General features: G+C 38.7%; 1 protein-coding gene across 1 annotated transcript; it reads right to left on the bottom strand.

Annotated features, from left to right (window-relative positions):
- Positions 1 to 4917: 4917 nt before the first annotated feature.
- On the bottom strand, positions 4918 to 206248 carry dync1i1 (dynein cytoplasmic 1 intermediate chain 1; the record flags this gene model as incomplete). Its single annotated transcript, NM_001112911.1, is given in 19 exon segments — positions 4918 to 5076; positions 5077 to 6682; positions 41307 to 41432; positions 48799 to 48939; positions 80209 to 80353; positions 81760 to 81893; positions 87223 to 87336; positions 92668 to 92814; positions 117026 to 117151; positions 117545 to 117644; positions 123959 to 124121; positions 125542 to 125631; positions 185554 to 185669; positions 186812 to 186871; positions 190421 to 190511; positions 191980 to 192094; positions 196810 to 196926; positions 201116 to 201375; positions 206029 to 206248. Coding segments are annotated over 16 exon segments (1884 nt in total).
- Positions 206249 to 228217: the final 21969 nt, after the last annotated feature.

Raw genomic sequence — 228217 nt, 5'->3', positions numbered from 1 at the left:
CTAAAGGCCAGTAACTTAGCAAATAAGTGCTGTAAAAGCCTTTACATATAGGGAGTCTGCAACTGGCAGTGTGTATTGTACCCTCTTGCTGCCCATAGCGCTACTCACTGCTTGAATTGCTTGTGTTCGTGTTGTTCTTTTTGGGCATTTAGAGACAGTAAATAGTGTGATTGTCCGATGCTCCATTAAAAAATGATTCCATTTCAAACATCCAATGCTCTCAGCAAATCCTAAGGGGCAGATCTACTAATGCACGAACGGACCGAAAGCGTCCGAACACGTTTTTTCGTAATGATCTGTATTTTTGCGACTTTTTCGTCACCGTCGTAACTTTTTCATACGTCCCGCGATTTTTTCGTCGCTGTTACGTCTTTATCATATATTTTCTGCGACTTTTTCGCCGCTGTCGCGAAAAAAACAGATTGGTTTTTCCGCTGTTTACAATTGTGCAATCCGAAAAAATCGCGATGGCGCCGAAAAAGTTGCGCAAAATACGATAAAGTTGTGACGGCGATGAAAAAGTCGCAAAATTTTCGTTTCCAATCCTATTTTTTCCCCATTCGGGATTCGGATTCGTGGATTAGTAAATGTGCCCCTAAGTGTCTCTGCAGAGCAGAAAAGACTCACCAAGGCTATAAGGTGTCGGCCTCAAGAACAAATCTGATGTATATTTACATGTTGCAGAAAATCTAATAAATATCTCTGACTTTTTTTCTCAAGAACAAATTCAATTTCCATCTCAGCCCTTCAGAATGATATTTTATCTTATTATTCAGAATCAGAAAGAGACCTTAATAAGTGACCTCCTCTGTGTATACGATCTCTATTATAGGACATCTCTAGTCACTGCAGAAGCTTTTGTTCTATGTCTTCTGTTTATAAAGGAACAATATTCTCCCCTCTATTTTAAATTACCCACACTTTTCTTTACCCAGAAATATTTCAGAGTAACCAGTGGCATTCAAGAGTCCAACTTCTCAACATACTTTGCTTCCCTTGGTATAGTCAGACATTTTTCTTCCAAGTTTTCCTAATATCTCTCCTTGCAAAGTCAGTCTGTGAAATAGTCATAGATTGTATGTCCTGTCATATATAGATATACATATAGAAACATGAACAATGCAGGAAATACAGATTTTTATTGAAGCGCAGGATTCATTCTAGGCTGGTTGGGTGTATGCAGGGCATAGCATACAGCTTGCTCCCAGAATTACATCAAACTGACGTCTGTTGGATGATCTTTAATAAATGCAATATAATGCCCTCCTACTCGCATCAAAGTGGTGGCACGGTGCAATCTTTGAGAGTGGGTGTGAGTTGATTTGTTCACATATAAAATGTTAAGCAATGAGGCCTTAAGTGGGGGTAAAAAAATCCTTTAAAAAGCCAAAGCAGTCCATGTAATTTACATGTTCCTGGGCAAGTAGGCTGACAAAAGTTTCTCTTATTTGATTGGTTAGACATAAAATATATGTTTTTGCGCTTTAACTATCTCCTCTGCACACACTCAGGCGCTTGAGTTTGTCGAGTTCCTCGACTGTGGGATAAGAACTGGGCTTTTTTGTGTTCGAGCAGGAACTATGCAGCCGTCGCTGTACTTTATCCGGAGAAGGAAACTTCAAATCTGTTAGGTATTTTTTATTATGTTTTATGGGTCTCCCCGGTGTCATTCTGGGACCACAATCTATTTTCAGACTGCTAATGTAACCTTCCATGAAATCATCTGTACCCAAAGTTTTGGAGAAATACGGCTCGAATGCTTACGAGTAATGGGTATTTAAAGCCCTGCTCCATAAAACTTGTAGATCTTGTACAAACAAGCTATTGTAATTGCTTCTTAGAGTATTAGGCAGTCTTTGCAACAGCTTAGAGATAAGGCAACTCTCGTTAGATTCATGCGTTAGACTCGTTTATTTTAATTATTTTAAATAAATATGTACCATACAGCAGACCGCAATAAATAAAGAGCAGTGATGTTCCTATAGACCGTCCATTCATAATGTTAAGTAACCATGTGAAATACCACATCTGAAGTCTCCGGCATTCCCCAATTTAGGGAGGGAAACCACATCTGCACATAATCATATCTACTTCAAATAGATTTAATATGGCTCTGCTATACTGTATAGTCCCTCATTTAGCCATGTGTTTTGAGGCATTAGACAGAGCCAATATGGAGTCAACTGCTGCCGAATCCACACAAACACTGGGTAGAGGATTTAAAAGAAAACTAGGGATAAATATTTGTTTTAAAATCATTGGATAGAAATGATTTTGTTTCTGGACAACTCCATCTTAAAAACCAAAGTGTTTATTCCAATAACTGAATATGAGGTTATGTTCGTTGCAGGGGCCTCCGGCATTTGTTTGTATAATAATTTTGCCATCCGTTTCAGAATAATTGGGGTTGACATCTTGTATAAGAGGCAGACGTCTCCCAAAGTGTCATTTGACTTTATGGCAAGGTTGTGCAGCCTCATTCAAGCTGCTGTGGAACTGTAGGTCCTTCGTGGGGTTGGTTGTAGTTTAGGAAGATCTAAGATATTTGTGCTTGAGAGAGCAAGATTAAAGTGCTGCCCATGGTGATTAATAAACTGCCGTGTTCTGTGCTTGGGCCCTGGGTACATATTACATGGTTTGTTGCTGCATATGCTTGGAACAGTCATCTCAGATGCAGGAACACAGTATAATCTAAGGATTTCCATCTACATTTTTGTGGCTTTGGCGTATATTTTGCATAGTTGCCTGCAGAACAGGCCACTCAAGTTACACATTGCCAGCGCTGATTATTTGCTGTGGGAACTGCCATATGCCTGCACTTTGTACTTCCCATTATGGCCCCCTCGTACCTCCGTCCATTGGGAAAAGGAGAAATTAGAAACAAGGTGTAGAGATAATGGAAGACGCTAAGGTGGGCAGTAGAGGAGGTAAATGAAAGAGAAGATCTGGAGGAATTACATGACACCATCTCTCTGTTATACAAGGACTTAAGCAGGATTATGGGGGGAAAGTGCCATTCAATCATAAAAGCAATTACCATGTATATATCTTTGTTTCCTCTTTGTCATAACTCTCTGTTTGTGTTGGGAGCGTTTTGAATGATCTGGATTTGTTTAATCTCTATTCCATTTTGTCCAACAAACTAATTAAATATTTTTATAAATAAATGTGTCTGCAAGAACCATATACTGTACGCTGGCTGATCGGAGACAGACGCACCCATTCTGTAAGGCTGGCGATACAAGGAGAGTTGTCTTTCCTGCACTTGTATTTACAATAACAGGCAGCTCTTAGCTGGGGGATTTGGCTGAATCCCATGATATTTAGGCCTAAATAGCGATGAGCACATTTTTTTGCCAGGCATTAAAAAAGTTGTTCAATAGCCGCATTACACAAATCTTTTGCCGTTTTGCAAAATTTTCAGTGAAGTGAAACTCATTCACTCATCACTAGTCCTAAACCTTTATACCATGATCAACAAAACCCAAAACCCTGGTAGTCCTGAGACTTTACTACACAGGAGGCCTGGGGCTCATTAAGACAAACAGCAGAGGGAAGATAATGGCAAATGGTCAGCAAGGCCAACGCCAGTTATTATAGCGCAAATGAGGATTGGGAAGGATATCAATTGTGTGATATTTGGGGGTTGATTTATTAAATTGCAGAAAAAAGTGCCATCTTGAATATATTAGAGTTTTTAGTTCACATTTTTGAGATTTATTAAAGTTTAAAATCTCAAAAATTCAAATGGAAGACTTTGGATCTAAGCATTCAAAAAAGTTTATTTGCGATTTTTTGTTTTTATTTCAGTATATTTATACAGTCAACATTTTATAGACTCATTGAAAACTCATGTGATTAATTTGTAAATAACTTGGTTTTCTGCATCTTTCTGTATTTGCGATTAATGCATCAAGCTTCTTGTTAAATATGCTAGTGACTGCAAAAATACCCCCCTCAAAATCACAGGTAATAGTTAATGCATTTTAGTTGCTTTTGTACATGATTGTGTGAATTAATCAATAGACCATGTCCTAAAATAATAGATTTGCTTTCACTACATACCTACTGGGATGCACAGTTTATTGGGGTAAAAAGAAATGTAATCTCTATTTACACAGACATAGACACAGATTGAAAGAAGACCATGTTACTCTAACATCATTCCCAACATCATTCCCAACATCCCTTTAGGGCTGTGACACACATGTCGTGGGGGACTAATCTCCCTGAAAAACTAGAATGTAAGTTGCCGGTGGGATGGCATACGTGGCGCCGCAACTTGCCGAAATCGCAGAAGTTTCATCTCAAGTCAACTTCCGCGACTTTGTCAAATTGCGGCGCCGCATATACCATCCCACCAGCAATTACATTCTAGCCAGTGGGATGGTATTTCGGGGAGATTAGTCGCCCGGCGACTAATCTCCCCATGTGTCACAGCCTTTAGGCTCACAGAGTAACCCAACCTCGCCCTGTTCCATTGGAAACTGCTGGATTTTGGGACTTGAAGTCCCTCTGCTTTCCATAGTGGGTGTTGCACAGATTCTATGAAGAGCAGAAAAACTTTGTCTCAGTATCTATTACTTTACAGTGGAACAGAGTGAGGGAGGGGTTGGGTTACTCCATGAGCCTAAGCAGGGGTGGGCAACTGGTCCCTGCAGCAAAAGCTGACCAATCAGGTATGTCTGTGTAAATAATAATACATTTATATCTGGCAGGTCAGATAGTGTTTATGAACCTTTTCTACCTAAGCCCAAATGTCAGGTCGATGTGGTGGTTAGCCATTCAGAGTAACACAGTTTAGAATAGTAAGTTGAAGAGTTAATTACCTCCAGACCTTGTCCCATTCTTCCAAGTATCTACTATAAACCATCATTCAGGGGGGTTCTGATTTGGAACACAAAAACACCTTAGCCATCAGTATGAACTTTTACTGGGTTAGTTAGCAGTAAATACAAGCTGAACATCACATGGGAATGTCATAAGCAATTATAAAGCAATCTGTATAATAAATAAAAACTATACTTATAGTAAAGTATTGAAATTTCTAGAAAGCTGCTATTTTGAGGCACTACATATAATCCAAAGAACTGTCATAGGACCAGTGCAATAGGATCCAAGATCCAAAACTCCAAGTACAGTACCATAAAGCAAAGCATGTCCAAAGTGTAGTACATCAGTTATCTCATGAAGAGCAACTTGCCTTAAACTGGCCATACACGGGCCAATAAAATCTGCCAAGTCAGCCCCTAAAGACCACACTGTGCTTATCAACCTGCCCAACTTGATAAATAGGCAAAAGTTGGCAAAATACCTATCAGCTGGTTTTAAATTATCTTCAGACAAGGACCACATTATTATGTTGACGTGGTCCTTGGCTGACGTGTTGCTATAGAGTGCCCTCGCAGTCAGGCAGTATGGTTGTAATTGGCCATATTGTCTGACCAAATCTGGGCATGAATTGCCGCCTTTAGGAAACTAGAATGAAATGTATAAGAGAGAGCAGTTTTGCACAATGGAACAAACCTATTTATCCTAGTCTCTTTCTGTTTAAAGGCACTTCACCTTTCAGTATAAGGGCATAGATTACTAGAGAACATTCTAATTATATGCATTTGTATTTATCCATGTGGAACACTGTGTTCCGTACCTCAGACATATTCTCAGTATGCACTTACAGAACAGAACCATCGCATAATAACCACTTGAATGCCATGGCACAGAGTTCCATTTCCATGTATAGTTCATAGGCCGTGCATTACATAGAAATTACTTTATAGGCACTGTCATATCTTCTATAGAAATTTCTAATCTCCTTTTTGCTTTCTAAAATGTATTCAACTTTATCACAACAGTGTAGTGCTTTTACAGAAGGACAACCTACCAGTCCAATGGATGTCTGTGTATCTACTTTTTACCTTCAGTTTCTATTTCCTTACAATGAAAACAATTTAGAACCAAAAAACTTAGCCTCATCTTTAGCCTCTTATATAAACCCTCTTCCATCTCTCTACCTAGAGCTCTTGACACCTTTTTTGGACTATCGTTACAAGGTGACAGGGGAATTTATAGTCAGCATCCAAACGTGTTATTGTTCAGAGCCATTTGCGTTAGGCCCATGATGCTGCCATATTATATTTATAATGCCAAATAAAAACATTTTCCCTTTTTTGTGGCCTTAATGTTTGTGCCACAGAAGATGGATATGGGTATGGGTTCTAAATCTCTATATCTCCAATACATGGCATATTCTATGCAGGAGTTCAGAGACCTAGCGTAGGGTTCATTTGTGAAAAACAAAATATTTTGGTCAGTGCATCTCACGCTACTTCTTTTTTCATAGAGAATTCTTGTGCAAAATAGCTTTGTTTGTTAGCGGCCAATTTTTGGTACAACTCTGGACCAATGGAGGATAATACCCAGTCTGCACTCCTTTCCCTAGATTAGCAATTAAGTGGGACACAGAAAGACCACTGCATGAACAGAAATCTGCGATGTAAGCAGGACATTAACTAAGCCACAGCAATAAAGAGGACACTGAACATCAGTAAATGGTGCGCTGAGTCTTCCACCCTCAGGTCGACAGTTCCACAGCCTCTTCTTCTCCTTCTCCTCGGTTGGCCCGAATCTCCATTAATGTGCGGGCAAAGCGGCTCCACTCATCATTATGTGGAATAGAAAACTGAAGAGAGAGAAAAATGAGCACATATTTGATTCAAAACATTTTATGACATTTCTATGTCACCTTACATACATGTAACACTCAGCTCAAGCACAACCATCATAGTTTTCACCAAAAAATGCTATAGTTTATCATTCTGTGCAGCCAATGTGTGCTGTGAGTCCTCTACTAATAGCATAAGTTGTCAGAATAACAAAGAGAACTGCTAGTGTAGGGAGCCATCCAGTGATCTCCCTGGCGCAGCATCCTGACTCCTGTCAGCCAACAGAATGCCCAAGTGACCATCACTCATCTGCTTGCACTTGGGGAGATATTTCAGTAATAAAACGGACACATAAATACAGTACTTTCTCCACTAGGCAAACTGCCAAACACTAATAAAAATTTGTATTATGTCTGGGATACAGATATATTAAAACTGGTTAAAAGTAATGCTCCAAGTGACAGAAGTATCAATACTATAAAACAGCTACAAAAGCATTGGAGGAGAAGTATCTCCCGCTATTAACAGACCAATAATTATATTCAGCTATGAGGACTCCTTAGCATATCTGTCCTCAGCACCTCACGCGGAGTAATAATCCATGAGGTTGCACAATTAAAGGCAACACCATCAGCACTCTCTCTAACTTCTAAATGACCTCTATGTTCCTCCCCCGACCACCCCTTATGAATACAGTGTCGCCAATCTCAGTCAGTGCTGTATTCATGGGGCAGGGTCTTATATAAAGTTGGCCACACTATTTATGCTATAACAGACTCTACTATTCTGAGAAGGCTCTCAGACATACATTGTGTTAGAACATGGTTGATGGAAGGGACTTCTAATGAAGCACAAAAGTATAAGAGTTTAAGCCTGGCTAACAGTCGGCGTTCCAGCTCATCCCATAGGTGTTTATAGGTGTTCACGTAGACTGAGGCCAGGGGTCTGTTTGCAGCACAGACAGATTCTTCCACTCCCATCTCTGCTACTGCATTCTAATGCTTTGTGGAAGCGGCATTGTGCTGAAACAGGAAATGGACTTCCCCAAATTGTTACCACAAAGTACAAAACACAACGCTGGCAAGAATGTCACTGTATGCCCTAGCCTTCAGTTTTACTTTCACTGGAACAAAGAGACCATTTTTCTTCCTCCACCAAAGTTCATAGTTACAATTACCTATTCAGGTCGGTAGCGTTCTCCTGGCATCTGCCAAACCCAAACTCCAGAGTGGCCACTTTTACACCAGTCCAGCTGAAATTTGGCAGTGTGCATGGCTGCTGACCCATAAAATCTCATATTACCTATGAAATAGTTCTTGTATTAACGTTCCTACCAGAGACTGGGACTTAGTTGTGACTTCCCAACTGGGGAAATGCAGTTTCACTACAGGACACAGAAAGCCAAGATAGTTTCAACTAAATGGAAATAAACAAAGTTTTGTTCATCCAATTATAAAGATCTTTTCAACTGGTTGTGCATAAATGAAATGAATTTTTCATTCTATTTCTTAATATAAACCAGCTGGCACAATAAGGAACATTCAAGACTTAATCAAACCACATAACAATAAACACAATAAAATGAGATAAAATGACTACAGCTGAAATGTACAAAGTAGTGATAAGCGGGAAAGGGGTGGGACAGATTTCATTGGATCTCTCAAAAGGAATTGCCATTGGGTTTGTAGCACATTTTATTACTATAGATAAAAACATAACAGCATATAGAGAGTCTAATTTACTTCCATAGCTACTAACTTGCATTGGTGCAGTTACCCATAGCAACCAATGAGATATTTCCTTTAATTTTCAAAGGGAGATGCCAGTGAGGACACATATGGTGCTGAGGCTTATATTTGACTGCATTTATATTGAAAATAATGGAGATATTGACATGGTTCCTTTAAGTTCAATTCAGGTTCCTGCACTTCCACGTGGCTGCCAGTTTGTTTATCCTTTTGCCTCTTCTAATAATGGTGCACAGCTGAGCACCATTGATACTGAGAGTTACCGCCACCCTGGACCTGGTGGGAGCTCCAGGGAACCCACAACGGTTTATGTCAACAGGTGAACCAAACTTGACTCAGATGCAATCCTCACTCTGAAAATGCTAGACACAACCTGTAGCCAAATTGTGCCAAAATGAAAGTGCAGTTTTGATAAATTAAGTGCAGCTGTGATAGGCGCAACTCAGAGCAGGCCGCAATTGGAGTGAAATTCTTCCAACAGCTGAAGCTCAATGGAGGTTTTTCTTCCCCTTCTGTCTAAGGCTGATGCCACACGTGGCGTTTTTTCTCAGCCTAAAAACGCTGCACAAGCCACACATGGCGTTTTTCAGCCTAGTACTGGTGACGTAAGCAAATCCTGTTGCCATGGTGCTAATAGTGCGAAATAGCAAAAAACGCCGCGTATTTCCGCTAGGTCTGGCAGCTGCCTTTGCATATCCATAGGAATAGCTTGCTTTGCAAGTACTGGCGTATTTCAGCCAACGCTTGAAAAATCCATGCTTAGGCGTTTTCTAGCGTATTTCCGCATTGTGTGGTTTGCTTCGCGTCTTTTCAAGCTATTTCTATGGATGATGATATCAGGCGTTTTTCAGCCGCCGAGAGAATTAGAAAATACGCAGCGTAAAAACGCCACGTGTGGCATCAGCCTTAGAGGCATTTTCAAATGGTTGAATCTGATGTGTGTGCGTCTTACAGATGCCTCTTTTTCCCATTGTTGAGCTTTATACTTTCCCTAACTTTTGCATATGTTGAATATAATATAATTTTGGGCATGTTTCACTTACTACTATTTGGTGTATCTGGGTGTAGCAGAAGAACGATTGCATTCAATACCATTCCGTTGTTTATTACAGCTCATGTTATTTGTCTTTGTTGCATATAGGACATAGATCCTGCTAATATAGTCACACTACTCTTCTGAGTGCTTTTGTGATTCAATTTTCTACTTTAATCTATTTAAATTTTCTGTCTGTTGCTAAACTTGGAATTTTATCTAAGCCCCAGGTTTAAATGAATATGCAGGTTGGTATATCAAAAAAGAAGCCTCACTGCATATCACTATTTGCATCTTCTTGGGATTGTAAACGTTGGTTTCTTGAGGTTTGGCAGTTCTGTAAATCCACCAATTACTATTTATAATGTCCTGGCAGCTTGTCACATGTAGCTGATGGCTTACTTCAGAAAAAGTGCTCCCAAAATAAGTAAGTGCATTGTATCCATGTCAGATGGACCCAATAATCAGTGAGTGGGGGAATAAAGCTGGCCATACATGGGCCCCCCTGACCTACTCAGCAGCGTATCAGTCTTTATATGGGGGCTCTAGGGACAGCCTGGCCAATCGATATCTGGCCAAAAAATCAGCCAGTTATTTATCAAATTGGTTTGAAAATCTTTAATGTTGCGGTATGACCTGATTATTGGCCCAATGTGTGGGTGACCAAATTGGACCACCATTTTTGGCAGCTTTGCCAAACACATGGATTTTTATTTGTATGTCCAGCTTTAGAAAGGTGTCACACAGCTATAACACCGAGGCAGTCAGAGAGCAATGTCTCCTTGAGACTGCATTGATAATAATGCAATAAGAGAAGGTTAAAGAATGGTGCTGATTCAAGTGTGCCTTTTTTACACTTGTAAATTAATTCATTTTAAAGGAAATACAGAGTGTTATTAATCATACTCATCTAAAGGATCACTTATAGTAGTGATCCCCAACCAGTGGCTCAGGAGCAGCAGGTTGCTCACCAACCCCTTGGATGTTGCTTCCAGTGGCCTCAACGAAGGTGCTTATTTTGGGCAATTTTGGTTGCATAATAACATGATGTACTGCCAAACAGAGCCTCCTGTAGGCTGCCAGTGCACATAGGGGCTACCAAATAGCTAATAACAGAGAAGAAATTAGCAACCTTAATTGCCAAATTGGCTACAGGAAAGGTAAAGAACAGAGACTGCATTGCCACAACCACCCCATCAAAAACACTACTATCTTCCAATATTTTCTTAAATATTAATTTTTTTGGCCTAAGCCATTACCAGGTGCAGCTCAAAAGCAGACTGAAAAGTGGCAGGCGTGATTTGAAGACTGATTTGATTTGTGCGTGCACAACACTAGTAGCACATTTAGCAAGGCGCCAAGGGATAATTATTGCTAACGAAATGACATAAACCATCCCATACCAACTCAAAATAATGACATTACCAAATCATAAGCCTTCTGATCTGTGCTATGCTGTGAGCACATGTGGAAATATAATTTGTCCGGCGTTGCACTAGGCATGAAATATGGTAGGATTTGTCTGGGCCCTGCTAATTTCTGCTCTCTGCAGAATAATTACTCTTAGCTGAAGCAGGTCTCCACGAAAAGAGGGAAAAAGGCAGATTTTGCAAAACCCAGGCAGGAAAGAGTCAGAAAATAGATATTTATAGCCTAGGGAGTGGCAGATATCATCCAAACCAGTAATTGTAGGCCTTACCCATATAATTAGAGGACAGTTTTGGCACTGCTGCTTCACCGTTGGCTAACTTTATCCCCTTGCATTTAATAATGTTATTAATAAGTTGCCATGGTGAACGTATGCAAATGGAAACAGACTTTAGAGGTCAGAAAATACTGAAGGTCATATCCAAAAACAGACGGCATTTTGGATCAGTTCCAGTGCGGCTGATTGCCTCGTCATTTCAGCATTACTCACAATCTCCTCGGCGGCTGTCCAATCGCTAAATCTTTGGGAAAAATGGCAAGAATATTGCACCTAGCCTTTCAGCACTTTTACTTACAGAAGCTCTGAAGATTTTCACAAATACGTAATCTTATTTTGTAGCAGATTTTATTTCATGGTCCTTCCATAAGAACTGATATTAGGGATTATTAATAACCAAAGTGCGCCTTGCTTTTTAGCCATAAATCTGCATTTTCCCTTAGAATTCCAGCATCATTGTGGGTGCTACATTGCCAAGACTTGCCTGTCATTCACTAATGTGGATGCAGATTAGTGCCCGCTTAGTTAAAGACGCAGGCTGCATACCACAGTTTTCTACCTGTATTTGTGTGTGAATACCATCACTTCCAGTGCAAAAATGGTATCACATTTCAATTCAGGCCATTTAATGTCCATTTGTGTGAAATTCATAAAGGCATGTTGGTGCGTGATGCTAAGGAGTGTGCAAGGATATTTATGAGTGGCATAGTACCATGCACAACATTGAATCCAATTTAGCATTTTTCATTGAAAATGAGCCCTATAATATGTATACTATCTGTTACAGAAGTAATACGTGGAGGCAAAATAATTTAGCACACTACTGGCACAAATATAGGTGTGTTGCATATATGTATGTAGATATTTTCATATAGCATTACTTATGTATGCAGTGCTGTAAGAGCATATAGATGTCACATCATTGAAGACTGGTTTTTACCAATGTGGCCAATGGTTATAAAGAGTTTACAAAGGAATCTCTATTAGCACTCAGGTAGCTAGGCTTTCCCTCCCAATAAAGCTACCTGTTCCTATTCACGTCCATGAATCTCACAATACACTAAGCAATTCCAAATATTGCACTGAGAAATAACAAGCTCATTTTATGTATACGTTACAGAAAGTGAATGTGAATTGAATTGACTGACTGAAGAATCTTTCTGTTAGTCTGCTTGGCTTTAACTGTATACCTACAGTATGATCCCTAAAAAAGTCATCCAAATGCCGGTCCTTATGGGGTCTGTTAGTTAAGACCCCAGCAGTCAAAAAGCTATTGCTATTGTTACATTTTATCACTTTTCTTTCTATCCAGGCCCTCCCCTATTAACATTCCAGGCTCTCATTCAAACCACTCCCTGGTTGCTAAGGTAATTTAGACCCTAGCAACCAGATATGTACTGAAATAAATAAAAAAACACACAATAACAAACAATAAAAAAGACCAATTGCAAACAGTCCCAAATTATCACTTTCTATATCACACTAAAAGTTAATTTTAAGGTGAACAATTGCTTCCAAGGCAAGGAAACATCCTTTTCCTTGGCATGGAAAGGTGCCAAAACATTGCTAACTTTTTCCTTAGATCAGTGTTCCTGTTCAATTAAAATGACACCAGTCTGCAGATGTTTCTCACTAGGCAGTGTATGGTCTTTTGTAGTAATTCTCAAGGCTTCCCCTGTGAATATCTATTGGAAAAAGGACATTTTTAGTGAATGCACAATCCTTCAAGCCCCAAAAAAACCCCACAATGGAGTCTTAGGAAATACTACGAAGATGACGGCGTCGATCTTATTAAGTAAGTTCCCTAACTCAGCGCAATTTGTGGAAAAAGTTAGCAATTTTATACACTAAGGGCTGCCTAACATATTGGTACCCCCAGTGTCTTAACATTCTCTTGTACTTAAATAATCAAAAACACGTGAGTGATGTGCCTTTTGCAACAAACAGCTTCAATTAAAAGCTTTAATAAGCTAGGCATACAAGATTTGTTCTAAAACAACTGGACAAAATCCCTGTTTAATACCCTAAGAACTATGGATGAACCTATTTTTTCTGGATTTAGTTCCTAATGCTGAATTCTCTACAGAAGTCTTTCCAAACATCAAATCAAATGTGATTGCTATTTATACAGTTTCGGCACAATCATGTTGCTGCCCAGAGATGTAGAGTCACACAAGAAGAAAGATTTGGATCAAGCTAGGTCAAACATTAAGGATTCCATCCAATTTAAACTTTGCAAGAAATTATAGGGTTCATCTTATTCCTCCTAAGAGCATTAGTGATGTGCGGGTCAGGAACAGGCCCAGGCTGGAATTTAAAATAGATCCTGGCATTTCAAGTGCACAGAGGCCCCATAAGGGCCCTACAGGCCCAATAATTAGTGATCGCCTATGGCATCTTACAGCAGCCCCTCTGGTATTTGTCACAATCCAAAGATTGCCAGTTCGGGCCTGGGTCAGGAAAAACTCCCACACCCAACCTTAAAACCTTAACCCCCTCTTAAACCTAACCTGCAAAATGTTGCCATGTAGGACCCGCACCCAGCCCATAGCCGTAACCAATCACTAGTTCTGTGCATGCCTTAGGTTCCAAGAGAGAGAAATTTCAAAAGCAGAGGGAGCGTTTATTTCCCCAGTCTGACCCACACCCAACCCAAACCCGCAATGGTTGCCCAAATTTCAATCCTAATCCTAAACCTGTGGGTCACACAGGTTGCAGATCAACTAGAAACAGCATAAAATGTGTGAACAATTTTAATTCAGAATGAGAGCAACTGTCTCTTCCACTCTAAGTTCGATTCTGCAGGAAAGCTGGAGGGCACAGAAGTGGGCCTATGGCACACCCAGGCGTATTCTATCAGCCTATCATTTATTTCAACTGGAATCCTCCCATCACTAGCAGTGACAAGCAGACTTTGGCTAGAAAATGCTGCTTACCTTTGATAAATGTGCCCCTGACGGAAACATTGTTCCCTTCTTTGATACGCACCCAATGTAATTATTCTCTGGAGAATAGTTTTTCCTTCTTTTTAGCTCCTTGTTCCTGTGCCAGGGAGTAATAATTTTCTTGCTTTGTGTTATGATTTCAGCCATGTCTGTTCTGTCATTATAAATATTTTATTTGAACGGTTTATGTTTGAAACTGTATTAATTCATTGCAATATAATGAATGTGTTCTTTGCCGCGTGTTTATTTTGGGGTAACATAAACAATCAAGATTTACCGATAAAACAATAAAATGATCATTAGAGCCAGAGAAGGCCTGTTCCAGTTTTTCTATATCTCAAGAAGGTTTCCAAATGGAAGGAGATTAAGCTAAAATAAAATATTTTGCTTTCCCTACTTTGATTTTAATTGTTGGTTAAGTAGGTATTTATTGTCGCCTGCCGCACTTACGCGGAAATGATATAAATCAGTTTCCAAAATTCCAGAGACATGAAGTTATTAAGCTGCATTAAACCTCTTTTTTTTCGGTGTATATACTCCTCGGTGTACCATGGAAACACAGCTGCGAATTCATATGATTTAAAATTGAAAGGAATTACCAGCCATAAAAACAAACATTTAAGAGTAATTAACAATTCCCTTGCAAAGTAAAAAGCTATTGGATGTGACATTTAAACAGCATAAAGAGGCACAACAGCACTAAAGAGTTTGTGTATTAGTGATTTAGAACTGACGGAGGGTGGAAATGATACTGCCGCATAGGTAAGAATATAGCTCATTAATTCATTAATCACCAACATGTTTAGCAGCATGAACTGTAACACTTGAACCGAACATATACAAAGGAATATAAGTGTTGAAAGAGAATAAGAGGTAACCTTGCACCCATAAGCTCACAATCATGAAGATATGGAAAGTGAATAAAAGAAGTGAAAGTACCTATGTAAATTGCAGTAAAAGGTGCAGTGCTATACCTCCTTATGAGGCATCACCGATGACAGCAGTGGGGCAGGGAACCATGATGGAATGGGTTGTGAAATGGAGAAAACAGGAATTGTAAAATGCCCAGCTCCATGTTGGAACTCCCATGATTCCCAGCTACAGTCAGGTGATCCCAGTGGAGCCAATAAAAGGTCAACCATTTGGGGGTTTTAACCTTGAAAGCAGGCAAGTTGCAGGTAAAATTAGTGCCTTTATAGTAGAAATCTTAATGTATCAGATAAAATTGAGTGTAGGACTGGCCAGGGGATGACTTTGACATTGTTGGCCAGCTTGAAGTATATTGCAATATATGGACAAACCAAGGACAGTTTTAGTAGCTTAAAGGAGAATGCAAGTCAAAATTTAAAAAGCATACTGCCCAATAGTCCTCCTATTGTTTAGTAAAAACGCACATTTTCTAGAACAGGCAGCCATCTCTAAAAAGGTATTCTCCCTTCCTTTCCCTCCTTGCTTCATACTGCACATGTGTTTCATTCCCTCCCCCACCCCTCCCCTCTGCCAGATCCCCTTCTGATTGGCTGGTGGGTATGTGTAGCTCAGAACAGCAGACAGGATCAAGTTACACACATGCTCAGAGAATAGGAAGGCTGCCACTGGCACCTACAGGATGGGGAGAGAGATTTCAGTGATGTCACTGTAGTCTTCACACTGCTGTAGGCTGCCAGCACCATATCTCAGAGAAGCAAGCAGGGATCTGGGAATTTAGATATGCAGTAAGTACTTAAAAAGAATGCCTTTAGACTTACTTTTTATTTATATTAACCTTTCATTGTCCTTTAATGCACAGAATGTCTTCATATCCTATATATATTGATACTGGGTGAGTGCAGAGGACCTCTGGTTGTTATCTATATGAATTTTGTGGTCACAGCTTTTTTGCTATAAAGGCATGGGATCAGTTCTCCGGAAGCCTGTTATTCAGAAAGCTCTGACTTACGGAAGGCTAACTTGCATAGGCTCCATTTTAATCAAATATTTGAAAATGATTCCCTTTTTCTTTGTAATAATACAACAGCACCTTGTACTTGATCCCAACTAAGATATAATTTATCCTTCTTGGAAGAACTCACCTGTTGGGTTTATTTAATGTTTAAATTATTATTAAATATACTTAAAATATATAGATCAAAATTACAGAAAGACCACCTTATTCTAAAAACCCAGGTCCTGAGCATAACAGGCCCCAGGGTGAGAGTATATTACAGGTATCGGACCCCTTATCTGGAAACCCATTATCCAGAAAGATCCGAGTTACGGAAAGGCCATCTCCCATAGGCTCCATTTTATTCAAATAATTCAAATTTTTGAAAATGATTTCCTTTTTTTCTGGAATAAAACAGTACCTTGTAATTGATCCCAACTAAGATATAATTAATCCTTATTGGAGCCAAAACAATCCTATTGGGTTTAATTACTGTTTAAATAATTTTACTAGCAGACTTAAGATAGGAGATCCGAATTACGGAAAGACCCCTCATCTGGAAAACCCCAGGTCTCAAGCATTCTGGATAACGGGTCCCATACCTGTACTACATAAAATTGTGGCGATGCTTACAAGATCCCCTGAAGAGACAGGCTCAATATTGCTCAAATAGAAAGGAATACCAAAATGAACTGTTTGTGCCCTGAAGAATTTTTAATCTTCGGATGAACAAATCGGCCATTCATGGATCAAAATTCTGCTCATCACCATCTAAGAAAACTGGAAAATGTACATGATTTAGGTATAATTAGGCACTAAGGGGTGACTCAATATAATGTTAAATCCATTAATGCTCTGTAAAGTAATTGACTTCCATTCATGCTGATCAGTTATAATGGATATTATACTTAAATAATGAATTACGTTTTAGCAGCCTTGCCAGTCAAATGAACCATTATTTTAAAACCTATAAGTGAAATAACAAATGCTTTTATTTGCTGTTTAAAAAGCAAAATCAAGGTTGCCTTTAAAATGATTTTATTTTTTAAAAATAAAGAAAAAACCTAGGCTTTATTTTTTATAAGATCTAGGCTTCTGCCATTTTACAACATCATTTTTTGTGATTTATTGGTCTTACGTAATAAGCCAAAGTGCACTGTAGCCTATGGTACAGTGTAGGAGTCATACGCCCACCATGTGAGGTACTATATTCCAAAAGGAAATGTAATTTTATGATGAGCCATTTTTGATAGCTCCAATGCACTTTAGAAGGGCTATAATAAAAGTTTCCATTTGTAGGTTCTCTTTGTATCTATTGAAAGCATTTAGGGGGGATTGCAATTAAAATGGCTAGTGGCGTATTTGCAAATTTTTAGCGCTATTTGCAATGTAATACTGTTCACTAAACATTTATTACACTGTGAATGTTTAAAACCTGCTTGAAGATGGTGTAATTGTGAGCACTTTTCCATTAGGAAATTTTATTACATTCACTGCGCAAATGCGCAAACTAAAAAATGCACAATTGCAAACCTTCTGTCGCAAGAAATGCAAAGTGTTTGCAAATGCTTTTTTTGTCATGCAAACACAAAATTTGTCTCAAAGTGCTATTATGGTCCATTAGCGATGCATATTACATTCCCCCAATAGTATTTTAATTCTTGCCTTCCAAATGTAATTTCCCTTTTATATACATGTGCCCTAATGATCATCATATTGTCAAAGTTGCACTGATTGGACATCACACAATTTAGGGTTGCCATTGTAAAAAAAAAAAAATTTAGCAACATGGTTATTTGTGTTATCTTTCTTTTGGCATTAAGTATCACTTTTACTGGCCAGGCCAATAGAAGACAATGTAACAATCCAACACAATAAATGGGAGAAAACCCAGCAGTGATGCCCAGCTAAAATTCCTAATATTCACCACCCAAGTAGTTCATGGAAGGAAGAATAGCCAGTAAATTGCCCACTCCTAACACAAGCTAACACAATATGCAGTAATCAAAAGGTTAAATCAGAAAGATCAGCTCATTTACCTCCAGCAAACATTAAAGATCCAGATGTACAGCACCCATGAGATTAATAATAGAACAGTTCATTTACCCCCAGCTAACATGGAAATGATTTGCAGCCCCTTTGTTGTTTTTATCAATTTGGTAGTAATTATAATAGCATGTTCTCTCTGTGCTTATCCCAGTACATTATATATATATGCGTGTTATTGGTAGAACAAATGAAAGTTTATAGTTAGAGGATACTGGAAGTGGTAGATCAGTAAAAGCTGAAGGACTGCAGGCTGGACACATGTGTCTTTTATCCAGGGGTAGAACTTTCATGTATAAAATGAGAACCAAGGATAAACTTTTTAGCAGCTTGTGGCATATTTGCCCAAATAAATGTGGAGGACATTTTAGGCCATGCCGTATCTACCCTGACAATGCCAAGCATGCCACAAATCTACCCTGACATGGCCAAGTTATGCCCTAAATCTACCCTGACAATGCCAAGTTATGCCCCAAATCTACCCTGACAATGCCAAGTTATGCCCCAAATCTACCCTGACAATGCCAAGTTATGCCCCGAATCTACCTTGACAATGGCAAGTTATGCCCCGAATCTACCCTGACAATGCCAAGTTCTGCCCCAAATCTACCCTGACATGGCCAAGTTCTGCCCCAAATCTACCCTGACAATGGCAAGTTATGCCCCGAATCTACCCTGACAATGCCAAGTTATGCCCCAAATCTACCCTGACAATGGCAAGTTCTGCCCCAAATCTACCCTGACAATGGCAAGTTATGCCCTGATCCACCGCAAACATTGGCCATAACAAGTAAACTCCATCTCTTGTGTACTCTGCTTGCCAGGGCTCAAGTTTATCATGGGCTTTATCGGTTTGAGTTGGGGAGCTGTTAGACTGTAGGTCGGACACCATTTTAGCGGCAGAAAAATGGAAGCACAAATTTATTGTACAGTTTATCAAAAGGAAACAAAAATATGCACTTGCACTTTTTTATGATTCAGATTTGGCAGAATAATGGATGCAGTACATGTCTGCTTTAATCACAGAGAAACCTCTAGTGGAATTTGTTTGCACTTGAGAAACTCTCTAATATTATCAGTAAAAAGAAAATATCCAGGAACGGGATTCATGTACCTCTAGTATAGGCTACTGCATTTTTACCTTTTTTTATAGGCTATGTATTTTATATTTATATACCTATGTTAATGTGGTGATTTTTTTTTACTCTTCCAATTAAACTCTGTGTATAAAACATTATTATATTATTTTAAAATATGAAATATTATTGGGCACAGCAAATGTTTTTTTTTTATTATCACACAATATCATGTATACGCTTTGTTTATAACAAAAATTATTGTAACATGCCATGGTACCATATTTTCTTTTGGCCCAAATTCCTGTGCATTTGGCTTAATAAAACCTGCTCCTATCCACTCTTTCACATAACCTTATTCAATTTCATTCCTTCGTTTAATGGAAAATAATATATTGTGACATGCTTCAAATTAACTTGCTTACACTTTGGCAGGAAAATCAGTGTCGTTAACAGTCCATTTTCCATATAAAATCAGGGGTTTGGTACCTCATTTATCCTAATAATATGCATGCAGATGAAAAGTTATTTTTATTAATTTTTTTACTTTTTTTTGGGTTCTTTTACTAAACATTGCCCAAGTTTATGCATATCCTGTGAGTCTTTTTATGTGGTAAATTATGAGCAGTTACTACTGGAAAAAAAACTAGTGTCTAAGTCAATGAATCCACAGTCTTTCCCTAAGATGGTGAAGAATGTTACATTCCCATGTGTGCCAAAAAGGGACAACCATATATATCCGTGTGTTTTAGTGCAGCCCGTCTTGCTCCCAAATTGACATTGGCATGCTGTTTTAGGGTTTGCAGCTAAAGATCTCAGCTGGAGAAGGAAGTTATGGGTCATGCACGCTAATGTAAGCTGCTCATTAGCTACTGAATCTAAACATTTCATTTAAGGATCAATTTGATTCTTAGACAGGCGACTATATAAAAACCCCACTGCCTGTTCAGAAAAAGTAGATTCTGTAAAAGTGGAATCAGAGAAGAGACTTTTATCCCAACAATGCATTATATGTCCTATCAACTGGAATTCTTTTTAGCTTGGAAAAATAAATAACACATGGGATTAATGTCGTAAACACTGCAAGGCTTCCATACATTCACCGTATGGGAACTGATATTATAATGAAAAACATCAGTATTCAGAATGATAATGGTCAGACTTGGCTTTTCCCGAGCTCAGCACACCCCCTACGGAGGCGAGCGGAGTTAAAAGACTGTACCAGTCTAGTAATAATCAGGAACAGTTAATAGCCTTCATAAAACAAACTAATTAGATTTACAGATTTCAAAAGAATGCATTTTCAAGGAAAACGCTTCTTCGAGGCACTTCTGATTTATATTTGGGGACTAAATGAATTGATCTTTTTAACTAACATGAGCTGGGTAGGATATAACATGATTTAACCCCTAAAGTGCAGCCGATTATAAACAATAGCTTCATACAAACAGTCCTTGTTCCTGCCAATATCATGGAGACTATCATTCACTTGCAACCTACTGGGTGTTTATGTTGGCCAGAGTTTTACTTCAAACTACTGTCAGTCTGTAACTATTACTACCAACCGATGGTTCTGTACAACAGTGTCGCTCAAGTTTGGATCCCCAGATATTGGGATTACAATACACAAATGTGCGCAGTAAAACAGAGCTCTTTCGCACTGATTCTTCACATTCTCCAACAATGGCGGTAGAGGTTTTATGTTGAATAAATGTGAGAGTGAAATATATTTAACATCGCGTTTTACGTCTGCAATAGTCTCAAGGCAGAAGTAGCAGCAGCTACCACTATGGTATGGGGAACAAGGAATCCACTAGCGCCCTACCAGATCAGTAAGCATGTCTCACAAGTGAGTGTGCCCTTCCACTCTGAGAAGCACCGCTATATGCTTTAATATCTTTAATTCAGAAAAGGGCAGAATGTGGAATAAGAAGTCTATTCCAATAGTAGGTATCTGATATATAAACACTACAGTGTAGTCATTTTTTTGCATAATTAAATTGAGCCTAATGCAATGTGACGGGTTAAGATGGTATCCTTGCCTTATTACCAATTATTTTAGTTCCTAGTAAAGTCCAAAAAGAAGGAGCTGATCATTTGCATCTTAAGGGAAAGCAATGTTCTCCTGTTACTAAAGTACATGACTATTCCAAGTAAGACATGCTCCCAACTTATCATACGCCCTGGACTGTGCTAAGCAAGTGCTAAACTATAAATGCGTTCATCAAGAGTCCACTCATTGGGCTGATATGATCCCTGACTTTTTCCTTATAGTAAGCCAATTATCTGTTAAATCTGAATGCTCACAAGTCAATTCCTAAAAAAGGATATTCTTTATTACATTGTGCCTGAGTAACAAGAGTTCATATCCTAGATATTATATGCTAGATCTTATATACTAGATAATAGAATATATGTTATTGCTCTCTTTCTCTCACTCTGTCTGTAGGTTTAAGCAAACCTCCAGGTTTTGTCTACCTTTTTTTTGCCATCAATGGCTCCTGGGCACACACCCCATGGCATCAGCCAACATTCTCAGGCTGTTCAGCTGATAGATGATAACCACATGGGGGGTGCGGAAGGAATATCTTGCAGAGCCATAAATGTCACTAATTTAGTGATATCTACCGTTGTGTTTACTATAACTAAGAGACATATCATTTAAATATAAATATGTCAAATATATGAAAATATCAATCTGTTCCCTAGAATTAAACAGGAAGAAGAATAAATATTCAGCATTACAAATTTCATACAGAACAAAAACAAAAAAACTCTCTAAAAACATGAATAAAATAAATATTGTTACAATTTGCCTGGGACAGCTCCCATTGACTTCTACATAACCGCAACAGTTTTTTTGACTTTTTATTCCCTTAATAAATGAAACGATATTTGAAAATGAAAAAAAAAATACAAATAAAGATTTTCTACACTCTCTTTAAACTAATAAACCTCAAAACGGGGATAGGGAGAGTTTATTGTAAGCACCTGTGTTTGGGGAAACCATATCCTAAACTCTAGCCTCAAGAAAGAACTGTTTGGCCTAAAAATATACAGGTATGGGATCTGTTATCCAGACTGCTCGTGACCCAGGGTTTTACAAATAAGGGATCTTTCTGTAAGGGATCCCATACCGTAAGTCTACTACAAAATCATTTACACATTAAATCAAGCCAATAGGATTGTTTTGCCTCCAATAAGGATTAATTATATCTTAGTTGGGATCAAGTACAAGGAACTGTTTTATTATTACAGAGAAAAAGGAAATATGGTTTAAAATATCTAATTATTTGATTAAAATGGAGTGTATGGGGGATGGACTTTCTGTAATTCAGAGCTTTCTGAATAATGGGTTTCCTGATAACGCATCCCATACCTGTACTTGGTCCGTGCTCTGGACTTTATGGAAGATGGACTTCCCATAATTTGAAGCTTTATGGATAATGGGTTTCCGTATAAGGGATCCTGTATACCTGTATGTCCTGGATATTTTCTGAGAGTAACAACTTCTGCTTCCTCATTAGTGACATGCCATTATGTTCTTCTTCAATAATGATTTGTAGGCTGTGGACTGTGAACCAGCTTCATAAGGTAAAAGTTAACTGCATTTCTATACTGTGTTTTCCTCTTATGTCAGGCTGTTTCTTATTTGCTATTCATTTCATGGTTTTGCAACTATTGCACTAAGCAGCCTTGTACTAGGCTTTAAATCACATACCCCCATATGTAAGAAAAGGCAAGCTGTAACCTATAGCAACCAAAAAGATGTTTGCTTTTAAACAAGGTTACCATTAAATTCTACCTGCTGACTGGTTGCTATGGGTTATTGCTCCTGTGCAAATGTAGTGTCTATTATTAGATAACCCTAATAGTAGCCAATCAGATGTTTGCTTAATAGCAGAGGCAAAGGCTCCCTGCTACCTGGCTGGCTATGGGTTATTAGACCTGGTGAAAACACTGTGCTACTTTGTTAGATTTGGTCCCTGCTTACTACAGTGGAGTTCCTGCTGCTCCAGCCCAGCATCTAGTTGGATATCACCAATAGGATTGTTTTGCCACCAAAAGTAAAAAAAATATACAAAAAAAACTCTGGCAACTAAACTGAAATTGTGACATTGTTATATTAAAGGACAACGCAAATTATCCAAAATTTTCTGTTCACTTTAACACTAACGCAGAATTGCAGGGCTTTGAGTTATTCTGACCACATCACATGCCGAAGGAACCTTTCCTAAATTTATAACAGTAAAGAACAGGCAGACAATCAACATCTAGCAAGATCCAACCCTGATAGAAAATTTGGGTTCGTATATTATACTGCATTTTGCCTAAATAAATTGCTACTTAAAGTGGGGAAGGAATTTATTGTTTTCTTTTATGAGGCATAGAGTAATTGGAAAATGTTTCACTAGGAGCTGAGTATGCCTTATAAATACTACGGAACAGAAGTGGGCACAAAAGAGTTTTGAGCAATAGCTTTTTAAAATAGCTGGAACTTAATCTGCACAAACATATGTGATTTGTATGATTTTTTGCTTTTTTTTACATAAACCTTACATGTATCAGAGGAGCCAGTATCACAGCAAAATGTATTATTTCTGGCTATTTACAAGCTACACTAAGGGGCTGATTTACTAATCCACGAATTCGAATCCGAATGGGAAAAATTTGGATTGGAAACAAACATTTTGCGACTTTTTCGTATTTTTTGCAATTTTTTCGTCACCGTTACGACTTTATCGTAAATTGTCTCGACTTTTTCGTAGCCGTGACGACTTGCGCAAAAAGTCGCGACGATTCGCGAAAGTCGTAACGCTACGAAAAATTTGCGACAATTTGCGAAACAATCGCAGCAGCTACGAAAAAGTAGCAACAATTTACGAAAAAAATCGCAAAATACCGATCATTCCGAAAAAAACGCATTCAGATGCCTTCGGACCGTTCGTAGATTAGTAAATCAGCCCCTAAGGGGGTTATTTATCAAAATTTGTATTTGTGTCATTTTTGCATTTTTTTCTACTTCAAATAATCTTGACATTTTAAAAAAAACCTCAAATGTTAGCTTATTTATTTAAAAAATCCAAATAAAAAAAACAAAACTCGAATTCTTTGAGTGAACGCAAAATCTGCCACCCAAATCATTGTAGTGGGAGGCTATAAAAAATTCCTATCCACAATGCAATAATTGTTTGATAAAGAATGTTACACTGAGAAATGTGCCTTGCGATTATAGTGACATTTGTATTACACTATATTGGCTTCTATCACACTTTATAGATTTCATTTGCTTCCATTGTTAATATTATTTTTTTTCTTTTGTTTTATAAATGGCAAAATGATAACTATGCAAATAGCTGAAGATCCTCAATAAAATCACTCATATGTGGGAAACACGCATGTGCGGGGAACATGTTTAGGCTCAAGTACCTTTATGTCAATAGATGCAAAGACTATTTTTGCATGAAATGAGCCTATATAAGTCTCCCTCATGATATCACGAGAGGTAAATCTAGAACATTTCTAGATTTTTGCTAAATGAACCAAATCTATGTGATCTGATACAAACTAAATGGCATGTATATACTTATGCATGAGCGACCTAATACAAAGCCTAATGATGTATATACTAGGTATCTGGGACCTAAAGCACTGCCTAATGGTATATACACAAGGCAGCAGTGATCTAATACAAAGCCTAATTGTGTATATGTTACACATCAGTGATTATTAAACATTGTCAGCATATAAACATTTTACAAAATACAAACACAAAAACCAGCAAATAAAAATATATCAAATATATGACTAAACTGGTAGCCGTTCTTTAAATTAATTCATGCCTGCTGGTCTAACATGTCCCTCCAAAAGATTTTTAATGCCCCGTTACCAGTCTGCCCAAGGGCACCACTTGACATCATTTTCCTACAGTCCAGACCCGCATACACAAGTGGCATGTAAAGCAATTGCCACAATATTTGTGCTAATCGGCTATCTCCCTAGTGTATATATATGTACTCTCCTGCCTTAACAGGCACCGCTGGTGTTACACTCATTCCTGTCAAAACTGGCATTAGATATAAAGGGGCCCTCGCAAGGGCTCGGCCTCTATCAGAGTTGGCTGGATAGGAAGTCATGTACATTGTTAAATCACAACTCCTGCAAATCCTCGACAGGACCAACCCCTTTTCCAAAGTTGCTGTCCAATTATTCATGCAGTTTGTCTACACTGAATCCCAACTCTACTTATTAAACTGAGATTTCACTGTAGATGTCTATGAGCATGAACCCTCTGCTAGCTTCCCTGAGCCAAGGCTCTTTCCAAACTTACAAATATCACAAAGCCCTTTAAACTGATAAATGGCATGCTTCTACGTGATTAGACCGAGCTCCCTTTTATGCTACAGCTGTTTTCCATTGGACTTTGAATCAAATTTATCACTCATAGGTGCAGTAATAACACACATGCTTCCTTACAACATTTTCATTTCCACTTCCTCTCTGCATCCCGTCAACTTGCAGTCTAGAGTCAGAAAATGATTACAATTCAGTCTTTGTAAGAGGCAGGCACGACAATACCCCCATACAGCATTATTGTATCTGAGTCATACACTTACATAGCAAGAGCCCCTGCCAGCTGGGTTTAGACACCGATGACCCATCCGCTAACCAGTCTGTCCAACTTCAGTTAAGAGAGCGTGTGGACCAGCTACACAAAAGGGGTCATTTATGCAAAGCAAAGGAAACAGACGCTCATTACAAATCTTTTGTTCTATTTTCAGAACTCAAAGTCATTTTATTTTTCACTTTTCCTTAGTGAACGTAAACATGCACGACAACAAAAGAAAATTATACTTGCAATGTGATAAGTGATTGACCTGCTAGAAATCTCCTGACCTGAAACATTTGCTTCTCAGCAGAACTCAATGCGCTGCAGCAATTTTACAGTTCTACAGAGATAGCGATCACATTGGTCAACACTTTCATGTAATTAATCTTGTACTTCATCGCGGAGGAAAATGAGAAGCCTGGGCAGTCACTTTCCCGATATTTAAAGAATCAGCCAACCTAAAACTGAAAACCCTCCCATTTCAAAAGAGGAAAAAGATAATTACTTTGTTCTGCTTTAATCCCCAGCAACTTTCAAAGAATTCCAGCAAAGCTGCCTATATTCTGGAACATGGCAAACACCACCCCTGGCTTGAGCAAGTGCAGGACCCCACACCTTCAGCACAGAGCAGGCATATGGGGAATATTTATTACAGTGTGTAAGCCAACATCATCGGTGATGTTGCCCATAGCAACCAATAAGGTATTTGCTTTGGTTTTTTTAACTTGTAGGTGACCATTAAATTGTAATTGCTGATTGGCTGCTATGGGCTACATCACCTATGATGTTGGCTTACATGCTGTAATTAATATGCCCCATAGTGTTTCACTCTTGAGAACTGAACAGGTTAATTTTTCTGTATTTAACAAAATTACATTTGATTTGCCCTTGAACAATGTTATCAGGCTCTACACTCCAGTTATATATCTATATATAGGCATATATCCCCCATCCTGCCCTAGATCTTGCAGCAGAGACTAGGGGAGATTGGATACCCCTCTCCTACTCAATAGGTGCATGTACATAGGCTGCATTACTCATATACTGATTGGTTAGGGGTCTTATTTGCTAATGATGCAAGTTGCAACGAGCAATTAATAATCAAAATTACAATCATTCTATCAAGAATTTCAGCGCCTTAGCACAGGATTATTTTGTACCTACCACTAGGCTATAATAAGGAGCAAAAGACTGAGCCTGTAAATGTTGCTTAGAGGGGAACTCCACCCAAACACAACTTAAGCTTATGCAAGTAAACATAATTTCAAGAAACTTTGCAATATACATCAGTTAAAAGATATGCAACCTTTTCATGATTTTTTGTATATTAATATCATTTTGGAGCAGTTCCCTAAGCCCCGCCCCCTGTTCCCTGCTGATCTGGCTGGCTACTTTGAGACTCAAATACAATGTAATAGTAGTCGACTGTCTTCAGCCTGCATCCTCCAAAGCTGTTGAGAAGTTTGGTTTGCAGCTGGATTTCAGCATAAAGAAATGGTATTTATTCATACTTTTTAAAGGAACAGATGACAGTTATGGAAGACAGAGTTCCCCTTTAAACTGCATGCCTGTCATTTTTGCCCTCACACAAGTGGGATAAAGTGCTCTCTTACATACCCTTTAACCGCAGGTGCAAAAAAAAAAGGCATTGGCAGTGTAGTGGCCAAAGAGAACAAACTTCTTAATGCCGTGTCATTGGCATTTGTAAAAATGAAGGTTCCCTTTCACTGTATCCATTTGCTGAGCTTTCTGGCACTCTTAAAGGAGAAGGAAAGGTGGAATCACTGGAGGATGGGAGGTGTTAGGCACCCCCCAGTGATTGTATTCACTTACCCAATACCCTGGGCTGGTGCTCCTGTTAGCAAAAAACTGCACCAGCCTGGGGTACCTGCAAATGAGCGATTCCCTTCCATTTTATTTTATCATGCCGGCTACGCATGCACATTAAAATTAAAAAGCTTTAACACAAAAGTTGGTTTAACTCTGCTGCACATGCGGGGGCCCCAGGATCGCAGTGAAACAAGAAAATGGAAGAGAATCACTCGACTGCATGTACCCCGGGTTGCTGCACTTTTCTGCAACCGCACCGGCCTGGGGTATCAGGTAAGCGATTATAATCATTGTGGGGCACCTAACATTTGGCACCTCCCAGTGATTTTTAACTTTTCTTCTCCTTTAAAGGGCAGATTATTATCATTATATCCTCTGTCCGTACCAGAAAAAGAGTCTTAATACTTTTCTGGCATCAATTGCTTTATTTGCTTGTTAGTTTTAGTTTTGGGTGGGATTTTTAAAAAAAGCTCACCAATGGCGATGGGTGAAATAATTCACCAGGCATGGATTTGTGTTGAATTTCTGCATTTTGTCATTGGCAGATTTTTTTGTGAAACTGGCTACAAAATTCGCCATGCTACAAAAAATTGTCGCCCGTGTCAATAAAAATGACGTGCGTCAAAAAAAAATAGTTGAGCACAGCGTTTTTTTACGCACAACAAAAAACTGTCCCATTCGTCAGAATAATGTCACGCGCAACATTTTCGCAGTTCTCAAATCTTTTGAAAGATTCACAAATTTTTCAGCGAAGCCAAATGGGACAGACTCATTCATCACTACTCACCACCAAAAATTGGTGAGTTTTTTGTTTGTAAAAACATGGGAAAAAAATCAAACTGAATAAAAAAAAAAAATAAACAGCAATCAATGCCAGAAAACACAAGTGAGTCAAAGAGCACACATTTTCTGGCTTTGTTTTCCCTGCACCCAATGGCAGAATGATCATAAATCAGACACTTATGGCTAAATGACTGATTTCAACCAATTGTAAGCTGTATACAAAGTGACTTAGACATGCATACAGCAGAAAAATATTAGTTTATTAAGCGTAGTTTAAACTAAAACAATGTGATTTTATGGCTGATGGCAAAATGACTTTGGTGCGGATCATATATTTGGTTCCCATATGGTCCCAGGCATTGCCCTCTATTGTATTGATTAAAAAAGGTTCTCACTGAGCATCAGTTTCTCAGCTGTCAGAGCCGATTACAATGAAACATTTTGAGTAGGCAAAGGCAGTCTTCAGTGGACTTGGAACAACAGCCAGGCACAGCCAGTCAGTTCTACAGCACAACTTGTACCATTTACTAAATCTGAATAGATTCTTTTCCTCCCAAACTCTAAGCTCGGCATTTATTTTCGAAGACCTGTCAGTTGCCATTTGCTTCCTGTTCTTACAGTGCAGAGAAAAGAGAAATTAATTTCAGTCTTGCGATATGAAAAGGTGAAAGGAACCTTCTAAATGCTCTTTGCGTCCATGCGTCAGCTCCTTCAAAGCCTTCAAAAGAAAAACAATAGAGGAGAAAAAATCTAGTTTGAGGAATTTTGTTTTGGCGTGTTCAGAATTTCATTTGTCAATGCTTTGTTATTTGCAGTCACACTTGCGCTGACAAATACACCTCTGGAATATACAGCTCAAGATTGCTCACTCTTGAAATCGTTAACATTATGGCATGAAGTTTAATGAGCTTGACTGTGTCTGAGTGGCTTTTATAAAAATAAGTATTTTCCAATTTTAACTTTGTATTATATGCATAAATGCATCTTTTTGCAACTGGTAATAAAATATTTGATTTTGAATTGTGGGTCATATGCCAAAGGGCTAAGAACAAGCAGCAACCACTTAACCTGCACTTAGCGCTTTAGGCGCAGGTCTTTCTACTCCCGAATGCAGTGCACAGATAAGCACTTCTACCATGAATACAGTGCTGCCTATGTTCACCAACTGGGTGGAGGTGGTGCGTAGCATCCCCTTACATGGCCCGTAGCTTGCAGACCCAATCTAATTGTCCGGTGAGCATAATTTGGACAATGCACAAAGTAGGAGGAAAAATGCTAATTGCAAGTAAGAAGCCTGGGTGCATGTTATTTGCATTAAAGACGAAAATAACATTTCTAATACCCATTGGTTCTGTACAATAGCCTCCCTTAACATGAGTTGTTTTCTGGTTTTTCACTGCGAATGCATGGGGCCCCCTAATGGTCATATATAGTGCCCTAAAGTGCATCCGCGGTCTCGTCATGTAGATACATGGTCCCCTAATGCACACACACAGTACCCTAATGTGCTTAGATGGTCCAGAAATGCAGCTCATCATATAACCCAGCAACACAGACACAGCATGGGCCCAGTGGGAAATGTGCCAATGAAATATAATCTAGAATGCCAATCATATACAGTTTAGCGCTATATAACCAATGGTTATTAGAAATTTGACTTTTTCTCGTCCCTTTACATAAATCAATGAAATTTAAAATTTCTCGTATCACAGCCCTCGCACTATATGGCTTACAGTATAATAATCAGATCAACCATTTTAAATGAGACATTTACAAAAATTATAATTGCCAACATTATGTTTCAAACAGACAGGCATATAAAACGCACCATTTATTAGTGTATAGATTTTATTAGCCCTGCACAATATAATACAGTACATTGTGTTGTGTTTGTCTGTAATGACACAGTTTCTGAAAGTTCATTTGATTCCCAATTACATTGGCATGTTTGAGTTATCTGCATTGTGACTCTTTTGGTTTGATTCACTGGTTTAGGCAACTGTGGAATAAATGGCGAGTGATCTTTGAAAAATAAATCATCGCTGCTCTGAAAACATTGGTTTAAGCATTCCAGAGATGATCTGGTAAACAGCTATCTGGATTGAGATGTGCAATGTGCAACAATTTGTCTAAGCAAATGTGAGTCCAGCAGGCAGAAGTTTCTTCTGTCTTACTTACTTAAAGGTTACAAATTGATCAAACATTGCACTATGTTGCTTGATAAAGGGTTAAAAGGATATTTGACAGATTCATCTTTTCTTATGGTCCACAGACATAAAGAGCCACTGAGTATATGCAGAACTTTAGATACCAGAGGAAAAAGAAGGCTTAAAAAAAGATGGTGAGCTCCAGAGAATATGGTGGAGACGTAGATCTTCACAGGGCCTTTGTACCATAAGTACTAAATCTTCTGTAAGACTTGTGTTCTATCATTAATATTTGAGGTTATGATTTTGTGGGGAGTAAATTGCAGCCAATTCCTGTCAAATATATATAAATAAAACACACAAAAAAACCCATATTCTGTTACAGCGGCATTGCCTTTAGCAGCTTCTGTTTTATCTGAGCCAGTGCCGACTTGTAGGAGTTGGCGATAATAATTTGGTTAGCTAAACATTTATTCAAGTAGTCTAGGCCTGGGTACAGGGCAAAAGTTATTACAAGCAGTAACATATTTTTCAGCTGCTCTGTGCAGATTTTTTGATGCAGAGTGTAGAGATTACAAGCTATGGGAGCCCATGGCTATATGTGACTGGGGTTAAATACAGAAACCTCCTCTAGCCCCCCCAAAAGGTGAAATGTTATTAAGGGAATATGATATTTTTCCTTTTATTCTAGTGACAGAATGGTCCCTAATACAAACAGTTAGTTGACTGAGGGCATTTTTTCTGCGTTATGGTCTGACCAGCACTGTGAGTCTTGGATAAGAGGATGAAACATAATCTTTACACAGAGAATCCATTTCCTTGCTCAAAATACATATAGATACCGGTAATTGTAAATAGAATATTTAAAGGAACAGTAACACTACAAAATGAAAGAGCTTTAAAGTAATATAAATATAATGCACTGTTGCCCTGCACTGGTAAAACTGGTGTGTTTGCTACAGTAACACTACTATAATTTATATAATAAGGTGCTGTGTAGCCCCGGGGGCAGCCATTCAAGCTGGAAAAAAGGAGAAAAGGCACAGGTTACATAGCAGATAACAGATAAGTTCTGTAGAATACAATAGTGTTTTATCTGTTATCTGCTATGTGCCTTTTCTCCTTTGAATGGCTGCCTCCATGGCTACACAGCAGCTTATTTATATAAATTATAGTAGACTTTCTGAAGTAAACACACAACTTTTACCAGTGCAGGGCAGCAGCACATTATATTTTAGTTACTTTTATACACTTTCATTTTTTGGTGTTACTGTTCCTTTAATATATAAAGCTAGTGGCACATACAACATTTTCTCTGCCGACATCTGCCCCGTGTGTGTAGTGACAGCTGCATTGCATTCATTCCTGTCACTAGACATCTGGGCAGTGTGGGGCATACTGCCTTTTCTCTGCCAGCCAAAGTAACCATTAACCTTACATATGCAAAACACACAAATAATTAGAAAACTGATACACTGAAAGGTTGTTCTACTAAATATTCATTTGATGTAAGCACTGTGATTTTAAAGCCATTGGCAATGGTGGCACAGTGGGTAGCACTTGCAGCACTGGGCACTGAATTCAAATCCAGCCTTGCAAAGAGTTTGTATATTCTCATGGGTCTGTACGGGTGTACTCTGGTTTCCTCCAAAAACATAATTGACCCCTGTTGAAAATTCCATAGTGCATATGAATGTGATACAGTCTTAAGACTGTTAGATCCACTGGACCATGGACTAATGTAAATGATAAACAATCTCTGTAAAGGGCTGTGTAAATGTGTCTGCGCTATATAAAAAAATAAAAATGTTCTTGTTGCAATTGAATTAGTCAGCTTTTTGTTCTGCAGCTCTTCAGTTTGGAATTAAAACAGCTATCAAAATATCTCCCTATCAACTAGGCAGTGGTTTGAATAGTATATAAAGTGAATTATGTGCCGCCACCCCCATTGTAAATAATAAGGATATTAAACGTCACCAAAGAGTTCCATGACCATATAATATATAGGTCATGGAACTCCGACGTGACTTCTAATTTCCTAATATTTTACAATAGTATTCTTTTTTATACTACAAAAGTTCCAGTGAGTCATGTGACACAAATTATATCACAAACACCGTGTTAAAGGATATAATTTACAGAAAATTCATGGACCTTGTGTATTTAGATAGATAGATAGATAAATAGATAGATAGATAGATATATAGATAGGACTTTAAAAGAAAGATAAAGAATATTAATAAACAAAAACACAACCAATTATCATTTTAAGTGGAAACCCGGAGAGAGACAAAAATTCAAAATATAAAAGTTAATCTATAGCATTGTAAACATTAATCTAAACGTGAACTGCTTATTTAAGAAAAGTAAAGGGTTTCTACATAAACACTAAATTAAAAGAAAATGGATTTGAACAATATCAGATCAAACATTAGATTTCAATTTTCTAAAAAAATAGAAATACAGCTTAAAGCACTCAGCGTAGCGTAATTACGGAGTCCTTATTTGCCTCGGCAGTATGTGTCCCTAGATATAACGAAGGCAATGCAGATTTGTATAGACAATCTGACGTTGTACAATAGTGTATTTTCCTAACAGAACATATTTGTTTGATGTAATTCTACTTAAAAGAGCAAGAAAACTTTAATAAGTTACAGATCATATTTGGGTTTTGCCCAGAACTGAACAACTGAAATCACTAGGGGTCATCTGTGGATTGGAAACATAACATATTTCATAGCGTTGAGAACACATGTGAAACTTTCCCTAAAGAACTAACATAGGAGTACATGAATAATTTAGAGACTGCTCGTGATTATACCTTGTAGAAGGCTCACAGGATCTGTCAGTAAAATGTCTTTATGCTGTTCTTCCTAAGGGGAAAACATTTTCTACAAGGAATGCAAAGCAAGGCAAGTGAATGATTAACCCCTGCAGGTTTTACAAGTTCCAGGGTTTTATTTTGTGCTTCGGGATGCCAGAGGTTAAACCAACAGTGCAGGGGACTGGGACTGCGGCTGGGCACTTCAATAGCCTAGATGTGAGTACTTAATGATCACGCTTTGCTTTACATACGTTGCTGCTATATGTTGGCCGTAGGTAAATAATCTTGCAAATGTAACATAGATGTTATAGCTCATGCATCACCTCGTGAACTGGAAGAAAATGATTGTAGTTCAGGAACAGAAAACATTTTCCCCCCCAAGAATAATAACAGCAATGTCGTTCTTTTAGTTAATAAGGAAACTGGTAATGTGTGGGGCATGCTGTAACTGTGTCTATCAAATATCTGCTGTGTTACAACTTATATATTCACCCGCTATTGTTCATGACCACACAACTAAAACGGCCAATTAAAAAAAGAAAAATCTGCCTGCAGCATATGTGTGTTTGGTGCCCAATTACTTATTCACAAAAGAAAAGAAATATCAAAGCACGCCAGAAGCCGGCGCAAAAAAAGCACGCACCGAAGAGAGGATGTAATAAATACCTTATACAGCACACACATGTCATGCACAGAAGTCATAATCATTATTGGCCTCTATTTATATAGTGCCAGAATATTTCACAGCAGTTTACAGATCAACACCAAGTGAGGTATCGAATAGTGTTAAAAATGAGGCAGAATTGGAGCCAAGGAGTAAAGGGACTCTAATTTGCAATTAAATTATTTTCATTATACATTATTTGTACGTATTATGTATCCAGAGGAGGTTGCAGTATAATTGCAATTTACAACTGGAGGACAGCAGCAATAAAGAGTAATGCATATCTCCTACTTTTGTCTATTTAGATAAGGGGTCCCCAACCTTTTATACGCATGAGCCACATTTAAATGGAAAAGGTGTTATGGAGCAACACAAACATGAAAAAAGTTCCTGGGGGTGCCCTTATAAGAGCTGTAATTGGATTTTTGGCAGCCCCTATGTGGACTGACAACCTACAGAAGCCTCCGTTTGGCATTACACTAGATTTTAATGCAGCCAAAACTTGCCTCGAAGCCAAGAGTTAAAAACTAAGCACCACTGGGAGCAACATTCAAGGGGTTGATTAGCAACTTTTTGTTCACGAGCCACTGGTTGGGGATCACTGATTTAGATGGTACAAACAAGTGGCCTGGAGTTTAAAGGAAGACTGGGCAGCATTTGGGTGGACTGAGTGGGAGGGAGTAAAGAGTGTGAGCATATCAGATTATAGCCAAAAGCAGCGGTTCCTACACTGTTGGGCTGGAGTGGTTGAACGGAGGGACTATTTGGATGAAATTTGGGGCTAAATCTCTCTTACATTCTCCTGAAAGGTCAGTTAGGGTGATATCTGGGATTTATTTCTGTCCTATATATTCTTAGAACAATGACAGAAGGCCTGTACATCAATGTTTAACCTTTACTTACATGTTATTACTGATGCGCAGGAGTGTCAGATGGAACAAGTCACTTACCACCTGCTCAAGGCAGGAGTTAAGCACATAGCTCTCTTGCTCTTCTGAGCACTGTGCTGTGCAACTAGTGGCAGATGTGCCAACAAAGTTGCAGACAGGACAAGGTTCAGAGAACACTCTTCACTATGCAAGGGGTAGGCCCTAAGTTTATGGTACTCTAAGGTGTAAGACAAAACTTGCATCTAAGCCTTTATATTTCAGTCATTCTTGCAGACTGATATAAATGCTTAGCAAACTTCCAGTTATGCAAACCATGTAAGATCTGAGCATCAGTATGTAAAAAGTTAAAAAGTTAGCAGTAGAATACTCACAGCTATGTGCCATTGTTTATTGGGAAATCATGTGTAACTGACAGTGCCAATTCTCTTTTCAAGGACTGCAATGCACAACCAAGCCATCTTTTGGATATCTTTTCATGTTTTTCTTAGTGTGTTTTCATTTGTTCATACTAGATTAATATTAAGTAATTGGCTCAACTATTTTGTTGTTATTGCATTCTAGTGGAAATTTATGGGATGGAGGTAGCCATGGAGTCAAGTGGCCACACATTCTGTTGCCTCACTATATGGGAACCTTGTCTTTTAAGCCCTTAAATATACAGCTTACACTCGTTGCGGCTTCTATCCATTTGTGTGTTGGAGCTGGGCATTCTTCCTTTTATATGCATTAAACAATGGAACCTACATCAATCATATATATGCACTGGGCAATTGTGTGTCCTTTGCTTATATGGTGGTACTTGTAATGGCATACAATGAATGCACTGTTCTGTTCTCTACATAATGTTATGTCTATTTTAGTTTTGGCTTGTACTGGTCTATTAGTCCTGTATGTGTATCCCTATAATAGTGAATGTTATTTACTGCCGAGTCCTTTAGTATAAACAGTTTGTATGCATGAAATTTAGGAAGGGAACAAACTTGTGTCAAAGCAGATGAAACTAAAGACTAGGGGGCTGATTTACTAATCCACAAACGGTCCGAATGCGTTTTTTTCGTAATGATCGGTATTTTGCGATTTTCCGTAAATTGTCACAACTTTTTCGTAGCCATTATGACTGTTTTGCAAAATGTCGCGACTTTTTCGTAGCGCTACGACTTGCGCGAATTGTCGCAACTTTTTCGTAGCCTTCACGTTGAGTACGAATGTTTCGGATTCATTCAAGCTTCAGTATGGTGACTTTTCTTGGCCCAGGTTGGAGCTGCAGAGTGCCATTGAGTCCTATGGGAGGCTTCCAAAATCACACCCCCAGGTGAAAGTGTTTCTGGGGCAGCCTCTGTGAGCCAGCTGTTGCAATGCATGGCAGAATGTTTTGTATGTACAAGTTTTAACACTTGCTTTGTTTTTGCTTATTTTTCCCTTGGCCCTATGTTCTACAGTTTTCATCTAAATATTTTCTTCCATTTTTCTGAAGATACACGTTTAGTATAGTTTACTGTGTATACAGAATTTAGACTTTTAAGGTTATTGTGTCAAGAATTTAATATGCCCTTTGATTTTTTTTTGCTTTCTTCCTTCTCTTTTTCTCACATTCCCCCTTTTTCACTTTCAGAAACTGACTTGGCATTTTAAGTTGAAAAAGAGAAACAAAGCATAACAAAGAGGTCTAGCCAGGGATTTTTTAAAGTTGTTGTTTGTAACCCAATACCAAGAGTCAGTTCTTTATGCATGAATCTGTGGGTTGGAGTGTTTCATTTTGCTAACACTGTACAGATATCTCAATGTTCCAATGGCATACCAACTAGTCTGCTAGCACTTATATATTCTATGTGTTTCTCTCAGTTCCAAAGTGGTGATGTGTGAAATAGTCAAGTTGTGAATAGATAATATTGTGAAGCACTTTGTTGCTGACTTGGCAATGTTTCTACCCAGTTCATCTGCAGCGTACAGTTTGTAGTGCTTTGCTAGAAGTGTTTGCTTGGTTGTAGTATTGTCGAGTGATTGTTCTTTCAGGCTATTCCTCGGGTTATAACTAGCACTTATTGTGAATGTGTGTATTGTGTTTCAGTAGACAGTGCAGACAAGATGCTACTTTGTAGTTAGTGTGTACATAAGTGACATTTCCCTTTTTTTCCAAAATGACTTGCTATTTTAAAAGGCCCAACAACTTTAAGGGTGATGGCACCTGGGGAGATTTGTCACCTGTGGGTAAATCTGGGCTACTGCCAGCAACAAATCTCCCCAGAATGTTTTCCCACCAGCAATAGAGTGAATTGGCAATGGGAAAACAAATGCAATGCTTAATTTTTCGAAGTTTAATTGAGAGGAAACTATGGGTGACTAAACGAAGCAAAGCGTATGTTTTCCCACCAGGGATTTACTTATTGTCAGTGGGAACGCATTCTGGGGAGCTTTGTCGCCTGCAGTAGCCCAAAATTAATCATGGGTGACTAATTGCAACACCCTTAGGGCAATGACACACTGGGAGATTTGTTGCCAGTGTTAAAAAATTTGCTACCGTTGGTGACAAATCTTCCTGAAAATGCCTTGCATAACATTGTAATCGCTGCAAGTAAATTACATTATTCACAGTGATTTGATTTAATTGTGGGGAAATGTTAGTAATGTAATGCCTAGCATCATTGATAATTAATCATCAACTGTGGGTTCATGAGAAATTAAAAACAGATTAAAGGTATCAGCCATTTAGGTGCTACCCAATGTAGATAATATATATATATATAATTTCTGTCACATGACTCACTAAAACTTGTGTATTATAAATAATGTACCCCCTGTTGTAAAACATGAAGATAATAAAAGCCACCTTGGTTCCACCAGCTGTATGAAAACACTCAGCCTTCAGCCTTGTGCTTTCATTTGGTCATGTAAACTCCTTGGTTTGAGTATGGAATTCTTTGCCTGGTTAATATAGTGGTTCACAACCCTTGCATGGTTTGTCTTTTAGGTGCCAAACAGAATGCTGGTAAGAATGATAGCCACTGGTGCAGGTGCCTTGCCAGTACAAGCTATTTAAAATAGCAAATACTCTTGTAGAAGGAATTCTCAAAATGTGTTGCCCATTGTTTACATACGTTGATCCTGTTATGCATTCAAGGCTTTGGTAGAATATACTGATAAATCTGCACTGCACGTGTCTCGTTCTTTCAGTGGTAACTGTACTACTAGAAGCAGTGAGAATCATTTCTGAGTTGTCAAATTTTAAATATAATAGAAATGACACTTACGAAAAAATTGTATTAGTCACGATAATATCGTATTGGCGATCCGAAATTTTTGTACCGAACGATTGTAAACAGCGGGAAAACCTTTCCGATTTTGATCCTTCAGTGCACGATTTTGGAAGCCTCCCATTGAAATCAATGGCACTCTGCAGCTCCAACCTGGCCCAAGGAAAGTCACGATAACGAAGCTTGAATGAATCTGAAACTTTCGTACTCGGCACAACAATACGATTTTGTTGCAAAGTACGAAAAAGTTGCGCAAAGTACAAAAAAAAGTTGCCAAAAATATGCATGGAGCGTTCGAAAGAAAAACTCACCCACTTTTTATTCATTCCTATGGGATTTTTAGAAGTGTATTTATTAAATGGTGAACTCTAACTTTCACCCATTAATAAATACACTTCTTCAAATCCCATAGGAATGAATAGAACATGGGTGAGTTTTTCTGTGCTAAACTCTCATCTCACATTTTGATAAATCTGCCCCTTAATGCAACAATAGATAGACAGATAAATAGATAGATAGATAGATACTTTTCTGAAGGATGGGTTGGAAGGTAGAGGATATGTACTTTGTTTCATGGACATCTTAACATATGTAAAGAGGTACTAAATATTGCAAGGCAAATAAAATATTGTCTATATAATAATGCCTGTGAACACTAATAAATAGATAACTATTTATGAAAACAATCAGTAAGTGTCATTATTCTTATACAAGGCACATACAATAGCTTTGCTGTAAGGAATGGGTTTTAAAGCAATTTAACTAGTTTAGATATCATGTCCACCAGTGCATTAGTTTAATAGCAAGTCACTTACATTCTATTTACAACAGCAAAAAAGGATGATTTTACATTATAGAAATATTTTCTTTCTATGAAATGAAACTGAATAGATTTTAAATATAACAGAAATATATTACATAAAGTGGAAAAGCATACTTTTAGTACTCAATTTTCAGCTCTAATCAGTGATATGATTAGAGAGGGGTATTTCAGTCTGTGACTGACGACTGAAATAACTGATAGCAATGATGAAGCATTACCTATTACATCCATGTTGTGAGACATCAAGTGTACAGTATATTAAGGTTATAGGAATAATTTTATACTTATGGCCACAAAATTACATTCATGGGTCCAAAGCAGTGACTGCCTTTGCACAGATTTTTTGCACTTTGCACATTAACCAGTAATAATAAATAATGCCTTATAGCTGCACTTTCCACCATACCACGTGGCATGGTCCAAAATCTTCTGGATGTCACCTTACAGAGCTTGAGCTTGGTGTCTCTGCAGTGTATCAGTAAGAGTGTTCTAAACAGAAGATCCAATAATGAAGAAAGAATGGAGCAGCTCAGCATTAGATGGTGCACAAGTAAAGAGATTGGTTGGCTTATATATAGCTGAGTAGCATCTCAAGATATTAAGAGACCATTCAGTTTTCTTGATTTTCTGAACACCTCTCATCTTTCAATCAACTGTGTTCATATACACTGAATACACTATGTCGGGCAGGTGTTTAATAGTTTAAACTCCCATCACTCCTTTTACATTACTTAGAATTTAGATTGGGACTTCCCTTCCCCTGTGTCCTCTGTTATTGCAGTGTTTGTTTTCCCTATCTGTACTGTGCAGAACCAGAGATACAGGTAGCAATATGAAAAAATTTTAAAAAAAATATTTTAAAAAATGAAATATATATGTATATATATATTTTTTTATTTATATTTTTATATATATATGTTTATAGATCCCAAGTTTCAGTGAGTCATGTGGCACAAGTGACCTCATTTAGCAGCAATATATAATATATGAATTATTTTTATACCTCTGGATCCAAAAATTAAAACTACTCCTTGGTACTCCTTAGTACTCCTTAGTAGGAGGATTACTTCTCGTCTTCACTGGGAAGCAGAAGACTTTATATGGGTTCAACTGGGAAGGCCTTTTGTGTGCCCCACACATATGCAATGGGTAGGCAGAATTGTATGGCCTTCACTTACCTCCACTGGAAGTTCCAGTGAAGAATATGCCTTTACTCTGATCCTCCATCTTATAACCAGCACCTCTAGTATAAAACCAAAAGGATGACTCTTGTACAATGTACTTACAGCTTGCAGCTACCTGAAAATCAGATGGGCCAGGTTTCCTGTTGATTTAGCATCACCCACTAACAAACACTGAATGAGGGACTGTGTATTCCTTTAATGAAAACATATAGAGCTTGCTCACAGTTTAAAGCAGAACTCTGATCCGCTGCATGGGGTGTAGTGTATTCCAAGCAGAGGGTGTTTGGGGAGCCTTATGGAACTGATAATTGCTGACCATACCAAATTAAGCAGAGTTAGGCGTTTTTGACCACTAAAAGTAGCCTGAATATGAAAGGACAATCCGAACAAGTAGATACCAAAAAAACAGACCCACTGCTATATTTTCATATATAATTATAAGTTATTCAATGGAAATTCTTCCATTACTTAACCCTTCTAACCTGTCCCAAAGAAGCTAAAGCTTACCCGAAAGTAGGTAAGGTTTTGGGTAGATCAAGTGTAGCTGGGTGTGAAATAAAATGGCCCAAAATGTAAAACTGGTACGGCATTACACAACATAATATGTATAATAAAGCACTTTTATACAAAATCATGAATTTTCAAATAATGGAATTATTTTCTTTGTATGTGTATTTCTAGCAGGTTTCAGGGCCAGAACCTACTCTGATGTATTCCTGCCCATGCAAGAAAATGGTCAACTATAAGTCTTTAACACTTTACCTCTTCAAGTCATGTGCATTCAACAATGGTAGCTTGGATACACGGTGACATTTCTTTTCACAAAAAACATATATCATTGTATGTAAAACAGGAAAATAATCACAGTAATGACAATAATCTCACAAAGTGTGTAAGGTTATTCAAAGTCATGAAGTCAATTAAATACTCAACTAGTGCAATAAAAAAAGCAAATATGAAATAAAAAAAAAAATGTTTAAAAATAGAGTTGACTGATGTACAATATCAATGGACAGGGGTTTAGACATGAAACTGTGGGCCCTACAGACCTTTAATATTGTACAAATTCATCATTAAAGAGCAACACTCTAAACTAATAATGAGCATGTATTTTGGCATTGCATAGAGGAAAAAAGACCGGGACATGTTTGCTAGTACCTCTCCCACATCGTAGATCCAGACACGACCTTCTGAATCCCCCACTGCCACCTCTTTGCCACTCTGAGCCCAGCGAACACGATTCAGTGCAGAGGCTCCTTCTACAGCCGTACTTGCCGTTGGAACCTTTGAATGAATTACAGTAAAGGGAAGCATAATTAAAAACCGATTCTTGATAGCTATGTTTTATTGAGGTTGCTTTTTTGAATTAGATGCTGCATATCCCCTTATAGGAAGTCTCCACCCCCTGGAGATAGTTTCTTGTAACATATTTGAGTTGTAAGATGGGAAAACAAGGATTTATTGTTCTCTAATCACATTCCCCACTGAGCTGGAGGAGAAAGACTTTTTATTCTTAAAAAAAAAACTATAAGTATATTTTCCATAGTAAAAGGGCAAAGTCTAGTGGAGTGAACATTTTTTCCATATTATGTACTAAAAATATGCAGGAGAAACCGCAACAGCTAGGTTCCTGCCATAATCCAACACACACAATGTTATACACACACACACACATCACACACACACATATATATATATATATATATATACACATAAACACTATCATGGTAAGCATTCTTGTATAATCACAGACTTATATTGTTTAGTCCACCATCTCATCTAACAAAATTGGTGAAGTGATATACTCATGGATCCAATTTTCTGCTCTAAACTGGACTTTTCAAAGGACAGGGAGCAAGAATTTTAAGGGGAGCTTCACTTTTAGCGTTACTTGGAATATGTTATGTAATCTTCCTTTTCTATACAACTTTCCAACTGCTCATAATTACTTATTTTGTATACTTTTTGCATTATATGCAATTATATACATACAGCAAAAGCTATTTGGGTTTCAGGGTCAGGATCTAACCCCAGCAACCAAAATAACAAGGGCCGAGAGGGTTCAACTTTATTGTCTTATTTTTTATTGCTTATCTTTATTTTCATGCCCTCCCATTATCGTCTTCCAATATGACTTTTATAACTGCTGCTTGGTTGCTAGGGTAATTAAGAAGTATCAAGCAAACTGTAGTCGAAAACTATAGTTTGACAGCTATACAACAAAAAATGTAAATATTTTAAAAAAGTAAATAATAAAAAAATGAAGTCTTACTCCTTAGAATAATGCTGTCTACACCATACTAAATAATGATTTCAAAGTGAACTACTCCTTAAAATTAAATATAAATGTATCCTTACCCCACTAGTGTAACATAACTTTTATCTATTGCTCTGATCAGATGAGATTTACAGCCGTGTGTAAACAATGCAGAGAACAGACCTATAGAAACTAATTTTGGCTTGCTCTATGGGTTAAGTCAGCTCAACAGAAAGTGGAAAGTAAAACATGTTTTAAAAAGTTCTCTGAAAGTAAAATAAAGAAGCGAGGACCTTGTATGTGATTATGTTTAAAAAAATAAAAAATACCAAGCCTTGCCAAATCTTCTCCAACAGGATTGGTAGTGCAGATTTCTCTAGAAATGCCAGCTGTGTGGTACACAACCACTCACGATAGAAAAATGTACTGCTAAATACAGTGCTTTTTTTTTTTGTCTGACGCATTAATATAAAGACGCTTACTGCTTCCTATTGTCGTGGCTTTCTTAGCAAAGCCTGTAAACTGAACCTCTGTTTCATGGGACAATGGACTCAGCGTGTTCAGCCATCAATTCCACAGGCTGCAGAACTACAAGTGCTCTAGACTTCACAATGTGAGTTAAACTACTGCACTGACACAGCCTTTTAGCAATTGTCTGAGGTAGCAATTGGCAAGGATGAGACCACTATTTTATTTAATACAAATACTATTGTATTGTACTGCATTCAACTGGTGGCAGAGCTCTACCATTTCCCCATGCGGTGCTCCTATAACATGTTATTTAGAGTAAAGTACGATGTGGGCTCTTGTAAATAAAGAATGTCACTGTAATTTAAGCAGCCATATACCAGGATGGGTACCCAGGGCAAACAAAGCACAAAAATAAACCAATCAACTATACAGAAATATAAATTCAACGGCTGCCAGTTATGGATGAAAATGTTTAAAAAGATATTTGCAAATGTAAAATGAAACTATTTAAATATTAAACCAAGGTGACGCTCATTTGAGAATATTGTATGTGCTGGAAATGGATATGGATATATTCTCTCCTCACAAATATAATCATACCGGGGACTGTGCCATGCAGGGCTTAAATGAAATGTCACCAGCTTGTTTACTTTGCCTCTCCGTGTTATACAGTGCTGCTATAGCTAGAATAAGCATCAGGAAGTATATTAAAACAAGCCCAGGATTTTAAATATGCCGAATTTCCAAATCAATAGCTGAGAGTCACTGTATATATAAGTACGGTATCTGTTATCCATAAAGCTCCAAATTAAAGGAAGGCCATCTTCCACAGACTCCATCTGAATCAAATAATTCTTAAAATGATTTCCTTTTTCACTGTAATAATAAAACAGTACCTTGTACTTGGTCCCAACTAAAATACAATTAATCCTTATTGGAGCCAAAACAATCCTATTGGGTTTATTTGATGTTTAAATTAATTTACACATCAGAAAACCCCATGTCAGGAACATTCTGGATAACAGGTCCCATACCTGTATACGTGTTGGGGGGGGGGGTTGGAGGTAACTAAAAAAAACAGAGGCGAAGACAATAAAAGGTGCCCATTTTCAAATTAGAGAATTGGGGCTGGGTGTGTTTCTTTAAAAAAGAGGGATGAACCTACCATGTTTAAAATGCAGCCAATAATACACTTGTATTATAGATGCACACTAATAATTAATTAATTAAACCCCTTCTAAGGCTTTATAGTCTTCACTGCCAGCAGGCCTTTAAATGTTCTTTAAAAGTTAATTTCAGATTAACAGATTATATTTTGTAAAATCATTAGTTAGTGCCTAAAACATATTTAATATATATTTATATTATGGGCCCTTGAAAAGCTTGCGTTCTTGTTTACTCCATGGGCACAGTTATAGCCACATACTTAAAAATGAATATCATGAAAGTTAATTCAACTGTTTAAAAAAGTTCATATCTGATTAGATGCCTTGAATATTTCAAATGCAAAACACCAATTTATTGTCTGGTTATAAAACATATAAAAAACAATATAAAGATTACATGCAAACTTTTATTCACGTCTAGAATGTTTGATTAAAATCTATTTTCACATCTCCAAAATCAGTCATAGCAAAAAACATTGGATTAAAAATGCTTAAAGCAAATGCAAGACAGAATGAAGCAGGACTAATGATTGTGTAATGGCTACGACTGCCATAAAATGTATCAAGATCTAGTACTTAAAGTAATGATGTTATAAAACAATTTATGAATTTAAGTACGGCTCTGTGGAGAACGGAGAGTAAATTTCAATTATAAACTCATCATTCCTATTTTGTGAATTAATATTAGACATTATCTAATGCATTCCAAATTGTATTTTTCTCATAAAAAAAACCCGTCTGCTGCAGATATTTATTTGAATTGCAATTTAAACAAAAATAATTAGCTTTCCCTTTTTTTTTAGATTTTGCTTTACGCAAGCAGCAGAGGTGAGCACTTTGTGTACAGCCATAAATACCTGATGGTCATACTCATAACATTTCCCAAATTTCATTCTGCTTTTTATTTTTTCCCCCAAGTTAGTAGCCCTCCTGTATGTCCTCCAGCTGTAGGCTTCCTAATTAAAAAGGCTGCCCTGTTTCCTGCTCGGAACACTTCAAAAGGTCCTACGTTGCCGGCTCATTTGAAGCACGCTCTGAATTCTCTACCTGTACCTGACTTAATCCTTCAGTAAAGCAAAATGCACAGCGTTTTGTTTTCTTTTAATGAAGGTTGGGGATGTAGGTTAATATTAAAGTCATAAAACCATATCTGTTAAAATTATTCTTTAATTATTGAATTCTCTGTAGGAAAAACACAAACTATGATGGCATTTTGGTTTTAAAATTTTTTTCACAGAGTAGAAGAATTTTCATAGAAAAAATAACCAACAAATAAACATTTTGCTAATAAACATGTTGCACTGGTGAGATTTAAAATGTGGATTTTGATGGCAGGCCAGTATACTGTATTTTTGCAGCTCTCCTAAACTCTATTGTACTGGGATTAAAATAAAAAATATATATATACTGTATGTTTATTAATGGGACTGGTCACATTACCATCTAATACTTAAAGGTAAAAATGAAAGCTGGATGTTCTTTGGACTGTATTAGACCCAGCACAGTTAATAGTGGACACTGGAATTTATAATGGACGATGGTCCTGAAGTCTTTACATATACATTAAAATGGCATCTTATAGAGTGTAGCTGTAAACTGCTGCAGTTCATTTAAAGCCTGCTTTATGCTATTTTAGAGTTGCAAATAGGATAACAACATATTATTCTAACAAAAACAGAAAAACCCCAAGTAGTAGCCCAGTGTATTGAAGCTGTGGTTGCCATTGCAATAAAGTGGAGTTTGGGGAAGCTGTGAGATACATGTAACAGTTCTAATAAGAAACCGAAAGGATGGAGTATTATAGCATAATAACAGAAGCACAGGCATTTTCAAAACCATTGTTAAAACAATGTGTGTAAATTATGCAATGTGAACTAATGATACCTAAATCGTGCCACTAATTGCACCAACTGGATTGTGGTGAAAAAACTGCTGTGTAAACCAGGCCTTAACCACAGAAATCAAAATGCAGGGAAGCCGGTACTGAGGACAAGCATGTAATCGGATTACTCAGCACATCACTTCCAATATTTCATACTTTATTCCATATTTATAAACATATCAAGCAATGAAAAGCACAATCATTAACCAATGGTGGCTTTCAAGCTGACACTATTACATGTATATTTTTATTTTTAGATTTTTCTGCATATATGGAGCAGAACCTAGTGTTGATACCTAATGCATGACTGTCTGGCATTAAATACACATTATAGAAGCAGAGGATACATTGACATTTTCTTTAGCTCTGAATCGATAGAATTTGCTTAAAGTGAGCAAACTCTGACTAACAGTGCCTAAAGAAAAAGTTTAAAGTTGTAAAAAAAACCTTTATTCTATTCAAGGCCTCTCTCCAAAGAGTTAAGGTGACTGCTAATAACTGGAATGAAGTGAATCTGGTCCTAGTTTACTGGCTCCTTTCTTGCCTATGTGGCTGGGAGCCCAACTCAGTACTGGCTGCCTGTGATACTGATAATTAGGAACTCAGACCAGCAGCCCCAGTGCTGCCCTTCCAGACAGGTGGGAATTACATAGTAAAGGCAGTGATGCCAGCTTTGGGTGCTCGTATATATATCCCCAGACCTCCTTCAGATAAACATATTTTTACTATTTTATGGAACAATGTTCCAATCTGTGTTTCTATATACACATCTGGCAGTCCATAGATATAGATATCTAACAGCAGTCATGGAGTTATTAGATGCGGGACCTTGCATCTGACCCGTAAATTATTGGCATTAACTCTTTTATTAGCGCATGAATCAAGCTGGGATATGTTCTTCATACTGGTTCAGCATCAGCTGTACCGATACACTTCCTAATATACATCTCACTCAGTCCTTTAATATGGTATAAGCCGAACCAATAACCCCTGGATACCCTAATAAAATTCAACATGCAGAAGGGAACAGGGCCGCTGCTGGCCAAATAGGTGCCCTAAGCAGAAATTTACTTTTGTGCCCCCTCCCCCAAATATTATGGAAGTAAAAATAAAATAATAAAAAAGAACACCTACTATAGGGGCCCCACACACAGTGCCCCTAATTGCCCCCATAGACAATGCCCCCATAGTAAGTGCCCCCATAGATTGATTGAACTATTTGGGACAGCGGGATGCACTATAAAAACCGGTGGGACAGTGTTGGGGGGTATGTTATAATATATAAAAATGGGTTTTTTTTGGAGCAGCTGGGATGGTGCCCCCCTGGGAGTTGGTGCCCTATGCAGACTGAGTACTCTGCTTATAGGGAGCGGTGGCCCTGGAAGGGACCCTATATATATATATATATATATATATATATATATACACAAAGGATGGCACACCGCTACATAACATACCTTGGGTGCTCGGTAAAGGGTTCCAATAGTATAAAAAAGACCAGCAACTCCGGGATTTCTTGTGAAAAATCAAAACATGTATTCAAAGTAGCATAAACAGAAATCCCGGAGTTGCTGATCTTTTTTATACTATATATATATATATATATATATATATATATATATATATATAGTATAAAAAAGATCAGCAACTCCGGGATTTCTGTTTATGCTACTTTGAATACATGTTTTGATTTTTCACAAGAAATCCTGGAGTTGCTGATCTTTTTTTATACTCTATATATATATATATATATATATATTTTTTTTTTTTTTTTTTTTTTTGCAAAAATAGACAGCACACACTGATAAAGTGCAAAAAGGTATATTGTAAAAAATTACATCATATGCTTACTGTACACATATAAGCGACGTTTCGAGCCCGGCCGGGCTCTTCATCAAGGCTCGTGAGCAGTAACTCACGAGCCTTGATGAAGAGCCCGGCCGGGCTCGAAACGTCGCTTATATGTGTACAGTAAGCATATGATGTAATTTTTTACAATATACCTTTTTGCACTTTATCAGTGTGTGCTGTCTATTTTTGCAAAAATATGTCTATTTTTTCATGAGAGTCGGAACTCATGAAGGACGTGCACCACATACTTAATCACTGAATAGCAGAGTGCTGTACTGCCAAAAAGACTGTGTATATATATATATATATATATATATATATATATATATATATATATAGATATATATATATAGATATATATATATAGATAGATACATATGGATATATATGTGTGTCCCAAGTTGGGGGTGATCTGCTTAGTTTATTGTCTGCTATTTCTTATTTTATTATGTAATAAAAAAAGGCAATTATGTAAAAAAGATATCTGTAAAATAAATATCTAAGAAGTTTCCATGCCTTTAACTCCTTCACTGCCACGCACCTTATAAACACCATTATTATTGTTTAAAGAGAAATGCAAGCGGCCTTAGCTTTGCCTTTATTACATATGATCCTTTCCCAACCCTAGGAGGTAAAGGGGAAATAAAGCATTGCTGGTGCCCTGATCTGAACCTTAACATTGGCAATTGGCAAAGTTCCACCTGCAGCCCTCCAGCTGTTGTCGAACTACAACCCTCCTTGCATTCCACCAACCTCCACAGGTTGCATATGTAATAAGAGCTGGAGGGCGGCATCCTTTATCCATATTGTTATGCATGACAAAATATCTAGCCATGGTTAACCAGCTGTATACCTACTCTATCTCCCCCCCCCCCCCCCCCCCCCCGTTTGTAGTGGTACATTCCAATTCCATTCAGAACTAATTGCCTTACAATGCATTGCTGGCGACACTGTCACCTTTAGGTGCCGTAGTGATCCGCATTAACCCCTTAGTAGCTGAATGCCCGTCCCCTCCCGGCTCACCTCCGTGTCATTATTGAGGTTCCAGAGATCCAAGCGCCCCATCCCATCCACACAGGCGAACAGAGCGGGATGCACGGGTGACCAGGTGACGTCACACACATAGTCGGCATTGTCTTCAAAGGAGTAGAGCGGCTTGTTGTGCTGGAAGCGGAGAGAGAGGAGAAGACTGAGTGGCGCTAGTGCTGCCCCGGGCTGTCTGCTGGCGAGCCTCATTAAACACTTTGCACGTTTGGGGGGGGGGGGGGGAAATAAAGAGAAATGTGTCATGAAAGTGGTGGGAAGGTGCAATGCGGCTCCTCAGAGCCACTATCCGGGGCTAGTACCCTGACAGGACGGGGCAATGGCCGGGGGAGACTGGGGGCTGCCACAGACTCATGAGGGAGGGAACACGGGTTGTTATTCTCTTTAATGCAATAGCTGTTATGAGAGAAATCTCTGGCAGGTAGCGAGGTGCCCATTACATGGGATTCGTGCAAAGGCGGAAGGCGACTTCTCTCAGAATGAATCATCTTAAAAAAAAAGTTCGTGAAGCAGCAGCGACTGGTTTCTGTATGAGGGGAGAAAGCGATGGTTTTTATCATCACAGCCCGCCGCGCTTCTCAAAGAGAGTCAGCGCCATCTAGCGGCCGAAGCGCAAACGTTATCTCCGGGGCAAAGAGTTCGTCAGGTCATTGGTTTACCCTGTAAGTGTCAGGGTTTCCCTTGCTGCTGTCACTCCCTCAGGGCTTGCCTTCCAGGGCAATGACAGGCACTTGGGAGCCAGCGTGTCAGTACGGGAATCACAGTGAAACCAACAACAACAGCATTGACTAGCTCAGACCAGTGACATGATGGAAAGCTGTCACTCTAGCCTACACTCTAGCCTACACTTGCCTCATGGAAACCCTGATGCACTGCTGCTCCACACATTAGACTGACGCCTTGTTTGCCTGACAGGGAGACTGCAAGAAAAATATGTGTCAGACTGGGCACTTCAGGGAAACCATTCACTGTCCTATCAAAATAGGAAGAAGCCAAACTTCATAGAACATGAGCTTTTTGTCCCAAGCCCAACAGCAACATAAAGAGGCAATATATATCCATAGTTACTCATGTCTGGGGACACCCTGATTTGCTCTTGGAAATTTTTGTTGGCTCACTGAAATTTGTGTATTATAAACATATATAAAATATGAGGATATTAGAACTTTGGAGTCCCGTGACCTGTATAAAAACATTCAGTGTGGCCTTGTACAGAACTCCTTAGTGACTTGTAGCATCCTTATATTACAATATGGGGGTATATTACTCCCTGTATATTGATATTGCTCATTAATAAGTGCCTTCTACATTATTGGACTCCGCTGCACCTACAGGATCTATTTCCTCTTTGCTCTGAGGCTTATGTCAGATCAGGCGTATGGCGGATATTTTTGGCAAGCTGAAAAACGGTTGCCGAAAATACCGTCATACACCTCCTACCTGTGCCTGCACTCGAATGAATGGAATACGCTCAGGTGCAGACACATGTAGCCGATATCCGCATAAAAACATGTGAGAATACAAAGTCTTGCGTTATTATGCGGATATCAGCTACATGTGCCTGCACCCGAGAGTATTCCATTCATTCGGGTGCAGGCATTAGCCTAAAAGTCACAATCCAGGCTCATTAGTAAACTCAGATTTGCCTTTTATGTCAGCATTGTGTCTGTGCATTCTACATTAGAATATACAGTAGTAATCATCCCTGTAGCATCAGCTTTAATGACAGATGAACCCCATTATCTGTCTAATGATACCTGACGCTTAGCTTCTCAATAGCTTCCCAGAGAACACTTAGTGGGAGATTTTTCACGTTCAAGTTTCATTATTTTTTACGGTTCGAATTTTTTCGTGCTAAAAAAACTCGAATGTCTGCTAAGTGCAAAAAACCCGAAAACTCAAATGTAAAAATTCACCATCAAGTCAATTGGAAATGTTCTAGGCAAAGTCAAGTCATATTTTCAAACTGAAATTGTTTGAGTTCTTCGAGTTTGTAAAATCGAAGAGAAAAATTTTAGGTATTCCAGTTTTTTATTCAAATGAGTTTTCCTTGTTAATAAGCGAGCATTCGATATGTGAGTTTATTCTATTTGCAGAAACAAACTCGAATTCACAAACTTGAAAATTGCTAAATAAGCCCAGTAGCATTTGCAGTGGCACTGACATTCAAAAGATGGCCTAACGAGATCCAAGATGGCAAGCTCTTGTGGACAACTTTGAAGGTCTGTTTCCTTACTGTTCTAGGGCTGGTTAACGGGGGGGGGGGGGGGGTTAAGTAGGGGGGAGTTAGATATGTGCAATAAGTCAGCATAAGCAGCAGGAGAATTATATTCCCTATATCTATACAGGTATAAGACCTGCTATCTCTGGGGACCTGGGGTTTTCTGGGTAAAGGCTCTTCCCATAATTTGGATCTCCACACTTTTAAAATCATTTAAATGTTAAATAAACCCAAATGGGATTGTTTTGCCTCCAATTAGGATTAATTATATCTTAGTTTGGATCAAGTGCAAGGTACTGTTTTATTATTACAGGGAGAACAGGAAATCATTTGTAAAAATGTGAATTATTTGCTTAAATTGAACTCTGTGGGAGATGGGCTTCTCATAATTCAGAGCTTTCTGGATAATGGGTTTCCATATAACAGATCCCAGACCTGTATAACAATAAATGCTCTTACTCATATAAACAATAACATAATAAGGAGCATTTCACATTCCATAACTTTTCCCCTAAACCAGTAGATTGCTAGCTATTCTCGGGCTTGAGTAGAGGCCAAACCTTACTATACACAAAGCTATTAAATAACAAAGTGGCGGAGACCATTACTTTCCTCTAACGACATAAAAAAGTAATTACGAAAAGCGACCACCTCAGTCTTTTTTGACAGATGCCTATATAAAAATAATGCAGGTCAAGTACATTTAGGCTTTTTTATTTGGGTTGCTTTCAAGTTAAAATGAGTGTAAATCCTCTACTAGGATTTTAATTTATTGCAGAGTTCTTGTCAAACCCAAAATAAGGGAATGTAATTAAAGGGGAGGGGGGGTCCTGGTGTGTTAGGTTCTGTTTTTGCAGGCGAACATGCAAAATGAAAGCGCTCTGTTAGGAGTAATCTTTGTGCGGTTATTTTACAACAACTTAATTTTGTAATCAGCTGCAATCTACCGCAAATGCCAATTGTTATTACTGCAAATGTTGTGATTTTAAAACCAGGATTGGATCTTTATCGCCCTCAAGAGGCCTTATGGGGAGAGGCAATAATAGGGCAAAAAAAGCTCTTTCAGCTCCCCAGCTCTTTCATTGCCAAAGTTAGTGAAGCATTACAGCCAAGCAAGTAAAACATTTTTAGCTCTCTTAAACTGTTTTTTTTTATAGTAGTTAATAGGGAGTTATATCATTCTGTGTTTCTAGTTGCCAAGTCTCCCAGGTCAGAAGTTTGTATTTTTTTCCAGTAATATTATAGTAAAATTCTGCAGCTCCCCAGCCTCTGTAAGTGTTATGGTGCACAATGCCTTGTTACTGTGGACTTTACATGGGAACCCTCTGAAAGAATCTCTCTAAACCAGAATATATATCAGTAAATATTGCCCTTTTACTTCCATTCCCGTGAGCCACTATTTAGTGATGGGCTGGGTGCTCCCTCAGTGATCACATGACCAGAAATAATGCAGCGCTAACTGTAACAGGAAGTAGTGTGGAAGCAAAGACAGAACTCTGTCTATTCATTGGCTAATGGGGACCTAGCATGTATGTGTGGCTTGTGTGCACTGTGAATCCTATGATCTCAGGAGGCGGCCCTTTATTCTTACATTTTTTATTTAGAAGTACCCAATAGCACGTACTATTAAAAAAGTATATTTTTAGGAAAATGGTTTACTTAGATGAAGCAGGGTATTACATATGAACTTGTTTATGCAATATATTTTTTATAGAGACCTACATTGTTTGGGGGTATAGTTTCCTTTATATTATTCATTTAAAAAGGGTCTGACTAGCACTGGTAGGCACAAGGTAGTATAAAACTACACAATGTTACTATAATGCACAGGTGCAAGTGTAAATGTGCCAAGGAATGGGACAGCCTGAATGATCAAAACAATTGGAAGTTGAAGAGGAGCTGCGGCATCAGCATCAGCAACCAACCATTATCCATAGTACATGCTACCATCATACATGTATAGCACAGTGTTTTTCAACCTTTTTTGGGCAAAGGCACACTTGTTTCATGAAAAAAATCACGAGGCACACCACCATTAGAAAATGTTAAAAAATTTAACTCTGTGCCCAGCAGCAGTGCCCCCCTAGTACATTGGTGCCCAGCAGCAGTGCCCCCCTAGTACATTGGTGCCAAGAGCAGTGCCCCCCTAGTACATTGGTGCCCAGCAGCAGTGCCCCCCTAGTACATTGGTGCCAAGAGCAGTGCCCCCCTAGTACATTGGTGCCAAGAGCAGTGCCCCCCTAGTACATTGGTGCCAAGAGCAGTGCCCCCCTAGTACATTGGTGCCCTGCCTACGGCACACCAGGCAACATCTCTAGTGTGCCGCGGAACAGTGGTTGAAAAACGCTGGTATAGCATACTGTTTTGTACCATTTTGTATATGACCAGCGTTAGCCGATATAACTAATAAAGGCACATTAAAGCTGTACATTGTCCAGGGCAGGAATTATTTAAAAAATAATTTACTTTAATAAATGGATGGGAGATCCTAAATTAAGCTCTAAAAAGCTGCACTCTATAAGATGACGGCTTAATATTACATATTTCTAGGTCGCTTGGTTGCTGCCCTACTATAGCAACTCAATGGGGCACATTTACTTATCCACGAACGCTCCGAGCATTCGTTCGATCAGTCCAATCGTATTTTCCACGACTTTTTCTACACTTGTGCGACTTTTTCAGCGCTTGTGCGACTTTTTCAACGATTGCGCAACTTTTTCGTATTTTTAGTGTGCAAAAATCGGATCTGTTTTGTCATTGTTTACAATCGTTAGGTACGAAAATTTTGTGACTTTAGGATTGCCAATACAATATTATCGTGACTAATACGATATTTTCGTAAGCATTTTCGTGATATTTGCGATCTTCAGAAATTTTCGTTTCCAATCTGAATTTTTCCCATTCGGGATTCAAACTCGTGTTTTGATAAATTTGCTCCAATGAATTGCTGCTCTCCTCCCTTATAACCATACCTACCACCAAGCATCATATGTCAGTGCAACTCCACACAGCCCCTCTATCTAAAGTCATGGATTCAATATGCCAACATGTGTTTTGCATAAAGCTTTGTCAGAGCTAAAACTATATTAAGACTGCAGATTTGATTGCTTGCTTAAAACCACAGTATACTACAAAGCAGTTCAAAAGAGAATTCCATCATGTCACCATTCTAACAGCCACAACATCTTTTCTATGGTAGCACAAGTGTCACGAGGGGCCATGTAGGTGGTGCACTTTGAGGGGGTCTGGTAACATAATATTGCCTCAAGGTGCAGAATTTGGTAAGTTATCACCCTTTCTGGATAGGATTATTTAGTGTAGACTTGTACATTGCTTAGCCCTGGAATTTGGAAGAGATACAGATGTTGTCAAGCTTGTAAATGAGCAGCATAGCAACCAGTCCTATGGAAAGTCATCATATTTGATACTACAAGACAGGTGCACTTCAAAATATACAGTAGCCAATTATGAACAACAAAAACTAGTCCATCTTGAATACATACTATAGAATATGATATATTAGCCTTTAGGACCATAAAGCCACTGAAATATGATATGCATAAATCTTTTTTATTTGCAGAAGACTTATAGTGAAATGGTAACATAACACAGCATTTGATGGAAGATACACTAATCAGTTAGTCTTGCCTGCATATTTCCTTACCTAATGATAATAATATTAGTGCCAATAAGTACTCATTCCAGGCAACGGATTACTTGAAAGTTCTTGTACATTGTAAATGAGAATGCTTTGGGTTTCTTTTTAAATATTTTAGTGAAGGTGCTTCTCTAACAGTCAGTGGCAAAGAGCTGCTTAAGTCGTTTCAGGCATTACAAGTGTTATTTCATTATATGTTAAGCATTGTAAGTCCAGATTCTACCTTTACGAATTTGGAAATGACAGCTGGTAAGTACCTTTTAAATGCTATTGCTGCTGGATTGCCATTTTACAGCAGAGATAAGGCTCAAGCTATGAATAGATATTCCTGTGTCCCAGGTAGAGGTAGCGGGTGTAGCTTCATGCTGTGGGTCACTGCGCCTTTTGATGTTGGGGGGTCACTGTGCCACTTGAGGCTCAAGTTGTTTTATCCAGATATAGCAGGGGGTGGTATATTTATGGGTGTGACTTGGTTTAAGGTACCAAAGTGTCTGTGCCTACAGGCTTCTGTGATGTAATTCTGGTCCTGTCCTATTCTTAAACAAAGATATTAATGAGTTTGGAGTGCTGCCAAATTTAGCTTTTGCTGGATTTAATCCAGTACTATGGCTGATACTGAGGGATGTGCACTCAATGTGCAACCTAGGTGCACTGGTCTTGTAGTCAATGTGCTATGAAAGTGGAGAACAGGTATGATGTAGCTTGGGGGGGGGGGGGGGGGCTGATGGCAGTGAATTCCAATAGTCCAGATGTGTTGACACAAAAGCATGTATTAAAGATGGTTAGAATTCTGGCTGTATCTAATGTTTAATTCTATGAACAGTGGTTTCTTGAACCGTGCCATGGTTTCAGCAAAGGAGATTTCTGAGGACCCCAAAAGACCTTCATTAATGCTCACCAAGCTAGAAGAGGTTGCGAAAATATTTATTCAGATTTTTTACCCCATCAGTCCCATAAATAAGACAGCATGCAAGAAACCAAAATCATATAAATTAAGGACAGTGGAGGCTAAATTGAATAAACAAGACGAGGAGAGGAACAATATAAGCCCAAAAAGATGACAAAAGCTAAGGATAGGATATGATTATGAAGCAGAAAGAATAAGATTATTCAGTGTAGTAAAACCCTGAATGTGCTAATTAGAAGGTACTCTGGTACCTAGCAGGCTCAGGCAAATACTGAACCTGGCTAAAGTGAAAGGCTGTTTGTTCTCCAGCATTCTAGGGCATTAGAAGGAGCATTGGATCAGCTCCTGCCTTAACAGCATTTTAGTCCCTTCCCAAACTCCAATCTCTACTCAAACCAGTAAGAATAAACTTGGTCTGTAATTTTCTGGTGTATACCAGCATCTTGGCATGGGTCACTTATAAGATGGTGTGCAGTCAGCATATGTTCATATTAGTTGACCTTCCAGGCATAAAGCCGTATTGGTCAGAGTGGATCAGTTCAATCATGGACTTGTTAAATTTGTTTGCTAGAATTTTGGCCTGTATTTTAGCATCTACATTAATTAGGGATATCAGCCAGTAAATAAAATCCTTTAAGGCTTGTTTCAGGGTTTGTGCATACCTGAACCACCCACATAGTATAGTGAAAAAAGGGCAAATGCTTGTCAGTATATATGACATAGATGGAGCAGATAGATGCACTAAGCACAAGTGACTTGTATTGCACAACATCCATTGCTATGGGTTATAGGGTGTGGCTTTGTGTATGGGAGGTTTTGGGAACGTTTCCTCCACCTATTGTGCTTCTGTACTATTACTCTATCAATTAATATAGCATACATGGAGCTAGGTCAAACCCAAATAATGTTTTTACTATTAAATAGAACTTTATAAGGAACAGCCTGTTCTACACATGCTAAAGAGCACACCTATATCTGGCTTACCCATTACATGTTTGGTCCAGTGCATCAAAACAAGGGATCTGATGGGGCAGAAGTGCTCAGATGTGGCTGGGGTAAAAACATTGCTTCACTTCAAGTACTTTGTAGTATAAAGGAGAGGCCAGTAGGTAATAATGGGGGATTTAAGGACCTGTAACTGATCCTATTAACATATAGAGCAGGGTGTTATGCCCAAAATGATAAAATTTTGATGGTGGATAAGAAATACTTGAAGTAAAGTTTCTGCTTCTCCTTCCTCACCCACTTGAGTTTTAAACTTCTTTAGTTACTGCAACTGGAATACTGTGTAATGCAAACTACCCTAATGTTCTAGTAATTCTCTTTCAGCTCAGTCAGTTTGGTAAGTGAATAGCGATCTCACACTCACAACACAATTAACTGTGTTCCATGACATGCCTTGACTAGTTTTACCTCTTGCCTTATCTCTACATCTGCTGCAGGGCTATCCCACATCCCACAAAGCCACTGACCTTAATAATTACCTTCTTTGAAATGATTTCCTTTTTCCTATGTGACTGTACCCTCCTTTTTAAACCCCTTACAATTACGACGTCTCTATTATATTCCATTCTCCGTGCATTTCTGGTAAATGTGACTATTTGCACATAAATCTTTTTGCTGCATACCATGCCAGTAAGTTAGCAAATTGCATCAAATCAGACCTGTTGAGTAGGTGAGGCTTCCACTCAGTAAGGTTAATATATATTGCTGGTGATGTATTCAGGCTATAGATTATATTTTTTTTTTTCTAAATATACTTTTTATTTGTTGGACTAAACAGGGCACAATGGTGAAACTGAAAGCACTTTCAGTTGACACTGGATCCTATCTCCTTGGTTCTTCAGAATAATTGTAAAAAATGTAGGTAATACAATTATGCTTTGCACCTAAATCCCCTGTATAATAAACTCATCCTTATCTTTAAACCCACTGGCGAAAGAGAAAGATTATTTTATATGGAGTTCTTTGATTCTATTGAGAAGATGGGGCTGTAGCAAAAGTAAAAACAAAACAATGATTCAATAATGTTGGATTACTAAGCAGAACACATATTCCATACAGGATTTAGCCAGTGAATATCCAGTCTTACACTTTGAACATTTATCAGAAGCACTACTTGTATATGGCCTCTAGCAACAGCCCCCAAGAGTCTACAACAAACCACAGATGCTAAACTGGATATTTAAAAGGAATTACCCAATTTATTTTGGATGTAGAAGGGTGCAAGCTAAAAGGCAGGGTCTGTGCCAAATAAAACCTTCATTTTGCAGCTTTAGAGGTTTGTTGAAGCATTAGGCATTCTCTTCACAGTGGGAAAGGATTAGAATTTAATCATTTACCTTAGTCTGTTAAATATATATCCCATATTTTAAAGAGAAAATGTAAGCAAACTACAAAATATAAATTTGTTGGGTCATAAAAATTCATTAAATCTTTGCAGTAAAAAAAATTAAACCTTTTTTCCCCTTAAAACAGCAAACTGTTTTTTTATGTAAGTGCAGTTTGGCTGTGGCTACAAAGCCTTTAGGCCTCATTTACCAAAAAGTGCAAAATGTGCAACGTGCCTCTTTTTAATACTTTGCACCACTTTTGGTAAATTGCTTTAGCTATTCGCCAGTAACACTTTGACTTTGTTTTATAACTAAGTTTTATTAAAGTTGTCTTGCTGGAAAATGCTTTCCTGGTGTTAATATTCACAGTACATTCATGTTACATCGCACCAAGAGTTCTGGATTTACAAATTGTGTCATTTTATTTGTCTTTTATTAGTCATTTTATTATTACTGTGCCTTATATGTAACAGTAGTTTTTTTACAATATTGTCTTGGCCAAAATAATTCTTGGGGGGCACAGTATACTACCCAGGTTTTGATTTTGCTCAGAATATCGAAGCAGAGAGGAGAAAGACAAGGTAAACAGACAAAAATGGATAGTATAATAGTGCAATCTGAAAACAAAATACATTCTTCAGTGCAATTCTCATCAGTGTTATGTAGCTTATTTGCATGAAAGAATTTGCTTTAATCCTGAAGGCGCCACATACACAAGTCTAGGTATTCAAGTCTGTATACATATTTACAAGTTGTAACTAGTACATCAGTTTCCCCAAAAACTCAAGGAGAATATTTCACAGGCAGCTATTTTTAAAGTGCTTATAAATATTTAATATGGTTATTGGTAAAGTGATACTGAAGTGAAAAAAACATTATATAATATTTCCCCATGTAAAATTCTTTTAGGGGTGGCATTTATTTAAAAAAAGGTTCTTTCCCCACACAACACAGGCATTTGAAATAGTTGTGGCCTATTACTTCCACATACTGGGCTCAAACCCTCAACATTGGGAGAGGGAGAGGTAAAACACTAAAATAACATTGCAGAAGGAGAGGTAAATCATCCAAGGGCTGTAGTGGAGAAGAAAGAAAAAAAACAATCGCTGTGATGAAGATAGAAATGAAAGACACAAGGTCTCTCTATTGTGATGAGAGGGATGAAAGACACAAGGGTTGGGGTGGAAGGAGATACCCAAGGGATATAGTTGAGGTAGAGAAGGTAAATCCAATGGAGTGTGATGGAGTGAGAGGAGTCTGTATGGAAAAGTATCCCCACTAGTCAGCCTTCTTTTTATAAAGATCAGTCAGGAATTCCAATTCACCCATATGCATTTGTTAACCTCTGTTGACTAAGGGTAAAATAAATGTAGAAATTTGGCACCTGAACGCCAGATTTTACACTGTTATTTTATGTAAGTTCTGGTGGAAGAAAAAAAAGCATAAAAAAATTATGCAGATTTTATGCAGTTTTTTACGACAATGTGTTGCAAATTTTGTTGCTGTTTGTCTACCCAGAGAAAACTGTTCCTTCACCTGAACACAGATAACTTTACCAAGGGTTACTCTGGAGATTTTGAATAAGGGGGGTGGGGGGTAATTTCAATGCTCTGTTTTCTTCTGCTACTTCAGAGAAATTAGGTTTTCTACGATCTGTAAGCTCTACTTCCTTTGCATTTCAGCTACCAATTATGACTGCCAAGCTCCAGCCTTTGGAAGCCCTCATTCATTTACCTATTGAAACCTACTGTAGATCTATAGGCATTCATTCAAAGTCTGTCCTTTCTGCTGGCTGTGGCACTGGATTATCTGAATGTTTTGCCATTTGCTTGGTCAGAAAACTACCTGTGTACATTGCAGAATAGTAATTTTCCCCAAGTTTTTTATCATGGATTTTTAGACATGAATTACATAGATTTGAGGCCATGAAGGCTTTGAGGGCAGGTTACTTCAGGTGGTGTGAAATCAATCTCTACTTTTAATCTCTACTTTTTTAAATGTGTAAAGCCCTGTGATTTTAGCTACTGCAAGTGTGCCTCTTCTGTTCTCCAGACCATTCTTATTAAATAACATGTTTGCATTTCACCCTAGACAAAGTCCATAGTACCTGCTTTTCTGTGGGTCTGGAAATGTCAACGCATTATTATATATTCCTACTTAAGGAAAGCAAATGATAAGAGTGTCCTACTTTTAAATTACTTATATATAAGACTCTGTTAAAGACACACAACATCAAAAAAATGAAAGTATGTAACCTGTGCCTTTTCTACTTTTTGATCTTAAATGGCTGCCCCCTTGGCCACACAGCAGCTTATTTATATAAACTATAGTAGTCTTTCTGAAGCAAAGTTTATACCAGTGTATGGTAATCGTACATTATATGTAAGTACTGTAAAACACAGTACAGGATCCTCCTGCTCTCTCCTAAGAGGGATCCTGCTCAGCCTCAATTAAGCTCACTAGCATGGCTGCCTGTCAAGCAAAGGATTGCTTACAAAATCCTTCTGCTAACATTCAAAGCCCTTCACTCCTCTGCTCCTCACTACATTTCTTCACTGGTCTCCCTACATGTTCCTGGTCGTCTCCTCCGCTCCTCTCAGAGCCTCCGTCTCTTTACACCATCCACACCCACTGCGCTCTCTCGTCTTAAACCTTTCTATCTCGCTGCTCCTTACCTCTGGAACTCTATCCCTGAATCCCTCCGTAGGGAAAACTCACCCACTCTCTTTAAGAAAAAACTCAGCTGTTACCTTCTGGAGCACTAAGACATTATTTTGCCCAGTCCTGCGCTTAAGTGCAAATGCCCATACCTGATGCTCTCTTACCTTCCAGTTTGTGCCTGTATGTTACCCAACCACTCAGATTGTAAGCTCTACGGGGCAGGGACCTCCTTCCTACTGTGTCTCATACCACATGGCACTTATATATATATATGTTTACATATATGTATTTATTGTATTTATTTATTATTATTATCACTTGTCCTCCCTGTGTGTAATTTTGTATTCTGTAAGACTGTACAGCGCTGTGTACCCTTGTGGCGCTTTATAAATAAAGTTATACATACATACATACATACTTTGTACCTAAAATTTCCTTTTTCTCTGTAAAAATAAAACAGTACCTGATTGTAACTAAGCTGCATAAAACCAAATTGGTGGCAAAACTTCCTATTGCGTTTATTTAATGTTTAAATGGTTATAGCAGACTTAAAATCTGAACCAAATTACAGAAAGATCCTTTATCCAGAAAGCCCCAGTTTCTGAGCATTTGGCACAATGGATCCCACACCTGTAACATGAAAGCAAACTGAGGGACTCATTACATTGCTTTAGTTCAATACTGACCCACACAGTCTAATAAACTGTGCAAAAAGTTCTTATATTTTTCTAAGCATCTTCAAAAAAAAAATGATCTATTAACAGTTTTTTCTGACATTATTTTGACATGAAAGCAATTCAACTGACATAACTTGGCAGGCAAAAAGAACAATGTAGCCATTTGGTGTAAGAGAAAACAAGGCTATTTTTAAAGGGGATAATGCAGAATGGCTTTATCAGCACAAAAAGTTGGTTTTACTTTGCCATGATATTTCATTTAAAAAAAAGCTTTACACCAGAATTTCGTTTGGAAGGGGTTAATAGATTTAAAAGTGGGAAATTTTGGAGATGTACTTTATTTTGTTGCCTATAGACAAAAAGGGAAACAGATTTGACAGCACCTCTTTTTATTATGACAACTAAATAAATTCTGACATATAACAAAGCTGTTTTGAATTGCAACATTTGCGTGTGGCAACTTGCTGCAGGATGTCCCGGTATTCACATCTGACATCAGTTCCAATATAATTCCATACATGCCCCCATAAGGGATGTAATATTTTCAGCTCAGTTAGGTAAAATATTTCCTTTCTAAAACTCAACAAACACCATGAAACAGTTACATCTAAAATAAATCAATTCTAAAATAGTTTCGTAACTTGTCCTACTCTTTAAAGAGGAAATGCACACTGTTTAGTGAGGGGACAAGGAAGGAAACTTCAGGCATCTTGGCACAGTGTGTGTTTCACCACCGGCGATTTCAGCCCTTGTCGACATTAACCGGTGGGTAGGAAACAAGAGACGTCTTCTCTGCACAAGCCCTATTCATACTGCCCCTTTAGAATTCGACATTGTGTTTTTTCCAACACAATGGTAAAAATTGGCACAAAAAATCCAAACTCGACTTTTTTTAAAATATAAGTTTTTTAAAGTTTAAAGATGCAATTTTTGAAAATAGTCAAAATTGATAAATCTGGCTTTCAGTAGAAACATGAAAGCAATCCACAGCTGACGGCTCTGCACAGGACCTCCATGTGATTCAATCAGATCAGCCCGCTAACATTGTGTGCAGATGAGCGGCACTTTTTGCTTTACACAATGTTACACTGCACTGTTTAGGAACGGCAAGAGATGATCAAAAGCTGAATTGTTTAAAAAGTAGAACAGAATCAATCCCTGAGCTCAGTGGCTACATTGTTAGTATTAGATTTTTGCTGAGTGATGTACAAGGAAGTTTACTTTGTATGAATAGTAAGGTCTGGCATTTAATTCCAATGGCAAACATATCTACACGTTGAACTGTCAGTCTATTGGCATTTCTCTGTGAGCAATATATGACAACTTGGCTAGGGATATGTATATTCAGGGAACATTTCCAGTAACAGTTTTCCCAAAATCCTTCAAAATTGGCATCTTATATTTTCTAACCTCTAAAGCAGTTTTCACATGTAATGAAGGACAAGATTATTTAAATTGCAGCTAAACATTAACGACAGCAAAGCAGTTTCCAGTTGTCTCTTGGGCCTGCAGAATCAGATGTGTCAGTATAAAATAGTAGGCTTTGGGTACAAAAAGCCATGTACAGTCTTAAAGAACCGTAAAACATCAGACGCTTACAATAGTATTAGGGGCTGATTTACTAACCCACGAATCCGACCCGAATTGGAAAAGTTCCGACTTGAAAACGAATATTTTGCGACTTTTTCGTATGTTTTGCGATTTTTTCGGATTCTGTACGAATTTTTCGGATCCAATACGATTTTTGCGTAAAAACGCGAGTTTTTCGTATCCATTACGAAAGTTGCGTAAAAAGTTGCGCATTTTGCGTAGCGTTAAAACTTACGCGAAAAGTTGCGCATTTTTCGCGTAAGTTTTAACGCTACGCAAAATGCGCAACTTTTTACGCAACTTTCGTAATGGATAGGAAAACTCGCGTTTTTACGCAAAAATCGTATTGGATCCGAAAAATTCGTAAAGAATCCGAAAAAATCGCAAAACATACGAAAAAATCGCAAAGTACCGATCATTACGAAAAAAACGCAATCGGACTCCATTCGACCCGTTCGTGGGTAAGTAAATCAGCTCCTTAGTGTGCAAGGTTTATATATGGCTTACAATACTATTAGTATTTTGTTTCTAGGAGTATTTATGTTCTTGGTGTGAAAAATAAAAATATTAACATAAAAAGGGTGGGCAGGCTCCTTAAAACTGACTTTGGCATGATGAAGACAATAATTAGCAACTTCTCTGTAACTGTAATTATTTCTGAATCACTACACCCCTGATAGACTATCCTGGATATTGCCCAACTCTCCTCAGTGCTTCAGATGCTATGCAGACAGAGGAGATTATTTTCATGTATGGTGGACTTGCCTGGTAGCCCAATCTTACCAATTAATTGTAGTGGCCATTCTTCCCACTGTAATTATATTAAGAATTAAACGCAACCCTAGATATTTTTATCTCGACTGCAGCCAAGCTGGACTGTGTTATTAAATGGGCAAAAGGGGCATTGTCCCAGGGCCCAACAGGATAGGGGGCCAACTAGCACATCTTTAATCTCGGATAACTTTTGGCAGAAGGATCCTGCAGACATAGCAGATCCCTCATTTTAATCATCTGGAAGAGCTCTACATTATGGTTATTTATTTGCCTTTTTTCTTGTGGCATCACCATTTTGCCATTTATCTGCTCCCAGGGCTGTTGGTGCAAGATGGCACACGTAGGGACCATGTCTACTTTAGTAGACATTTCTTCACTGCCTGCCTTACTGTTTTGAACATCACATGATGGGGGGTTATTCTGTGGTGAAGTAGGTTAGAGCCATGGAGTTAAAAAGGGCTCAACTCCAAGACAAGAAATAAAAAACTGATTGTAAGCTACTTTGGACAGGATCCTTATTACCTTGCATCTCAGCTATTAGTTCTTGTTATCTGTATATAATCTGTATGCGCAGTGTATACACTCATATATTGTTCAGTGCTGTGGGCTTTATAAACATGTGTTTACATACAGAGATCTCTAATTTTCCAGTAATTAACGCTGTTTTCACCCCTTGATTTTCTATTTTTATTTACCCTTTTCCTTTCTTTCATTTTGCTTTTCCTCCTACACCCACCCCCTTTTAAGGCTCAGCCCCTCAGTCTCTAATATTTTCATACAACTGTGACTGCACAATTCAATATAATACAACCAATACACATTGCTATTTAAATGTTCCTCAAAAAGGCAGCTAAGGACCATGTTGGCATGATGTCATTTTATTTAAAAAAAAAAAAAAGAAGACAGCCTTTGAAATAGTGCACTGTTTTGTTTTTTTTCTCTTTATTTGTCCATTGTACGCAGACACTACGTTCTTGTTGTCTTTCTCTCCTCTCACACCTACACTCTCTTTCAACTGTACCAACAGTCAAAAATACCAGGAATTTGCAGGAGTGTGGGAAGATTTAGTCTCAGGTAGGTATCAAATAAGAGAATGTGTAGGGCTGTGCCAAAACTGGAATAAGGGAAACAGCTGTGCCAAAGTCACTGAGACTCATTTAAAGGTTAGGGATCCATTTACCAGAAAGCCGTTGCTGAGAAGGAAACAAATTACGGGAAGGCCATCTACCATAGACACTATTGTAAGCAAATAGTTCTAATTTTTATAAATGATTTCCATTTTCACTGTAATAATAAAAAAGTACTTTGTACCTAATCCCAGTTAAGATATAATTAATCCTCAATGAAGGCAAAACAATCCTATTGGGTTTAATTAATGTATAAATCATTTTCCAGGAGACTTAAGGTATGGAGAACCAAGTTACAAAAAGATCCCTTATCCGGAAAACCCCATTTCCCGAATTCTGGAAGACAGGTCCCATACCTGTACTAAGCAAATGCAGCTGCACTGCTGGTGTGTTTAAAGTCTGTGTCAGATAGTAGTATGTAGAGGTATCAAGGCTGTTAAAATACTAAATATATATTAAATAAGTAGTTATATATAAGCAACATTCTTCTTAAAGGAAATGTAAAAATGAGATTGCCTTTGCCATCTATTTTACTCTGCCCTGTTTTGACAAATAATCTTAACGCATATGTATGTGTAACCTGCAAGCAGAGACCAGTTCCGCAATAGGTTTATTGTTAGGTGAGCTTCCAAAGCAAACAAATTGAGCAAATTTTAGTTGCCTTTGTTCCCAGTGCTGATCGTACAATAAACTCTCCCCTTCTAGCAGAAAGCTACATTGTAATTGCAGCCCATAGAGTAAATTGCTGGACATGATGGACTCTCGGAAGCTTGCACATAGAGTTCCTGCTTTACAGAAGCCAGAGAAAGTGAACAAATCTGACAAATGAAGCATATTTGAAGATTCGGTCTACATGTGGGAGCCATTGTAGGTGTTTGTGTGGGTATAAGCAAAGAACCAGTCTGGAGATACAATGGTGATTACATTTTTGTGGTTTCTTTCAAAGGCAAAGCATTCTCTCTGGGTGAGCTTCAAAAAAATAAATCTCAGAGTTAAAAAAAAATGTATTTGAAAAACACATTCTGAGGAATGTATTTTGAGCAGTATTCTGAGGAACCCTTCAGCCCTAAAAGAGTCCCCAGCTCCAAGTTCAATGGATTAGGGGAGAAGATCCTCAACCTTGGAAAGGGGAGGAATTGTCATTCATAAGAACTATATGTTAATGTAGGTCCCCCAGTGTTTCTAGGCGTCACAGAATAAGCCAGCAAAGCTTAGGTGGATGAGAAATAAATCTCTAGCCAGTTATCGTGTAGGAATTACTGCCAAGAGACTGATGATCTGCTTAATCTTCTTAACAGTTTTAAGCACACTGCTTTGATGCAACAGGTTCAGACTTTGCTCCAGCACATGACCTTAGACTCCCGGCTCCCTGGCATTATTATCTTCCTTGGTCCCCTCAAGCAATTTGTGTGTGCGTGTGTGTGTGTAGATTCAACTCCATGCAACATCACACACTCTGTACTTGTTTTATCTAGTCACTATTGCTGGCTGCCAGTTCCTTCATCGGCTTTGGAATTTCCAGTATGCCAACATAAAGGAACCCTTAACTATTTCTACAATATGGCATTGTGCTATTGTTCCCATCATCACAGACACAACGTTCCTATTACTCACCACATAAAGCTCTGGACCATTCTTTTCTAGCGGCTAGTATGTAACACCACCCACTCTTCCAGACTCCCCATAAGAGACCACTTTGTGGTACCTGATATTTTTTTGAGGACTTTCAAAAATTATAGGGGAATTTACAAATGGTTTATGGTCAGTGACATCTCTTGTACCATTTTTCCTATCCACACTGCCCTCCCTCTGTAATTTGTGATGATTCGTTTTATCTAAAAATGAGTACAGGTATGGAACCTGTTATCGAGAATGCTCTGGGGTTTTCCAGATAAGAGGTCTTTCCATAATTTGGATCCCCATTACTTTAGTCTGCTAAAAAATAATTTAAACATTAATTAAACCCAATAGGATTGTTTTGCCTCCAATAAGGATGAATTATATCTTAGTTGGGACCAAGTGGACTCAAGAGGGATCAAGAGGACTGTGAGACCTACCAAAACATAGGTAGAACATACAAACACCTTGCAGCTTCTCATCAGACTCAAACCCAGAAGACCACTGTTGCTAAGCACTATGGTATCTTCTTGCAGCAGGACTCAAATAAGTGTTCATAGCTTGTTATAACTGTATCTGTGTTGTCTGCCTTTAAGCATAATAACAACAGTACTGACTGTCAACTACCTGACTGCCTGTCAATTCTGGTTGATATCATTTGATGATATAGGTCGTATTGTAAGACAATTTTACATTTGGCCTTAATTCACTCTTAATCAAGATATAATTTCAGCTGTAATTTGTACCCCCCTTTAATTTTAATAGACTGTACTTCATGCCAAGAAATTAACCAGTGTCTTGTCTTTTTTGCTTTGCCTTCCAAAGGCTAATAGATAGCGATTGGGGGTTTGGTGTTTACAACCTGCATGTGGTTTTTGCTATGCACACCAGAGGGCCTGGTTTAAGTTCCGCTACCTAATTACAGGGGCTTTTATAACCTTCCGTTGGATTTCCCCCAAAACACATGGGGAGTATTATTTTCCTTTAGCAATGATTACACAGGGTCAGTAGTGATCCCAGATTTGCTAGAGATTCACCTGATGGTACCGTGATACAATGAGCTGTCACTAAGTTTTTACTAAATAGTAAGCAGGCTTTGTTAGGAGCCTTGGGGCAAACACAGCCCTGATTTCCCTGCCGCTGAGGATGTTGACATACCACAGAAACTGTGCAATGCTGATCTATGACAGTTCGTAGAGCACAGAAACTGCTGATATATGGCAGGAGACAAAATCCGGTGCTTGTATTTGGGCTGAGGAAGTTCTACCCTTTGATCTACAAAGGCATGAGACCAAAATGACTATTGTCAAGGTCATTCCTTCTTTATTATGTGATATTGTCTCCTCCGTGTTTGTTATTAAAGACCCATAAATCTCCCTAAACCTCATAAAAGGAAAAACAATTTTCATGACCAGAGGGCAGAAGGATGAGAGTATCAGTGTTGCCTTGTGAAGGTTTGATTTCATCAGGCTAAAGGGCCCCTACACCTTTAGATTATATTATGAATTAACATAATATTAGCAACTTTTTATTCATTTTTTTATGGTTCTTGAATTCCTTGCCCTTCTACTCAGTGATAATACTAGCAGTGGGGATAATATTCTCTGGGAAGGGACTGTGGCTGTGGGATAGCAGGTATAGTAGGGAGAGATGGTGCCTATAGTAGCAATGAGGGGATAATAGCCCCTGGGAAGGGACTGGGGCTATGGGATAGCAGGTATAGTAGGGAGCGATGGTGCCTATAGTAGCGGTGGGGGGATAATAGCCTCTGGGAAGGGACTGTGGCTGTGGGATAGCAGGTATAGTAGGGAGAGATGGTGCCTATAGTAGCAGTGGGGATAATATTCTCTGGGAAGGGACTGTGGTTGTGGGATAGCAGGTATAGTAGGGAGAGATGGTGCCTATAGTAGCAGTGGGATAATGGCCTCTGGGAAGGGACTGTGGCTGTGGGATAGGAGGTATAGTAGGGAGAGATGGTGCCTATAGTAGCAGTGGGGGGATAATAGCCCCTGGAAAGGGACTGGGGCTATGGGATAGCAGGTATAGTAGGGAGAGATGGTGCCTATAGTAGCAGTGGGGATAATATTCTCTGGGAAGGGACTGTGGTTGTGGGATAGCAGGTATAGTAGGGAGAGATGGTGCCTATAGTAGCAGTGGGATAATGGCCTCTGGGAAGGGACTGTGGCTGTGGGATAGCAGGTATAGTAGGGAGAGATGGTGGCTATAGTAGCAGTGGGGGGATAATAGCCTCTGGGAAGGGACTGTGGCTGTGGGATAGCAGGTATAGTAGGGAGAGATGGTGCCTATAGTAACAGTGGGGAGATAATAGCCTCTGGGAAGGGACTGTAGCTGTGGGATAGCAGGTATAGTAGGGAGAGATGGTGCTTATAGTAGCAGTGGGGGGATAATAGCCTCTTAGAAGGGACTGGGGCTGTGGGATAGCAGGTATAGTAGGGAGAGATGGTGCCTATAGTAGCAGTCAGTAAATTATTGCTTGTTATTATTTGTTCTATTTGGCAATAGGGATTTATTTTTATACTGTGGCTGCAGTAATTGACTATAAGACTGGTCACATTGTTCACCAGACTTGCCATGATCAGTACTCTTAACAAGTTACTCCAACATAAGGTCAGATGTAAGTTGACATTTTAGCACTGAGGGAAAAAAAAACAACAAACAAACAACAAATGCTAGCAGGTCCAGTACCTGGCAAACAACAAAACGTGTTTAATCTTAATGATTATGTGACAGGCACAGCACACACCACACATGTAGCATTAGCACCACCCAGTGGCCGTGAGTGCTTTGTTTTGTACTTGGAAAATAACTGATGAGTGAATGGTTTATTTAACAAGCATCTTATGGGGAAATGTAGTTAAAGTCATAAACGAAATTTACAAAATTATGAATGAAAATATGCATTTTACAATTTAGTATTGCTTATTTGCCCTTTTTTCACAATGCAGATTTTTGCTGTGTACAGTGATTTATTAAAGACCTGCTTAAATGTGCAATGTTTTATTTACTAATAAGAAGTCTTATTGCATATATTGCTCACTGGAGCAAATTAAAAAATGTCAATTGCTTCCTATGATTGTGGGGTTGCTAAAAATCAGTATGGGTTTTCAAGACCTCAATTAAATGGTGGTAAGTGCCAAAAAAATTGTCTACAGATTGCTTTATTGTACTCACATATATCAACTTTTATTACACTCCTTCATCCTTTGGTTGCAACAAGCTAATGAATCAAACCCAGACTTCTCTGAACCAGTATCCAATAAAAGTCTTTGGGGAGGTGACTGCCTACCCAATAAAGAGGCTGCCTGATTGCACGTTGCACCCCTCCGGCATCTTGGGTATAGGGTTTGTGCTTAGGTGGTGTGACAGCCAGAAATAAAATGAATAGAGGTAATAACCAATCAGCAGTAGGCATTTATATTATACCTTTAAGATTAGTTGCTATGGGTTATTAGACATGGTGAAAATACCGCATTTTATTTTCCCAACAATCCCCTTACCCAAGGTTTGGGGTTCAGGATCATCTGGTTATACTACTGCTTATTCTGCCATTATCACAGAGGTGGCAGATCAGATTCCTGCGCATAACAACAAAGGAGAAGCAAACCCTTCTCCTACTCCTTTAGTTTTCTGAAGATGCACAAACAAAATGCATGGTTCCTTTTTAGTCATACAGGGCAATGCATTCTCTTTGCAAAGGCAGTATACTAGATAATGTAGCATCATACATTGTATGAGAGTTCATTTATTTCACAAAAATGTAATTTTTTTACTCCTTTGAGGGAGAATGAATCAGTCCAGAATGAATCAGCCCAGGACTAAGTAAATGAATAAAAGTAAAAGGGGAAAGTAATGCTATTATAGTTGCCCTTTAAATATCAGACAAAGAATTGACTTGACGGTAGCTGAATAACAAAGCAATTATCCTTAAAACGACTTAAGATCAATATCTGGGTTTGTAGCAGGCAGAGCAAAGGGATATATAATAAAGTATGCTCAGGCCGTAACCGAAACCTTCCTGCTTGTTTCTCTGGCAACACAAATCCAAGACAGAAGCTGATGGTTACAGAGTGCAGGGTCGGCCATGGCGAGGGGGGCAGGGGGGGGGGAAGCCACCTGACTTCAGTTTTCGTCTTCGGATTTTACACAGAAAATGCCTTAATCTTCCTTTCGTGTGGCTGGGCTGGAGCCAGACCTCTGGCTCCAGAGGTAAAGTGCAAAACTCCAAATCCTGTCTGAACAGGCCGCTCCACCCTCTTTCCTCATGTGAGCTTGGCAGCCGGCCCAAGAGTGTGCAGGAAAAGTACATTCATTCATTGCCTCCCTATTGGATAGGGTTCAGGATTCGTACAAGATAAACAGAACATTTACATGGAAAACCAAGGGTTTATTTATCACCCTTTGTTATCACAAATAAACGAAAATTTGTATGCAGGCAAAGACTGCTTGTTTCTGTTATTGCAACTAATCATAGACTTGTTTCAGCAGCTCAGGCCAACCCCACGGCACTCATTCCCATGCACCCAAACAGCAACTGCAGCCTTTCTGCACCAAAATAATGGCCATGTCCCACTGCAGCCGGGAAGGCGCATTTCTGGGATTAAGGAACACACCATTAAGGCTGTTTATAAAGTTAACCCTTGTAGTAGAATGTTCCCAGGTGGAGATTCCAGAAACATTAGGGGTTAAACTATTAAAAGTGTTCTAATCAGGATAACCCCTTTAATTAATGTAGTGCTAGGTGGCTATGCCAGTCATAGGGTGATTGGGAAGTCATATTTGGTGGGTTTACTTGTGTTTATACATATCAGTGTAAGAAAATAGCGCTGTTGCTGAGGCAACAAAACCATATTCAGAGACCTCCAATGGTCAGATTTTTTTTTAAAAAATGCCTATTACTTTGAGGTATTCGTAGGGTATTACAAATTTACTGCCATTTGTCAGTAAACTTATATTTCTTGCCCTAGCTGGTGATTTACCGGCTCGGCCAGTCAAATACTGGCTGGGTGTTTTGAGCACATCAGGGCTTATTTACTATCATCAGAAATAAGTACATCAGCTCAGTAACCATTAGCAACCACTAGGCAATTAATAGTCAATCCCAGGAAGAATAATGAAAATAAATCGCCAACTGGTTGGTTTGCAAATGTTTTTTATAAATGGTTACTTGGCTACTAGGTTATCCCTGCATTTCTTAGAGAGAGGTTCCATGCAGGCCTGAAGTTAAAGAAGAAGGCTCCCTGGCAGTGCCGGAAGGTCAAGGCCCCAATATAAAAGGAACACGGTACATAAATAAGGTACCGATATATCCAGCGGGATGCTGGGAATTGCAGTTCATCAAGAGCTGGAAGTCAGCAGGTTGGACATCCCTGATGCATAGAAAACAAGAACAGCAATGGCAGTACTGATGCTGTGAAGCTGGTGAAGTGTTTTATTAGCTCATAAAGCAGTGGCAACATTTCGTGCCTCTACAGAGCCCTTTGTCAAGCCTGATGCATCCCTGATCTATAGTCTGACTGCAACACATAATAATATATGTGTTATATTTTTCTGTACTTTCCACCCCAAAAAGAGTATACTGTGATTATAATAGTTGGGTAGGGGTGGGGGAGGTCGAGCACTGCTCACATACTCACCTACTGACAAATATAAAGCAATCCTAACAGAAATAGGAAACCTTTTTAAAGCATAGACTGGGCAGCCATTATGGCATATGACAGCAGGTGGCTGTACCCTATTGTGGGGGGAATATTATGTTGATATAATATATTAATGTCCCTGAAGAAGAGTACTGTTTGTACTCGAAACGTTGGAGTTTTTTCAATAAACTTTTTTCTTTTGCACCAAGTCCCTGAGTGTGCGGTACTCTTTCTCTATATGTCTATTTTTGACCTGCACCCAGGGCTGTTATTTTGGTGATGGATGCGCTCCACTCTGTTCTCTCTCTCTCTCTCTCTATATTTATATATATTATTAATATTAATATTAGAACTGATAACTTATTCAGAGCTAATTAAACTATATTCTTATACAAACTAAACTATTTTCTCATACTTTTCGTAACAATTGTATCAGCTTCATTAAAACATATTTTACTTTGATGACCATATCCATTAAACTATGCTGCAGGGGGCCCCAAATATCCTGCTTGTACAGGGCCACAGAAAGCCAACTTTCCAAATCTCAGTAAAATTACCCTAAAAAAACATGGATTTAAAAAAAAAACCATATCCATTCTATAATATTAATATCCTCTTCCTACAGATTGTGTAGCCTTTAATATATGTGTTTTGGCATTAGTGCAGATCCTGGGGTGTACATGTAAGCGTATAACCGTATCGCTTGCAAGACGTTCATTGACTCCAGCCAGCTTGCCACATGTTTTATAGTAACTCTTGTTTAGCGAGGGAACCCTGCTGGTTTTATACAGCGAGCCATACGCATGCAATATCCAGCAATATGAAATGAGTGTATTCCTTGGTATATCGAAAACATCTGATTCTGGCTCAACTAATGGGTGAAAAAAAGAAATTAGTACCGAGATTCCCAAATGATATTCACAGAGAGAGCATATTGTGCACCTATGCAAATGTACTCACCCCTCAGTCATTTGTGGACTGTCAGGGCACAGAGCAAAGGCTGTTTTATTTACATTGGTGCCCACGGCTCTCCTATTGCTATTGGTCTACAGCTTCCACCATCCCCAGTTGCATGTGTTTGTTTGTAAATGTTGTAAATTGTAGTTTAGCAATGGATAGGAGGGGCCATTTACTACATAAAAGGTAGGGTGCACAGTTCAAAAAAACAGACACAATTTGACCTTGTTTTGTGGTTTGTGCCCTGACCTTCATGGTATATGGTAGAGACCTGGGTTCCCCCAATGAATACAGAGCTGACTGCATTCAACGGCAATGTATTCATGAGTGATGGTGAAAGCTAAAAACAATGACCTCTGCGAGTGAAAAATTATGAATATTTTGAACAGGTGTTGCAATGATATCCCAAGAATAAATACTCTGTAAATCTAGGGTTGCCACCTTTTTGTTAATTTTATACGGGCCAGGCAGGGGTGTGTTTCTGAAGGGACTGAGTTGTGATGTAAGGGGCGAGTCCATGATGCAACTGGGGCAGTGGTCAGATTCAGAGGTAATTGAGGCCACATTGAGGCAAATTTTGGTGGCCTAGAGGGGGAGCGGGTGGAGCTGGGAGGGGAGGATCAAAGACAGGCCAGGGGCAGATTATAAGTTGTTACTTTACTGGCAACTACATTGCTGGCTGGTATTTTCCTGTCTAGCCCGGTAAAATAATGGCTGGGTGGCAACCTTATGTAAAACACGTTGTGACTAAAGCCACACATTATCAGAATAACGTCCATTTATGCAACGGAAAAGGGCACAGTGCAAATGAAATGTACATGTACAAGAAAACAAGGTGATTATATGAATTCATTTGAATACATACCAACTGGGGTTAATGCATACTGTTCTCAAAGCCTCCTCTCCAGTTATGTTTATAGGAAATACTGCACCGAAATGAATACTCGATGTATGATTAGCACAGTGCAGCTCATTATACATACATGTTTATGCCCAGGTAGCATTAAAGAAAATAAGCTTTGATAGGAGAGATTTTGATTGATTGTGTGTAGAAATGGGTTAGGCTGATTTGTGCTACAATGGGACGGAGGCCCCTAGAATGTAAAGGTTAACCCAGAGTTTCATTTGAGAGCAGAGCTCCCTGTGGGACTGATTTTCTCCTGCTTATGAGATCCCGGGGAAGAACTTCCCTGCCTCCCTTTCTCCATGATTTCATGCTTTGTGCTTGCCAGTTTTAGCAGGACATTTTTCTCCAGTTAATTGCAAACCTCCTGAGTTCCCAGCATTCCTCATATAAGTTTTATCAGGAGCACTTCTGCGTAGGCATTAAACGAACGCTGACTCCATGATTGGCAACAGCTGCCTTGCATTGGCGATTTTATTTTACTAGAAATGCAACTCAGCTGAGAGATCTATTTTATAATAATGTGGTTTTTATTCTAGAGAGCCATAAGTATTATGGGTGTGATAGCCATATTTTCATTTTGTCGTTGCAGGAGCCTCTAGGGTTGGACAGGAGGCAAAGAACAGCCAATTAGGGTTTTGGGAAAGTTCCAGAGGTTTCATGAGCCTGAAAAAATTGAGACGTAAATCAGATTTGCTGAGAGCAGAACTTGCTGGCTCAGTGTGGGTGCCATCTTAATAAGCCCTCTATGCATTGTCACAATACCCTCAAACCTGCCCTCTAACATGGGACACTTCTAAGGCAAAGGGCTGAGCATGTTTTAGTATTCCTGCATCCAGTATATCCCTTGCAGCACTGCCATTAAAAGGAAAGAACTAAGGAAAACCAAACTTTGTGGCAGCTTTTTTAAATTTTTGGAATTTTTGTGATAAAAGAACTTGAGCAGGATATCATATGCATCTTATGGTAGGGGACACTGAGATAATAGTCTAACAAGTTCAACCCATCCGAAATGACCCCCATGTCTAATGACAAGGTTTTATTATACTTATTTATATAGCCCAGCCTATTACAAAGTCCTTTTGCAGAGATTATACATCAGTCTCTACCACAGTGGAGCTTATGATCTGAAGCCCCTATACCAGTGATCCCCAACCAGTGGCTCCTGAGCAACATGTTGCTCCCCAACCCCTTTGATGTTGCTCCCAGTGGCCTCAAAGTTGGTGCCCATTTTTGAATTTCTTATTTGGAGGCAAGTTTCGGAGGCATAAAGGCCATCTGTACTGCTAAACAGTACCTCTAGTAGTCTGCCAGTCCACATTGGGCTACTAATTGACCAATCTAAGTCTTATTGGTCACCTACTTGGAAAGATTTTGTGCTTGTGTTGCTCCCCACCCTTTTTGCATTGAAATGTTGCTCACAGGTAAAAAAAGGTTGGGGATCCCTGCCCTATACACTAGGTTACATTTTTATCAGGAGACACTTAACCTGCCCATATGTTTTTTTAATGGCGGGAGGGAACCCATGCAAGCACAGGGAGAACATACAAATCCCTGGCTCCCTGGCAGGAATCAAACCTAGGACCCAGCAACCAATGTGCCACCAGTATTGTTCTACCAGTAAAGTATTTTTTCTTGCTTTCAAACAGTTCTGTATTTTAAAAATATTACTATTTAGGGACTGTCAACAAATTTTTATTTAAGCGCAATGAGGTGGGTGGGTGCTGACTTGAAGGATCAATCAGTAACTGCTTCAAACAATAAGTCATTGATTTGGTTTTGATGAAGGCCCAGTCTGGGTACCCACAAGTTTTCAGAGCTCCTTTTAGATGTTTATATTCTTTCTCCTTAGCCTCTGCATTGGATGCCACCGTTTCAGCCCGATGATGTAGAGTCCTAATTACACCCAGTTTGTGTTCCAAAGGGTGTTGGGAATCAAACAGCAAGTACTGGTCTGTGTGGGTGGGTTTCCTGTATACTTCAATATCCAGGTCCCTCCCCTCATTGATAACTATAGCACAGTCCAAAAAAGCCAGTTTGCTGTCTTTCACATCTTCCCTTGTGAACGTGATGTTTTTGTCCACCGAGTTTATGTGTTTGGTGAAGGCTGGAACCTCGTGTGCTTTAATTTTGACCCAGGTATCATCCACATATCTGAACCAATGACTTGGTGTTGTTCCCTTGAAGGTGTCCAGGGCTTTCTTTTCCACTTCTTCCATGTAAAGGTTCGCTACAATTGGAGACACAGGCGAACCCATGACACAGCCATGTTTTTGTCTATAGAAAACTTCCTTGTGCTTGAAGTAAGTGGTATTGAGACATAGGTCCAGTAAGGAACAAACTTGTTCTGGGGTCAGCTTTGTTCTGCTGCTGGGGGTGGTGTCTTGTTTCAGCCGTTTCCTCACTGTTTCAATTGCCTCAGTAGTGGGTATGCATGTGAACAGAGATGTTATACTTATACTGTAATGTCACCCACTGTGACCTATAGCGCTTATATTTGCCTATTTGTGTCTGTTAGTTACCCCTCCCATATAGATTGTAAGCTCTACGGGGCAGGGACCTCCTTCATCTTGTGTTTCTGACTCTTATTGCAACTGTACCTTGTATTTATTTGTATTTATTGTTGTACTTTGTATTTATCCATTATCTTTAACCCCCCTGTCTGTATTAATGAATTCTACTGTACAGCGCTGCGTACATAAGTAGCGCTTTATAAATAAAGATATACATACATACATACATACATGTTATGTCATAGGACACCATTGTATCATCGATCTCCAGCTTTAACTCCTTCACTTTTTTGACAAAGTCCATGGAGTTCTGAATGTGGTGTACTGTGTTTCCAACTAAGGGGGCTAAGATGTTGGCCACGTATTTAGCAATGTTATAAGTCACACAGTTAATGCTGCTGACAATTGGCCTCAAAGGGGCTCCTTCTTTGTGTATTTTTGGGAGTCAATATAGGCATGGAGTGGCTTCGCCTGGGTAAAGGCGACAGTACAAAGCTGGTACCATTGTGATTGGATCATACCTTCTTACACCTGTCAGTTTCAGCTAACACCTAACTGAACAAGTTCAATGGAACCATTGTGATTGGATGTCTGTGACTGTACTACCATCAAGAGTTTAAATACCGGGGAATTCCCTACCAGTCATTTGAACTGAAGAAGCCACTCGGATGAGTGGTGAAACGTTTTCAAGAAAAAAAACTCAGAAAAGTCCAGTTGTTTTAGACTTAATTCTACTAGATACTGTATATCATGACCTGGATGAATGAGAATCTTCATAGACATACTTTTAAGGTTCTACTTACAGTATTTTATTTTCTTTGCCCCAAACAGTAGGGTTCAAAGCTCAATTTGTTTTTACTTTTCACACTGCCTTCTAGTTGCCCTATGGGGCGGAGCTCTTTGTGTTCCCAGATTTGGCTGCACTGTATCCTTAGGGAGCAGGTGATAGGTGAATGAGGGCATCCCCTTCAAATCCCTGTATGTTCAACTTTCAGACATGCAAGCTAGGCAGTGCAATTGACAAAAGCATGCAAGAGAGCTTTACTTACTACCTGGCTATGGCTGGCGTATAAGTTAGGTTTCCCTTGTACCAGATACCAATGTGCTCTACACCTTGCACCAGATTTTTAGTCCAATGCAGAGGGCACAAGTGCTCCATTGATGGGTCCTAAGAGGCACCATTTAACTTATTTAGGAGAGCAGTAAGCAGAATTCTATGTAACTGTAAGTTTAGCATGAAATGTAATAACAGATATTGTTTAGTTGCCTCTCTTTTGTATTAACAATAATAAATGAGCTTTAGTGAATCCAGCCTTTTTCAGAAACACAGAACAAATGTCTTTTGTTGATTTAAACCATGTTGCCTTTCTGTTCTTCATTTATGGAACTCCTTCCAAGTCAACATTTGCCAAGGAGCATTTCTGTGCATGTGTAAAACCAAGCTCAAAGAACATCTCTTAAACGCAACATTACAATATGCAAACTTTATTGTAACAACAGTTCTGTCTAGCTCAGCCATGGACTGCACTTATTCCCCCTGAATGTCACAGTACCCAATTAAATGAGTGTTCAAAGATGGCACTGGCTTGTTTTCCTCGCCTTAATTCACTGCATACATTGTGGTTTTCATTTGTATCAATATGTCTTATTCTCAAGTGGTAACATTCCAGTGCACTGCTGGAAAAGACATTGATGTGGGCACTGAATGTCAAGAGAATTATTAAGACATGGAAATAATGGCATTTATTACTTAAGCCTTGTACATAAAGACAACACTTTCGGATATTTGCACTTAGTGCCACTGATTCTTTCCTACCCCTCTCGCAAATCATGCACAGTATACCTAATAATGCAGGGCAACTCTGGAGCTAGCTCCACCCTCATAGGGTTTACACAGCAGTCTGTATTAACCCAGCATGTCTGAACTGCAATTGTGTCAGGCACATTGTCACCTTGTACATGCATTTATGCTAGAAATGATGGGGAAAATGCTGCATTGTGGGAAAAAAAACATGGCAATGCACCCTAAATTATACTTTGCATACTGCAGTTGCTGTTGTAAATGATATGTGGAATATAACACCAGAAAGTCAAGGACCAATAAGGTTTCCATCATTATTTTACCAGAAACAGACAGGAAGCCTATAGACAGGACAGCCACTGCTATTACTCTTATTGAGTCAATCCATAGTAAGGTATGTATCTGCATATAGTTAGGCCACAAGAGTGATAGTCATTGATCACATCATCACATATGCTCTATACCAGGGGTTGGTGAGCAACTTGTTGGGGATCAATGTTCTATACTGTACATTGCATGCAACTTTAGCTCTTCCATAACTCTTCCATGTAGTACTGCTAAGAAGCTGAAGTCTATGATATTTTTGATATTTTGGCAACTTTTTTCTCAAATTACTTGATAAAGATACTTTGTGCATAATAAGGGAATGTGATGCGACCATAGTCTTTAGTTTTCATGGGGATGCAGTAATTAATCTAATTACCCGCTAGAAAAATGTAATGAGGAATATAGAAAGTGATCACATGTTGACCTATCTTTCTGTAAGGTCTATATTCATACTGTAGGTTATTTTCCCCAGAAAAAAATCAACCGAAGCCATTGAAAAACAGGCGCCTTATACTTGGCTTTATTTGCCTTGCCACCTGTTGCCGATTATCAAATAATCCTTAAGGCATATACATATAAAGTAAATTGCCCAGAATTTTTATTACAGCAGAACCACATCTACAAATTCACATAAACCATCAGTGAAGCTAGCATGGAACACAAAATGCTTGGATGTCCTTTTCATATGATGGTAACGTTCCAAACTGGGGGTAGCTTAATTATGTCAGGAATCTGCTCATATGATGCTCTGCTATCAATTAGAGCTTTGAATTCCATTATAAAAGCAGATTGTTTCTGCATTTTAGATCAATGTTGTTGTTTTTATGTCTTCATTGTCTTTTTGGAGACATTCATTTACTATAACAGTCCTGTTTGCTTGAGATCTTGTGGGGTGTTCTGGGTGTTTCCAGTTTAGTACATGATAAGTCACTGGACTTACAGCACATTACTGAATCCAGAAGCCCTTTTCTAATAAATACCTAATGTCATGTATACGATTGCCAAATTTCTGATATGTTCCCCATATTTTAAACTTGGAAAATTCACATGTGCACTTTTGTAGTGAAATATAACAGATGTTACATTCGTAAAACACATCCATATTTTATGGCAACAACTTTAGGATAAATTAAAGAAATAATAAAATATGAAAGACATTAGATATAAGAAATTCCAGAGCAGCACCACCCATTATTTATAAATCATACTGAACTCTTTGTAATTCAAAATGGTCTCTAAGCCAGAGTTAAGACATCTGTGGCACTCCAACTATTCTAAACTTCATATTAAAATATTTGTAACTGGACAAATATCCATGGAATTCTCCATGAGTTTAATAAACAATCTTGAAGCTTAAAGACGCCATCACTGAGGACTGGGCCCTGTATATAACAAAGAACACATTTTTGCTCTCCAGATATCTAATCTGCCATCAAGTTTGTGCTTGAAAATTAAGCCAAGGGACAGTAATAGGACAGAACTATGCTGAGGTTCTCCTTTTGCAACTGTGTGGCCAGTCACTGCCTGAGCATTATGGACTCATTTGCATGATGTCCAACAAGAATACCAACAGTAGTAACAATCATTCCTTGCCCAACATGCTCAAAAAAGACACCTGTGAATGAATGTTATTGTTAAAAATAGCATATTATTATAAATACACACCTTTGTTGTCCAGAGTTTAACTGTCCAGTCAAATGATGATGTAAGGAAAAGATGGGAAAAGTCTATAGGTCCCACTGCATTGTGGCAATTGATTCCAGTCACAGGCCCCTGATGACCTTCAAAGACTTCACTGATGCCGGCTTTGCTGCATAAAGAACACTGTATTTTAGGAACAACTGTCGTCTGTCTCTGTTGTACCTTCATGGTTAGGCTTTCTAATCAACCCATCTGGCCCTTTATTTCATTGACTTAAAACAATCCTATCAATCCAATAAGAATTATTTATCCTTTATTTACTTATTTTGACAACCCAATTGCTCATCACTGGTCCTTGCCTCACTCCTAACCTCCCTTTATATGGTGAACCTAGTGAAATCATTGATCATACAATAAAAACATTTGCCACTGAATCAAGTCCAGCAATATCCTTTGACTTGTAGACCTTATGATTTAAGCCATGACTTCACAGTAAAAAACTTTTTTGGAAGTTCTTCTTTTCACAAAGGTATAAGATTCTCCATATGAAAGAGGTTTTAAAGATATAGAGGTACAATAGTTGGGGTAAAACTACGGGGCAGATTTAGTGAAACTCCATAATTTCTCATTTGTCTTTTTTTCAAATTTCACGAAATTCATTTTTCTGGATGTTTGATATTTTCGCGAGGAAAAGTCGCTGTGAGAAAATTTTTCAAAATGTCGCTGCAAAAATCCTAATTTACGGACAAAACCCAGCAAAATCTCTAAAGTTTCCAAAGAATGAACTTCAAGTAAAGGGACCTCTGCCATTGACTTCTACATGAACTTGGCAACTTTAATCTGGCGAATTGTCAAATTTGGATTTTTAGCGATTTAGATGCATAGTAAATCTTGGAAAAAAGCATTTTTTCTCTTTTTCGAAAAAATTTGAATCGAGTTTAAAATGAAAAATCGATAGTTAGTAAATGAGCCCATAACCGTTAAAGAGAAAAGAAAAGAAAGATGTTGGCAGATCAATAGCTGGAATGCAAAGGGATAATTCCAAAAGCACAGGAACATACAGTATGGGTACTTTTTCTTCACAAAATTCTATTATGTGACAGAATCCTTATGCATATAGTGATGAGCAAATGTGTCATGTTTTGCTTCAGAGAAAAATTTGTGAAACTGCAGAACAATGTGTGAAAGCGTGAAAAATTCACAAAATGCGACTAACACACAAATTTTTTTTGACATGCTTGCAACTTCTTCTTCACTCTGCAAATTTTTGGAGAATTTTTGTGGCAGTTTCATGAAAAAATTTGCCAATGGCGAAATGTGGAATTTCACAGCAAATCCATGTCTGGCGAAAAAAAATTGTTCATCACTACCAAGGACTTTGTAAACAAAAAGCTGGCATTTAGGCATACCACTTTACCTCTTCTCATAGCATTACCTAAAGGGATTCTGTATACTGTTTTGCATTTAACACTTACACTGTAAAAGAACTGGCTATTGGCATTTTTAAAAAAAAGGGTATTTTTGCCACTTACCATAGCCGAGATGTCCTGAGTGTCAGTATAGAAAATGTATTACCTTCCGTGTCTGCAGGCTGTATAAACTGTGCCCTCCTCACTTCCAACAACAAAATTGTTCACATCCCCAGTTGGAAAAGCCATCCCAGTCACAGCTACAGGTTTGGACTTATTGTAGACAAGCTCCATGCTTTCCTGCAACACAACAACCGCTAATATGAATAACTGAAATTAAGAAAAAAACTGACTTTTATTAAATAAATCAAAATCACGCTTCTTGAGCTCTGAGTATGTGAGCACTGAGTATGTGAGCACAAAGGTATATGATCAAAGGTATAAAATGCCTTATCCATAGACCCATTATCCAGAAAGCTCTGAATTAGTGGATGCCATTTTAAGCTAATACAGTGATTTTAATTTATAAAAACAATTTCCTTTTTCTGTAATAATAAAACAGTGCCTTGTACTTCATGGTAACTAAGCTGTATGAATCCATATTGGTAGCAAAACAATCGTATTGGGTTTATTTAATCTTTAAATTAATTTTAGCAGACTTAAGGTATGGAGATCCAAATGATCTTTTATACAGAAACCTTTTGGTCCAAATATTCTGTATTATAGATCCTATACCTGTATATATAGATATATAAGTGCTTAATAAAATACCAAAGTAGCATTGATTGTTGTTTGTGGACTGTGCTATGATGTCATTAAGAAGTGATGGAGTGCTGTTTAAAATTGATGGGCTTGGTCTGCTACCCGTAGAAGGTGACCACAGTGGGAAAAGCACCCAATTTGAATGACATCCAGGTAAGGTGCTATAGTGAACATGATGGGATCCAGCAAACCAACATTAGGGCGCAGTCCTGCAGCTTCCAGTACAGAACCAGCACTACCCAACTACTGTAAAAATATTCCTCCCAACAACTAAATGGCAGTTAAGTCTGGAAGATAATAAATAAGGTAATAAAGATAAATAATACAGGTATGGGATCCCTTATCCGGAAATCTGTTATCCAGAAAGCTCCAAATTACGGAAAGCCCATCTCCCATAGGGGCACATTTGCTAAGACATGAATCTGAACCGAATTGGAAAAATTCCGACTTGAAAACAAACATTTTGCGATTTTTTCGTATTTTTTGCGATTTTTTTCGGCGTCTTTACGACTTTTCGGAAATTGTCGCGACTTTTTCGTTACCAATACGATTTGCCATTCCGAAAAAGTTGCGCAAAATCGCCCGATTTTTTCGTAGCGTTAAAACTTGCTCGAAAAGTTGCGCCTTTTTCGTAGCGTTAAAACTTAAAAGGTGCGACGTTTCGCGCAAGTTTTAACGCTACGAAAAATCGCCAGATTTTGCGAAACTTTCAGAATGGCTACGAAAAACTCGTGTTTTTTCACACAAATCGTATTAGTAACGAAAAAGTTGCGACATTTTTCCGAAAAAATCGCAACATACCGATCATTACGAAAAAAACGCAGTCGGACGCATTCGGCCCGTTCGTGGCTTAGTAAATGTGCCCCATAGACTCCATTTTAATCAAATAATTCAGAATTTTAAAACTGATTTCCTTTTTCTATGTAGTAATAAAACAGTACCTTGTAATTGATCCCAATTAAGATACAAATAATCCTTACTGGATACAAAACAATCCTATTGGGTTTAATTAATGTTTTATTGATTTTTTAGTAGCCTTTAGGTATGGAGATACAAATTACGGAAAGACCCCTTATCCGGAATACCCTTGGTCCTGAGCATTCAGGATAACGGGTCCTATACCTGTACATACAAATATCCACATTGAAATAACTGTTTCTAATCTACATTTTCATAATTCCATTTGAATGGGACTAAAAAGCACCAACAAATATGTAGATTTTCATTTCTGTGACAATAATGCAACTCGAATATGTTTTCCTCTCTTAGCGAGTGACATTTTAATCCTAAATGTGTATTTTTAGCCCAGATATAATTAAATCAGTCTTTCTGAGGAAAAGCCATTTTAAAAGCCTCTTTGTCTGTGACAGCGCCTGCAGTAATTGGAGGAGAGAACCTACTTTCCCTGTCTGTTTTATTAGTGCAGGTTAGTACCTATTTCAAGAAAGACTAAATAGCAATATGGATTTTTCTACTCTGTATAACTGTAAATAAAATAAATATGTGACACTTCCTGCACCTATGGGCAAATACAGTTGATTTAAGTTTTGATAAACTCTTCTGTTTTTATGTTCATATTTACACACACAGGCAGGGCAGGGTAGGGCAGGTAGAGTATGGCACACACAGGCAGCATCGGGCAGGCAAAGTATGGCACATACAGGCAGGGTAAGGCAGGCAGAGTATGGCGCACACACAGGCAGGGTAGGGCAGGTAGATTATGGCACACGTAGGCAGCATGGGGCAGGCTGAGTACTGCCTGTGTGTGCCATACTCTGCCTGCCCTATGCTGCCTGTGTGGGCCATACTCTGCCTGCCCTATGCTGCCTGTGTGTGCTATACTCTGCCTGCCCTATGCTGCCTGGGGAGGTGAACCTGGCAGAGGTTTGTTCTGGGAGTTTGTTAGCTGTTGAAAATAGCCATTAAATGGTCCCTAAGGTGTGTAATTATGTACTGGGGGTAGCTGTGCTATACGCAGGGGAGGAGGAGGCATATGGATTTAAGAGTGTGTCTTAATATGACATAATATAATACTTTCACATATGAATGAAGGTTGATATCCACGTAGTGAGCACCAACCATTTGGGTTTTTGCTGCACTACCACCATTAATGTGGGTATAGTCTTAAAAGCTCTTGTGATAGATAACATGGGTGTGGTTTGAAGTGGGTGCAGTTTAAAAAAGGGGAGTGGTCAAAAATGGCTTCCATTAGCGGCTCTTCACTATGTATGCTAAAGAAATTCTGGCCCTCGGCACCACAGAAGTTGGACAGCACTGGTTTAGAGTAAGTGAAATGACTATAAGACAAATATACATACACACACACACAACACTTATGTGGTTAATAGAAGCATTGATAATCAGTATGGTGATACTATACCATGCAAGATTCACATCATTCTGTTAGTCCTAGTCAGACTATAAATTATCCATGCTGCATGATGCATTGACAGATATTTCAAATAAAGTGAAGACTTTAGTAAGAGTTCCAAATTTCTGTCAGCTATACTATGGTAGGTGGAACAATGTATTTTTTTACTGTCTGAGATTTATTGGGAGTATATTTTTAACAAGCAGTCAAGGAGTAGCCATTTATCCAGATAAATGGCTTGTCAAATATTATAAATGGATGTTTCCAAAAATGACGAATGAGTACATAAAACCTGCAGATTTGCAAGGTGCATACCAAATGTTTTACTATTCTGCCGTAGGCCAAAGATCTTTACAGCAACTCCCGTTAGCCATTGTTAATTTACATCACCCATTATCACCTAAAAGTCTGCAATGTATTCTATTACAGTTCAGCAGTAGTTGGGACGGCTGAGACTGAATTTGGCTTAAGGGGATATTGTCAGCACCTCATTTCCTTCTTCTCAGAATGTCATTTTTCATAAATGATGTTCTGCCATCCCACTTGATTTATAGTAGCTTTAGGAAAATCAACGATCCTTAGGTGTGTACTGCTGAAATACGGAGCTCAGCTTCACAGACCTATCACAAAAGGGTTAAACTTTTATAACATTTTTTTTCCCCAGCAAAGGACACTTCATAAAATCATGAGTAACATCGGCAGATTCTGGGGCTTTCCCTTTGGGGTACAATGGAACCTTTACCCACCCAGGATTGCCCAGTTAGCCTAGACATACCCTGATATTCCTAAGCCCTCCCCACTTCCCAATAAACTCCACCCACTTTCCAGGTTTTGGATTCATGACTGTTCTTCTAAATAGGGAAAGTGGACCATAGAACATTTTCACATTGTGGCAAATCAAAATTGAATTAGAATGCCAGGCCTTCAATAACCATAATGATTTTATTTGCTTACTTAGAACATGGATATATTATCCATTTAATAGTTGTATCAAGGAAACATGAGAAGTACTGTAACAGCTTTGTATTGTGTGGGACTTTTTATTTCCAGAGTCATTATGCTTGTGGCAGATTCAATATTTGATACTCAGTATAGCATATTGTTCTCTAAAACTTCACATTTGTCCCTTGATATAATTTACAAAATGCAGATTTCTTTAACATAAAATGGACATGTCCTCCTATTGCTAGATATTGTTCCAGGGTCCTCGGCATTCTACCTGATAAATTGTAAGTATTGCCTGATGCCTGATAAATTGTAAGTATTCCCACTGATGCTAACCTTATCTTCAGGATCCTAAATGAAATAGTAATAACAAGTCATGCTAGTAGATTCAGCACTGTCAAGAAAAATAAAGCACGTCAATGAATGGGGGCACAGACACATCAGTTTTTATTTAAATTAACTGCAGAGATTAGGGGCACCACCAAAAACTTCTATAATATCTGCTCCCCCTGATGGGAAATGGACCTGCCGCTTAAAGCACTATGGAACCTCTATATTTATATAGTGATCCCAGGTATCTTTTATAATGGAGACAATGTGATGATGTACAATTAAAAATAGCTTTTTTAATAAACAAGTTCATAAAACGTTAAGTTCACATCGCCTTTAAAAGCAGAACACAGATTCACAATGGTAAAATATGTATGTCATGTATAGGTGCAGTTGGTTAGTGTTTAGGAGTTTCAGATGTTCTAGGCATCTAGGTTGAATGCCTTAAGGCAACAATGCACAAGTTGTTTCCCATTATTATTAAAATATAAAAACCTTGCTTTTGCCACGTTGCACAGCCAACACATGTCAGATAAGGTTATCAGTTATTAACTTGATGGAGATGTGCCACCATAATAAAAAAGTTATGCATATTTTAACCAATGGTAAAAAGGCAGAGGCAGAAACTCTACAGTTACAAGAAAAATAGTTAAAAGATAAATAGATAAAATTAGTTTGAGATAAAATTTGCTTCGTCCGTACAGAGATACAATATGCTTAAATTGGGTTGGGCAGATCATAACAAGTGAATAGAATGTGAGATATAAATGACAAATGACAATGCAGAGATAGCATGCAAGGAAATTGGTGGGATTGATGCATTTCTGACAGCGATGTCAAGTATTGTGTCAGAAGGAAAGGGTAGAACTGTGTTTTGCATTGTGAAGACATGAAGAACAAATTCAGTTGGACCTAAAAGGTGAAAGCCACATTGTAAAGAGGCTTGTAGGTATCACAGCAGTCTGTGATAGTATTCAAGGGGGTATAGATAAAGAGTAATAGCTATGGGTCCCAAAACCATTGTCACCAAACCAATTTCTTTAAGGTTACTCTCCACTGCACTATATTGGATTGTATCATTTATGTTAGAGTATAAGAACAAGCGTCTGAAAGTTCTGGTTGTAGAAATTTCTACTTTCCTGCCCATCTCCATTTGTTTCAGCCTGTGGCACTGCACTCATTGTTACGTTAGACAAAGTACTTCTCATAAAATGTACCCACCTGCGGAGCTGAGAGCATATCCAGACTCCAGGAGCACAATTTCCCATCAGTTGAAACAGTAATAAGGTTGTGGGCATTTTGTGTTCCAACTACATTAACACAGTAGATGGGGTGCTGAAAACATACAATAAGAGCAATCATTAGTTGGAAAACCTTTGTTAGACCAAGTATTATTTGGCATGTTAGCATGAGTGGAATATTGATGTAAAAGAACACTTTGTGATTTATTTATAGAAATGTTACTGGGTGAGATAAGAAAGTAAAATGGAATATACATGGATTTTATATTTCTTTCTTTCTTCATTCAGTACAAGTTTATGTAACAACATGCCAGTCTTCTTGCAATGACAGCACCTGACAGCACAAATTAAACACATATTGGGATTTCTATATACTGGGTTGTGTACTGGGTTCCCATATTTGTTTTCCAGACCAAATTGGCTTAATGGCACAATTTCACCCTGAAGTTTTGTAGCTTAGCAGGCAGGAATGCCAATGACTCCTTCCTTTGGGAATCTCCTAAACTTGCCGGTGCCTGGGTCTGACGATTAGTGCTTGAAAATGCTGCATTTGGTCGACTGCCCACAGAGATGTAAAAATCCAAGGTGATATTGTGCCTTTACCCTAAGCAGCCATTATGCACATTAGCCAACCAACCAAATTCTATCAAGAGAGCAACCTCATCTACTTCTGGGTTGGCAACGATGACAAAGATGTCATCTGTTAATTAGATTTTGTATTTAGTTATGACATCTAATTGTATGATATCTTAATCTGATATCTTGAAATTATCACAATGTGTCTCAAACATATAGAAAACTAGACCCTTTATTTTGATCACATAATGTCAACTTGGGTATTTGCTGTTTAACGTCAACGCTAAAGTCATGATTACATACTTGCAACCATAATGCCAAAACAAAGCTCTGAAAACTTTATTAAATGTATTATTTGACAAAAAAAAACAGAAACATGCTGTGGATTTCCACTTTTGAAACCAAAGCAACTTTAAATCTTTTTGTGACTGGATGATCCACTTTGTAGGATAACAGCTGTGAGCCTGGGATTTCACATAGTGCTACAGATATTTGCGTGGGCCCTTGTAAGACATTTACTGTTTGTTCTGGAGCAGCTCTCATATTAATTTGGCCTTTGAAAATGTAGGTGTACAAATAACTTCCAAATAATCTGAATCTAGAGGAAATCTGCCTTGAAGAATAGGCAAAATCAGTGCCAAACAGCTTGCAAAGATTGTAAATACATACCCCAAAGGCTGCAAATGGTGATCCTGCAAAATGTTAAAAAGTGGGGTTTGAATAGGGTGTAAATGCTTTTACAAGGCACTGCAGATATTCAGCATGTTGTGTTCCATATGATTGTATATATTGTATACAGCAGTTATAAAACCATTCACCCGACACTCAAGAAACCCTGTTTATAGACTCAGCAAGACTTTTCTCAGCTATTTTAAAGCATTATGCCTCTCTCTGCTGCTTCTCCCTCCAGCCAGGGAGGAAGAAACCAAACAGATCAAAACAATGCATGCCAACCGTGTTCCGCCCAAAGTACACACTGCAGAGATTTGTATTTATTTTATGGCCGAACATTATATTCAGCAGTAATTTAGCTTCTGCTGTTTCTTATTATTGCCAGGATAATGTGGGTTTTGGAGGAAATGTGGTGGGCTTCTCCTTCCTCCTGGGTTTTGTTAGTGATTACAGATGATGAATGGGCTTCCTTCTTGCAGTTCTCCACTTGACCAAATGCTTTTATTTTTATACTTTAAAACTTTTCATATTGTATGAAACATTTCTATTTTTAATGCCCCCTGCAATACCCCCATCAAACAGACAGGAACTTAACATCTCAACTATTGTAGGAAAAATATATTTAACTCATTAAGTGCCCTATAGGAACAAGGCATGAGTTTTATTAGGTTGTGGCCTAGAGTAGTATCTGACCACACTGCATGGCTAACAAGAAATATACTGTGGAGTTGCATCTTTGTGAGCTCTACTGGGAAAGGCCCTACCAGTTGTGCTTTTGTGTCAGCTGTATGTTCAGTGTATACACCCTTTTGTTGTACAGCACTGAGGAATATGTTGACATTTTAGAAATATCTGTTAATTATAATATATCAAAGAGTGAGTGGATAATTTAATTTGAATCAGAAAGTCAAAGGCCCCATCATATCCAGCATAAATATCTGCAACTGTGCAATAAGGAATCTTTTTTCAGAATGGCCCAGCGGTTTATATGAAGTACAATAGCTATACACACACACACGTGTGCATGTTGGCCAATATGTGTTTGTATATGTGTATATGCAGAAAGCACTTGCACATACTGACATAGCATATACATAGCACTTTCACTATACTTTTAGCAACAAATAAGTGTTGTTATAAAGAGGGTATAAGTGAAGGAAAGGAGGGTGGTGCAACACAACCCCTTCGGCTTTTTACCTACTATATAAGGCACATGGCTGGGCATGAGAAGCTGCAGAGAGCAAAAGGAACCTGCAGATATCATCATTCTTTATTACCTTTCCCCCAATATATACCATGCAGAGGTGACAACATGCCAGTCTGTAGTAAATACTGTATGTAAGTGACTCTTTATAAAGAGCATATAGATTTTCTTGTTTTCCCTATGGTTAATTTGTAGTTGCCTGTCACCAGAGAGCAACTCTTCCATGCAGATATGTGTTGCACTATATACTGTATATATATATATATATATATATATATAAAAACACAGCCGGCACCAAGGGTCTTATAGTTCAAAATGTCGGTTATACATGCAATAAACTTGAGATTGTTTTGAACTAAAAGACCCTTGGTGCTGGCTGTGTTTTATTTTGTATTTTGTAATCCGTGCACATGGGTGGCTATTTATAAGCATTTTGGAGTGAAGTGCTGTCGTGAGGACCAGGTCTTGACAAAGGCCCAAGATGGGGGCCGAAACGTTGACCTGTCTTTCCATGTACTAAGTTTTATATATTTCAATAAAAGTTAATTTTTAAAGGATTCCCCGGGTGCACTGTTATACCTCTGGACTTTATTTAAATTGCCTTAATCGGTAGCACCTGGGTCAGGTAATTATTTGCTAAGGAGTGCTGAACTATTGCGGTTTGTACAGTGGCTTGCAAAAGTATTCGGCCCCCTTGAACTTTTCCACATTTTGTCACATTACAGCCACAAACATGAATCAATTTTATTGGAATTCCACGTGAAAGACCAATACAAAGTGGGGTACACGTGAGAAGTGGAACGAAAATCATACATGATTCCAAACATTTTTTACAAATAAATAACTGCAAAGTGGGGTGTGCGTAATTATTCAGCCCCCTTTGGTCTGAGTGCAGTCAGTTGCCCATAGACATTGCCTGATGAGTGCTAATGACTAAATAGAGTGCACCTGTGTGTAATCTAATGTCAGTACAAATACAGCTGCTCTGTGACGGCCTCAGAGGTTGTCTAAGAAAATATTGGGAGCAACAACACCATGAAGTCCAAAGAACACACCAGACAGGTCAGGGATAAAGTTATTGAGAAATTTAAAGCAGGCTTAGGCTACAAAAAGATTTCCAAAGCCTTGAACATCCCACAGAGCACTGTTCCACCGATCATTCATAAATGGAAGGAGTATGGCACAACTGTAAACCTACCAAGACAAGGCCGTCCACCTAAACTCACAGGCCGAACAAGGAGAGCGCTGATCAGAAATGCAGCCAAGGGGCCCATGGTGACTCTGGGGGAGCTGCAGAGATCTACAGCTCAGGTGGGGGAATCTGTCCATAGGACAACTATTAGTCGTGCACTGCACAAAGTTGGCCTTTATGGAAGAGTGGCAAGAAGAAAGCCATTGTTAACAGAAAACCATAAGAAGTCCCGTTTGCAGTTTGCCACAAGCCATGTGGGGGACACAGCAAACATGTGGAAGAAGGTGCTCTGGTCGGATGAGACCAAAATGGAACTTTTTGGCCAAAATGCAAAACGCTATGTGTGGTGGAAAACTAACACTGCACATCACTCTGAACACACCATCCCCACTGTCAAATATGGTGGTGGCAGCATCATGCTCTGGGGGTGCTTCTCTTCAGCAGGGACAGGGAAGCTGCTCAGAGTTGATGGGAAGATGGATGGAGCCAAATACAGGGCAATCTTGGAAGAAAACCTCTTGGAGTCTGCAAAAGACTTGAGACTGGGGCGGAGGTTCACCTTCCAGCAGGACAACAACCCTAAACATAAAGCCAGGGCAACAATGGAATGGTTTAAAACAAAACATATCCATGTGTTAGAATGGCCCAGTCAAAGTCCAGATCTAAATCCAATCGAGAATCTGTGGCAAGATCTGAAAACTGCTGTTCCCAAACGCTGTCCATCTAATCTGACTGAGCTGGAGCTGTTTTGCAAAGAAGAATGGGCAAGGATTTCAGTCTGTAGATGTGCAAAGCTGGTAGAGACATACCCTAAAAGCCTGGCAGCTGTAATTGCAGCAAAAGGTGCTTCTACAAAGTATTGACTCAGGGGGCTGAATAATTACGCACACCCCACTTTGCAGTTATTTATTTGTAAAAAATGTTTGGAATCATGTATGATTTTCGTTCCACTTCTCACGTGTAAACCACTTTGTATTGGTCTTTCACGTGGAATTCCAATAAAATTGATTCATGTTTGTGGCTGTAATGTGACAAAATGTGGAAAAGTTCAAGGGGGCCGAATACTTTTGCAAGCCACTGTATATATATATATATATATATATATATTTATTTTTTTATTTTTTTATTTTTTTAATGGATGGAATTAGAATGCCTTTGGCTGAGAATACCATACCATTACTATATTTTCCTCCATATGAAATAAAAGGTACTAAGTTTTCCGAGTAGCAGTAACCCATAGCAACCAAAAAGATAATTTATTTGAAACAGATGACCAGTAAATGCTACCTGTTGATTGGTTGCTATGGGTTACTGCTCCTGGGCAAACTTAGTGCCTCTTGTTACATAACCCCATATATCTCCCAGCGTTATGACCCCTCAGTCAGCCACAGCACATGGCATGCAGAAAAGGGGAATTCAAGGACATAACACTCTGGTAAGTAAGGGGGCCTGGGTACCCTACTGCATACAGGAAGGAGCATGTCAATCTGAGGGTTCAATGGGCCCATCCTTTCCACAGACTTGGTCAGATTTGTTGGAAAATTACATATTAACACTTCAGCCACCTGATTTCATTAAAATTTGACAACATGCAAAATCCATTTTACAACAATTTATCTAGTGAATAAATACAATTTTATGAAATGAAAATGCACATATGTCACACCTTGCCAAGATATAATGCTGCATGAACAGATCAACTCTTTAAACAGGTTTGTTATATTTTGCCAGCCACCAATGAGATACAGTAAATTATTTGAGGTTTACGCCAAAATCCTTACAGTGTGAGCTGCGGCAGACAGTGGTGTCCTTTGAACTGGGGTTCTCCTGTGGCTCCTATTATCCCAAAGAACAATCTGCCCTGAGTAGGTTCCACCAATAACGAGGTTCGGATGAAATCGAGCAAAGCACACTGACATCACAGAGGACTGCAAAATTAGAAAAAAAATTTAGTTTTTTAGCTTTTGTCTGTATATTTATGTACATATTTATCTCCTAATGTAGTTGCAAATGCCCACTATAACAGTTACCAGTAACAACCAACTAGCAGTTAGCTTTGAGCAGATTAATATATCAGTAATTCCATGTCAATCTTTGGTTTAAAAAAAAAATCAGTGACATCCAAAAATAAATAGCCAACGTTAAAAGTCTACAAAAACAAAACATATAGTGAACCCACAGGATCTTATCATGCAACAGTACAAGATTTTGTGGGATGCAGCAAAATCTGATTCTCCATGCTTTAATGAAAAACTTGATCAAATAAAGTCAGTTGGTTTGTTGTTTTATACATCTGTCAGTGTATTTCAATATAAATATAAAGTCTATCAGTGTTCCCATCTGACAGTCATGTTGTGCTGGAAGGCAAATCTTTCATGCTGTATTACACATCAGACTTTTATATCAGTTCCATTATTTATAAACATGTGTAACTTCATCTGACTTGTAGGATAAAATCTGTGGATCTGACCACGTCCAGCAAAATCTCTTGTGTAGTTCAAGTTATAGTAGTTCTATGTACCCCACATAATGGCCCTCTGTGGGATTTGTATGGCCCCTGGAGTGAGTGTCTTGGAAGGAACTACTGTTTTGGAACTGCTGGTACTGTTTCTTTGTTAATGAACAATAAGCACAGTCTCCAGCAATCACATTCTCTAATATGTACAAGGCCTGGAATTTAAGTGTTATAGTATAGTATCCCCTTACAGTTCCTATGGAGGGTTCCAACAATGCTTTGTTTTCATACATTTTATTCCACTGGACCATGGGTGAATGTTTCTTCCATAAAATAAAATTAAAATAGCTGCTGGGGCCCTCCTTTAACTTTGAGAAGCCTTGGTGGTTCCAACAGCTGGCTTTTACTTTTGCCACAATCGGGGGAGGGAGGCAGCGGGAGAGTGATGGGGGGGGGCAGGCAGGCATCGGGTCTGGGTTGACGGGGCCCACCAGGTTTTCTCCCAGTGTCCCTCTGGCCCAGTCCAACCCTACTTTGAAAGATAGGGGCAGTAACAGGGGGAGCAATACATTTAAGTAGGCAACAGGGGTGTTTAGGAGGCCATTCCAAGTGATCAGGCTAGATCTGCCCATTTGTTACTATGCATTGGGTTCTGCCCATTTGTTACTATGCATTGGGTTCTGCCCATTTGTTACTATGCATTGGGTTATGCCCATTTGTTACTATGCATTGGGTTCTGCCCATTTGTTACTATGCATTGGGATCTGCCCATTTGTTACTATGCATTGGGTTCTGTCCATTTGTTACTATGCATTGGGTTCTGCCCATTTGTTACTATGCATTGGGATCTGCCCATTTGTTACTATGCATTGGGTTCTGCCCATTTGTTACTATGCATTGGGATCTGCCCATTTGTTACTATGCATTGGGTTCTGCCCATTTGTTACTATGCATTGGGTTCTGCCCATTTGTTACTATGCACTGGGTTCTGCCCATTTGTTACTATGCATTCCATTTGTTACTATGCATTGGGTTCTGCCCATTGTTAGCACTGGGACAAGGCACACGCTATCAGCTATGATTTGAGGATCTCCACACCTGCAGTTCATTTCACAATTTCTGTGTTTATTTATTTTAGTTACATTTGGCTCCACACAGAAAGTCATCCATTATGCTGTTTGCTCAGGTCAGATGTGAACAGGTGGTTTCAACTCACATTTCATGAGAGTTCAGTTTACGGTATTTTGTTTGATATATGGTTTTGCTACAAATCAGCAGTATTTTACATGTTCACAAAAAAATATTTTTATGCCTTGTGGCGGTTGACTTTGAGGTGATAGGGTGCTGTGAAATCATTTCTTGCCTGATCATTAGGTAATATTAATAGGCATATAAAGATAATAGTTTTGCATTCTCTATTGTGGTGTTATAAAACTTACAGCTGGGCAACATTTGTATGTAGGACCAATACACTGGTAAAATACATCTTTCTCGAGAACAAAATCAAAGATGGAGGAGCATGCTGTATGTAAAATATGACCAGAGGCAAGAAAGTCATGTGGTTTGCCTTAAGATGGACATGGAAGTTTAACAAATTTATAATTTGTTACTATAAACTCCTATATGCACTTTTAGAGAATTTAATGACTTAACAAGAACATTTCGATGACCACATAGTAGCTAACCTAGCAGTTATTTAACTGATGAGACCGCAGGGCAAATAATCAGATACTGTGCAATTAGCCATCCACACAGTGTGAATAGACTGGATGATCTGTCAAAACTGCCAACCCTCAAGTCACTATATATGTCCAAATGGTGGGCCTGTATTGTCAAAATTAGCCAAACTGCCTGTAGGTGGCCCATTACCTCTAAACTGTTTAGAGACTTTTAATTACTTAACCAAACGACTCTAGCTCATACTAACATAGCCTACAGAGGCATTTTGGGGAAAAATAATTAAAGTGTCATATTAGAGCTTACCACTAAAAAATGCATCCACTTTCTATTTATTCCTATGGGATTTTTAGAAGCTTATTTCGCAATGGGTGAAAGTTAGACTTTACCATTTGATTAATACTCTTCTATAAACACCATAGGAATGAATAGAGAATGGGGAAATGTAACTGTGTTGAGTTATAATTTCACACTTAGGTAAATCTGCCTCTTTATGTGGTTAAATGATTATCAGAAACTTCCTCTGTTACTTTAAACCTGTTCATTTTTAATCTATGCTTGTTTATTTACTGCTAATGTAATAGCTGTTTTCTCTTTAGAATACAATGCACTTTTTGGTAATAATAATTTCTCTGCAAATAAACAAATGCAAACATATAATGTGACTTATACTAGCTCCACTTAGCAGTTTTTCTCAGTCTTTTTTTCTCAGAGTTTCCAAATAAACTCTCTGTTTTATCCATATACTAATACTATTCTTCAGTCAAGAACAGATCTCGGTATTTGCAGGAGATGATAGGCAACTGTTACATTTGTTAGATAAATATCATTAGGATGAAGTTTCAGGCCTAAAGTAGTTGCAACCATTACACAAATACTCATGAATACTCACTTACATGAATTTGCTGTGATCAAACTTCTTGATACATATGCAGAGAGGTATGGGATGCTTATCTGCAGTAGAGATGTAGCGAACCTCACAAAAAAAGTTTGCGAACCCGTTCGTGAACTTCTGCCAAAAAGTGCGAACGTTCGCGAACTTTGCGAACCCCATAGACTTCAATGAGAAGGCGAACTTTAAAACCTAGAAAAGCCATTTCTGGTCAGAAAACTGATTTTAAAGTTGTTTAAAGGGTGCCACGACCTGGATAGTGGCATGCAGGAGGGGGATCAAGGGCAAAAATTTCTCTGAAAAATACGTTGTTGACACTGAGTTGCGTTTTGTGCTGTAAAGGGCAGAAATCACACTACATTTCTAAACTTGTGTAATAAACTGCTTTTACAAGGACTATTGGGTTACAGCAGATGAGATCAGCAGGACAGCTGTCCCCAGCAGCTACATACAGAGCAGTAGAAAGTAGATTACTAGTCAGCAAAGCTACCTAAACTGCCCCTCAAACCCCTGCACAGCTCTCTCCCTATGCTAACTCAACAAGCACACACAGGCAGAATGTAAAATGGCTGCTGGGCTTCGGTTTATATATGGAAGGGAGTGGTCCGGGTGTGGTCCAGGAGGGAGAGCTGCCTGATTGGCTGCCATGTATCTGCTGGCTCTGGGGTGAGAGGTCAAAATTTGGCTCCAGCTAAGGTGAACCCAAAATTGCGAACATCGCTAAAAGTTTGCGAACTTGCGAACACCCGATTTTCGTGCGAATTAGTTTGCCGGCGAACAGTTCGCTACATCTCTAATCTGCAGGCCCGGATCTTGCACAAAAATAGCTGGTAACAGTTGGTTTTAGAGCCATGCCAGCAACCAAATTCTATCATTTGATCCTAACACAATATGTGTTGCACATACTGTATGTTTGTAAATTGGGTTACACTTCATTTATTTTCCCTTTAATATGATGTGTGCACTGAAGTGGAGCCAGGACCACAACCACCTCAAGGTGATGATTGGGGTTGAGCTGGATTTTAAAATAGTGAATTTGGTGCATCCCTAGTTGTAGTTAATGCAGAATGTCATAGTTAATACAGCATTATGGTACATTTTCATGCTCGCTGAAGGATAAATTTATTGCGGAGCGACATTACACAGTACAATGGTAAAGGTTGTGCCAAGGTTCACTCTATTATCATTCATTATTTTGTGCCAACATATTCAACAGCACTTATCAATAATTCCCTGCCCCAGTGGAGCTTACAATCAAGTTCCTATCACATCTATAATATGGTCATTTTGTACCAGGAGCCAATTAACCTGCCTGTATTTCATATGTTTTTGGAGTGCGAAATGAGCACTTATTAGCGGTGACTCCGATTGAAAAAGAGCAAAAACCGTGATAAATCATTCACAAATATCATTAAAATGAGCAGATTAGATGCACAAACTTTCTGCTTTATGTTTCTAGAGTTGATAAAGTCTTTTGTGAAATTAAAAGTAAAAGAGAACAATATGAAGACATTGATGGGTTAGAGAGGGCAATTTGGGCATTATTATAATGCACCTACAGTACGTACAACATTAGCCATAATGACATAAAGAGTGTTTGAATTGTATCCATGAATTGTATCAGTATCCATAACTTTTAGGACAGACTGCTATAATGATGCCTAAAATATATGCTTCATAGGCTTCATATATAAAGCGAGTACATTACCTCTTACTTAAAAGAAAATAGGGATACTATAAACTAGAAAAGTAAGTTTGAGAACAAACTTCATGTTGGGTTGAAAAACATAAAGGCACTGAATGGGCTCCGCCCACTTTCTCTAACCTTGGGCCACAGTTATATAGTAAAAACCACTGTGCACCCAGTGACAAACAGTGGGCACTCTGGAATAAATTGTTTGAGAATGACAGCATTTTAAATTTAAACCAATAAAATTCAATGGATGAAATCTGATTGGCTGTTAGTGGCCCAACCCACTTTTCCTATTTTTGAACTGCAGTCCCCCAGTGACCAACTTTGCAAATTTTGGGGACTCAGGCATAAAAATTGTGGGACTGACAGCATTTTACACTTCACCATTGAAATTAAATAGGTGAAATGTGATTGGCTGTTGGTGGCTCCGCCCATTTTTTTCTAACTTTGAACGGCAAATACCCAGTGACAAACTCTGGAAAGTTTAACAACCCTGGATTTAATATTTAAATAATGGCATCAGTTTAAATATAAACCAATGAAATCTAATGGGTGGAAATGGATTGGCTGTTGGTGGCTCCTCCCACTTGTTCTAACCCTGAATATGTAGTCAGCCAGTGACTGACTATGCAAAGTTTGGGAACCCTGGCATCAAACCAATAAAAATCAATAGGTGAAATTTGATTGGCTGCAGTCCCCTAGTGACCAAGTGTAAAAAGTTTGGGGACCCTGGTGTTATTACTGTGAGAATGGCAGCAGGTTGGATTTCCTTCAAATCAATAGATAAAATCTGATTGGCCGTTCACAGCTCTGCCCACTTTTGGGCATCCAGCAATCATCATATTTTCATTCAGGCTGAGCCCATGACTATGTGATTCAAGTTTGGGGAGTGTAGCCTCAAAGCTGTAAGTTTGGCAGCAGTTTCAATTTCCCCATTAAAGTCAATGGGTGAAACTTGATTGGCTGTTGTTGGCCCTTCCCACTTTGGGATCATCCAACAAATGTTGCTGTTTCATTCGGGGTGACCCCCATGGTTATGTTATTCAAGTTTGGGGGGTGTAGCTTCAAAGCTGTAAGAATGGCAGCAGTTTGAAAATCCTCCCTGTCAAAGTCAATGGGAAAATTGGAGGGTTCGGAGCGGCGCCACAAAAAGACGGGGGGCGGGATCACTTAGAAAAGCACAAGCAACCTGCTCCGCTATAGGGCGAAGAAGTGTGGGGAGTTTGGGTGTTGTACCCCTAAAACTGTAGGAGGAGTAGCGTTTAGAAAATGGGGGGCGCTAAGAAGAAGAAGAAGAAGAAGCAAAAGTGGAAGAACAGTCTGTGGGGTTTTTAACCCAACACAATAACTATTAAAGCACTAATAGTGTTTAACAAATTGATATTGGAAAGTTGCCTTTTGTTTTCTTTTATGAGGCAAAAAAATATTTTTGGGGTTGACATGTCCTTTATGAAAATATATGAATGTAAATTTTTCAAAAAAAGTATTATATGAACTCCAGAAATATAGATAAATTAGGTAAATTTTGTTGCATGTTGAAATTTCATATTGCAAAACAACCCATATAATAAAAAGGGCCCATTTGCAAAACATTCGCTCGAGCCAGTATAGTCCTCCACGACCATGGAGATTATTCATACTGGCTCCCATTCACTCAAGCCAGTATAGTCCTCCACGACCATGGAGATTATTCATACTGGCTCCCATTCACTCAAGCCAGTATAGTCCTCCACGACCATGGAGATTATTCATACTGGCTTATCACTCACTCACACATTCACACACTAAGGGAAGGGGGATCCTATCTGTATGTTTTTGGAGTGTGGGAGGAAACCGGAGGACCCGGAGGAAACCCACGCAGGCACGGGGAGAACATACACTTAAACTCCTTACAGAACCTGTGACCAGTGCTTCTGTAAGGCAGCAGTGCTACTCACTGCGCCACCGTGCTGCCCAGTTAACTGACTGCCCATATAGTAATCTTGTCTTTTACAGCTCATGATGTCATCAGTGCAGCTTTCTGATAGGGCTACTTGTTCTATGGAGCAACACTGGGGCTGACAGTATCCTAAAATGCAGCCTTTTCTCCTAGTATCATATTCCCCCTTCCTTTAACTGTATAATGTCAAATATACAATTGGTTTACAATGTGTTTTACTGTTTTAATGATGGCTGGGCAAGTCCATTCCCTCTCCCACAAGAAACAGCCATAACTGTAAGTGACAAACAGAACTGTGCAGTAGCAGCAGCCCAAGTGTGTGTTTAGTGGCGCTGCCCCAAACTGGAAGGTTATACTGTGCCCCAATATCAGCAGTTGTCTCATTCCCAGCACTTTTATTTCCACGCAGCTTCTACTGTGTAACAGTCTCCATTAAAGCACTAGCTGTTGGATACTATGGTACGGCCCTCCTCCTGCCAGCAACAACTCCCTTCAACCTTATATTATATATGGGGGGAAAAAAACATGACGATTCCTGTCCCAATGCGTCTTGCCCTTTGCAAGATGCCCCCTAAGACCTGATAGTGCCCGACATGATGGGTCTCATCAAAGGCTATTATAATGTGAAAGTTATTTGATCAAATATCCCTGGGTGGTCAGACTGATGTTAGAGGGGTTTCAGCCTTTTCCAGATCTCTATAATAACTAAAAACACTGAGACTGTTTGCCAGTGATATGAAGGTGGAGGGAACAATGAAATCTCTTTAATTGTCACCTTGTGCCGAGTTAAGATGGGCAACATATGTTCTGTTCACATGAGCAGGTGGAAAGGGGCTGCATCTGGGCAAACTGATGGGCTGTAGTTACCATTAAACTAAATAAGAGGAGTTTGTTCTGTTTGCCTCATTTTTTTTTTGATTTGTCCACAACCAGCAGATGTGTTTCCTGCGACATGCAAATATTTCATTCTGCACTTATCTGCACTCTTGCACTTTTATTGACAACTTTTCTACCCCCTACAGATCTGGCAAATGACTTTTCTTCTTGAAGTCTTTGGCCCATCTAGTCATTGGCTGGTCAATGTATGTTAAATACTTATCATACCATGGACATCTGTGTACAATATAAAATAAATGGAAGGATGCTACATATGTAAAAAAATCACTGTTTGCCCAGTAGCAGTAACCCATAGCAACCACTAAGATGTTTGCTTTTAAATAGGTGACCAGCAAATTCTAAATGCTGATTGGTTGCTATGGGTGATTGCTCCTGGGCAAACTTAGTCACTTTTTTTTACATAGCCCCCAGTGTTCTGTCTATTAATGCTCTAAATCAAAATAATCCTCAGCTTCTAATCCATGCTGCGTGGTGCGTTTGCTCTGAAGCATTACCTTGCAAACACTACTAATCTTTATGGCATAGCAAGTTCTTAGTTGATTTATTGTAGAGGATTAAATAAGAAAATCAGGGACTCTAGTGCAATACTGTAGTAGGTAGAACGGTAGTTTTTAAGGGAATCTGGCATGGGAAAACACACAGATATCAATGCAGGATTCTGCAGGAGAAGCTCTATTAACTGATGCTTTTTAAAACGCATATTAAGCATGTTGAACTGGCCAGTGGGTTAGTGGGTAACCAGATAAACACTTCTGTGGACTTTGCCAGTTGTTATTCATAAAGCATGGCCATCAAACTGGGGAGAGAAAGAGACATATTAGGATCCATATTTTCTTTTCTGAAGCCAGAACTTAGAAGCAGATTCAAAAAGCAATGCAGCCTAGTTGTTCTCTTTGTAATGGCTGCTACATTGCTATTTGATACAAGTCTCTCTAGTTAGAAAGTATTTGCTGCCCCTTTGTCTCCACTGTACTTTGAGGACAATGTTTCTGGCTGTTGGGTTTGATATCTAGAAACAGACATTACTTTTCATGGATTGTTACTAATGCACTTTAAAACACATTGTAGTGGGCACCCAGCAAGTTACAGTATTCAATAGATGCAATTAGAGACTAAGCTCCTGGGGCATCATTCATGGGCGTGGCCTAATGTCTGTCTGTGCAAAGATATAACAAAAATATGTCTTGTAGATTGTAAGCTCTTTTGGGAAGGGCTCTCTTCACCTCTTGTATCGGTTATTGATTGCTTTATATGTTACTCTGTATGTCCAATGTATGAAACCCACTTATTGTACAGCGCTGCGGAATATGTTGGCGCTTTATAAATGCCAGTTTGGGGACCCTGGTTTTAATAGTGTCTGAATGGCAGCAACTTAAAAAGCACAAGCAACCTGCTCTGCTATAGGGTGAAGAAGTGTGGGGAGTTTGGGTATTGTACCCCTAAAACTGTAGGAGGAGTAGCGTTTAGAAAATGGGGGGTGCTAAGAATAAGAAGAAGCGGAAGAAGAAGCGGAAGAATAAGCCAAAGTCGAAGAACAGAAAGTTGGGGTTTTCAACCCAACATAATAAAATGGTGTAAGGGAAAGCAATAATGGTTAGAGGTAGTGAGGTCATTAGGAGTTTTTCCAACTTCCTAGTTATACTGCTCTGATTGCACAGGCTATAAAAACAGAGCACTAAGGGGCAAATTTGCTAAAATTCGTTTTTTTTCTGGCCTTAAAACTCGACATGGTATAAATTTGAATTAAACTTGATCATTGTTGTATTTATAAAATGTCACAATAATGAATAAACCGTTTGTACAAACATCCGAGTTTATATTCGAAAATCTCAAATTTTTCGAGTTTAAAGCATTGTTAAAACTCAAAAAATTCAAGTTTAAAAAGACATTCATTTCCATGAACCATTTTTATTTTTCGCAACCAGGAATTGCTCCAGCAGCCATTTTAGGAGCATTGGTGCTCATTCTTGGAAAACAATAATGTGTTTAAGTTTCAATTGAAACTGGGTGAAACTAAAAACAATGATGGGATTAACTTCCCCTGGAAAGAAGTGAAATTAAAAACAATGAAGGGATTAACTTGTCCTTGAAGTGGGTGAAACTGAAAACAACTGAAAATTCTTCTTGATATTTTTGGCAACATTTTACATGTGAGAAATGCCATGGAATTTATCTCTTATCTTACCTTAAATATCAAAAATAGTGATATGCTTGCATTGACTAAAAGCAATAAAGGCAAGTGACAGCAAGACTATTATTAATGATAGTGTCAATGGATATTGGCAGGTCTGAGCGTCTGAATTTTTGAGCTAAAGGGATACTGTCATGATTTTTATGGGGTACTTTGTATTTCTAAATTAAACTGTTTACATAGCAAATAATTCACTCTGCCATTTAAAGTTTGGTTCTTAAACCAACAAATGTATTTTTTTAGCTGTAATATTGGTGTGTAGGTGCCAGTGCATTGTGCCTGAGTCTGAGCTTTCAGAAGGAGTCAGCGCTACACATTAGAACTGCTTTCAGGTAACCTATTGTTTCTCCTACTCCCATGTAACTGGAGGAGTCCCAAGCTGGACTTGGATTTCTTACTATTGAGTGCTATTCTGATATCTACTGGGAGCTGCTATCTTGCTCCCTTCCCATTGTTCTGCTGATCGGCTGCTGGGAGGGGGGTGATATCACTCTAACTTGCAGCTCAGCAGTAAAGTGTGACTAAGATTTATCAGAGCACAAGTCACATGGCTGTCGCACCCTGCGAAATGAAGAATATGGCTAGCCCTGTGTGAAATTTCAAAATTAGATATTAGGTATTATTAAATATTGTTTGTGTTTTTGAAAAGCTTTCAATGCAGGATTCTGCTGGGAAAGCTCTATTAAAACGGATGTGTTTTGAAAAAAACAGGTTTTCCCATGACAGTATTCCTTTAAAAAAAAACACCAGTGAGAAAATGCAGGAAAAATTCATACATAGGAATAAATCTATAGGAGTAAAGCATTTTTTTGGAGGGGGGGGGGTCAAGGAGGAATACAATTTGCTTATCAGCCTTTGATAAATCTTCCCTTTAATGGTTTATTTTCTTTGATGTCTAAATTGTCCCATTGGTGGAGAATGTTAGGCATAAAAAAGCACACATTCATAATTAATGCATTTATTGTAGATCTTTTAATGGCTAATTTCAAACATCACAATGCGTAGTGTTAATTCATGCTTAAGTGCAACAATGGAGCTTTAGAAGTATGCCATTCATTTTACACCATGTTTTACACAGTAACATTTTCTACAGCTTAATAAATATGCCTCTAAGTGTGACAGTAGTTTAGTAATTTGCAATTAGTTCAGAGGAATATCAGCATGTTATTAACAAATGACTGCAATCTGACAGCTGCCTGGATTTATATTAGGGGTCATATTTATCACCAGCTAAAAAAGCAATTTTATACAAAATTCTTCCTTATACAGTACCATGTTTATTTTCAGTTGTACAGGTATGGGGCCGAATGCTCAGCACCTGGGGTTTTCTGGATAAGGGATCTTTTTGTAATTTGGATCTCCATAACTTAAGTCTGCTAAAAATCATTTAAAAATCGAATAAACCCAATAGGATTGTTTTGCCCCCAATAAGGGGTAATTATATCTTAGTTGGGATCAAGTACAGGTACTGTTTTATTATTACAGAGAAAAGGGAATCATTTAACCATTAAATAAACCCAATAGGGCTGTTCTGCCCCCAATAAGGGGTAATTATATCTTAGTTGGGATCAAGTACAGGTACTGTTTTATTATTACAGAGAAAAGGGAATCATTTAACCATTAAATAAACCCAATAGGGCTGTTCTGCCCCAATAAGGGGTAATTATATCTTAGTTGGGATCAAGTACAGGTACTGTTTTATTATTACAGAGAAAAGGGAATCATTTAACCATTAAATAAACCCAATAGGGCTGTTCTGCCCCCAATAAGGGGTAATTATATCTTAGTTGGGATCCAGAACAAGGAACTGTTTTATTATTACAGAGAAAAAATAAACTATTTTATAAAATTAGAGTTACTTGCCTATAATGAAGTCTATGGGACATGGCCTTCCCGTAATTCAGAACTTGATAACAGGTTTTCTTGATAACAGGTTTCCAGATAAGGGATCCCATATCTGTACTGTTATTAAAGGAAAACTATACTTTCAGAATGAATACTTAACCAACAGATATAGAATTTTAGGATATTTAGGATTGCTGAAATAGTACATACAAGAACCATTTTTATGAAAATGGTCGATTTAGATGAAGCAGGGTTTTACATATGAGTTGTTTTATGCAATACATCTTTATTGAGATGGTATACGGGGGTAACTATACAGGGGTTTAGGTTTTCTTTAAGCAACATTTCAAAAACATACACAAATTCCTTTGCATTCTGGATGTTTTTAGGAGAGTTTGTCTTTTTAGTGTTTCATAAATATAATCCTCAATGTATTTACTAGTAAACATAAAATATAATATTACTAAAGGGAATCTGACAAACTTGATCTCAGGACCCATCTGTAATAAATGATTCTGTCATTAGAGTGGGGTTGGTTCCCCTTTAAAGTCCTCCCTTTGCCCCTTTTGTTTACTAGAAGCAGAGGGTTCAGGCTGGACATAACTCATGGGTTTGTCCCTGCTGGGATCAGCCAAGGCCAACACCAAGCAGAGAATTAGTTTGGAAGCGGCACAGTGTGTATTCGGTGACGTGTGAATGCCAAATGAAAGCACAGCAGGAGACAATCACACATTACATCTTGATTAGTGCAGGGTCTTAAGTGATTTACTTGTTTTGTTTATTTAAAAAAACATTTTTTTCCTACCTGCTAGCCTTAATGTTTAAAGTATAGGTGTCACGCGTGCCCACTTAATGCAGCCTAAAATGAATCATGTCACTTCTTAAAAGCCTTTCGGCAATTGCACTTTCCAGGAGGGAACATGTCAGATAACATTCACCTGTCAGGCTCATTCTGCATTCAATATAGAAAATCCAGGTCTGTCAGGCAGAAAGTTTACATATAAAACTTGCATTACAAAAGGTTTTATAAAGTGGCCGCAGCATGCCAAGCAATTATACCATGACAACTGCTTCCAAACACGGCGCTATTATGCCGGAGCATTTGGCCCATTCTGGTGGGTGAAATAAGACAGAATATTTATTTCAAATGTGTTGAACAAATTGAACATTTTCTAGCCCAGTAGGGCATAGGATTGAAATAAGTACAAAGACATTTTAAAATAACACCCACACCCTCACCCACTCATTTTATAGTCTCCAAGTGAAATCAATCAAGCTTAAAATATGCCATCTATAATAAGATTACCAGGCCTCCCCTTAAAGGTGGGAAGCTTATGAAAAATGCATAATGCACAGCTGCAAAGACTTTCAGCCAGGTCTGCAAACTGTATTTCTTTTCAAAAGCATCTGTGTTCCAGGTTATTATGGTATCTTTTTTTGCATATATACATATAGGGTGTGATCCATCTTGCTCCTTGTCTCAGGTGAGATGTTATAGCCTTTAGAGAAACAGTGCTATCTTATGGTGATGTTAAGGGACATGGCAGATGAAACTTCTTACCACCCATGCTTAATCTTCTCCAGCACCAGCACTCTAGAAGTTACTTTCCTACTAGGATTAATGTAAATCAAGGTGGTAAAACATATGCATTGCATAGTAGCCCATAGTTGCCTTGCAAGGCATCACCTTCGTTATGTAATGTCATGCACCGCACCGTGGCCTCAACCCCTCATCCCCACCCCCCAGTTCCCTCAGCACATTGTCTTAGGAACTCTGCATTTGAGTCTGGGGAGATTTTCTTTTTTTATAAAATAAATCAAATATTATATATATTAGATATAGGCACCGAAGGGCCACCCCCAAAAGCTGCCGCCCTAGGCACAGGCCTAGGTGCATATATATATATATACCTATAAGTACAGCCCTGAATGTACATGTAAAGGTCTGGAGCTAAAAAACTGTGCCCTGTACTCAAGGTGAGGCCTTTCCAGAGATCTATAAGATAGCCAAGGAATGACACTGCCTAGAGTTACACAGTTTTTTATCCACAAATACCCCCAAATCGTTCTCTGGTAAGGAGGCCCCAACACACTATTATTTAGTGTATAACTGACATTTATATCTACTAAATTGCATAACCTTGCATTCATCAATATTAAACCTAATTTACTAATTTGCTGCCCACACTTGTGTAAATGAAGTATACAAAGCATATTGCCATAATTATTCTGTAACTAAGAACATTCACTTTTATCAAGCACAGTGTGACCTTTGTCTGCATAAACCCTTTGTTTTACCTGAGATACACTTGTGCAGTTAAGTTCATGCAAAATAATAAAGACAATATGGAGCAGATTTTCAAAGTTTGAAATTAGAGCTCATCACAGTAAAATTCTGCCACTCTCTATTTCTATGAGATTTTTAGAGGCCTGTTTATCTGGTGAATTCTGACTTTCACCCACTGATAAATAAGCCTCTAAAAATCCCATAGAAATGAATAGAGAGTGGCAGAATTTTAGGGGTCTATTCATCAAAGTACAAGTTCGAATCCTGAATTGGGAAAAATTCGGATTAAATACGATAATTTCTGATGATTACAAATATCATGAAAAATGCTTACAAATAAATTGTATTAGTCACGATAATATCGTATTGGCGATCCGAAAGTAATGAAATTTTTGTATCCGAACGATCGTAAACAGCAGGAAAATCTTTCTGAGTTTGATCCATCTGTGCATGATTTTGGAAGCCTCCCATAGGGCTCAATGGCACTCTGCAGCTCCAACCTGGCCCAAGGAAAGTCTCCCATAGGGCTCAATGGCACTCTGCAGCTCCAACCCGGCCCAAGGAAAGTCTCCCATAGGGCTCAATGGCACTCTGCAGCTCCAACCTGGCCCAAGGAAAGTCTCCCATAGGGCTCAATGGCACTCTGCAGCTCCAACCCGGCCCAAGGAAAGTCTCCCATAGGGCTCAATGGCACTCTGCAGCTCCAACCTGGCCCAAGGAAAGCCTCCTATAGGGCTCAATGGCACTCTGCAGCTCCAACCCAGCCCAAGGAAAGTCTCCCATAGGGCTCAATGGCACTCTGCAGCTCCAACCTGGCCCAAGGAAAGTCTCCCATAGGGCTCAATGGCACTCTGCAGCTCCAACCTGGCCCAAGGAAAGTCTCCCATAGGGCTCAATGGCACTCTGCAGCTCCAACCCGGCCCAAGGAAAGTCTCCCATAGGGCTCAATTTCATTCTGCAGCTCCAACCCGGCCCAAGGAAAGTCTCCCATAGGGCTCAATGGCACTCTGCAGCTCCAACCCGGCCCAAGGAAAGTCTCCCATAGGGCTCAATGGCACTCTGCAGCTCCAACCTGGCCCAAGGAAAGTCTCCCATAGGGCTCAATGGCACTCTGCAGCTCCAACCTGGCCCAAGGAAAGTCTTCAATAGGGCTCAATGGCACTCTGCAGCTCCAACCCGGCCCAAGGAAAGTCTCCCATAGGACTCAATGGCACTCTGCAGCTCCAACCTGGCCCAAGGAAAGTCACGATACCGTAGCTTGAATGAATCCAAAACTTTCGTACTCGGCACGACAATACGATTTTGTTGCACAAATAAATTTTGTCGCAAAGTAGAAAAAAGTCACGCAAAGTACGAAAATTCTCGCAAAATACGTAAAAGTTGCAGGAAATACACACAGTACGATCAAATACAATTTTTTTGTAATTCGTACCTGTCGTACTAAAAAATAGGCCTCTAATTTCACACCTTGATAAATCTGCCCCTAAGGTTATTTTCTATTCACCTAGGTGCAAGAGGTAAAGCACTAAGGGGGGCAAGAGTGCTTGCTTAAAAAGCAGTTGGGATTGGGGAATGGTACTGCCTGCACCGAGCGGCAGATTTTATATCCGGTGCTTACTGCCTGTCTTGCAAAATGTACTAAGCTTTTTTGAAATACTGGTTTATTTGTAGCACGAGTAGTACATGCTGTGAATTATACACTACCAAAACTTTAGTGAATAAAGCAGATCTTATAAATATCTAGTTAAAATCCAGACTTTCAAGAGTTAAACAAAAGGTATTCATTTAAGAAGAAAGCAAGCAATGTGGACGTCTCTGGTTTCTCGTCTTCTAAAACATTGTGGGCTTTTTAGAATGTCCCACAAACCACATGAAAGGTTCAGCATCAAGCTCAGCCACATGGCTGCTCCAAAGCCAAAATTTGGATTCCTTCACTTTTAACTTCAAAACCAACAAGGGCTTGATACGTGGCCACAAATTACATTTATTTTATTGAAAAAGCATCAAGTCCTGTTTTTGTTTAATGTTTTCCTTCTGTTGTTGTCATTTTGTGTGTAAATACACTTGCAAATATAAATATTTTAATTTCATTTATTGTTACTTTACTGCAGGCATTGCCTTGATATTCCATAAAAATCCAGTTTAGAATGTACTACCTATAATACAGCATGTACGGTTTTTACAGTTTCCAGAAGATAAATATTTTGATGTTTGTGGGCAAGCAATGCAGTCATGAAGATAATGGGAACAGTGAGCCAGAGGGTGAAATATTGCCAGGCAGTAATCAGCAGGAGGCTTTATCTCTACAGAATGACTGCAAATAAAGTCAATTTTAATATTACGTTTATTCTACTTAATATTATCTTGGCTATACATAGGCCCATATAAGCTGGCAACTCAACCCATCAAAAATCATCCATTCATCTATCAGGAAAGTTAGAAACCCATGTCAGGTGAGGGCTGCTTCACTGATGCATTCCTCATTGGCATAGGCCCCCATAATGATTTCATTTTTGGCCCAGGAAGAGGATAGCTATAAGTGGAGATATTAATGGGTAAATCTAAAATAGTCCATAGGGTTCACACCATTTGTAGCAACAAAACCTGGGTGCTAGTACAAAAAAAATGCACTGGAACATAGACAGCACTCCTAGGATTTAAAGAATTTTGAGCAAAATGTAAATGCAAAAATAGAAAGGTTTATTACTCACAATTATTTAAATCCTAGGAGTGCTGTCCTTGTTCCAATGGGTAAATCTATATAGATTTGCTTTTCGAATTCAAAGGCCCTTTTGTCCACAGACTTTTCATATTTGTGAGCCATTGAATAGCACTGAGGTTGATGTAAGATGCAAACCAGTAAAACCTGACAATTATAGCAACAGGCAATCAAAAGAAAAAAAAAAAATTATCAACGATTAAAGGCTATGGGTCAAGTCAACTTTTTTTTAAAGCTTTCTCCTGTCAATGGCGATATTAATAGTAAATCAATAATTAATTGACACTGCATAATAAGGAATCGATGTGAATAAAAAGGAAAAAGAAGCGAGCACTATCGATCTCTCTTTTTTGCCATAAGGGTGGGGCATAAAAAAAAAAAAAGTTGGTTTCTCTGAAAAAAGTTCAAGGATCCCTTGTCATCCACTATGAGGCAGAAGAAGGGCTGGGGAGGGGGCTTCTATATTGCAGACCCCCAATCCTGCATAGCACTACTGAGTATATAGAATCCCTAGGTTACCATCATAAGAGGCAGACCATAATAACCAAATTTGATGTGGAGACATAGGTAGAGAGGGATCAATAAATATCTTAGTAAACATGTACCCTCAGTGTACTGTTTCTTTCAGGAAAAACTGTAGATGTCACCTCACCTGTAGCCACTTCCAAATTATCTAAAATAGGAAACATACTGCCTATGGCTGATACTGGTGCTGTCTGGCAGGATTGCTTGGAAAGTTGAAATGAACATTCCTGAGCAAACCCTGTCTGAATATCTACCATAGGTATATTAAATGAGAAGCAGCTGCAGGGTGTTTTGACTGCCACAATGCTCCCGAAAAGACTAGGCGGTAACAACACAGCATGTGCCCAACCCAGTACATATGTGTACAGTAGAGTTAGGTATTGTGTGCCATAGTCTGTCTCCTAATGGAGCCTCTTCTATTTGTATTTTGGTGGTTTGTTTTGCCTTGTGGTTGCAATGTCCTTTGCTGTATTATTTTTCTCTATGTTAACTTGATCAACTGCTCACCAAGCGTGGTTCTTATCCGATCACTGGCAGCACACGATATTTAGCGGGTAGGGTAAGTAAATTACAGCCTATGACTAAATGCCATTGGGGCACAAAATATGTAAGGTCATTGCCTCTGGGCTTGTTATATTTTAATGATGCTTTAATTAGTCTTTTTTGCATTTTTACATTTTGGAGTGCAGAATAAATTTCTATTTTTTTAATGTAAGTAAATTGCCAAAGTAATCAGAAGGGCTCCCTGATCAAGGTTGGTTTAATCTTTTGACTTTAGATCCCCTTTACATGGGGGAAAGCGAGGGGCAAAACTCTGCATTCTGTTAGACATGTTAACTACCTGTACCCATTTGCACCTCACAATTTACCTATTTGCCCAGAGTCAAGACCAGGGGTAAAGGCAGATCCAGCAGCTGTGTAAGGCTCAGCTCTGGGGGAGGGGGGTGCTTAATTAGAAAAAAAATACCTGTGTAGTTTCTCTGCTCCCACCAACCCTGGTTAATAAACTGGAGTAGTCCAAAGCAGGGAGTGGGGGGCACAGGGAGGTTGCTGTTTGCCCCTACTGCACTGCGGCAAGATGGTGGGAGTCAAGACAAGCAGTACTTGCCTTAGGCACAAGTATTTTTTAAGCCTGGCACTACCATGGGGACAGAAAACTTCTGCTCCCACCACCACCTGGGTGATATTTCCATAAAGGTTAAACAGAAGATAAATTTAGTACTGACGTATACATTATTAAGTCATTCATTTAGTTGGAGGTTCACTTTTCCTGTAAATAAGTACAGTCTACTTATCTTCATACTAAAATGGTTCTGTATGTTGGGAAGACTGATTCCCTTACCTGCCTGTAACTAAACAGATCATTTTATAAAAATCTCATTTTTTCTACAATGGGTTTTGGTGCTTTCCACTGAATGTTTAAATACAAACATTATTTTGTCTGCTAGAAAATGTCTAACATTGCTGTAATCCAACGTGTGGCTTCCAAGAGAAGAAACATTTTGTTTAAATTTAACCTGTTCCGCTCCAAGTCCATCACTACAGTCAAAAGCTGATGATAAATAAGATATTACTAGTGATAAGATTTTGCCAGTTCAAAAAAACAAAATATTTGAAATCAAAATATAATAATAAATTGTAAAGCTATTGCATTTCTCTTGTATAAATATTAACAGACAAAATTATTTTACTGTGCAAAACTACATGTTTTAGTCCCTTCTTTTATAAATTGTAAATGATATTCTGAATTATGCAATAATGGCAATATGAAAAGGAATGATGCCATTAAAATGCAAACAATGAACACTGAGATTTTTTCATTGCTTTTGGCATTCGTATTTACATGCTGCTTGTTTGTGATGCTGTTTCCACTGAGATGAATAGCTTCTTAATAGCTGCTGATTTAGACCTGGCATTGCATTGTTAATGTTGTAGGTTGAATTAAAGACAATCGGTTTATTGCAGAGGAAAGAATATATCAGGGACACACATGTGTCTTGAGTGTTTTTGTTATTAGTCTGAAGATAATAGTGGTCATTTAAGAATGCAAATATTTTTAAGTGTGCAATTTCGGCACAAATTGCCATTTGTTTAGCCATAATGCAGCACTTTCCAGATAATCCCAGAGTAATTCCATTCACATTTTCCAAAATTGTGCTATAATTGAATATAGTGCATCAAAACAGAATGCAATAGCACTTGCTTTTTGATGCAAATTGGGTGCAAGACATGTTCAGTTGCACCAGTGCATGCATTTAAAACAAAAAAAGCATACAAAAAAGAGAGGTGGATTGATTAACGCACATTCCCTGCTCACCTGTTTCATAAGTAAATGGGGGAGGATTAAGCCTGTAGAACCAATGCTCTGGTCTTGGCAATCTCTCTCTATAAAAGCTGAAGGCATGGGGGTGGATTAAGCCCTCTGACTCAAACCAGCCCCCAGGTCAGGAGATATTTATCCCAAGAAATGCTACTATGTGTCAAGCCAAGCGAGTCCGACGGGATTGCCACCCACAAGCACCTCACACTAGGCTGGAGGCTTAACCTGAGAGTGAGACAGGAAGCGCAGCAGTGGAGAGAGGCTGGAAGGCCAAATAGCGAAGTACCGTAGGAGTAAGCGAAGGCGTAGTCAAAACAGGTCCGGGTCAAGGCAGGCAGCAGGGTTCAGAAGCGGAGAGTCAGGCAGAGGGTCAAAATCACAAAATTTCAAGTCAGAAGGAATTGCTAGGCATGCAAAAAGCGATAACCGAGCAAAGTGTGTTGTTTTGAATGGGTTTTTAAATCTCCCGCCGACGTAGCGAGCGTCATGACGTCATCGCGCACGCGTGCGTCAAGTACAAGCGTCGCGCATGCGCACGCACGCGCTGGAACGCAAATGGCGCATGCGTTCCATTCGCCGAACGCTATGCGCTGAAGGGACTCGGCGGCGGCGGAGCCGGTGAGTGCCCTTACACTATGCACGGGAGTGCCAGCCTTTGAAAAATATGACTAGAGGTAAATAGCTAGGACCACCATACGGGGTTTACCTTGACGTGGTATGGTGGCTCACCAATCTTATGATCATAATTTTGTAACTAAAAACCCCTATTTTTTTAAAATACATGCGCTAGCAAAGATATTTATTTACTTATGAAACAGGGGACCAGGGAATAAAAATGCATGCAGCTAATTTGGCCAGATCAGTCGCATTTCCATTGTATTTATATATTCTATTTAGCCTTGGAGTGCTCCCACAACCCCCTCTTGTGTATGTATGCAATTAAAACAGCATTGGACTCTTTGGGCCCCAGTAAGGTGTGCCTAATGATGCAGGCCGCAATGGGAACCCTGGTGCTACTGCAAAGTCATGGTGGCAGTGGCTGCACATACAGTATTTTGATACATACAATGGCAAATCCTCCTTGTTGGGGAAAAATGCTTCATCCTGGATTAGAAACATGGTGAGTTGTGTCTTAAAGTGCACTTTGAACATTGCGCTTGCATTTGTAAATGACCCTTATTGGCAGCCATGTGAAAGTGCAGGAATGTGTTTGGTCATGAAAAAGAAATTAAATCAACAATTCTCTATTGTGCACTTACGGGTGTGTTTGTAAGTAATTCCTATTGCTTTGTTCATTTTCCTACGTATAGCAACAATATTTTATTACTACAATATTATTATTATTTTTATTTTATAAAGAACCAATAATAATGTACTATAGAACTTTTATAGTAACAAACTACCATCCAGCATACAATTTACCCAGGTATCACAACCAGAAACTGACTGGGAAATCTGGAGGGCAGCCAGTTGCCATTTGTCCACAGTTTACACTACAGACACTGAAAGTGCCTCTGTTATGTTGGAAATGATGAACCATTGTTCTTCCATTTTGCAGTTGCACAAGACACACAGTGACCGTTAACCAATATTTAATGTTTGCTAAAGGAAATGCAGGGCCCTCACATAAAGCAATCATTTCACAGCAGAGAATTTTCCAGAATTTTCATATTACCAAGATGTCAGAATGTCTCGCTCAGTGGGAAGCATATAACAGTAATGTCTCTGTGGCTGTGCTTCTGTGCTGGCCAAAAGGTCACCATTCCCACTCATACCTGACCAACATTTTCCATCAAAATATTGGACTTAATTAGACATCCAGTTAGAAATGTTCTTTCATGGGTATATTTAACTACATTTTTTTCTATAAAGTAGAGATGATGATTGCATTAGGAAGTGTTATTTGGGAGAAAAAATGTAGTGGGAGTCGATATCTGATGTTGTTTGGGTCAGTGTATAGTCAACTGAATGTCACAATGGCAGGCAAATTTTACTTATTGTATTGTTAACATTAGACACTGGGCCACATTCAGTTCAGCGAAAAAAAGTTATCTTACAGTTTATCACATGAAAACTTATGAGTAAGATTCAATTTGAGATGCAGTTCTATTCAGAAAAACCTATCTCACTGTTTATCACATGAAAACTCTATTGAAGGAAAAAACTGGAACTGAATTAGGGCTCTGGCACACGGGGAGATTAGTCGCCCGCGACAAAACTCCCTGTTCGCGGGCGACTAATCTCCCCGAGTTGCCTTCCCCTGCCATCCCACCGGCGAAAATGTAAGTCGCCGGTGGGATGGCAGGGGAAGGCAACTCGGGGAGATTAGTCGCCCGCGAACAGGGAGTTTTGTCGCGGGCGACTAATCTCCCCGTGTGCCAGAGCCCTATGGAGGAAAGTTTTTATCCTCAACTTGAATCTTATCTATAAGTTTTCACATGATAAACCATAAGATAACTAGTTCTCACTGAAATTAAAGTGGCCCATAGTGTCTAACACGTAGTTTCAATTACCCTTGAGGGGGTGTGGCCTGGGTCAGTAGTGCCCACTGGGTTTTCTCCTGATGTCCAGCCCAGGCAGACCCTGCTTGTACCCCTTAGTGCTCCACACAGTAAGTTACTAATAGTAAGTAACTAGCTTTCCATTCAGTTGCCAACACAGTTGCATATGTATACACAACCAACTAAGGTGGGGGTTCCCAACCATTTTTACCTGGTATCTACATCCAGCTGTAAAAAGTGTTGGGAGCCACACAAGCATGAAAAAGTTCCCCTGTGTAGCCAAATAGGAGCCACAATTGGCTATTCGGTAAAGCTAATGTGGACTGCCAGCTGGAAGGGGTCTCTTTTTGGCAGTAAACTTGTGTCTTTATGCCTCCAAAGCTTATATAGGTGTTCACTTGTGTCCATTGGCCTGTACTTTGAACTTGTGAAGTTCAAAAAAGCAGGAATGGCTGCACTGGCACTTAAAAAATATTAAGGAGCATGTATAAGCACAATTCAGGCCTCAGCAGTCGTAGAACTACAAAACTGGCATATAAGTGTATACACTAAGCTTAAACACCTTTACAGAAGAAGAATTGGCTCTTGTGCCTGAATACATCAGTTCTTACCCAAAACAGATATTAGTAGAGCTCCAAAATACCTTTACAGAGGAAGAATTGGCTCTTGTGCTTGAATACTTCAGTTCATACCCAAAACAGATATTAGTAGAGCTCCAAAATACCTTTACAGAGGAAGAATTGGCTCTTGTGCCTGAATACTTCAGTTCATACCCAAAACAGATATTAGTAGAGCTCCAAAATACCTTTACAGAGGAAGAATTGGCTCTTGTGCCTGGATACTTCGGTTCATACCCAAAACAGATATTAGTAGAGCCCTTCCTCGGCACTTTGATTCAATCATTACATTTGCCTAAATGTCTTGACAGTTTTGCCACTTTTAACGGATAAGCAGAACCACTCCACTAGTTCTGATCTGTTCAACATATAAAGCTTTGGTGTTATTATCCACCCCTACCCCAATTTGGGCCAAAAAGCCTCTGCAAAATCATTTATCTTTCCATAAAAATATCATACTAAGCCTTTAACAAGTTTTAAGTTTTATTAATACTCTTTGGCCAAGTCTAGCTTAGAACAGCTGAATTTAATGGGCCAGATATTACATTTTATATTTTAACAGGACATAGCACATTAATGGCACTGTGCAAAGCTATTACACAAACTGTGACACTAACATTCTCTGGGGACAGTGCCAAACAAACCACACATCTGAGTCAAAGTCTTTGTCAATATGAAAAGCTACATTTTTAACAGCCCAGGGAACATACTGTACACTGTTTTCTGAGGTTTCTAAAATCTGTCATCCAGGCACAGGCTGGCCTCTGAACAGCTCATGGCTGTCTTAATGCCTCATGCTGTTTATATCATAGCACTAATGAACATTAAGCATGAGACTACAGAGGCTAATATTTGCTGTAATAATGATTTTATTCATAACAGGTTTGTTTCTACTTCATCTAGCAGATGTAAAAGCGGTTCCATTAGCCCTGGTAACGTATTCCATGGGCAGCTAACACTGCAAGCAATAGCGGCCAAGCAAGGTCAAGTAGTGCTCCAGACAAAATCTGACCTGTCCCTGTGTTTAATTAGTAGGGCCAAAGTCATGGCTGCTGCTTCTTCTCTATCTGGGAATGTTCCCTGTGAACCTGTTGTTACTCCCGTTAATTTTAAACTGAAGCAATTCAAGAGCATTGTCAACACTTTCCTTTTAATAGCAGAGGGAATTCTTGAAAGGACAGCTCAGGATTACTCCTAAAATTTCCATGGAAAACCTAGAGACTGAGACTGAGTTTTACAGCACAGTCAGAACAGTTTCACCCATATTGAGGCTCATCGGTGGAATAAAGGGTTTTCCAGCCAACATTTATAGAGCCAGTGATATGGAAATACTCCAAATTTCCATTAACATGGACTACCCTAGAGACTGAGCATCACCTACTGGGTTTTTAGTAAAAACACAATAGGGGCCATATACCAACACCTCGGATACAAGTGCTCAGATTGGTGCTCATTCAAAAATCACTGGTGTTCACTTGTGTCTTGTTTCCTAGAATTAAGGGCAAAAATTATAGAAAAATGCATAAGGGGCCAAGTCATTTATATTTTTAAGCATTCTCCATATGATGCAAGCTGTCCTACCTGACAATGGAATATATACTCTGGAGTAGTCTTTCTGAATTTCATGTTCCAGACTAATGCAACTCCATCAGGTTCATGAGGGGCATCTTCATTATTATTGTAGGAAGCAACCATCAGCTCTGGGTACTGGAGGAGATAATACATAATTATATAGTCAGCAACCTGAATTTTCTATTATTTGTAACCCCACAAGCATTCCAGTTAAGCTAAAAATGCATATTTGATAATAAAAACCCTCTGCAGGCATTCCATGATAAAGTTGTTAGTAAAGTGTAGAAATACTGTTATCAATAAAGGTGACTTTAGGGACTGTAGGTTAAAGACAAAGTGAAATCAAATGAGAATTTAAGATACAAGGAGCCAATCATAACTATAAAAAAGTTTGGGTAGGGTTTTTTTTAATGGCTTCTGTTTTACTGATAACAATAATTGTTGGTGTTTGTTCCATGTGGACAAGAGGTAATATATAAGAAATATAATAAACATGTACAACAAAAAGAAGATGGAAGAATGTTTTACCTGAAGGGACCAATCAAGGCAAGTAACCACACGATGCTTTGACCAATGCTCGTCATAAAATTGCCGATTAAATGAAAGATTGGCTCCAGCCTGAATGTCCCTTTAAATGCAAGAGAACATTTAGACATTGTGCATATTTATAGGTACATTTCTACATTTTTGCTGGTTTAAAAATATCACTGGCTATTTTCCCATTTTAACAATCATTTTTGTTTTATGCTTTTGTGAGATATTTGGCTTCCATGGCTTCCATTATAAAGAAACTGAACTTCAGCTTTAAAGTGGACCCGTCACCCAGACATAAAAAGCTGTATAATAAAAGTCCTTTTCAAATTAAACATGAAACCCAAATTCATTTTTTTATTACCACATCCATGCCCATTATCAAAGCATTTAAAAATCCCAGCTGTCAATCATATATTGCCTGCCCCGCCTCTATGCCTTAGGCATAGAGGTGGGGCAGACAGTTACTTTCACTTTCAATTCAGAACTTTTTAGATGTTGCTGCCCTCCTCACATTCCCCCTCCCTCCTAACCATGTAATTGTGTAACCAGTGCATGGACATGGGCATCAGGTCCCCCCATACTGGCACAGAAACAAAATATAGGCAGGATGCAATGCCTGCTTTGATAACAGTGTCCACAAAATGGCCCCTGCCTGCTTGCTGCAATTGTGAATTTCAAGGCTGAAGAAAATAAGATTAAAATAATTTATATAGTGTAAGTAAAGTTTATTTTGCTTGACAAACACAATAGAAAACAATTTGGAATTATTTCTTAAGGTGACAGGTCCCCTTTAAACTGCTCATTTAGATTTGTATTTGTTATATCATTGATGCAGGACAGTAATGCAGGAAGGCTGTTAGCAGTTCACCATCTTTATTTCTTACACAGAGAGACTCGCTTACCAGTCTCCTCCCACTATTTCCCAAGGCTGCAACATTCTAACATCCTTCAAAATAGCTTTATCAAACATGACACAGCTTATGCAAATACATAACAGCATTCTTCATAATAAGATGTAGTGCTTAGAAATCCCCCCCCTCTCTTTCTGAGAATATCTGTTGCATAGGGCTGTGTATTTGAATAAGCACAACAAATATGCATAGCTCAGGCTATATACTATAAATATGGTGTGGTGTTAGAGCTCAGTAGTAGTGCAATACTCCTTAAAGGAACAGTAACATAAAAAAATTAAAGTGTTTTAAAGTAATTAAAATATAATGTGCCGTTGCTCTGCAAAAAACTGGTGTTTTTGCTACAGAAAAGCTACTATATAAATGAGCTGCTGTGTAGCCATGGGGGCAGCCATTCAAGCTGGAAAAAAGGAGAAAAGGCACAGGTTACATAGCAGATAACTATTAGATAAACCCCATATAATGTGGGTTTATCTGTTATCTGCTATGTGCCTGTGCCTTTTCTCCTTTGAATGGCTGCCCCCATGGCTACACAGCAGCTTATTTATATAAACTATAGTAGTCTTTCTAAGGCAAACACACCAGTTGTACCAGTGCAGGGCAACAGTACATTATACTGTAATTACTTTTATACACTTTAATTTTTTGGTGTTACTGTTCCTTTAATATTTAGGTGCATAATGATTCGGAGGTGATAAAGCTTAGGAGAGCACTGAGCTCTAACTCCCCAATAAATCATTAAGCTGTGTACATTAATAAACATTGCCTTTAAAAGAATAGAATGCAATAAGTCAAAGGCAAGGGTGATTTAGTAAAGCATTTTTTATCTTGAAACAAATTGTTTCTTCCCATAGTTTTGCAATCCTTAGGATACCAAATGCCAATATTGCTTTACCAGCCACATAACATAGAAATAGTTTGATTGTTGGTGGAAGCTGTATGGAGCTTATTCTGCACACAGCATCCATACTGTACATTCTATAATAGCTGTTCACAGTTTTATCTATCTCCCAGGTCAGGTCTATGCTCATTCTGCAACCTGGTACATCAGAGGCAATGTTCCGAGGCAATAAAATATGTCATTATTCAATCACATAGCTGGGATGTCTCCTGTAGAATCACAACAATGAATTATCTGCAATAACCCCAGCTTTCCAATTACACCAATGGATACTCTGTGATTCAGGAGAAAGCAGGTATCAAGCTCAGTGACACTTCCATGAAAATTACCCAAGCACTTTAGAAAAACCTGCAGGTGAAATGTGATTTTCATCTCCTATTTTAACTCATTGGTAGATCGAATACTTTTCTTTCAAAGGGGCTGAGTCGCTAAGCCAAGCATTTGAATTGTGTTATTATTTATTTATTTAATGCATTATTAATATTTACTGGCCAGTCTACCATTGCTGGCATGGTTTTCTGCTGTTTATGTTGCTGAGGTTGGAAATAACTGCAAGAATGTATGTTTAAGATATCATTCATCATCATCAATTATATATATAATTGGGTTAAGTTAAAATACAGCTATGGAAACCTGTTATCCAGAAAGTTCCAAATTACGGGAAGGTCATCTCCCATATACTCCATTTTAATCAAATAATTGAAAAATGTTTTTCTCTGTAGTAATAAAACAAATAATAAAACTGAACCTTGTACTTGATCCTTACAGTGATATAATTAATTCTTAGTGGAGGTAAAACAATCCTATTGACTTTAATTAATGTTTAAATTATTAAGTAATTGATATTAAGTAGACATGAAGGTATGGAAAGACCCCTTATCTGGAAAACCCCTGGTCCCTAACATTCTGGATAACAGGTCCCATACCCGTGTTTACATGAATAAATGTACTTTGAGGCTAATGGCAGATGTGGTGGCTCCTCCACCAGTGTTCTGCCATTTGCTGTATTTGCTCCATAGGATAATTGTGATGCGTTGCTGTGTTGATGTGTTCAGTTACTTATTCTATCATTTCAGCAACTGCTTTGCTTCTTGGATTGGTACCCTATCAACAACAACATAGCAGGACAAAGTCAAAAGCCACAGGCAAATGTGACATAATTCAAAGCCACAAAAATAAATAATAAAGACCAAATTGGAGTTGTCTTGAAAACTTGTCTATTTAAGAAATTACAATTTTGAGGTTAATTTTCCCTCTAAGACAAGAATAAATCAAACCAACTATTGCTGAATTTTCCTAGAAGTTTCCAGCTGTATTTCCCTATTGCCATCTATGTTCCTACCTCTCACATCTTGTTTCTGTATACTGCATTGTAGGTCTCAGATTCCTGTCTTTAATGTCATTGTTTGCAAACTCACTTGTAGATTTAAATGCTCAAGCAAGTGAATTACAATGTCCAGTAGACATTCACGTAAAATGAGCTGAGTAATAAAATGTAAACATGGAGAAGCATTTATATCGTTCTGCTTGTACTGGGCTGAAAACAAATCAGTAACACATGAACTGGATTATGTTTATAGAGACCATATGTACATCTAGTATTTTGATACAAATAGATAGCTTAACAAGGTCAGGTACAGGGTGAGAGAAACACCAAGATAAAGCAAGAGTTCAGGCCTCCAAGATGGACCTTCATACCCTCCAACTCTAGATGGCTGTCATACCCTCCAACTGGCTGAAATCAAAGCCTTCATTGTACAGATTATATACTGTATGTAGGTAGGGGTGGAACTCTATGTCGTTACACATAGAGGATATGCAAGACAGCAGGGGTAAAAGGGTTAGTCTGCCTCTCTCTTCCAAGAGCAGATGCTTTGTTTTAAAGCCAATACAGCTTTTTCTCTACTGATGACACATCTCTGAGCAACAATGCATTTGTCTCGCCTTGTTGGTCTTCACCAGGTGCCGTGAAATGGCCAGAAAAAAGACCATATTCAAACCGACCTAACATAGATTTATGAGTCCATGAAGTGAGTTCCAGCATAATATTAATACTCACAAGAATAAAAACAAAACCATCTTTACACACACACACATATACAGTATATATATATACAAAAAAGACCAGCAACACCGAGTTATATTCCAAAAACAATCAATTGTGTATTAAAAACGCATGAACAGCCAACGTTACGTTTCTCAAGGCCGATGGGGACTGAAACGTAACACTGGCTGTTCATGCGTTTTAAATACACAATTGATTGTTTTTGGAATATAACTCGGTGTTGCTGGTCTTTTTTGGATATTAAAATCATTTACCTTGCACCCAGTGCCACCTTGGGTTCGCTATATATATATATATACCATAAAAAAGTGCAAAATCCAGGAAAATATAAAATCTGGGAAATGTATTATACATCTGATACTGGTGAGACCACAAAAAACAGTGTAAAATTAGAGAAAACTGAGGGTTTTTTAAGGTGGGAAAACTACTTTAAATAAATTGGTGTGTAGGGTCCCACTTATTATATTACAATATAAACGCAATGCAAAGTGACCATACCAAGTCCAAAATTCTATTAAAATGTACTAAAAAAAGTCAACACTTGACTAATCCCATCTCCCTTAACTATTACTCTTTTTCCCTTTTACCATTAGTCTCAAAAATCTTTGAACATCCTCTTTAATGTATCATACATGTTGGATCCTATGTAAAGCATTTCAGCCATTCCCTTTTAATAAAAATGATCCTTATCCCTGGTATTCCCAGCCAAGCTCACCAACCTTTTTCACATATCCTTTTCTCTCTGTATGCATGTGTTGGAATGTGCTCCTACCTGCAGTTCAGAGCTAGATCTTTCCTGGCTATCTCCTCCTTGATGAATCACAACATATAATTTATCACCTAACAGCAACTGGACTGAGTCTTTTTTCCTATTACTATAAAATAAATAGACTTGAGAAAAATGTATCTAGCTGCATTGTAGTACATTGTAGTATGTTGTGCAACATATTTTCAACAGGATACAAGAACAGCAATGGAGAGCAGCACTTTTAAATGATAATAACCAAATGGACATCTGTTAATGCACCCAAAAGCACAATTAAAAATAGTATCAGTGCACAGCCTATCAAAACATTTTGTAGGCTGTCTATTCATAAAAGTAAATAGAAAACTGTGAAATTTTCCACTGAGCCAAGCTCTATTTTGATTGTTTGAGAAATATGTCCCTATAAACAACAGTGTTAGGGATTAACCTGCCACCCAGATTTGTGGGGTACAGGGAAGGGAACTGTTATCCAGAATGCTTGGGACCTAGGGTTTTCTGGATAAGGGATCTTTCTGTAATTTGGATCTCCATAACTTGAGTCTGCTAAAAATCATTTGAACGTTGAATAAACCCAATAGGCTTGTTTTGCCTCCAATAAGGATTAATTATATCTTAGTTGGGATCAAGTACAGGTACTGTTTTACAACAGTATTATTACAGAGAAAAAGGAAATCATTTTTAAAAATTAGAATGATTTGCTTATAATTGAATCTATGGGAGATGGCCTTTCCGTAATTCGGAACTTTCTGGATAATGGGTTTCCAGATAAGGGATCCCATACCTGTACCATGTTAGGAAATCAGGGACCCATATTTTGCAACAGGCAGGTTATTTAGTGTATTTATTTGGGTGTCTGGAGACTGACTAAGGAGACATAGGGGCACATTTACTAACCCACGAACGGGCCGAATGCGTCCGATTGCGTTTTTTTCCTAATGATCGTTATTTTGCGATTTTTTCGGAAAATTTACGCGACTTTTTCGTTACCAATACGATTTTTGCGAAAAAACGCAAGTTTTTCGTAGCCATTCCGAAAGTTGCGATTTTTTCGTAGCGTTAAAACTTGCGCAAAAAGTTGCGATTTTTTCGTAGTGTTAAAACTTGCGCAAAACGTCGTGCCTTTTAAGTTTTAACGCTACGAAAAAAGCGCAACTTTTCGCGCAAGTTTTAACGCTACGAAAAAAGCGCAACTTTCGGAATGGCTACGAAAAACTCGCGTTTTTTCGCGTAAATCGTATTGGTAACGAAAAAGTCGCGATAATTTCCGAAAAGTCGTAAAGGCGCCGAAAAAATCGCAAAAAATACGAAAAAGTCGCAAAATGTTTGTTTTCAAATCGGATTTTTCCAATTCGGACTCGGATTCGACCCATAGTAAATGTGCCCCATAGTATTGCATTGCTTTCCTATCAAACAGACTATAAAATACATTGTTGGGCTTCTATAACTGCACCAGTTAGCCATATAGATTTTTTATGCCATCTTATATCAGCAATAACCATTCTTATCCACAGTGCCTAGACTAGTAGTAAAGCATTATTTTTATTATAGCAACCTTATAGCACCCATTTTAACCAATCAGACTTTGTGTCTTCCCCTGTCAATCTAGTAAAATTAGATTCAGAATCCATCAATTTATCTTTTATGCAATGTTACAAGTGTTTTTAAGGGGATGTAAAGTCAGTAACTAATACCACGAACATCATGCCTTTCAAAGGGTAAAACATCTTCTATACAGAAAGCACAGAAAGCAGATTATGAGACTGACCCCTCTTTATCCTCCAGGTCTCTTCCACTGTAATCAAAGAATATATTCGAGTCCTCTGCCAGTGCCCGTTCAATCACACGAATGGTGCGGTCAAAAAAGATCAGGAATTCTTCTGAATGGGTGACCTGTTGTTTTTCCTCCTCTGTCAGTTCCCTTGGAGGAACTGGAAAAGGAAATAAATCGAGTGAATTATATACATGTGTGTATGTGTATGATTTCAATATATGATTAAGGCTTTGGAATTGTAAAGGAAAAATAATATTTATTCTATAAAAATATATGCACAGGTATGAAGCAGGTCTACATTTTTGACTGATTATCTTTTTTCTGTACTGATAAAATAAAATGCATGCAAAATGTAATTATACACTATTCTTAAAGGTAGTTGCATCTATGAATGGTCCTCTACATTTGGGTCTTACACCATAATTCCAGTGGTGTCCACCTTTTTGAGGTGCAAGGTAAAAGGTTGATGGACTTATCCCATGAGGAGGTTTAACCTCCAGGGCCCCACTGTTTTCTATCTTATACTGACGGAAAAACTCCAGTTAGACATCACCAATACTGCCCACTACTGCCCCACATATGCATAAGTGGGCATTGGGCTGAAATACACTTCTGTTAGTGTACAGTGATAATCTGATGCCATTGATGCCGCTGCCTACAGATAGGGACAGTATCAGAAAGTTTGATGGTTTCTCCAAAAATGCCTTCCATTTTGGCCAGTACTTCTCTGATGGTGAAGTCACAATCACTAAGTTCAGGAAAAGAGAGAGGGTCGTACAGACTAGATGCTACATTTCAGCATGGTCACAATTGGAAACATTTACTCTCATCCTCCCTTTACTGACTGCAATGCTTATTCTTTTTATCACCTTTGTCCTCTAATCTTTTTTTTGTTTTCCCAAGAGGTTCTCGTATAATTCATGTGCTGGTTACAATTCACAAATAATGCTGGAGCCTGTTCACAAACAGGAATTTGGTGCTATCTCTGTGTGTATCTGTAAGAGTATTCCACTGGTAGATCCAGGTGTTGACAAGTGTTGGTGCTTCTTGTGGCACTTGGGGCCACCCAAGCTCCTTTATTACATATACCTTGTGATTGTTAAAAGGTAATGCTTTTACTCACAGCTCTTATTGTACCTTATCTGTTTATCTGACATTCCCAGTAAAAATGCTTGGGTACAATTAGCACCTTCAATGCAAGGACATTTTTGGCCAGCAACTGACTTTTTTTTACAGAGGTCTGCAGAAATATCCTTTTAGTGCAGCCTGATATACCTCCTGAGTCTTTGTAGATCTTCAAAGTTAGTGAAATTACACAAAGCAGGGGTGGCCCATCTCAGATTGTTTAATAAAGTATTCCCACATCTGGGCCTGGTTATCTCTTGAATTATCCTCACTAAAGTAGGGCAGTGGAATCCTTTTCACACAGGCACATCTTAGCATGAACAGGGTGAATGCATTTTCACAGAATTGCTGGCTCTTACACAATAATGTATAGAATGTTCCCTCCATTTATCATATTTCTTTCAATGAACTGTAAGATTTCAGAAGTTGGAAGTTGCACTGACTATGGTTACCTTCTCTGGAGTCTTGCTTCTCCTCTTGATTTTCAAATTCAGAATCATGTTCTGTTTTAAGATCTACCATTTCCTCATCCTCCTCTTCCTCTGTATAGCACAAAATAAGAGTTTAGCACAAAAAACAGAGATATCCTATAACATATTTTCAGCCACCATAAAACAAAGACACATGAAAAATTTGGTCAATCGGGTGGACAGGTATCCTTATAGATATGCAGGAAATCAGTTTTAGAAAACTAAAGATAAAAAGAACATTTCTAAACAACAGTGTATGTCTTGCACTGAAATGTTGTTTTCATTGCAGCAATCAGACTTCTGTAACTACAGTGCGGTTTCCCTCAATGACATAGTTAGGTTGCATTTGTTATACCTATTCCAATTTGTGTTATCAGGTCTGTGTATGAACATTTAACTTTCACAAATAAAGCAACATGCTAAGTTAGATAGAAATATGATATAAGTCCATCAAGCTGAACTACTATCAAAACTCTCTACAAGGCCACACGCGGTCCGAAAACCATACGAAGCTAGGTTTCATATGATTTTATCGGTGTGTATGCCCAGCTTTACACAAAAAGAGAATCCAAATAATGGAAGCTTTCATTGTAACTCATTCAGTTATTACATTTATTGCCCTTATCTTGAAAGCCCACAAAATGTATTTTATTTACATGAAGCAATGCTGCTTTTAAAGAGTTTGCTTTTCTACACACTTTTAATTTGTGATATTGTTGTGCTGGTTGTTCCTATACAAGAAGATACCATAAATCTAAATAAGGCTCATATATGATCACTAGTGCAATGTGCAGTTTTGGACTCAATCCATTCTGGGGGTATAGTTTTCATTTAAAAGGCAGAATGCATTGTTGTTTTTTGGCAGTAATTGATCCTTCCTGTAAGCACCCATAGGCTCCGTACAGACACCATTATTGGCTATAAGCAAATACAGTTTTGTGTATGTTATGAATGTTAAATTTACTTATGCCAAGACAAGCAGGATGGCAGAGCCCACTCATGTATATAAATGGAAATACACAGAGAATGATTATTTTGTGCTCATAGGAATAAGGTACATTTTGACTTCAAACAGGCTGAGAAAATGTTTACTGTTCAAGCACTGAGATGTGAGTCTATTACACTGTCTCTCTGAGTGCAATGAATTGGCTTCTTGATCTAGTGGATGGGAAATGTGGTGCCACTTCAGCTGCTGAATGTCTGTGCATTACAGAGGCATCTTCCTGGAAATGAGGGCATGTTATAATAGGAGATTTGCAATGTGCATTTTCATCATGTAACCATAGCAATAGCAGGGGAATGTAATAAAATTATGTCCATTTGATTAAAAGGTAAAAATAAAAAGCCTGTAATAGAAAAAAATCATGCTAACCTGTTTCCCTGCTTTTGCATCATATCCAAAAATGTACTGGGCACCTTTTCCAAAAATGTACTGTGCACCTTTTCCAAAAATGTACTGTGCATCTTTTCCAAAAATATACTGTGCACCTTTTCCAAAAATATACTGTGCACCTTTTCCAAAAATATACTGTGCATCTTTTCCAAAAATGTACTGTGCACCTTTTCCAAAAATATACTGTGCACCTTTTCCAAAAATGTACTGTGCAATCATATCCAAAAATGTACTGTGCACCTTTTCCAAAAATGTACTGTGGATCTTTTCCAAAAATGTACTGTGCACCTTTTCCAAAAATATACTGTGCATCTTTTCCAAAAATGTACTGTGCACCTTCTCCAAAAATGTACTGTGCACCTTTTCCAAAAATATACTGTGCACCTTTTCCAAAAATGTACTGTGCATCATATCCAAAAATGTACTGTGCTACTGTGCACCATATCCAAAAATGTACTGGGCACCAAATCCAGAAATATACTGGGAACCAAATCCAGAAATGTACTGGACATTTTTCCAAAAATTTGCTGTGCACCATATCCAAAAATGTACTGGGCACCATATCCAAAAATGTACTGGGCACCATATCCATAAATGTACTGGGCACCATATCCAAAAACATAGTGTGCATCATTTTAAAAGATGTAATGGGCACCATATCCAAAAATGTACCGTGCACCATATCCTAAAGTATATTCTGCAATATGATAGTATTTCTGTGTACTTGTCATTTTCCCTTGTTACTGGATAGCAATTGTCTGATTTTTGTTGTCAGCAGAAGGAAAAAGCCTTATTGACTCATCTTTTCTTCAATTACATGAGATGGGTAAACACACAGATCTGTTATTTCAAGTGAAGAGAAATCACTCCTTTTGTGAAAAATGCCTGGTAAACTACAGTATGATTCTGGCAGAAAGCTGATCCAACAATTGGCATATTATTGTGTTTTCCAGCTGATAGTGGGTAAATATAACCCTGGCCAATTACATCTGGCATCCCTGAATCTCATGCTACACTATAGAAAAGCCCAACTGGAAGGAAAAGAGGGAATTTTTAATAAACATCATTTAGACATTGGAGATATTTTAACCACTGATATTTCCTGTCCCAATGGTTTTGTCTGTGTCCCCAAAACATTTTGGATACAGTACCAGTGAGACACTGAGGGTCAAATAGGCTTTAACTGTTGTTGTTTTGAATGTTTCACTAAACAAATAAAAACATAAATGAATTAAATAGATATTATATAGTATTTAGGCCCTTAATTAAAGGCTGTATTCTTACATTTTCTAATTTTTAAATACATATAATGATAACATATCTAAAGGGCAACTAAGGCACCACTGACAAGACCACCTGACATGCAACATCACAGTTGCATTATGAGTGAATGGGATGTGATTTTAGGCATTTTACTCGAACTCCCAAATGACTTAAAGTTGCAGGTGCAAAAACAGCGGAATTCTTTATGTGCCATTGCTCTTATTTCTTATTTTAAAGGAGAAGGAAAGGCTAATATAGAGTTAATCTCAAGCTGCAGTCATACCTTCAGTAGTGCCCTTAAGTCTCCCCATATTTCTCCTGTTAAGATGATCAGAAGCCTGCTGAAACTACAATGTGACCTAGTAACATCTGCACAGAAGTAAGAGGAAACAAGGCATGATCATATCATTTAGGCAAATTAAGATTTGGTGACAACCAACTTTTGACAACAATTTTGTTGCCATTTCCAGGTTATTGAGGGTGAATTTCGTGACATAACGTATGTGTCGCATATATATTATTTTTTATTTGTAAAAACTAATTCACTAAAGAAAACAGGGTAGACAAATTGGACCACTTGATCTTTCTATTAAAAGGTCATATTAAAGAATGAATAAAGGCTAATAATGGTGAATAGAATGTGTTGCTTTTTACAACTCCCTTCTACTGATCCATGGAGTGCCATAAATTTAACCGGGCTTATGTTTTCCTTTCAGCGACTACGCAGAGCAAACCATGCAAGGTTTTGATATATTGCTTCTCTCTTGCAGCTTTTTGAAAAAGGAAAAGCTATTCAGGTGATATATATACAGTATTTGGTTTCATACTGTGACCTTATTCTGATATTCCAATGAAATATTTTAGTCAATTTGATATACAGGTATCATATATATTGCTTACGAAGGAAAACACTTGGCTCATAGTCAAAATGACCCCATCGAGAATAGGATTTACACCTCAACTGTTATGAAGGAAAAACTCCTGTGTATTGTCATATAAAGTCGTCTTGTAGCGCAGACAGCACACAATCTACTTCTGCCAAACTGAAGAACCAAAGGGGCCCTTTGTCGAAAGAGCAATTAAAACGACATGTTATTAGCACCTAAATTATACTTGTTATTTTAGTAGCCTGACTGACCAAAAATCTAATGCCTCTGCTTCTCCCAAGGCTTGAATTACTAGATACCTCGGCTGCACCTTCCCCTGGTGGGTACGTATTCTGTGTGCGCCAATCTGAAAGATGTCTTTGTGGAAACATCACCTAAAAATCCTCTTGTGTTTACATAGTACAGCCTTGCCTCAGTGTTACAATTTTAATACTTTGGCGGCTAATCCCATTCTGATGATTAACAGGTTTCTTTTCAATCCTCACTTGAAGATGCATAGCTGGAAGCCGCTTCTTGGCAGCCCATACATGTGCGCAGCTTTATTTCCTTTGCCCTTTTTTATTTTCCCAAAAATGAAGAAGTTTTTTCTGTCAGCAACTGATCCCAATAAATAGTTTTTAAATGTTATATTCTATATATATTCAAATATTTCACATTTATCTTGCATATGTATATGTTTAGAAAAACTGAATATTTAATATCCAGCAAATACTGTTATATATCTTGGTTTTTTTAGTGTATTATTAGTTCTTCTACAATTTACCGTCTGGTTACATAGAATCCCAGTATTATTACTAATAAATATAAAATTCGACAGAACTGCCTGTTCCACATAATCACAGTGTTGGACTCCTAAAATCCATTTATCATATAAACTAGGGAGTAAGTACTGTTATCGAACATAAGTAAAGCAAATATCACCCATTTAAGAGTGGAAATAGATATCAATATACAGTATAAGGCCGGCAATAACTAAGAACACAGGCTTTTCATTGGTTGAATCAGAGATTGCAGGTCCAACAATATTAAAGCTAATACTTATTTTTATTTAATATGAAGGTTAAAAATGTTTATACGTCAGTTATCGCCAAGCAGACAGAAACATGACGTAAGTATGGGAAACATAAATCTCTGATAATGTTTGATGTTTATCTACTTACTATAAATAACCCTGTTTCATATTGAACTAGCTCCCCTTGGAGAATCGCAGACTCTCTGATAATCATGTACTAACTATGAAAGTATCTACAACAACTAGTAAAATGTTCATATGGATGCAAGCCAAGAGGCCATCAGGAAGAATTGAAGAGATTGTTGTGTTTAGATATTTTAGCATTTTTGTCTTTATACTGGGGACGTTGAAGGCAATATTTGCTGCTTGTCAAAGCCAGATTTGAATGGCCACATTTTATCCAATCAATGTCCTGCAAAGGCCTATAATGCTTTATGACAGCATGGGGGGGTTTGATAGCAACACGGACAAGATTTGGTGGGGGCCAGTTGGCTGAGTTTTTTTTGTCCGAAACCCTATGTGAGTTTTTACCTTATAAACAAAAACATAATTCTTAGCAACTTTATATATTCATTACATATTTGTAATGGTTGAAACAAAGTAACACAAGGCAGCAGACTGACAGACCTGTCTTGCTGGAGGAGACTGACCTTTGCAACATTGTTTAAAGGAAAAAGAAAGGTAAAAACTAAGTAAGCTTTATCAGAAAGTACTATGTAACTACAGCCATAAGCACTCACAGAAAGAAACATAGGATTTAGGTGATACTCATAGGGGCCAGTTGGGTTCTATGTAAATGAGGTTATAAAACACAAGTGGTATCAGAAAAACAGCAAATTACTCCTGTTAAGTAAATAGTTGAAGTGTAGTGATGAGCGAATCTGTCCCGTTTTGCTTCAACAAAAAATTTGTAAAATTTGCAAAATGGCAAAAAATTTGTGAAACGGCAAAAATATAAAAAAATTACATGCATAACAAGTTTTTGTTGACTCAGGCAACAGTTTTTTGTTGTGCGGCAAATCTTTCCACATCAAAATCTGCCTCTGGCTTTCACAGTGAATCCATGCCTCCCGTACAATTTCACCCATCACCAGTGAAGTGGACAGAACCCTCTTATTCTCCTCCCTTGTTTACTATGTAAGTTTCCTGTTTGCTATAATATCGCTTTTAAATTTTTTACCACCATGGAACTGTTACGTATGCACCAAAGCCCTAAACTGGGCACAGTGCATACATGTTGAGAGAAAAATGGTTTATCCAAATCCCAAGATTCAATTCAGGAGTGGATTTATGAACTTTCGGTTACTCTATTGTTACCACCTAGTAAAACATGATTGATGGATTGATAGTTAGCAATAACCTGAATCTTTTCCCCCACATGTAATATGCAGATGTCTTGACTGTTTTGAGTATTTGAATACCCTATGAAGCACTATCACTCTACAGCACAGAAAGAGATTGAAGTACTTACTGCCCCTAAGTGTTTTATGTCATTTATGTCAGGGATAGGATACCAATGGAGCTCCTAACAAAGTGAATTCTCCAGTTGGCAAACTGCATCGACCATGGTCAGCTAAGGAGCTCAGCCTGTAACTGGAGAGATCTTGAATTTAGGTGAAACTAAATTGTCGAATTGCCCAACTGAGGTTTCCATAAACTGCCTTGGGATGGGGCGGGGGGGTCAATGGCATCCAGTTCATCACCTTTGCATACATGCATTTTGTATCAGTTATGTGCTTTGTTTCTCAGTATTGGCAAATTAAGCTATTATTTTACTTTTATCACAGTAATGATGCATTTTTATTTTACAAAAGATACAAAGAGATATAATGTCAGTTACATTTAATATATATGACTAATATATATGACGAGTTTTGTAGGAGTTTTTCCCAATTCCAGTGAATGCAGACTGCTGAAATAGTTTTAGACAGCTAGAGCCATGACTGACACTTCATGCTGGGTGCAACCTGCTCAGGTTCCATGTACTTGGGAAGGGATACATGAACTGCTGCTGGATTCAGGCTGATTTTACCTCCTATAGTAACTTTGTGGGATGATATAAAATGCTTTTTCTGCCATTACAGCACGAAAACTGAGAACTTTAATATATGGGAACACTGCATGTGTTATACTTCATATATTAAAAGCAAATTAAACTGAGATTTAAATAACACTCTCTACTCAAATCATTTTGTTTCAGCAATTTTGCTTCTTTACAATTCAAAGAATGCATAGCATATTACAATGTAGCTATTTTTTAATGTTTCCCCTTAGTTCCACAGATATCAGGTCTATGGGCCCATAGTACCTGTAGAGGTCAACTGCTTAATAACATTGTTTTAATTGTATATTAACAATTAACTTTAATGACCATGTTTGCAGACAGTATTTCCACTATAAAGGTGACTGGTGTGTATGGGAAATGGGCATGGTTTTGGAGGTGATGGTTTTCATAAGTTTCTGTTCTTGCTATTATTTTCTAACTTGTAGGTGACTGTTCAAATCTAATTTCTGATTGGTTGCTGTGGGCAACATCACCAGTGATGTTGACTTACACACTATAAAATATAAATATGCCCCTAACTGTGCTTCTGCTTATATAAGGGTGTTTAAGCTACTGACAACTCTAGGCTAGGAAGCTCATCCCACTGAACCAGATACTATGGGCAACATCAGCAGGCATGTTAAAGTAACGTTCTGTGGACCTTTTTGCCATCATAAATCTAAGGCTGTTTCATTTGCCATACATAAAGTATCATGTTAGGTCTGGGCTTAAAGGGGAAGGAAAGGCTAAGTCACTTGGGGGTGCCAAATGTTAGGCACCCCCAAGTGACTTAGATCGCTTACCTTGTACCCTGGGCTGGTGCCCCTGTTAGGAGAAAAAAGCACCAGCCCGGGGTACCTGTAGGAAGCGCTTCCTCCTTCCTTTTTCTTCTGCCGGCGAAATCCGTCGGCCGGCGCATGCGCAATAGAGTGAAAAGCCGACTTTCTTGTTTAAGTTCGGCTTTTCACTCTACTGCGCATGCGCGCACAAGCGATAAGGAAGGAGGAAGCGCTCGCTGCTACCCCGGGCTGCTGCTGTTCTCTCCGTACAGGGGTAAAAGGTAAGCGATCTAAGTCACTTGGGGGTGCCTAACATTTTGGCACCCCCAAGTGACTTAGCCTTTCCTTCTCCTTTAACCAGTAACTCTATTTAGCCCAGTGAAGACTCTGTTTAATGCCCTGCAGCCAGGCTCCTTCTAAATAATAATAGTGATCTACAATAAACTGCAAATAGAAAACCATTTTAATTGTATTTATAACATATTTGTTTGACAGATGTAAGATTGATGTATGTTATTAGTAACTATATGTTAAAAAATCGATATATAACCATAGACAATGCTTTCCTAATATTTAGACACAAACAATTACTAGCTGAAGACATACTAAACCAAAGCACTAATTAAAATCTTTATTGAAGTTTACTGGCTGAATGATGTGGTTCCATTAAAAATGTCTTTTATGAATCATAAAAGTGCTTAACATTATGTTCTTTGCAGATTCTGACATTTTACTGGGATGTTATTTTTTTTTAATTGTTGCTACTGTTACACATCAGGACTTATTAGGGCTATTTCTGTCTCTGAACTCCCCAGTACCTACGGAGATATAATAATTATTTTGAAAAATATGGCAAACCAACATCATGTACATTCCCGCAATGGAGCAACAAGGGCAGATTAAATGTATAATAAAGTAACAAACAAGAGAAAAATGCTGAGATTACTTTTTTTTAAATAAAAAGAACATTTTTTCAGACTTCAGGGTCTATAGGTTGTGACCATAACAATAATTCCCATCGGTGCTGCTTGAGTCTATGGGAGATGGCCTTCCATTAATTTGGAACTTTCTGGATAATGGGTTTTCAGGTAATAGACCCTATACTTGTAGAACCATTCTGTGATTCCATGGAGGAAACGAATTTGTGTATTTCAAATCATATATTCCAGCATACAAAGACACAATCACCTATAGGCCCAGCTCTTCATTCTGGAGCTGGGAGTCCTGGCCAGCTAGCACTAGCTTCTATAAACCACACTCAACAAATATGGACCATTCCCAACTCATTTAACTAGTGCAATAAGGAACAGTACTGTTGTATTCAACAGCTTGATTAAATATGGGTCAGAGTTCCTTTTATCGCTTTCCATCTGAAAAAGGGTCTTAACTAATGAATGTAGTGTGGTGTAATAGCTGTTTGGGATTCCATATGTGCATTCATTACAATACCCTGCATTGTTACTCGCCAATAAATGGTGTGCAGAGCACTATTACCCCCACTTGCACCATATCACCTCAAGGCAACTTATATACTGTGCTAGGAGGCTATACGATGATGATCAGATGTTCTATTCTGCTGTATTCCAGAGGCTTCAAAACTATATAGGATTTGCCCACTAAAGGAGCCCAAAGCCATGCATGGGTTGCCCATACAAAAGGTTAGGTAGCATGAGTTGAGTATATTATGATCACCATTACAAAAGTGTTTTATATGCATGTATCTTAAATCTTGAGGTTAGGAAATTCCTGACCAAATGTACACAAGGTGGCTTAACCCCAAACACACTGAAAACCTCTGATATATTTAAAGAGAGCATGTGCAGCAATATTAAACTCACTCCTGTTTATTTCTAGCTCCATATAGTGACAAAAAAGAGAGTGAATAACTTTATGTACTAATAGCTGCTGCCTTCTCTTGGGCTACAGCAGCTAATGGCCACCGCCACTTCCACACATACACACAGATGACTCAAGAAGATAACTCAACCGCCCTTTAAAGCAGGGATCCCCAACCTTTTATACACATGAGCCACATTTAAATGGAAAAAATGCTGGAGAGCAACACAAGCATGGAAAAATTTCTGGGGGTGCTAAATTACAGCTATGATTGGCTATTTGGTAGCCCCGGTGTGGACTGGCAGCCTATAGAAGGCTCTGTTTGGCATTATACTGGGTCTTAATGCAACCAAAACTTGCCTCTAAAACAGGAATTAAAAATAAGCACCTGCTGTGCGGACACAGGGCGCAACATCCAAGGGGTTGGTGTGCAACATGTCGCTTGCAAGCCACAGGTTGGGGATTACTGCTTTAAGGGCTGTGGCACATGGGGAGATTAGTCGCTGCGCGGCAATCTCTCTTGTCACGGGCAACTAATCTCCTGAAATGTCATCCCACCGTCTACAATGTAAATTGCCGGTGGGATGGCATACACGGCGTGGCGAATTGCCGAAATCACCGAAGTTGCCTCTAGAGGCAACTTCAGCGATCGCGGCGCCACATATGCCATCCCATCGGCGATTTACATTCTAGCCGGTGGAATGGCATTTCGGGGAGATTAGTTGCCCGTGACAAGGGAGATTTGTTGCACGGTGACTAATCTCCCGTGTGCCACAGCCCTAAAGGTTTCAGATCAATGCAATAAAAGTCAGGAACAGGAAAATCATTTGCAATATGAAACTTTGTGCAAACAAATTTGCCTTTGCACAGAATTAAATGGGCTTTGCAAAAACAGAAACTGTTTGGTGACCACTTTCAAAAATGAAAGGTTTGTAAATGTTATTGTTTGCGACAGTGCACAGTGTATGTAACAAAACTTCCTAATGAAAAAGTTGTCATCTGCTCCATAGGATTACGTCACTGTCAAACGTGCCTTAAATAGTTTGCAAAGTGCAATTAAAATTAGCAATGCAATAACAGTCTAATGAACAATATTACATAGCGAAATGCAAATTTTAATTCCTGTCTGGGACGTTGCTTGCACATAAGTGATGAGCGAATTTTTTCCCCAGGCAAGGATTCACAGAGAATTTCTGCAGTTTGCCATTGGCGAATTGTTTCACAAGACTTCGGCAAAAAGTGGCAGCAGAAAAATTTGCACACAACAAAAAAAAGACATATTTTGTGGATTTTTCACTGTTTCGCTCATCACTAGTGCACATGAATGGTTTATGAAATCCCACAAAAATTTGTGAAATGGCAAAATTTCTCCAAATGGTGACATTTTGCCAAATGCATTGGAGTCAACGGGTGTCTTTTTTCACTGCATTTTATCTTGTGCCAAATGCATTGGACTCAATGTTTTTTGTTTTTTTTTATTTTTAAGTGCATTGGAGTCAAGGGGTGTTTTCCTCATGTTTTTTTCTCCAGCCAAGTGCATTGAAGTCAATGGAAAATGGGTTTTTTTCACACATAAAACTGGCTACATATTGTGAAATTCTATTGCAGATTTGCACAACTTTTCTCCACCCCTGAAAACACACATTTGGCAGCGAACCTGTACCAAGGAATGAATGAAAAATGCTAACAAAAAAAAAAGAGGCCCATGTTATCAGTGAGGTGAGTTGTAAAAAATGATCCTAATGAACTTTACTTTGCCTTGTAGGGAATTGTTTGTGAGCAGGAGATTCTATTGGAGCTGTTTGAATGCGGGCTCAGCGCTGGATCACAATGTATGTGAGCTTAGTGCGTGGGCAGGTTGCTGGGTATTTTTGTAACCTAGAATTATGAGAGATGGTATTGTTACTAATATGGCAGCTATGTGTATATATAGCTATATACTGTATGTACTATATGTACATTACATACTATATGTATATACGGTATATAGCTACAATATATACGTTCAATATGAAAGTGGACCAAAAGGCATTGGTGAAACTGTTAAACATAAAGATAGCAAAGTGCCTCCCAGCAGTGCAGCATCTTTCATTCTAAAACATCAAAGTTTCTCTACCCTTTTTATCTCCATCTTGTCAGTCAAGCTGACAGGCTTCCTCTGTAGACATTGTAATATATATGTCACATTGCCATACATGTAAGTCACTGATATGCATTTTTCATTTGCAGTGCCCTACATCAGTATTCATGCTCTTCCCACATTTCTTTTACAACCTGAAATTAAAATGGATTTATCTGGGCTTTTATGTCACTGATGTGCACAATGCGGTCCATTATGTTGAAGTGGGGGAAAAAAATCTACATAGTTTTCAAAGGTATTTATGAATAAAAATATAGATTGCAGAAGTATTCACCAGTTCTGCACTGGGAAGGTTTAAAATCAGGATCAGTATCTTAGAATGGCTCAGTCAAAGTCCAGCCATCAATCTGACAGAGAATCTGCTCACCAAAAGTCCCCCTGCAATTTGACAGAACATAAGCAATTTTACCAAGAATAGGGGATAAACTGTGCAAGATCCAGTTGTGCAAAGTGGCAGAGATTTTATAATTGCAGTCAAAGTATTGACTTAAGGTGGCCATACAGGGGTCGATAAAAGCTGCAGACGGCCCGAGTCACGTATGGTCTTTCAGTGTATGGCCACCTTTAGGGTACATCAGTGGCCCACCAGGATACCAGGAAAACTCCCGGTGGGCCCAGGTGTAAGTGGGCCCTCCTGCTCCTGACCATTTGGCCTGTATCATGGTCATTCCCTATTTCTGAATAGGAAAAAAGAGGAGAAATAAATGGAAGAATAGATGCTAGCACGTAAATAAAATAGACTAGGAGAATAAAGAGGTTGGTTGAGGAAATGAATAAAATAATGAAAAAATAATTTGTAAAGCGGACCTAGGGTCTAAGGTTTTTTGGTGCCCCCCTCGGTTCCCAGTCCGACACTGGGGAACATACATGTAGGGAGATGGATTGTTGAAGTAACATAGTTTTAGGATAGCGTCCCTAACAGCACTGAGTGTTTCTATGTGAATCTTCTGGTGCAAATCTGCTGCTCCTGTTTACAAAGACCACTCTGGAAACCCTGGAATTCCCACCATGTTCAAGGTGGTGGCAGCTCCAGGGCTCCTCAGTGTTAGAATGCAGCAATAGAGGCAGGATAGACACAATGGTGCTTAGCACCACTATACAGAAGTGCAAGGAGCATGGTTGGGGGAAAGTACCCATAATGAATGGTGTCACTTAGTGCAATACTTGCACCTATTATACAAAGACTGCACTTGTGTTCATAAACAAGCATTGTTGAGTTATTTAGGGCAGACAAAGTTTGTATCCAAATTTTCGCAGGCCGCACGCATCAGAATTTACATTTCATTTATCTCCCTAGACTGCTTAGACACAAAACCCATGTAAAACAAAGACCAAGTGTCGATTTTCTTCTGCAGTGGGACTGCATTTAATGAGAACATGTCTGTATGGAGAAATATGTTGAACCAAGGTGTTTGTGCCTGCATAAAATTAAACCACAAGTAAAGTTCTCGTTTTCGACAGCAGATTTATAATAGGAAAATCCCAGCATGACTGAGGAGAACCAAATCTCCGACACTGCCTTTTTCCATCAAGCATGTCTTGATTTAGTCTCTGGGACAAGAAACAGAGAAGGAGCAAACAGCAGAGGTAATCCTATCATCTTTATTCCAGCCGGCATCGTTCCATCTCCAAAGCCTCCTCATGCTGCTTACATGAATTCAAATCATCTGTGTTTAAAGTTTAAGTCCCTGATTGACAGTTACTTATAGGTTCATTCTAGATTGAATATTATTCTTGATACCTTTCGCTTATTACAATAAGCACTGTATGATATTTAATCCCCACAGTGAAAATTGTGTTTAACACTGCAGTGTTTCAGCTGTTTCCAACGCTACTTTAAAATAAAGAACTAACCATTTCCAGGTGGCTGAAATCTCCATTTTATTTGCCTGGAACTGTGCATAATTGTTTTTAAAATATAGGTGTTGCCGTTTGTCTATAGGAAGCAACTGATAAAATAATTTTACTGCTTTTATTTCATGAAATGTTATTTCTAGCTGCAATTACTCCACATGTATATTTCTTATATTAAGGCTGACATGTTTTAAGGCAGGTTTAAGGCTGAGACAAAGTATAGGATCTGTAAAGTAAGGTAGGTAATTTGCTTTCTATTTACACTTACGACGGCCTGAACATCACTCGTCAATTGCACTTGAAACTCTATTCATTTTCTCATCCTACACTTCATAATAACTGGAATATGCAAATGGTTAAAGCAGCTGCCACTGTCTACGCGCCAGAAGCTTGTGTTGCCGCTAAGAGTTTTCTGCAACATTCATAAATATGTATTTTAGCATTTTCATGCCTTAAAGATATTCTCGCTCCTTGTGCTGTGTGCAAGTGACTGATTGGGAACAATCTTCCTATGCTTTAGTAAATCAAAGTACTGATGCTGGGGATGTAACTACAGAGGAGGCCCCATGGGCAAATATCATTCCAACTTTCCCAAACTGTTAAAGTCACAACTCTATTATACATGCAGGCAGAGGATATGGGTAGATAAATGGGGTGTAATAAATGGGGAAAGGAACTAGGGGCCTCATACTACTGCCTCTGCCACAAATTCGATTTTGTATCCTTGGTGCTCATTCACTTTGGACTTGTGGCAGGGACAGTGCTGCACTTTGCACCTCACTCTGGATATAAATGTGCTGCTGGGGCTCCCTATCTTGGTGTATAAAAAGGAAAGTTAGGGGACAGGGGCTTATGAATGAAGCACAGATTAACACAGTCCATGCTGTATTTATTGGGCAGATACAGGTTTTTGCGCTCCATTTCAGAGCACACTATTCTTCATAGGGCAGGACAGGTTCCAATTTATGACCATGAAGAGTGTGTCCTTCATATAAATCAACAAAGTAGACACAGTCAGATGTACAAACAGATCTTAAATGTTCTGAACAGATCTTAAATGTTCTGAACAGATCGGTATATGCACTATACCTGTATATTCACTATATGCACTGTATGGGCCCTGTCATACAGAAAGATTAACACCATGTCCCTCAATGTTCCATATAATAAACACTTGTACAGCTGACTGATTAGTACTTATACTAATGAGGTAGAATAAATCCATCCTGAGAGGAAAATTGATCTTTTTTGGGGGTTTTTTTTACATTTCTAGCAGCTTTAAGGCTTGGTGCGCCACAATTCAGAAACCAATTCTCAGATCACAGTGAAGTATAAGGTACGTACATGGGAGGGCGGCAGTGTGTGAGTGGATCGCCAGGGGCCCCTAAGAGGTGTGGTTGCCCCTGGAGTAGCAGCCCTGCACACCCCAGTCCTACCCTGATACACATTATAACATGATGGAAAGTGGTTGTGAGGCAGCATTTGAACTACAAATCGCTCCTATTTTTTCCATGGCCTTTTAGAAGCCAGTGTGTATAAGCTGAAAAGGCATACAGTAGGTTTAAGTCCAACATCAGCTCAAAAATCCAGTTGGTACCTTTGACTTCACAGCCATCAAGTTAAGGCTTTATTATGTACATAGATCTACTAACAATTATTTCTGTGTCCATTAAGAATTTTAGGAGCTCTTTTTCCAAACCCTGCAAAATGGCCTAGCTACCAGTCTCTGCCCAAATCTGCCTGTTTTATTATTCTGATCAGAAGAAAGTGTCTCCTAATTGTTTTTCACTTAGCCTGGCTGCTCAGCATGAATTGATTTATATGCAGGCAGAAGGCAAGAGGCAGCACTGTGTCGACATTGACTTCATTTCTCTCTCTGGATTGCTTTTCATTGTTTTTTTTTCTTTCCAAGTCTTTATTTGTTCTCAGAAGCAACATGTTCACTTTATTCCAAAATTAGTTGATGCAGTAGTGCCCATGTTATTATTTTCTCATTTAAATCCAGTCTGCACATTTTGTTAAATAGGTTTGTACTTTGTGCGGCAAACACTTTAAGAAGTAGAAATTCACATAAGTAATGTTGGTGCAGGCTTCAGAATAATTCTCGGTAAGTGGCTTGATTTCTATGAACAAATAATAGTGGGTAGAACATATGTACAACCTGCAGCTCCCCAGCTATTCAAACTATGCACTGCTGAACGTTGTAAAGGGAGGAGGGAGTTGCAGTTTGAGAAGAGCAGGAGAGATATCCTTGATTTAAGCTGTTGTTTTGGAGCTACATTGCTTTGGCAAAGCCACTTTTAGTATGTTACAGAATGGCCATTTCTAAGCAACTTTTTATGCGGTCTTCATTACTTTTTTTATCGTATTTTAATTATTTGCCTTCTTCTTCTAACGCTATGCAGTTTTCAAATTGGGGTCACTGACCCCAGCAGCCATAAAACTTTGTGGAGCTACATATTTGTGTGCGCATGCGCAAACAGTTCAACTCCCATACGGAGCAGTGGGGAAAGGTCCCTGTTGCTCCGTATGGGGGCAAAATTAAAAAATTTTGTTGCGGCGGGGCGGCATGCCGCCCCTAAATTTCTGCCGCCCTAAGCCTGGGCCTTTGTGGCCTCTCCACAAATCCGGGCCTGGGTCCCCTCCTACCAGTCTCTCACTCAAACCACTCCCTGGCTGCTTAGGTAAGTTGGACCCTAGCAACCAGATAGCTGCTGAAACTCCAAACTGGAGAGCTGCTGAACAAAAATTGAATTAATTAAAAAACTACAAATAATAAAAAATGAAGACCAATTGCAGATTGTCTCTGAATATTACTTCATATTCAACTCCAGTGCATTTTTGTTGTTCTACCTCAGGCATCCAAATTAGACTGTAAGCAGCAAAATGGTGTTCTGCACATTTCTCATTCATCTACTTTTATAATGTGTAATTTCATTGAAACATTTAATACATTTTCAAAGTGCTGGAAATCCTTCAAGATTCCCCAGTTTGAATTCTTGGAATAATGGATTAAGCACAGATATTATTTTTAATTATCTGTATGAGGTTTGACCCAACAAAGTCCTAAAAAACATACTTGCTAAAAACAGCTAACTTCATAGAAGTTTTAATTGTGCTTGATTGTTCCTGACTTTGCCTGGGTATCTGCACTGTGTCCTGATCTTCAGTTTGTCCTTGGACTCTGCGTGTTTGCTGGACTGTTCATTGTTGAATTCTCTCTGCCTTTTATCATGGCTGCATTCTGCTATGAATTCCTACAGGTACTTCCATGGGAACCTCTGTTTGCCCTAAAGGTTAATGTGACTTTTTTTAGGCAGAAGTAAAAGAAATGGTAAAGAACTTTGGGATATTCCATCATGCAGGTCCATAACCATTGTAAGACAAATGATAGATGCACATACAAGGTTACTTGTTTAAGTTTTATACACACATTAAATTACATTACGTTACATACAAAAACAAGTTTATCAAGTTCAACCCCTTCAACTGAACCTCATTACACATACAGTAGTTACATAGTTGGGGTGAGAAAAGACCAATGTCCAATGACCAAGTTCAGCTCTTCCAAGTTAACCCCATTTACATGTAAAATACATAGAAAATAGCTTTCATGTGACCCCAAGTTTTATTGCTCCATTAGTGCCATATCAGTAGTCACTATCTGTTTATAGATGTACTGCTCTTAAGTGCTTCTCTGCTCATGCCACGGAGGAATAACATGAGAGTAATGTTTTGGGGGGGGCCGCAAAGGTTTAACAAATGATATGCAGGAGTGATAGAATCTCTCTTTTCTCTTTTATTGAACTGACTGTCTCAATAGTTCTTTTTCTTCATAAGAAGTACTGAGACAGTGTCTCTGCCTTTGGGATAAAATTACCCTCTTAGGAACTTCCAAGCAAATGAGCTGGTTTGCTCTGTGCCTGCTTAAAGCAGAATGATGGGATATAAGTATATAATCAATGCTTGCTTTATTCATACTCTTGGTCTGCCTTTCTTTTCAAACCAAAATGGCTCCCAACACAGCATTTGTTGATGAAGTATGCATGTCTGATGGAAATGATTCTTTCCAGGTGAAGATACATTTTCCATGTAACATTCATGTTTCCCATAAAGCCATCACATCAGCCTTACCTAATGCTTAAAGAAGCATTTCTATCAGTGCATTAGGAAGGAGGAAGCGTCCTGCCCCGGAGTCATATTGCTCTGTATCCAGATGTGTGCTTTTCTGGGAGGTAATCCACATTAATTAGGTAGACAGTAATGTATGGAATGTATATGTATGAAAAAAATGAGTTGAGATGTAAAATGGAACCAGTCTTAAGGATGTTGTCATGACAACGCATAAGCTACAGTATATCACTGAGACTTAGGTACAAGGGGAGGATGGAGTTGCGCAGATAAATTATGTCAAACACAGAGTATGTTCAAAGGGAACCGGGGAAAAACCACACAACGCTGGGCGGCCTGCAATGCAATTTCTGCCGGAGCCTGGAAAGCAGGAAGTGGGAAGAGGTTCATTTAACATATGATACAAAAAGGGAAATCAATCTTGAAGTGGTTTGCACCTTCTGCATTGCTGCAAGTCCCACTGAGATTTACAAGTCTCCTGCAACCACAAGTTCTCACTCCACCGCAGGTAACATATAGCAAAAGCAAATGGAAATATATTGTATGAAAGAAAGGACAGCAGAAGAAATTCAGAAAAATAAGATTGTATATACAAATATATATATACAGGTATGGGATCCCTGATCCGGGAAACCCTGTTATCCAGAAAGCTCTGAATTACGGAAAGGCCATCTCCCATAGAATCCATTATAAGCAAATAATTCTAATTTTTAAAATGATTTACTTTTTCTCTGTAATAATAAAACAGTACCTTGTACTCGATCCCAACTAAGATATAATTAATCCTTATTTAAGGCAAAACAAGCCTATTGGGTTTATTCAATATTCAAATGATTTTTAGCAGACTTAGAGATCCAAATTACGGAAACATCCCTTTCTGGAAAACCCAAGGTCCCGAGCATTCTGGATAACAGGTCCCATACCTGTATATATATATATATATAATGCATTTTACAGTGATAATACATGTCTCAATAACATTCACACAATATCGGCAGTTTTATCAGGAGCCAAAGATTCTGTCTGTATGTTTGAGTGTGAGGAAACCAGAGTACCTAGAGGAAACCAACACTGACATGGGGAGAACATACAAAATCCAGTGCCCTGTTGGACTGCAATGCTGCATCAAAGGCAGCAGTCCTACCCATTGTGCCATTGTACTGCATCACAATATACTTTTTAAATGGTAGAATTGTTACAAATTCAATAAAAAAAGCGACCTTGGCTAAATATTTTGTAGATTGCAGTTAGCAGAGATTCACAGTTCTGAACTCTCTGACACTTCCGCACCTTTACATTTTTATACATACATTGAAAACTTCTGTTTCAAATACTGATGTCTATGTCAGTGCATCACTATAAAGACCAAAGTGCTTCCTATAGTATTTGTCCAAAACTACAGCTTTGGAAGAGAACCCACCTGTAGTTTAACCCCACTTTTATAATCATATTCTCTTTTTATACAAACTTTAATATAGGAATTTGGGTCAGCATGCCTTAAGTCTACTAAAAAAACATTAATGGGATTCTTTTACTTCCAATAAGGATTCATTATTTCTTGGTTGGGATCAAGTACAAGGTATTGTTTTATTATAACAAAGAAGAAGAAAAATTTCAAAAATGTAAATTAATTTGATTAAAATGAAGTCTATGAGACATGGCTCTCTTGTATATCTGATCTTTCTGGATAAGGGGCTTCCAGATAATGTATCCTAAACACGTTAGTCTACACTTTTATCAAGTTACAGTTTTTATTTGTGCTGCCTCAGTAAACATTTCTTATCCCTTTCATGGCTAAATTAGCCAGGCCTTAGTGTAGAAAGTGAAAATTACATTTGACAAAGGTAACTGATTCCATCATGTGACTTGTGGGACACTTGATTTGATTTAGAATCCCCTCCCTACTGTTCAGTTTGCCACAAATGAGGTATGACATGATTACCGGTAAAATAATAACATTTTCAGAAGTTGTAATTTTTTGTTTTTCTCCATAGTTATACTGCTTTGCTCTAAACTGAAAGCAACATGTAATATATGCCTAAATGCTTTATTTTTTTAACAAAATCTCCTCTTTTTCACATGTTTCCATGCCTTAAAAGTTTGAAATCATTTGTTTTTTAATTGCATAGAGCTAAAACATTACATAGGTAGACAATAAGAAAAACAAAGCCTTGTGGGATGTAACAAAGGGGAAGTGTATTACTAAGGATCAGCAGGAAGGAAAGGCACTAAGCGCTTGAAATCCATTGCACTGGTCTGTTCTGGAGCATCAAAACAGAATTTAACAGCATGAAATGTTCCTTGGCCTCCCTCTGGCACAAAGTGTAGAGCACTAGCCAAGGCATGAAAGAGGCTTGCACAAGGAGCCCTATGAAGTATGCCTTTTTATTTCATCAACACCACAACTGAGAGAAAAATCTGCTGTGTAGGAGTGATCTCCTCCCACTTGAAAAGAGATGGAAATTCTGTTGTCACGAACACATTGCAGCTTTCCAGTGAGGGGAGCAGAAAAGCCAGGGAACTGAGCGCTGCTTTACTCGCTATTGTAGTTCAGCGTGAAGGTCTCATGTGTAGCAAAGAGACCGCTCATTATGTATAACACAACGTTCACATGTCACATGACTGAAAAGTTATACATGTAGATAATATGTAGTGTTCTAGCTGTTAGTACTTTTGTGTTCCAATTTCAGTCAGGATGAAAAGTGTGCCTTCTTTGTACTGTTTATTACAACTGTCTCTACTATCTTAAAGGAGAATGCAAGTCAAAATTTAAAAAGCATACTGCCCAATAGTCCTCCTATTGTTTAGTAAAAACACCACACTTCTGGCTCACCTAATCAAAAATTTACTCAGTCACACTTACTTCACATTTTCTAGAACAGGCAGCCATCTCTAAAAAGGTATTCTGCCTTCCTTTCCCTCCTTGCTTCATACTGCACATGTGTTTCATTCCCCCCCCTCCCCTCTGCCAGATTTGCTTCTGATTGGCTGGTGGGCATGTGTAGCTCAGAACAGGAGACAGGATCAAGTTACACACATGCTCAGAGAATAGGAAGGCTGCCACTGGCACCTACAGGAAGGGGAGAGAGATTTCAGTGATGTCACTGTAGTCTTCACACTGCTGTAGGCTGCCAGCACCATATCTCAGAGAAGCAAGCAGGGATCTGGGAATTTAGATATGCAGTAAGTACTTAAAAAGAATGCCTTTAGACTTACTTTTAATTTATATTAACCTTTCATTGTCCTTTAAAGAGGGTAGTTCAAATTGAAATTGACTTTTAATATGATGTAGGTATTAATATTCTGAGACAATTTGCAATACTTCTTTGGTATTTTTTACATTTTTTTAGCTTTTAGAACAGAAGATCCCTAATTATGGTTTTTTTTATGGCTATCTGGTTGCTAGGGTCTTATTCACCCTAGCAACCAGACAGTGGTGTGAACAAGAGACAGCAATATGCATAGAAAAGAGCCATAGAAAGAAAAGGTAAGTAATAAAAAGTAACAATAATATTGTAGCCTCAAAGAACAATAGGTTTTGTGAGTCATTGACCCCTATTTGAAAGCTGGAAATAGGCAGGAGAGGAAGGCAAATAATTAACACTTTTTAAAACTTTGCTTCTTTTTTTACATTTTCCTTATAGCACTTTAAACCCAACAAAAGTGTATCATATTTATTAAAATATACATTTTCTTATTTTACTTTCCTTCGGTGCATCCAGTCAGAGGGAGCTGTACTGTATGTGGTGCTTAGGTGGAGCTGCACGGCCAGTTACAGGGCTGGGCATAGGCAAAAGGGGCATTTGTTCTGGGCCCAGAATAGCCTTGGTAAAATGATTTATAGGTTGTAATTTAATCTGCTATGAAACTATGATACAGCTCTCATCTATCACACACTATATGCTGGTCATAATGTTTCTGCAAGTCAGAAGTGATAATATAAACAAATATGTATTAAAATCACAGGGATATTTTACTAGGGCGTCAACTCCTATTGTTATCCCCAAATCCCTCTGGCATTTCCACTTCTACATATGTGGTGGCAGTGCAACCCTTTTGGACAGAAGTGTTCAATCTAATACGCAACAGACTTGGAGGTGACCTACAGTACCAGTACAATCTCAAATAGCCTTATTACAACTGTATCCGACTGTATCCATCTCTTTGATAGCAAAAGTCTGTTTCCTTAAACATTGCAGATTTACTTGTCTTAACTTTGAGATGGCAGAATAATTGTTCAATAAAAGCTCTAGTTACAATAAAATAGGCCCTGGCCTTTCAAGCACACAGAGGCCCAAACAGCCCCCCCACCAGCCCACTAAATAGTGCCTGTCTATGGCATCTTACAGCAGCCCCTCTGGCATATGCCACCACAGATTGCCTAGTTGCCTATTGCTAATGGCAATACCACTTTTTGTAATCTATATATTTTAGAAATTAAAATCAAGTGATATGGAAAAATGTTGGTTTTATTGCATGCAGAATTAATAACTACACACAATAATAACCTATACATTTAAAGTGTTACTGTATTTATTCCTTTATCTTTCCATAGTATGTAAAGGAGAACCAAATCCTAAAATTCAGTATGGGTAGAAGTTGTATTTTAAGAAATGAACTTACTGTAACAGCAGAAAGGTTCAACATCCCTGTAAAAAGTAATGTTCCAGACCTTTAAATTTGTTCACAGTTACACCCATTGTGATATACATGAAAACTGCTCTTATTTGTAAATTTTGGCCACTATATGGCACGTGGCATGTTTTCCACCACTGGGACCTTACAGATTCCCCTGTGTGCTTGGTAGTCTATTATCCTGTAAGATAACTATACTATATTAGCCTTTCACTGAATGACTTGGTTCTGAAATCAAAGCACAAAGAATGACTGTCGCCCATTGATATCAGGCTGTTATTTTTGTTATTGTTATATTGTCAGGTCCAGCATGGTAGTGTATTGTAATCTTTCTTTTGTAAATTAAAAGCTCATCCTAAATACAGCCTTCCGTTATAAGGCAAGCCAGTCTATATCTGACTGTGTAGTACTGATGGGCGCCTTTACTGGAAACACATTGTGGTCTTTTTGTAGACCCACAAAGTACAAAGTATCTGTTGGATTTAAGGAGACATCTCAGTGTGCTTTTTTATGGCATAACATATTTTGGCTATCGTGATGTGGAGAGTAAGGCATTTAGAGTGAAGTGCTACAAGAATTCTAATTTCATCCAGCCATTCCTAGTATATTCAACCTGACTGCAAATACTGTGCCACCTTCTAAATTTACAGATATCCAATACGAATGTTGTCATTTCAAAGTGTGTGCTGGAAAGCAAACTCGCAGTCTTTTTTTTCTATTCTTAAATGGAACCATGCAACCCAAGTCATGTCAACAGACTAAACCACATACACCTTCTAACAGAAAATTCTTCACTGGGTGGCAGACAGTCTATCCTATACAGAATTAAACACTCCATAGCCTATGCAGCTGCCAAATATATATATAGATATACATCTCAAAATCTAAAAAGTTTCCATAAAACTGGTGAATATTGGTATATTAGTGAGGCACAGCCGATAGAATTACAAAGTATGGGGGTCTCTAGTCCCCTTTTTCATTTATAAAGGGAAACAGCATACATACAATATGTTACTTAACCATCTTGGGACTTGGGAACAAGTCTACTAAACATCATGGCCCAGTAACTTCAGCTATTCACTGAGAGAAGTAATTACTGGGTGCCTGTATGTGAAGGGAGCGTACATTGGCACACAAGGCAGAACGGGATTTACAAAGCTAAATATTAACTGCAGGTATCCTATTTTTTTCTTAAAGGGATTCTGTCATGATTTTCATGGTGCAGTTTTTATTACTAATTTACACGATGTACATTGCAAATAGTTTACTCTAGCATTTGTTTTTTTTTTCTTGAACCAATAATGTATTGTTTAAGCCATCTCAGTGCCTTGTGCCTGAGTCTGAGCTTTCAGAAGGAGCCAGCGCTACACATTAGAACTGCTTTCAGGTAACCTATTGTTTCTCCTAGTCCCATGTAACTGGAGGAGTCATGGTTGGACCTGGGTGTTTTACTATTGAGTTCTTTTTTCATATCTACCACTAGGTGGCCTGCCCATTGTTTTGCTGATCAGCTTGAGGGGGGGATGGGAGGTGGTGACATCACTCCAACTTGCAGAGCACCAATAAAGAGAGACTGAAGTTTATCCAAGCACAAGTCACGTGGCTGAATAAGAATTTGTCTAGACTCATGTCAGATTTTAAATTAAATATAAAAAATCTTTTTGCTCTTTTGAATAACAGATTTAAATGCAGGATTCTGCAGGAGGAGTGCTACTAACTGATGCATTTTGTAAAAGACATGTTTTCCCATAAGAGAATCTCTTTCAGTAAACAAAAGCACAATAAAAACTAGTTTAGATTCTGAGTATATACCTGTATATATTCCTACATGGCACAGAAAACTATGGGCCTTATTTGATTTCTCCTAAATTCTCCTAATTCAATTCCAGGTTCTATCATGGACTTCATATTATTATATACATATTATATTATAAGTTTTCATATTATAAACCATGAGATTAGTCTTCTTTGGTGAATTAAATCTTGCTCCATATTTTAGCTGAAAAATGACAGTGATTTGCAGTACCAATGCTGACCTGCTGCTCATAACAATTAGATAATAGAACAGTAGCACAACAGCGACCCAAAACAAAGAACATTTTAGTGGAATATGTTTGAATAAAGCATTTCCATGAACTGGCAAGCCCTTCTTATTAACCTGCACAGAAGTATTTGGGGAAAGCAGAGGAATATTTTCCCTTTACAAGTACCAACCACTGACTACATCTAGGCCTTTAAGAGGAACACTGATCCCAGTGCTACTAATGTTGATCTGTTTCAGGCTTTGCTCTTACATTTACAACAGTAACCCCATCAGCAGAACATGCCAATTGTGGCTTAGATTGTGGTGAGTTTGAAGTGGAAAAATGTCAAGCGAAAAACTAAAATAAGACCACCAAGTGTATTTCTGTTTTAACCTAAAACATTTTCCCCTCTGTATGGAAAAGGCTACTGTGTAATACCATACACCACATAAATGACTCAAAGCTGCTACTGCCTTCCAATTTGATTGTATACAATGAAAAACATTTGCGCTCTAATACCAGCCAGATGCAGCAAAATGAACTTTGAATTCATGTTATAAAAATGTTCTTCTGTTAAATGATTATTTTTGTTATTAGATATAAAAATATATTCCCTTGAATTCCACGGGTTGCACAGATATCACTCATCGGCAGGCTACATACGCACTGCAGAACAGGAAGACATATTTGAGTCGAAGAAAGAATTTTGCTTACTTCTATATAGTTTTTTCCTAATGCAAATTTGCTTTTTTGTGCTTGACAGTGGGATCCATTGTTACGTGGTTCATTTTAGTTGAAAAAGGGCAAAAGTCTTTCAGGTTAAACCCCCATATATATGTGCATATATATATGCACATACAGACCTATTGATACACTCATAGATATCAAAATATATCACATATATATATATATATATATTAAGATGCCAATAGCCTTGGATATTATGCTTGTTTAAGAAGTCATTTGAGCCATTCTTGATAGAATCTTACAATACCTGGCGGGACATTCCACATCCTTGATGCCCTCACCTTGAAGAACCATTTGCGTTGCATCAAGTCAAAATTCTCTTGACCTCTCATTCTTTTTTCTTTTCCATGTGACTTAAGACCCTCCCCACAATCTGTCTGTAATGTCCCATAAAGTCATAATTTCCCCTCTCAACCACTTTTTCACCAGAGAAAACAACCCCAACATTCACAGTCTACCCTTACAGTTTTCATTCAGTTTAGTTGCAGTCTCTGCACTCTCTCCAGCTCATTAATATCCTTCTTAAGGACTGGAGCCCAAAACTGCACTGCATACTCAAGGTGAGGCCTTCTCGTACTAATTCTTACATACCGTTTTAGGATATTCTGAATTCATTGGGTGTCAAGCCTCAACAATTTAATGTGAAGAGTCTTAATTACATAACATGTTTACTGTATGCCATTACATATTGTAATCTTCAAGAGGACTTTAATATAACATTCATGTTACTGTTACACCAATCAGCCTATAGGATTAACTGAGTATATAAACAACTTGGGACCAGATAATGACTCACGGTGTAAGCCTCACTTAGTGCATATACTGTATAAACAGGAACCGTTGTGCTGTAGTTAGTGCACTACAATGCATTTCTATGGGCCATCTATGAATTGATAGTAAATGCTCACCCAGCCATTATATTAACTCTCTTCCTTCTTGCCTGTCACTGTTTGTGTAGGAGTTCTGTGCTCATTGTTTGCACACCCAAGGTTCTAACAACAAATGGAGGAGTTCACATTAGAGCCTTTTAGTGAGGTTGTGTCTACATTCTTTTTAACTCATTTGTCATCCTGTCTGTTTGGGCTTATTAACCAATGCAATTGCAGTAAGCAATTTTAGGCAAAAGTTCCATCATAATAGTAAGTGCAGGGTGGTAATGGACCTAATCCAGTGGTGGCTGAAATGCATTAGATCAAGCACAATTGCTCATGTACATTAGCGTGAATTGCCTACAATTACACCAAAAATCTTTGGTGATGTCTGCGCCCAATTCTTTAGGTGCTGCCGTGGGAACCCCTTGAAGGTGGCAGTAACTCTAGGGTTCCCCTTTGCCAAACCAGACTGCAGCAGGTACGCATTTATCTATCTATATATATATATATACAGGTATGGAATCTGTTTTCCAGAAACCCATTATCCAGAAAGCTCAAAATTCCAGGAAGACCATCTCAAATAATTCACGTTTTAAAAAATGGTTTCCTTTTTCTCTGTAATAATAAAACAGTACCTTGTACTTGATTCCAACTAAGAAATAATGAATCTATATTGAAGGCAAAACAATCCTATTGAGTCTATTTAATATTTAAATGATTTTTTTAGTAGACTCAAGGTATATAAATCCAATTTACAGAAAGATCCCTTATCTGGAAAACCCCAGGTCCCAAGCATTCTGGATAACGTGCAGATAATGTGCAGATTTATACCTGGAGTTTGTTACTTGAGTTATTGCTTTGCTGTTTTTTGCATATGATTTCATTTTTGTTTATACAGCAATGTGGTGGCCTAAAGCATCACTGTTACACTATAAAAATATGAAAGGAGGATCATTCCTCACAAACTCATGCCAAAGAACAACTGATGTTCACAGAACGTACTACAGGCCTCTAATTGCTGTCTAACATCTATAAACATCAAAGTTTCCGGACACATTAACATTGACGAACATCTAAAATTTAATTTGAAAAGCAGCGTAAAATAAATTCATCCTTCCAAAATTCTCTTCTTTCAACATAATTGTTAAACGTAAGAATGATGGCAGTTTGATATTTACCATAGGGTTCTGAAACCCAGGAGAAGATTTATAGACATTTTTCGTAGATAACCATATGAAAGCAAAATGAGTATATATTCTATTATATATATCATTCTTGATTCATACACTAAATTGTTCCTTATATGTTCACGATTATGGCTATGATTTCACCAGCCAAGCCAGGGCTTTTGGCTACAGAGTTAGTTGGAAAAGAGCCAACGTTGTACTACTGTTTAATCAGGTGTTGCCTCTGACTCTATAAAATAATATCAGTTTGTCAATATGAAAACACAATAAGGGTGTGGACTGAATGTTATGGGGCTGGGTTAGCAAAGGACAAAGAGGCAATTTAACACAAGATGATTTTAAACCTCCATGTGGATAACTGTCTCTTTTCCCTTTGATAAATGTGGCTAAAAAGGAATGTATTTAACCTAGAAAAAGCAGGAACCAAAATGTTGGTGACATTTATGGAATAAAGCACTTAAAAGACTACTTTTTGGTTCATGACACCCAGGTGTAAGGAAATGTGGCTTTCAAACATATATGCAGTATACATACACACAAATATTTATATATATGTCTAATGTTTCAATGGTGTTGCAATACTGTACGCACAGAACTGTGCAGACCCCAAAATGATGTTGCTTTAAGTGAAGTTATTTCCTCCAGATCTACTTATATACCAGGGGGTCCCCAAACTTTTTTTTAATTGTGAGTCACACTTAAATGTAAATAGAGTTGGAGAGAGCAACACAAGCATGCAAAAAATTCCTGGGGTGCTATAAGTGGGCTGTTGTCCTATTTTTATGCAAGTAAAGCTTGCCTTTAGAAATTCAAAAATGAGCACCTGCTTGAAAGCCAATGAGAGCAACCTCCAAGGGGTTGGAGAGCAACATGTTGGGGGTCACTGTTATATACAGTAGCTGAACTGTTTGTAGAGCTGTAGAGCATAACTCTCTTTATATGCTCTGACTCGAGCTCAAGATATTCTGGTTGATCACAATCATCCTTTCTAACTAAATTAGATTTGGACCAACCGTGATCTTATCACCCCTTCTGATGTCCTTTATATATAAACATACATTTGAGTGATTGATATCAATAAAATAAAGATTTGTGGCTCCCAAAATGGTGTTGTATTTGGTGTTTGTGCTGCCTTTAATAATGCTCCAGGGACTTGTGCCTTCAGAGCAGTAATATAGAGCACATACTAAAAGCAAAAAGTACATATTTGAAGATCGAGGAGGGCGGCGGCCTAAATGTCAGCTGCTATTTCGTCTGGATTAATTTCACTTGTATAATTGTGTCCATTTGTGAAGGCTTTTGCTTGGCTTTCATGGGTTGGTTGGTTGTTTATTATGTATTTGTCATTATGTCAGAGATGTTATAGTATTATTGTGAAACCAAGAGGATTATGCTTGCTGTCTTTTAATAAAATTGAACAAAGCTGGGCATTTTCCACTTCCCTAGAAAGCTCGCTGGTGTAGACAGTTTTATTTGGTTTCTTAGTGCAACTGAGTTTGAGTGGATGGTGATGAAAGTGTCTGGGAGCAACATGCTGATGGTATTTCAGTCATGTGCAGCTGGAGCTGCAAGATACTCCATTCCAAAAATACTTCAGTGTGGATTCAAATATAATCATTAATCATGTTATTGTCCAATCAGTTAGATTACATAGTTAAAGGGGAACTTAACTTGAAAGTATTCATATAAATGCTTTTTCATTACAAGTTTACTTGTTGTCATGCTTCATAACAGTACAATAGTACAATACAAACTCAGCAGTATTTGTATTAATTTTGCAACTTCCTAGTTCTTCTGATCAAGCGAGGAGAGGGTAGTTAAACACATCAACAATGCACAGATACCCCACCCCTCCACATAATGGAATTCTTATAAATGGGGATGGATTGTTTCTACAGAGCTCATTAACAAAAAACAATGATCTCTGTGCTTTATAATAAAAAATCAAATAAAATATAAAATATAGATTATTTTGCAGCATAAGATCAGTTTATTTTGCTCACTGTTCTTTTGTTTTTACTAGCATTCTCTTCCCCTGGCCCTCTATTGGCCAGTATTTCTGGGCTTTCCTTACTGGCCTTCATTTCAAGCCTTTTCATCTGCTCCCATATCTGCCCCTCACCAAAAGCCCCCTTCTTTATTACTCTTTGCTGATTTCTGTTTTTAGACCTCACCACCATCCCCCATTTTCTGGCCCACTACATCTGCCCATTTGGTCCTTTCTATTAGCCACTGTCTTTGGCCTTCATCGCTGGACCCCTCATTTCCAGTCCTGTCTATCAGCCCCTATCTTTGGTCCTCAACGCCAGTCTGAAGTCAATAAAGTTTAAATGTATAACAAGGAAAAATAAAGTTGATAGCAAATAACCCACCAAAAATAATGCTTGTTCCAGCAGCCCGGAAAAGCAAGCCTGGAACAGGTAGAGCGGCGCGAGGCCATGACAAAGGGGTGAATAGGAACCCTAAGGAAGTTAGTGTGTGGGATGCTGGGAGTTGTAGTGCTAAAGGATTAAGTGGGACGATTATGAGGCAGCATAAATAAAAGAAACAGGAAGAAGGAGAACCACTACCTCGTGGCAGCTGAGGGGAGAGGACAGCGTTCCTGCCAACCCACCCTGGAGTAAGGGATTGGGGGGGGTAAGCAATAAGGGGATATGGGTTTTGAGTAGTCGCAGCTTTAGGCGTGGTGGGGCTGCCCTAGGGGGAGCCAAAAAGGGGCTAAATAGATGAAGTTACAGTTTTTTTCTGGAGGGGCAGGCCTGGGGGCTAGGCTTTGGGGGGAAAGCAGCCCCCCCAGTAGGCACAGGAGGTGGGAAAGTTTAGTTGCGGAGGCCTAGTCACAGGCTTGAAAGGGTTCTTCAAATGTTTAAGGTGATTTTAAGGTTAAGTAATGGTAATAATTGTAATGCAGCCTTCAGTGGCTAAATGTTACGTAACATATGTTTATGTAATTGGTGTAAAGTGTTTTGAATTGATACATTGATTACAATTCTGTTATGTTATCAATAAAATAAGCTGCGGCCTTTCCACCCAGATAAATGCGGGTCTGTGTTTGGTGTTGCAGGGGGTAAGCTGGGATGTGGGTTAAGGAGAAAAGGGGAACGTTATTGCAACCTCCCTATGTCATGGCGCACCAACCCTCAGACCCTCAGCAAGGGGAGCTAAAAAAAACAGGTTAGGCACCCGAAGAACCACAAAGGTGAATAGATTTAAAAAGAAAACATCTTTTTGTCTAAAGATATTGACTTATTAAAGAAGTTTTCTTTTTAAATATATTTAATTGTAACCTATGTGGTTCTTTGAGTTACTACCCTGTTTTGGTATACATGCAGCTTCCCTCTCCATTTGCCCATAGGTGCTCTGCTTTGCTCCTGTGCTTCAAAAACATACAGTCAGATGTCAATTCTAAACAATTTCTGTAAAATGCTGTATAATTTGTTGGCGCTTCTGTATATTCATTAAGGATAATAATAAACCACTGCAGTTTTGTACTGGCTAAGTACTAACAAATATGTTTTAGAAAATAGCAACAGAAATTGAAAATGCCTTGACCTTCATTTATTATAACATTCTACAGCACATGAAAAAATTCATATTATTTTCATTAAACATTTATGGTATTTTCCTTTTGAATTGCTTATAGACCCAAGTGATGTATGAGTATTGCACAATAAATATAGTGGGTGTTAATGAAAAGCACCCAAACAAATCACAAACTAATTGCAACAGGACTTATACTGTAATCAAAGCATTTAAATGGAACATTTCCAATTTTTTTTGGCAGTGATAAAAGTGAAATATTATTAACTTACTGCATTGATATATCAGGAGGTACTCGTTTTTGGCTTGCCAAGATTAATGGCATAAAAGTGTAACATAATAAAAGCTGCACAGGTTACTACAGTTCCATTAACTCCATAGCAACCAAGAAACAGAATTTTACTGGCGTTCTATTTGAAAGTAAACACCAAGTTGCAATGGGTTACAAGACCTGGAGCAAACCTTGCACCTGTTATTACAATACATTATCCCTTGGGTACCTGGCAATGAGGCTACAAGGCCAGAACCTTTGGGAACTACACAGCTGTGAAACAAATTAAAAGATCGTACAGGCCAAACACACATCAATTTTGAGATTAAATATATTTTCATGGCCTAACTTTATGATTTATTTATGAAGTTCCAGGCCTTTCCACTGATGGAAGTAGTAACTGTTCCTTAAATAAGCTCAATATTCAGAGATCTAAGGGGGTAATTTACAACAGCAATCACAGTGTGCAATTTGGGGTACAAATCAGCATGTTTTTTACCTACAATGCAGCGTGTCCCACAATTGTGGCTTTAGGGCTTATTTATCATGCTGTGTAAATACACTGCACATCACCAGGCATCAGCAAGTAAAAAACAGAGTACTTATCAAGCTGTGTACTGATTTTCAGTGACCGTGTACCTGTGTAAAAATTTGGTGTAAAAAGAAGCAGCCACTGGAAAATGCATGGGAAAATACAGCTCCGTGATCACAATTCCAGCATTGTTGGGGGGGCTGAGCCGCCAGTGCAGAGAATGTTATTGTGCTCTCTACACTAGAAGAGAAACATTTTTATTATATAAAACAGAAATTTAGCTCTTACAGGTAACAGAGCAGACTTTTGCCTCAACTGGCCACTCTCGGCCGCCTGAGGTTCTTACTTTGCATCATGGCAGGAGTGCCCCTGACACTAAACATCTTCAGTGTTCTTTAGGCTCAAGTTTGCTGTGGCAGCTGCAGCTGTGGGAAACCTGGAGTTACCACTAACTTCAAAGGTGGCAATAGTTCCAAGGTTCCCCTGGGTCAAAGGCTAAACTGTAGGCAATTTGCAAGAGACAAAAATGCGGCAAAAACTATATGAAAGTGCCATAGCATTTTTTCATGCAATTACTGCAGCAAACTTTGCACAACCGCAATTGTGCTGAGTGCTCCTAGAGCCCTAAACTGATGAACAGGCTTTCCTGGTGCAGTAGTGTATGATTTAACACAATAGTTGTGTCACGTTCCACAGTGTTTAAACCATTGCAGCCATAAGTCACACAGGAGATTAGTAGCCGCTACTAGGTTTTACAACAAAGTTTAAATAAACATATGTAGGTAACGCCTTAGCCTCAGCTTTGAATTAAAAAAATGCTTGAAAATATTGTAACCATCTCATGTTTGCTGGTAATGTATCTGAACCCCTTTATTAGCATGTCAGGGAGACACGTACAGTAGGTATTGTATTCCTTACCAATCTAGTTAAGTGCTGTCATGTCCGTGCTGCTTGCAAAGTGATGTGTATTTCGAAATATGTCAATCCGAGACATTTCAGTGCGGAAGTTATGTGAGAATAGGGTGGTTATTACAGATTCTGCCATTATAATTTACTCCAATAAATAGGGTGTCTCTAAATGGACAGACATTATCTTGTCAAGTTTCTGAGGTTATATAACCTATACTCCAATCCCAGATGACATTTTACCCGAGCTTCAGCATTTAATGTCATTTCTAAGAGTTCTATTAAAACTTCAGTCAATCTTTAATAGCTGTACTTCATGGCTGATGCAGGTGGAAGCTTTCAGAAATCTTCATTGTTAGTTTACTTCTGTGTTTACCAAAGTGGCACGAAGTTCACTCCTGAGCATAGACTTTGTGTAAAGCAAACACTGCCATTATTGCTGCTTCGCCAACTACCGTAGCTCTCACATATAAAGCGACTCTAATTATTGTCACTCTCCTGTAATAGTGGCTGAATCCTTAGATGACCTTCAGCAGATAAAGGCCAAGCTAAGCTGTATCATGAGGTAAAGTTTAAAAGAGTAAGCATTATTTTGCTATTGCTGGCTATTTCCTATTAACTCCATGCAAGATTATTATTATCTACTCGCTATGATACAAGTATTAGGCTGTACAATTCTCTTCCTTCCCGACATCACATCACAATAACTGATCCACTGCACATCCATTGGCAGCAGAATGGTATAGTTATTTAAACATGAGAGATAGGCACAATGAACTTTACTCTGAGCTTTAGTTTTGGGGTAAGTAATTAGATAGTAGAGGGGGTGGGGGCACATATAATAAGGTGCCTTCCATGTCTATTATAAATTACATTATGTGATAAAAACATGGTCACATCTAGAGCACGGGAATTGGGGTCATTTAAGTCACTAGTAGGGGGGGGGCTTTATTTTAAACGGGACCTCTCACCCACACATAAAAAGCTGTATAATAAAAGTCCTTTAAAAAATAAAAACACAAAACCAAAATTTTTTTTTTAATTAAATCATTCATACCTGTTAGAAATGTATTGAAAAAGTTGAGCTGTCAATCATATATGGCCTCTCCCGACTCTATGCCTGAGACATAGAGGCAGGGCAGGCAATAAATATATGATTGACAGCTCAGATTTTTAATAACAATTACTTTAACTTTCCATAGATATCACCTAGATGGCAAATGCATAAGATTTTGAGGTGATACAAAGCTTGCCTTAATAACAGTGTACACAAAATGGCGCCGGCCTGCTTGCTGTGACTGTGAATTTCAAGACTATAGGGAAAAAAAATGAAATCAGTTATATAGTGTAATTAAAGTGTATTTTGCACAACTAACATGATACTAAAGGAAAATTATTTTCTTAGGGTGACAGGTCCCCTTTAAACCCTACCTAGCCAACAGATGGCAAAATGATGGAATAACATTCACTTTAAAAGTTAGCCCATTAAGTTAAAATAAAAGAAGTAGAATGCAGAATACTAAAATTAAGTTATTGATCCCATTCTGAAGGCAAGCAGGAGTCAAAAAATGACACAGAATTCAACCACCTTGCATTCAACCACCAGATTTAGCCCCTTGGAAGCCAAGACAATAAAATAATACATACAAATATTGTTCTAGATTGAGCAACACATAACAACCAATTTACTATCAAATTGCAAATGCTAACTGCTGATGAGTTAATATAAGCTACTACAGTTACCCATATTACAATCTCCCCCATTTACTTTAGTTATATTCATCTTCTCATACATTGAACCAAAACTTTAGAAATGTAAAGATGATTTGTGAATGTATAATTATTATAATTCATTATCTCTGGGTGTTTTGGTTTGTTCTTCAGCTGGAAGACAAAGATTAGTATCATTTGCTGACCTTAAAATTTACTATGTTGGGAAATTATGTGATTGATGGAACATCCTCTGTATTGTGCCGCATAATGTGGCTTTAATATCTACATAAATGGGATTTATATATCAGTATTATATTACTTTTATTCATACTGTATATACAGTGCACAGACCATTTTAGGCATAAGTGGTGGTAAACTGTAACATTCTGATACAATCTGATTTTATTTTATTTTTAGATTATATATAGAATGTAAACTGCATCATTTAATCTGTGCCATTTAAACACTAAATAATATGTGCTAAGTTTCTTAACAAGCACCACTAAAGTGCGCACCAAAGCCCCAGAAAGGTGTATACTATTTTTTTTTTTTGCCAAATTGCTAACCTTTCTCAGCAGCCATCATTAAACAACGCTCTTCCTGGGAAATTCTTCTAATGTTCTCAAGAAAATGAACAAATTACAATGAAAAGTTGTATTTTTTTGTTTTCTTATTGCATTGCTTGCATTGTGCAGACTCCCTAAATATTGCCAGTATTAGCACAAAGAAGGCACCAAGTCGGTAAGTTCAACTTGACAACATTTAAAAATTAAAAATTCCATCCTGCTCCTTCCCCACAAGTCTTGGTTGCAATAGTTTAGTAAACTCTGGCAAATCTGACTTTCTCTCTGTTTCTTATCTCAAAATAACAGAGACCCTAATTCTAGGGAATAGGTAGAAAAGCCTAGGAGTTGGTTATGTGAATAAGGACAAGAACTGGTCTTTCTAAATGAATATATCATACATAAATCATGGATGGAACAGAGGTCACATGCTCCAAGATGCCAGTGCAAGCTACAGTGTTTCCCTTTAGTGCCAAATGAATATGCACCCACTGTCTTTTGGAGGATGCAGGTACACTTGGATTTTCATGCAAAATACTCCGTATTGTCCATAGAAAGGCCATTATCAAAGACCAAGGCACAACAGTGGTGGCTACTGGCAGAACATTTTAGCATGGTGGCCAAATTAAGTGCACTAAAAAAAAATAACAGAACACAACAGCAGCTACATCTCTGTAAATCGTGGTGCTGTTTGGGTAAATCACATTGAAGAGTGACCTGAACAGCACCTTTAAAGCTTGACCAGGCAACACTTACAAATATCCACATCTAATGCTTCTCTTGTACTCTGGCTAATAATAACAAGCCATCCGTGTCACATCCAGAAAGTGTTGTAATCCCAGGCCAAGCAAAGAGAAAGGCGATGAGTTTCTGTTTAAAATCAAATGGCACCCCCTGTGCCAGAGCTACGAGTGCAGTGCATATGTTTTCAAAATTTGACACTGGGTCGTGCAATAACTGGCAAGGTCAGTTGGAAAATTAGAAGCGTGACATTTTTTGGATCTTCATAAAGGAGTTTGTGAGTGCGGATCTTGTTCTAAAGTAGAGTTTCAAGAATGACATTTTAGAGTCACATTCACAGGCATCAGTGGTTTGTGCTGTAAATGTAAATGTCTTGTATACAAATCAGGTTTATTGTCATCATAACTATATACAAGTACACAAGGAGTAAACACTGTAAAAGAGTGACATACATGTCTACAAGTTAGGTCAGATTAGTCAGGTTAAATCCACAACAAAACTTTTTTAATTATGCCAGTCAGACATTGTGCCGCTGTAAGCATTTGCAGTATCTCTTTATGAGCTATACAGACAAGCAAGGAAATCTACTTATCCTTTAGACCAGTGCTGTCCAACTTCTGTGGTACCGAGGGCCGGAATTTTTCCAGCCTCCTTGGTGGAGGGCCGATAATGGAAGCTAGTTTTGACCACTCCCCTTTTTAAAACCACACCCACTTGAAACCACACCCATGTTATTGCATGACCATAGCCATATTAATGGTGGTAGTACAGCAAAAACCTGCCATAATCTGCCTTCCCTACCCTGCCTGTGGGTGCCATACGCTGCCTGCCCTACCCTGCCGGTTTGTGCCATACTCTGCCTTCCCTGCCCTGCCTGTGTGTGCCATACTCTGCCTGCCCTACCCTGCCTGTGTGTGCCGTACTCTGCCTGCCCTACCCTGCCTGTGTGTGCCATACTCTGCCTGCCCTACCCTGCCTGTGTGTGCCGTACTCTGCCTTCCCTACCCTGCCTGTGTGTGCCGTACTCTGCCTGCCCTACCCTGCCTGTGTGTGCCATACTCTGCCTGCCCTACCCTGCCTGTGTGTGCCATACTCTGCCTGCCCTACCCTGCCTGTGTGTGCCATACTCTGCCTGTCCTATGCTGCCTGTGTGTATGGCACACACAGGCAGCCTACAGTGACACAATGCTGGCACTGCTCCTACAGTCTGCACAATAACTATATATTAAAAAACTTTTTAATTGCAGTACCACCACAGTATATGTTCTTTTTATAGTGTGTAGGGTTTATTTGTGGGTTTCTACTGCTCCTACAGTCCGTCTGAGGTGTGAACACTGCAGGGGGTGAACAATGCAGGGATTAAAAGGTGTGAACAACACAGGGGATTACATTTTTAAACAATACAGGGGGTTTACAGCCTGATTCTAAGGTGTTAACCATGCAGGGGGCCAGTACTGATACCATTTAAAGCTTACACAAAGGTAAGCCATCAAAGCAGCCAGACAGGTGGGGGGCCACACAGGGGGGAGGGGGGGCCAGTTGGACAGCACTGCTTTAGACCAACTTTCAGTGGCATGACTAGAAGTTACTGGGCCCAAAGCTAATTTGAGTTAGGGCCATAAAAATTGGTAAATTGACCTATTCTACCAAGATATATAAAAATTATTTTTAATTTGGGCTTTATTGGGCCCTTTACACTCCTGGACCCCCTGCAACTACAAGATTTGCTTCCTCTGTAGTTACATCCCTGCCAATATTGGCTTGAGAAAATGAGTGAAGAGAGGAGTAAGACAAAAGAGCCATTCCTTCATATAAACTAGGAGTTTGACATCACAGGGTATGACACAATATGTGGCAGCATATTATAAAACGTCAACATATTCTGCAATGTTAGAAAAGGAACATCAAGCGTTCCGGACTGTAGAGATCTGCTGTAAAAACGGACTTTATTTCTTCATTTTAAAAACAATATGCCTGACGCATTTCGTGCATTCATGCACTTAATCATAGGCCAGTGCTGTACAATAAATGGGTTTATACATTGGACATACACAACTACATACAAAGCAACCAATAACAGATACAAGAGGTGAAGGGGGGTCCTGCCCAAAAGTTCTTATAATTTTTAAGCAGAAGGGATTGAGACACAAGGTATGGGAATGGGCAAGATTAGAATGAAATAAAATGAGATTTGAAGAGTTTCAACAGATGAGTTCAGAGATGTAGGGTGGGGCAGAGTTGTGAACTGCTTTGAAAGTGAGGGTCATTCGTTTAAATTTAATTCTGGATGGTAACGGAAGCCAGGCAGAGTGGCATGGCTAAGGATGAGCGGTTACTCATCCTCAATCTAAATATAAAATGTACACTATTTGGTAGCTTCTGCAGAGGCATTCTCCATTAACAGAAAAAGCAACAGTACCCTGTATTGGCCTTCTTGGTTCTTTTGCTACTGTCAATACAAAATGTCGCATTTGAGAAAAACATCAGCTCCCACTCAAGTGAAAACTTCCAGAGAAGAAAGGTTGCCTGCAACAATCTTTCAATGCTTTCTAGCCTATTTAAAGGTCTATAAAAGAGCAATAAATTCCACTTGTTGATAATGTCTATTTTCTCTTTAATGCTCATTAATTTAAGGCAGGCATATATTTTCATAATACAAAGGAATATATTCACGGAAGGTGTCAGCCCTGACTCAACGTAAGAAGCCCGAAGCCGCACTGCTCTGTCAGACTGATAGCCCCGCTTCTCTATGCTGACAGCTGCTACATTTAGAAGTGGAAGTAGATTGACAACATATTTATCATCAATCTGCAATTTCCACCTCGCTGGTTAGAAAAAGAACATTCCACCATTTCTGAGGTGTCAGCAAGCCATCACAATTATTCCCAGGTACGATGACGTAATCTAGCACCCATATTTACTTCAAACGCTTATTTGCATTACATTGCCTTCCAAATCAGAATGCAACAGGTTTTTGCTTGTATTTATGCATCGTTCTTATGTATTAATACATGGCATGATAGAACATTCCGCACAATAAATAATAGATTATCCCATATTAAGATGTTCCTTTTCATTAACCGGCACCCCCTAAAGGTAATTTCGTTCCCGCAACAAACACTGATATTCAAACTAAATCACAACTGAAATCTGAATAAAGGCTCAAACAGCATTATTGGGTTGTTAAATAAATTAGCTATTAGCACACTCTGCTGGTAGCTTCAGTGAATATCAATAAACAATTAACCCAATTACATTAATTAAAAGTGAAATGGATACAACACATATTATAGCAACAGTGACTGCCAGATTATAAATAGAATTGTTGTAACAATATCTTTAGAAAAAAACAATTTAATAGATAGTATAGTGTCATAAAAACACAAAACTGCTCTGTACGAGGATGTTTCCCATTCACATGAACATAAGGCAGCACACTTTATTGGACGGATGCACAAGTTGATTGTTATAGTAGCTTAATTGGGCCAAAAACGGATTCTCCCTGGTATTTTGTCTTCTGCAAAGCAAGGTTTGGAAGTACACTTCGGAAGAGTGACAGAACGTAATCTGTTCCCTTGTATGAACAATGTTAAGGGAGAGAGAGGATAAAGTGGTAGGTACAGTGTATATACAGTATGTATTGTTTAATGCTCTGTCCCATTTCTGATGTGCTGTTGGCTGCAATGCTAACAAACACTGGTATTTGAGGAATCCAGCGAAGGAACACTCAAGACTTTACATGTTTCTTTGTTAACTGTGTGGCATCTTGACAGGGAGAGTTGTGTGATGCCACCTTCAAAGCTCACGCAATTATTATAACGAGGAGAGGGAACTTCCATTGTGGTCTGCTGAATGCCCCTCCCACTGCAAAGGCCTGAACTGCTAAAGGGGTAGTTCACCTTAACTTTTAATATGTTATATAATGGGCAGTCAGTAGCAACTTTTTTATTGTTTTTTTTATAGCTTTTGAATTATTTGCCTTCTCCTTCTGACTATTTTCAGCTTTCAAAAGGAGGGTCGATGACCCCGGCAGCCAAAAAAACTATTGCTCTACAATCTCAATGTTATTGTTACTGTTTATTATTTATCTTTATATCCAGACCCACTCCTATTTATATTCCAGTTACTTGTTTAAACCACTGCCTGGTTGCTAGAGTAATTTGGACCATAACAACCAAATATCTGCTAAAATACCAAACTGGAAAGTTGTTGAATATACAGTTAAATTACTAAAAAAATACAAATAATAAAACATGAAGGCCAATTGCAAAGTGCTTTCAGAATAGCACTCTCTACAAAATACTAAAAGTTAATGTAAAAGTGAACAATTCCTTTAAGAATTATTGCAGGAAGGGGGGGATTTTGACAAACTTTTAAATATCATGGCTGTTAAAGTAAATATCAGTGGTCTGTGTTTTGTAGACTTGAGGTTGTGATTATCACTAATGGACCCATAAATGATAAGGATAGAAACTTATGGAATTATGCACATAAAGGGAGCACTGCTAATAATACATAATACAGTGTTAGTGGATATTTAGCATCTGTTTAGTTTGCTGTTTCTAAAGTTCCCTCTTTAGAGAGTGTGTGTTAAAATAATATAATAATGTTATTTTTATATATAATTCTTTATAGTATTATTTAAATAATGTGTATATATAATAATGTTATTGTATTATATACTCTATAGTATAGTGCAAAATATAGCAAGCATTTTTACTTAATACATAAAATCTTACTAATGTGTCTTAGATAAGAGGTGAAGAGGTAAGTCATGCTTTAACCTGCTGTGACGGCCATCCCAACTGGGCTGGACTGGTTATGGGGCAAAGAAGATCAAATCACCTGGGAAGAAAGTTCCTCTGGCCTTTATATTGTTTTCTAATAAGAAGCACTGGCTCAGACCTTTTGTCTATAGCAGAGGGATCCGGGAATGTATCTTAAAAGGAAGAACAATTTTAGAAGATGCAAAGACCTACCAGAGACCAAAGAAAATTACATAAAATTCAGTCTATGTCAGTGACTTACAGTAGCATGCCCACTGACTCAACTGGAGAGGAGTTCAGTCTATAAGCAGTCTATAATACAGAGACATTCTTGACACAATTTCCCCCCTTAATCACATAGGCGTTTATATACTACTATATTTCTGCTTAGGTGGTATTTGGACCCATCAAAAATGAAAGTGATTCTGGGCATGGATTTCTGTTATCCAATAATGTGACATAACCACAACATTTAAAATGAATGTAGCCTTACATTATGTAAAGAAACCATGGCTATTATTGCAAATACCCTCACCAACCATTATACAAGAAAGAAAGTTGAGCCTGCAAAGAAATGAATGCAACTTCAACTTTAGTTTCAGTGTGTAATGAATAGACTGATAGCATTGCTATAACGCTCCAACTAAAGGGACAAAATAAGGAAACAGGAGAAATTAAATCAAGATACCAGTGGGGTGCTGGGAAAAAACACAGTGGCCCCCTGTGACCCAGACCCAATCTGAAGCATTGGCTCTCCCTCACTGCCTTCCCTCCCCCAATTGTGGTGAAGTATAAGGTATGAGCTTGTGAGGGGGTATGGGCAATCAGTCAGCGGAGACCCCTCGGGGGTGTGGGGGTCCCGTTGGGCTCTGCACACCCCAGTGCAGTGCTGGAAGATACCAAAACTAAGGAACTGCCACAGAATGAATTATACATAACTAATGAATGCACATGAGGAGGTATAATAAATGTTAGTACCTGTACCTCAAAATATATGTGCATAAGCTTTGTGGTATCCATTTGCTACATTTATTATATTTGTATTACAAATGTTATAAGACAAGTCTTTATTAAGACCACTGAGTAGCATAGTCATCCATTTAATTCCCAAGAAAATCTACATCCTTGTACCAGGGAAAGTACACTGGGCTCACTTACTAACAGTGGGCTAAATAGTACTAGTACACAAACCCAAGCCAGCCAATCAAATTTCAACTTTCATTAGCAGGTTGCTGAACAAAGCTGAAATGGTTGCTATGGTTAACTAAGGAACTGCAAATTTGGCCATTAGAACCAGATGGTCTCTTATCCAGAATCAAAATTCAAAAAACATATATGTCTTTCCATATTTGAGTCCTATGATGCAATCACACTGGCAGGTCACCTACAGACACAGTAGCAGTCATTTATCTATTACTGAAGTGCAAGATCACACTCCTTAGTCCACAAGGCTGCATTCAATGCAAAAAAGTAACATCAGTGGGCGCAGGCCAGCCCTGTCTTTACCATCTGCCATAGGGCCCCATTGCAGCCTGTGCCCTGTGCTACCCCCTGTGGTCTCCCATCCCACCTTTCACCAATACCATACTAAATAATGCACTTAACGCTATATTTTTGTGGCATGCAGCAGGTCTCTGCTCTCTGAGACCTGGAGCAATGCAAGAAGTAAAAAAGTAGTTTGCAAACTGCAAAAAAATGAACAAATACCATTTTCAAGGTAATTACACCAAGTGGCCCAAGCAGTGGGACCTGAATCAGCTCCTGTTTCCTTACATTATTTCTGAAATATTCTTTGCATCTTTGGCCCAATCACGGCATGACCAGTCATTGCAGAGCTTATTAAAGCAGCTTTGATGATATAAAAAAAAATCACATGAATGCTAGGTGACTTCCAAATGCACTGGTGGAACAGCGATGTCCCTTCCTCTTCATGTCCTGCTAATGATAATAAAAAAAAACAAACCTTCAAAGCTCCAGCAAGCAAGGGTACTAAGGCCCAAACTACTGATGCAAATCCCTTGATGTAGCACTAATTCCATATGAAGTGCAGAGCAAAGGCTCAGTAATCAGCCCTGCCATTACCCCCCTATTTAATACTACAGGTCTGATGTTTAAAGCAGGAAGATGAAAGTCACTCTGATGGAAAAGAGAATCAGTCATCTTAGGATATACCCAAAATATCACACACAAACTTATCCCTGCAGAGTAAGATAATGTAAAGTGATAGCTAAGGGGAAAGAAAGCATTTGCCATAATTTCCTCTGGCTTCCTGTAAAACAGAGATTTGTCATATTTATTCAATTTATAACATACTTATAAATCTGACACACATACAGTATACTGTTTGTATATCTATCTATCTATCTATCTATCTATCTATCTATCTATCTATCTATCTATCTATCTATCTATCATCTATCTATCATCTATCTATCTATATATCATCTATCTGTTTATCTATATATCTATCCATCTTCCTATCAGTATCTATCTATCTATCTATTTATCTATCTATCTATCTATCTATCTATCATCTATCTATCTATAATCTATCTATCATCTATATATCTATCTATTATCTATCTATCTATCTAATCTATCACTATCTGTCTTTCTATAATCTATCTGTCTATCCATCTTCCTATCTATCAGTACTATCTATCTATCTATCTATCTATCTATCTATCTATCTATCTATCTATCTATCTATCTATCTATCTATCTATCTATCTCTAGCTGTCTGTCTGTCTTTCTATTATCTATCATTTATCTATCTATCTATCTATCTATCTATCTATCTATCTATCTATCTATCTATCTATCTATCTAATCAGCTCTCCCTTTCTATCTATCATCTGTCCCCCTGTCTGTCATTCTGGTGATCCATGTCTGCCATTTGGTCCATCCAATAGTGATGAGCGAATTTTTTCGCCAGGCATGGATTCGCAGTGAATTTCTGCATTTCGTCATTGGCGAATTGTTTCGCGAAACTTGTCGCACGTCAAATTGGACCCGGTCGCGGTGAAATTGGGCGTGATCGCAGCAAAATAATGGCAGGGTCGCTTCAAAATTGGCCGCAGTCACGGCAAAAAAGCGCGGGCAACAACAAATTAGCCGCAGTGACAAAAAATAGACGCGGGGACAAAAAAAAATTGTGCGACAAATGCGTTTTGCAAATTTTCCGGTGTTTCGCAAATTTTCTTGCTGTTTCGCAGATTCGCTCATCACTACCATCCAACCTTCTGTCTCTGGATCAGCTGTATCATGTGCACGCTTTTCCAATACAGGGAATTTTTTATATGGGCTCACTGCACTGGGGCAACCCTGGAATTACTGCCCAACACAGTTCAATGTGGTGGTAGCTCTAGGGTTCCATGGGGTTAATATGCGCACTTGTGCTTGGTTACACTGAGGAGGCAACACACTGATGCCAAGTACAACTACTGCTGCAAGGAACATGTTTGGATGCAAGGCCCTTTAATGAATGGCATTGATGTCGATATGTGCAACAATTGCGTCCGGTTCAGCATGACCACACGTGCATTCGTAAATGAGCCAAATAGTGTTAATAACCATTGTTTAGATTTCAATTTAGATAAATACTTAACAATCTATATTTTGAAACTGTATAATGCCATCATTTTAAGTAGCATTTTAGCACTACTATAACATATAATATATAAGAATAAATACAAGCGGAAAAGCAGATATTAGAAATAAATACTACGGGATCTTTATTAAAAAAGCCAGATCCAAAAATTCTACTATTTATCACAATGTTTAAGGAGAGCAGTTTGTTTTTCACAAATAAAGGCAGAAATATTTTGTCCCCTCAAAGTGTTGCACGTATCAGATTATCAATCAGAGCCTGGAATGTTCCCTGAGACGTGTTTTACTGGGAAATGGGAAAGTGTTTGCAGGGAATTCACGCAGAAACTGGCTGAAAACATTGCAATAACCCAGTAGAGATATGAAACCTATTACCATGGTGCTTTTACCATAGCCAGCCCCCCCCAAAGTGAAATATTAGAATAAACAAATGCTGGGGAGACGCAGTGCTACACTCATTAACACCAGCGTGCTAATAAACTTGGTAATATTGTTAGTGCTCTTTGGTGACAGGAAGGAAAGTCTTGGCATAAATTCTGATGAACATGTGGCTCTCTCTTCCAGCTGCCCCGCTCTGCATAACATCACCCTAACTAGTACTGATACTAACAAGAGGCTAAACCACCCGCAGCTAATGTGCCTTTGAGTTATACATCACCACAATGAAATACGCACAACTGCTTGCTTCGGATTCAAATGTTAAATCCTAGATTTTGGGGGGATTGCAATGTAGAAAGAGCAGCTTTGTGTTCGGGGAGTGTCTGTAAAACGCTGAGCAAATTGTTTGAGATTGGTTATTTAGAATGAAAAACAATTCTTAAATTTATAACGTGACACATAGTTATTGTGTTTCTTGCTTGTTACATATTGATCTAAAATGTGCCTGTGTGTTTTTCATTCATTCGTTGAGCATTACACATGGTTAGCAGTAATGCTTACTAACATGGAGCAAATAAGCCCTAGTGCAGTAACCCATAGCAACCAATAGCAATTTCTGCTGTAAGTACAATATTGCAAGCAAATGTCTGAAATAAAGTAAATAAAGTTATTTTGCACTAACTAATAAATATATATAATCTGCATGGGATTCGTTTGGCTGGATCTGCAGAAGTAAGGTACATTGATTTCTAAGTTGGCTGGAGTGGTATATCTAGATGTTACTGGGCCCCACAGCAAATTCAATTTAGGACCCTAAAACATTGGTATATTCTTCCAAGATATGTCAAAATTGCTTAATAATTAGGGTCTTACTGGACCATCTACACTCCTCCTGGGCCCCCTGCAACTGCAGGGTCTGCTTCCTCTGTAATTACATCCCTGGCTAAAACGCATGCCAATGGGTGCCATGAGTGAGCCTAATGTTTTATTATTTTGACCAGTTATCTATGTTGTGATTGGACCTGACCATGGTGAGCTAAAGTGCTTTGTAGGGGCCCACAAACAGTGTGCTGAGCATACATTTGCACTGGAAATCACAAAGGAGCAAGTTTTTTTATAATTTGAGATTTTTCACAATTTGAGAAAAGATGTGGTGAATATTGAGAATATTTTTTGAACATTTAAATTCACCATATATTAAGGAAATAAAACACAAAAAATTGCATTAAAAACACAAATATTCTGTTTGAGTATTTTCTTGAAAATGCTGGTGCCTGTGCATGTCCACTTTAACTTAAGAGCAGGAGGACCCCATAAAGGGATTCTGTCATTATTTTTATGGTGTAGTTTTCATTACTAAAGTTCATAGTAAATAATTACCTCTACCATTTAAAATGTTATTCTTGAACCAATAAATGTATTTTTAGTTGTAATATTGGTGTGTAGGCGCCATCTCAGTGCATTGTGCCTGAGTCTGAGCTTTCAGAAGGAGCCAGCGCTACACATTAGAACTGCTTTCAGGTAACCTATTGTTTCTCCTGGTCCCATGTAACTGGAGGAGTCCCAAGCCGGACTTGGATTTCTTACTATTGAATGCTATTCTGATCTACTGATCTACTGGGATCTGCTATCTTGCTACCTTCCCATTGTTCTGCTGATTGGCTGCTGGGGGGGAAAGGGAGGGGGGCGAAATAATTCAACTTGCAGCTCAGCAGTAAAGTGTGACTGAAGTTTATCAAAGCACAAGTGGTAACAGTCAGTACAAATTTAAACATATAAAGCCCTCTACATTTATAGTGTGCAAATTACTACAGGTATAGGATCTGTTATCCAGAAACTTGTTATCCAGAAAACTCTGAATTACAGGAAGGTCATATCACATAGAGTCTATTTTAATCAAATAATTAAAACATTTTCCTTTTTCCCTAAAATAACAAAACAGTACATTGTACTTGGGTCCAACTAAGATACAATTAATCCTTATTGGATGAAAAACAATCCTATTGGGTTTTAGCAATGTTTAAATGATTTTTTAGCAAACTTATGGAGTATGGAGATCCAGATTATGGAAGGGAAAACCCCAGGTCATGACTATTGTGGATAACAGGTCCCACTATATATTTTGCACAGTAAATTCAATATAGCTTACTTCTAGAAAACTATCGCCCAAATGCTAATTTAAATGATGATGCATTTCCTTTCAAAATTCTCTTCTTAATTTAGTAAATACAGGGTAGTCCATAAAATAGTCGTAGGATGAATCACGGAAATCTGGGAAGTGAATACTGGGTATCTAAAAAGGGAAACTGACAGGGGAAAAAATGTAAGGAGCAATTAAAATGGAAACCTCCTGACCCTTTAAACTCTTAACCAACAGTGGGAGCAAGTTTCCAGCATGCTGAAATCCTGCCCAAGCCATGACGCTGCCATGCATCTAAGGTTCACCGACTATAATTACACATTTAATATTGTTAACGTGGCAAACTAGTCTCCCTGCTTACTGCAATGAACATATGCCCACTTGCATGCTGCTCCGGCTTTGACATTTCAAACTCCAGTGAACAGAGGCCTGCTCTTGGCTGAGCGCTGGGAAGCTGTTAAACTGGGCTTGTAGCTCTGCCAAGGAAACCTCTGTCCAACTCAATGGGCAGCAAACAATTACTTGAGAATATCACTGAGGGCTGAAACTGATATTTATCTAGTGAATGAAATCAGTCAGTGTTGTGTCAGCAGAATGCTGGATCCCGCAGCCCTTCTGGTTTGGCTGTCTCTGCTCCTGGCATTTCATAGCCAAGCTGACGTGGCAGCTTATAAGCTTATACACTAGAGTTTTCAACTCACTGCACATCGCTTTACTCTACTCGGATTAAAGTCGCAGAGAGTAGGAATTTGTTTATAGCCTGTTGTTCAACTACAGCTCCCACGTGTATAGAAGCAGAACCTAACCTCTGCATTTTCACTATCATGCTACCATATTAATCATTTTGCTCAAAATGTTTGCAGTTTACTTGAGCAAGAGTAACAGGATTCACCAAAGAAATATTATTTTATTTGAATATAAATAATAACTGATTAAAAACAGAAAAAAATAGTTCCTGATCCAATGTTTAACCTTTAAGGAATGTTGTGCATTTGTCCATTTTTGTGGCACAGTAACTGTGGTTGTATGTGAGCTCTCATGTGTCATAAGCAGGGTTGGACTGGCCCATCATAGAACTAGAGGATCTCCCCGTGTGCCCAGGTCCTAGTGGGTCCTAACCTAGGTGAATATCCATCATCCCATTCTTTTTTTCACTGTGGGCCTATATAAGTTACCTTTTGGCACTGCCTGTAACTGATGCAAGAGTGGGCTCAGTGTTTGTGGTTTTCTGCTTGACCCTATGAGACCCAGTCTCATGTCAGTACATTTCTGCCTACTGGACAACCATGGATATGAAAATACAGGAAAATAACATGCAACATGTTGTTGAATATTAAACTGCTTATCTAACTGTATGGTAGACCTGATGCCTGGTTATCATACGTGGTTGTAAATGGAAACTGGGCTGCAGCTTAACAGAACAATAGCTATGTTCTATGTTTACCCTTGCTTCTATGCAGATGTTAGCTTATCATTTCAGCCTTATCTAGGTCTCCATTATTCTAAAACAGGCTAGCCATTAGCTTTCTCATCATCTCCCATGACCTCCATATTGTGTTATAGTCCCCTTTCAAACCAGGTTCCCAAAATGTGAAGCTTAATAACGCAATGCTTCCTTACCTGGTTCTGCATACCTTTATGAGGTAGGCCTGGCAGTGCTGCCTTTCAATATATGGTATGGACAATGGATAAAATGCACTGAGCACAGCAGCAGCATGAACAATGTCTTGAGTTTCCTTGTTGCCTATTGAGATGAATAGTATTTAACTATACTAAGTTATGTATCCCCCTGACCTAAGTACAATTTACCAGGTGATTGTTTAAATGGCTTATAAAGGGGACAATTAACTAAAGTCTCAAATGATGTAAATGATATGAAACTATTTCTATGATGACAAACGGCAAAACCTGTAATGTGCATGTTTCCATTGAAAAAAATGTGAGCCTTTTCATGCTAGGAACAGAATTAGCAAAAGTCCGGTCTAAAGCTCTAAATTCAGTAAAAAAAATAAATGTCATTTTAATTTGCCTTAAAATTTGAAAGAAACTTTTGTGTCTATGTAAGTATTATATTTTCAAATTCCTCTTTTCACAAGCAGTAAAATACTTATATTAAACCTATCTCAGACTTTATTTAGGACTCTTTATTCAGGTTTGATGTTTTCATAGCTAATTATTTTTTGTATTTTCTTACTGGAAATATTAATTTCTCCTCCAAAAACAATGACAGCTTCAGTCCTTCGCTACAAAGGTAGTGCTGCCACCTTTTTTCTTTCCTAATACTGGCCTTCAGGTTGTAGGCCGTGACGTCACTTGAGGGTAAGGCTATGATGCACGGGCACATGAGCAGTCTGGGTAGAAACAGGTGGAAGGGGCTGGAAAATGGGCAGGGTAATTGGCAGACTGGGCAGAGAAATAAGTGGGGCAGAGGCAGGCCTGTGGTTATAAGGTGGCAGCGGAGGGGGTCAGGAAAGGGATTTATAGGGCATAACAAATATATCTGCAAGTATATTACTGTAAATTTGTAATACCAATACCAACCCTAGCTGGTGATTTAATGGCTAGGCCAGTCAATCAGCTCAAACAGCTGCTACAACTGCTTTCCAGCTTTCTTATTTGTCTTCCAAAGATTTCATTCATGAAAACTGTCGCTAATCATTTCTATCTGGAAATAATATACATTTCTGCTGATTTACAGACAATGCAATAAATACAATCAATAGCATGATAGAAATCAGAACTCACATAAACAAATGAATATAGTTTACATTTATGTTATGCTGGTTATTTTTTCCACTAAACTTCTCCTGGCGTTTCTGTATCAGTTCACATTTTCCATGTTGCTTTAGTCCTTTACAAGCAGTGTTTGGTTTCTTAACAAACATCAGCCCGCAGCAGGTGGCCGAGTTTGATATTCCTATCATTAAAGTTTTACATGTGGGATTTTCATTAACATGTGGTTTGTGCATGATGGACAGCCTGTATACTCGTGCAGATGTGGCGCTTAGCAAATGGAGCCCTCTGCATTGAGCAGAAGGTAGAGAATTCTCCAGCCAAAGCATAGCTGAAGGCAAAATCCAATCAAAGCACTGTCATGCACTCCTCGGCGTACAAATGAGTTGCCCTGACAGGAAATTCCAGCAGCAATTTTAATTCTGATCAGACTTCAGGAAGTGCCATGCATAAAAGCACATCAATTATTCTGACGGGAAGTTTAAGTCACATGGCAAACAGCTGTTGCCAATGTACAGGTCAGCATTTTTGTTCGGGGGGTTTACTGGTATGGCTGCTGAAATATCACAGGTTGACATCATTGCCAATGTTCCTTCTGATTCAAATGGGAGATTTTGAAGATGTAGATTTTAAAGATGTAGATTTCACGTTTTTTAACACCAAAATATGATTTTGTCAAATGTGATTTTTTTTTGTGATTTATTATGCAACAAAACCAAAACAAATCCAAATGCAAAAATACACCATCTAAAACCAGTTCAGATCATGTAGAAGTCAATGCTTCATGGTTTTAAAGGTTGTTTTTAAAGTTAATAAAGGCATTGGCGAAACTTTGACAGCAAGATTTGTAAGATTTAATCATTTTTGGGATATTGGGGTGGATTCAACTCAATTAAAAAACTTCTCTCCTAGATCAATTCCAGATTTTCCTATAGACTCCAGTGGAGTTTTCACATGATAAACCTCAAGATAAGCTTTTCTCATCATATTCAGTCTGGCCCATTATCTGTAAAACTGTAGCTATTTTAGCTGCCAGCAGATTATTCTGCTCTGGCCTATTGCTTGAGCTTTATTTATTATTTGTGAGCCAAGAGAAGTATCAGAACTGCCACATCTTTTTGTCTTCATTATGAGGGGGGAGGGCAGTACAGTTGCAACCACTGACAGGTCCAGGCTGTACAACTTCAACAGAGCAGGCAGAAGTGGTGAATTGCTTTGCTTTTATTAATGGACTGACATTCCTCAAAATTTAAAGTAAAGTATACAGTATTTAACAGGCATTATGAACCAGGAGTGGTGTGAGCAGGACTGGAGGGCCTGGACTAGGGGGAAAGCAGACAAGGAGTCCGTGCCTAGCACCTCACACCCTTGTGCTCCAGGACATGTGCCTCTTCTGCACCCTGACCTTGTCTCACCCCTCCATTTTAGAATGTAAGCTCTTGCAATCAGGGCCCTCCCCCCAGTGTCTCCGATCCTCATCCAATGTAACTGCAAACCATTTTTGTGAATTGTCTATATGTACATGTTAACTGTTATGTCTTCTGTACCCCTCTATTCTGTAAAGCGCTGCGTAAATTGATGGCGCTATATAAATAATAATAACTCCTAGGTCCAGCCCTGGACATACAATGATATAGCCATATTTACTGCACAGAACATGACTAGTGATGATTTTTTTTCGCCAGGCATGGATTCGCAGCGAATAAAATTGTCACACAGAAGTTTTTTGGTCGCGCGTCAAATTGGGCGTGGTCGCGTAAATATCAAACATAGTTTCTAATCTGAGTTCATAAAAGACACCTATGCTCTGACTGTGTGGTTTTCATAGGAGTAAATGGATCTCACATTAATAAGAAGGTTGTGGATTGGAATGGATATGTAAAGTGGCATCCTCTCAGTTACACATAGTGCTGTCACTACTGGTTATGAGGCTAGTAGCTAGAGGGCTATCCCCAGACTTGTGCAGACTTTGGCACAAGAGTTTATCATTTGCAAACACTTCCACTGTTTCCCCAGTTGTCAACAGGTTCTTTATGCAACTTCATAAATCCACTCATATATCTCTTCTCTTGTACAAGGAAACTTCTATGAGAGAATATCTCATTATTTGTGCCTTTGTGATAATATGTTTAGACCCCTGTCCTGGCTCCCATTTTTCTAAAATGTATTCTGATACATTATATATACTATTTGTTTTCATACCAGCTCAAAAAAATCATCTTTTTTATGGCCATAATGTCTGGACACATACCAGCAGTTATTTTGCATTAAGAAAGGCAAAATAAACAGCTCCAAACAGATTCAACAGACTGCAGTGTTCTGTGTTTAAGCCACGTTTCCTCTCTTTTGATTGGAAGTGATCAGCAGTAAATCCACAGTGTCGTTCAGAATTCTGTTGATTAAGTCAAAACAGGATTTGCTTTTGGATTATTTATTTTTGCAGAACTAGCACCGGATAAAGCACAGAGTGAGTTTATTTAAAATAATGAATGATATCAAGTTGTTTTACGACTGGTTAAATACTGGAATAAAACATTAAGGGACAATATTTTACGCTAATTTTCCTAAAATATTACCTTTCACAAACTCCACTGCACAACTGTAAATTATCATTTTTTAACTTCAGTCCATTTTCCCTGGAAATTCCCCTGTTTTATAATTCAGGAGCTGGTGATACATGATTCACCCTGCTCATATATAGTATCAGTATGGTGAATTGTGTATGTATGGTGTGCTGGATTTGATGTGCACTGGCCAAAACAACCAGTTAGATAATGACATATTACTACAGGCTTCATACACTATTACATTACTACTGTGCTAAAAATGGGGCTTACAATAAAGGCATGGAGCAAGAAGCACTGGTGTTTTTTTAAAAACTGAGCACACTCCATTAAAGTGAGCACACACAATTCAAGATATAAAAAAACTACTATATCAGACACAACTCCACTGATGACATTTATTCAGTGCAACTGTCACCAGAGAGCCACAGAGTGTACTCCATTCAAGGCCCACGTGGCAGAGGGGGTTCCCAACAGATAGGAAGTTGCATAGAGTGGGTGGGGCTTGTTTTTTCTTAGGGGATCCATGCTACTTGCCTGCGGAACGCAATGCCCAGAGGGTCCGTGGGGGTGCCCCTGCTAATTTAGTTATTACTAAATGGCAGCTCTGCCTCTATCATTCAGCAAGTTCTCTAGTCATATACAAATAGTACCACCAAGGTCATAACACCTTCATTTACAAAGAAGGTGTTTATGTATGTATCAAACCATTGGTAGAATTTAAGTAGACCACATAAACTACAACATCCCTGTCCTCTTAACTTGCTACAGGTATAGGATCCATTATCTGGAAACCCATTAAGATATAATTGGAAACCCAACTAAGATATAATTACCCCTTATTGGTGACACAACAATCCTATTGGGTTTATTTAATGTTTAAATGATTTCTAATAGACTTAAGGTATGAAAATCCAAATAAAAGAAAGATGCCTTATTCAGAAAACCCCAGGTCCTGGGCATTCTGGATAATAGATTCCAAAAGCAAGTAAAAATTTGTCACTTGTTATGGTGAGTACGATTATAATGCCATTCTCCAGAACATAATCTTAAATCTAAACACTAAGGGGCAGATTTATCAAAATGTGAGTTTAGAGCTTAATACAAAAAAAACTCACCCACGTTCTATTCATTCCTATGGGATTTTTAGAAGTGTATTTATCAATGGGCTTCTAAAAATCCCATAGGAATAAATAGAACATGGGTGAGTATTTTTGTATTAAGCTCTAAACTCACATTTTGATAAATCTGCCCCTAAGCCTTCACAAAATTCCCAGTTACAAATGTAAAACTCTTTTTAAATATGGAATTTTATCAGCTTTTCTTCAACCCATTGAAACCATACCAGATAAAAAAAAGTTCTCTTAAGTTCTCTTAACACCAATAGTTATATTCCATCTAGTCCAGAGTCTTGCTCATATTAACTTTGCTTAAATAAGTAAGTACTATGTCATTTGTCCGCCACTGGCAACCAAGTCTTTTGTAGCGCTACTATGTAATCCTGTAATACGGGGTCCTCTTCTATATATTTGAGCACATTTGCTTTTGCAGAGCTCCCTATGAACATTTCAATTTTCACACTCTCAGGGGCACATTTACTAACCCACGAACGGGTCGAAATGAGTCCGATTGCGTTTTTTTCGTAATGATCGGTATTTTGCGATTTTTTCGTATTTTTAGCGATTTTTTCAGCGTCTTTACGAATTTTTCGTTACCAATACGATTTTTGCGTAAAAACGCGAGTTTTTCATAGCCATTACGAAAGTTGCGTAAAATCTGGCGATTTTTCGTAGCGTTAAAACTTGCGCAAAAAGTTGCAAAAATCGTATTGGTAACGAAAAATTCGTAAAGACACCGAAAAAAACGCAAAAAATACGAAAAAGACGCAAAATGTTCGTTTTCAAGTCGGAACTTTTCCAATTCGGGTCGGATTCGTGGGTTAGTAAATCAGCCCCTCAGTCTTGTATAACAATAGATATACTCTACTTGTTTTGAAATTGGTCTTTGCAAGTGAAGTAATCAATTCCTCATTTTCAATTTTAAAGACAGCAATTGTATTTTTTGTTAAGAATGTATCATTCTAATCTAAGCATTAAAGTAATTATCTTAAAGTGTTAAAACTCTGTTTCCTGGCATTTGAGGGCATATTTATTACTTACCAAGCATCCAACTTGGGATAATTAAATTCCATAGTCAGATTGTTTCCAAAATAAAAACTTTTCCAGGTTTTAGGCAATGTGGAATTTAATGAGCAATCACAGAAAAAAGCAAACGATGGCAGAATATGACTGGAATTTATTATCCTGAACCAAATGCTCTATAAGTAATATGTCCCCAAACATCTGGAACAAGAATTTTACTACTTTAAGATCATTATTTTACTTCTTAGCTAAAAACAAAGTTTCTGTCCTTTAAATTGAAAACGAGGAAGGGTTACATAACAGAAACTAGAAGTTATCATTAGAATATTTAGGGGCACATTTATTAAAACTCTACCATTTCTCTTTTTTTTTTATTTTAAAAATCGAATAAACTCGTTTCCACGAATGGCTTACATTTACTAAAAAGTCTGAACTGAAAAAGTCCACGTGGGAGAAGTCACAGAAAGTCGGGAAAATCCCAAATTCTCCGACTTATCGCATGAAAACACAATGATAAATTGCATATACAGGTATGGGATCCCTTATCCGGAAACCCGTTATCCAGAAAGCTCCGAATTACGGAAAGCCTGTCTCCCATAGGCTCCATTTTAATCAAATAATTCAGAGTTTTAAAACCTATTTCCTTTATCTCTGTAGTAATAAACCAGGACCTTGTAATTGATCCCAACTAAGATATATATAATCCTTATTGGAGGCAAAACAATCCTATTGGGTTTAATTAATGTTTTATTGATTTTAGTAGACTTGGGGGCTGATTTACTTACCCACGAACGGGTCGAATGGAGCCCGATTGCGTTTTTTTCGTAATGATCGGTACTTTGCGATTTTTTCGTATGTTTTGCGATTTTTTCTGATTCTTTACGAATTTTTCGGATCCAATACGATTTTTGCGTAAAAACGCGAGTTTTCCTATCCATTACGAAAGTTGCGTAAAAAGTTGCGCATTTTGCGTAGCGTTAAAACTTACGCGAAAAGTTGCGCATTTTTCGTAGCGTTAAGTTTTAACGCTACGAAAAATGCGCAACTTTTCGCGTAAGTTTTAACGCTACGCAACTTTCGTAATGGATACGAAAAACTCGCGTTTTTACGCAAAAATCGTATTGGATCCGAAAAATTCGTACAGAATCCGAAAAAATCGCAAAACATACGAAAAAGTCGCAAAATATTCGTTTTCAAGTCGGAACTTTTCCAATTCGGGTCGGATTCGTGGGTTAGTAAATCAGCCCCTTAAGGTATGGAGATCCAAATTACAGAAAGACCCCTTATCCGGAATACCCTTGGTCCCGAGCATTCTGGATAATGGGTCCTATACCTGTATTTTATTACAGAGTGGGGACTGGGTATTGTTTCACTAATTACAGAAGGTAGTATAGACATTTCTCATTTTATTGGTGCCACAGATACGCATAGTTGGCTTTAGAGAAAGAAAGGAATGCGAAGTACAGTAAATGTCATGTCAGCGGGTTACATCCCTGCACTCTCACCTGGAAAGTAAAACCACAGATAAATAACGAAATACTAAACCCAGTGTATGCCTCTTTATTCCTCCAGGTGCTCCTCTGGATCAAATCCAATGAAAAAGAATATCACCATGTTTAAATGGCAGTGTGGTGTTAGGTAACTACCAACAGATGTTAGAGGTGATGATCACAACTGAGCGTCTATGCACCATATCCAGCAGATGAACAGCTTTTAAAGAAAAATGTATCATAGAAAGCGGAACTATAATAGGGAGTAGGCCTGCCTTGGGAAGGGGCAGCCCGGAGGTCAATTAAAAGTGAACCACAATATACAAAGATGTTTAATAATTATTTTACAGAAATATTTTATTGTTTTCTGAAAATGAGATTATGGGGCCCATGTACAATTGGTTATGATTACAAAAAATTTGTATTTTTTTTCTAACTTTTAGAACTGTGCGTATTTTGGTTTTTTTTTTTTGGTTTTTTTTGTTAATTTCTGCAACTTTTTCGTGCTTTGCAAGAATTTGTGCGACAATTTGTGCAACAAAATCGTATTTTTGTGCTTTATGACAATTCGTGCAACAAAATCGTATTTGCGTGCTTTGCGACAATATGTGACACAAAATCGTATTTGTCCCAATGACTACAAAATTTCTGAAATTTTCGCATTGAAACGAAAAAAACATATTTCGTGATTCGGATTTGTTCTTGAATGAATGGGCCCCATAGTTTATTGTGATTTTTCTCAACCTATCAACCTATCATTTGTTACAACTGCAAACAACCCACAAAGGCCCGGATCTAGGAGCATCATGCTCAGATTGCTGCCCAATGGGCGTGTCTACACTGGGACTGGGCGGAAGATTTTGACACCTGTTTGAAACTGCCTGCCCCCCCAGTCCCCAGTGCACCCTATCGGTGGAGCAGAAGTAGCAGAAGCCAGGATTAGACAAGGTAAGTGCAAGCAGCAGCCAATGGAAGGGGTAGAGCAAGTGGTTTCTATGGCTTAGGGCACCCCAGCTTTAAATCCGGCCCAAATGATGATCATTTATTAGACATTGTGTTTAGCCAAAACCTCTATGCAGATATTTTTAAGCACAGAGAGCATGTTCATGCCAACACACATGGCAAACACTTAAGGGAGCATTTAATAAACCAAACTTTTCGTTTTTGTTGCCAAAAACCCGAAATTACTCTGCATGAATGATCAAACAATAATCCTATGTGCAGTTCAGTTCTGTATGTGTATAGCTGCCTTTAGACTCAATTCAAGCGGAAGGTCAGGCAACTAGATTATCAGTATGTATTTATATAAATATAGATAGAATATAGATATAGAAAACATATTTTGATAAGGTATTTGATACAGTACCACACCTAAGTTTACTGATTCAATTAAAGAATATTGACCTGAAACATAATATTTGTACTTGGATAGATTACAAATAGTGGTGGTAAATGGAACATTTTCTAATCGGACCAGTGTTGTTAGTGGAATACTGCAGTGTCACACAGGATGCTGCCGTTTTGCAGATTGATTTGACAAAATTGGAAAACTGGCAAATGAATCTCAATGTTGATAAATGCAGGGTTATACACTTTGGTAGAAACATAAATGTGAGTAATACACTAAATGGTTGTGTGTTGGGGGGATCCTTAATCGAAAAGAATTTTTTTTAAAGATAACAAACTGCTTAACTCTAGGCAGTGTCATTCACAATATGAATTGGGGATCCCAAGAGACCTTTTAAGACAAATCCTCCATAATTTAAGAAAGAGATACTCTATGCGGAATGCTGTATTTTCTTTTATTTACCCTGTTATTTTGATGTTTTTAAAAATATGACAATATTTCTTTTTCAGAGAAATGTATTTTTGAAAATCAATAAATTATAGAAAAAAAGAAGGATATTAATGAACTGGAGAGAGTGCAGAGACTGCAACTAAACTGGTAAAGGGGATGGAATAGAGAAATAGACTGTCACAGTTGGGTTTGTTTTTCTGGGAAAAGGGGCCTGCAAGGGAACATGATTACATTAGAAGACATTATAGACAGATAGCAGGACATCTTTTTTTCCCACAGAAAAGAAGAAACAATACATTTCTTTAGACTTGAGGAACTGAGCTCCGTTTTGCAGGAGCAGTGACAGTAGAGACTGGGGCTGATTTACACAATGACAGTGGTAGAAATAAGAAAGCTTGGCTGCAGCACAAACAGTTGCACTGAATGAATAAACTGTATATGAACTCTGAACCTCTAATACAGTGGTTTCAACCTTCCCAATGCCACGACCCTTTAATACAGTTCCTCAGGTTGTGGTGACCCCCAAACATAAAATTATTCCTAAGACCATTGGAAATATGTGTTTTCCTATGGTCTTAGGTGACCCCTGTGAAAGGGTTGTTCGACCCCCAAAGTGGTCACGATGCTCAGGTTGAGAACCGCTGCTATATTATGAATATCAGCACAACTATCAAACTATAAGGTGTAATAGGAAAAGTTAGACACCCCCTGGTTTTCTTTCCCTGTACAGGAGATCCTTTTTGGAAAAATATACACTTGCCATGGGTAGTGATGAGCAAATCTGTCCTGTTTCACTTCGCCTACAAATTCCACAAAATTTGTGAAACGGCGAAAAATTAGATTTTTTTTTGTCTCCCACGCCTTTTTGACATGCAACAAATTTTTCGGCAGCAAATTTTCTCGGAACTTTCGCAAAACAATTCACCAATGCCAAAATGCGGGAATTCGCTGCAAATCTATGCCTGGCCAAAAAATTCACTCATCACTAGCCATGGGATCTTTCTATGGAACCTGCTGCCACCTTACATCTATTCCCGGGGATCCCCTGCATAGGCTTGGGCTCGCTTTAAGTATATTGCACACCCACAAGCCCAAGCCTACACTAGGGATCCCTGGGAATAGATGTAAGATGGCAGCGTAGCTCTTTCTGAGAAACTATGAAATGAACTATTATATAATAGTTTTAACACTTACAGTGCTGCGGAATATGTTGGCGCTTTATAAATAAATGTTAATAATAATAATAACACTTGATTATATGCAGGAAGCCAAAACAGGCAGTTTGTGCAGAGTCTCAGTTAATGCCTAGATGCACTAAAAGAACAGTTTGTTACATGCCAGTTCTATGGCCTTTTAATTTCAGAGAGGTGCAGTTTCAGGAATAGCATGGTGGATGGAGTCAGCGGTACTTGTACAGGAAAGAGATATAACAGTTTGGAAATAAAGTACAAAGCATTCCAAAAGCCAGGTTTTTGCTTTAAGGGTCTTCTAGGAATTCCACAAGAGGAATGCTGCTGTTGTGCACGTGCAAACACTTTTAAATGCAAGAAAAATAAAACTATATATAGTCTTCCATCCTCTCAGTGATTCCAAACAAAGGTTAAGTGTGAAATAATAGCAGTTCAGCATGGATGAGTTTTGGCATAAACATGCACTATATCATAATGACACAGGCTGGATTATTTAGGGAGCAGAAGATTTCATTCTAAGATATTTGCTGCCATCTACTGGTGTCTTACTTTGCTGAGGAACTTGTTACAGGAGGCAATCATTTTTTATTACTTACACATATTTATAAAGCACCAACATATTCCACAGCGCTGTACAGTAAATGGGTATATACAACATACATCCAGATTTACATACAAAAATTACAACTGATAACCTACACAAGAGATAAAATAGTAAAACAGCAACAATCTGTGAAACACAAACATCAATGGGCGTTTTTTAGCAGCAACTGTTTCCATACAAAATACACTGGCATATTTGCGGCAACTTTTTTCGCAGCAACTTTTTCTATGGGTTTTTCTATTCGTTTTTTTCTGAAATTGTTTATGTCTTAATTTTCATCACAAGTAGCTTACACAACACAACATGTGACCTGTTAGTACGATGTAAATGATGTTATTCTTCAATATGCAATATGCAAAATCTAGGCTAATCCGCTTTCAGATAAAATTTTGTTCAGAAAAGGGTAGAATAGCAAGGATTTTAACAACGGCACAAATAAATGAAAACCCCTAGCAGATTGTTTCAGAATAGAAAGTTGAACCACCATTTAAAACAAGGATCTTCAGCCACTGTTACTGTACAGCTGAAAGGTGCTATAAATCACTGCAATACACCAGATGGATATTCAAATGCCTTACTGTTCAATGATACCATTTGCTGTAAAACTATGTAAAAACAATGGTGGAGGGGCTAGGGGTGAACCCCCCATAGGATCTGCCAGGGTACAGGAGCAGTAAACTGCAGGTGTGGGTACAGGTGGGTGGCCAGTGCAAATTTAGCACCCGGGCTTTTGTCATTTTGAACTGAAAAGTACAACATCCACCTGAGTGCGGGTACACAGAGCGAGAGAGAGTGCAGGTCTCTTACACAGGGACCCATGATATGTGACAGGTGAAGCAAATACTGAGCGTATATGAGTTCAAAAGAGAATAGAAATTGGTTGCCAAGGTCTTCTATCCCCTCCAAGTCCAAATCATAAGCTTCTCAGGAAATCAGCGAACAATTGCTCAGGGGAAACAAGAAAAAAATAAGTATAATATAGTGTAGTATTCACCAGCAGGGGCACCTACTGCCGGTGTTACAGCCGGACTCGTTTTGTCCATAGGCCTTTTAGGAAATCGTCCAAGACAAAATGCGTTAGGCCATGACATCATGAGCAGGCGCCCCCATCAGTGAATACATGTGGAAAAGAAGAAGGATGCCAGTGACTGGTACTGATTGTAAAAAAGGACAAAGCCAGACCAATTGATATGTACTTTTAATCTGCACAAAATATCTGAGAGCAAAATAGACTTGATCTTGTATTGGTGTATTCTAGGCTTTCAAAAATGGGTCCAACGTGTCCATTAAAGTTGCAGTTGAATTAGTACAAAAGGGTGTAGTGCTTACATACTAAATAATACACTACATTAAACCTATTTCTTTGCATGTTTGCCCTTGAGCAATAGTGCGCTGGTTTTCCTGAGACGCTTACAGAGCATATATAATCAACACCCTGAAAAATGAATGTTCCTCACTATATTCAAAAGTATTTCTTCCTTTTCTAAATGTTAATGGAATTATTTATTTACCTTCAGTCTGGTGGGTTGTCACTGGAGTTTGCGTTTCCTTCGAGTAAGACACTACTTCCCGAGGCAAGAAATCGACTTGAGTGACCTTAGATACGCCAAGCTTAATAAGTCGTCTTCTAGAAAATGAAGTGCATGTTTATTATACACTAGCGCAATGCCTAGCATTAAGCAGTTACAGTAGAGCAGGGAGGTCAGGGAGGAGATGAGAATAGAATTGTTCTGTGCTCATTTACTAGAGAAACCAATGTTTCAGCTTCCGAGTTCATTATCTGCACTGGAGCTGGACAGGCTGTTTTAATAAATGGCCAAAAGGGGCATTTGCCCAGGGCCTACCAGGATAGAGGGCCACTGCCACATATTCTGTTTGGCAGAAGTATACTGCAGACATGGCAGACCCTTCATTTTACTCAACTGGAAGAGTTCTACATGGTATGATTATTCTAAATTATTTCCCTTTTTTCTTGTAGCATCACCATTTTGTCATTTAGCTGCTCCAGGGCTGTTGGTCCAGGGCGGAACACCTGAGGATCATGTCTATTTCAGTAAGCACATACTATTTCTTCACTGCCTGCCTTATTATATTGCACTTCATGTGCCTGAAGGTATATCACAGGGGCCTACCAATTACATTTTGCTCTAGGCCCACTGGTACCTTAAAGTGGCCCTGGAGCTGGATTCTATTATAACTCATAAACTGTTGTAATTCTTCATTTCTTTACATGAAATTTACATTCAAAGTACTGACCAAGGCAAAGTTAATAAGGCATACTACCTGCTGACCATTCTATACTATGTCCTACATTGATCTACATCCTGTGATAAATAATACATTCTAATACCTGGGGTTTTGGGATAAGGTATTTTTCCATAATTTGGATCACCATGCCTTAAGCCTGCTAAAAATCTTCTTCTTTTATGTGTTTATGAGTAAACACAAGCCAGGCCAGCTCAAGTTAATCATAGTTGCTAAAAGGGTCCCAATAAAATCATCAGTGTATTCACTGATACACTCTCCTAGAGCTTATAATGTATACAGCAGCCAGGAAGGCTTTAGGACAGGGTACAGGGATACTTGGATAATAGTTATAATGGCAGTTTGCAAAGTGTTGTTATATATACAGACCAATACAGCAGCACTATACAAGAAATAATACAAATGGAAATAAACTTTATTGATCGAACAATATACTATTGTCATTACAGTGGGTTTAATTTCCTTTAAAAAGCATGTCAAGTCATATGTGAATCTAAAACATACCCAAGTTCTGAGTCAGAGTGAAGCTGCAATACTGAAGGGTCGGTGTCCCATTGCAGAGTCCTGTGTTTATTTCCAAAAATGAAGAAAGAACAGATATCATTATTCCAATTGCTAATTGTTACCCATAGACAAATAATAGGCAGATAAGTATACAGTGTGTACATATGTATCGACATAAACACGGATTCCCTCAGGCATGCTTTGATGCTGAATAATGGCTGCCATGGAATGAATGGATGGGAAGCATTTGCTAATGATACAGAGTAAGTGACAGACATTAATGTCAAATATTTCATGACAGAATGACAGGGCTTGCTATTAGCATGACATCCTAGAGACTTATCTAGTGCCAAGGAGATTAAAAATTAATGTGTTACAACGTTGGTTTATTTTTAGGATTTTCCTGGTGGGGAATTAAAACCATCTTCACTGTGTCAAAACTATAAGAAAATAATATTAAAGGCTATACAACAGGTCCCTACTAATACATGGTATTACATAGCTAATGGTCGGACCCAGTAAGGTCATACTGTATGTCATGTTATTTTGGCTCCCTGACTTGATACCCTATCTATGACTGCCTCACACCTATATATAACCTTGGGGCAAGTACTGGAGGTATAAATGTTGGCTGATACACACATAAGAATAAATCAGTAATATCAATCACAAACAATAATTGTTGCTATTGCTGACCCCTGAGAAGGTGTAAGATATGGGTACAAAAATATCCAATGCCTATCTTTGTTCTATTTAGTGACAATTGCAACACCATTTACTATACAGCGTGAAGGGTGATCTTGCCTCTATTCATATTCCTGTCTTTCTTTCAAACCACTGCCTGGTTGCTAGGTTAAATTGGGCCCTAGCAACCAGATAGCTGCTGAAATTTGTTGAACAAATAGCTAAATAAGTCACTAATAAAACTAATTTTAAAAATAAAGGCTAATTGCAAATTGTCTCTTGTACATTACTTTAATGTAAAAGAGAAGGAAAGGTAAAATCACTGAGGGGGTGCCAAACTTTTAGGAACCCCTCAGTGATTGTAATCAATTACCTTATACCCAGGTCAGTTTGTGCTCCTGTTAGCAGAAATCTGTACCGATCTGAGCGATCCTCTTTCATTTTTGCAGTGCTTATGCCTGCGCAGTACAGTGAAAAGCCAAGCTTCAACAAAAAAAGTCGTCTTTTTCACCCTACTGCACATTCGTGGGGCCGGGTAAGAAACAAGATGAAAGGAAGAGGAACACTTACTTGCAGTTACCCCAGTCCAGTGCAGTTTTCTGCTAACAGGAGCACCATCTGGGGGTACCAGGTAAGTTATTACAATGACTGGGGGGTGCCTAACATTTGGCACCCCCCAGTAATTCTACCTTGCCTTCTCCTTTAAAGGTAAACAATCCATTTAAGTGGCTGTTTAAAAAAAAGAAACCTTGTTTTTATAGATATTTAATGGTTTACTAATGAACTCCTTCAACCTAATATTTTTTTCTGCTGAAAACACCTTTCTTGTGAGTTATAGATAAGACATTGGAAAACATTTCAAATCCCAGCACAATATATATATACGTGCCAGCACAGTTCCAAATGCGACAGATACTGCCACACAGTGTTAGCTGCATTGTATAAGAAAACTGCATTGGAATTCATTTTACCAAAGAACTTGGAATGAATACTGTCCTTGGTCCAATTTTTTAGGGGTTATTTTAGCTAACATGTAGTGACAGCCAGGGCCTGCTACAAAGCAACACTGACTCAATGGCTGAAGGCATAGTTTTGCCTATTATAGATCCCTGGTCCTATGCAGCCATTTGTATGGGTTGGAAAGAATGCAGAGACATGCAAATGTAAAAGAACAACTAAACTACATGGAAAGAAAAATCAGCATTGTTTTCTATAGAGAAGGGGTACAGTGCCTGCAAAGGGACATGTCATGGTGAAAAATAGCAGGAAAGGCATTTTCAATTTCTTTAAAAGTATTTAGGCATCTTGTTTGGACAGGCAACATATGCAGTTAGTATTATATATATGTATCTACAGAGAAAAAGAGAACACTGGGTTGACGGAGCTCATTAATAAACCATTTCTTATCTCAAAAACTATAATAAAACCTACTTGTGAAACACAGTTTAGAATGTGGGTGAATTTTCTATCTATGATTATTCCCACATAATGAAGCCGTCTAAGGTTTGCTATCAAACATTTTTTAAATTTGAACAACGCACAAATTCTTTCTTACCCAGGTAGGCCACTCTGTATATTCCTGAGAATGGGAAATAAAAATGCCATTTTAAATAAAGGCAAACTTAAATGACACTATAAAAAGTCAGTAAGCATCTTATCTCAGTTTTACACATTGAAAATTGGAGCGATGATCCAATTGATAACTATAAATCATGTTCTGCGTTTACTACCTGCGTGTGTGCATGTAGGGGTAATTACTGTGCTAGGTTCCCTTGCAGCTGCAACAAGATAATGGTTTCATCAAGGTGTTGTGACTGCAGACCACAATGCATTAGTATTTGTCGTGAAGATCTGGCAGTAGTATGAGAGATGTATGGGACTGGATGACCAGCTGTCTACATGCACAGAATGGCTATTAGTACAAAAATATATGTATTATATGACAGATGTATGGGACTGGATGACCGGTTGTTTACACACACACAAAATGACTATAATGATTAGATAGGAGTTTATGGTGAAGCCAGTCATGGGCAGTACAGAATGACATTTGGAAAACATTTTTCTTACTGGGACACTTGAATGATCCGTGAGAAACCCTCCAAAACATTGGTTCCTAAACATTGTTAGAGAGGCTCAGAACAGAGGGCGGCTTCCCAGTCAGACGGATAGTTACCATAAGATTTGGGGAAAGTGACTATTTGGTGTACTATAAATATTCCTGGAAGTCCAGCCTAAGGGTTAGTGAAAGGGATTGCTCACCTTCAGGTTAACTTTTAGTTATAGAATGGTGAATTCATAGCAAATTTTCAATTTGTCTTAATTTTTTATTTTGTATAGTTTTTTTTAATTAATTGTGCAAGGCTACAATTTTTATTGTTATTACTAATCTGTATTATTCTCTTTCTGTTTAGCCCCATTCAAACCACTGCTGTGTTGCTGAGTTATATTGGACCCTAGCAACCAGATAGCTGCTGAATTCCAAACTGAAGAGCTGCTAAACAAAAAACTAAATTATTCAAAAACTACAAAATATAACTACAATAACTACAAAACCCAATGCAACTGTCTTAGAATGTCAATGTCTGTGTCATACACAAAGTTACGTTAAAGGTGAACTAGCCCTTTAAGGGGAGATTTGCTGTAATAGAAACAATTAGAACTACAACACAAAACAACTGTTAGAGAATAACTAAGAGGGGCTTCAGTGCTACATGTCTTAAAATGCCTGCTCTAGAACTAGGAGATCAAACATGTTTTCCCTCTGTTTATTGTAGACTAAAATGAATAGATTCTCCGGTAACTGTCAAGGGAAGTTGGGGGTAGGCCCAGTTAGTTATCTGTCTTTCTCGAAAGTAATGTATTGCATCACATGCATTAGAAGTAGAATTTCATGCAAAGCTGACCGTGCAAAGCTTATCTTACCGTCCCATTAGGGTGCCCTCTACCGAGTCCTGACTGCCCGCCTCGCTGGGGGTGCTCAGTGATTTCGAAGAGGGAGACATAGGGGTTGGGACTAAATAATGAAAATAACAGGTATCCAATGTTAAAAATGGCTGCACTGGAAGGGGAGCCAACCAAAAACAAGAAAATGAAAAAAATGGGGACAGATGGACAAAAACGATAAAGAAAATGGGGGAATAAGTGTGGAAAGAAATAATAAAGAGAAGCAGGTAAAAATGTATTACTTATTCCAACACACAGTGGGGTAAAGGGTTTAGCCCAGCAATAAAAGGTTTTATGTAAAATGTAACAAATATAATTCCAAATCCTTCTACAAATAATCTAAAAGTAAACAATAACTTTTTCCATTTACATTTATATGATAAAGATAAATATCTGCCAAGGAGAACATTTACAATTTAAATTATTCCTTTTTTTAGAAAAAAGTGCTTTTCCCAAAGTGCCTTTTGCCCAGTTCTGTGTCCCTCTCAAACCACTGTGGGGACAAGGGGGCCTGCGTGTGCTCTCACAGCCCTGTGGGGACAAGGGGGCCTGCATGTGCTCTCACAGCACTGTGGGGACAAGGGGGCCTGCGTGGGCTCTCACAGCACTGTGGGGACAAGGGGGCCTGCGTGTGCTCTCACAGCACTGTGGGGACAAGGGGGCCTGCATGTGCTCTCACAGCACTGTGGGGACAAGGGGGCCTGTGTGGGCTCTCACAGCACTGTGGGGACAAGGGGGCCTGCGTGTGCTCTCACAGCACTGTGGGGACAAGGGGGCCTGCGTGGGCTCTCACAGCATTGTGCGGGATTAAAGGGCACTGTTCGGCCCCTCTGGGGACCAGTAGTGGGACACGACTGTCCTGTGATAAGGACACTTTTTTTTGTAGGTTTCCTTCTTATTCTTATTATTTTCCTTTATTTATATAGCAGCTTATTATGTATATATTACAGTGCTTTACAGAGATTACACATCTTTCACATCATAGGGAATGAATCCATTGGTTGCTCTCCATTTAGTGACTCTCATACCAATGTCTCAGAGAAGACAGGGCTTTTTAAAGCCTATTTTTCTCAAAAGCAATTTAACAAAAATTGAATTTTTTAAGTGCACCTGTGTGGCCACATTTTGTAAATGTCTGACATTTACAAAAAAAAGTCTGAACTGATAAAACCCATGCTGGAAAAAGTTGCTGAAAAGTTGCAAAAGAGCGACTTTTCTGAATCAAAACCTCCTCCTGGGGGATCCTTCTTTGCTTTTAACGGTGGTTTTTTTGTGCATCAATTCAAAAAAGTAAAGGTTTCGGTGAGACAAATTGAAAAATTTGGGTTACGCAACTTTTCTGCAACCTTTTCCCGCACGTACAGACATTCATGGAAATTCGTTTATTTGAATTTTTGAAAAGAAAAAATTGAGAAATGTTTATTTATTCTGCATTTATATATTATATATTGCTAATAACAAGGGAAGAAGTGAATATTAGTTAATTAATTATCCTTTTTTCTAAAAATCCATAGCATGCAATATGAAATAGTTTGTACCTAGAGGTGGTTCTGGTGATATGCCAATACTCTGCAGTAATGCCTCAGTCTCTCTTCTTTTCCGGTCCAGATCACTATCTTCTGCAATAGGTTCCGCTTTGTGCTGCTGTTCCGCCTATGCAAAAGAGGTCAGAATTATATTTTCATACTTTTCTTGTTGAAGAATATCTTTTTATCAATCAGTTAAATGACATGTCTCTGTTTTCCATCAGTTATCATGTGCTGTTTGTCCAGGTAAATACTGTGCTGTAATTATCAAATATCATGACTCTCTCAAGGGTTATCCAGTTAATGTTAGTGGCGTAACTATAGATGAAGCAGGCCCCACCGGGGGCAGGGGGGTCTAGAAAAGTTTGCTTGCCCACTGTAAACTATCAGCAGTAGGGCGCACACACTTGTGAGTGGGTGGGGAGGGGGCAGTGGATAGGCAGCCATGCGTGCCGGGCCCCTCTGAAGCTATTCGTGCAGGGGGGGCCCAGACACGTTCCTCTTACACCCTGTACAATGTTTTTCCATCAATCTGTCTATGTATTGTCCTATTGGTCTTTATTTTGTCAAGATAGAAAGATGAAGATGATTCTTATGATATCATACATGACTCCAGGAATAAGGAGCATTTTTTTCAGGTATCAACAATATGTATTGCATAAAGGTACATAGATGCTATATAGGCATTTGGACCAGATGGGTCATGCCTCATTCTGCCACTGCATTTAAACAGATCACACCTTTTATATTTTTATCTTTTTTCATATTTTGGTGGATGAAAGGATAGCTCAGAACAATGGACACATCACTGCAAAGGTCTGTAACTGCTTGGCATTTCAACCAAATATGTATAACTGATCCTAGTATATAAAAGGAAAAATTTGAAAGCAATGTATCTGTGTTTGCCAATGACACACAACTGTGTAGAACAACTAAATCGATCTATGACATTCCATCCTTGTAAGGCGATCTTGACAAACTCACAATCTGTGTGGCTAAATGAATGAATGAAAAGAGATTCAATGTCAGGTTATGCACTTAAAAAAATATCCTTTGATAAAGAAGAACCCAAGGTATGTGTAGATAGTAAACGTAGCTATGGTAAGAAATGCCAGTCAGCAGAAACAGTAAATAAGTTACAGTATTGTCTTGTATCATGTACAGATTGAGGAGAGGTAATTCCACGATTTTATAAAGCACTGCTAAAATGTGGAAAGTATTTCTTAGATTGAACTTGTGGGATTCCCACCCAAAGAGTTGTAGTGGTTCATACCTTCATGCTTTTCTAACATGAAAAGAACAGATTTATACTGAATTTTTTTTCAGTTCACTTTTGAAACACCTTCAGATTTTTTTGTCCTCTGCATCATATAGAACAGGGGTCCCCAACCTTTCTTACTCGTGAGCCACAGTCAAATGTAAAAAGACTTGGAGAGCAACATGAGCATCATAAAAGTTAATGGAGGTGCCAAATAAGGGCTGTGATTGGCTATTAGGCAGCCTCTATGCACACTATCAGCTTACAGGGGCTTTATTTGGTAGGAAATCTTGTTTTTATTCAACCAAAACTTGCCAACAAATAAGGAATTCTAAAATAACTACCTGGTTTGGGGGCACTGAGAGCAACATCCAAGGGGTTGGTGAGCAACATGTTGCCCCTGAGCCACCGGTTGGGGAACACTGATCTAGAAGTTAGGTAAGATTTACTTAGGTATGGTTGAACATTATGGACTTTATGTAGCCAAAGATAGATTTTAATTCTGATTAAAAGGCCACTATGAGATGTTTCATTAGCACCCAACAGATCTGCTGTGTTTCAGATTCCATGTTGGTTCTTACATATTGCCAAAATGGTGCATTAATTTAACTATATACCTTTATGGCTTCAGAAATATCTTCAGCAAATTGGCCAGCTTCCAATTGACATAGGTACAGTTCTCATTTAAAATATTTATTTATCACTGACAGCACAAACATGTGTATTAGACTTCTATGGGTCAGTTATGCCTTCAACTTGATTATTAAGAAGGGTCAGTCTTATTGAAGGGCAAAGGCATTTTCCCTGAACCTCTAACATTGCAGGGGATAAATGTTGATAAAAATCAAAAGGGTGGATGGTAATGTGTAACAATTAACAATATATATATTTAGTATGTACAGCAGAGATGCCCCCAACCCTTAAGCGGCCTTTCAGCTTTAAGCAGCCGATGGGAGAGTTGCAGGTCCATTGAATACATATTTCCCCCCCCTTGATTGGGGTCCTAAACTTTCTTCCCTGCCTGGAGACCCCCACATTTCAATCTTTTGCCCTGCTCTTAGAATTGCTATTAATTTGTCTGCCGTCTAGACTAATTCACACTAATTCATTTGTTTACATGACCTAGAGTTCAGGAACATTCAGTTCTGGGACCTATACTCAGTGTAGCAGTGTTATACACACATATGAACAATTTATAAAGGTTTATTATTTAACTTGAGCAAACAAAGTCAATCCCATTCGCACCTCACTATTAAATTCAGTATGATGAAATATCTACACAAAGTTGCGCTGATGTACAGCTGTGTGAATTGTTTATATAAATTACGTTTGTTGTCACATTTTTGCTGTTGTCAGTTGAATCTGGGTTCATAGGAAAAACAATTTGCGAGTCTGTTTGTTTTCAAATATCTAATGCTTCTTACATTGTAATTTTGGAAACAATTACAGCAAATTGCCCAGCAGATCAACGGTTGTAAGGAAGCGCTCATTTCTCAAACACCAATTAGAACCATTTCATGTGTTCGACAATCTTTAATCAGCTTTACTGAACTAAAGAAAATGTTATGATTGCTTCTGGCTAGTAATCAATATTACAATGCAAATACTGGCTATTCTTATTCAAGTGCTGTAGCTCACAGTTGGACGAAATAACCAATGTAGAAATGATAATCATGCTCTCCTGCGTGAATTAAATGTGACTAAAATACATGAAAGCATATATAAAACATGTTGCGTGCATGGAATATTTGTTTTTTGCATATTGCCATTTTTCCATTACCTTTTGCTGGTGACAGATTGCCTGTATCTGTTGAAATCTTAAGCAGTTACATTTCTTTTGCTTGTAAATATATTTGCTATCTTTTTAGAATTTCAAGGTCAAGTTTATTATTCCTGCAGCTTCCCCTCAGATGTTTACATGCAGATGGAGAAAGTATGAACATTGTGTGTGCAGGCCAGGTAAGGTCCTATTGGCTGACCTATGATAGGGTGGAGCACACTGCTTTTCTGTAATGATGCAGAACATGCCAGCTTCATGAACATGAAGCTGGCTGAGCTTTCACAGTGCTAAGGAGAGACAAGGAAAGAGAAAAATAAATTGAAAGGAAAAGACAAACGTAAATGGTGAACAAGTTGTAGGGACCCATGGGGTTAACTGCCCCTATGGCTTTAAACCCCTGCAGGATTAGTTTCCTTGGTTACTAGGGAGAAAGGCTTGTCTCTAATTTAGTTCATTTACATGTGTATGCTATTGAATAGCAGGTAGGTTGACCACTTCCCTTCACATTTTATATTTAATGTGTGGTCACAGGGTGGATGTTGCTGGGAGCCTGGGACGTAAGCAAGGAAAGGTCCCAAGGGTAGTCAGGCCCTGATGAAGTCAGGGATACAGGGACCCTGTAAATTAGGTGTAGTAAGTGATAGATTTAGCTTTGTCAGAGTATGTGCTAGGATAGTAAAATAGGAAAGTAAGCTAGTAAGAGTAGCTTGTGCTCCACCAAGGATTAATAGTTGGAGGTAGCTCTCCCCTCAAGTAAGAGTGGCCTGTGTAGTTACATGATGTGTGTTCCTTGATCCAATGTGAGGGATCCAGGCCACCGAAAGAGGCCCTGGGGGTGTATTTGGAAACCTGCCAGGTGGATCTCCACAGGGATGTTACATATCTGTGCTCTATTGATAACTACCTCAAATGATATTTGAGTTACCCTGAGCATTGATAAAACTTTCTTTGTTTTGTTTGCAAGAAACTCTGGCACCCAGTTTGTTCTTATTTTCTGTATAGCAGCTAGAGAAGTGTAGCTACACAACACCCCCACCTTCCACTTTCACTTATTAAAGGCACATTCTGGTTAAGAGAGTCCAGGTTAACCCATGTTCTACTGGTACTCATCTAGAAAGGCACAGCCAAGCCCATAATAGAGGCTACAAAGTCAAAAAGGACAAACTAGTTTAAAAAAGAGTGAAGATAAAGTGGATGGAAAGGGTGAAATGTAGGAAATTCCAGTCATTTGAAGAAAAAGACAAGATGAGAAGAAAAAGGAGAAATGATGGAAGTAGTCAAAGAAGACAGAAGGGGACAGGATAAGGGAATGTCATATAGGCAGGAGAGTGTATGGAGGAAGGGAGAAAGGAAAGGAGAACAAAGACAAAACCAGTTCAAAGAAAAGGGAAAAATTAAGGAGACTCAAAGCATGATATAAATATTTCAGAGAAGAGTAAATGAGAACATGACATTTTGGGAGTCGGAGAAAAGATTGGAGAATAGAAAAACATGAAAGTATGAGAGAAAGGCAGAAGAGCAAATGAATAGGAACATTTTAGGAATCTATATATAAAAATAGACATAGAGACAAATGGAAAGGAGGGAGCAATTCAGAATAGAAGAAAAGAAAAAGGGGGAGCAGAATTGGATTGGAAGTGGGATAGAAGGTAAAAAAGAATGGAATGAGGAGGCAGGATAGAAAGTAGAACAGGAAAGAGGATAAATGCGGGGTTTTGGAGGAAAGAATTAATACATGCGTTTTGTCATTTTATGCAGCACAGAAACTTACAGAAATACAATATTGCAGATATTTTCCACATACCTCTTTCTTTTTCCTTTCCTCCTCCTTCCGTTTCTTTTCCTCTCTGATTTGTGCCAATCGCTGCTTCTTACGCTCAAGTTCAGCTTTCAAATCACTTTTGTCAGACATTATTGGTTCCTAGCAAAAATGTTAATTAAAATAAATATCTATATACTGTATATATATATAAGCTGATGTTCAGCATATGCATTGTCTTGGTTATATATTTGCAGTACATCAATAAAAGTTAAAACCATCATTTTATCAAGTTGTGCTTTATTTGACCAGAGTTGATTTGCCAGATTTGACACTGTTATTTTACGCGGCTTCAGACCTGGAGTAAGTAAGTTCTGGTGGAAGTCGCTTTAAGAAAAGACATGATGCCATTTTTTACACAACAAAGCCTGCCAATATGTGGCGAGTTTTGTCGCTGTTTTTTACACCGCATAATAATCTCCCCTTAGAGAGAAAACTGACCCACAAAGATTTCAGCCTGACGCATTTCATGCCTGGTAAGTGATTCGGTTTTACAGCGTAATGTATCATCAAATTAATGTTTTTAACGTCTATAGAATTTTTTACATTATTTTGTTATTGCCAGAATGACACTGTGGGTTTGTATCATTTTTTTTTTATGTTCTTGACTTCCTCTGGAAGTTTTTCAATAGCTACAGTATATATCTGCAGCACACTGAACCAACACATAATTGTAAATGCCAGCTACAGTATATACCATCTTTGTTGCCAGTAGGTTCTCTTGTTATGTTGGGTGGAAAAACCCCACAGACTGTTCTTCGACTTCAGCTTATTCTTCCGCTTCTTCTTATTATTATTATTCTTAGCGCCCCCCCATTCTCTAAACGCTACTCCTCCTACAGTTTTAGGGGTACAACACCCAAACTCTCTACACTTTTTTGCCCTATAGCGAAGCAGGTTGCTTGTGCTTTTCTATGCGATCCCACCGTGGCGCCGCTCCGAACACCCCAAATTTCCCACAGAGGAGATTTTCAAATTGCTGCCACACTTACCGCTTTGAAGCTACACCCCCCAAACTTGAATAACATAATCATGGGGTCACCTGAATGAAACAGTGACATTTGTTAGATTACCCAAAGTGGGAGGGGCCAACAACAGCCAATCATATTTCACCCATTGACTTTAATGGGGAAATTGAAACTGCTGCCAATCTTACAGCTTTGAGGCTACACTCCCCAAACTTGAATCACATAGTCATAGGGTCAGCATGAATGAAAATATGATGATTATTGGACACACAAAAGTAGGCGGAACTGTGAATAGCCCATCAGATTTTAGCTATTGACTTGGCGGAAATCCAACCTGCTGCCATTCTCACAGTAACAACACCAGGGTCCCCTAACTTGGTCACACCAGGTTGACTAAAAAGTGGGTGGAGCCACCAACAGCCAATCAGACTTCACCTTTTGAATTTTTTTTGGTTTAAATTTAACCACACTATTTATGTCAGGGTTCCCAAACTTTGCACAGTCACTGGCTGACTATGTATTCAGGATAAGAAAAAGTGGACAGAGCCACCAACAGCCAATCCATTTCCACCCATTAAATTTCACTGATTTATATTTAAACTGATGCCATTATTTAAGTATCTATTCCAGGAATGTAACACTTTGCCGTTCAAAGGTAGAAAAAGTGGACGGAGTCACCAATAGCCAATCAGATGTCACTCGTTGACTTTCAGTGGGGAAATTTAAATTGCTGCCATTCAGACACTATTAAACCAAGATTAGAAAAGTGGGTGGAGCCAGCAACAGATCAGATTTTATTCAGTGACTTCACGTTTTTCAAACCAACATGAAGTTTGTTCTCAAACTTCCCTTTCTAGTTTAATTTGCCTTTATACCATTGGCCTTCCATGCAGTCTTCTTTCTTACTGCCCTCCAACACCCACATACCTTTTCAATTATAGTCAGTTCTTATAATATTAGTTGACTATCCCACACCCTCTTTTTCCATCAGAATCATGTGTATAATTAAAGATTAATTATACAATTATACAATTTTTCAGCCCTCACTGCTAATAATTTACATTTTTGTGGTGATGTGAGCTATTACATAACATACCTATTATCTCAAATGGTAGTCTCTTATCCAGTGTTTGACATCAAAATGGTTGCCTTTCTCAATTTAGTTAGTATCTCACTAACCCTCCTCTAAAATTGATCAGTTTGGGTGGGGAATTTTAACAAATGTAATTTGGTAGACTTGGTAGATAATAATAATAATAACACAGGTGCAAAGCATACCCCGCAGAACCATGATTTACATTATGATTTACATTATGTCTGTACACTCCTAGATTAAAGCAGAGATTGTTGAGGATCTCTCACAGGAGGAGCGGGAGATGGATGAATTTGGGTGCCCCTGTAAATTTCCCTTGCATGTATGTACAGGTCCTTTTCAAAAAATTAGCATATTGTGATAAAGTTCATTATTTTCTGTAATGTACTGATAAACATTAGACTTTCATATATTTTAGATTCATTACACACAACTGAAGTAGTTCAAGCCTTTTCTTGTTTTAATATTGATGATTGTGGCATACAGCTCATGAAACCCAAAATTCCTATCTCAAAAAATTAGCATATTTCATCCGCCCAATAAAAGAAAAGTGTTTTAATACAAAAAAAGTCAACCTTCAAATAATTATGTTCAGTTATGCACTCAATACTTGGTCGGGAATCCTTTTGCAGAAATGACTTCTTCAATGTGGCGTGGCATGGAGGCAATCAGCCTGTGGCACTGCTCAGGTGTTATGGAGGCCCAGGATGCTTCAATAGCGGCCTTAAGCTCATCCAGAGTGTTGGGTCTTGTGTCTCTCAACTTTCTCTTCACAATATCCCACAGATTCTCTATGGGGTTCAGGTCAGGAGAGTTGGCAGGCCAATTGAGCACAGTAATACCATGGTCAGTAAACCATTTACCAGTGGTTTTGGCACTGTGAGCAGGTGCCAGGTCATGCTGAAAAATGAATCTTCATCTCCATAAAGCTTTTCAGCAGATGGAAGCATGAAGTGCTCCAAAATCTCCTGATAGCTAGCTGCATTGACCCTGCCCTTGATAAAACACAGTGGACCAACACCAGCAGCTGACATGGCACCCCAGACCATCACTGACTGTGGGTACTTGACACTGGACTTCAGGCATTTTGGCATTTCCCTCTCCCCAGTCTTCCTCCAGACTCTGGCACCTTGATTTCCGAATGACATACTTTGGACCACTGAGCAACAGTCCAGTGCTGCTTCTCTGTAGCCCAGGTCAGGCGCTTCTGCCGCTGTTTCTGGTTCAAAAGTGGCTTGACCTGGGGAATGCAGCACCTGTAGCCCATTTCCTGCACACGCCTGTACACGGTGGCTCTGGATGTTTCTACTCCAGACTCAGTCCACTGCTTCCGCAGGTCCCCCAAGGTCAGGAATCGGTCCTTCTCCACAATCTTCCTCAGGGCCCGGTCACCTCTTCTCGTTGTGCAGCGTTTTCTGCCACACTTTTTCCTTCCCACAGACTTTCCCACTGAGGTGCCTTGATACAGCACTCTGGGAACAGCCTATTTGTTCAGAAATTTCTTTTTGTGTCTTACCCTCTTGCTTGAGGGTGTCAATGATGGCCTTCTGGACAGCAGTCAGGTCGGCAGTCTTACCCATGATTGCGGTTTTGAGTAATGAACCAGGCTGGGAGTTTTTAAAGCCTCAGGAATCTTTTGCAGGTTTTTAGAGTTAATTTGTTGATTCAGATGATTAGGTTAATAGCTCGTTTAGAGAACCTTTTCATTATATGCTAATTTTTTGAGATAGGAATTTTGGGATTTCATGAGCTGTATGCCACAATCATCAATATTAAAACAAGAAAAGGCTTGAACTACTTCAGTTGTGTGTAATGAATCTAAAATATATGAAAGTCTAATGTTTATCAGTACATTACAGAAAATAATGAACTTTATCACAATATGCTAATTTTTTGAAAAGGACCTGTATTTCAGAATGTGTGCAAGCTGGGAAGCAATGCAAGGTGCTGTATTTAATGTCTGCTTATGGCATGTGTTAGGTACAGGATTCCCTTGTGCCTGACAACAGACAATAGAATTTAAACATTATTTAAGATACAAACAGTAATGTGCAGATAGGTTCCTGAAACATGATGAACACATGATATTAAAAAATATTAGCATTTCATATCTTTAAGAACATACATATATATATATATATATATATATATATATATATATATATATATATATTATCTTTGTGCACTATAGAATGTGGTATTTGAAGATGTGAACATTTAAATTGCCTACCTGGGCTCTATCAGGCACTATACTCTCAGTAGCAGCGACAGCGGCAGCAACACTGGGCTGTGAAACACGTAGTGGTTCTGTTACTTGCTCTTTAAGGCGCCGAGCATGCACCCTTGATGATGGCACAGCCCGACCTGGCTTCTCCTGAGACTTGGCTGCTTTGTCCTGGCTGCTGCTATTTACTGCTGGGGCCGCACTTTCTGGCTTCTTCAGATCTTTTTTCTCTTTGGTGACTCTCTTTTTTGGGGGCATCACAAAATCTTCCATTGCACCAAGAAAAAAAGAGAGAGACAATTTCTTATTACACTCAAATGTGCAATAAAATGCATGGTTAAAACAGATTCAGAAAATATTATCTTTTGGGGAGACTATAAGGGTCATTTACAAACACAGTGCAGCATGCAACTTTTGGATGCAAAATATTTAGTAAATTACAAAAAATTGTCGCCCGCATCAAAAAAATGTGAGTCACTTTTTTTTAACATGAGACATTTTCGGCATTCTGCAAATTTTCCAGCGTTGTGCGAATATTTTGCAAGATTTGCAACATTTCCGGCGAAGCAAAACGGGACAGATTTGTTCAACACTATTGTTCATTGCTGACACAATTTTGTCATGATTTATTATGTGACAACAAATCCAATTGCAAAAATTTGCCATCTAAAACCTATCAAGATCATGTAAATGGCAGATGTCCCTTTTACAACTGGTGGTTTTAGAGCTTTTTGGGGTCTTAAGTACTGCGGTTTCTTCCTTTTTTCTCCATCTTTTTGCCATGTCTTTTTTCCGTTTGTGCTTTTTCGATTCAGAATTTTTGTTAAATGGCTGACATTCGTGGAAATTAGTTTTGTTGTGATTTTAAAAAACTATAAAACCATGAAAATCCAAATAAGTGCCCCCCATTTTATGTGTCCTTTTAAATCAGATATGAGAACCTGACCAAATACTGACTAGCTCAAATGATCCCTGCTGTAGGTACAGTAAATAAATAAATATTGTTTTGTTTTGATTAACTCTCTGGAGTGTTTGCATTTTTATAAAATTGTACAATGAAACCAAGATGCAGAAGCTATTTGTACTACAATTAAATCCATGTATGAGCAATTAGTGTGCAGTCATTTAGCTGTTCATGACAACAAATGTCCTGTTCTGCAGCAATGCTGAACTACTCCTCCACCTCAATAAACAGGAGAATGGGCATACTGGATACCAGCTGGCCTACTTTATGGCCATTCATATAGGAATATTTATTTATAGATGCTGATGCAGAACACTGCACATACATTATCCTTTTCGCAGAGTAGGACACTAGAAATCAGCCCAACAATACACTGTAGGGCTCCATCCCCTGCTGACTCTCACATTCTTATCTATATTTGTCAGATCACTGTGCTGCACAACGCTGGCCCTACTGTGCCACTGAACAAGCCAGCGCCATGTATTGCTAAAATATTCCTTTATACATGGAAAATAACTGTCTAGAAGTATTTCTCAACCACATAAAATCCCAATGCCTATTAATTATGTGACTCTCTTCTTTATTCCTCTCCATAACAGCAGTCATATTGTGCTTTATGACTGGCAGCCGACTATCATGTCACTCAATCAATTAAATACTATTATTCTGAATTTGACATTGTTAAGCCCAGCAAAATTAAACCAACTATAAATTGGGGTAAGTCTGGCAAAAGTTGTATTTGTGCACTTGAATGCATGCTGCCCTTTTTGTATTGATGCTGCTTTCTTTATCCCCCCTCTCAAATACCAGCTATATTTATGCAAACTCTGCACCCCATGACCAAAATGGTTTGCACCACTCCCACTGTTTAGTGGTAGTGCAGTTAACACAGTTGTGCTGCTGAAATCTAATATATTTGTATAATTACATTTGAAGATAATCTATTGTTAATAACCCTGAGATTACTCCAACTCTTCATCTCAGAGTTTGGTTTAAAGAGATATGATTAAAGGCTCCTTAAAAAATGTAAGTTTATAATAGCAAATAATAATTACATAAAGAACACCGGTTCTGCAGTTCTCTGACAATTACACTTGATCTCTCTATGTTATATATGGAACATATAAAAAATGGACCCTTGTAACATTAATATGTATGGCATAAAAGTAAACAATCTTCTGGAAAAATGATGCAGAACAAATTGCTGGAGCAGAGGAATTTGGTAGCATAGAGTACTACGCAGACTGTAAAATTCCTTCTTTAATCTTACAGCTGAATTACAGTCAGACAGTCTATACATATATATACAGTATATGGTATTAATTAGCTAGTAGAGATCCAAGTGAACCAATTTTAGCAGGACATTTTTTGAAGACCAGACGCTGCATAAGATCAAAAATTAATAAGATAAGCAGGGACTATTAACTAGCCTTGTAGATTGTAAGCTCTTTTAGCAGGGCGCACTTCACCTCTTGTATCGGTTATTGATTGCTTTATATGTAACTCTGTACTGTATGTCCAATGTATGAAACCCACTTATTGTACAGCGCTGCGGATTCACGCAGTACTTCCGCATCCCCGGCTTGATCGCGGTCCAGCAAAAATCCACGGGGATCAACTGGTGGACCGCGATCGACGTATTGGCCACCCCTGGTGTAGGCCATCTGTTTTTCAATGCTTCCATAGATAGTAACATTTTTCCATTATGTGCCAGTACCATCATATGAGTAGTATCCATTATTATTTCCCAAATGTATGGTGTCTTACCACTTTTTTATGTGGTTAGTACGGTATATTAAAGCCATCTGTTAAACTGCCAAGTAATGTTTGAAGAATGACTGCAACAACAACATCAAATGAAATAAATTAATTCCTCAGTATACTGAATTCCTAACTATATGGATGCACTTAAATATGGTTAACATATATGCTAGGTTGTCATGTTCATGGCAGTGGTATTTAAAGAAGCAACATTTTAATCACCTTTCCACAACCTCCTGGAATCATTGTCATTCATTCTGTCTCAACCCTTGGATTGCAAGAGATCTTCCTTACCCACATCTTTTGCCCACATAAAAAGTTGTGCTCATCTTTGAAAAAGGTAAAATGTGAATATAGGGGCTTGATAAGATAAAGGTTGAGTATACCAAAGGGCAGATTTATTGAAAATTAAGGTTGTGTTTATTTTTCAATTCAAGGAAAAAACATGTATATGAATATATGCACAAGTGTTTTCTGAAACCTTGAATAGTTGGGATGTATTTAGAAATTTTAGAAATGTGAAAAGTCTCCAGACAAAAGTAGCAAGTTTTTATAGAAGTCAATGGGAAATGTTTCAAGAACTTGAATTTATTTTCCAAGTTTAATAAAACATTAAAGATTTTCTAAGATTTTCAATCTTGAAAATTAGGATCAGCTTCCCAGGGACAAGATATTCCAATGGAAGCAATTTATCAGAGGCACGTAACCTTTGCAGCTGACTGTATGGTTAAGTATGTACAGGTGGGGCTAGTTCTGCTATCTGACTGCTTGTGGGGGCGCAAACAAACACCTGCAGATGATTCTTTCTCACAGCAGTCTACACGGTCTCCAGCTCCTAAAGGCCTCTTCCAAAAGATCAGGCTTAGCTAATAATGATATGGACAACAAAAGTTCAAATTAAAGAATAAAGTGCCCATTATTGCAAAATATAAGATATTAGAAGTCACAGAGGGGAGTGACCATACAACAGCTCAAGACCATATGCCAAGTACTTTTAATTATAGAACTCCTATGTGTTTTTGTTATCCTTACATTTCACAGTGGGGGGTACAGTTTCTAAACAAATTTTTAATCTAATTGACACTCCTGTTTTGTAGTCTTTATTATTCTGCATTACAGGTTTATTACAGCTCATAATGTAAATGAATATATAGTCTCCAAAGAAAAGTTCTCATTTAGGTGCAAAAAGACTGTTGCTGCAGGCTTCCATACAAAATCAGCAAAAAAGTTCTGTACTCTTTAGTCGCTTTATTGTTAAAAAAAATTGAAAAATACAAAGGTAACGTTTCAGAGCTTCCCGCTCCTTTCTCAGGCCACTCAAGTATATATATAATACATAGGAACCATGAATATCCTGTGAATTATATTCTTATAAACAGTGATTAGTGATGTCATCAGTTATCATCGGTGCTTAGAGATATAATTTCTGTCACATGAGTCACTGAAACTTGTGTTTTATAATGAATAATACAGGCCTCATGTTTTTATATGGTCATGACCTTATAATATTGTTAGATTTTACAATATGGGTGCATTGTTCATTATTATTCATTATTATATTCGGCAGTTTATTATTGTGCAGTACAAAACACTTACTTTGCAGCAGTTCTGTTACTGAACAAAGTAAGTTTGCAGAGGTTACTGATCACTGATCATTTTATGCCCATTATATTCTGTGCGCAGTATAAAGTAATGCTGAGAAAGACCTGGTCGTTTCCAGCACTGGTGAAAATGGGATAGAAAAAAAAGCCGAAATGCATCTACATGTAAGTATTTTATATTTTATATTGTCTCCTGGCATAAATAATATGATTAAAAAGCCAAGTCATTCCCAGACTGTATTTGATGCAGTGATATAGTAAATTGTATCTGGCAGAGCCTTACAGTCATTGCTAGAATGTGAAACCTAGAGGAAATCCAGTGCAAGCATTTGAGCAGGGGTGAGTCACCTATCGAGAAACCTATTCTGATATAAATGTTCGTATTTCCAATGTGTTACTAGGGAGTAGCCCTTTCCATAAAGCAGCCAGGATCTGTCTATGATTTACAGAATTGCATGTAGCCTGGGTACGCCTGTTACTGTGCCAAGCCAATACTAAATACCATAATTTCCCATGCACAGATATAACAAAGCAGGACCGTGTTGCTGCAGCCTCTCAACATACACCATGCTCCTTATCATGCACATATTTACCTTCCTCCTCTTATATAGGGTGCTCCAGGGGCTGGAATGGGTGGGGTGGGGATGCAGACAGAGGCAAGAGATGTGCTTTAGTCTCTGTGTTACAGCAGGATGGATGCTCACACTGAGTACTGCATGATCCTGCCTGTGAATTCGCTGTCTCATGCTGGCCTTGGCTCAGGCTTATTAGCATCAGACATCCCTCTCCTCCTCCTCCTCCTCCTGTTTCTGCTGTGGATGGAAGCTCAGGAGCTACAGTACCAGCTCACATCCAGAGGGGTACCAACTAGTAACTGTCCCTGGGTGTTACACCCCTATTTGCATTCCTATTGCACTGCTATTGTCTGTGTGTTCACCTTGTACTCACTCTTAGGGGGGAATTTATTAACATTTGAATTTTCATGGTTTCATGGAATGTCAGTCATTTATCAAAAAATCTGTATTGAAAAAGCACAAACCAAAAAAGTCACAGAATAAAACTTGACTTTTTTATTCGGTGCACAAAAACCATGACTTTTTCATATTGTCGCACAAAAACCAGCATAAAAAATACCTGAAGACCTCTAGAACCAGGAAGCAAAGAAAGATCTTCCCATTGTAAAAGAATCTGCCATTCACTTCTCCATAATCTCGTCTAGCTGTCGGTTTTATTGCTATAATAAATGCCCCCTATAGCCCTATAGCCACTAAAGGCAAGGCCAAGGGTCATATATATAAAGGTGTAAGAAAACTGAAATTGAAATACTACAAACAGCTTTATAAAAACACCATTTATTTAGCATCATTATAGATATGCACCTAAAATATTCTGAATGTACAGGGCATCTGGCTTACAGTTACATGGTGTTCTAACAATCACTTGATAATGTAGAACAGTGCTGTCCAACTGGCGGCCTGCGAGCCGCATGCGTCCCTTGCCCCCCCTCTGTGTGGCCCCCCACCTGCCCCCCAGCTGCTTTGATGGCTTACCTTTGTGTAAGCTTTAAATGGTATCAGTACTGAGAGTAACTGGCCCCCTGCATGGTTCTCACCTCAGATTCAGGCTGTAATCCCCCTGTATTGTTTAAACATGTAATCCCCTGTACTGTTCACACCATTTAATCCCTACATTGTTCACCCTCTGCAGTGTTCACACCTCAGGCTTGGGCAGTAATCACCCACATTGTTCCCCTGTTCACACCTTAGACAGACTGTAGGAGCAGTAGAAACCCACAAATAAACCCTGCACACTATAAAAAGAACATATACTGAACATATGCTGCCTGTGTGTGCCATACACACAAGCAGCATAGGGCAGGCAGAGTATGGAACACACAGGCAGGGTAGAGCAGGCAGAGTATGGCACAAACAGGCAGGGTAGGGCAGGCAGAGTATGGCACACACAGGCAGCATAGGGCAGGCAGAGTATGGCACACATAGGCAGGGTAGGGCAGGCAGTGTATGGCACACACAGACAGCATAGGGCAGGCAGAGTATGGCACACATAGGCAGGGTAGGGAAGGCAGAGTATGGCAGGTTTTTGCTGTACTACCACCATTAATATGGGTATGGTCATGTGATAACACAGGTGTGGTTTCAAGTGGGTGTGGTTTAAAAAAGGGGAGTGGTCAAACTGGCTTCCATTATCGGCCCTCCATAATGTAGGCCGGAAAAACTCCGGCCCTCGGTACCACAGAAGTTGGATAGCACTAATGTAGAATATTATAAAAACATTAAACATAAATCTTTGGGGTTTTTTTCCATTTATGTTATCCCTATAAGTCATACATTACCCCAGACAGGAACAGTCCAGGCAGCGGTGAGTTCAAGCACTAACTGCACATGTATTGGCAGCATATTTCCAATGTCAATGTGCCACATGAATACCAGCACAATGTTTTGTACAGATAGAAAATTTTGCCTTGATTATGGGAAATCTGTTTTATGTGAAATCTATGGCAGTGCCATTGGCACAAGGAAAGGGACAACTGATTGGAGTGTAGCATTTTAACTTAAGCAACTGGAGTGCATTTTTGCACGCACATTGCTAGATGAGGCCCCAGTTTTTTACTTGAATCTGCATATGGGGAATATTTAGTTTAGCAGAATTTGTGGGTGAATTTGTGTTGCAGGCATAGACAAGATAGCAGTGTGCAGGTTATATTTGCCATTATACTTGAACATATATAGCTGGAAAGCTGGAAGTATACATCCACAGTATTCACGTTATTTACAAGTGAAAACCTTTCTGCAAATACCAAGCCCAGACCAGCTTTAACTGCTCATGCTCCTGGTCGGCCATCACTGGCAGATACAATAGCTAAAGAGAGGAAGTCAGGTAGCCATCCACATTACTTTTATTTTGCCTTTTATTTCCATGTATGGGGGTAAAGGGCTATACTAGGGAGAATAAGAGGTACCGGTCCCTATGATGTGGTGCCGGTCTCTATGATGTATACACCAAATTATTTGTCTTTAAGGATGCCATTCTCATTTAAATAAATGATCAAAGCACCTGCCAAATGGCTAACCCCTAAAATATTGCTCAGCGATGTCAAAATAAATTGCATTATTATATTGCCATACCTCCCAACATTTGAAAAATGCAAAGAGGGATAAAAAGAAATGGCACGCGTAGCACAGTGAATTTTTGACCATGCCCATTTTGTGACCACACCCCCTACATACCTCTCCCGTTTTACAAATTTGGCAGGTTATTGAAAGTTTGAACACATTTCTGCAATTACAGTTTTGCTTATGAAAATGAAATTGCCTTTAAGATTCAAGTCTCCATTCCCCAAGAGACCTGTTTAGTTTATTAGTTATAATTGTATCTAAGTGCAGTTGTTGAGTATTCTGGGCTCCCTGCCAAAACCCTACTTTTCTAATAAAGTTTGAGAAAGTTTGTATCTTTTTTTGGCGTTCAGTGCAGAAGATCAAAGGGAAATGAGGGACTTTTCAATAAGAATCCCGGACTGTGGGCTGAGCTGTTAAAATCAGGACTGTCCAGCAAAATTCGGGAAAGTTGGGAGACTTTGTCCTTGATGTGTTTGCATCTCTAGAATCATGCCTATGATTAAGTGCCCTGTGAGGCACAAAACGCATAAGGCTATCTAGGTATAATTGTGTATAGCAAGACAATGAGCCGCACACGCAGGGACTTTTTTAGAAAACAAAAAATTTCTTTAATGAAAACGATCCAACGTTTCGAGCACCAACTGTGCTCTTCCTCAGGGACAAACCAGGTATAATTGTGTATATATAATAATAAACTCTATAAGGCTTTTAATATTCTTAGTAGACTTAAAGTACAGAGATCCGAATTACGGAAAGACCCCTTATTCGGAATACCCTTGGTCCCAAGCATTCTGGATAACGGGTCCTATACCTGTACTTATTAGTCAGGGTCCCATTGGTCCCCATATACCTCCGTTGCCCCCAGCAGTCACAGGGTCGGCTTCCGCTGTAGTCGCGCCCTGTTTCTGGCAAAGTTAGGAGAATATTTCAGATTTGTTTGTTCTTTAAATCACAAATTCTGCTCTTTTGATGTAGGATTTGAAATCTTGCGTATGGTAACAGTTTTTCTGGCTGAGCCACAAATGGCTGATGTCAGGCTTGGCGTATTCTCGGCAAGCCGAAAAACGCTTGCCGAGAATACGCCCCGCTACTGTAAATGCGTCCTACCTGTGCCTGCACCCGAATAAATGAGATATGCTCGGGTGCAGGCACATGTAGCCAATATACGTATAAAACCGCAAGAGAATGCAAAGTTTCACGTTTTTATGTGTATTTCAGCTACATGTGCCTGCACCTGAGCGTATCTCATTCATTCGGGTGCAGGCACAGGTAGGACGCATTTACAGTAGCAGGGCGTGCCAAGAATACACCACGTCTGACACCAGTCTAAAACTGTTAGATTGTAATGGTATTAAGTGTATTTCTTCTTTTAAACACTAGATGGCAACACATGACTACAGCAATGATTTATTTTGTAAGTGAGTAATATACAGATCTTGGGATTCCTGGGGTCTGCAAGTTAGATGCTTATCCCCATAAGTGTAACAGCTTATTTACAAGTTATGCTAATAGTTAAATGAAAAATCTAAAAAGCTGGTTATCCTTTAACATTACTCGAGCCTGTAGATCAGTTGTCCCAGTGTCACTTCTAGCCTTGCCACAATCACAAAAAAAATTACTTTTCTTCTCTATTAATATCAGTGGCACTATAGGGATAATTTACTCGATTTCCAGTGGTTTTCACTCACAATGCAAGATTCTTTCCCAGAATTACAGAGTAATTTAGGCAATTAGTTAACTGCTTGTTAACAGGCGTCTACAAGTAGGGATACCAGCCCAGCCAGTAAATCACCAGCTAGGGCTGGGGACAGAATTACGATTTTACAGGCAATGTAATTTAATCAAATGCTCTTCAAAAACAGACCATGTTATTAATAGCTTCTCTTTTGCTAATTGCAGCTTGTCATTACATCAAGCATTTTGTTCTTTGTCTGTTAGAAACAGCAGAATAATGTTATAACCATTTCTTTGTATCTTCTTCTAACAAATTTGACTATTATATATTATATATATTGTCCTTATCACCATTCTATTTATATATATCTACAGAGGGATGACAGGTGTTATGTATATACATATACATCTATACGTCTAAACACCTGGATTTTCTGAATCCCTGATTCATAAAAGAATATTTTGATGCATAGATCAGTATTAATTTAAAACCATTATGTGTAGTTGTTCCAGTCAGTTACATAAAAAAAATCTCGCGTCAGAAGGTGTACCTTGCACTGTATCATTGCACTTGGTCATCCTCCTCCTGTTCTGAGTAGAGCACAGTGCCCTTATTGATGCAGGGGAACCCTGGAGTTCCAGGGCCCTAACAGCTGCCTGCATCAAAAAAATCATATGCATCATTTGACAAAAGGTTATATATTATACTTTTAACCATGAGACAAAGCAGAGTATATTCTGGTTCAGGTACCCTGCTTTAATGGCGATATAAGGTCATCTAGGGACTTCTGTATTTTATTAAAGGAGAAATCCAACTACAATTGTTTATTTTTTCATAATGAAATAAAATGTAAATCTAAGCAATTTTTCAAAGTCAACATTATACAAGTATCGGACCCCTTATCTGGAAACCCATTATCCAGAAAGTTACGAATTATGGAAAGGCCATCTCCCATAGATTCCATTTTAATCAAATAATTCACATTTTTAAAAATGGTTCCCTTTTTCTCTGTAATAATAAAACAGTACTTTGTACTTGATCCCAACTTAAGTTATAATAAATCCTTATTTGAGCCAAAACAACCGTATTGGGTTTAATTACTGTTTAAATTATTTTTTCGGCAGCCTTAAGGTAGGAGATCCGAATTACGGAAATATCCCTTATCCGGAAAACCCCAGGTCCTGAGCATTCTAAATAATGGGTCCCATACCTGTATATAAATGTAACTGCTATGTATCTGTCTGGCTTTTTAATTTCTCTGCACTGCTGCTCCTGACTCCTGGCTCCTGAAACAATCTAGCTGAGTCACCTGACCTGAAAAAGAACTGACTTCTGCTACATTGTTTCAGAAGAAACACAAGGGAGTGCAGAGAAGCAAACACAGATTATAATTTCAATTACATTTAAATAAAGGGCCGGCTCAGAGATCCTTGCTGCCCTGAGAAAACCAACTTCATTCCGTCCCCCTGCGTTTCGTTTTTTCGCATCAGAGTTAAGTTACCAGGAGCAGATTTTTGACACCCCTGGTAACGTGCCGGGTGCTGCTGCCTGAGACGTGTTTCTCAACTCACCTCATGGCAGCAGTGCCCTTGTTTAAATTATTATATATATAATAATAACTATATTTCATATAAATATAAAAGGCATTTATTTTAATATAGATATAAAAAGGTTCTGAACATATTTGTTATATATGTATATTTAGAAGCTGCTTAGAATAACATTTTCTTCATTATGCACAAATAAAGGTCCCCTTTAAAATGTATTTACATGTCAGTGTGCTTTGTCACTGTGCCATATGCACAATACTTGCGTTTTAGAATCTAAAAATAGAAGAAATAAAGAACAAAAGTGGCAAGCAATGACATATGCACCTAAGGAAGCAAATCTGCTGCCTCAGAACACAATGTTCCCTTAACATCATTTCCTTGAGTAACAAAATCCACTCAGCCTCGATGTGAATATCTGAGCGGCCACTAGATGTCTCCTGTTGGCAACAAGTAACACCTGTTGTTTTCACTTCATAAGAAATGTAGGAGAATTCTTAGAATCTCAGTACAAACAAGACCCTTACCTCAGCTCATTACTTATTACTAGAAGACCAGTTAAAGGACTGAGGGCACATAAGCATATGGTACAACGAAGGGCTTACTTACTAGTAATTTACGTACATAGCACAGTGCCAAAGGACCCAAAGTGGCTATAGGGCTGTGCATCTGAATGACAGATGGGTCAGTACATGCATATGTGCCTCCCTCTTTTCCTCATGAATACAGGGCTGCCAAACTCTAGCACACTGTATTCATGAGGCACACAATGGTAGAGTGCAGAAACCCACAGTGCATGTTAAGTGTATGTAAAACATGCAGGGCCAAATTCAAAGTTTTTGCACCCCTAAGCCACTCGCGCACACCCCCACCATTCACAACACCTCTCACCCAGCGTTGGAGCTTCCTCTGCTCCGGTGAGATTGTTTGCTTCCCCTATGCACATCCCTTGCATGCCCTCCCCACCTGTACCTCCTCCCTGCCCCTAAAGTCTGGGGTTAACTGGCAAAGAATTTAAAGTTGCTCCACCTGAAAGGTCAGTCCTATGCCCAGTTGGTATATGGGGATTTAAAGCATAACTTCCAACCGTCCCGATTTTTGCGAGACAGCTCAACCCGCAGTCCCAGATTCTTACTGAAAAGTCCCTCATTTCCCTTTGATCTCCTGCACTGAACGCTAAAAATGATACAAATTTAATTAATGTAGCTTTTGGCAGAGAGCCCAGAAATCTTAACGAGCGTCACCTGCACTTAGATACATTATTTCTCGCTTTTAATTAAATAAGTGGGCTTTTGGCAGAGAGCCCAGAAAGGTAAAAAGCCACACCTGCACTGAGATACAATTGTAACTAATAAGCTAAACAGGTCTCTTGGCCAAACTGAGACTCACAGCTTAAGGCTGATGGCAGATGGGGCGTAGGGCAGATATTTTCTGCAAGCAGAAAACCGCTTGCTGAAAATACCGCACTACGCCTCCTACATGTGCCTGCACCCAAATTAATGAGATATGTTCGGGTCCAGGCACATGTAGCCGATATATGCATAAAAACGCAAGAGAATGCAAAGTCTCTTTTTTTTATGCGTATATCAGCTACATGTGCCTGCACCCGAGCGTACTCCATTCATTCGGGTGCAGGCAAATGCAGGAGGCGTAGGGCGGTATTTTCAGCAAGTGCTTTTCCACTTGGCGAAAATATCTGCCCTACGCCTTGTCTACCATCAGCCTTAAGGGCAATTTTTCAGCAAAACTGTAATAACACATAAAACAGGACCCCCACACCTTCTTTGTTGTAAATGCTATAGTCATTTATCATCTGTGGAATGCAAGGAGTCTGAAATCTGCAAAAAAAAAATTTCTGTCTATTGAATCTGTAAAGAGACTGATATTTAATGATTTAAGAGATATTTATGTGAAAAGACTGATACAGATAATTGGAAAAATATTGATTTGTCTTTTCTGTTTGAGGATTCTTTTGATGTGAATTGTTATTTGAATTGTTTTGTAATTTCTTTGCAAGAATATTTAATAAAAAAAATGTCCTCCCTGCCCCTCACTACCCCTCTCATACAGTGCCTGAGCTTCCTCTCTCCTCTCAGTCAGTCGCTTTCACTTGGGAGTGGCCAGGCAGGAGATTAAAAGACTAGCATCCCATACCTCCCAATATATGAAAAATGCAAAGAGGGACAAAAAGAGATGTCGTCTGTTTGTGGTCATGGTCAATTTTTTTGACCAAACCTATTTTGGTGACACCTAAATACCACTCCCATTTGACAAAATTTTACAAATTTTACAAAAAAGTTTAGTTTGAACACATTTCTTGGGTCTTGTTTTATGTGTTATTACAGTTTTGCTGTAATACCAGGCTGTTTCCAGTCATGTCAATAACTGTCAAATACTCATGTCAAATACATATGTATATAATATGTGCTGTTATGCAAAGTGCAGCCCAAGAATTGTGTGAGTGTAGCCTGTGTTCATAAGGGTAACTTTACAGAGGAATGATTGAGTTATAGGGCGTATTGTGAAAACGCATGCAGCAGAGCTGTGCAAATATATAGCTAGTGCAATTAAGATCAGTTCTGCTGTTTTCAGTTCTCAATGGGGGTTATGTAATAAAAGGCACTAAGTTTGCCTAGGAGCAGTAACCTATAGCAACCAATTAGCAGGCAGTATTTACTGGTCACCTGTTTAAAATCAAACATGGTTATTGGTTGGTATGAGTTACTGCACCTGGGAAAACTTAATCCCTTCTATTCCATATGATGCTATACTTATTATATGGCAAGCCTGCACTTCTGCAGAAGCTGTTGCATATCGTGCCCTTCCCAGCAGGCTACATCCCACAAGCTTATTGAAAGCACATAACAAGGATATGCCATATGGGGCAAAGCATTATTGCACAAAAAAGACATGCCTGTTGCCAGTCTTAGGGGAAGAACCCACGAATGGTTTGTGTCACCCGTGATAGATCTCTACTATTCCGGGCAACAAACCACTCCAAAAAGGCTTTCCACTGGCAACAACAGGAGTCGCTAGGCGCTAGCTTTGCATCGCTCTACTATCGCAGGTGACACAATCGCTCTGTGGGTTCTTACCCTTAAGGGCTCTGGCACACGAGGAGACTAGTCGCCCACGGCAAATGTCCCTTGTTGCGGGCAACTAATCTCCCCGAAATGTCATCCCACCAGCGAGAATGTAAATCGCCGGTGGGATGGCATACGCGGCGCCGCGATTTCCCCGAAATCACGGAAGTTTCCTCTCAAGGCAATTTCAGTGATTTCGGGGAAATCGAGACGCCACGTATGCCATCCCACCGGCGATTTACATTCTCGCCGGTGAGATGGCATTTTGGGGAGATTAGTCGCCCGCGACAAGGAAGATTTGTCTCCCCGTGTGCCAGAGCCCTAATGCAGGGGATAATAAATTCATTAGAAAAACACTGCTGGGCAGTAAATATCCCCATGGCAGATGCACAGGGGTAAGCATACACTAAAACACTACAGCTCATTTATGAGAGCAAGTGTGGTGCTCTCCAAGGTCATTGCTTCCACCAGACCAGAGTTTTGCTCGGCTCAATTGTGTCTTGCGTGTAAATACATATACAATTGCAGTTTGATGCAATTGCTCCGAAAATGTTCATTATTTTCAAAATAAGGCCTGCTTCAGATTTTTAAGGTGCAATTTTTTTGAACATTTTAATGCAACACACAACACTCCACAGTTCTCCAATGTCAGTTGGCACGCTTGCGCATGGTGCACTCAAACAAACAGGTGGGCCACAGTGGTAACTATAGAGGAAGCAGAACCCGTAGTTGCGGGAGGGGGCCTTGACTACAGGGTGTGCTTTCTCTATAACCACTAACACATGCACGCACTCACTTGCACACCCATCTGCACACAGCACAGGGGATGGGGGTGGTTAGGTTTTGCTGTGGATGGGTTCCTCCAAAGCATATCTTTACACTACTGGTGCGCCACGTTGGTGCTTGCCAACAAAGCACACAAGTGCAAGAAGCAGTTTTGAATGCAGTTTTGAATGAAAGTAATTGCACAATGATTGCTGCAATTTTAGTGTGACCAAAAATGCAGTTGTGGGTTGTAAATGAGCCCTACTGTGTTCTTTCCATGCCCTTCTTGCAGTACACATTACAGTTAAAGTGAGTTAAAGGAATACTGTCATGTTTTTTTTCTAAAAGCCATCAATAGAGCTTCTCCAGCAGAATCCTGCATTGAAATCAATCAATTTTTCAAAAACGCAAACAGATTTTTTAATGTTTCATTTTGAAATTTCACATGGGGCTAGCCATATTCTTTATTTCCCAGGGTGCTACAGACTCCTGCAGTTACATGGGAGTAGGAGAAACAATAGGTTACCTGAAAGCAGTTCTAATGTGTAGCGCTGGCTCCTTCTGAAAGCTCAGACTCAGGCACAACACACTTAGATTGCGCCTACACACCGATATTACAGCTAAAAAAAATACATGGCTCAAGAAAACAGTTTTAAATGGTCAAGTGAATTATTTGCTATGTAAACAGTGTAATTTAGAAATAAAAAGTACCCCATAAAAATCATGACAGAATCACTTTAAGGAACTAAAAAAGCTGCTTAGAAGGAATCTAAGTGAAAAACATGGCAGTTATGAGAGTGCGGATACAGGGAATGCAGGAACAGATGTTATTTAGTTTAATCGGGCAGTCCATTTGTTTGTGCTTTTCATTTGTTCGATCAGCACAATGTCAGGTTAACTTAGCGATTAAATAGAATAGATCTCTGGCTGGCCTAAAACACTGTGTAAACACAAGGACAGTTGTGCAAAATGACGACTCAGTGCAGCTTTCTGGGGTAATTAACCCTGTCTGTCCAACAGGACACAAAAATATAAGCATGCCAGCAATGTAGATTCTACATTTCCAGGTTTCGGAGCAGGGTCAGACTGGCCCACCGGGACACCATCGGCAGAGGGGGGGGTCAGTAATCAGCAGTGAGGGAGGTTATGCAGAGGATAAATGAGAAATATAAATCTGTACTGATGCTGTGGCACAAATAGCACCCCATAATGACATACATATTGAGTTGTCACCCATGGAAGATCATATCTCCTGCAGGTGACAAAGTATCACAAATACCTTTTAGGTTAGTATGGGTATTACTGTATGTAATCATACATTGTAGGAAAATGTGAAGGCACCTTTTAAATTAAAAGATCATTTTCTGGCGCTTTGTCTTCCGCCAGAGATACAGTACAATTTCTTGTCTGCAACAAATCTTTGTTTGCCATTACCATAAACCTAACCCATTTTACAATAAGCTTAAAATTGCCTCATTAAAATCTGACAAATTGTCAAGTCAGTAAAAAATAAGAGGCCATTCTTTTGCGTAGCCAAACGCAACGTGCAAACAACTGTGTTGGGCTATGTGCAAATAGCTCAGTTTCTTAGCCCAGAGACCTATGGCACAGTCTTTGGATCCAGCACTGACTGCTCTAGGCAACTGAGGATCCAAGAGAGGCAGATGGGCAATGCACACGCATCATTTGTGAGTGTCAGGGTGCAGCCCACAACTTAATAATATAATGGCAGCCTATAAAGGGAGATATGTATTCTTGCGTGCAATGCTGGGTACTACTAATATTGTGGGCAATTATGAATAATATATTCACTTTGGTCTAAAAAAAAAGTATCACATTGGTTTTGCTTTGGTGTAAAAATAAATACTAACTGTAAAAATTTCCCCTTTATTGGAGCTCCCTATAGATGCTCTCAGGTCCCTTTCTGTATTTCAATTATGAGGTGGGTGTGTCTTAACGGTCCCTGCCAGAAGCACAGTAGGAGGGGGAGAGCCAATCACAGCCCTGCAGTCACACAAGCAAAGACAGGCTTCAGTTCCCTATCAGGTCAGCCTAGCTGCTGATTGGCTCCTATCCTAAAGTGCAGCGGGTTGAGTACCACTGGCCCCCCTGCCCAGCCTGGGAAAGGAGGCAGTGGGAAGTGGACACAGATGGGTGGGACTAGTAGGGTTTTTGCAGAAATGTCCAATAAATTAGTCCAAAGCACTACTTTTTAAAGCTCATTCCTTCTACATTTAGATGAGTACAATTCATTGGCACAAAATTGTTTTTCGCACAATATGTCCCCTTTAATGATAAAGGCAAAAGGAAAATACTACTAAACAAAGTTGGCTACTATGGGCACAGGGAAAGGTTCTAGCCTATATCCTAGGGCCCAAACCATACCCCCATTCATAGCTGCACTTAAACATCATCAAAGGACTTTGTGTAATGACCCTGAACAAATAAGGGGACTTCGGGCAGGCTTCTATAAAAATTGATATAGTAGCTAAATATGGGAAATAAAGCAATCACCTATAGAAATATATAAAAGAATAGATCTCCCCAGTGCTGGAAAAGGTATACAATGCCTCCCTTAATTAAGTTGGGATCCTTGCCCCATATTTTTATTAATCGTCTACTAGAAGAAAAATTGGGGAAGGATCCCATGGTATGTGAGTACTATCGACCCATTTCACTATTGACAGTGCATGTAGACTAAGCAAGATTATTGCCTCCTTGGTCAATGATTAGCAGGCTTGGTTCATGCCCTCAAAATCAACTGCTGTGAGGAGCAAACTGACCCATTCTGTGTTGTCTGTAATATACACACAGTTATTGTTAGCATTCCAGCTTGAAACCTTAAAGGGATACTGTCGTGATTTTTATGGAATACTTTTTATTTCTAAATTACACTATTTACATAGCAAATAATTCACCATCTCAGTGCATTGTGCCTGAGTCTGAACTTTCAGAAGGAGTCAGCACTACACATTAGAACTGCTTTCAGGTAACCTATTGTTTCTCTTACGCCCATGTAACTGGAGGAGTCCCTAGCTGGACTTGGATTTCTTACTCTGCTACTCTGATATCTACTGGTAGCTGCTATCTTGCTCCCTTCCAATTGTTCTGCTGATCGGCTGCTGGGGGGGTGATATCACTCCAACTTGCAGCTGAGCAGTAAAGTGTGACTGAAGTTTATCAGAGCACAGGTCACATGGCTGCGGCACCCTGGGAAATCGAGAACATGGCTAGCCCCATGTGAAATTTCAAAATTAAATATAAAAAAATCTGTTTGTGTTTTTGAAAAACAGGTGTTAATGCAGAATTCTGCTGGAGAAGCACTATTAACTGATGTGTTTTGAAAAAAAACATGGTTTGCCATGACAGTATTCCTTTAAGTGGTCGGTTTCCTTCCTCAGCTATGAAACTGCCAATTTCACCACATCCTAACTTCCTTTGTCCCCTTTTGGTACTTCACCTCGGCAGACAGAATTTTGGCACACGACCTTGGCTTGTTTTTTACAGTTTGATTCTTCCTTCTTTTTTTCCTTTTTCCTCTCTGTGTTCTTGGTTACCTGTAGAAACAAGAAAAGTCTTATTAAGATCAGCTTTTCCTAAAGCCTTACCTTCCCGCTATACAGAATAATCTCCTGAAAGAGTTCTTTCAAAGCAGCACTCTGCTCCTCTTCCGCTCCATCTTTTTCAGCACATAACAGCAAGACTCATTCACAATACCAAAAGTAAGTACTTGCGGTATCTTGCAGTAGATCTCTTTTGGCAGTAGGGTTTTTAAGAAAAACTAGGCAATTCTAACAAAAACTAGCCAATTCTATCAAAAACTAGCCAATTCTATTGGCAGCAACAACTCTGGCCACATCACATCCATGTGGGCATTCCCTGGGGTTAATCACTGGTGCATGTGCACTAAAATTCATTCGGGTTCTGGTTTGTAGTGTGTATGCTCCTGGTTGGCAATCAATGCCAGGAAGCCCACACACAGAAATGATGCCATGGTCGCCAACCCACCTATGTTACCCTGCTTTGTCAGACCAGGTATGGGGCAAGGGTAAGCATTAGATGTAGAGGGGGTCCTTTGCAGAGGAGGTGTCATTTTGAAAAAAGGGCAGTGGAGGGTTTCATTCTCTTCTATCTTTATTATAATTCCTTATGTCACGGCTTAACACAGAAGTACAGTGTTGCACACACAATGTAAACAGGATATAGCTTTCCCTTTATTTTACTACTTGTCTGACGTCTAATGTAGTACAACTAGTTCCTATATGACATGGTGCTGTGGATGTATAGTAAACAGACTGGCGCTTACACAGTGCAGCTTTAGGAAGAGGCTTGGCTGTTCCTAAGTACTTATGTTCTATTTATGGTGAAGCTGTGGAATGTTATTGAGCTGTTTTCTTCTTGAACTTCAAGAACAATCCAGGAGGGGGACTTTCAGAATGAACTCATATGACTACTAATAAACACTGAGCTGGAACAGCCTGAACTTTCACCTACTTAGCTTCCCCCTTGTCTCACACACTGTGCCGACTCAGTAGGGAGGGGAACATCCAGCCAAAATGTGCGGCTAACAACTTCCTGCCACCGGGGGAACAAAGCAGCTCACATGGCCGTCACACCAACTAAAACACAGATTCTGCATTTGTAATGTGTACAAACTTCACTTTTGTGGCTGGGGTTTCTAATATCCGGCATGACAAAACACAAAACTCTTTAAATAAGCATTTTTTGTAGAAGAATATGTGCAAGTGTGCATTATACTGAATGCTATGAGAGGAGTTATAAAGCTATTAGGGTCCAAATAGTGGCACCCAGGACAACAACCGGATAAGCTTGATTTGGGCCTGCACAAAGTTGACCAAATTGGGCAAATATCTGCTTGAATGGCAAGGTTGGGGGATTTATTTGTGTATGGTCAGCTTTAGATCTTGGAATATCTAGTTCAGCAAATATGTATTTACCACCAAATCTCACTCTTAAGTGACCTTCAGTCTGGGCTTAAGGTACATTTTATGAAGACAATATGCATTCTTCCAAGATTTTGCCTAACTGGCATTTAATCTGGCCCCCCGCCAAGGCTCTTGCCCTTCCTAGGGGGGCCACATGACAGTTAGGTCTGTGGTCTTTCCTACAGTAAATTATGGCAGTGAGAGTTGGAATATGAGGTGTCAACCAGTTTTTGGAGAAGACTCTGGAGATGGGAAAGATAGAAAGTAGAAGAAGAAGAAGAAGGGTATCAATGCTAAGATGGAATGACTGTAGTAATAAACATGAACTTCCCAGAGCAAAGAGCTCACAGAAGTAAGTTCTAAAACTAATGTATATATATTGTTTGTAAACATAATGGCATAGGTTATTGTGTGTGGGGGGAGTATATTATATATGCATATCTAAATTTTACAAATAACCTCACTCAAGCACTCCTATGCCCTTTTAATTGCTCTGTTACATAACTGCTTTCCTGGGATTAATGAGTAATCACTAATAGTTAAAAAGAAATAAACAAGGTGTAATGGCAACCAAAGGGGAAATAGCTGGCATGTGATATTTAACCTTTTCCCAGAAGGCAGATTTAAAAATTGTTCAAAAGTAATATTATCTAACCCTGAACTATTCTAATCCTCTTAAAGAGGAAAATATTACGTGATTTGGCATCTAGAAGCCTATATGTCACACAGTCACACAGCAGGTGCCACAAAGGCATTTTGTTTTGCTTGGTGTAACGCTGGTCTGGTAAAGGGAATGTCTTCACACACTGTTCTTTTCCCATTGTGTCTTTTGATTAACAACCAGCGTTCTGTGACCTCTCACACACTTGGCTTCTATCCACAACTGTCTCTGCCAGAAAGCAGAGATCAACTCCTTGTAAGAGCAAATACTATCTGGATTAGGGAAAAGAGCAGGCGGTTGATGCTATTCATTTACGCTGGCACACTCCCACTGGCAAACAAATAACATTTAAGCCTTAACCTCCAGGAGCTTACATAGGCAGGAGTGCCCAGTCAGCCACTGTGACCAATTAGCAGTTAGCACTTACAGTTCTAGTGCAGTTAGCATGATGAATGCAAATAACTGGTTGCCAAGGGCAAATATTACATATACTGCTACTTAGCCCTCCGTATATATGGAAACAGTAAATCTAAGGTGGAACATAGCACCTGCCATTTGCAGAGATAATAGATGCACCAGAAGTCTGTGTATGTTTATGTGCACACTGTAGTAGAAGGCCTTCCCTGTTACAATAATGCAATGCTGTGATAAGAATTTGACTACATAAGTATGTAGAGACTAGACTAAAGTCACACACACACCTACATGGAACACCAAAACAAGAAGATGCAACCAAGAACGAATCCAGAAGCAGTGAAAAACTGCTGCACATGACAAATATCAGGCAGCAGCAGTGTCAGTTGCCTGGGGCCATTATCTGTTATTGATGTACAACAATCAGCATACACCTATGTCCAAGTCAGACTAGAAACACTGGATATTGTAATAATAACAGCTAAGGGACAGCAAGTTGCACTGTTCTGATTAAAATAATGTGGTGATACAACCCTTTTACTCTGGTGCGTAATGATTGCATACATCCTGCACACCCTAGCCTTGTGTGGCTAGCACATACTCTTTGTTATCCAAATTTGTGCAGCTAGCCTATAGAGTTCCTTCTCCATCAGGACAGAGGCCATGGTGACTTTGTTGCATGGCGTGAGTGTAATTTCTGGGTTTACTTGGTGGATAACCACAAAAAAGGGGGGAGGAGACTTGCTTCGGGATACTGATAATGGCAGGGAGGCCCATAAGTTGGTTACACGTCATTCTCACGCTGGAACCAGTATTAAATGTATGTTTACCAATGCAAGGAGTCTGACTGGTAAAATGGGAGAGCTGGAGGTACTGGCGTTGGAGCGGAAATATGATGTGATTGGCATTGCTGAAACTTGGTTGAATGAGTCTCATGACTGGGCAGTTAATATTGGGGGGTATACATTGTTTCGGAGGGACAGGGGCAATAGAAAAGGAGGAGGAGTGTGTCTGTTCATTAAGCAGGAATTAAAAGCAAATATTAAGGAGGAAGTGATGGGGGTAACAGAGGGAGCTGAATCCTTATGGGTTGAGCTTCTCACAGATAGTAAAGAATCTACCAAACTAATTGTAGGGGTATGCTATAGACCCCCTAATGTAAGCGAAGAGGAGGAGGCCCAGCTCCTGTTGCAAATAGAAAAGGCTGCTACTTTGGGGCAAGTGATAATAATGGGGGATTTTAATTACCCTGATATTGACTGGGGCAATAGTACTGCCAGGACAGTAAATGGGAACAAGTTTATAAACTTACTGCATGACAACTTTATGTCACAAGTTGTTGAGGAGCCAACCAGGAACCATGCTATACTAGATCTAGTGATCTCTAATGACCCAGAACGTATAGCAAATGTGCAAGTGGTTGAACCCCTGGGTAATAGTGACCATAATGTTATTTTATTTGATGTTTGGTGCAGGAAACAAATTTACACGGGGGCAACAAAGACACTGAATTTTAGGAAGGCAAATTTTAGCTCCTTAAGGGCAGCGCTTCAGGGCATAGATTGGGGCATTATGTTTTCTGATAAAAACACAGAGCAGAAATGGTTGTCATTTAAAATGATATTAAATCATTACTGTTCTCAATTCATTCCATTAATAAGAAAAAGTAGAAGTGTTAAGAATCACCCTATGTGGCTTAACTCTGAGGTAAAGAAGTAAATAGGGAAAAAAAGGAAAGCTTTTAAGAAATATAAGTCAGAGGGGACAGTAGCTGCATTTAATGAATATAAACACTATAACAAGTGTTGTAAAACAGCAATCCTGAACGCAAAGATAGAAAATGAGGAGCGCATCGCGGCCGAGGCCAAGACTAACCCCAAAAAGTTTTTTAAGTATATTAATAGTAAAAAGATGCAGGTTGAGGGTGTGGCCCCATTGAGTTATAATAACAATATGGTTACAGCGGATACAGAAAAGGCAGATGTGCTTAACCAGTTCTTTTCTTCTGTGTATACAGTAGAGGAGTCAGTGGGCCAAGTCCCACCCAATAGCTGCACTGTTGCCTCAGCTCCAACTACACAGTGGCTGGCACAGGATATGGTGCTTAAAGGGTTACACACGATAAATGTAAACAAGGCACCTGGGCCAGATGGAATACACCCTCGGGTACTGAGAGAGCTAGGGGCAGAATTGCAGTGGCCCTTGTTTCTGATATTCTCAGACTCTCTTTCATCAGGTATGGTACCTAGGGATTGGAAGAAGGCGAATGTCATTCCCATATTTAAAAAGGGAGTAAGATCTCAGCCTGGCAATTATAGGCCTGTAAGTTTGACATCCGTGGTGGGCAAGTTATTTGAAGGCTTGTTAAGGGATCACATTCAAAATTATGTAGTGGAGAATGGCATTATGAGCAGTAATCAGCATGGCTTTATGAAGGACAGGTCATGTCAGACCAATTTAATTGCTTTTTATGATGAGGTAAGTAAGAAGCTGGACAGTGGGAATGCAGTAGATATAATCTATTTGGATTTTGCCAAAGCATTTGATACTGTTCCCCAAAACGACTGCTTTCTAAGCTAAGGTCTATTGGTCTTAGTGAAGTCGTTGGAATATGGAATAGTCTCAGTTATGAAGAAAGACTGGCCAAGTTGGGTCTGTTTACACTGGAGAAGAGACGCTTAAGAGGTGACATGATAACTATGTATAAATATATAAAGGGATCATATAATAACCTTTCTAATGTTTTATTTACCAGTAGGTCCTTCCAACGGACACGAGGGCACCCACTTCGTTTAGACGAAGGGAGGTTCCATTTAAATATTCGGAAAGGATTTTTTACTGTGAGAGCTGTGAAGTTCTGGAATTCCCTCCCCGAATCAGTCGTACTGGCTGATACATTATATAGCTTTAAGAAGGGGCTGGATGGATTCTTAGCAAGTGAGGGAATACAGGGTTATGGGAGATAGCTCTTAGTACTAGTTGATCCAGGGACTGGTCCGATTGCCATCTTGGAGTCAGGAAGGAATTTTTTCCCCTCTGCGGCAAATTAGAGAGGCTTCAGATGGGGTTTTTTGCCTTCCTCTGGATCAACTAGTAGTTAGGCAGGTTATATATAGGCATTATGGTTGAACTTGATGGACATATGTCTTTTTTCAACCCAACTTACTATGTTACTATGTTACTATGTTACTATGAATGGTTTCTATTCTACAATGTGATGTGCTGAGTGCCACCACCCCCCTTCACAGCCTGGAAAAGGAGCCAGCCAGAAGTGGAAAAGATCGGTGGGAACTAGGGTTTTTGCAGAAATTTTCAATAAATCAGCCCAAAACACAACTGTTTTATAGTTAGCTGGCACATTCTTGTTTTTTACTCAATGGGGGGAATTCACAAAAGTGGTGATATTGAGACAAAATAAAAGTGGAGATAGATTTGTCTGGTTTTCCACCTAATTCACAAATCTCTATCTCCACTTTTGTGAATTTGTCTTTTAAACAGACAGTTTTCAGATTTTGTTGTTTTACAAACATTTTTTTTATGAATTTGCCTTTAGCTGTTAGCAAATCTGTCGGTGCCATCAAACCCAGTCCCACAGCTACATGAGCCTTGGGATACGGATTTTACCAGTAGGATTTTGCATTTCATATGCCATTTGTCATTTCATTTTGGGGCCATTTCCTGAAGGGTAATTTTAGTTTTCCCAGGGAAACTATACATCATTTTTTTCAGGACAAGCTGGGCTTTCAAATATTTTCAAATATTTTCTGTGTAATTCAACTTCTGTAACAAGATTTAAGGGTCTAAATACCTTCTTCTCTAGCCCCTACTCATTACTGGTTAGCAGCAATCTGGCCCACACACCAACATGCCCGGTGAAAAGAGGCCCAACAGGACTAGGGCCCACTGGGTCTTTATCCAGCTCCCTGTTGGGCCAGGCCAACCCTGTACCCCAATATCCCAGTTTGGGTGCCTGTGTGCATGTGCTGTTTACTGATCACCAAGATGGCTGCTGAGAACAGAAGGGACACAGCTAAAGGTGGGGGACCAATGCTGTCAAGCAGCTCTGTAGTCATGGACATGCTATGGGGGCACAGATAAGTTGGGGCAAATGTCAGTGAAGTGAATAAAGGGCACTGCTGCTAAAACTAATCTAAACCGTTAAATAAAAATGTATACAATATTTTCGCTTAAAATGTTATTGCCTTATTCATTAAGCTAAAACTAGCATAACAATGCAAATGTGAGGTAAAAACTTTTTATATATAAGATACAAATTAAACTTGTTTTTAATCAATTGTTCTAGGGTTAGACAGAAACTTGCCCCCTAACAATAGTCTGCTAATCCCCATTAATATGTTAATGATCAATAAATAGCAAAGATTTTCAGTGGAATAAAAACAACAACATTTATTGGCTCAAATTAACAAAAACATAAATTATATGAAAAACATACTATACCAAACAATGACCAGGTGCATCCTAATCTCCTAACGCGTTTCGCACCATGTGGCGCTTTATCAGAGGAGGTGTGGTTTACTTGTGTCACTTCCCTTATATACCCTTAATCATTACAATACACAGTGTGCAGGGTTACCTAAATACTCCAGGATGCAATAGTGTTTTCTAAGTATTGTTGGAATAGAATTCTATGCACAATTATGCACTTTAATATGTGTGATTAATTAAGATATTTGCCTTTATAGGCTCTTTGAGACGTAGATTTATTTATTTATTTAATTAATTAAGTGATCACAATTTTGTTTCTGTTTCTTTGTGGTTCTTTGTGTTTTTTGGATTTATTGGTGTGTTTCTAATATAATGATATAATATGTGCTATATACAGGGCGACCTGAAAGCCCATGGCTATGTATGTCTTATAAATTCGATATGCTATTAGCTTGGTATGGGGTATTTAGGTAACCCTGCACACTGTGTATTGTAATGATTAAGGGTATATAAGGGAAGTGACACAAGTAAACCACACCTCCTCTGATGAAGCGCCACATGGTGCGAAACGCGTTAGGAGATTAGGATGCACCTGGTCATTGTTTGGTATAGTATGTTTTTCATATAATTTATGTTTTTGTTAATTTGAGCCAATAAATGTTGTTGTTTTTATTCCACTGAAAATCTTTGCAATTTATTCTTATACTGATTCAGGACTTATTCAGTGGGATATAACTAGTAGATTCCCTTTCTGAAACCTATTTACTATTTAATATGTTAATGATCCCCTAATGGGGCCCCTACCAGAAGTGAGAAATGGAGACTGGGTGAAACAAATCAAAACAGAAGAGCTTAGAATTGGTCTGACAGAGATACACTGAGCTTTACTCCATTTTGAAAATGGTGGGAAAAAATGTAGTTAAAACAACGTATAAATGTTGTTTAAACAACAAATTCACAAAAGTGTCTGTAAACGGTCTTTCTTTCACCAAAAACTGAAAAGTGGCGATTGAGTCGGAATTTAGGCAGATTTATGTTAGGTGAATCTGGAAAAAATCCACCACTTTTACTCTAAAAAAGGGCTATCTCCATTTTTGTGAAATACCCCCAATATGTCTCTGTTAATGTGTAAACCTATTTCTCGAAAGCAATTTTAAAGCTAACAGGTTATCTCTCTCCAGTAAAAAAACAGAGCTATTAGCAAAGTCTAAGCCTGGGGAGCCTCCTGTTTTTGCTCTTTATATTGTAGATAAATGCTAACCTTTGTCCTACTTTCTCCATATCAAGTGACCTAACTGGCAAAGTCCTAAGGATATCAAAGACAAGCCTGTACCACACCTCAGAAACAATAAACCTCTTTTATTTTGACTACAGGAAAAGTTCCCTAAATAATGAGCAGCAATCTCCCACGCACAGATATGTTTTTCCTCTTATGTTCCTTTAGGTCTCTCCCTAAAGATATATGTGTCAGGTTTAAGAACCTGTTTACCACGCTTACTATCCATGAGAAATTAACATTAGCTTTGCCAATGTGTGGTTCTTCACTGTTCTGTCTGTTTACTGGTTACTCTGGAGAGTCTGTGCGAATGTCTCCTTGAGTTCCTGGAAATTCCTTTGGATAAAGAGAGGAGGGATGGACAAGGGTGGAGCAAGTGATGCTGCTTAGCCTCCCAACGTAAATCAGCTGCATAGCGATCATTCAGATCTCCTTGGTTGTGCTGTAGTTTCTACTTAACACAGCTATACATCTTACACAGGACATAACATGCATATGTCTCTGGCACGTGCACCACTCAAAATTCAGAGCAAAATGTGTTCCCATTAGGAACAACAAAAGTATAAATAACCAACACTAGCGCCTACTGCCATATACTTTAATGGAAACCTAAAATGGTCTTGCAAGAAAGCAAGTGAAATTTTGTGTAAAGGACATTGATATCCCAAATGACTGTAATCTCTAACCTTGAAACTTGGATACTAGGCTGGTGCATTTCCCTCCATGCAAACTTTTTTAATTCACATCTCTTTTTGTAAACTCCTGTGTACACTATGATTTCTGTACATACTCCACCATGTTCTTCATAACGTAAAACCTTCCCATCTATTAT

This window comes from Xenopus tropicalis, chromosome 6 (assembly GCF_000004195.4).
Source record: "Xenopus tropicalis strain Nigerian chromosome 6, UCB_Xtro_10.0, whole genome shotgun sequence".
In the NCBI taxonomy this organism is placed as follows: domain Eukaryota; kingdom Metazoa; phylum Chordata; class Amphibia; order Anura; family Pipidae; genus Xenopus; species Xenopus tropicalis.
Note: the sequence above shows the minus strand (reverse complement) of the source record. Positions and strands in the feature narration are given on the sequence as shown.